Genomic DNA, 259,556 nt, shown 5'->3' with positions numbered 1-259,556 from the left:
AACAATAAAGTTATAGATGTATGTATTTATATATATATATATATAACTTAAAGCTATATACAACTTTATCACTAACACTAATATAGAGTAAGCTCCTGTAGCCCCTTTGAGACTAAGTGAAAGGAAGAAATGGGGAGCATGAGCTTTTCTAGACTTCAGTCTGCTTGCTCAGGTGCATTTGAAATGTATCTGAGGAAGTAGGCTGAAGTCTACAAAAACTCATGCTGTCAATAAGAAGACTGTCCCATCCTAAAAATAAGACTTCCCCTGAGAAAAAGAATTAAATATAAGACAGTGTCTTATTTTCAGGGAAACATGATATACACACTTTAAGTTAATATATATATGTGTGTGTGTGTGTATTAGTGTTAGCAAAAAGTTATTTATAACTTTAAGTGTTTTATATAATGTTAAAGTTATATATAAGTTTAGCAATAAGGTTATATATAACTAAGATAAACAGGTGTGGGCATGTGTGTGTGTGTGTGTGTGTGTATAGCCTAAATCTATATAGGATTTTATCACTAATACTAATATATAATACACACGTTAAGTTAATATATACACATATATATTAGTGTTAGCAATAAATGTATATATATAACTTTAAGTTTCATAGATAGATAGATAGATAGATAGATAGATAGATAGATAGAATAATTAAAGTTATATGTAAGTTTAGCAATAAAGTTATATATAACTAGGATAAATAAATAGGTGTGTGTGTGTGTGTGTGTATAACAAAGTTATATATAACTTTAACGTTAACACTAACACACACACACACATATATATAATATGAGAGCCAGTGTGGTGCAGTGGTTTGAGTATACTTTTATTGATGCAGCCTAAAATTGCATTGGCCTTGTTAGCTGCCGCGTCACACTGTTGACTCATGTTCAACTTGCGGTCTACTTGGACTCCTAGATCCCTTTCACATATAGTCTTGTTCAGACAGGTGTCCCCCATCCTATATCTGTGCATTTCATTTTTCCACCCTAAGTGCAGTACCTTACATTTCTCCCTGCTGAGGTTCATTTTGTTAGCTTTGGCCCAGCTTTCTAATCTGTTCAGGTCATTTTGAATTTTGATCCTGTCCTCTGGAGTATTAGCTACTCCTCCTAATTTGGTGTCACCTGCAAATTTTTATGCCCCCAATTCTGTCCTCCAAGTCATTGTTGAAGATGTTGAATAACACTGGGCCCAGGACAGATTCCTGTGGGACCCCACTGGTCACTTCTCTCCAGGATGAAAAGGAGCCATTGTTGAGTACCCTTTGGGTTCTGCCAGTCAACCAATTACAAATCCATGTAACCTTGTCTAGCCCACATTTTACAAACTTGTTTGCAAGAATGTCAAAGGCCTTACTGAAATCTTGCTTGGATGACACCTCCCAGAATCTCGCAGCTTGCACAGCCGCTGATGGAAGGATTCTGGGGGCTGTAATCCCAAAAAATATTTTTTCCAAATTTTGAATGAAATGTTCACATGATCCCAACATTACAGTCTATCAAGAGCAGAAAGGGTCCAAAGTATTTTTCAAGTGATATTCTTCAAAGAAGAAAAAGCAGGGAGATGAAGCCAGACAAATATTGCCAGCAGTCACTTCACTAGTGTGCATGTTTGCTATTCCATTTGGAAAACCAGAAGACTAGGTCATCCTAACAGTGAGGGACATTGTTGTGAGTTTTCTTTTTACATTGCACGATGTCATTGTTGACTTCATATCAAATGATATTGGAGACGAGACAGCCAAGGAAAACCAAGCGCTGTAAGCTATATTGCAGAGGAAGGCAATGGCAAACAACCTCTGTGTATACCTTACCTAAGAAACCGCCTATAAGAGTCTTGAGGTCACCATAAGGCACTCAGACCTATAGACACACAAATTAGAAAATTCTATAAAGAAAGGGGAATTTCCCCATACCATTTTCATGTTATTTCTACTATCTCAGCCAGAAAAATCATATTGTATGGCATTTCACATTTGGTGTCAGGTTCCCATTTTTAGACATTTTACAGTTATTTCAAATATTAAGTTAGCATGCCTGCACTCTGTAATCAATTTGTATTCACACATATGTGTTTACTGAATATTCAAACATAAGAATTATAGTATTTGTCAATGTCCACATATGTTAGCGTCTGTTAGAGAGAGAGAGCACGCACAGAAGCAAGACCCCAGGCACTTGTGTTCAGGCAAGGAATTCAATTGCCTTACAATAAAACATCAAGGACATTTAGAAACAGGCGGCCAGGCCTAGTTTGCTCAGTCGACTCAAAAAGGCGGAACAAAGTAATATCAATGGACCACCCTACATCCTTGCCTAGAGACAAGTCAGCAGTATTTTATGTTCTGTTCTGCTGATTGATCGACACACACTGAATTGCAAAGGTAGATAGTCTATTACAGTTCCATTACCAATTTCCAGTCCAATCTGATCCATATCCTAGTTATTATTAGAATCCTGACTAGCCCTGTTTTAAGAGATATAAAAAACTACAACACCTTAAAGACCAATATTATTTAGACTTTGAATCATAACGTCTAAACAATCTTTAGCCATTAGGGTGATGCAATAGTTTATGAGGAGACTTTTCCTTTATTTTCTTAACTTTCTTGACAGTATTCTTTTCTAGCTTAGCTAAGCAAGTGGGTTAGAAACTATGGGCCCGAACAGACAGGCCAAAATAAAGCTGCTTCGGGTCACTTTGAAGGTATGCTTTTTAAATGCTGCACGCGTCCTAAGAGGCCGGAAGCCGCGCCAAAGCCACACTCCAGTCCTAAGGATTAGAGCACAGCTTTGGTGCAGCTTCTGGCTTCTTAAGATCCGTGTGTCATTTAAATAGCATTCCTCCAAAGTGACCCGAAGCAGCTTTATTTTGGCCTGTCTATTCAGGCTAACAGCCTTGACTGCTATACACCTGAACTTGCCAAGAGTAATCCCATAGTGATTTGGCTTTCTCTCACTTTTGTGATTCTAGGTAACCTGAACAGCTCAGCCTGATCTGCTTAACTTGGATCATGTCTGCACTGACGGGAAAACCCAGCTTACAGTCAGGGCTTCTGGATCCATGGGGAGGACAAGCAGTCTGCATATCCAGTATTCACAACAGGCCAACACCGGGAGCACTGTCCACACACATTGTTGTGCAAATGTGCATTTATGCAATAAATTTGTATTGGTGCACTGTGGTGATGATATTGTGCTAATGTGTGTTTGTGTGATCAGCTGGTGTGTATGCAAAAGGAACGGTGTCAGAGGAACCATGCAAACTCAAATGTGAAAGTGCAGTGACAAGTTAAAAAGTTCTGGGTGGGAAGAGTTGGCCACTTTCCAACTCACTAACACTCCCCCCCTCCCCCGTCTCTGCACCACAGCACACAATCCACATGCCCCGGGATTCCTTGAAGTTTCTCGCTTGATCCAGAGTAAAGTTGGACTCTTTCTTATCCAGATAATTGCCCTGGTGCACAGATTGGGACCATATTCCACCCGTTTTGGCCCCATGCAATATCTAAACAGGTCAGTGCCAGAATAGAATGAGAATGTTTCTTTTAGGCTGTGCAGACAAGCCCTCGATCTTGGTTATGTCAACTGGATCTGTACTGGTGTAGCCTGGTTGCAGCCTTGCAACCAAAACAGGATCCTCCATGTAATTCTAACCTTGTGATGAACTGCTGTACTGACCACAATTTTCAGACCAGGGTGCTACACCTTTGAGATAGCTATTGTTCAAAGATCGAGATCATGCATAGGCAATAGGGCTGGTATGATGGTAAAAGAGACTTGGGATGCTTCAGAGCAAATGGTCTGGAACTAAATATAACATGATTAACAGAGGCTCTGATTGATTGATACACACACACATATACATACACACACCATCACTACTATAAAGACAAGGCACAGAGATGTAGCCAGCTTTTTAAAAAAGTAGTTATCTGGCTACAAGCACAAGCAGAGAGGTTTTAAACTACAATATCCAGTGGCCCTGCAGTCTGGGTGTTCTGGGAGCTGTAGTCCAAAACAGACTCTGCCACCACCAATCAACACAGTTCTGCACAAGGTCCATCTATTTGTCTTGTCAATGTGCCCAGTGGCTCTTGGATGCAATGTGTTCTCACCTCTTGTAGCAGCTACCCATTACCCAAAAGAACCACAAATTGTAGATTTCAGAAGCAGGGCTTTTTAATTTTTTGGAGGCAATATTTTTTTAAGATAAACACACATATCACTGTGAATCAATAAAATAGAATATCTAATGGTGATGTTCTGTTGAAGGAATCATGGGATTTGGTAGGTCCAGAAGGAAGTGATTCCTCCCATATCAGCTTCTTCCCATGCCACTAAATCCAGCTTTGGTGACATGGAAATCGTCCTGAGTCACTTGTTTGGTGCTGAAGAAAGTGTAACAGCAGAGAAGAGAAGTACTCCACTCTGACTGCCATTGAGCATAGCTCAGTTATATTAGAAAATCTACATCTTCCAGCACTGCAGATTCAGAATAATAATTCAATAGGAGAATACTGGAACCTCTGAAGTTACTGCTCTGCTAGTGTTCATTTCAAATGCAGTTGTTGTTCTGTGGGCATATGTCTTCAAGTACTAAGAAACGAAAGATAGGAAAATTTCTTTTGAATTCAGAATGCAAGTTACTCAGATGTATTAAGAATCTAAAGGTTTATTTTATGATGAACTGTTCTTCCACATTTCATTATTTGAAAGACTGTACATCTGAAATGGTACATCTTTGTACTTCTGAAATTGATCTATTTCACATCTGTATGTGTTGTCTAACATTTTATAAAATTGGGTATGACATAAACCAGATGATCCCTTGTATATCAGCAAGAATTCTGTAAGAGCCTGGGATATGGGAATATATATCAAGTAGGCATTCATAGAAAACTAGCATGGTGTAATGGTTTGAATGCTGGACTAGGACTTTGGGAGACCAGGGTTTGAATATACACTTGGGCACGGAAAAACAAAGAGTGACCTTGGGCAGGTTACGCTCTCTCAGCTGCAGAGGAAAGCTATGGCAAACCCTCTCTGAACATATGTCAAAACAAACCCATGACGGGCTTGTCTTAGGATCACCATAACTCAGAAATGACTTGAGGGCATGCAATAGCAACAAGGCATTCATATTTTCTTTTTCTGAAAGTCCTTTATTATTTTACTTAACAATGTTAATACTGTTTTGTCATTTTAAAAAATCCCAAACTGTTTTACAATAGAACAAGAAACAATAATTCTTCATAGACATATATGCAAATATACTTTGTTACATAAACTTTAAAAACTAAGGGCTTGCAGAATTCTTCATTATTCCAGATGGTCTTTCTTTGTCTTTGAAATCTGCCTTTAATCTTGAAGTCAATGATATTGACCATTTGAAAAACGAAAGTTCAGCTCTTTTGATTTTGTTCAACTTACCTAGAAATCAATTGACCTGAAATACAATCAATGAAATTTCACTCTGATGTCAATGGGACCTTTCTACACAATTAACTATTCATATGGACTGTGTTCATGTCAACACATACTGTTAATTGCAATTTGATCTGATGCATTGCAGGACTCCAGTCATCAAATCTTGCATTAAAGAAAAATCACTTAACAGCCAAAGGGATTGCATATACATATACTGAAGAAGGCTCATGAAGCCTTTGGAATTATAGTGCCAAATCTTTTAGTTTCTCCAACTGTAACAGCAATGTAGCTCATTAGTATTAAGTGATAATTTAATTACATGCTAGGTGCTGTCTTTTAGTTATTGATGCATTTGTTGTAGGCAGACAACAAACCTAAACAAATATTTTGATAGAATGCTAAATAAATTGGGCTTTCAATAATTAGAGACAGCAAAGTCCATGTTCCTTACTGCCAAGCAGTTACATTGGTTTTTTTCTCAGTTATGGTTAGAGGGTAGAATTCCTAGTTGAGAAAATTCTTCCACTTTCAGATGATCTTATGCTAGAAATTAACTGCAGGATACAACAGTGTTGAACAGAAAATAGTTGCTTGTATTGCTGCTGTTTCATCCAAATTATAGGGACTATGCAGCAGCAGATGACAAACAAGTTTTCAAACAGGATTTTTTATTAAAAGCATTGTTTTATTTAAACATAGCAAAACAAATTCAGTTATGTAAGCCTTTCATCATAATATATTTCATTGGTTATCGTTCAATCTGTTGACTGCAAGTACACTGGCTGCTTTTCTTGATCTTTAATTCAAAAATGTATTCTTTGTAGGAGGGAAAGGTACAACAATGTCCTTGGCTTTGGAACATGCAACAGGGTAGAGGAGAAATGAGGGGAGAAAGAGAGGGGGGGCTAATGGTGATTCCGTAATTGGTACCAAGGGAACAAGCTACATTGCCTTGAATAGAAAATTTATAGCAGTTAGTGTGTCCCACCTGAGTCTGAAGGAAACATTGCCCTTCTGCAGCTGCTCTCTCCTCTTATTTTAATGTATCATCTACTGATATTCAATGGTGGTATTGATTTTGGTGAAGAACAGGACACTGATATTGATAGCAGAATATGTGGTCCAGACAAAAATATATAAGAAACATTTGTGAGAGCATGATAAGTTTTCCTCCATCATAAAATTGTAAGGTACAAATAACAAAAATGCTAAAACACAAGGACTGGTGATAAAGTTCATACTGTTAAGCTCTATATTTCCATTGCCTTCTATGGGATTTAGGAATAGGAACCATTCCACTCTACCTTGTCTCAGAAGATTACAAGAAGGAAATATGTTACTCAGTTTGTCTTGGAGGAGGCAGTCTTCCTTACTCTCCTGAAGAACCTGCGTATCCAGTCTGAGCAGACCAAAGAGAAGAACAAATGTCAATTCACAGAATGTATCTTTCTTCAGGATTTGGCTCCCTCCTGTTCTTAATGAGGCAAAATCTAGCAGCAAAAGGATACCTGAGCTTCCTTTTAGGCAAATCTTAGTTTAGTGTTTACTATGGGATGAATTAACACACAGGCTAAAACAAGTGTGGGAGGAAACCATCATGTATTTGCTGTTACTATATATTTGCTAGTACTGATTGGTGCAGTGACTTCCTATCTCAAAAAGTAGGGATGGCAATTGTGTAGCTGTCCTGGTTATATTGCACTGCAGCTCTAGCACCCCTCATAATTGAGTGGTGTGATAGGGAAACTGGGAGTTGCAATTTAGCAGTATCTGGAGGGCTGCACAGTCCCCTCCATTTCATAAAGAGTATGCCTTATAGGGAGTTAGATGAAAGAAATGCTGTCAACAGTGTAATCAACAGTAGCAACCAGCTTGGTCCCAGATGTTCCTATGTGGGTTTGACATCTTTCTTGTTCCAGTGAATACAGATTTGGAACCAGCTGGACAGACATTGGGAAGCTGTTTTACATGGAGTCAAACCTTTGGTTCATCTGGCTTAGTCCTAACAACTCTGATCGGCAGCAGCTTTCCAGGATTTCAAGCAGGATTCTTTCTTAACCCTTTCTTAACAGGATCTCCAGTATTTTCAGGTGTTCTCTGATCCAAGTATCAACCAAGACTGACTCTCCTTTGCTTCAAACATAAGATGAAATTGGGTATGTTAAAGATGGAATGGTGATAGAAACTTTATGTACTGCTAAATCTGTATCCAGCATGCCCATAAGAGTGATGCAGAACACAATATATCTCTGATCTGTTGCTCTCCGTCATGCAGGAGCCATAAGACTCCAGTTGGAAAAGAAACTGAGCAGTTCTTACCATGTCTGCGCTGTCTTTGATTATGTTTAATAAAAGCACCTTATTTTCTCAGCCAATACAGCCAAGAGGTGGTTGTAGATGTGATTCGGGGTGGGATGGGGGCCCAAGAACACTATCATTCACAAGGTTCAGCTCTGGAATTTTCCCACTATCTGACCACTGATGTTCTAGTAAGATTACCACCAATGACTACCAGGTGCTGTAAGTTATATTTTAGATGAAGGAATTGGCAAAATCACCTCTGAGTATTCCTTGCCTAAGAAAACCCTATGAGGTGCATGGTGCTGTCATAAATCAACACATGACTTGAAGATACACACAAAAGTCAGCAGAAGAGAGCATAACAATTCACATATCATCACAATTGAGATGAGCACCAATCAGAAAATGGTGGGGTTCAGAAGAGCAAGCAAGGAGGATGGGCAAAAACCAACACAATGAGAGAAGAAAATAAGGGGGCATGATTAGATAGGAAGTCAAGGATATATGGGGCATCAGAGAGCCAGGCAATGAGCCCTTGCCGTGATTTCTAATTGGATCTGACACTCTCAAATGTTCTCCTGTCTTTCTGTGAGAGAGACACTTCCATTTTCTGTTGATGGAGAAATAATGTCCACAGTTAGATCCTAGAGCTCTCTGGGTAGGACTGTGGTTCTCGTGCTGTGGAGTGGAACCCTCAGCAGGAGCACAAGAGCTGCTCAAGAGAGGGCATAAGACTTGGACGCCCTGCCTCCACCTCCCTCCTACTCTTCCCAAATGTTTTCTGTCCTGGATGGGAAGGAAAAGGTGAAGAGGGAGCCTGAACAGCCACTTCTGCCTCAAGGAAAAGGAGGAACAGGAGAGTGGGGAAGATCATGGCCTCTGGCGGGGCCTATCCTGAGCTGCCATTGCTTCTTCCTCCACCCCTCCCAGTATTGACCAGCTTCTTGGGACAATATGCTGCTGCATGAATATATTCATGAATATACATAAATGTGAGAACAAAATAATTTTATTCATATACTACATTGAGCAGGGGCAGTTGATGTGAAAGGAGTCACAAGGGTAAAAGTATGAGAACCACTGGTGTAGGATTCTATGAATCTAAGCTTTGAGAGCAACCCTCCTGGCAGTTTGATAATGTGGCCTCATTTTGTTTCTGCTCTGCTGCAGAAAGTGAGGAAAAGTCTGCATGGACTGCTTTTTCCTTTCTCTCTGGCCTGTTACAAACAGCCAAAATAAAGCTGCTTCGAGTCACAGTGGAGGTATGGTGTTTCAATGATGCATGCGTCCTAAGAGTCCAGAAGTCGCACCAAAGCCACACTCCAGCCCTAAGGACTGGAGCGTGGCTTTGGTGCGGCTTCTGGACTCTTAGGACGCATGCATCATTGAAACACCATGCCTCCACTGTGACTCGAAGCAGCTTTATTTTGGCTGTTTGTAACAGGCCTCTGTTTTACCTCTCTCCTAAATGTTGCTGACACTCCACATACTAAAGACTGTTTGACCATAGGCCCATCTTTTACCAGCAATGAACCCAGTCAATTTCTTTGTACTTGTTAGTAGGGCATCTGTTATTATCTCTTCTTTTTCCTCCTGACAAAAGGCTTCTTCTGATGCCATACATGTTCCAACAGATGATTTGTCTCCTACTCAACATACTATACATATTCATGGAGAGCCTTCTTGGCATCTTTCCATTCCACCCCATATATGATCATGTCAAAAGAGTGCTTTCTTGCAGTAGTCTGTGCATAGATTGAAATACATGTGTGCAGAGCTTTCTGGGACCGCCATGAATCTGTGCTCTTACTGCCACTCCCAGGGAGCCTGCCATGCCTACAGATGGTGTCTATAATGTGCCTATTATATTTAACTTCTGTGCATGGTTGGCTAAGGTGATGTCATGGATACATGATGGTCAACAAACATGTATTACCTCCATCCATGCTTAGCTGCTAAGGTAGAGGATGCTGGGAGATGGGATGGGTGATCATGCTGTATTAGTGTTTGTCACAGTGTTGCCATGGGCATGGGGGGGGGGGGCAGTGGCAGCTGCCATTACTGTGTTATTTGGTATTTTCCTTCTCACTTTTCTCTGCTAGGAGAGCATAGCATCCCAGCTAAAATGTATTGACTTTATGCTGGCATACACCGGCTGCCATAATCTGGTTCTATGACAATAAGGCACTATAGTCTTTATTTATTTATTTATTTATTTATTTATTTATTTATTTATGGTATTTATACCCCGCCCTTCAGCCCTAAAGATTTTCAGAGTGACTATGTAACTGATTAAAATATTAGATGGATAAGATAGCTTTTTCTATAACTGAGTAGTCTTCTTTCTGTGCAAACAAAACAAATGATCTAATGTCCATGAACCCATTATTTCTCACCATTGCTAAAATAAGTATTAGATAGTGCCAAAAATTAATTTTTATTTTTATCTAGAAAGAATTGATTACAGAGGTTTTATTCAGGCAGTTGCCACAAGATGTCACTGTTAACAAAGCACGACAATATTTTTAAACTTAAAATTGATAAACAAAAAAGGGTGATAGAAAGATATAGTCTGTCCAGGTAAATATGATGTTTTCAATGTATTTCATGAGCATATTCTCTCTATATACACACAAACACACACACACAGGTGTGTGTGTGTGTATGTATGTATCTCCTTTGGGAATCATAAATAAGGAAGAAAACAGATAAAGCTGCCAATTCTAAAGATGATTCATTTATGCTACACACGTTAGATGCATACACAAAGAACTGATCTCTGACATATCTGAATAGTTCTCTGAATCATCCCTTTATTCAGTGTTCTCCCTCTCTCTCGCTCTCTCTTTCTCTCTCTCTCCCTTCATGTATATAATTTTTACTCAAAAAACATGAGCCATCCATTGCTGACAAATCTGTTTCTTCATATTTCCAAGAGGCTTTCTCACCTTCCTGAATTTTATGCACGCAGGACATTTGCTCCTCTGATTACTCTACTACAATAAACCATCCTAACGTAAGTAGGAAATTCTTGTATCTTGAGAATAAAAGTATTAGCATAATTGTGGAATAAACAGACTTAACTATGTTTAGCTTCGAGGACCAAGTACACTTTTCAACAGGTCCAAAATGCTGAGGCCAGCATGCTGACTGGAGCCAGTTACAGGGCACATATAACTTCTTTATGAAAACAGCTACACTGGCTAAAAGCTCATTTCAAGGCACAATCCAAAGTGCTAGTCATGACCTGCAAAATCCTATATGGTTTATACATTGTTTTATACAATAGCATAGTAAAATGGTGTGTCTTATATAAAATGGCAAAACCAAGGTTTGCTTTTGGGATTATTTTTTTTTTTAATTTCAAGCCATAGATGGTTGAATCTGTGGGTGCAGAATCTGTGGGTACAGAGGGCCAACTGTAATTCATACACATTTCCAGATTTTATCTACAGGAACAGCAGAGCTCAATCCATATTCCACAGCAGGGTTCCCCAACCTCTGCCCCCTAAATATACTGGACCACAATATCCACCACTATCTTAGCTAATATGGCCATCCCAGCCTTGAATCCAATTGTGGGAGAAAAGTTAAATATTAATCTTTGAAAGAAAGAAATAAGAATGACCATATCAGGAAAGCATCAAGTTGTGATAGGATAAGCTGTATTGTTTCTTCACTCTAAATAGGAAAACACTGTTTTGCCTGTAATGAGCTGAGGTGTTTCTGGAAATGTTCAAAATCAGCTCTTTACTGAAGTATCTGAACCTAAGGTACTTCCAGATGGTAGGTTCTTGGTGCAATCAATAAAACTGTGATCAAAATTGTGCATCCATTTTGCCATGTGCTTCTTGACAGGTTATTTTGTAAAAAGAAAAAAGATGAAGCTGGGAAAGTATGGAAGGATAACCAGCAGAAAAGGATGTCGTCCAGCTCCCCATAAAATTCCTTGAGTAAGGCAAAGCAATTGCACCAAAAAAGCCACCACTGGAAAGATCAATCACATGAGCAAATAGATCAAGGGCATATTCACACCCCTTATAACACCCTGATACTGCTTAAAATGGTTCCTGAGACTGAATTCTGGGATTGGCTGTTTGGTGAGGTATTTACAATTGTATAGTGCCCTCCCCTACACTATGACACTACTGCTCTCTGGCAGAGAATTCCTGGTCCCTCACAAAACTACAGATTACCCAAAGAAAGGTGCTTTAATTGTTGGGGAAATTAGCTTTGCAAGAGGCTGGAGATCATTTAGACATGTATTTCCAGTGATAACTGAGGAGAACTCTAGGTCTGGGTGAATTAAGAGGGCTTTATTTAGAAAAATGCAGAATGCAATCACACACACACTATAGCAATTTAAATAGATACAGTATACAGAGCTAATTGAAAATGAGTTTTAGAATGGGGATAGCTGAGTTTGAAGGGTTCCAGGAGGCTGATCATTGTCTATCCAAAGAACAGACCACAGAAAGCTGGAGTAGCTCAGACTTGGAGGTGTATGCTGGCTGTGTGCACAGAGACTAGGTTTTGAGGCTAATGATTATACCTAAAATCTAGCCCCAAGATGTGGGCTGTCTTGTCGGGTAACAAAATCTGGTTGTCTTTTCCCAGATTGAAAAATGACATTCCAGACTGGTTGATGACTTTTAGTGTGACAAAAACAGGGATTGGATCAGGATATCCCCATGATGGATGGACAGAGACGTTTGGCTGGGAACGCAGCTGGGAGCAGGCAGAGAGGGTGACTTACAAATTTGGGTGCTAGGAGATCCTTTGCCTCAAGGTGCAAGAGGAAATGCAGATGACTTGCAGAAAGAAAGAAACACTTTGTGCACCCATTTAGATCTGGCTGTTATATTACCTGGATGTGCACATGCCTTAGGTCACACTCCTTTTCTCCTGGAAACCTGACCTAGTGTTCCTGAAATGTAATTGATGTCTCAAGAACATGCTGTCTCCAGATATGAGATACAAAATAAGGGGGACCCCACAATACAGCCTGGCGTATGCAGGGTCTTCTAACATCAGGATTCCATAGGATGGATCCATGGTAATCAAAATGGTACCAAAATGCTATGATTGTGCAGTGTGGATACACTCGAAGTGCAGGAGAAAGAGTGTGTAAAGGCCTAATGCATCTTCTGACTGTATTTTCTCTTTCAAAGAGCAGGGAACAATGGAGTGAGCAGACAATAATGGCGTTAGTATAGGTATTTGTGAAACTGACATAGTTGGGTCCAGAACAGACTGGCATAAAAGCCGGCTTCCAGCTGGTTTGGGGACAAGGCATACAGACAACACATGCCCCCAAGATGCCCAGAAACCAGCTTCAAGCTGCCTGGCTCCCTGGATGTGGGGCTGGCTTCCAGGTGCTCCAGCGACATGGCTTTTATATGCCACACATCTCCAGAGTGCATTATAGCTGGCTTTCAGCTGCTCTTTTTTTGGCAGGCAAAAAGGCATATTAGAGCCACAGCATGTGGTTGCCACAGCCACCTTTGGAAGGGGTGGTTTAAAGCCAACCCTTTGGGCCAGTCTACTTCACCCCACAGTTGTCTACCTGTGGACCTACCATGTGTTGTAGTTTGTTTGGTGAACCCAGTAATCATATGGACATCCACCTGGAAACTGTACATCCCCTAGACAAAGATTTACTACCACAGTAATAACTCACTGTCACTGAGATAGTCTGCTGTTGCAGGCAGGTTACCTTCTTCCAGAACCTGGAAAAGTTACTTTTTGGATAACAACTGCAAGAGTACATCAGATAGTATGGCTACTAGAGGTTGAGGCTCTGCTTCAAAATTTTCCATGCTACACCTCATTCACCTCATCATTCAAAGTTAATTATGTTTTGCTCCTTACTTGTTGATTGCACTTACAAAAGCAAGAGCTCTCTAAGTCCTAAAAAAAAACCCTTTACAAATTTATTATAGCATAAGCTATAGGAATAGTTCTGTAATAAGGAGGAAGGAAGGCATATGGCAACTCCTTTAAGACTAACTGGTTAGAGACTAGCACATCCACTTTGAAAACTACCACTGTGGCAAATAGTTCTAGACCACATAAGCAATAAATATATTAGGGTTTGGGTATACTTTAGGATTCTTTGTCATTTTTGTTGCACTTGCTGCAACAGAATGGCATGGCTATAACTTGGGAAATTGTATTTACAAAGTTAAAAAAATATATTGCAGCACAGTACTGTCAGCAACAGAGGTATCTGGGTATACCGTCAATGCTTACTACTAAGGAGATAAAACATCACCACCCTAACTGTAGGCTGGATTACCACTGAAATTCCAATACTAGCTTCTGTAGCTGTTTAAAGTGAGTTTTGCCTTTAAAAAGTAGAATTAGGTTTACAACGGGTGGGAAATAAGTGATAACAAAGACTTAGAGGTGAAACAGATGAGCAGGAAGGAATGGTTAGAAACCACTCCAAGCCCAACTGCCCTGGGCCCATGGTAAACACATGTTGCAACCTCAAGGGCACCTCCTCCCATGGCCTCAAATAGGAGCAGAAAAGATCTGCTCATTTTGGGGACAGGTCTGGGCTGCCTTAGGTATCTCCAGTTGCCTCAGGGCACTCCAGGCACTCCAGGGGTGTCCTTCATGTAAACCAGAAGCCACCCCCATCTGCCCGACTGTTTCAGGCCTTAGTCATTTTTATGCAAAGGAACAATAGTACCTCCTGGCTATCTCTTTTTGTCAGTTTGTTTAACAGTCCTCTGTGATTGCAATGTGGATCACTTTTTCAGAGCTGCAATATTTCATACAATTGGGAACCAGTTTATACATTTATCAGAATTGTTCTGTAATGTTTTTGTGTATTTTTATTTAAGCCTTTATTTATTGCCTATAAGCCCACAAGGGCTCCCAAGCCAATATTCAACAAATAAAAAGAGACAGCAACAAGCGAAAAACTCTCCTTAAAACAGAATAAAACAGTTTTTTTTAAAAAAAAATACACACATCAAAACCAAGCAAAAAAACCACCCCGATTTAAAGGACCAAAGGCTATATGACACAGTCCAGCCTTGGCTTCTCAGCAGAACCTCAAAAGGATGGAGCCAACCTCATTTCTCTTGGGTAGGAGCTCCACAGTCAGGGTATCACCACAGAGAAAGCTCTGAGCCTTTTTGTCTCTATATATTTTACATAAATGCATCTACCCTGGCTTATGGTTTGTTTCCTAACCTAGTAGTCTTCTATGGGAAATGTTTTTGGCTTTTAATGGCAATGTGCTCAGCTATACAGTCTCCCTGTTTTAATAATATCAGTGAAAAGGCTTATGACACTGTTTTGCTGAACTAGCTATATGTCGAGGTAAATTCACTTAACTTGGGAGTAAGGAGCTAAACATACCACTGTTTAAAGCCAGCCTCGGGGCAGAGTGGGGGTGTGGCATCCACATACCACACACCCCAACACTGCCCTGATGCCAGCGTCATGCCACTTACCTAATGGCACAGTTGGGGGCGTCACGGCACTCCTTTGGCACAGCATTTAGACATGCTGTGCCAAAGGAGTGCTGAAAAGCCACCACCACAGCAACAAGGACACCTTTTTGCCAGCGCTAAAAGGAGCGACGTTTTGCCCTTCTTTTTAGTGCCAAATTGGGATTGCAGCATGTGGTTGCTGTGGCCAGATCCAGTGAGGAAGGGGGCAGCAGGATGCTGCTCAAAAGGGGTGGTCTGTCGAGCCCCTAAGTTCACTTTTACTTCTCAAGGAAGATTCATTGGGTCATCCTGGGAAAATAAGAAAATAATTGGAATGCCCTGGGCAATAAGGAAACTTTTTTTTTCATACTAACATCTTTATTTCAGCTCTGATGGTCAACAATTTGCTTTCATTGTTGTGTTTTGGAATTTTTTTATTACTTGTGCAGTGTGATCCTATGGTCTTTGCTCACATATATGACTGAGTGAATTCAGTGGGACTTATTATCAAGTATGTGTGGGTGTAAATGTAGCCTCAACTCTAGGATCAGGGATATTTAAAAGAGAACATTGTGGGTCCATTTATATTGCTTCAAATGTAGGTTATTTTAATTAAATAGTAGATTTGTCTGCTTTTAGTCTGGGATGCTAGTGTGGTGTAGTTGTTTGGGAATTAGACTGGGACTATTGGAAAACCAGGTTCACAATCCCTGCTCAACTCTGGAAATCCACTGGAGTGACCTTGGTCAAGTTATTTTCTTCTTGTTTTAGAGGGAGACTATGACAAACCTCCTTTGAATAAATCTTTCCAAGAAAACCTTGTAATACGGTTGCTATAAGTGAGAGTCAGCTTGAAAGCACATAAGAACAACAATTTGTCTGAGATGCAGTAGTAAGGGAACTACATGTTTTAGACAAGGCTGCATGAATTCTGTGGCTGACAGTAGAACGGGTGCTCATAACAGTCCTCACAGATGCACCCTTCAAGAGTACAAATATGCACACAGCTATGTTGATCCATACCAAGTTCTAGCATTTTTAAGCTCCTCAAGAGAATAGCTTTCTAAGCAAAGCTTTACAACAGTTCTATCTCCCAACAACATATTCTGGGCAAAATATGTGTATCTGTATAAAATGCACAGGTAGCCCTGTTGGCAATATAGCAAATGCCTAACAAAGGGGCCTGTGGTCTCACAAAGGATGGGGACATAGTGGATTGTTAGGGGAAGTATCTTTTTGTGTTGCAAATGGATGTTACATTTCCTGGACTTTGAGAATCTCCCAGTTGCCACATGGCCAGGAGGAGGAGGTGCGAGCCTACAAGAGATACCCTCCCCCAATATCATCTGAACTAAGAATAAAAACAACAAAATGCAGGCCTATAACTAACATTTTCACCCTCCTGTATGGTTTTTAACACCTTGCCTGATGAAGGAGCCAGTTGAACTACGAAAGCTTGCAACATATATATTGTGTATTTTGGTTGGTCCAGTATAGGTATCACTGTTTGGTGGATTTTTGATGTTATTGGATTTATTTGTATAATGGTTACTGTAAAAGGGGGAAGGGAAGGGAAGGCTGAGGGGAATGGCAGATGGCAATGTTGTTCCTGCCCAGCAAAACAGTGTTGGTGCTGCAACACTGTCAATCCTGCCTCTGCTACAAGTACTAGTGGTTGTCCTTCATGAACACCAGGTTTACATTTGGCTGGAGAATTCAGCATTTTGAGAAGTTCAATCTTTTTATTTTTATTTTTTTTAAAATCTAAGAAAGCAAGACAGATCTAAAATCCTGTGAACAAGAGCTGACAATGTTAAGCCATGAAAGGGTATTAGGACTTAAGCTGCGTTGTTTTTAGTGAGGTTACACTGTCTTAAAGTCTCCTGATAGTTTCAATAGTTCCTCTCAATGGCAAGCAGAAGAATGATGGATAGATGGGTGGGTGGGTGGATGGATATTTGGAGACATCTCTAAGTCACTGCATTAGTTGGGTTTTTAGTAACAGAAATCACAGGCGATACAACATAAAGAAGAAATTTGAGTTGCCAGTTTTTCACAGTCTGACTTGTAGGAATGAGCAGTCAAGCTTTTTACAGCATGGAAATGAATGTTTGCCTGCTATTTATTGAAATTCAAGCTATTGTTAAAGGCATAGCTCAGGACTTTGGATGAAAAATGGGTATAGCTCAAGAACTGATGAAGACTTTTTTTTTTAAGTAAAATTATGAATAAAACTTGGAAAAGTTACATTTTGGACTATAACTCTGAGAACCCCATTGCCCAGGTTAATTTTCCCAGCTCTGATTATCTATATTAACCCATTACACTTGGTGTATTCCAAGAAGCCATGTCTCAAGAGGTGATTTCTGAAAGGAATTTCTGAACATTAACCCAAAGAAAACAAACTGGGAAAGAAGAAGTGTTTGATCAGCACTTTCTACTGTCTTGATCCTATCCTAACTTAATAGAAAAGCAGAAACCAATTGCCATGGGTCTTTGGCGGTATATCATTTCAGGCTGCTTCTTTTTTTTAACTATCAAAACTCAGAAAATGAATTAGAATTGGGGAGGAGGGAAATGTGTTAATCTCAGACCTCAAATGAAGTTAACATCTCTTCAACAGGCTCCTTTTGATCTCGGAGATAATTAAAGTGATAATTAATCCTTTATCTACTTATGTTTGCTGTTTCCTACTTCATGGCTTAATGACTACTTACACAAAGGGAAAAAGAGAGGCCTCCTTTTCTGTGGCCTGGCAGCTGTGTCCCTATAACTGTCACTCCAACGTTCCTGGGTCTTGCTTATTACAACAACAAGATGTCTCTCCATCATTATCTGCGACTTGTCTCTCCTTATTAGGTTTCAGTTTATGGTTGAGTAATGTAGTAAGAGGACTTCTAAATAGTGTTAAATAAAAAGAACCAAAAAGAATGTTGTTTACATCAGTACAAGAAAAATGCTATTTATTCAAGACTGGAAAATCATTATGGATGCACCTCTTCACTTCCCCCTCCCTCCAATTCCATAGGTCTTTAAGAAAATGCAGTATGCCCTTGTTTTGTACAGCTGCTAAGATATGCTGACAGGCTGGTGCAAATGAGATCTAATAACGTTTGTTATCTACTTTCATCAAATTTAATCACTTTATTTTAGATTGTACTTGAAAATGCATGTTTGAAAGGTATTTATGGCCATCTTAATAGGCACCCATATTTCAGGGGATATATAAAAAAATATTCACCAACACTGCAGTCCTGTAATATCTGCTCAGAGAGAGAACTCAGTTTTCAATAGAGCCTCCTACAGCAGAACTTACTAGAGAAGATCACAGTATTAGAAAATATTTGATCTGTTGCAAAATGTATGTGTGTCCCTGTAATTAAGTTTGATCATCTCCATTTTTCTCAAACGTACTGATTGTCAGCACAACTGAATGGAGATAAACCTCTGACATAAGACCCAGCCAGCTCACAAACTTTGAGAATGTAGTCAAGCCCTAACAAATCACACATTTTTCCTTTATTGAATTAACACATGCTGACTGGAAGAATTTCACCGCTTTATCTTTCTGCAACATTAGAGTAACAGAACAGTGTGTATCACTACACTCATCCACCCTCAATATTTCTCTTCCAGTACAACATAATAAATGATATTAAATTAATGCTGTTGATGATGATGATGATTTATTTATAACCCGACTAATCACAAGAAATCTGTATGATTGTGTCATACTTATACTTTGCAATAAGATTTTTTTGCCTATTTTTTCGTATAATTAATGTTTCTTGGTTTTTAGAATATGTACATCCATCAGTAACTCTGAGTCCCATCTCAGTAATAGAGTTCCATAAGAAAGACATTAATGATACCAATTTTCACTTCAATCAAGTGTGAGACATGGTTTTGAATTGTGGAAAAATAGTAGGTGGTCATCTTGAGCAAATTGTCATGAGTTTGCAGAAGCCTTTTGTCAAAATGACCACCATCTTATCTTGCTGCAGCACCTGTCTCATGAAGCATTCTCCCACATACATCCAATTTATTTATTTTGATACCTGATGAAATAGTTTGAAAAGTCTTTGGGAACATTACCATTCAGTTTTGTTACACCTAAAAGCTATGGTTTGTGACAAAGTTTGAGGATGAAAGTGCCATTATATGCTATAAGAGAATGGCTCACAGCCATTTTAGAAAATGACTTCCACAGGCATGCCAGCTTGCTCATTATATCTACTCTCTTCCTCCCCCCCCCCCCTTCCATACCATGCCTTGTCATTGATGTGAAAATACCCTCAGTGATGACATTCTGTTGGAACTCTATTACAGGGTCAATATTATACACCAATTTTTTTAAAAATCCACATAAATTCTGTATAATATCTTTAGTACTTTGTTTTCTTAATGTCATTTCCAATGCTTCAGTTCCCTTTCTCCACAAATCAAATGATGACTCTTTTAGAAATCGAGTCATTTTCCTTTAGTTTTACTAGTACAATGAATTAATTAACAACGGAAGCAAATGCTTTGGCAGTTCGAGGTCAAGACAATTGAGGCTGATGCCATTAGACAGCAATGAGATGTTATTGTTATCAATGAAGAAATTCATGTTCAAATGAGGATATGGCATTCATGAAAGTGGGCCACAAGAAATGATACTCTTCTATTACTTTTCCACAATTTCCATTAATATGGGGTGACAAGTAAGTATTAGCTTAAATAAGGGTCATAACTGACACTGCCAATATTGGCTATGAAAAAGACCAGGAATAAAATATAAACCAGGAATATGGTTTTATTACATTTAATAATTAAAACAAAATTATTTTTATCTACTTGACACAGTTATGTTTTGCTCAGGGCAAATAATGTTAGCTGATTTGTAATATTTCCTTCTCCCTCACAACTATTTTGATTTTTAAAATGTGCTATGATCTATTAAATTATTGCAAAGCACAATCTGCCTCATTATCACTATCTTTTTGGAACATTTTTGATATTTCTCAATTTAAATTAGTATATTCTTGAACACTTATCATTCATCTCACTGTCACTGTCTTTAACATACGTCTACCAAACTCAGATTTGTACTTTTGTAACTAAAATCAGTCCTAGCCCACTTTCACCAGCCTTCTGCCCCTTATTATATATGACTTATAATTTTCCCTGTCTAAAATCTTTATTCTACTACTCCTACTTTTACTAAGGATTTTAAAAAATTGCTAAACTTTGTGAGTGTATTATTTGTGCAAAGCTTTCAAAAGAATAAAAGAGAGCTAAAATGGTACTCTGGAATAAAACCAAAAAATAACATACTTTCATCATGGTTTCAGTTCTCATAAACACACCTGCATCATTTACTGTGAGCACAAATAGACAGATACACAGTGATCTTTCTACCATTTGTGCAGAATACTTTATCAGTAAGCTCAATGAGTATGATAGGCTATATATAGTACAAAATATGTAGTGGTAAATTAAGGTTAGCATTTTCACATGTGTTCTTCAACACAGACATATGTTTGGAGATACTTCAGAATCTCAACTGTCCAATTAACCTTGCATTTTCAAAAGCAGTTATGCCCACTCTCTGCATGCAATGGGAAACTATAGTCCATACACATTGAACAAAAAGCTTGTCTGTGTTCATATGTGTCCTACAACTGGAAAACATAAAAGTACTTCACATGTCTTCTTCCTTATGCATTCCTGCACATTTCCCCTCTTTTATAAGTGACAGAAGGAGATCAAATCAAGAGCTCCTGCTTTACTTTTAAGCCAACCTCCATTCCTGGTTATAGCCAAACTTGTGAAACTGTGCTTTGTTCTCAATGTGGCTAAATAAAACAAATCAGGTTCTAATTATGTTTTCCAATTCTGGTTAATTAACTATCAATATCATCATCATCATCATCATCATCATCTCCATCTCCATCTCCTATTTATTTATGTATGTATTTATTTATTTATACAGGCATAGCTTGTTGACATGACAGGTTAAGTTCTGTTATACGACCACCATTGTAAACTTAATATCACCTTAAAGTGAATCATAGCCTTTGTTCATTTGCCACTGCTTATAAAAGCCAAAAACATATTTGCACCATCATTTATTGAGTATGCAATAGTGCTAGCCCCCCCTTCCCCCCAAAAAAAACAAAAAATAAATAGAATACAATACTTAGACACAAAATGCTGTTAACAGATTGAGCTTGGGTGACAACATTAGGCTGTCTAGTATAATTAACCTTAATTTATACAGTACATTACTTATTAGTTAATTATGCATTAATTTATACAGTACAGTACAGACTGAACCAACCATAGGGTCTTCTGAAGCTCAGAGTTTGTGGCTCACCTGAGGTCACCCAGAGAGCTTCCCTGGACAAATGAAGAATCAAATCCGGGTCTCCAGACTCATAGTCCAATGCTCAAACCACTATCATACTGGCTGTGTATATTTCTACAGTAGCATTCACAATTAACTAACAATATATCTAACAATCAGGTTAGTGGTCATGACAACTTGCATTTATATTAAAAGTTTCATGAAGCAAATATTTAAAATTTTACATATAGGTTTTTTTTAAAAAATGTTAACTGTAAGTAAGTTTGGTTTTTTTTTAATGATGTTGTGTAGCCTTGTGAAAATATTAACTCGCTACAAGAAACTAATTTTATGTTGCTTTAATCTATTATGTGTATCATTTTATTGAAGTGCTTTATCATTTCTGTACTCTTATTGTATTTAATATTTAAACTATTTAATGCAAACAGCTTTTGTAGCTTGGGTCAAGACAAATAAGTGACTTGCCTTGAGGAACTTCCTGCTTAGAAATGGCTGCATTGTTTGTTGGCAAGGGAAATACATTTCAGAGCACTTAGTAATTAAAATGGGAAGTGATTATTTGAGGGAGGAGAGACAGAAGGTGCCTTCTTAGGAGTCTGTGGGTGGCACACCACTGCTGGTCAATAAATTAGCTTTGCTTTTCATCTTAGTCATCTGCTACAGTCATTTTCATCATTGCAAAATTATTTCCAGCATTTAAGTCAGCATTTTCTGATCTCTCTAGAGTACCTTGCAAGGAAAACTGAGGAGATTTAGAGATCTTTCTTGCATCCAAATTGCATTCAGATGGCAATCTCTTCCAAACAGCTAGGATAGAGAAAGTATAGTTATTAAGTATTATAAAATATGATATAATGCAGAAAAATGTAAAAGAGGCTTACAAGGTGAGAACAAAGGCCTGATTAATCGTAGCAGCCTGTTTTTCAATAGGCCAGTCAGATACCTCTGGGAAGAGTCCTGTGTCCCCTTATCATCCCCATTGAACCCCAAAAGCCTTCTTTCCATAACAGCAATCACTAAGGGTTAAGGCTACCATATTTCAAAAATCACAAAAAAGAAGACACATTTACTGACTACTTCAAAGCACCACTCGCAATGACTCGTACATCAAATACCCCTACTATATAAGCTGTGATAATTGCTACTAGAAATATTCCAGCAATTTTAATGGATTCTTTAGTGATATTTAGTAATACCAACCACAGATCTGGTTACTTCAGCAATATCCCAAGATAAACTGAGATAAGTGGCTCATCCCTTACACTTGCTCATCTACTACTCCAGCCCTGTAGGTTTCCACAACAACCCTGCAAAGTAAAGTGGTAGACAGGAAAACACTCAAAGGGAGCAGAAAAATGAACTACAGATAGTGAAACGTTATTATTGTTGTTGTTGTATTTATTTATATCCTGCTTTCTTCCCAAAACTGGGATTCAAAGCAACTCACAATTCAGAAGAGCAATATAATTAAAAACATACAAAAATTAACATTAAAATAGAACTATACTATTCTAAACTATTATTATTATTATTATTATCATCATTCAGCTTTATTTATATAAATTTACACAGCACTGTACATACAATCTTTTTAATAAGACAGTTCCCTGCCCTCAGGCTTACAATCTAAAGAGACAAGACACAAAAGGAGAAGGGAATGGTGGTGGGGAAGGGGATCAGGTCCAGCAGTTCTTCTTTCCCTCTGAGGCCTGGACCAAGGCAGATGGACTGGAGGGAGGGCCCTTCTTCTGCTTGAGGATAGGCCCAATGGTGCTGGGCCTGTCTTTTCTCTCCCTCCAGCTGGATAGTGTCATATGCCATGGAAGGAGGGCTCTTCTGCTAAACTAGTGGACAACAGATGGTTTTGAGAAGGGGAGGGGGAGATAAACATCCAGGTATTCTGAAGGAGAGAGAAGAAACCCACAGCCACTCCATATGATACAATAGCTCCTTCCCTGCCATAGCTGCTGTTGCTGCCATTCTCCTTTCCCTCTCCTGTTTCCATCCCATGTTAAGGTTAAATTCACAAACTCTACTCTCGGCCACGCCACCCCTAGTGATGGGATATTCTGTATGTGGAGATTTGTCACACAGATTCACAATAATCAGACTAACAAAGGCTACTCGCTTGAAGGTGTGGGGGACCTTGTAAAGGAGCTGAACATTTTAGAATGCCACCTGGACAAAAAGTTCAGCTCTGAAAAAGAGGACAAGTCTGGGGAAAGGAGGACATACGGTAATCTACCCACTACTAAACATACTCACAAATTAGTGAGACACTAGTCAATGGGACATAATTCTGAATGAAGATACATAGGATTGAAAGGGAAGTTACATATATGTGCTCAAAAGAAAAACAAAAAAGAGCAAGTAGTTGTAATGGGTGAGAGACTATGTAGTGTAATTCAGTACTTCACAGATTGATATAGGGGATCAGTATTTTTCCCCTCAGTATTAGAGAACAGAACCATATTTGTGCCCTTTGGCTACAATTGTTTGCTTATTTCCTGGAAACTTCCAGCTACCAGCAGCCAATGGCTCAGGGACCATCACTGGGCCAGGGACCATCAGTTTGAGTAGCACTGTTGCAGTGGTTTGAGAGTTTGACTAGGACTTGGGAGACTAGGATCTGAATCCTTGCCCAGCCATAGAAACTCACTTGGTGATCTTGGGCAAATCACACTGTCTCAGCCTGAGAAGGCAGCAATGACAAAACCTCCTCTGAAAAAAATCAGTGTCAATGTGAAGGTACATAACAACAACAAAAGGTGAAATAAGCATTTGTGGAAGCATTGCCTCCCCAATCTTCCTAAATTGTTTGTTGGATTTGTTGGACTGCAATCTCTGTCAGTCTGCTCTAGCCAGCAAAGCCAGTGGTTAGAAGGGTGAAAACTGTAGCCAATACTTGGCAAGCCATAAATTACATCCCTGCCATAACTTTTCAGACTGGTCCATAAAATCCCATAGTTTATTCTTCTAATGTCCATCCCCAGCAGTAATTAGCTCTTAAGTACCAGTAAATAAAATAAATAAAATAAGGTATGCCTGTATAAATAAATAAATCTATGTGCTTTATAGATTAAAGCCTTTGACTGCATACATCACAAAAAGTTATGGAATGCTCTGAAAGAAAATGGGACTGTGTAGTGAGGGGAGTCAGGAGACAGGGAGAGCTGAGGGGGTGGAAGTGGACCAGGTGGAAAAGGAGACAGGAATTAGCCAGGAGGCGGAGTTAAAGGAGGAGGGGAGGAGCCCAGGAGGAGGGATAAAAGGAAAGGGAGAGTGGCGCTCGGGAGGAGGGAGACGACGCGGAAGAGGAGGTCGCGGAGTTGCGGACGAGAGAGGGGCAGTGCAGGTAAAGAGGAGCCCAGGGCGGGACGGAGTCCCAGTGTCTCTCCAAGCTAGGCTTACCTTCCGACGGAAAGGACCTCACCAAGAGGTAGAACTGAGGAACCCCCGAACGGAAGGGGATTTCACCTACTCTGACGAGGAGGATTGGGCCCAGCCTCCCAGCAGAGACCTAGAGGACGAGTGGTGGGACCCTAAGGGGGAAAAGTGGGAGTGCGGACCTCCTCCCCAGGACTGCGACAAGGCTGACCGCGAGCCGCTGGAAAAACACTCCGGGGCGAGGCCGAGCCGGGACCCTGAAGGCACCAAGGGTAGTGGACCGGGAAGTTAACGGGTTGGTCCGTGAGACGGGAGAGTTGAGACTGTTTGGCATGTTGGCCCGTGTTTGTTAAGCACAAGGGGAGAGGGGTAAGAGTGTTTTGGTTGGTATATTAAAGGACACTGTTGCAGCAAACCAGAGCCCAGAGAGTTTGTTTCCCACGTGTGCCCAGGACTTCCTCTTTCTTAAAGCAGCATGCAGCCGGCTACTCCAGCCCCGTCCACAGACTGCCACTACACTTGACTGTCCTGATGAGAAACCTGTATTCAGGACAGGAGGCTACTGTTAGAATATGGAGAAACAGAATGGCAAAGAGGCCAGACAAGACTGTATTCCATCATCCTACTTGTTCAGCTTGTATGCAGAAAGGGTTAGACTCAGAAGAAGGTGGAGTGAAGATGGAGGAAGGAATATGCAGATATTGTTATGCAGATGACACTATACTACTAGCAAAAAAACATCAAACAATTGGAACAATTACTAAAGAAAGTCAAAGAACAAAGTGCTAAGGCAGGCTTAATGATGAACATTAATGTTGAACATTAAGAAAACAAAAATAACTACTATGGAAAACTTAGATAAATTCAATTTAGATGACCAAAGAAAAGAAGTAGAAATAGTGAAAGAGTTCCTTTTCCTTGGATCAATCATTGATCAGAACAGAGATTGCAGGCAAGAAATCAGAAGAAGATTGGGAAGGGCAGCTGAGAAGGAACTAGACAAGATTCTAAAGTGCAAAGAGATAACTCTGGACACTAAAATGAAGATAGTCCAAGCCATTGTATTCCCCATCACCATGTAAAGATCAGAAAACTGGACAGTGAAGAAAGCTCACAGAAGGAGAATCAACTCATTTGAGATGTGCTCTTGGAGAAGAGTGCTGAGGACACAATGGACAGCCAAAATAAGTGGGATGTAGTAAACAGATCAGGCCTGCTCTCTCTAGAAGCCAAGATGACCAAAATGAGCCTATCATACTTTGGCCACAACATGAGAAGGCCTGGCTCATTAGAAAAGTCAGTAATACTAGGAAAGGTGAAGGGTAATAGAAAGAGAGGAAGACTGCATGCTAGATGGATAGACTCAATCAACGAAGCCACAGCCCTGGACTAGCATGACCTGAGCAGAGTGGCTGAGGACAGTGGGTCTTTGAGGTGTCTTCCTCACAGGGCTGTCATGAGTTGAAGTCTAATTGCCCCCAACAAGCTGGGCACTCATTTTAGCCACCTTGGAAGGATGCCAGGCTGAGTTGAGCTTGATCCTCCTTGGCTGGGATTGAACTCACAACCTTATAGTTTGTGCCTGAGCTGTTGCAGTGCAGGCATTTAACCAAGTGCCACCAGGTTAAAACAAAAGCTCAAAACACACCTATAAATATATAATGCATAAAATATATAATGTATATAAATAACAAAATGTATATAAATATAATGTATAGAAATATAATATGCATAAAATATATAATGTATATAAATATAAAATGTGTAAATTATATAATGTATGTAAATATAAAACAGTTTTGGAACTGTTCCTGGACAGAAGGCTGGAAAAGGAAGACCAAGAGTCCGGTCCCCCAGTTGAGACTTGGTGCCCAGGGAAGAAGGGGGCTGCAGGAGGAGGAGGGCAGCAGCCTCCCCGGCTTCCCTGCCAGGCCTTCCAGGGGAGCCCTAGTCCTGGGGCTGGGAGGGCCCCTTTTTCCGGTGGGGAGCCAAGCTGGAGGCGTGGCTGCCCAGGCCCCCAGGGTGGGAGAAGATGGGGAAGGAGCAGCAATGCCTGCAAGGGGCCCGGGGGGCGGTGCAGCCGATGGGGCGGTTGGGCGGGAGGCGAAGCAGCTGGGGATGCTGCTGCTGCTGCTCTGTGGCACTGCAAAACTCCCCTCTCCCGCCTGCACTCTATTATAGCAATAGATCTGTCTGTGTGTGTACCATAGATCTATACCCCAGGCCCAGTGGTGGCTAGCTAGCTGGCCAGTCGTGCTGCTGCCCTCAGGGTGAGGAAAAGCAAGGAGGAGCTGCAAGAGGATGGCGCCCCGGGGCAGGTAAGCCCTTGCGCCCGCGCCCCTCTCCCTGCCTCCTCGCCTTGCTTTGCTTTGCTTTGTCAGCCTCTCCTGCCTCAGATGAAGCCAGGCGGCAAGGGAGGAGGAGGAGGAGGAGGAGGAGGAGGCGAGGGCGGTGGCCAAAGGCAGCCAGAGCAGGGGAAGGGAGGGCAGGGAGAAGGAGGGGGAGAGGAGGGGGCGGGGGGTGTGCCACCCGTGTGCCCAGTGCTCTCTTCAGTGCTCCCTTTTCAGAGACAATAGAGATGGGAGGACATTTCCTCCTGTCAGCAAAACTGTAAAGGGAGGGGGAAAGGGGAGCCCTCATCTTTCTGAGTATTGCTGGCCTAAGGAATGGTATTTTAGTATATAGGGTTTTGTGGGGGGGGGGGGGGTTCTGTGGGAGTGTTCTAGAAGAGTGTATTCCTGACCTTTCGCCAGCGACTGTGGCTGGCATCTTCAGAGAATGCTGGCATGGAAGAGAGGGGGCTATATCTGCCAGGGATGCAGGCAGAACCTCAGGAATCAGTGTCAGGTTGTTCAGGCTCTGTGGCCCTGTCCTAGAAGAGCTGATTCCTGACGTTTCACCTGCGTCTGTGGCAGGGTCACACGGCATCAATATACCCAACTCCTTTCCAGGCAAGCATTCCCTGAAGATGCCAGCCACAGATGCCAGCAAAACACAGGAAGGAACTCTTCTAGAACAGGGCCACAGAGCCCCAAAACCCCCACAAAAAAAGATGGACGCTGGCCATGAAAGCCTTCAACTTCACATTGTATCTGAGTACGTTCGGTTGAAATTATCATGCTGTTTATTTTTAAGGAAGGAGGGGACAGTGGGATTTGGTTTCATACTGTATGGATTTTATTACTGCTGTAAGCCACCTCAATCTTACCAGAGAGGTGGGATAGAAATAAATAATAATAATAATAATCTTTCTGAGATGGAGGAGGATGGCACAATGGCATAAATCAGCCAGTAACTTTAAAGGCATGTATCCAGTCTGTGAGCCCTTGGTGTCCGCTGGGGTTTGGTCCCAGGACCAGCTATGGATACCAAAATCCATGGATGCTCAAGTTCCATGTGTCCTTCCACAAAATGCAAGATTTCAGAGTCGTAGAAGAGACCCCAAGGGCCATCCAATCCAACCCCATTCTGACATGCAGGAACTCACCACCAAAGCATCCCTGACAGATGGCCATCTAGCCTCTGCTTAAAGATTTATTTATATATATATATATATATATATATTCATATATATATATATATTCATATATATATATATATATATATGAATATTTTCAAGCCTGGATGCTTGAATGCTTGAATAAAAAAAATCTGCAGATACGCATGGCTGACTATTATATGTGGGCCTTCTTTCTGGATATAAAGAGAGAGCAAAAAAGTTGGTGCTACTGGAGGGCAGTGAGATGCTGAAGGGAGGAAGGTCTCCTTCAGGCCTGGCACCTGGCTTGCTTTTTCCTCCCTCCCAGGGGGACCAGAGGTCCTCCTAACCACCAAGGAGGACAGCAAGGAGGATGTTCCAGAAAAAAATGCAGGACATTGCCACATAAAAGCTTTAAAAACACTAATATAGATATCAATCCATGCTTTTCAGTCATGCTCCAAAAGGAGGACATTTTGGAATTCCTCCTTCTGGACAGAAGGTGGAAATGTAGGACTGGTCCTGGAAAAGGAGGACCTCTGGTCATCCTGAGCTCAAAACCCTCCTAGAAATGTAACTGTGTGCTCCTTAGTCCTGCTCAAAATGGAGGCCCTCTTGGAACCCTTCCTGGGCAGAGGGTGGAAATGTAGGACAGGTCCTGGGAAAGGAGGACAAAGTGATGCTTCTTCTCCCTATCTGTATTGCACTCTGCAGAATAAACCAAAAGGACCCATACCAAGGCAGGGGGAGGTGTTCCCTCCGGAGGTGGCTTTGGAGGGAGCAGAAGGCTCACTCAGCAGCTCTTGCCGGGGTTAAAAGACATCTCCCCCCCCCCCGCAAAAAAAGCATGTCCCTCCCCATCCCTGCCCTGCTCAGGTCAAGGCATGGGACGCCAGGGGGCGTGCCTCCTCCTCCTCCTCCTCCTCCTAGTCCTCCCAGCCCTGCTTGCACATCGCCCTTCTTTTGTACATGCAAAAGAGAAAAGCCTGCAAGGAAAAACCTTCTGGAAGCGCTGGGGTCCAGGAGGAAAGAAGGGTGGGATGCTGCTATGAGGGAAACCGGACTTTGGAGGCAGAGGAGCAATCTCCAGAGGCTGAAGGTGGCTGCTGCTGCTGTGCACGTGAAAAGCCCCAACCGGAGGAGGAGAAAAGAGAGGGGCAGCTACATGGCTGGGCTATGGCAGGAATTGCTGCACATGGATAGATGGATGGATGGAGCTGGTCTTTCACCCATTTGTGTCCAGTTTCCCCCCCCCCCCCCCCAATTTTATTTTAAGCATGCATCTTGGTAATTATTTTGCCCTTTGCGGCTCCTGGAAGGGAAGGGAGGGATTGAGAGAGAGAGAGAGAAAGAGAGAGGCATATTGTGTGGCTTGATCTTTTGTATAAGTCGGAGTCCTCTGTTTTTAAAAATGTAAGGAGTAGGCCGCCATCTTGAAGGGTTTCATGCATCAGAAAATGAAATCCTAGCTCTTACCTTCTTCTTCCTTTGCTTCCTCTCCTCCTCCTTCCCCCCTTCAGCCCCATCCGTATTTTGTTTCCTAGGCTGCTTCCAGGGTTGCTCTTTCCAGGTTTCCCTCTTCTGTGGATTGCTATGTAACACTGTAGTCATAACCCTTCACTGCTTGTGAAATTCGATATATCGATGGCATGTAAGGCACACAGCACCAGCAGAAGGAAAGGGGACAAAATAAAGAACCTGAAATGTGTCTCCTCTGCTGCCTGCTTTGTGACACTGGCAGAAATCTAGTCAGATTGATTTGAAGGGCATTAATAATAATAAGAATAAGAAGAAGAAAACACTAGCTGCTGGAAGAGGAGTAGAGTGGAGTTTGGTATTATGAGTAGGCGAATCTTTTACCCACAAGATCTGCAGGATCCCTTTGCATACTTTCACCAAAGAATTTCTTTTCCAGTTGAAAGTACTGCTGCTTTAAATCTATGCTGTAACGCACAAGAAGGCTGTCACCTGTCTCAGTTAACAGGTGCCTGAGAGATTGTATTTTTAAAAATGAACTGGGCATTAAAGCTATATAATGAAGAAAAAAACTTTTATTTATACCCTGCCTTTTGTAATGAATCAAATCAGCTTATAACATCAAAAACATGGCCTGCTTCAGTAATGCATAAACTGCATGAGTCTTCGCATTTAAATAAGCCAGCAACGGATTCTTAAAATAATAAGTTAATACCCCAGAAGACTCCTGCAACAGGAGGGATATCTAGTGATCTGTGTATACATGTGCTCAGTTAAAAAGATAAATGGAATACTGTAGAACTGAATATGTGAGGAGCACTTTTTTCCTGCTGAAAGGCAGGCAGAGCTTAATATATTAGCATATTATCCTTGAAATAATACTGTCTCTTTTCAAAATAGGCATATTCTCTGTTACTATTAAACCCAAAGGGAGTGTAACAACATCGGAAACATTTTAATGCAGCCACGCAGCTGTTTTAAATAGTTTCCAATCCTGCTTAATTACTGAAGTGTTCAAGATGTACTCGTTTGCATCAGGCAACCTCATTGGCTGTTGGGAATCAGCATCTTATGAATGTATTTTGGAAGCACCACACAGAAAACAGGTGGGATGGGTCAGTTCTTACTTTTGCATCTGTAGCAATCCCTTAAGGTAAATATGACCCCCATTTTCAAGAAAACCGTTGGATTTATTATTGGTTTATTTATGGCAATATGGAATATCTGTTGGAAACTGAGCACAGAATATGGTGATAAATGTTTGGAATGCTGTCTCCAAAAATGTACAACAAAAACACATCTGATCTTACCGTAGGTAAATAAAATACAGAGTTGCCACAATATAAGTATGAAGAAGTGACTGAAAAGAAAGAAAGAGGCTTCTCATAGTACTATTTTTGCTATTTAGTATCATCAGATTGCAGCCGCATTTATATGTGAATACAGCATTTGGGGGGAAAGAGCATCTTGACAGGCTCATGCAACATGCTTTAAAAAAACTGAATGTTTCAAAGGTGATGTGTTTAAATATAAGGCATGGTAAAAGAGAATAATAGCCTCTGTGAGAATCAAAACCATCACTGCTGTGGCTACAGAAAATACAATGCTGCCATTCAAAGCAATATCCTCAGACCACTGCTCCCAAATACAAAAACTGATAGTAAGCGCCTTTTTTGTTTGTTTGTTTCCTTTCCATTTTTTGGTATGCTGTTGTCTGATTGACTGAATGCATGCCTGGGGATGTTGCTGGTTACAGTATTTATTACTAAACACCGGAGCCATTTTAGACAATGATTTTAAAGCTCTCAGTGACACCTCTTCATTCATTAACTGTTCTTTGCAGTATATTTCATGTTAGATTTCTGTTTGCTTGATCAAATCCATAAGGCTGGTGATGGTTTGCAGAAATATAGGGATGTATGTTTTTACACAAAAGCCCCTCCTATGGCATGACGCTGTATGAAGTCGCTGGCCGAGGTGCTGAAGCGAGACAGCCATCTTGATCACTATAAAAGCCAACTGAAAACACCCTCAAGTTCTAAAATGCCATGATTACTGGAGTAAGTTGCTATATCTTTCCTTTTGTCTTCATTCATTCTGTATTCTTCACAGATTACATACTAGCTGCTTTCTCAGATCTGCTTTGCTTCTGCATCATCCCTTCCTTGCGCTTGGAGACTGATAGTTGTGTTATTCTAGTCATACAGGTTCATTAACTTGTCGTAAGACTGGTCAGTTGTCATTTCTTTAAATCCATCAAACTAAATTCTTAGTGGCAATTGTTTTTTTAGATATGAATAATTTTTGCATACTGATAATTTGTGAAGTCACAATAAATGCTGGGGTTATAGCGAAGAAAATGTATTGAGCAAGGTCTCTCTGAAAGTTTCATCAGAATGAAATATGTAAAATAATTAATTGCTGGATGGTAATGGACTGAAGTCATTCTGAATGTAAACTAATTTAGAGGTGTGGGGTTTTTTTTACTGTTTGGAGGTGGGAAGAATTTGGAAAAACTATTAAAAGCAAGGAAAGTAATATTGTATTTACATTCTCAAAAACAGCTCTTAGGATATTTTGCATTCATTCAGTTTTATAAATACTTAGCATGGGAATTCTTGACATCTCACTTCTAAAAATAGAATGAATTGATATTCAGGAACTTCAAATTAAAGGCCAAAGGTGACAAACCAAGACAAAGGTCACATAGCTCATTTTCAAGCAATTGGTTTTAACTTTGTCTCATGTCTGAACAAAAGCTTAACTATGCAGAAAAGAGGTCTATAATGTCAGACTTAAGGGAGAAGTACAGGTTATCTTATAGATCTCCAAATAATAATAACTAAGACTAATGGATTTGCATAGGCGTTCTTGCAATGAATGTTTGTATTTATAGAGTGTTAATTGCATTGTTTTACTTTAGTAATACAGTTTCCAAATGCAGTTTTCTGAATGTCCATACATAATGTATTTTTCTTTATTAAGAATGTAGTTTTTAATATAACATATATGTTGTTATATATTCCCAAGTTACACAGAACAAATAGGTCAAAAAATCTAAATTTGGGGGAAATATATAATTAAAAACTTAGTAGTAATGAAATGCATTAAAAGTGAAAAAGTGTATTTTTCAAAAGCCTACGTTTTGATAAATCTGTTGGTTTTTGAGAGCCACAGACTTTGTGCTGTAACAAACCAATACAGTCACACCTCTCATTTGTCACTTTCCTCCAACCAAAGAAAACGTTGGCTTTATTACTGAATTTTAATATGTCATCTACTGAGTTTTGAGTTACTTTCCAATATCTCAAACGTAGTTCACCTTTAATTTTTAAAATAGATTTAAATAAATTTAAAATATGTCCATAAAACTATGAGGGAATGTATTTTATTTTTAAAAAAAATAAAAAGGTGGAAAAGCCAATATTGTGATCTTTCTGATAGAATTTTAGAGAAACTACATATGACAAAATTTTTGCATTAATCATGTTTAAATGCACAGTTCAGATGTTTGCAAGAAATGCGTTAACTTAAATTCTGTGAATATATAAAGTGGTGCCTGGTTTTCCCCTTTGACTTCTTTACTGTGAAAATGTTTACTGGTGTACTGTTAAATTGAAACAATTAAATTCTGTATTTATACAACATTTTCTTTTTTATAAAAGGTTTGCTGCTGTAACAAAAATGTTGCATGTATCTATCAACATGTGGGTGCTGGTTGTTTATATCCCTCATTCCTGGAACAATTGTCATGTACTCTGAAGTCTTAAATACTTATGAAATTCAATTTGTGCCTGCTATTTAATTTCTTAATTAAGAAATACCATTACATAACAAATATGCAGTTATTTAGATAATAGGTTCACTTACTAAGAATATATAAAAATTTGGAATATGCTACTAATTAGAAGACAAACTATGAAAAAGTTTAAACAAACTTCTTTAAAGTTCTACAGTAGTTGGGCAGGTTTCTAAACTTTGTATATTTACTCAGCCAAAGTAAATCCAATGTATGGGATTTCCTCATTGTTCAGAATTGCAACATTGCATTGAGCCCTTTCAGCAGGAAAACTGAAAGAGCATTGATAACAGATATGATTTCAAATGTTCAGAAGCACTGCACTAATTGTACTAATAACTTGGTAATCTCAAAGATCTTTACATATTTTCATACATAGCTGACAAGAGAAGAAGTTGTTTTTCTCCCCATATATTTGTGGTAAAAGATTAAACATATTGAATCAAATTTTATTTGAAAGTTGATATTAAAATAATCTATGAGTTACTGTTCTTATGCATAATTTTTTCAAACTGGTAAATCCAAGTTCTGAAGTAAAACAAAATTGGTTGGTTGCTTTGGTTTTAGAAATATCAGATAAAGAATCAAATTTAATTAAGTGAATAAAAATACTATTCTAATCTTAATAAAACCAAACATGGTTAAACTTATCAATTTAAAGCCTTGGGAAATTTACTTGGGAAACTGTAGAAAATTTAAAGGCAGATTTTATTTTATTTTATTGACTTTTAGGTGGGCATGATAAACAGGCATTGAAAGATACTGGTTTGGTTATTGGTCAATTTATATTTTCCTTTGTAAAGCACTATGTAAAGCCTATGGTGCTATATAAATAAACATAATAATAATATATTTGTAGTTTTGACACCTAAGCATCTGAATTCAGTTTTAGCCTTTCAATAAGTAAATACAAATTGGATCAAGTCTATGGAGAAAAGAAAGCTGTACAAGGAATAAATTGAGTAACAATTGAATAAGACTATTGCTTTTACAAAAGAAAGCACTCTCTTTGCCTGCAGTGATATTAGATGTTATATTAAGACTGGTACAGATATGGTATGGATCTTTTTCATCCATTAAAAATTGTATTTGACTTGATAAACCATAGAAGTTAATGAACATAATGGATTAGAACTCTTATCTCGCCTAGATTCTGAGTTTAATTTCATTTGGCTTCATTTATCTGATTTTTTTTTTATAATAAGCAGAAATGATTAAACTTAGCTCTAACTTAAGTGAGATACAGCATGGATTAATATAATTACATGTACTGGGAATATCCCAAGGATATATATGATAGGTATTCTAATTGAAGCAAATAAAAATTAAATGTAACATCAATGGGAAGTTTAAATCTTATTAATGTTAGTGAGATTGTTAAGAATGTTGAAATCAACTGAGACTGAGTTTGGCAGGATCTTAGGCAGTATCCATCTATCATTTTCTTTTTGGTAACCTTTCTGTGGACTTGTATTCTGAATATCTTTTAAAAAGATAAGAAACCAATATTATTGCCTCACGTCAAAGATCACTTCAAAGATACTTCCATTTCAATTATCAGACTACAGTAAAGTGGAAAGTGGTTTAAAATTGCAATTGGCTTCATTATTTGCATTTTTACTAAATTATTAAACCAGATACTTATAGCTGATTTCAAAGATTATTGCGACAAGATTGGTTTTATTTTTGTTTCTTATACTTTTGAAAACAAATGCTGCAAATTCTTAGTGTGTGGGATTTTGTATTTATGTAGGTTTTTGGATTTTTTTAAAAAATACCCCACAATTCAGTAATTATTTAATCTTAATTATTTATTCAGTAATTGTTTAATAATTATTTAATCCCCTTCTTTTTTTTTAGTCTAAGCAACATATGTACAAATACTTCCATACAGTTTCAATTCCACTTGACAGATACAAAACACTATCTTATATTTCAATGAAATACAACATCTAGGGTTTAATTTCAGATTGTAAAATGAGAAATATATTAATTAAAATCATAAAATGTTGAAGTATTTTTCACAATAGATGAACTGTTGTTTTTTTTAAAAAAACCTATGAATAAGAATGGGGAAAACTTTTTAATAAGAGAGATAACAACATAACACAATTAAAACTTTGAGAAAATAAAGTTTTAAAATGAGGGTTGCGTGTTCAGAATTTCTGTTTAGTATTTCTGACATTTATATTACATATTTACTGTTTTGCAATTTTTCTACTGCTCTCTTTGAACTATATCAGTTTTTTTAAATGTTAAAGTATAAAATCTTATTTCTTTACTGTGAATTTTATTGAAGTTTGAATAATAATCATCTTTCAAAGCTGATATATAATACTGTATGGATTAAATTATATTATATGTTAAATGTCATTTGGGACTTAGTCCTGATGAACAGACTTCCAAATTTATAACTAGCATTTAATGCTGAGAGACCGAAACATCTACCACTTTTGTTTCAGAACACTATATTGCTGTACCAGCCTTTATAATATGAAATAGCAAAGAGTGTAAACTTATGACCCATTGAGAACATGCTGGACTGTTCAGTGTCAAACTGTCTGTGAAACCATTTGTCAAAATAAACTCTATTTAGAGAGAAAGTCCAAAGGAAAACTAGACATCTTGCCAATGTGACAACCTCCTGAATGCATGGCGAGCTGTCTGGTGTTGTCAAATAAATTTGGGGGTATACATTTCTATTTGCTTATTTTGTATTAAGTATAATATCTCAAATTGTTTCCAGAAAATAATAAATATACAGTCAGAATATGATGGTTAGTACTACTCTGCCTGATCCTACACTCAAGACTTCTGTTTCATTATTTTTTTCTTGGCTATTAGTTTCTCAAAGAAATTACCACCAAAAATGGAGACATTGTTGTTATGAAATTGCAGTGGAACCAACCCGTTGTATTGCAGTACTTGCTCTTTGAGGACCAAGAAATCTGCATTAAATCTGTCCAGACCCAACCTTATTGATGCCCCACACTGTTGGGGATTAGGCTAACCTATTGATCCACATAGTATCATACAGTATGAAAGCATGCAAAGGATACTGTGCAGCAAGATGGAGATTGTCCTGACAAAAATATAGAGATCAAATTTGGTTTAATCAGTATCCAAGGAGTTGCACTTGTGATCTAGTTATATTTTTGCAAGGTTTTGCTCATAATTTTAAAGGAATCTAGCTTGTGTGCATGCACAGATAGTATTTTGATGCTTTGGCTCTCCTTGAGCTGTGGAAGCTTAGACTTTGACCTTCAAAATGAAACTGAGCTGTTTCATGGGAAACAGGAACTTGTTTTGAATTATTCAGAACACAGAACCTGAGTACTATATATTTGCTTTGTAAATTTTATGCAGCAAAGATTAATTGGACCCCATGATTGTAAGAATAATAAACATTCTTAAAGACAAACATTTCCCAAAAGGAAAGCACAGAAGAATTCCAAGAAATGTGCCCTACAGCATTAATCTTTTTTCTTGTGCTTGTAGAAAAGGAGGGGGAACTATTTGCTCATGACCCTCTATTATACAGTTGAACTGTCTTCCATTGGAAGATGAATGTGGCCTATCGTTTTTGGGTTTTTTTAAAATTCTGTTTAATTTGTACAATGTAATTTCTACATGGTCAAGTCTAAATAAACATATATGAATGTTCCTCTGTATGCTACAGTTCTTTAGTTCTGGGTAGAATTCCATACTACTTTGTTTGCTAATAATACATGCAATGTATGAAAACAAGATTAGTGTACAGAATTAAAGAAGGATTGGCAAAATGTTGAGTATTTATTAATATGGGAATTCTTGTAGTTTCATGGGCTCGGATACATACAGACGAGGAATTGATTTGTACCTTCAAGTCATTTCTGGCGTATGGTGACCCTAAAGCTATCATGGGGATTTCTTGGCAAGATTAGTTCAGAGGTGATTTACCTTTGCCTTCCTCTGCGGGTCAGACAGTGTGACTTGTCCAAGGCCACCCAGTGCATTTTGATGCCTGAGTGGGAATTCCAATCCTAGTCTCCTGAGTTGTAGTCCAGCACTCAAAACTCTACATCACACTGGCTTTCTGTGCTTAGAGTGACTTGCCCAAGGTTACCCAGTGGGTTTCTGTGGCTGAGTGGAAATTTGAACCCTGATCTCCAGAGTTATAGTTCAATGTTCAAACCATTACACCAAGTGGTGTATGTGCCTTCAAGTCACTTGTCAACTTACGGTGGCTCCATGGATTTCATAGGGTTTTCTTAACTTACCTAAATTAATCATGCTGAAGTTCATCATCATGGCTAACTTAAATTCTTCAGTAGATGCAATGTAACCATCAACCTAAGCTTAATCAATATCATTTTTGAAATTTTATTTTTAAAATATGGAATGATTATCAGCATTGAAAGAGCTGGTGATGGGTGGAAGCTTTTTTTAAAAAACATCCAAGCAATAGGAAGTGGGCCTGTGCTACTTAAAATTATCAGCTCCAAGGAGACAAAAGTGTAGTACAGTCAGCCCTTCTTATACACAGATTTTTTTATACACGGATTCAAGCATCCACGGTTTGAAAATGTTGAAAAAAAGTATAAATTTCAAATATCAAACCTTGATTTTCAATTTTTTAAGGTACATCATTTTGCTATGTCATTATATTTAATGGGACTTGAGCATCCACGGATTTTGTTATACACGGGGGTCTTGGAACCAAACCCCAGCATATAACAAGGGTCCACTGTAGTCACTATATTGGCACCTTCTGCTCAGTGTAGGAAATTTGGTTGTGGCTTCCTGAAATGTAACTTAATCTACTTCCACAAGCTGGTAACATTGGTCTTCCTCAACATGAAGGCACTAAATAACCAAACAATCTAATTCTTATGTGAAGTCAAAGGTTTTCATGGCCAGCATCCATAATTTTTTGTGGGGTTTTCAGGCTATGTGGCTGTGTTCTGGAAGAATTTATTCCTGATGTTTCTCCTGCATCTGTGGCTGGCATCTTCAGAGTGATCCAGCCACAGGCGCAGGTGAAACTTCAGGAATAAATTCTTCCAGAACACAGCCACATAGCCCAGAAAAAAATGTCTACTCCTTTCTTTTAGTCTGTATTAAGATATGAAGCCTAACAAATTTATTATATCCAAGCAACATTGTTTCAGTCTGGATAGTAGATGAAGATGGCTGGCAGGGTTTTTATTTGTAACAGAAAAAAAACAACATCAATGTGTTATATGCCTGATAACTATGTTACTACTGTGCTTTGTCTGCACTTGGTCTGAGAGAATTCCAGCCCATGTTTGCCTTGATTGTGGCTTGACAATTGAATTCTAAACTGCCCTCCATGCTGTGTGAATGACAATTTCAGCAACCAAAAGGATTTGAGCTGCTTCTGCAGTTATTAAGTGAATAATGCATTGTGCTATCCAGTTACCACTAGGTAGCATGCTTGTGGAGAAGACCAGTTAAAGGGCAAATAGCTTTCATTTTAAAAATGTGAATATCTCCCCCCCCCCCCCGCCCTCCTTCAGTGCATTAGATTGATTAGATCACCACCTGGTTGTTTAATTGTGGTTGTGATGAGCTAGGTAAGTTTCAACCTGTTAAAAGTTTACAGGTCACTTCATAGAGTCAAGACTTGCCATTTTATGGCCTTCTAATGAGCCATTAAACTGGAGAAGAGATAATTAAATACAGTGCTCTGCTGGGATTAACATGGTAGTGACTGCAGCTCTCTGATTTCTAGGTGCTTCAGAAGACTATGAAATCCTTCTGGAAAGTCTCCTCAAGTCCAGGTTAGTATTTCTGAATCCCACCATGCCTGTTTTTGTTGTCTCTCTTGTGACTGGAATTGTTTGCAAAATAGTTTGAATGTGGTTTTACTGAAGAAGAAGAATGCACAAGGATTTCCTAAGGCTTGGCTGCAGCTTCCTTGAAATGGGTGTGGAGGCATCTTGAATCTAAAGTAACTTTACTTGTAAGTAAAATCCACTGTACTTGAATGTCAATGCAGTGAGTGCTATTCTCATTTCCGGTGGGTTGGATTTAAACTCTCCCCACCTCTACCACTACCATTGGTATCCTCTCTTTAGTGGGATTCTGTTGATTCTTCTCTGTCCCTGAAGACTTTTGCACCTCTGAGAAGTCTTCACAGGACAGAGGATGGAGGACCCCCTCCAAAAAAGTATGGAAAGTAGCCCTTTAAATTAGCTTCCCATCCCCAATAATTTCTACTCACGTATGTTTACTTACTTACTTGTTTATTTTAAAAGAAGTAGTAATTTGAAAGACACTCTCTCATGACACCTTGTTTGAAAGGGAGAAAATAAATTTGCAAATGCCAATACTAATAAAATGAAACATAAAATAAATCTTGTAATGGTTTGGTGGAGATCTGCTCTGATTTAGGGGATAAAAAAAAATATTTCTCTTTGGGAGAATTATATGTTGCCCTGTGCTTGGCACATTGTTTAAAACTGTTCTGAAGGATCTATTCTGTTTGGTTGGCTCTTTCACTGTCGGACTTCAGCAGGATAGACTCCTGTGTAAATGTGCCATAGGAATGCAACCTACCAAGTCTTGTTTGGTTTTCTGTATTAATACTTTTCTCATGTTCTGACACATTCCCTGTCCTGGAGTCCAGGCCACTGCAACCCACTCACCCTGCCCTTGTCTGCCATGCACATTAATGCTTTTAAGTGCCTTGTAGGAGAGAGAAAAACATGGCAGATCTTGAGGTGGCAGTGCTTTTCTTATGGATTTTTACTCACTGCCTATAGGGGCAATTTTCTGTCTCTAGGCAGCTGTGATCCAGCCTCTAAGGCAGCTGCTGGACTAGAGGCTGCTGTAGTTGAAGCCTTTGCTCTCTGAAAGACTATTTCCCTGTTGAAAGGATCTGTGTGTGTACCTTGGTGCATGCGCACTGAGTATTGACAAGGTGCATCTAACCTTACAAAGCAGTGAAATCTTCTCTCCACCTCCTCCTTGGATATACAGGAGACACTTTCAAATCCAGTTGCTCATCAGCTCCCAAGTTAAGCTTGTATGCAGAGAGGCTTGACCTGAGGCAGCCTGCAAATCCTACCTATTATGCTGCTCATAGCTGGAGACGAGATGCTATTCTTCTTTTTTTGGAGGGAGGGAGTGGAAAGTCTGGTATTTTAGAAGAAAATGAGGTGGCTCCATGCAGGAAAAGGGACAACCGGGAACCCACCTGTAGCCAGCGTGACCAGAGGTCATCACCGTGAAGAAGGAGAAGACATGGCAAAATAGAGGACATTCAAGAAAAATGTAGGGAGATGACAAAATAAAAGCTAAAAACTCTCATATAAATGTAAACCCATGTTTCTTAACCATGCTCAAAATGGAGGACATTTCGGAATTCCTCCTGGACAGAAAGTTAAAATGTAAGGCATGTCTTGGAAAAGGAGGATGGTGCCCTGCAGAAAAACAAACAGGTCAGGCTGAGGGTTAGGTTTATTTGTTTCTGCCTGTTTTAGGAAGGAGAAGGATACCACTTTGTTTCTTAAGCTGCATTGGCTCCGCAGAAATAAGCCAGTTTGACACCACTTTTAACTGCCATGGCTCAGTGCTGTGGAATTCTGGGCATTGTAGTTTTGTGAGATATTTAGCTTTCTCTGTCTCAATGTCTCAGTAAGTCTCAGTGTTACTGACCTCTTCCTTGTGGATGGAGAAGCAGACACCCACTGGAGATGCAACAAGTCTTGTCTGCTGTACAGCACAAAGAGCTCCTAGCCTCACAGTCTCTGGAAAAGAGCTCTGGTGCTACAACAAACTACAAATCCCAGGATCCCATAGGATGGAACCATAACAGTTAAAAGAGTTTCAAACTGTATTAGTTCTGCAGTGCAGAAGCAACCTCTTTCTCCCGCTCTGCAGTCCACTCTCACTACCTCTTACATTGGTCACCCTTCTTTTTCTTTTCAATTATGTTTTATTAAAGATATAAAATTTATGACAATTATACATAACAAAGAAACATTCAATAACATAATATATACAACACAACATCTAGACTGTTAAACAAAACATAGGCATGGGAATGACTTCCTCTTTCCATTCAACTAGTTTGTTACTGATATAATTCATTTCTTTCTTCATTGTTTCTAATATTTTATCTATTTTTTAAAATATCCATACCATTTATTTGTGTGTTTATTTATCTAGATATCATCTAGATATTGGGTTGCAAAGTCTCCCCATCTTAATTCCCAGGATCTTCGTATTTCTGATCAGTCTTCTTCTAGCTTTAATGCATTTGTCATTTCTAAGCATCATAGTTGGTTTATGATCCTCCAAAAGGGAGAGGCGGGATACAAATAAATTAATAATAATAATAATAATAATAATCTAGGTTCAACATATGATATAATTTATATAAGATTGGTCACCTTTCTAAATGACGAAAATCCCAACTTTTCTTTTAAACATATCCATATAGCTTCTATATGGCCATATAGTCCTCGTGTGTGCCTTGTTGTTGTGTCTTGAAGTCATTTTTAACTTTTGGCAACCATAATGTGAACCTATCCTGGGGTTTCATGGCAAGATTTGTTCACAGCCATTGCCATTCTCTGAGGCTGAGAGAGTGTGACTTGCTCAAAGTCAACCCATGGGTTTCAAGGGCAATAACATAAAGGGGGAAAAGGTGAGGATATTAGGATGTTAGTCATAGCCCTGTATTTTGTCAAGATGTTGTGGTTGTTGTCCTCAGTTCAGATAGCACTCCTTTGAGCCATGTGGAAACTGGAAGATCCTTATAGCCCAGGAATGATCATTTAAATTACGTTAGCAAGATGAAAAGCTACTTCCTTTGAGATCCTATGACTAATATGCTCACTTCCCCCCCCCCCCCCACTTTCTCTTGTATCATTTTTAATGCCTTTGCCTGACGAAGAAGCCAGTGGAGCTGTGAAAGCTTGCAACATGTATTTGGTGCATTTGGGTTGGTACCCCTGGGGTTTTTTGGTGTGTGTATGGATTGTGGGTGTTGTTGTTGTTGTACTAGGGCTTTTCTCTGCCACCAGCCAGGGCCCTTTCTTTCTCGGGTCCCTCCCCAAAAACCATTTTATTGTCTCAGACTCATTCCAGCTCATCTCTTTTTGGAATTTATTGGCCAATAAACCTCAGAGCAAGACTCTTCCGAGGCGGCTAGCTGTCCCTGCGAAGGCTGTAATCCTAGCCTGGGGCTTGCTGGCGAGTAAACTTGATTAGGATTGCTCAGTAAAGCTTATCCTTTCTGCAGCCCCGATCCTAACTGGGATTTCTGGCCAGGAGGACGAGGCACCGCAAAATGGAGGACATTCCGGGGGGGGGGGAGATGGAGGACGGTGCAAAATTAAAAGCTAAAAACACTCCTATACATATAATTAATATTTAATATTATAAATATAAATTCATGTTGCTTAGTCCTCCTGGTCCAGGTGGAGGACGTTTTGTAAACCTTCCTGGGCAGGAGGCTGAAATGGAGGACGGGTCCTGGAAAAGGAGGACCACCTCTGGCCAACCCTGCAACTCAGAAGCACTGCTACTAAGATAAATCCATGTGCCTTGGTCCTGCTCAGAATGGAGGGCATTTTGGACTTCTTCCTGGGCAGGAGGCTGAAAATGTAGAGCGTGTCCTGGAAAAGGAGGACGTGGCTGGTCCTGTGCCGCCTCCAAGGGCTTTCTGGCATGCGGCCCCTTTAAATCCCGCCTTGGGGAAGAGCCCCCCCCCCCCCTTTCCCGCCCCACATCTATAAGTAAAAAGGCTGCTGGCGGAGGCTCCGAGGGTCAAGACGTCCTAGTGCCCTCTGGTCTTGTTCTCTCCCATAAAGTGCATACATTGTTTATGGGAAGGGGATGCATGCGAAGTGATGGATGCTCTCTCTAAAGTTGCCCTTTGGATTCCTTGGCACCAGGAACTTTACTCTCCACGAACCACTTGCACTATGTATTTCTCCCACACACCTACACACATTTTCCCTCTTTCCCTGCCAGCCTGGACTAGGACTCTGCGAGACCAGGGTTCAAATCCTCTTATGGCCATGGAAAACCCCCTGGGTGACCTTGGGCAAGTCGCACTCTCTCAGCCCATGGCAATGGCAAACCGCCTCTGAAGAAACTTGCCAAGGAAACCCCTATTATCATAGCTTCGCCTTGGGGTCGGCATAAGTCGGAAACGACTTGCAGGCACAAAACAGGGGTTTGGGACTTCAGCTCCCAGAATTCCTGGCAGTTGGCCTTACCTGGCTGGGCCTCCTGGGATTTGAAGTCTAGAACCCCTGGAGGGCCAAAGTTTGGGAACCACACTTTACTTGGGTCTCACTGTATGTCTCCGGAGTCTGCTGTCCTGCAGCTATATACACTATAGAAATAAGGCAGTAATGCACCGCTTTAACTGCTGTAGCCCCATCCTGCAGACATCTAGCTGCTCCCTGGGGCCACAACAAGCTACCATTCCTAGAATTCCATAGCATGGAGCCGTGGCAGTTAAAGCGGTGTCAAACCGGGTTATTTCTGCAGTGCGGATGCAGCCCTTGACTTAGGAACCCGCTTTCTATGGAAATGCGCTATTAAGCTACAGAGGCTAAACAGGGTCATCGGATTGAAGTAATGGAACACGCGTGGCTTTAATATTATGATTCCTTTGGGGACTCTTAAGTCCAATCTGGCCGTAGCCATTAGGCACCTTTCCTTGTTGCAGAGTGAACATGATTAAGGTTTGAGCGAGACTCCGGAAATAATCCAGTTTGAGACCGCTTTAACTGCCCTGGCTCGGTGCTAGAGAATCCTGGGCATTGTAGTTTATTGTGGCACCAGGGCTGTCTGACAGATAAGGTTAAACGTCTCACAAAACTACAGTTCCCAGAATTCCCTAGCACTGAGCCAAGGCAGTTAAAGCGTCTCAAACTGGATTATTTTTGCAGGCATTCTGTATTAAGGAGGCACTCCCAAGGAGCCTCTTAGGTTTTAACGTGCCCCGAGTCCCTTTTTAAAAGTTATCTATTTATTTAATTATATGTATTTGTTTGTTTGTTTTCAGAGGTAAATATGCCTCTCTTGCAGGTTGCCAGAGCAAGGAAGCCTGGCCGTTTTAAGCGGCTTAAAAACACAGGTGCCTTATTAATAGTGGCTCAGGTGTGGGCAACATTCCCGCGCGGGCTTAACCTTACCCTCCCATGTTTGATTTCCTGGTGTCTGAGGCTGCATCCACACTGGAGGAATAATAACCTGGTTTGGCCCCGCATTAACTCTTTTCTGGCTCAAGGCTATGGAATTCTGGGAGCTGGAGTTTGTTGTGGGGTCCGATGTAAAGGGAAAAGCACCTCTGACTGTAATGGACAGGCGACTTGAAGGCATGTATATACATAAAAACACACACACTAAACAGGGCAAAGGTAGGGGTCTGGATTCATTAATGTGGGGTAGAAAACCTCTTTAAAATAGTGTCGGATGCGGAACAAAACGCAGGACAGGGAAAGGCGCTTTCGGTCTTCCGAGACCTTTCCACGCAAATCCGGGTCCATCTAGATTGCCCAAATAATGCAGTCGGACACCGCTTTTAAGCGCTGCAACAAAACGCTGGGATTTGTACTTGGGGCTGCGTCCGCACGGCATAAATAATCCAGTCCGACACCGCTTTAACTGCCTTGGCTCAACTCTGCGCAATTTGGGGGGACTGTAGTTTTGTGGGACAAATAGCCTCCTCTGCCAGAGAGCTCTGGTGCAAGTGCAACACACACAAAAAACCCTCCTACAGTATTCCATAGAACGGATCCATGGCAGTTAAAATGGTGCCAAACTGGATTATTTCTGTAGTGCGGATGCATCCAAGGGTCTTTAGCCAAGGCATGGCAGGAGTCTGTAGGATGGAACCAGAGAAGCTAAAGTGGGATCCAGCTGCATTATTTCTTATAGTGTGAATGCACCCTCCTCCGTCTCAAGATGGGAAACTCCGAAGTAAAGGGAACAGCACCTCTGAGCATGCATCGACGGCGTTTCCTTCGCTTCCGAGCCCAACTGGAGGAATGGGACTTTTCATTCCAGCAGAGCGAATAAAGGGGTGTCGGGCTTTGCTGGGCTCCAGAGCAGGGCAGGTTCCCAGGCGCAGCATTTGAACCCGCCTCCTGTTTGTTGAGGAGAGAAGAGAAGTCGGAACTCCTCCCCTCTTTCGCCTTTTCCGCTGTGTTTCTAAGCAAGGTGACCAGGCACGTCCTCCTTTTCCAGGACATATCTTTTATTTCAGCCTTCTCTCCGGAGGAATTCCAAAATGCCCTCCGTTTGGAACATGACTAAGAAGCGTGGATTTATCTTCATAGGAGCGTATTTATTTATGTAATTAATTTCTATGCCGCCTTCCCCCCAGAATGGACCCAAGGCGGCTCCTAGATTTAAAAAATAATTATTTAAAAAACGACACTAAATTTTAAATCAGTTAAAATCATCTAAAAACAGTACAGTATAAAATTACCTAAAATATACTTTTGTTTTGCAGCTTCCTACATTTTTTCTTGAATGTATTTTTGTCCTCCTTTGCAATTATGACATCTGGTCACCCTGTTCTAAGGGTGCCTGCATCTACATGGTACAGATGGTGCAGTGTGACACCACTTCCAAGGGCTGTAGCTCCATCCCGTGCAGTCCTGGGATTTACAAGGTCTGTAGCCTTCTCTGCCCAAGAGTGCTGGTGAGGCTAGAGATCTCAGGATTCTGTAGGATGAGGCCATGGCAGTTGAAGTGGGGTGTGTGTGTGTGTGTGTGTGTGTGTGTGTGTGTGTGTGTGTGTGTGTTATTTTCGACCCTAAACCTATCATGGGGTTCTCTTGGCAAGACTTGTTGAGAGGAGGTTTGCCATTGCCTTCCCCTGAGGCTGAGAGAGTGTGACTTGCCCAAGTGGGTTTCCATGGCTGAATCGAGTCCTGATCTCCAGAGTCGCAGCCCAACACTCAAACCACAAACTGCATTGTTTCTTCAATGGAGGCTGCATCCTCCCTGCAGAGATAATCCGGTTTGACATCGCTTTAACTGCCAAGACTCAATGCCAAGGGAATTCTCACAGGTTAGACTTTTCTGTCAAGGAGCTCTGTTGCCATAAAAAAACTACAAACCCCAGGATTCCCTACCATGGAGCCATGGCAGTTAAAGAGGTGTCAAACTGCATTATGTCTCCAGTGCGGATGCACCCTAATAATACAACCCAGGGCACATCCATACTGGAGAAATAACCCGGTTTGGTACTGCTTTAACTGCCCTGGCTCAAGGCTATGGAATTCTGGGAGTTGGAGTTTGTTGTGGGCCCAGAGCGGAACAACAACAGACCAGGAGGAGGGAACGGGAGGAAAGGAAAGAGAAGGGGAATTAAAGGCAACCAACTCGGTGCAGTCCTTTGCGGGAAGGAGCTTCCAGCCTTTTTGTGGAAGAGGGAGTCCAAAGAAATCTTTAGTTTTAGGAGGATTGCTCTTGGTTTATCCAAGCAAGACTCTATGGTATGCTTTTGGAGTTGCTGCTGGATTTCCCCTCCTATGCTCTTTTCTTTGGGATTTTTTTTGGGGGGGAGTGAGAGGGATAGGTAGGTGGGAAGCAAGAAAGAAAGAAAAGGGGGGACTTTGGGAAGTTTGTGAAAGTCCCCAGCTGGCAGGGAACTTAAAAGGCTGATCTCCTTTGCAGGAAATGAATGAGCCGATAACATCTGACACCAGTGACCACTCCGCTGACCCCGGCCTTAATGCTGCTAACACTGGAGGCTTCCCCATTTTGAAAAGGCCACTGCCCCACTACGAGTGGCCCCTGCATTTTTAAAAAAATGCAGATTATAATTCATTGCTTTTACTTTAGAAGTTCGGGACATTTTAAAGTGCAACATTAACAGTCCCCTCCCCCCCCCCCCCCCAAAAAAAAACCTTACTGAAACAAATGCTAAATTGCACTACACAAAGAAGGATGCTTTTAAGAGGTTCTCAGTTGCAACTGTTCAGAATTATTTGGTGGAGGACGGGAATGCCTTGTTTAATTTTCCCCAAACTGCAGCTACCCGCCACCCACCTTTTCAAGCAGGGACCCAGGATTTGAGGATTGCACATGCATATCAATATACCTCTGTGGACACCAACAATGTATTCTTATGCAAGTTTGTTTTGTTGTTGTGTCCTTGTCACTGAGTTTAAAGCTGCAGCAGAAAAACCCTTTGTATCCTGCACTCTGAGCCAACACAAACTAGGGATGCCTAGGAGTGTTTGGGACTGTTTGCAAGTTACCAACTACAGAATATATATAAAAACTAAATCAGCGACTTGGCTTTTAAGTTTAATAAACCACCAAAGGAGGTAGGGATGTTGCAGACACAGTGGATGACAGAAGTTTATAGTGCACTTTTTTTTGGGGGGGGGGGAATCTTATCAGTCTGTCTGTATCTACATCTTTGAAATATTGGAAGTTATTACTATTATTATTTATTATATTTATAGGCCACTCTTCAGAAATGCTCTCAGAGAGGCTTACAAATTGTTAATTTGACAGTTCCCTGCCCTTAGGTTTACAATCTAAAGAGACATGAAAGAAAGGAAAAGGGGAAGGGGATCAATCCCAGCAGATACTGCCAGTCCAAGTGTTTCCCTACAAATGACTCCTTACCTGTTCTGGAGCACCCTGCATATAATCAGGCTGTCTTGAGATTTCTTATATAGATAGTCCCAATGTTCTGAAAGGGTCCGTTAAGTCGGCCAAAACAAAAGTGTCTCCTATGTAATATGCAAAGGGAACTTGAAGCACTTCTGAGACTCAGAGAAAGAAGTTGGTAGCATAAGCTTTGGTAGATGTAAGTCTGCTTCCTCAGGTGCATGGAGTTAAGTGCCTAGGAACAGACCTTTATATAGATAATCTATAGATATATATATACTGTAGGATGCGATTTGATGGACTAGAATCCACTTCCTCACTTGCATAAAGTAGTCTTGAGTCCAGACTAGTTTCTGCATTCATAAATTGGCTGGTCTTCAGAGCTAGTGTACTCTTTGATGTGTGTGTGTATGTGTTCAGATGTTACTAAACAAGGCTGCTGGTTTCTCCCCATAGGTATGCATTTTTAATTTGATGAGACATAACATTGAATGAGATACCCATCTCTCTTTCTCAAATGCACAAAAAGTGTAAACAAGGATCTCCTAACCTGTCTTCTCCAACCAGCCTGCATCCCTTAAAAATCCTTTGTGTGGGGAGAAATCTATCTTCTTTCTTTAGAAGTAGAGATACTTTTCTCCCTTGAAAGTTTTGTATGCATGTGTCCTTATGGACTTATGGCGACCCCATGAATTTCCTAGAGTTTTCTTAGGCGAGGGCAGACTCAGAGATGGTTTTGCAGTTCCTTCCTCTGAAATGCCGCCTGATATTCATTGGCAGCCTCCCCTCCAAGTACTAACCCTGCTTAGCGTCCAAGATCAGAGAGGATCGGGTGCCTTTAGGGTTAGGGATGCTAGTCTCTCTACATTTCAGGAAAAGGCGCAGAGCGATCCTCTTTGGTCCTCAACCTTTGCGCCTGCGCGGTGCTGCAAACCCTGGGGGACTAGACTCTCAGGAGTGGGCTGCAAGGGTGGGATTTGAACCCAGGTCTCCAGACTGGCAGTCCAGCCTTCAGCATTGCGCCTGCGCCCTCTTCGGACTCCTCCCGAAGGGAATGAAAGGGGAAAAGCAGAGGCCGGGGGAGGAGGACCAAGAAGGCAGGGCGACCTCCAGGATGGCAATAGCCCTGTAGGACCTTTTATGGTGGAAGGCGGCAAAGGAATTGCATGGTTTAGGGGGCTCTCTGTGCTGCAAGTATGACCATGTTATTTTGGGGGGGAACAAGAGAGAGGTATGATCCCAATTCCTCCCCTCCAAAAAAACAACACAAGGGGGGGGGGGAGTAAATAGGCCCCTTCAGGCAAGTCCAGAGGGCCTTCCCTGTTTGTTCAGACTGACTGTCGCCAGGTCTAAAACAACAGCGGACAAACCTTGCAAATTTCATAAAAAGCATATTATTCAGGGCAGATCGGGAAAAGAGGAAGGCGGCATTCAGTGTGGGGGGAGGATTGGCAGAAGAGGAAGAAGAAGAAACTATTTTGCAAGGAGGGGAGACTCGGCCAAGTCACAGCACCCACATTTTTAACTTGGTAGGACTTTGGGAAATCAACATGTTTTTCATGCAAAACTGGCATGGGATCTTGTCGGTAAATCCCATTGAAATAGGCATAGGATTGTAGGCTAAAACTGGTAATTCTGGATAAGCTTCATTGGACTGTAATTAATGGGACTTCTAAAGGAAAATGGTCACCACGTTTTCTATTGGCCATTTCCACAGGCTTTAGGGGGTCTCACTATTGAGGGAAATTTTCTATCTATCTATCTATCTATCTATCTATCTATCTATCTATCTAGGGCTTTAATAGCGAGCTCTATTATTTTTTATTATTTTTGTCTTCTTAATGTATGTATTAGATACTTTTAATTCTGTAGATTTAGTTAACATGTTAATAGTACATTCCTGTATGTCTTGATTTATATGTATTTTAATATGCATTGGTGGCATTACTTTTTGTAAATCTCTGATTCCTGATTTCATGGGGAAAGGTAGGACATTTTTTGGAAACCAAAAAAAGGGGGGAGATGGGGTGGGAAGCATCCATGAAGATTTCAAAGGCTCCCATTCTTTTTTTCCTAAAAGAAAGATACTTAGTTGCATCAGACCTTTTGCATTTAACGCCTGGTAGGTGTGTAAGCGATCCTTTGCAACCAGAGGAGACAGGAGCCTTGTTTTGCCATTTATTTTGCAATACTAAGACAGAAGGCTTTGTTTTGCAACGAGGGCAACCCAAGTCTGCGCATGCACACGGGCACAGAGTCCCTGGTCAGGAGGATCGAGTTGAGCAAGCTTTATTTTTGGAAAGGGACCAATCTGGAACTACATATATATGTATATGTTGGGGTTGTAGGGTTCCTACAGTCAAAAGTCAGCCCCTTTGAATTCAACGGGATGGACTCCCCAAGCAAGAAAGAGGCTGCATCGACAGGATCCCAACCCTTAAAAATTTGCCTGAAGTTTCCACTACCAAAGAAGGAAGGTGGGATTAAATAAATGGCATTTTCTCGGCACAGTTCTTATTCTCCTCGTTTAGTTTTCCTCCTCCTGCACAGATGCTTTTCCTCTCTGTACTCCCACTCTGCTTCCTCTTCCCTGACCAATCCCATCCCCCTCTTCTTCTTCCTCCTCCTCTTCCTCCCCTTTCCCTCCCTCCTCCTTGCCAGGTCCGCCTTGCAAACTGCCCTCTTCTTCTTTAGGAAGCCATTAATCATCACATCCCCTCCTCCTCCTCCTCTCCCTCCTCCTTGCTTTCCAAACCGGGGGCCTCCTCGCCTTCTCCACCGAAGTAAGCTGCCACCACCACGTTTCCGGCAAGCAGGCTGCATCCGCACTGCAGGGATAACCCAGCACCGCGACGAACTGCCATTCCCAGAATTCCACAGCATGGAGCCTAATGGCAATGAGGCTGGTGTCAATCCGGGTCATTTTTGCACTGCGGATGCAGAATCAGAATCAACTCCTGGCTTCAGCTGTGGATCGGGGTGCCATGCCCTGCACACAACAGCAATAACACACACACAGAGAGACACACAATTTTTAATGTTGCATTTTTTCCCTTGGTATGCACGTGGTTGAGATATGAACGATCCTTTAACGTGGAAGGAGTTTGTAGGTTGCCTTTTCAGAGTCTGTAGCTTGCTTTGTCAAAGCCCTTCTTTGACTTGGAACACGTTGTGGTCTCAGTTTCTCCTCTCAGGTCTGCTTCGCCAAGGCAGGGCTCAGAGCTGGGGACCAGGGTTCGAGTCCCAGCTCAGCCTGGAACCCACTGACTCTCTCAGCCTCCTCAGGTGAAGACAATGGCAAGCCTTCTCTGAACAAACCTGCCAAGGAAACCCTCTGTTAGGGTCGCCATAAGTCGGAAACGACTTGAAGGCACACAACAACAACAACAACAACAACATCTTCCTCTCCTCCCCCCCTTGCTGTTTTCCATGGCTCTCCTGGCTTCTGCGGATCGGGGCCTCATTGAATGCTGTGGGGCTGGAGCCTTCCTACTCCCAATCCACCTCCGCAGGTCTCCTCGCGTTTCGATGGGATCTGGAAAGCAGCCTCAGCGCCAAGAGCACACTTACCTTGGGGGAAACATCTCACAAAACCTTTGAGCCTCGGAGTGTAATAGGACTCTGGAGACCCGGGTTCGAATCCCGGCCCGGCCCTGGAAAACGCACTGAGTACAATCGGGCGGGTCACACTCTCTCAGCCTCAGGAGAAATCTTGCGAAGGAAAAGCCCATGATGGGTTCACCTTAGGAGTTGCCACGAGTCGGAAACGACTTGGAAGGCACACAATCACAACAACAAAACAGGACGGGGGAAAAAGCCAAGTGGGAGTGTCGGGTAGCGTCGGGCCGCAGTTCTTTCTTCTTTCCTTTCCCCCATTAATTCGCTTTCGAGGAGAGATCATCCACAGTGGAAAAATAACCGGGTTTGGCACCGCTTTAACTCTTTTTCTGGCTCAAGGCTATGGAATTCTGGGAGTTGGAGTTTGTTGTGGGGCCAAGAGCGGAGTCAGAAGAGAGTTAAAGCGGTGCCAAATCGGGTTATTTCTCCAGTGTGGATGCAGACTCGCAGCCCAGCCGGGGAGGGCCTTCTTAGGATCAGAAGAGGGGGTTCAAGAAAGAAAGAAGGCAAGCGAGCAAGAAGGCTGGCCGGTTCATTCATAAAAGGATCCCGGCGGCGTGTCAAAAGCGCTTGAGGTGCAGCTGGTCTCCTCCTTTCGGAACCTGGTCGCAGGAAGGCGTGTAATTGACCCAGTCACGTGTGGATGCGAGGGTAGGCCAGGGATGGAGAAGGCAGGAGCCAAAGGGACAGCCAACACAATAAAGTCGATTTAAAAAAGTAAAACATCCGGAGCGGGAGGAGGAAAGAAGAGACTGAAACCGGGTGTGTGTGTGTGTGTGTGTGTTGAAACTATATGGCGCGACACCAGAATGATCAGGCTTGGTCCTCCTTTTCTAGGACATATCCTCCCTTTCAGTCTTCTGTCCAGGAGGAATATCCAAAATGCCCTCCTTTTGGAGCAGGACTGGGAAGCATGGTTTTACTCTACATATAGGAGTGTTTTGAGCTTGCAGATGTTGTGAAGTCCTCCAGGTTTTCCGGGCATGTCCTCCATTCTCCTTGGCGTTATGAGGACCTCTAGTCGCCCTGCCCCCCATGCCAGAGGTGGGGAGGGGGCGTCCAAAACCGAGATATGGATTGAAAGGACTGCCTCTGGAACTTGTCTCGCCTCCTTCGGGAAGCAGGAAGGGTCAGTTTGGGCAACATGGCCGAAGGCTAGCTCTCTCCACCAGCCTCAGCCGCCCCCCCCCCCCACTCCCGGGCACACACCTCTAGTGTCTTCCTGGAAATACACACACACACACATTCATGTTCTCAGGAAAACGAGGGACCTGAGGAGGAAGAGACCTGGGGACGACATATATAGATACACAAAAGCACACACCATGCAGTCCTATACATACGCACACACACCTATATATATATCTACATAATATATATATATACACACACAGAGGTTTCCAGGTGTGTGTTTGATATATACATAGTCTCAGGAAAACAAAGGACCTTTACACACACTCTCTCTCTCCTGGAAAATATATATATATATATATATATAGAGAGAGAGAGAGAGAGAGAGAGAGAGAGAGAGTTTATTGTGTGTGTGCGCGGGTATATAACACAAACACACATATAGGTTTCCAAGTGTCTGTGTGGTATACATACCCACACCTTGAATATATTCTATCTATCTATCTATCTATCTATCTATCTATCTATCTATTTCAGGTCCCTTGCAGGGGAGAGAAAACGTGTGGGGTGGGATGGGGGACTCTTGTTCCCCTGCTTCCTTTTGGTGGGCGAGCTGTCCCCAGCGTGGTCCCTCCCTGCCCCTGGGAGCCACCCAACTTGCAAAAGGTCTCCAGTGGTGTTTGCTTGGGCTTTTGTCCTGGTTCTCCTTCCTGTGCCCTTGAGGAAGGCTTTGGCTGGGCCAGGGCCAGGGAGGGGAGGCCGGTGGCGTGGATGGAAGGGGGGGCACTTTGGGACACACCTGCCCCCCAACTCCACCAGGGCCTGAAGGAGGAGAAGGCACAAAATGTAGGGACTTTCAGAGAGGAAAAATGGAGGGCAGGACCAAAGGGAAACTCAAAACACTCATATAAACATAAATTGGGAGGACATGTTGAAATTCCTCCTGGACAGAAGGTGGGCATAGAGGACATATTCCTGGAAAAAGGAGGATCATCCTGATTACAAAAGAGAAAAAAAGAAGAAGCTAAAAACACAATTATGTATATAAATCCATACTTCTTAGTCCTGCTGACAACGGATTTTGGAATCCCTCCTGGAAAGAAGGTGGAAATGGAGGACAGGTCCTGGAAAAGGAGGACCAATCCTGGTCACCTGGGTTCCAAAAAAGAAAGCAAGCCAAGAACACAAGTATCAATATAAACACAATGCTTCTTCATCCTGCTCAAAGTGGGAGACATTTTGGAGTATATCCTGGACAGGATAAAATAAACATAAAAGCATGCTTCTCAGGGGTGCTGATTTTGAGATTCCTCCTGGAGAGAAGGTGGACATGGCAAACACAGTCCTGGAAAAGGGAGGCCCACATCTGGCCACCTTGATCACAAACAAACAAACCCCACACAACCCAGCTAAAAAAATACTCCTCTAAATATAGTCATGCTTCAAGTGAAGAAGCTTTTGAAACTCCTCCTGGAGAGGAGAAGGTGGACATGGGAGACATAGTCCTGGAAAAGGAAGACCACCCTGATTATCAAAAAGGGAGGGGGGGAGAGAAACAAACCCCACCTAAAAACCACTCCTCTGCATATAAAGTCATGCTCCAAGCGGAGGACCTTGGAAACTCCTCCTGGAGAGGAGAAGGTGGACATGGGAGACATAGTCCTGGAAAAGGAAGACCACCCTGATTATCAAAAAGGGAGGGGGGGAGAGAAACAAACCCCACCTAAAAACCACTCCTCTGCATATAAAGTCATGCTCCAAGCGGAGGACCTTGGAAACTCCTCCTGGAGAGGAGAAGGTGGACATGGGAGACATAGTCCTGGAAAAGGGAGGGCCACATCTGGCCACCTTGATCACAAACAAGCCAACAAACAAACAAAATCCCACACAACCCAGCTAAAAACACTCCTCTATAAAGTCATGCTCCAAGTGGAGGGACTTTTGAAATTCCTCCTGGAGAGAAAGTGGACATAGTCCTGGAAAAGGGAGGATCACATCTGGCCATCTTGATCACAAACAAACCCTACACAGCCCAGCTAAAAAAACACTCCTCTAAATATAAATCCATGCTCCAAGTGGAATTCCTCCTGGAGAGGAGAAAATGGACATGGAAGACATGGGCCTGGAAAAGGGAGCACCACATCTGTCCATCTTGAACACAAACAAACAAAAACACAAATAAAGCCCCCACAAAACCCAGCTAAAAACACTCCTCTAAATATAAATCCATGCTCCAAGTGGAGGATCTTTTGAAACTCCTGGAGAGGAGGAGGTGGACATGGAAGACACAGCCCTGGAAAAGGGAGGGCCACATCTGGCCACCTCGATCCCAAACAAACACCCCAAACCTCACAGTCATGCTCCCAAGTGGAGGAAGATTGGAAACTTCTCCCGGAGAGGAGGGAGGGAGAGGTGGGCATGGAGGGAGGAAGAGAGGTCCTGGCCAAGGGGGACCAAGCCTGCCCCCTCCCCTGGGTTTCCCGGGCTTCTGGAGGCAAAGGAAAGTGGGGGGCCCTGCCAAGAAGAGAAATGGAGAGCAATGGGGAAAGAGCGCCAGGCACGCGTGGCTTCTTGGGCTTCGTCTTCTGCTGCTGCCTGGCCAGTTCCAAGGAGTAGTTGAGCAACGGGCTCCTCTCCTTCCCTTCCCTTCCCTTCTTCTCCCCCCAACTCCCAGTGGCTGGGTCGCCCCTTCCTCCTCCTCCTCCTCCTGCTGCTGCTGCTCTTTCCCCTCCCTCCTCCCCCTCCCCTCCCTCTTGGCCTGGGCAGCCAAAGGCTCAGTCAGTCGCCTGCGAATTCCTCTGGGGAGGGATGGGATCGGTGCTCAACCAGCAGTACCCAAGTAAAGTATCGCTCTCTGGGGTGGTTTAGGTGGCTCAGAGATGGAGCTAAAGGAGGGCAGCACCCCACGTATGTACAGCACCCCAAAGAGGTGGAGGAGCTGCTCGGGAGGGGAGCGGGCAGGGAGGGAGTGTGAGAGTGTGTGCAAGGGGTGTGTGAGTGTGAGTGTGAAAGAGCAGCCGGACTCAGAGCAGAGGCTGCTTTCACTTCCATGCCCTGAAACATTGCAATGTGCGTATATATATATATATATATGTATGTATGTATATACACACACACATTCCTTTCTTTAAGGGCCACGCTGTCAGTGTGTTATTGCCCTGTTGTTGTTGTGTTGTGTTGAGGTTCAGAGCAGGAAGAAAGAGGCCGATTTCGTAATGCTTTTGTACGTGCCTTGCCTGGGTTGTTTGCAAGCGTTCTTGTGCCACTGCCAAGAGAGGTTGCTCCAATGTAACGCTTTGTGTATTTGTCTGTCTTGTTGTTGTTGCTGTTGTTGTTGTTTTCCGCCCGATCAGCCGGGGCGCGGAAAGGTGGAGATGAGCCCGGAAAACTGCCAGAACAAGAAGAAGAAGAGGAGGAGGAAGAGGAAGAGGAAGAGGAAGAAGAGGAGGAAGAGTTGGAAGGATCCCAGGTTTTGCACGGAGCAGGCCATTGCAAGTGGTTCAACGTGCGCATGGGCTTCGGATTTATCTCCATGCTGCGCCGCGAGGGAAGCCCCTTGGAGTCTCCAGTGGATGTCTTTGTACACCAAGTAAGCACCGATTTGGGTTGTTTGGCTCTGCACGACTTTGGCTGCATCCACACTGGACAGATAACCCGGTTTGGCACCGCTTTAACTCTTTTCTTGACGCAAGGCTATGGAATTCTGGGAGTTGGAGTTTGTTGTGGGGCCGGCCCCAGAACAAACTCCAACTCCCAGAATTCCATAGCGAAGAGCCAGACAACAAGTTAAAGGGGTGCCAAACCGGGTTATCTCTCCAGTGTGGATGCAGCCTGAAAGCCATCCGTAAACACAATGGGGCTGCTTGGTCATTTTTAGTGTTTTTGAACATGATTAGTACTCTTTTTAAAAAAATACTCAGAAATTAGACACTTATTACAGGGTTGTTGTTGTTTTCTTTAAAAAGAAAATGATCACGTTCTGCTCAGAGTCGTAACTGTTTAGTTGTGGTAAGGAAATGAAAACAGCTCACATGGTTTGGATATGATGCTTCGAAGTAGTGTTATTTGTGGTTTTGTACCAAAACACGTGGCTGCTGTTCCCTTAAGGACACAGAATGAAGAGGCCAAATGGCAAGGAAGGGCTACTGCCATCCATATATAAGGCATGCTATATACATAGCATGCCTTAAAGGGATATGTTATTTTTAAAAACTTTATAGCAATAGTGGTGGGGAAAACGGATACATTGTACTGAATTGTGGCACTTGTGTGTGTGTGCACTTGGGTGTTTCAAACTTTCTATTTTTACCTTTGGATTATCGAAGCCTTTGGAACAAGCAGCTAGGATTTGAATTAGATTGACTTTTTACCCCTAAAGGTAGTGATTAAAGTAGCCATAGACTACATTTAATTCTGTGTATATGGTCTTCAGATTGAAGATATCTAGTTGCAAAAACATATATAATGTTTGTGCTTTATCGATATGAGGATAACTACAGGATTAGCATTTTTGTAGTGTTAGCCTTTCTCTTGGAGAATGGCAGATTCCCCCAGCATTGCTTTTTTTGTTTTTAAATATCTAATTGAAAAGGCTAGTTTGGTCTTAGCAGACTGGATGCATAGTCTGTATAGAGAAGGGATCATAGCTATAAAAGAACTGACTGAAAATCTCTAGAATAAGTGAGGATGACTGCTTGAAATGCTTTTTTATCCTCTTTTGTCCTCTCTTGAGACATAATCAACAATAGTTTGTATGACTATAAAAGTAGATAGTAATTCTTTAGCTGGTTTCTAATCTAGATGTAATCGTTGTAATAGTTGCATATAATATAATGTGCTTGGGATGGAGTAAACCCTGTTGAACACAGAGGACCTTATTTCCGAGGGAAATTTTATACGGTTGCATTTTATTAGTGTAGGAAAAGCTCTCTTCCGTAATTTGTTTTTCTGACGTGTATTACAAAAATAAATGATGACAATATTGGTTGAGACAGTTTCCAGCCTCCCTTCTGATCTCCCTCGTTTCTTTTACTCGTCTCTATGTCTAGGACCCAGTGTTTGGGTTAAAGATAAAAGGAATATTTAAAATAAATTGAATTAGTTTTATGTTATAAGCCCACCCAGGCATAAGGCAAGTTTTACCTTCATGTCCAATATTTTCTTACAGCTTCAGTGAAACAAGTTATGATTACATCCATTGTACAGATGGGAAAATATGTCCCTGTAATGTCATGGTTGTGATCACACAGACATGTATTCAGCAGTTATGATTTCCATAAGTGAAAGAGAGTCACAGGTAGAGATTTTGTATCTTTAGTCATTCCTCATCCCTGAGGGAATTATTATTCCATAGAGCTGTATATCAGATAAAAAGATTTTTGATGTATATGTAAACTATTCAAATGACTTGACACTCAAGAAGTGTGTGTACTCAGTTATTTCTGATTCAAATTTAGTTTCTTGTGTGCTGTATGGTGGCTATAAGGAATAAGATTAATTTTATGCCTTGCATACTTCTTAATTTAGGAATGTCTTTATGACAAATATTTATGGTATTTCATAAGTAAGGATACATAGTCTGACTGGTGCACACATATGATGAGAGAAAAATAGGAATGTGTATACCTTTTAGTATTCTATTTGCAACTAATATCTCATGTCAAAGGGTCATATGCAGCTGTGTGCTCCCACTTGCAGAATAGACCTCCCTCAGTCAGATTCCCTGCCAATACTAAAATCATTGATAAACATGTTGTTATGTAAAAGAGGTGTTAAGAAGAAAGTTGATTTTTGCTTATCCAGGAGGATATGTCATGGATTTTTTGGTTCTTGAAATATGTGGTTCATTATCTACTTAAAGTTATTTCAGTGCCAAAGAATGGTATGATGGTGAGAACTTTTTGTACTTCAGTAAATGAGTGTTTGAATGAGATTGTTGAAATTATTGGCCTGTTAACTATTTTGATCTCAGTTGTGTGGTTTCTATTTGCTTTACAGAAGGTGGTCTATTCTGTGATAACACCCCAGTAATTGAATGTCTTTCCCAGAGAGACTTGGTTGGTACCTACTTTACATTCTTTTCCACACCAGAATTTTTTTCTCAGTTCACTCAAAGGCTTTTCTTTGGGACCTTTAGAAGCTTTTTGCATGGATCTTGACATTTTGTTTAAAACTTTTAGATCTGCTTTTTATGTTATTGGTTGATTATTTGTTATGTGCCTTTATTTGTAAGGTTCGTGTGTTTTAACAAGTTTTAACATATACCATTCAGAGAAAATCAGTTATGGAGTCTTAGCATCCAAGCCAACTTTATGAGGGTTGCTACTTCTTTCATATCACACAACTATAGCACAGTTATTCCACTTTAACTGCCATGGCTTCATCCTGGGATTTGTAGGGGTGAGGCACTAGAGGAGCTCCCTGGCTGAGAATTTCAAATGCTTTTCTCTAAACTACAAGGACCAAAATGCCATGGGATGAAGTCATGGCAGTTAAAGTGGAGTCATGGGGTTTATAACTGTGGAAAGAGCCCTCAGAAGGATGCTAAAGATGGTGGCCTTGGCTACTTGTGGTACTTAATGTGATAGTAATTGAGGGAACACAGAGCACTCTCTTTTGATGATAAACAGGTGGAAGTGCATTGCTTATGTCACCATTGCTAAAATGTGGCATAGCATAGAGGAAGTCCTCCATGTTCTTGCCTGTAAATAACCTCAGTGTTTAATTGCGCTGCAACATTTTAAATCTTCAGTCAAAAATTTTGGTTTGTATGCTATTGCATGTCAGTGATCTTAACCAATCTCCCCCTCCACCTCCAGCTGCAGTCTCCTTTGCCCCTCAACTCTTCTGCAGAGGGCTGGCAGATTCTCTTTCCCCAAAAGCATAAAGGTTGATGCAAGAGACTGTAAGTGAAAGGGGGAGTTAATGCAAGTCCCCTCTTTCCCATTCAGGGAAGTCTGATGGCTCAAAGAGGCTTCAAAAAGCAGAAGCACACAACCGGATCTTGTAATGCTTAGTAATTAATTTATTTACTGTGCTAATTTATTTTATGAAACCTTGTAGCTTTGGCTTGCCTTCATATCATAAATTGTACAAATGTTGATCTGTGGTGTCTTGATACTGGAAATATTTGCTACAATTTTGGAAACGTATGCATAACAATTCCACAGTCATCTCACACGGAATCAAAGATGTTAATTCACTAAACTGAAACACGGTAATCTGACTAGTTTGGGTGTATCTCTGCCATGGCTTAGATGTTCTAAACAGGTGAGAGAAGCAACTGAACTGAATTTCTTATCTTTCTTACAAAGTAATGATTGAAGAGGAATTTACGATAGGGCATTGTGCCAGTTGTTTCCACACTCACAAGTTATGCATTTCCCCCACAAATTTTCTTTTTAAATTTGACACCAGGAGGAAGTAAGAGATGGAATACTGTTTGTCTGAGAGTCATCTCTCTCTCTTTTTTTTTCTCTCAGGGTTGCTAAGTCACTCTCAATGCCAAGTAAATGTAATCAGAGTCACTTTACACAGAAATTTCACTGATACAGTTGATAGTGAATTATTCAAGGTGTTCAGGAACTGAAAACTTATTTAAGCATAGCAACAGACTGCATTTCAGAATCACCTGGGGTTGCCATGGCCTCTTTTCCATCTGCCTTCACATAAGTGAATGAGACTCAATGGCAGATCACAGTTTGAGCAGAATATGGGAAATTGCTTATAGTGAAATTAGGTCACAAATCAGGTATCACACTGTAGTTTGGCCCTTAAGGGCCCAGTCCCTTATGCATTATACCTGGAGGTGTCAAAAATACAATCATGTACTGATAAAGATAGTATTGTGTCATAGCCAGTTCATGGAACAATGGTCTTTCTCATAATTTTCATGGTTTATCTCATGCCTATGTATTTTAAGACCTCCTCCATCCCAACCACTGACACCTGCTCTGTGTTCAGTAATGGATTTTCAGAGCCTATTGGTTATTTACACAGAATGCCATGTTGTCAATACCTCCTACTCCAGCTCATAGTGTACTCATCAAATAGTGTTCAGTAGTGTACTTATCAACAGTGTTCTCCATTTCAGTGCAGTTTTCTGCTTCTGTGGTGCTCATGGACAGTAGAGAATCAGGCTTATGTTCTCTCTCAAGAAGTACCCTGAGAAATGGCTATGATGTCAGACAAAGTCAACCGATTACCCACTTCATCACTTCCTCCCTGTCACATATAATAAAACACAACTCTTTCAGGGCTTTGTTACTGGAATGGACATATCAGTGTGGATTAACTGAAGGGCAAATCTGATGGTAGCAGTCTTGGTGATTCCACTTCCAATAGTTTGTGCTGAAGTTACTGAAGTTTAAAAACGTGTTGCTAGTTTTTGGGACTGAATTTGGGAAACGTTGCCACAAGATTGGCTATCATGTGTTCTACCCTCTGTGCTTCTCTGATGCTCTTAATGATGCTCTGTGCTTCTCTGATGCTCCTGAGGATGCAAGCTTTTACTGTGAAAATATTTGATTGTTCGATGTGGCCAGTTGTCAAAAGACTTGTGGCTTTTTAGGAAAGATTTCTGCTGTTGGGATTTGTTGTTAGGTATGGTACTCGTTGAGACTTCATCTTTTTAGAACAGAAATCCATTGAAATTGTCACCACCACAGTAGCTTTTCTATAGCAGGATTTATGGATGACATTAAAAGAGGTCATGCTACCTGCATGCTCCATCTCACCTGGTGGCATCAGACTGCTTCTGGCCAGGATCAGGCCCCAGGAACACCTGTTCCCCTTGGGAAGGGGATAAAGGCTGGGTGCATGCTATGGTGACAGCAAAGAGGGGTCGCCCCTTTGAGGGAGCAACTTCAGGGGGAGCAAGGGAGCATTTGGCTGGTAGGGGAGGGAATATTTTAATATATTTTAATGTAATTAATTTAACTATATTTTGATGTTGGTATTTTAGTTTAGGTAAGGGGATGTATTTTTAGTTGTGTATATGTTATGTAATTGTTTTTGCATTTTTGTAAACCGCCTTGATCCTTTGGAAAGGCGGTATATAAATAATAATAATAATAATAATTATTATTATTATTATTATGTTCAAATATTGAGTGTTCCTGACCTATGATCTGGCATTTCATAGGAGGCAAAAATCTGTGAAAACCATTTTGCAGTTTGGCTATGTATAAAGAATCTTGAATGGAGAATTTATGATTCAGTTAATCAGCTCAGTACCAGGCAAAGTTGGGTCATACATTTATTTCTATTTTATTTATACTGTTATTCAAATACTTATATTCCACCCTATTTCATAGAATCATAGAATAGAAGGGTTGGAAGAGACCACAAGGGCCATTTCAAAACCTTTCAGGGCAGAATACAATAAAAACATGTAGCCAGTTGCCTTCTTCCTCATGAGCTGATTCTCTAGCCACTTTTACAATTATACTGAGGTATGAACTGGAGTCGGTGCAGAGAAAGATGGCAAGCATGGTGTTCTTCCACCATTCTGACCCTGCCAGCACAAGCCTGGCAGGATGTCAGGTATTTTGAAGCCACCATGTTTGGACTTCTCAAAGAAAAAGGATGGGATGGGATTCCTTTGCTCGTTTGTGCATTTCTATGGTTAGAAATCCAAAACTCATTCAACAGATTGATTATAATAATTTCACACTGAGTTTAAACATCCTTATTTGGAAAAAGTACTACTGAAATGAGATGGCGAATTCATAGTTTCTGTATTATTCTTAATAAAGAAAATGGAACATAATTACAAACAACATTTATGTTCTGCCTTTTCATCCCACCACTTCTGTCCATGTCCTTCAGAAGCATTAAAGCTGTATGGAGATTGTTCTTTGTGGGAACAATAATACTTTCCCCTCATTTACAACATTTCTGTTCTGAAAGTTACTCTAGCATCTGTTTCCTGGTTGCTAATATCGTTTGATTCCCCATTTGCTCATAAAAACCCACTGGGTGACCTTGGGCAAGGCATACTCTCTCAGCCTCAGGCCAGTGGCAAACTCCCTCTGATGAAACTTGACAAGAAAATCCAATGATAGGTTCACTATAGGGTCGACATAAGCAAAAATGATGTGGAGGCACAGAGCAACAAGAACAATATTGTACTACAGTAATTTCTTTTTTGTCACTTCCCTTCTCCTGAAGATTTTTTGCTCAGCAGAGATAATAAACTAGAATGTGATCACGAAGCAGACTATTTAAATTAATTCTAAACTCCTCCTTGCCAAATGTCTTGCAGTGGGATTACCATTCAGTTAACCCAATATATCATGATCAATCCATCCTTAATGCATTAGCAATGGGCACAAATGCACTATGGGGAAATTTCAGTTATGTGCAGAATGATAATTTGTGGACTTTAAAAACAACTTGAAAAACTATATGTTCTACATTTAAATTCAGGTAGTACTTAAAGTTTTGTTGTTGTATGCTTTCAGATTATTTGCATTTTATGGAAAGTACATTATTATTATCACCAATTTCTCATCTTGCTCTTTAAAAATATCATTTAATATGCTATGATAAGAAAAATCTTTAAAGATGCTTTGCTTTGCATTGTTTGTCTGAATATGTATTCATACTTTTAATATATATTAATGGCCATGATTGGCAATTTCATATTAATCCCAAAATACTAGATAACTTGCAGATCTGCTGCTATCATTGTAGATGTGATGAGATTGAAGATTCAATGAATGAAGTATCCAGTCAACTTCCAGGGATATTTAAACATGTAGTCTGACAACCTGTAACAGGCATGCTGCTGATCAGTGTATAATTGAATTAATCTTTCAGAGATGAAGAGTAAAAAATTTCTCTGAAGTATCATACCTCATTCACATAAGCAAATTGTGGGTGACTTAATTATTACCAGATATACAACTAGATAATTCTGATGCACCCACCCTACTTCTATTTTTCATAATATAAAATAATTCTGTTATGTTATAGTACATCTAATTTTTAAACTGAGCTAAACTGAATGAAATCATCTGGTATTGCCTTGGTTTGCATGCCTATGTAGTAACTGTCTGACTGTATTTTTATGACATAGTTCTCCAAGTTTTTAACTCAAAGGTCTTTCAAGATTTTATTGGCTAATTTCATCAATAACCTATTGGCTGATACACTGACCTTATAAAGCATTTACTGCACACCAATTTATCAGGAATGCTTACTGTACATTTAAGTGTTACTACACAAATGCATAAAGATTTATAGTGAAGACCGTTTATTGATTTTTAATAGGCTACTTACCAAGCCTGTAACGAAGTCCTAACCTGTTCTTATTCCTGCTCTGTCTATTCTGCTATGTAAAACTATAGAAAGAAATTAGTACTAAATTATATTTTACCAGTACAATCCTAACCCCTCTTAGCCACTTAGCTGCATTTACAACAGGGAAGAGGACTTTTTTCACTGGCACACAGACTGATGCAAGTCCAAATGACCCAGTTCCTTCCACAGGTGTAAATTTATTACCAATGGTGTTCCCACTAGCTGTAGCAAGCAGAAGCAAGCAGAAGACCTTGTAAATAAGCATCCTGGGGCAGGGAATGATTCAAGTGAGAGAGGCAGTCTTGAATCGACTGGATTCAAGCATACCACCATATAAATATAATGGAACCCCCAGAAATGACACACATACTCCAAGTGAGCTTGGAGCCAACTGGAGTAGGATATAGTTGTTTTTATATAAACACATCTGGAAATCAAGTAAGTCTATTCCACACACATCCCTTCTGTCTAGTACTTTGGGCTTTGTCTCTCCATCACTTCCTTAGGATTGCACTGTGAGCCTGTTTTGTTTACAGAGTGAAAAGGGGATAGGGCAAATTCTGCCCACGTTTCTCTCATAAGCAGTTCACCATGCTTTAAAAACAGCTGGTTTTATGACATGGTGCAGTGGCCTGCACAAGCTCTCTCTCAATATCATGTGAGTCTTCTGTTGGCTCTTGCAGAACAGTTCATGGCACAACGCTACTGGCAGAATTTCTTCCAGTAACACATCTCTAGATCTAACTCAATGATTTTTAATATCTGGGTAGTGATACCTATCTAAGGAAATATTTGACCTAGTTTTGTACTTCGAACATTTTTACAGGTACATTTGCATGAACTTGTAAATGGTCATCTGCAACGCTCCCCACAAATTTCCAAGGATCCCCCAGACCTCAAGAGCAAATTTGGGAGGGGGGTTATTGCAGAGGTATGGGGTATTGGTGAATTCTGTTCCTTGAATCTGATCCCCGTTATCATCCATGAATGTAAAGAGGAGTTAGGTTCTAAGCCAATTTCTTTCTTTGGATTCTGTTAAATGTTGGATTTTTTTTGTTTCTAGCCTAGGTCCTGAGACAGTGCATATCATTTGACTTATTATGTGCAAATCAGGTTGATAAATTAGGCTCCACAGAAATGCTCCCCCTCCCATCCTCCAGTGGAAGAAACAGAACAAAGACATGATCCAACCAACATTTGGCATCTTCAAGTAGCATTGATTCCCCAGAGTAACAAATCAAATCAGTGTGGTTTTACAATTATCCAATGGAAATCAATGGGACTACAAAGTGTTATCAAATCCCCAGCCTTTAAAAAATACAATAAAAATCAGTTCCTTTAATGGTGGGAACATTTCTGTGCTATTTGGTATTGCAAACCAGACTTGCAAGTAGACACACTTAAACAGTGTATCTACAAAATAAACCAGTTTAGAATTTGGAAGATGATTTGGTTTTTACTTGAGTTGTCATAAACTACAGCTCACTTGATTTCTGTGTGTAGTGCAAAATCTCTTCTGGTGTTTGCCTGGACTTCTTAAATTTTAGGACTAAAAATTGGGATGAGGATATCAGTGACACACAAGCCCACTCCAATGACCCTGAGTATCCAGATGTGGTTAGATGTTCACACACTGAACAGGGGTGAGCAACTGTAGGAGGGCAAGGGGCTGCGTTGCACTGCCAAGAGATCCTGGAGGGCAATATGCATGTGTGTATATATATATATGCATGTATGTATTCCCACATATCCTCTAGTGGACAAGAGGAGGATTTTTTTTGGGGGGAGGGTATGTTGGGACTCCTTGGGACAGTTTAGGCACAGGAGAAGCCTTTGTTTAACAGCAAAAAGTGAGTGGCAGTCACGTTCTGTTCGCTTACTGTCTCAAAAAAGGCTTCTCTTGGGTCTAAATTGTTCCAGGGTGTGCCAGAACACGAGGAAATGCTTCCCCAAACAACTGGAAATTTTCAAAAAATTCCAATAATGTTGTTTAACATTGGGTGGCCTGGCAGTTCAAAACATGGTAGAAATGCCCTTCACACCCCTGGAGTGCTTTGGGGGATGTTTTGGAGGAAAACAGTTCCCCAAAGGGCCATGAAAATGGCTCTGGAGGCTGTATGCAGCCTGAGGGCTGCATTTTGCCCACTCCTGTGTTAAAGAGAACACCTGAACAGGACAAATGTATAATCTGGAAAGCTTGCTTCTAAATTATTACAAAAGTCAATGTAGTCTGTGTATTATGGGAACAAGCCAATTTGAAACACTGGCACGTCCAGGGCCAGCCATATAACACCGGTTCTAAAAAACCTCCATTGGCTGCCCATTCGCTTCCGGGCGCAATACAAGGTGCTGGTAATGACCTATAAAGTCCTAAATGGCTTGGGCCCAGGTTACCTGAAGGACCGCCTCTCCCCATACATTCCGCCTCGCACCCTCAGAACATCTGGGCAGCAACTCCTTAGGGTTCCCGGGGCGAGGTTATCCTCCACTTCCAGGAGGTCTTTCTCCATCGCCGCCCCGGCCCTTTGGAACACGCTGCCCATAGAGCTCCGCTCAGTCACCTCCCTGGCCCAATTCAAGCGGGAGTTAAAGACCCACCTGTTTGGCATCGCATTCCCCGATTAGTCCTTATAAGCCCCCCCCGCCATATGACCGCACAGACAATGGGTACCTAACCTGGGGGCATTTGCTGTTGTTTTTTTTGCAGTTTGTATTTTTAATATTGTATATTGAAATTTTTTATGTACTTTTTATCTGTTGTGAACCGCCCTGATCTCTGGAAGGGCGGTATATAAATAAAATAAACAATGACTTGATGAACTGGGTTATGGCAAGTTATGTTTAATAATAATAATAATAATAATAATAATAATACAGTCATGGAGCCACAGGGTTGTAGTCTGGCTATCCTTTCTCTAGAGCAATTGTCCTCCCCTCACCAATATATGAATATAGCTTTTTTATTAACCAACTGGCATAGGAAGAGTGGTACTTTTAGGGCTTTACCTTTCCCTTTGCTTCCATCTTATATTAAATGTCCATAAACATTAGTAAAGAACATCCTATTGATAGTGACGTGAGTGCTGACACCAAATGGTATTTTACTAGCGTGAAGTGATTTTTGAGAATAGGGTTGCTACTAATCAGGTCTTTTGCTGATGCTGTTTAATGTCAGTTCAGTTGATGGTAAGGCCAGACATTTAGGATTACAGCATCTATTTGTCCTAAAACTATATCATACACAGTATTTGGGACTGCCTTTTTCATTCTCTCTCTCTCTCTCTCTCTCTCTCTCTCTCTCTCTCTCACACACACACACACACACACACACCCCTCCTGAAATCTAAGACACGATAGTATCATAGTGTTGTAGTGATAGATTGTCTGTTGCTTTCCTGATTTGGCTACAGGCTTTGCCTTTCCTGACACCGCCCCCTCCCCCAAACTTTAATCTTAATCCAATCCCAGTGAAGAAGCAAGGGCTGCCTGTGACATGCAGCCTGTGGTGCCACCCAGGCCCAACACTCTCCCGTTCACCCCACACCCTGGTTGCCAGAGCTTTCTTTGAGCCTCAGTGCAACTTGCAGGCCATAGCCATGCCTATTTCACAGCCTCTTGCTCTTGGAAGGCAATGATGGGCTCAGCCTCTGGTGCACTCAGCTGAGGAAGAAAAAGGCCAGCCTTTAGAGCTGGGCTCCACCATCTATGAGCCACTGGTGGGTGATTGCTTTGAAGCTGCTTCTGCCAGTAAAGTGCTGAATAAAGAGACTCCTTTCCCCTTATCCCTAATATGTTTCCCAACCCAAAGCACACCCATTAGACTGCCCCCAGACCACCCAAAATTGGTGTAAAAGCACAGCAATTTATTTTCCTAAATAAATAAATACACAACCAATACAGTCCTTAACAGATTCAAAAGGACCTTCACACATAGCAAAACCGAAAGTCCAACAGAAAGGAGGTCATTACCAGATTCTTTGTGTTAGTAAAAAGAAATGCATCTAAAATGGTCTCACAAAGAATAAAAACAGAATAGGGACAACTGATGGTGATATTATGCTGACTCAATTCCAATTTACCTGCTTCATGCCATAAGGCTTTTCATTTATTTGTTTTATGCCTCACCTTTCTTCTAGTAAGGAGGTTGAATCTGATGAATTTGCTAGGTATTTGGAGGACAAGATCATCTGTCACTGTGGTGATTTTGACATAAAATAGGTCCTGATGATATTGGACCCAAGCAGACAGGCCAAAATAAAGCTGCTTCGGGTCACTTTGGAGGTATGCTGTTTAAATGCTGCATGTGTCCTAAGAGGCAGGAAGCTGTGTCAAAGCCATGCTCCAGTACTAAGGACTGGAGGGCAGCTTTGGTGCAGCTTCTGGCCCCTTAAGATGCATGTATCATTTAAACAGCATACCCCCAAAGTGACCCGAAGCAGCTTTATTTTGGCCTGTCTGTTCGGGTCCATTGTCTCATCCAGTTTCACTTGATATGGCTTGAGAACATGGACAAGATATTTTCAGCAGTGTTGCTAACCACCTGTCTTCTTGACTCTATTGCATTTTAGCTTCCTAGAGTTGGGGATTAAAGGACTGGCTGGATGGGGCCAGGAGTGGTTTGTTCATCTTATGTGATGGAGAAATGTCAGCTACCATTAAAAAGACAGTACTTGTAGCACCTTTGAGACTAACTCAAGATAGAAATAGGCAGCATGAGCTTTCATAGACTTCATTCTATTTCCTCAGATGCATTTGGTGGAGTGGAAGCCAGGCACAGACATATATATGCCATTGGTATGTGAGGATGTCAATTCAAATTACAAACCCTTTGTGTATGGAAATGAAGTTGCAGCTCCAGTTTTAACAATGGTTGTTAGTGCACAAAGACATAGGAAATTGGTCATTAAAGAGACAGTCATATAACCACTTCTAGAAAAGCTGTCCTGAAGTCAGAGGTCCATAATTACCAACCCTTTTTGACTCAGATGGTTCTTGGAATGTTCTTGGAAGATGTGGATTATTTAGGGCCATTTCAGTCAGGGTTCATGCCTGGGTTCTGGATGGAATTGGCCTTGGTAATTATCCTAAATGGGAAAGGGACAAGGAAGAGGGATTTTATTTCTCATCAGCTTTTGTGTCACACTGTCCTCCTCTTGGACTGGTTCTGTGAGGTTGTTATAGAGGGCACTCCTACTTGTAGGGTGAATTCCAGAGAAAAGAATTGGAAGATTGTGTCTTTGTCCATTATCGGCTATGCTGTAGATTCCCTAAGGGAATCATCTTGTCCCCATGCTTTTAAACATCTATATGAAGCAATTGAGCTGGGGACCATCAGGGAGTTTGAAGTTGTCATCAATCTGCAGATGACAGTTCTTTCTTTATTGTATCTGAGTCAGGTGGGGCAATTCATAACTAGTGACTGCACGCAATAATGGGCCAGATGCAGGGGCTAATCAACTGAGACAGAATCATGGAATGTGGAAGGCCCTGTAGATGGGTGGTTCCTAGGTTCAAGACATAGGTAACTTGTATATCTTGGATGGGACTGAACCCAGAGTAATCTGGGGATGTTCTTGGGTTCATCTTTGTCAGTTAGAAGCCCAAGAGGCCTCAGTAACAAAGAGCGCCTACTCCCGGTTTCATCTTGCATGGCAGCTACAGGTTTAAACTGGTCACAATGGTAATTTCAAGATTGCAGTGCACTTGATGTCAGGCTTAGAGTAAACTTTGCAACTGGTACAGGATATGGCAACCAGATTGCCTAGTGGGGGTCTTCCACTTTGAGCACAGAATTTCTGTAGTGAAAGATCCACAGGTTGCCCATTAGATACTATCTGAGAAGCTGACTTTTCTTGTACAGACTAATAGTTAGGCTCATTTAACTGATACAGAATAGAGCCTTCTAGTTGTGGTTCCCACCATGTGCAAATGCCTCCCCACTGAGATTCAGCAGACATCCAGTGTTGGTTTCTGCTCTCAGCTGAAGGCCCATCAGTATACCCAGGGGTTTTTCAGTTCATTTTTTCTAATTGTTTTCTGATTGTCAACACTATTCCTGATTTTAAATGAATTATTTTTGGTGGATTTTATTGTTTTTACAATTATATTATTTTAGGTATTGGTATTGCTGTATCTGTCTTATTGTGAACTGTTTTGGGATTTTTAAAAATAAAATTTTCCTAAACAAATACACAAACACTACAGTCCTTAACATATTCAGAAGGAATCCTCAAAACTTTTCTTTCCTGCAGTCTCTCTGAAATGAGAGATCCCTTCTGAAAGGAAGCAGTTACAGGAAGAGTGGCTGGAGGAGTGTAGGTGGTTGTTGTTATGTGCCTTCAAGTTATTTCGGACTTATGGCAACCCTAAGGCAAACCTATCACAATGCTTTCTGGGTCTGAGAGTGTATGACTTGGCCAAGATCACCCACTGGGTTTCCATGGTTTCTATGGTTGAGTGGGTAATTGAACCCTAGTCTTCAGGGCCGTAGTCCAACATGTACATAGTTAGAGGATAGTTGTTCTCGCCTAGCTCCATTCTTTTAAGACTTCTAACATGAATTCCCAGTTCAAGTTGTCAAAAGCTTTTTCTGGATCCATGAAAATCAATGCCAGTTTCTTATTGATGTTCACATTGTAATATTCAATAATATTCAGTATTGTCCTGATGTTATTTCTAATTTGTTGACCCAGCAGAAAACCATTTTGATCTTCATGTATATCTCCACTAAGATGTCCTTTAATCTGTTGGCTAAGATTGATGTATTAACTTTGTAATCAATATTCAAAGGTGAAATTGGGCTATAATTAGAGACTTCTTGTCTGTCTTTCCTTTCCTTTTGGAATTAGAGTAATACTGGCTTTATTCCATGAATCCGGTTTACCCTCTGTGGGAATTTGATTCAATGTCATTTGCAATGATATTGTAAGTTCAACAAATATATTACAGAATGTCACTGTGAACCTCTGCTTTGAGTTCTAATTTTGGGGAGGAAAGTGGCATATAAATATAACGATGATGATGTTATTCATATAACTGATGTGTGGCAGTTCTACAAGGTGCCATTTATTTAGAAAAAAAAACCAACTGGAAAGTATTTATTTATTTAATATCCTACCTTTTTCCTAGCATAAGTATCCAAAGTAGCTTACAAAAATGCTAAAACAAGTAAAAGTTAAAGCCCAACTTTATGTTCATTTTAATATTATCAGTCGCATTTATATCCTACCTTTCCTGGACAGTAAAGTCAAGGCAGCATATGAGTCTTCTCCTCACATCAAAAGCCAAGGAGTTAATGGCTTCCAGTCCAACAATTCCAGTGCCCGAGATTTTGCCTTGTTTTGTAGTGCTGGCATTTTGTGTCAAATGTAGCTTTATTAAGGATGCTGGCAAACCAACAAGGCTTCCCTGACACTACAGGATTTCTAACTGGATTTAAAAATAAATACATCTTTGTTGGCTAAATGATTTCCCCCTCCATTTGTACATAGTCAGCACTGGAGTTTTCATTCACCCCGTTCCATCTTCCCACTCCCACTCGCTTGCCAAGACACATATTCATTGCAAAGATTGACATGGTTTCCTCTCTATTTCATGGTGCTTACACTATCTTGGTGTCTATGCTAAATCAGTGCTACTACATGTGTAGAGCTAGGCATAATGTCAGTTTAAAAATCAAATCTGAAAATTCTCCTAAAATACCTTCAATTTAACTTCCAGTTTACAAGAAATACTTAAACTGTTGTTGAAAACAAATCTGAAAATGTGGGACTGAGCCTCAGTGGTTACCATAGCAAGGATACAGGCTTTCTATAAATGCTGAGTTGAAAACTGAATCTAGCCTGTTTCCTCCCCCACTCTGCTCAAGCTTTCTTGATGGTGAAGCACTTGAATCCTTTTAGCTCAGCTTGCAGATCCTCTTGATCAAACCAGGGAACCTGAGAGTTCACTTCTTGGACTGTTCCTCTTCCTTTGGACATTCATAACCCACTCCTTGCTAGTCATTACAATGATGGATGTAAAAAGTTTTAGAATTCTATTTTTATTAGTCAGTTCATATGAGTCCCATTTTTATATAAAATGAATTAACTGCAAGATATAACGTTTACTTATTCTGCTGTTACTGTGACTGCAAATTTATCTAAATGAAAGGTTTATTTTAAAATGGCAGCTTTATTTTAGCTGCATGAATATTTTAGAAGATAGTGATTTTGCTTAGGATCAGAGTTCGTGGTTAGCCATCCTTCCATCACTTTAATTCAATGGTTGTTGTGTGTCTTCATGTTGTTTCCAACTTATGGAAAGGCGAACCTATCATTGTTTCTTCTCAGCAAGATTTGTTTGGGAGGGGGGTTGCCTTTGCCTTCTGAGGCTGAGAGAGTGTGACTCACCCAAGATCACTCAAGGGGTTTAAATGGCTGTGTAGGGAGTTATATACAGTATCCCTTATCCAAGATGTTTGGGCTCAGGGGTGTTTTGCATTTTCTTCTGTATTTTGGAATACCTGTATTTGTATATATGTACATAATGAGCTATCATGGAGATAGCTCACAAAATTATTTGTGTTCCATAGGCACCTTATACACAAAGCCCAAAAGTAATTTTATACAATATTTTTAACAACAGAATTAAAACCAATTAAAATCTTACTTTAAAACAGATTAAACATGGCACAGCACCATAAAAGTCATTTTTGTTAAGATCACTTCATAGAAGAACAAGGTCTTAACCTGTTGTGGAAAGGAAAAAAGAAGAAGAAACCATCCTAACTTCCCTAGGGAGAGAGTTCAAAGTGTGGGAGCAGCCACAGAGAAGTTCTTATCCCATGTTCTCAGCAGCCATGCCTGTGAAGGTGGTGGGATAAAGAGTGGTCTTAGAGCTCAGGCATGCTTATATAAGAAGATACAGTCCTTATTTATATAATTACAATAATATTTCCTATACTCTAGTAAACAGAAACTAAGAACAGGGTTCAGGGCCTATTTCTGCCATGGATGTGTTTTGTTTGGGGCTCGGTTTCCTATATATGAAATTGGAATAGTGATTTACTAAACTACTGAGACTGTATAACACAAGCCTGTACCTGTGTAATGCAAGGATGGTAAATCACAATGTACACCTCCACTGGGCACTTCTAAAGACATATAGTAACTACAGTAAAGAGGTTTGCAAAACTTAAAGTTCTGTATAAAAGGTAAATGCTTATATTGGGCAACCCTAAGACTTTTAATGTGGAACCTTTAGTGGGTTTAAATACAAAGTTAGCAAAGCTTAAACAGACAAAATTAGCAAAGCCTAAACTCCTTGAAAGATCCCCTTGATTTCAGTAGGAGAGGTGTAAGCATGCATAAGTCTACTGGGGAATCAGAGGGATGTTATATGATTAACCTTGGCTGGATCATGTCCACTGTTTCATAATGAAAGGATAGTTTTAAGAATATTACCAAACTGAAGAAAAGCAGAAAGAACTCTTCACCTAGTATCTACCCCTACTCTTTCTCATGTCTGTCCTGGCAATTTAAGTTCAGGTAGCAATCTTTGTTTACAAGTTGCAGCATTAAAGCCACAAATAATTCAAATTGAACCCAGCTTAAAACAGACCGGCTAATGTTTTGTCCTTATCTCTGCATCCCAAACACAGCCTTGGAGCAAAACCTTTCGACCACACATCTGTCTGCTTATCTGGTTATTGGATACTCCTATTTATTCAAGAAGACTTTGAAGCATATATGGGGTTGGGAGGGGGAAGAAAGGGGGTGTTTTAAAGTTTTGGTGGTGGTGGTTGGTTTTTTTAAAATCTTTTTTTAAATGGCAGCGCAAGTTGAGTCCACTCTCAAAAGCAAAGAAGCTCTTCTGTTTGGAAATGATGAATGGATGTCCCAACCTGAGTCTTTTGATTGTAGCTCTGGCTTTAGATAAAATGCCTGAATAATTGCTCTTCTAGTGCGCCTGGGGACAATGCAGTTTCAAATTTTTTAAAAATTGGGTGCATTCAGAAGGTTAAAGCAGGGCCTCCTGTTAAGATTAACTCTCAGCCCCAGTCTAGCTGTTTGGCATGCAGGCCCCACCCATGGATAGCCCTGTGCTGCTAATATCATGCCTTTGTTTCTCTTGCTGGGAGGGTGTTTCTTAATTTTTTTAAAAAAACCCACCTCCTCCAGAAAGGAAAGAAAACAGTTCTTTCCCTTTCAGTGCCTTGGGTCACATGACTTCCCTTTTTCCGTGAGTCATGGCTAGGGGTTGAAGGTGAATCAGAGAATGATTCAGAGATCAGAAATCCCATTTTGACATTTATAACAAATTTGGGCTGAAATGGCTTGTAACTGAATTCATACGCTCACTTTAATTAATGTTTGCCTTGAAAGACTCACACTCTCCTAGTTGCTTGAGAGAGAAAGGAAAATCTATGGCTTTCCTTTTAATAAGGCTTAAAACGTAGAACTCAATAAGACAGTTCAAAGGGGGGGGGGGAGGAGAGAGAGAAAGAGAGAGAGAAAGCCAGCCCAAATAATTGCAATTCTTTCAAGTATGTGTGTGTTGGGGAGGGGGGTTGAGGCAAGGAGGCAGAAAGAGAAATGTTTCCTGCTCTGGATACCTTTGAGGTTACTGAATGCTGCCATATTTTCTCAGGATGTACACGGTTGCCGAAGTGGGGGAGGGAGGGCGCTTGACTGGTCCATCTAGCTTCTGTGTGAGGGGGATGGGGTGGCTTTTATGTTAGGCTGAAATCTGATGACAAACACGTTTGAACAGCAACACTGTAGCCTCTGGATCCTGTTGTTTTGCACGTTTCATGAAACCAGAGGATTAAACTCTCATGAACACAAACACACACAGCATCCGTTAAATCGAGTTTTCTTTGACCGTACAGTTCTGCTCTTTACAAATTCTTGTCCATGTAACAAGACTCGGGTTTAACTGCTTTGAAAGTGGTTGGTTTGTTGTTGGGTGTCTTTTGTTTGTTTTCCCCTTCACTTAATGAAGGTGTGATTGAATTTCAACATGATAACAGTGACAGAGCATTGCCAGAAATGTTTGCTCCTTTTTCCCCCCTTTTTAGGTGGAGGGCTGCTTTTAGTTTTCTTTGGTTTGGTTCTGAAGGTCTCATCTGGTATGATGGAACTAATCAGATTGATTAATGAGGAGAGAACCCGATTGTCTAAATGCTTCCTCTTGGTTAAGTCGTAGTCAAGTGAATGAGGGATTTTAGGCAAAGCTGGGAATTGTTAACTTTTTGGACTACAGTTGTTACTTTTTTTGGCCTTCTCAGTTGGTGGGGGGAAGGGGTTGCAGTCAAAGTAACTTTTCCAAGTTCTGGTTTTAGGTTATGGCCTGGAATTGTGTTTGATGTAAATTATTTGTTTGAACATTTTGTTATAAACATGTTGCGCCAGCAAAAATGATAATAAGTAAGATTAATCGATGTGTTTCTTATACATTTCTGTGTACACAAATGCCTTGCCTGTGCATGTATGTTGTCAAGGAGGTGATGATAACAGTCATCATTCCAAGCCAAAGCAGTGATAAACTCTGTCAAAACTGGCAGATCCAACCTCATACAGGTTGTGAGGACAGAACAGAGATCCTTGCAGCCTTTCATTAGGTTGTGAGCATTGCTTTGGAGACTAGCCGTTTAAACAACTCTATGCATCTCTCTCTCTCTCTGCGCACGTGCACATTTGTGCCTGTGTGTGTTTAAAGAGATTACCTCTAAAGTGTAAACAAGGGTTGGGAAACTCCTTTAAATGTTGATGAACTACCAGTCTCATCCATCCTACCACTGCCTGGGCTGATGAGCTGAACAATTTTGTTTATCACTGAGAGTTTATGTATGAAAAGATCATTGCCATTATTATATTTGATATGAGTGTTTTGTGGGAAGTTATGTTGTAACAGTTTTAATTCCTATAATATTTATTGCTGTATTAAAAAATAACTGGAAACATTTTCATATAGTGATCAATACTACTTCTCTTAGATGGAAGACAACAAAAATGCTTCATGTTGTGATGCATTTTTGTACTGAGTTTACAGCTCATGCCACCTTAATTGCATGAATGTGTTTGCAACCTAGTGCCTGCAGGGCACTTACAGTTACACTGTGCTAAACCTGAGCAGCTAGAATGTTTTGTTCTACAACAGTGCTTCAAACAAGTAAAGCTTAATTAATAAACAGACTTTAACAGCTTGCAGGGAACTGGCCTCTCTGTATGTATTTGGTCTATAGTTAGCACTGTCTGTGATCACCTTTTAGTACACTTCATTTTAATATTGCTTTGGACATTGCTTAACAACCAACAGTGAAGGAGAGGCTGATCTGAACAAAGGCAAATCCAGGAAATAAATATAAAGCATAGTAGAGAGGGAGTCTGTTATCTATCTCCATCTGTTTTATCCTAGCCTTCTTTCAGGGAGAGTCACTCAGAGAAACATATATGAATTTTCCTTGTATTCATAGCAGCAGTATGTAATTTAATTCTGGTGGATAACTTGCTAAACTCAGGAAGAAATTTTTACTTAGCAGGGATTTTAACCAAGGGCTCTCTGACCAAAATCTCACTGCCCTACTCAATTGTATCATGTTGGTTTTAGTTCAGCATGGCATAGTGGTTTGGATGCTAGAATAGGACTCTGGAGACCAGGGTTCAAATCCTTGCTGGACAACAAAAAAACCAAACAAACCAAACAAACAAAACCAAAAAAAAAAAAAAAAAACCCACTGGGATGCCTTGGGCAAGTCTCAGCCTCAGAGGAAGGCAAAGGCAAACCTTCTCTGAAGAAATCTTGTCAAATACATCCTGTGATAGGGTTGCTGTAAGTCAGAAGTGACTTGAAGGCACATCAAAACAAGACAACAAGCTCTGCTAGGTAAGGAAAGTTATCTGTTTGACTTTCAGAATGGAATTTCTGGCTCATACTGTATTACATTGTAGAGTTGCTGTCTTGGGAACAGGCAAAACCATCCCATTTCTTTTATCTCAGAAATGAACCTTACTTAGATACTGGTGTCATCAGATCTAAAGCACAGCAACCCTCTGTAACCAAATCCACAGAGGATATATATCAGCACTACGATGATATAGGACGAGGCAACATTTATACTGAAGTCAAAGGTGAAATCATGCCAGCTCTTCCATAATCCTTTCTCACATAAATCCACTGAAGTCAATATGGGAGCTCTTTTAATCAGGCCTTTATGAGATTGACAGAGTTAGAAACATCAATTTTTACCTTTTTGAGAAAGAACAGAGATAAGTTTCAGAGTCTGAAAACCTGAAAATTCTTATGCTTTAAAATGTGCATCTATCAACATTTTATTTAATAAGAAGAAAGGACTTTAATAGTAAACTTTAAACCAGGTGTGAGAGAAGTGCAGCCCTCAAGATAATGTTGGATTACAGCTCCCATCAGCTCTAGCTAGCAACAGCTAATGATGAGGAACGCTGAATGTTTTCAGTCCAACAACACCTAGAGGGGGCTACACTTTTACTCACCTTTTTAAAACAAACTGATGACTAAATTCTTAATTTTGCTGTTTTTTAAAAAAAGGAGTGACTTTCATTCAGCTTTTAGAGATTATGGTGTTGTGTGTGGGTAAAAGATGGAATCTTATTTATTTTCCTCATATTTAGAGTAGAACCTTACACACCTGGAATTATTAGCAAATTTAATGTTTTTCTTAGGGTGTATCATCTCTCATCTAGATTACTATTTCATATGTGTGGGCGAGTGCATAGATCTTCCTTTTAAAAGAACGATGTGGATATCATGAGGGAGAGTAAAGAGAAAAGGAAGGAGAGTCTTTTAACGTCATAAAATAATGCTATCATATAGGAAATAGCTGATGTCAGTGTTGCTGAGTGAGAAACAGGAAACAACACATCTTAAGCTACACAAAATTTAGCTTAAACATGTAGGGCAGGTAAACTAGTATTTTAATTTCTTTGCTAGAAACCTTTTAAGAAGATGCATAAAGTTTCTAAATATAATACTGGTTTTAACCAATTGTTTCTAATTTCAAGTGGTGTGAACACAAAACTTGCAATATCCAGGGAAAGCAGCCCTTTTAGAAACTTATATTTATTTAGTCTAAAATTAGAGCATCTGAAGTATATTTTGCATTTGGGACAACTTATTTTGTCTTCCTAACTTTTTCAGGAAAACTAATCTTTCTGGCTGGAAGGAAACCTTTGAATATCTTTTCTTATATGTACTTCTTTTTTGGAGCTTGCAAACATATTTTTGGTTAGGACAGTAACATTTCCAAACTCCCCTTTAGTTAATTACTGTTTCAGCTGCAAATTTTTAAAAATAGCTTATTTGTTGTTATTTGAAAGTATAATAAAACTAATTTCTTTTAGGTAGTTTTTAAAAAAACCAAATAGAATGCCACAGATTTCTGGCCTTGTGGTAAAAAAATGTCAGAGCAATGAGATAACATCTTCATTACTGCTTCTGTAGTTTATGAGTAGATATGTCACAAAAGGAGCAAAGCCATCTCTCATTACTTAAAAATCATGATAGAACTTAGTTATGCCTTTCTTATTACAAAAAGGAATTAATTAAAAATAATATGGGTATTTTTGTTGTTGTTCTTGTTTTTGGTACGCATTATCTCCACAAGTAATGAACTACAAACCTGCTTCTGTCTCACAAGCTTGTAATGTGAGAGCTGTAAGGCAATCTAAGTATTAATTTCTGTGTATACTGGAAAAGTTGCTCTTTCATGTGCTCTTTTAAGAGGGTTTGGTTAGCTCTCATTCATAGATTCTACTGCACCATCTCTTTTTCTTCTTCAGTATTCTGTCAATATCTTTTTCCCAGTGCCTTCCAGGCAATAGGATTCCAGTAGCTGTTTTCTTTTTGCATGTTAAATTGGCAGCAATGGAGCTTTAAGGAAGATCATAATGCTGTGGTTTCAGCAAACATGCTGATAGTGGTGAAATCAACCACTGTGACTGCTCTTGTGCGGAGACTGGAGGAGGTGGGACGCAGAGAGAAAACTGCTGAAAACAGAATAAAATGTTTCTCTAAAACCAGAAGACTTTCATGGCTGGATTCTACATGTAGGAGTCACAGGGCCAGCCCTACACATACATCAAGCATCAATTTTGGGGCAAAATTAGAGAGCAGCAAATGGTTAGTTATTTTATTTACTTATTTTATTTATTACTATTGTAGAGACAGGGAGAGATATTTTGTGGATTTTACTGCTCTAGGTGGAAAATAACTGGGCCACTATGGCTTTGGCTGTATCTGCACTGCAGAAATAATGCAGCTTGACACCACTTTAACTTTTATGGCTCAGTGCTATGGAATCCTGGGATTTATAGTTTGTTGTGGCATCAGAGCTCTCTAACAAAGAAGCTAAATATTTCCCAAAACTACAAACCCCAGAATTCCATAGCATTGAGTCATGGCCGTTAAAGTGGTGTCAAACTACATTACTTCTGCAGTGCAGATGTAGCTTCTGGACGTTATCAGACAAGGGAAATTGGAAGTATAATCCAATGGCAATCCGAATGCAATCATGGGGTTTAATGTTATTGCGTGATAGACTACCACACGCAATTTCAGGCAATGGGAAGTCAGTCCGAACGCAATTATGGGGTTTCACGTTATTGTGTGAGAGGTGATCACACACAATTTTGGGTGATGGCAAGCTATTTTGGGGCAATGGGAAGTCAGTTTGAATGCAATTTGAGTTCATGTAAATTCGCTGAACTTGCGAATTCATGTGAATGCGTTCTGACCCCACTTTCATTTGATTTGAAATTAAGAGAAATTCCTCCCATGTGATAAACTCCTCTGACTCAGATTTGGGCAGGAGGCCCACTTGCAAAACATCTTAGGCTGGTCCTGGTAGGGGCATATGCCTTCTCTTTGTTCTAGCCAATTACTGTGATAATTTCACAGTTCCAGGTGAGTGATCGCTATCCCATCCAACTCTATTTTTTATTCACATAAAATTTTCCCTATGCACTATATCTAATGTAACACTTGGAGTGGAGGTATGGGGTACAACAAAAAAGTTCCTGTTAGAACAATCCAAAAAATTGTATACCCCCCCCCCTCAACATCTTGCTATTTTAAGCTCTGGGTAGTCCTCAAATCAGCTATGAAATCATAATCAAGCATCTCCCCAGCAAATAGCATAAATTCATGGTGGTTCCATATATTTCTCATGACTAATAGCCACCGAGAGACCTATCCTCCATGGATTTGTCTAACTGCCTTTTTAAAACAATCTAGGCTGGTGGTCACATCAGTATCCAATGGGACTCTATCTGTATGCTTAATTGTGCATGGAAATTATTTTTTTAAAAAATGTTATTTCAGTAGTAATTATTTTTTTATTTTGTTTTAAATTCTATGTTTCAAGTAATAAAAAGAAAGAAATGAAAAAATACATAATTCAATTATAGCTGTCTATTTTAACAGGGATCTTCTATGGATACCAGTAGTGGAGATTTCACCATCATAATTTCACCATTAATTTTATGGGATAATATTTGTATGCGTGCAAAATATTCTTATTTAGTGAGAAATAAGTTAGAGGTTTTCAATGAATTATGACTCCCCCTCTCGCCACACACACAGCTTATAGCTCTTTTTGAAAATTTACTCTCATGGAGTGCAGGATTCAGCAAAAATGTAAATGGGCTTTCAGAAAAGCTCCATAAAGACAGTGCATACATCTTCTTGTCAAGGATGAAAGGGCAGCATTGCCTTAGTCAGCTAGCGCTATTTTATGTTATCTTAACTTAAAGCATCCTGAATGTTCCTAAACAAAATACAGGTCTAAGAGCCATTAATTTCACTCAGGAGGATTTTCGTATGTTTTCCAACTTTTCTGTATGAATGTTAAAACATTCCAAAAGCTTATCAACGAGAGACCATTTTTGTAGTATTTAGATAATAAAAAACATAAACAGTTCTGTCATGTGTACATCTGCTATACCCTGCCATACAATGGGAGTGTTAAATACCTGAGACAAAATAATAGCTTCTTCCTATCCCAGTTTTGTGGCTTTTACCCCTTCATATAGGATAGTCTTGTAAACATGAGGAAGTATGGATAGTTTCCTGTTCTTTGTGAAGTTGGGATGCTAATACAGAAACAAGAGGTGATCACAATAAAATAGAAACTGAAGTTCTAAAATGGTAGTCCCAGATCTTAGTAGCTACCATGTTGCCCCCTCTGGTGCAGCAAACGAACAAATAGCTGCTTAATTGGCTCAGCAATTTGTGAAGTCCTTTGCCAGTGGCTGGTTTAGAAAGTAACCAACAGTTGCTCCTGTTAGGCCTTTCCAAAGGAGATTTGAAGGTCAATGGTTCAAATCTGGTTTATGTCAGGAGATGTTAAGTGTACATGTGTTTTTCATTCTTTCAACTTTGCCTGTGGAAAAAAATGAATGGATTTCAAAAAGTTCAGCTGTAAAAAGCTCTCTTAAATGCACATTGATTGTAGATGTTCATGTGCAGCTTCACATTTTGGAATTCCTGCTTTTTGAACATTCAAAGAACGGTAGAAGTTGTTATTTGTCAGACTGAGGGGGGTGCTGGGTATGTTAAATGTAGAAGGTCTAGCTTCAGTTTACTGACCTTTTTGAAAATGCGGCTCCATCCTTGTAGTGCTCAACATATGGCTAAGATTTTTAAAAGCTGAGTTGCACAGAAAGCTTTTACTGAGTGTGTACACAACGCTGAGTGTTTTGAAGTTCACGTTAAAAAATGTCTATTTGGTATTACTGGAGACTGAATATGTTTTGAAATCAACCATATGCAGGTAATACTTGTTTTTACAGTTAGGACAAGTGGGAGTTGTGCAAAAAGGATGGAGTTTCTCAACAAGCCCTTTCCCTGCATTTCATGGGGTAATTTCTAGATTGCAATGTTTTCTATCATATTAGTGCTATATAAGAACACACCAGACAAACCATGGGTGCAGACCTGCAATATAAAGCATGGCATTGAAAGAAAAGTGCAAAGTGTGGTTAAAGAGAATATGGCCTGTTACAGATTGCCAAAATAAAGCTGCTTCGGGTCTCTTTGGAGGTATGCTATTTAAATGATGCATGGGTCCTAAGAGTCCGGAGGTTGCGCCAAAGCCACACTCCATTCCTAAGCACTGGAGTGCAGCTTTTGGTGCAGCTTCCGGACTCTTAGGATGCATGCATCATTTAAATAGCATACCTCCAAAGAGACCCGAAGCAGCTTTATTTTGGCAGTCTGTAACAGGCCTATATATGTGCAAAAAGATAGCATTTTTACTGCTCTAAACACTGTCAAAAGGCAACGTATATCAAGAAGAGTAATGTTAAAAATAAGTGTGGTGATAGAACAAAGAGATAGAACAAAGTTTGGAAGCATTAATTAGGGGCCAATAGTATTTCCTTAAAAAATGTAATGACTACTAATGTTAGGGCTTGTGTGTGTGTGTGTGTGTGTGTGTGTGTGTGTGTGTAATGAACATTGTTTCAAACTGTTATGTGGGGATCACTTTGTGTAATTTGAGTGAATTGTGGCCATTTTTGTATTTATTGTTTTCTTTATACAAAAAATTAACAAGTAATGCATTACTAACAGTTTATTGATATTATTACTCAGAAAGCCAGTGTGCTATAGTGGTTTGACTAGGACTAGGACTCTGGGAGAGCAAGGTCTGAAATCCTGCCTGACAATGGAAACCTCCTGTGGGACTTTGAGCAAATCATACTCTCTCAGCCTCAGAGGAAGGCAAAGGCAAACCCCCTCTGAACAATTTCTGCCAAGACATCCCATGAGAGGTTGATTGTAGGGTTGCCATAAGTAAGAAATGATTTGAAGGCACAAAACAAAAACAAATTATTACTTGGCACTTACAAAACACACCTAATGAAGATTTGGTAGCAGTAAAAATAAAGTCCTGAAATATTTTAAATATTTCAATAAAAAATAAAATAAAAAAGTCAGTGACAAGGATCAAAAGAAAATTGAATAGAATCTCAAGATTAAATAGTTGAGGAAAGGATACATTGTAAAGGAACCAATATGTGAAACAACATAGGCTTGCTATAAGAATATCAAAGGACAGTTTAGAAGTTCAGTTTTGGGGGCAGTATGCCCATCCTACCCCATCTCCCCACCTGGCTTCGTCCCGTTCAGATGATGCAGGCCAACAGCCCTGAGATGTGAATGGGCAGACTGGATGCCATTTCACTGGATCTGGTGCAATCAGCCCTTAGGCTGTTTTTAAATAACTAACTATTTGCGGTGGGGTTCCCAGAAACTGGTAGTTTACACTTCTACAAACCTCCTTACCTGTTGCTGCCATCCTTTTTGCAGGCCCCAGATATTGCCTGTGATGTCAGAAGGGAGTGCCTGCCCATGTAGGTGAAGCCAGGCACACCATTTCTGCCCTTATGGGGTGCAGCGATAGGTGCATCATAGTTGTTGTTGACTCCAAGGTGCAGTAGCAGGCATTTGTCTGAACACCTGCCCATCACAGCATCAGGCTGAGGAATGGGTTAATGGGCTAGATCCATGGGCAGACTATGACAGGGTTGGCCCATTGTATCCTGCCTGTGCATTTGCACCCTCTGATATGTTTTAACTTAAGAAAATAAAAAGAAAACAAAGATGAAACAGAACTGAAAAAATTGTATAAATTTAATCAATGAAGTGGTCTACAACAAAAAGACAGCAAAAAATTAATAAGCTTAAATGAATAGCAACCAAAATAGAGAAGACAAAAACAAAAAAGGAAGAGTCCTAGCACTAACCCCTAAAAGGACAGCAGGAGCGATTGCGGGGGGAGAAGATGTACACGAATTAGATAAATATGAAAGTAGCCCATGCAAAATTACATGATAACTAGCAGAAGATAAAGAAGAAAATAAAATAGGAATATCAATAGTGTCAGTAATACATCTATTGTAATAAGAGTCAAAGCAGATTTAGTGGACTTATGATCACAGAAGCATGACAGAAACAGATCAACTAATCAGTTGTTGTCTCCCCCCCCCCCATCTCCAAAGAAAAAGAGAGACATTTTGTTCTAGAATTTCAGAAATAAAAGGCAATGCAGAAGCGTGAACATAGGAAAGGTCAGAAAAGTCTAGGTGAGGCCTTTTCTACTCACTTAAAAGAGGTAAAACAAAAGCTGGTTTAAAAGATGCAGAGAACAAAGCATAAAAATATAAAGGACAGTGGCTGAAGCTGAAAAGTGAGGAGCAGGAAAGAAATAACAACAGTAGAGAAACAGCTCAGCAATTTACTTTGCTGGAAGATGACTTTGTGAGAGAGGCTGGGGACAGGTTGTGATTTTGCATGGAGACTGTACATATTCATTCACAGTAGCCAGTGATCATATGCTTTTATTTTTCATACAGTGGCAGAAGGTAAAATAATTGCCTGTTGGTGATCACAGACTGGATGGAGAGCAGTTAAATTGAATCTTGACAAGACAGGGGTCCTGTTTTAGTAATTTGCTGCATATGGGACTGGCCATAAGTGTCAGGGAAAAATGTGTTGAATTTCTATTGTTGTTTTTAAGATTGTTCAGCAGTTTCAGTTGGTTCTGAATCTAGAAATTCCTATAGCTAAACAGAGCAATTTTTGGTGGTAGTCCCACTCATTCCAAGATTTCTGTTTTAAAATTTTATTTTTTTTAAAAAAAGTTCTCTTATGCAAATATTTGTAGAAATATGCAGTGTATACACTTTAGAAATAACTTACTCTTTCCCACCCAGTGCCCTTTCTCTTTTGCCAATTTAGATGATCTAGTTCAAAGGCACACAACAACAACAACAAACTCTTCTTTTGCCCATCTACCCCATGCTTCTTATCTCAACCATCCACATACTCCAGTGTTTCCTGTCTTGAAAGATAGTGCTGTGGAATCTACTGCTCTGGCTCTAGCCATTCCTACTCTGCCTTCTGCTTGTCTTGTAACATGCTGCTCTGCAGTCTGAGTAGTTCTTGCTGCAGCCTTTGTTAGTCAGTTTTGGTTGAGCTGACTTCTTAGAGAATGAACTACTGCTATAAATAATAGTTATGTAATGGTTTGGCATCTGCCATCTAGTGACTGAAGATGCTGTTGCCGCCTACAGACAAATTTAAACTGATAAACATTAGCCAGTGTCTTTCAAAAATCAAATAACCCAAAGAAGTGCACCAGGATCCCCACGGTATGCATGCCATGTTTCAGGGGTCTAGCTTTCACAGTCTTGGAGCTAGGATATGGAAACACATGTATATGTTCTTTCTTTTTTACTATAGATTTTAGACCTAAATCATTTGCAAGTCCAACCTACAGTAAATAGATTGAATCCATCAGTTATATATGTTACAGTTCAGCACAATTCCATCTGTTCAGCTCTGATTTGGACTCGTTTAGTTTTAGAATTAGATAGTCTTTAAAAAAAGATATATAATAATAAATATACCGTATATACTCGACTATAAGTCGACCTCATGTATAAGTCAAGGGGGCGAGGGCGGTGCCACCGCATGCCCCGCAACCCTAGCACGTCACGGCAGCGTGATTATGGCAGCGCCCTGTATACAGGGGTGCTGCCATTATGACATAACGGCCTCACTGCAGCCAAATGGTGTGGCGCGGGTGTGACGTCCCCGCAGTGCTGCAGGTCGCTTGGGGTGCCCTTTCAGCATCGTGGGAAGGAGCTCCAAAATGGAGCTCCTTTTTGCCGCATGCATTGCTGGCACGGCCTTTACACAGCCACGCCAGCAATGCAGAAGAGAAAGGGGCCGAGTGGCCCCTTCCTCCCCTTCCCCGCAGCTGTCGGGGTGTCCTTGGGGCATGAAGCCCCAAGGACACCCCTTTCCAGGCTGCAGGGAAGCAGCGTTTCACCGCTTCCCCAAGGCCTGGAGAAGCGGCAGATTGGGGCCTCTGGGGCTGCCGCTGCCGATGCCCAGGCCCCAATCCAAAGGGGAAAGGGGCGGGTGCAGGCTGCCTCAAAGGGGCGGTCTGTATCCCGCCAAGGGCAAGTTTTGGGACCAAAATTATGGATTTTGATATGACTCATGGATAAGTCAAGGATAAAACTTAGGGGTATGTAACAAAGGATGTGAAGGATGTTTACAGTCTTCATACAAAAATGTCTCATTCAGATCCTTCTAAGCCCAATTCATCTTGGCACTCTTTTGAAGAGAAGTACCAAAGAGGTGCCACCGCTGCCATTTCCCCACCCAAGTATTCAAAAAGGCCAGAAGCAGCATTATAGTGGAAAGAGTTTAGGGGTTGGTGCTTCTTTTGGGTGCTCCCAGGATGAACTAAGCTCTTATCTTTTGCCACTCTACTCAGAAAAAGAAGAGTTAAAATACATTACTTACATTGACCCATGGATAAGTCGAACCAGCTTTTTGGGGTCAATTTTTTTGACAATTTTTTTAGATTTATATATGAATATATACAGTATGCCACACTGAGGTTGTTAGGCTCACACTGGTCCAATATCTAATTTCCCAGTTAAAATCACATCTTTTTAAAAATATGAAAAAAATAGCTAAGATCTATGGGGGAAAGGAGGAGATTAGTTTGTCAGTAATATTATGTACAGTGGGCCCTTTGTATATGTGGGGCATCCATTGCAGGCTCCTTCCCCATGTACATGGCAAAAAACGCGGGACATCAAGTCCCATTTGTTTCAATGGCCATGCACTCCTGCATATATGCCATTGTAATATCTGGGGCTTGCCGTCTGCATAAGGTTAAAGCCACTGATGGCAAGCCCACGTATGGGGTGGGCGCACTGTAAATGCGCTAGAAAAAGTGAAAGAATAAAGCACACTTCTGTGGAAATGAAAATTTGTAAAGATTCCAGTATTAATTCAGCAGGTCACTGGAATCTTTGCTATGCAGACGGAAAGAAATAGTTAAAAGATCCAATTTTATAAGTATGCTTCCATAATTATTTAATACAGAATACTGGTAAAGCTAAGAAGCAGGAACTGTTGCTCTGTTCAAACCTCTCTCCATTACCTAGTACTGTGCTGATTTTTGACAAAGGAAAGAGAAAAGCCAGTTCTCTGGAAGCAGTTCTGCTAGGAAGAAAAAGGGACAGAGTAGCTATTCTGAATCCTTACCCTTCATAGGAAATCCTACTGATTGCATCCAATCCTTGCCTAAGAAAACCCTAGGAAATTAATGGGATCGCTGTAAGTTAACATGTGACTTGAAGGCACATACACACACACATCCCTATAAGCTAGGGATGAAAATGAATTTAGCATAAATGCTAATTAGTGACATATAACAAAGTGTTTTAAAATGCACATCAAATTGCACTGTGCAGAAAGGACAAAACAAAGCCCTAAAAACCCATGTGAAAGAAGGACAGGTGGAAAATTAAGGAGAGATTCTGAGAAATGTGACAAAATTGGGAGACTTGGAGATTTCCCCATCCCCCTGTAGACTCTATTCCAGTGCCTCTCATTGCAGCCCTTGTTGAGGATGGGCTACAATGGTGTTCCATTTGTTATCCTGCCTCTGCAAGGTAGAGGATGTTTGAGCCTTCCACTGATTATAGTGGAGGAGGGATTCTGGGATTTGTAGTCCAAAAAGATAAGGCTTGCAAAAATGTGTTTGCACACTTTGTTATTATCTTTCCAGCTTGTGTTTTCCAAATAATGGTTGGAAAGAAGGTAGATCAGGATTTACAGGTAGCTCTTTGGTAGGTTTGCCATAGATTGTCAAAGGTTTCTTTCTTTCTTTCAACTGTCTAACAATAAAAACAATTAAAACTCTCTCCCCTCCCAAAATGTTAGTTGCTGAAAAGGGATGTTTGGTCAGAGAGTGGGTATGGTTTGTGAGATCTCAGTTCTGGTTATGAGATCTGGTCTCTCTGCTCAAGGCTCCTCCACTGCTTGGCCTTCTCCCAAGAAAGAGCAGGATGGCAGCAGTGGAGGATGGAATTAATAGTATTAATATTAATAATTAATAATAATTAGTTATTAACAATAATTAATTAGCAAATATTAATAATTGGTTATAGATAATAATTAAATATTAATTAATTAATCAGATATTTACATTATGATTTGTAACAATAGCAAAATTACAGTTATGAAGTAGCAACAAAAATAATTTTATGGTTGGGGGTCACCACAACATGAGAAACTGTATTAAAAGGTCACAGAATTAGGAAGGTTGGGAACCACTGCTCTATACTGTAGTTTTTATTTTTATTGGGAGCATAGCAATTCCATTTGGTTTAAGTCAAAATAATAATAATAATAATAAATATTTTTTTAATTTCTATCCCGCTTTTTGCCAAGCAATCAAAGTGGCGTACAACAAGTTAAAATACAACCATATATACATAGTACCCCCCTTAAAACAAGAATAAACAGTATAAGATTAAAAACTACATATTAAAAACCAACTAATCCAAAAAAACTGACTTAGATTCCAGGCAGGTATGAAAGAGATTACCATCAGGAATAGAACTATATATTTTTTTCCTGCCAGGTGAGCTAATGCACAACAGTGCTTAAGAATACAGTACAGAAGAATCAGGAATATATTTGTTTCTTGTTAATAATTTTTTTTTTTAAAAAAAGATAAAAATAAATGCGCATCATGCTGAGGCCCCAGCTTCCATGCCAATAGCGAGAGATTCTTCTACTACTAGCCAAGAGCTCTACCAGATTTAAGATTTGAAAATAAATCAATTTTAAGAAAAATTTCTAGTTGCTACTTTGTGACAGTAATACATAATTGATTATCATCAAAACATTTTTTCAGAATCTTGATGGGGTTTGATTAGCAAAATTATGATTTTATTAAGTCTGGCAAATACAACTGGGGGTGGGATTTATGATCATTCTCCAGGGTTGTCATAAGTTGGAATCAACGTGAAAACACACAACAAAATGGTATAACAACTTTCCCCCAGCAGCGGCAGCAAGAGTATCATAATATATCTGAAGACAAAGATCTAAAAAATCTAAAAAAAAGAGGGAAGCATAAGCAGTGGTGTCCCTGCACCTGGTTTCACCTGGTTGGGGGGGGGGCTTCTTGCAGGATGGTATGGGGAGGGAGAGCATGTGAGACAGCACACGAAGGAGGGAGAGCACACAGCATGGTGTGGGGGGAGGGAGAGTGTGGGATACACAGGAGGGTCTGACTGGATGTCACTCCTTTGGTGTCACCCAGTGCAGGCTGCACCACCCACCACCACCCCATGATGCCACTGAGCATAAATGTAACAGAATGACAGTAATCATTCTGTGTAGCCATCAATGCTGATTGCTCAAGAAACTAGAACACAATCTAAGACACTACTCCCAAATACAGATTACCAGTCAGATTACCTCATGTACTTCCATTCAATATAACTGTATTGTAGTAGTTAGATAAAAAGACAAGACACATACCCGTGCAGTATCTTTTGAGTGTCTTGCTTATGACAATTGTCTAAGTATGTAATTGGCTTCTCATAGGGATTTAGATTAAGTGAGTAGAGAATCATAAAAAGATACTCTGTTATTGAAACCATTGAACCTACAAAATTTGCAGATGAGAACTAACAGTTCATTATGAATAAAATACTTTTTCAATTCTCCCCAATAAATTTCCTTCTCAGATTGGTGTCATGATTAAGGTGTTTAAACAAAAAAAATTAAATGTTTTTTCTTGAGCAAGGATTCCCATACTGTAACTGGTTCCTTATTAATTGTTGTAGAAGCTAGATAAAGTTGCCCTGTTCTAGACCTTCCACTAGGTGACATTGGAACTGCTGACTGTGGGGTGGTAAAATATCCACTAGCTATTAGCTATTCATGTGGCCAGGTCTCTTGTTGCAGATTAAAGCTCAAAGATGTGAAACAGTCTATAAAAGTTTTATTTCTCAATCTCCTTCCAACACATTGTATTCCAAGATAAGAATCTAATCAGAAAGAGAAAATAGCAGAGGGAGGCTAATCAATCAAAAGAATATTTTTTTCTCATGCTCCTTCCTGCTCACTTTAATCTGTAGTGTTCTTCTTGTCTCTATTGTACATTAGTATTATTTTAGAGATCTTTTTAATTTTGTAATGCAGTTGTTTTAGATTGTGTGCCATTTGGCAGGTTTTATTTTTTCATTTTATTGATCCTTACTATGTAAAGCACTCTGTAAATTTTACGGTGCTCTATAAATAAATATTAATAATAAATAAATAAATTAGGTTGGTTGGAAGGCTTGAAAGAGGGTTCAGAAAATAAGCAACTCATAAGATTGTAAAAACCAGTTCATAGAGCTTGGGAATCATCACTGAATTGACACAGTGAAATTCCATCAAGGAACTTCACTGAAAGAAGGAGCCAGTCGTGTTAAATGCCCCCATATGTTCAGAGCTGCCTCAGAATACTTAACAGCATTAACTTGGAAGCTATTTTTTTTTAGCTTATTAAGTCTCCTAGTGTTTGACTGCTTCATTTGTTGAAGTACAGAGAAAGAAGGGGGGTGGGATTCTTGTCCTCTAGGTCACAGGTGTTATTATTTGAAGAGATGGATGATTTGAGAGGAATCGGTATTCTCTTATCAAAATGTTGTTGCTGGATTCTGGATTGTAAAAGCAATGGATCAGCCTACATGTATTGACTTTTCTGAATGAAATATATTATGTACCAAATCTGCTTCCCATCTTTAGTCAAGAAAAACAGCTAAACTAAATTGAAGTATTTAACATTAACTGCCAGATAAAATGCCCTGGTAAGGGTTGATTTTTAGTATTTGCGCTCTCATGTTTCTCCCAAGGGTACCATTTGGGTTAGAATTAAAAAGATGCTCATCATTTATAGATTTCAGAAGTTTTTCCCTTTAGGAAGAAGCCAGTTTTTAAAAAAGTATTTAACAGCCAGCTGTTCATATCCACAGATTTTTTTTATCCATGGATTCAAGCATCTACAGTTTGAAAATATTTTTAAAATGTATAAATGCCAAAAAGCAAATCTCCATATTGCCATTTTATGTAAGGGACACCATTTTACTAAGCCACTGTATATAATGGGACTTGAGTATCCACGTGTTTTGTTATCCATAGGGGTCCTGGAACCAAACCCCAGTGGATACCAAGGGTCCACTATATAGCAAACAATAATTCAGTTGCTCCTAAATAGACAGTTCTCAGTCCTTGAAGCTGTCTTTGGTGGTGATTTGTTATTGAGATTGAGCCCTTGTGTGAGAGAAAAATATTTACTACTTGAAATGAATTATTATTTGAAATGATATTCCTATTAAACCAGGAGGTTTACAATATGTTGGATGGAATTTCCTCCATTATTTCATGTAATGGGACCTAACAGGAGCTTTGAGCTGAAAGGGGTCATCTGAATAAGAGTTCTCTCTCTTACCATGTTCAGAAGTTCTTTCTAGTTAATTTGGTTCCCTGAATATTTATTATGATAGGTTTGCCTTAGAGTTGCTGTAAATTACAAATGACTTAAAGGCACACAACAACAGTCATTAGATATTGGGAATGTGTTATATAGAGCTTCATTGGTAATGTAATTAATCAACATGATCCCAGTACAAAAGGAAACGGAAAAGCACTGAAACAAATGCCTGGCTTGTTGTTGTTGTTGTTGTTGTTGTTGTTGTTGTAGTTTTGCTTTCTTTCTTGGAAACACACACAATAATGTTTATAGATCTTCAAGCATGCTGATTAACTATGATAAAATTAGAGCGTTCTTGTACATATATGTAAACGCTAGTGGGGCAGGCAGACCCAAAGGACCAATGTGTGTCATAAAGCTAAAGGAGACCTGTTTGAGGATATGGGGAGAGCTGACTTTATTGTAGGAGAAAAAAGCCTAGGACAACTTGAGTGTTTGTAGGAAGAGCATCTATCACCCAACAAAGTATCTAAAATTAGGGGAAGTATTTGCTGTTGAATTCTCAGGTTGCAGCATTTTTAGTTATGCTAAAATATAAACAGTTTCGTACACAAAAGCTTTTCATACAATTACAGTATATAAATTTAGGGGTTTTTTAGTATTAATTCAGGCAATACTAAAATATACTACCGTACATTAGATTTCTCTCAATTTACAATAGTAATTTTCCCTCAACAAATCTACTGATTCAAATTTTCTGGAAAACCTACATAATCCTTTGCCTTGAAAGGGAACTTCTTTGTGATATACAGATGCCATATCCTTGGATGACTGCTTAGCTTATAGTAACATTGTAGATAAAGATACATTTGCTGTTGAAATTTCTAAAAAAAATCTCTGAAAGCAGAATAATGTGGTGGACAGAGAACTGTAGATTTTATTTTGGAGTGCTGAATTCAAGACTCATCATCATCTGCATGTTTGTAATTCAGTAGTCCCTTTAATGTCCTTTCTGCACTCCTGGAGGACTGTCCCAGGTGTAATATCATGTAAAACACCTTGAATAAGTGGATGCTAAATAAGTACATATGTATTTTAATTATCAGCCAGCAGTGTTACAATACCAAACATGAAACATTTATTTAACAGTGAAAGCCTAACTTAAATCAGTTATAGCCTAATGTTAGTCTGATTTGAGTATTCATTGCCTAATAAAATTTTATGAAATTCATGGGGTCACCATAAATCTATAGCAGACTTAAAGTTGAATACACACAGAATACGGTCTTATATGTTTTCACTTCCCTTAATATAGTACTCTTTAGGTTTTAACATTTTTTATATTATTTTATTTATGATTTTGTTTTTGTCTGCATTATCGTTACATTGGTAATTGTTGTAGTTGATGACATAGTTACTATTTTTCAGTGTATTCTCTGTTTTTACTGTTTTGTTGTTGTTGTTGTTGTGTGCCTTTAAATCATTTCTGACTTATAGCAACCCTAAGGCGAACTTATCATGGGGTTTTATTGGCAAGATTTGTTCAGAAGAGGTTTGCTATTGTCTTCCCCTGAGGCTGAGAGCATGTGACTTGACCAAGGTCACTCAATGGATTTCATGGCCAAACAGGGTCAACCCTGGTCTCCATAGTCGTAGTCCAGCATTGAAACCAATACACCATGCTGGCTCTCTTTTATTGTTTTACAGTTTTGTAAAAACATACATGTAGGTACACAAAATACACAAAATGCATAATAACCTGCCTCTCCACCTTGAAAACCATGGGTTCTGGCCTCTTCTGCAGATTTCAGGGGCTGGACAGGGTCATGGTGGAGATATGATCAGCCGCATAGCCTGGATTTAAGCAGTATAGTGCTTAATAAGTTATAACCAGCATTTTGAATTGTGGGTAGGAGCAGGCCCATAGTCACATGAGTTAGTGCAGCTGTTTGTACCAAGTGGAGTTTCTTTTCAAAGGCACTCCCATGAAGAGTGTAGTGCAGTAATCCAAACGGATGTAACCAAGGCATATGCCACTGTGGCCAGATCAGACATCTCTAGGATTGGGTGCATTATCTTTAAGTGTGCAAAAATATTCCTGGCCACTACAAAAACCTGAGCCTCAGCAAATCTAGGAGACATGGACCATACAATACAGAAAGACATTGACAACCAGTAGTTCCCAACAACCCACCTTCCATGGAACCACATGCTCTCATGTCTCATAGATTCCACCAGAACGCTTTTAACAGTCCGAGAGGGAGCTGAACTATTCTACTGGGGAATATTGGTAACACCATTCACTCTGATCAAAGGCTAGAGGTACCAGTCATAAAACTATACCACAGTTCCTATCTCTGCCTCCCTTCCCCAGTTCACCTCATCCTTACATTTCTGCCTGAGCTGTCTATGGGCCCAAACAGACAGGCCAAAATAAAGCTGCTTTGGGTCACTTTGGAGGTATGCTGTTTAAATGACACGCACATCTTAAGAGGACAGAAGCTGCGTGAAATCTGTGCTGCAGCCCTTAGGACTGGAGGATGGCTTTGGCATGGTTTTTGGCCTGTTAGGATCCAGACAGCATTTAAACAGCATACCTCCAAAGGGACTTGAAGCAGCTTTATTTTGGCCTGTCTGTTCAGGCCCTTTGTATCCATTTTAAAGAGCATTCAGGTTTGGGTTTGGTCTGCTTTGGACTTTGATTTGGTCATCTCCCAGTCTACATGAATTATACTGATTTAGTTCTGGATTTCAGATTTGTTCCAAATAGTGAGCCTGTTAGTCATTATTATAAACATCCAGTGTTCTGATACCTGTTACATATTTAAATGATATATCTTTTTTTTCCAGAGAGTCGGCAAAGTATAAATTACTTTGTTCCTGTTCTTTTTAAAGTCGTGGTATGCTTGTACTGCTAATCTAGTTACATTTCTGAAAGAGCCAATCATCCAACGTTTCTGTAAAATCATTTCCTCTGAACTAAATACATAATTAATAAAATCTGCTTAGGCTGTGATCATCACGCATAATGCTGAAGGAGTTAGTGAGTTATATGTTTGTGCTTTTCCTTACTTCTCTGGAACTTCCACTTTCAAGCTTTTTACATTAATGATAAAACACAAGATAGGATGTTTATTTTTAAAAATAAAATAAACAATTAGGCTGAACAGCCAATAATAAACCAATAATGCAGTGCACATTGTGCTTCTCTGACCATGTATATAACATTGCTTAATAGCTCATGAAATCATGCCTTGAAAATATTGCTAGTTATGGTGTATAGCAAATAATACTTAATTGAAAACTAATTTCCCACTAAAGTTATTGAAAACAAATTTAACCTGTTTTACATTTTTAAATAAATATCTTGACTTATATAATTTGGTAACTCTTTAGTCTCCTAGTAATTTATTGGCTTTATGCAGGCCTAAGAGAGCTTTAAGAGGTTGGTATCTCTGTCCAGAAGACTTTATAGAAAGAGCAGAATCCCAGCTGTTACATATGTACCCCCAGATGTGGCAATATACACAAGTGATTTTTCTCTTGTTAAACCTGTGAAAGGGCATGTACATTAGTGGAGCTAACAACATTTTCCCATTATACTGCATTGCTATATTTGCATGTTTCTTTCATGAAAGAGGGAGCTGGTTTAGCATCAGTTTAGGACAAGACATGGCAGGATGACTTGGGAATCTAGACTATTATTAATGGTATTGAAACAAGTGAAATTCTGTTTTAAAATATCTAAGATAATAAATACTTTCTAGAATTGCGTGTGGTAAACTTAGGGTTGCCATATCCCGCCGGGGGGCGGGACAATCCCGGTATGGGCGGTGCCAACCCGGTCCCGGTCCGGTTTGGCGCCCAAACCGGGACGGCCCCGCCCACCGCGGCCGCCTCAGGCCCCGCGGCGGCTCCAAGGCCTTGCTGAGGCCTGGGAAGGCTCTCCGCGGTTGGAGCTCCAGCCGCGGAGACGCTCCCTCCCGGGCCTCAGCGAGGCCTTGGAGGCGGCTCCCCGGTCGGAGCTCCGGCCGCGGGGTCCTCCAAGGCCTCCGCGAGGCCAGGGAGGAGGAGGAGGCCGATTCCCACCGCGGCGATCGCCACAATGAGGAGCGGTCCCTGCCTCTTTCCCGGCCTGGGATCCGGCCGAGGCTTCCTCCCAGACCGGGAGGAGGAGGAGGACGCTTTCCCTCGTGGCGATTGCCGCGATGAGGGGCGGCCCCCGCCTCCTTCCTGGCCTGGGAGCCAGCCTAGGCTTCCTCCCAAGCCGGGAGGAGGACGAGGCTGCTTGGCACCACGGCGATCGCCGCGATGCCAAGCTTCCCCGCGCCCTTCCCGGCCTGGGAGCTGGCCTAGGCTCTCTCCCAGGCCGGGAGGAGGAGGAGGAAGCCTGACACCGCGGCGATCGCTGCGATGCCAAGCTTCCCCGCGCCCCTTCCTGGCCTGGGAGCAGGCCTAGGCTCTCTCCCAGGCCAGGAGGAGGAGGAGGAAGCCTGGCACCGCGGCGATCGCTGCGATGCCAAGCTTCCCCGCGCCCTTCCCGGCCTGGGAGCCGGCCTAGGCTCTCTCCCAGGCCGGGAGGAGGAGGAGGAAGCCTGGCACCGCGGCGATCGCCGCGATGCCAAGCTTCCCCGCGCCCCTTCCTGGCCTGGGAGCAGGCCTAGGCTGTCTCCCAGGCCGGGAGGAGGAGGAGGAAGCCTGGCACCGCGGCGATCGCCGCGATGCCAAGCTTCCCCGCGCCCCTTCCTGGCCTGGGAGCAGGTCTAGGCTCCCTCCCAGACCAGGAGGAGGAGGAGGCTGCTTCGAACCGCGGCAATCCCCGCGATTCCAAGTGGCCCCCGCGCCCTTCCCGGCTTGGGAGCCGGCCTAGGCGTCCTCCGAAGCCGGGAGGAGGAAGAGGCCACTGGAACCGCGGCGATCGCCGCGATTCCAAGCGGCCCCCATTCCTCCTCCCGGCTTGGGAGAGAGCCTAGGCATCCTCCGAAGCTGGGAGGAGGAGGACAGGGTTTGAAAATGTAGGACTTTTTTTTTTAATTTCCTAGCCAGGAAATTTAAAAAAAAAAGTCCTACATTTTCAAACCTGGTCCTACATTTGTCCCGGTTTGGAGGTCCTCCATTATGGCAACCCTAGGTAAACTGAGCTTTGTTCACTGGAGCTTAATCCATAAGGATACTCCTTCTGATGCAAATGTTTTGGTGGTTCTTTTCCCTTGCATTATGAAGTTTCTTCAGTGTTGGCCAGAGAAACATTTCCATCCCAAAGCTTTGTAGATTCATAAGTTCACTTACCATCCTGCCAGTTACAGTTTGTTTGCTTGTTTGAAAACATCAAATTCCTTTTGGGGAGATTGTGCCTGTGTTGTGATCTGCATTCAGAGGAGTAATTCAGTAGGCATCGGGAAACTGGCATATCTCAGCCATAGCATGTTCTGTAATATTCCACTGCTCTGAAATATATTTTGGAGACCACAGAAGGTATCATGGTTTGACTCAGGTGTTGTGCTGCTTGTTGTGATGTGAAAAGAGACAGGGAGGGTATCTTATAGGAGTGCAAAAACAAACAAACAAATGGATCGGTATAAACTCTGAGCAAGCAAGACTGAGTTTTATATTTATAATTAATTGATATATATTTTGGCTGTGAAGTTGCTGAGCATGATGATTTCATGGCAAGGTTATGCTTCCAGCTAATAAAATTAAAAGCAGAATTAAAAGAATTAAAACACTGTGTGCAAATAGAATCTCTCTAAGCAGAATGTGTGTGTTTTTCTTCTGAGCTTTCCATGCTGCATCAGCAGGTGTTTAGACCCTAACTGGAAGCCCACAAAAGAGAGGAAATTCTGAATTAAAGCTCATTATAGGGGCCTTTTCTCCCTTCCATGCACACATGCTAATAGGAGTGACACACGCATATCAAGAGTAGAATAGGCATCCATAATGAGCCCCAACTTGGAGTTTCCTTCCTTTTGTGAATTTAAGCCAGATTCTGAAGCACCCACTGATGCTGGGCACAATGCAACAGGAACTTTGCCTGTGCAAGTCCACTGGAATCAATGGAACTCAGAGAACAGCAGTGAACAACTGAGCTTGGGCAAGGAATGTTCCTGGTACTAAGTTGCAAAATGGCACTTTAAAAAAAGGAAAGAAAAGGAAATACTCTGAGAAATTGTTTTTGTCTGGCCAGTGTTGTATGGTTACAGAGATGATGATGATGATGAGAGAGAGAGAGAGAGAGAGATCAAAATTTGTTTTTATCACTATTGTTTGAAAATGATTTGAGTGCAACACATTGTGCTGAAGAAAAAGAGGCATAGATTTCCTCAGAGGCAACAAGTCCCATTGAGGTCAATGGTAGTTACTCTCAAGTTCAAGTTTATAAAATTGTACGGTAAAAATTGTATCCCAGAACTGAAGCCTAAAAACCCTAGATTTTTCTTTAAAACTGCACTACAAAAATTCAAATAAAATTCTGGTTTGCTCCCTTATTTTAGACATTCTGCTCCTCCCATAGATAATCTAGGGTTTGTTTGGTTTTAGGTCCATACTGATGGCATTGTGGTCTGAGAGAGTCCTCGGTAGTATTTCTATTCTCCTTATATTCTTACATAAATCTTTTGAAGCACATATAAAGTCAATTCTCGACCACGTTTTAAACCTATCTGAATAAAAAGTAAAGTCCCTACCTGAATTATGTATTGTTCTCCACACATCAATTAAGTTTAAATCTTCTATTAATTCAAATGCTGATTCGGGTAGCTTCCCTTGTCTTTTCTTTCCTTCTTTAACATTAGATCTATCCATTTTTGAGTCCCATACCCCATTCCAGTCTCCTGCTATTATTGTTTTCTCATAGCCCCATCTCATTATTATTTGACTCAATTTTTAGGGTTTGTTTGGTGAGTTTGTATGTTACTTTAAAAATGAGCTCTGCAGATTTGAATCAATGAAGATCAAAAAAGCTTTGTTATGTAGGAATTTTCTTTCTTTTTTTAAAAGAATTTTCTAATACAATGATAAGCCAGAATTATGAAGAATTCTGCCATTATGTAGTTGCCATTGTGGCCATTGCCATTTTGAATCTCATAATTCTGGCCCCATTAATTTCAGAGGTCCCATTGTAAACACTGAGGGTAAAAGAGTCCTGAGTTTTTAATATTTATTATTATTTTTTAATGAAGAGAGTTTCCTTCTAACACAACCACAACCTATTTTTCATAGGCATCTAACTGTTCTGATATCTCTTTTTATGTATCATGTCTCTGTAAAAAAGATAATTAATGGGTATTTTATACATAATTTTTCTGATCTCAGACAAGGCTTTTATTTGTTTCTACAATGTTCTGTATGGTATGAAGCACTTACAATTTTCATGAAACATGTCTCTATTGCTTCAACAAACAAAATTACTGAATAAGTCCAAACTTCACATTACAAGTGCAGCCACCCCTCCATCGAGTGTATTTACCTGACCCTGAAGGCCAAGGACAGTCTGGGGATTCTGTTGGTCTACCGTCCACCCTGTAGCCTAACAGACTCCCTGGCCGAGCTGACACAGTTGGTCTCAGAGCTGGTATTGGAGTCCCCTAGGCTTTTAGTCCTGGGGGACCTCAACATCTCCTTCGAGGCCGGCTCTTCAGCTGTAACAGGTGCGGCTCGTTTATTCACGGAATCCATGACAGCCATGGGCCTGGTCTCGGGTCCAACACATTGTGTAGGTAATATGCTCGATGTAGTCTTCAACACGGACCAAGATAATCCGTGGGCAGAAATAAATGATATTTCCCCCTTGTCATGGACAGACCATTACCTGGTCAAAGTAGGACTGAAAGCCACGCTCCGTAAACCCCTTGGGGGTGGAGGGCCTATTATAATGGTCCGCCCTCGAAAGCTGATAGAACCCAAAAGGTTCCAAGAAGCCTTAGAGGGTATTATGTTTGGGAATGATGGCGATTCTGTTGACACCCTGGTTGATACTTGGAATACGAACCTTACCGAGGTAATAAACAGTATCGCTCCCGAGCATCCTTACCAGCCCGCTCCAAATAAAAGATCCTGGTATACTAAAGATCTTCGCCAGATGAAGCAGGCTGTGCAACGACTAGAGCGCCACTGGCGGAAACATCAAAACCTATCTGAAGACACTCCATGAGAGCATGTTACATTCCTACGGAGTGGCAATCGATGCAGCAAAGAATTCGTTCTGTGCTGCACGGATTGCATTGGCTGAGTCTCGTCCAGAAGAGCTGTTCAGGGTGGTTAGGGAATTAACTCAACCCCCGGCCACCCTGAACCCCCTATTAGAGTCAACCATTTTAATGACTTTTTTGCCGATAAAATCTCTCAGATAAGAGCCGATCTAGATGCCAGTTTTTTGACAGAACCAATAGCAGAGGCTTCCAGTGTCTCTGGAAACAAGGTTATTCTGGATCATTTTGAGTTTAATACCGAGGACATGGACAAGCTCCTTGGTCAGGTGAAAAGAACAACTTGTCCTCTTGATCCCTGACCTTCTTGGTTGACCGTTCAGGGAGGAGATGTTATAAAAACTGCTTTACACCTTATAGTTAATACATCTCTCCAGGAAGGTACATTTCCATCGCCTTTGAAACAGATAATTGTAAAACCTCTTTTGAAGAAACCTTCCCTTGACCCTCTGCTAATGAGCGGCTATATACCGGTCTCCCTATTACCATTCTTGGGCAAGGTGATTGAGACGGCAGTTGCCTTTCAACTCCAAGCAGTTTTGGATGAAGCCGATTATCTGGACCCATTTCAAACTGGCTTCAGAGCGGGACACGGAGTGGAGACTGCCATGGTCGCCTTAGTCGATGATCTCCGTCTGGGCATTGACAGGGGGAAAGTGGCCCTGTTAATTCTCTTGGACATCTCAGCGGCCTTCGATACCATTGACCATGGTATCCTTCTGGAACGCCTGGGAGAGTTGGGTATCGGGGGCACTGCACTCCAGTGGTTCTGATCCTACCTCTCGGGAAGGTTCCAGTCGGTGAGACTGGGGGATAGTCGCTCTCGTAAAAGAGAGCTGACATCTGGCGTTCCTCAGGGCACCATTCTATCCCCCACGCTTTTCAACATTTACATGAAACCGCTGGGAGAAATCATCCGGAAGCATGGAGCATGGTGTTATCAGTACGCTGATGACACCCAGATCTATCTCTCCATGTCTCCAACTGATACAGTGACTAAGGATGGCACCTCCCCTCTGGATACCTGCCTGGGGTCAGTAATGGGCTGGATGAGGGAAAACAAACTCAAACTGAATCCGGAGAAAACAGAGGTACTTGTGATAGGTACCCCAAGTCCAGACAGGGAAATTTGCCATCCTATCCTTGATGGGATTAAGCTTCCCCTAAAGGATAAAGTTCGCAGTTTGGGAGTACTCCTGGACTTATCTCTACAGTTGTCATCTCATGTAGATGCGATGGCCAGGAGTGCTTGGTATCAGCTCCGGCTAATATGCCAACTGCGTCCCTGTCTGGACAGAAAGGACCTTGAAACTATAGTAGATGCACTGGTAACCTCTTGCTTGGATTTCTGCAATGCGCTCTACATGGGGCTATCTTTGTACCAGGTTCGGAAGCTACAACTAGTTCAGAATGCTGCAGCCAGATTAATTACAGGTATCCCGAGATCGGACCATATAACACCTATACTAAAATCTCTTCACTGGCTGCCTATTAGCTTCTGGGTGCAATGCAAAGTGTTGGTCGTTACCTATAAAGCCCTATATGGCTTGGGCCCGAGTTACTTGAGGGAATGCCTCTCCCTACATAATCTGCCCCGCACCCTCAGAACAACGGGGAAATTTTTACTTGACTGCCCCAGGGTAAAATTAGCAGCAACTCACCGGAGGGCTTATACAACAACAGCCCCTACCCTCTGGAACTCTCTCCCAGAAAAGATCCGACTCTGTCCCACATTAGTAGCCTTTAAGAAGGCATTAAAAACTCACCTTTTTTTAGTAGCATACCCTCCCGATTCTGTTTAGATTAGGAACTTCCCCCCCATAACCGTTGGTTTTAATGGTTTGGATATGGCTCTGATTTTTATGAAATTGTATAAAACTGTGAAATGTAACTAGTGAGGTATTTTATTGTTCTGTACTGTGACATGTGTCACATACCCGCTATACTGTAAACCGCTTTGATCTATAGGAAAGGCAGTATATAAATAAAGTTTTTATTTTATTTATTTTATTATTTTTGCAGATTTAAAGTCTGCGTCCCTCACCCATTTGGGCGGCAAACAAAGGGGGACAAAATGGGGTGTGCACCACCATTCAAGCCAATGGGGCTTAAATATCGGCAAATTTCTGTTTTCTCAGAGGGGTCCAGAATGAATCCCACATGAAAATGGAGGGACAACTGTAACCATCAACTTTTCTTCTGACTATAATAGAATGTACAGGTGAAAAGTAAACTTAGGGGTCAAGCAGATGGGGCAAAAGGAGCAGCCAGAAACTGCTCTCACCCCGATTGCTCCAGGACTGTGGTGACTGATGCTGCAGTCCCAAAGCTGACAGGAACCGTTTTCACTGGTGCTTTTTCTAGCAGCTTTGGGTCACATTAGTCAGCCTCAGAATGGCTTCCAACCAATTCAGGGGTGTGCGTCATATAAACACCATGCCCCCAAAGTGGCTGGAAGCCGCTTTATTTTGCCCATCTGCTTTGGGCCTTCCAAATAAGAAAAAATGGTTTTGCCTATAACCTTTGAAGATTTGAATCAGCATTGCTGACCCAGCTTAGGCTTTTTGAGGAATGCTAATGGGAATCTACACATTTCCCAAATTCATTGCATCTCTTACCAATATGCTCCTTTTCCAGCATCCCCATTACCCAGGACAGGACCCTGGGTTAAATAATTTATAGATACTAGAAGTTAATAAGATTATTTGGCCTACATTGGCCAAGGCTGGTTTGTCACACTCTTTTCTACATAATACCTGCTGTTTCATGGTCTCATTAATTTTCCCATACTTTTTCTCATTCTTGCATATCAGCATCAGAAGGTAACCATCACCACACCACCCATTTTGTTGTCGTGTGCCTTGAGGTCTATCATAGAGTTTTCTTGGCAAGATTTGTTAAAATAGGATTTGCTGTAATTTTCCTCTGAGGCTGAGTTAATACAACTTGATTTTTTTTAAAAAGGAAGCTTGATGTTGTTTCTGGATTGTCTAGTAAACAGATTGTAGTTCAGAATTGAAAAGTAAAGCATGATGTGAAGCACTTTGGTTTCTGTTTTGAGGAAAATAGGATCTTAAAATGTATGGTCTTGTTAGAGCAGTACATACCTAAAGATTTGCAGAGAAACATAAAAAGCACCTACCCTTGAAGTTCACATTTCTTAGGTACTATGTTTTGTTGTTAATTGTTATAGACTTACTTAGCTTCAATATCCCCCCATCCAAAAAAAATCACAGTATTGAGCACCTTTAAACTCAATTATTTTCCTTATTCTTGAGTTCTCCTCTCACTTAATTCTTCTCCAGACCAGCAAAATGATTTGCAAGTTGTGTTGCTCTCCTTTTTAAAAAATCTACCTCCAGTAGAACTTTATTGTTTCTGGCATGGATCTAAATGAGTTCTTGCATGTGAGGAAGGCACATCTTCTCATCATGATTTTAGCCTTCTCAAACAAGAAGCAGAATTTAAATTAAAACTGATCACTGGTGATGATGTTTTCATGTCATCATCCTAGTAGTTGTAATTAACTTTTAAACCATCTACTGTATGGATCACAGTCTACAGTATATCAACTTCATAGCACCAAAAATTAGTGAGGGTTATTATTATAAAATATGATTTTCACCATACATTTTATTTTAGGTAATGAATGGTAGTTTTAAGGAGCCAGCGTGGTGTAGGACTAGGACTCTGGAGAACAGAGTTTGAATCCCAGACACTGTGTGATCTTAAGCAAGTCACACTCTCTCAGGTTCAAGGGATGACATTGACAAACCCTCTCTGAAAAAACATGCCCAGAAATTTCATTTTACTTTTTATCATAAGTCAGAAACAACTTGAAGGCACAAGAACAGCAATCATAGTTCTGCTATGTTAAAAAAACAGTCTCTACCACCTGGCAGATGGCTATCCAGCTTCTGTTTAAAGACCTCCAAGGAAGGAGACTCCACTTCTCTGAGGGAGTGTGTTCCACTGTCAAACAGCCCTTACTGTCAGGAAGTTCCCCCTAATGTTTATGTGGAATTTCTTTTCCTGTAGTTTGCATCCATTTTTCCGGGTCCTGTTCTCTGGAGCAGCAGAAAACAAGTTTGCTCCCTCTTCAATATGACATCCCTTCAAATATTTAAACAGGGCTATCATATCACCTCTTTACTATCTCTTCTCCAGGCTAAACATCTCTAGCTCTCTTAAGTCATTCCTCATAGAGCATGGTTTCCAGACCCTTCACCATTTTAGTTGCCCTCCTGTGGACATGCTCCAGTTTTTCAACATCCTTTTAAAATTGTGGTGCCCAGAACTAGACACAGTATTCCGGGTGGGGCCTAACCAAAGCAGAATACATTGACACCATTAATTCCCATGATCTAGACACTATACTTTTATTGATGCAGCCTAAAATTGCATTGGCATTTTTAGCTGCTGCATCACACTGTCGAGTCATGTTCAACTTGTGGTCTACTTGAACTCCTAGATCCCTTTCACATGTAGTCTCGTTCAGCCAGGTGTCCCCCATCCTATATCTGTGCATTTCAATTTTCCACCCTAAGTGCAATACCTTACATTTCTCCATGTTGAGTATCATTTTGTTAGCTTTGGCTCAGCTTTCTAGTCTATTCAGGTCATTTGGCAGGGGGTTGGACTGGATGGCCCTTGCAGTCTCTTCCAACTCAGTGATTCTATGATTCTATGATTTTGAATTTTGATCTTATCCTCTGGGGTATTAGCTACTCCTCCTAATTTGGTGTCATCTGCAAACTTGATACGTATGCTCCCAATTCTGTCATCCAAAAGATGTTGAATATCACTGGGCCCAGGACAGAACCCTGTGGCACCCCACTGGTCACTTCCCTCCAGGACAAAGCTGTTGAATCAAAACCCAGAATTTGATATTTGGGTATAGAACATAAATTCATTTAGGTGAAAATATGCACTCTTATTTAGAAACTTTTATTAAAATATTGTAGAACCAAGCAGAAAGTTCTGTGGGAATATTGTAAAATACAAGTAATTTGACTCCATGCATGCTTTTATATTTTATAACTATTTTTTGAACTGAGAGATACCCAAAGTGGTCAAAACCTTGAAATCCATGAAAATCTTCTTGTGACCCGTAATTAATCCAAACCTAAAATCCACATCTAGTTACCAGTAAACAGAATGAAATGGTAAAATTGTAAATCCACCATAACAGTGTTAGTATTCTAGATTACTTTTGTTTTGAAAGGTTGTTCTTTTTGTTGTATGCCTACAAGTTGTTTCTGGCTGATGCTATCCCTAAGGTTATACCAGGGTTTTCTTGACAAGATTTATTCAGAGGGTTGTTGTTGTTTTGTCTTCCTCTGAGGCTGAGAGAATGTGACTCACCCAAGGTCAACTAGTTGGTTTCCATGGCTGAGCAGGGAATCAAAGAACTTTACCACATTGGCCCTGGAACGGGCCTGTAGCGTCCCCAAACGGAATGTTCTGGGGACGGGAGGCAGTGGGGAACGCATTTTATCACACAGTGAGAATGTCGCCCATCCCGTTCCGGATGTGTTCCCCAGAGGGTAATTTCCGGGAACGCTTCTCAAGCGTTCCCGAAAATTGCCCCCTCTGGGACGCATTTGGTATGGGATGGGGATGTTTGGCGGTGGAAGCAGTGTTCTCACTGTGCAGTAAAATGCGTTCCTTGTTGCCTCCCATCCCCAGAACGTTCCGTTTGGGGACGCTACAGGCCCGTTCCAGGGCCATTGTGGTAAAGTTCAAAGTCTGGTCTCTAGAGTCATAGTCTAAAGCTCAAACCACTGAACCACCCTTTATCTAAATCAGAAACAGAAAAGAATTAAAGAATCATTTATTGAAAGGGAACAGTGATTCCATAACTTCCAATCCAGAGGTTTACATGCTATTCTGCAAGGTGCTCATATGTCAATAAGATTTGTTTATACACTTTGCTATCAGAGGGATTCCATCTGCAACAGCTTTAATGTTTCCTGCATACACTCAGTTGGATGCATTTGGATCTCAAATTTGTTCCAAGATGGAGCAGTAACTCCCAAGTGGTAATTATTTAGCTGGGTTTCATTTAGGAAATCCCACACTAATTCTATGCCTTAGGGGAACTATATAACAGGATTACAAATATAATCCTGTTTCGTGCTTTTGTTTTTGACAGGCTTCAATGTTTCTTTCTTTTTTAAATCTATGGTAACCAAGAATATTTTTCCTGTTTGCAGAGCAAGCTTTACATGGAAGGATTTAGAAGCCTAAAAGAAGGAGAACCAGTGGAATTTACATTTAAGAAATCTTCCAAAGGCCTTGAATCAATACGGGTAACAGGTCCAGGTGGGATTCCTTGTTTAGGAAGTGAGAGACGACCCAAAGGAAAAACAGTACAGAAAAGAAAGCCAAAGGGAGATAGGTAATTAATTTACTATCTTTTCCTATTTATGCATTTTTTCCTGAAAGTTTTTATTTGGAGGTTACAATTGTTTGTGAAAAGCATGGCATCTCTGCAGACTCTGATGCAAGTCATATAAGGTTACTATATGTGAGTTGTTTAAACGTCTAATATACCTGTGGGTTCTCTTGAATTTTTCCTTACTTCAGATCTCTCTTGTTTGTTATCAAATGTTGCAGGTGTTTTTGCAGTCAACAAAAGTAGTGCTTCTTAAGATCAGAAGTCCACTTTTCTTGGGGATTATGTATATAGGTTAAGTCTTGGATTTTCATTACATCCTCTGTTATACTGAAACCTAGCTTTCATATAGCAAATTCTAGTACAGCTTTTGTATGCATGTGAACGTAATCTAGTGTGTTGCATGTGCAGTTTAATACTTCAGTTGTATATTTTTCCTGATGATGAATTGTATATTTGTATATCTGTGGTGATTGCAACAGGGAGTTTGTAATTCCCCAGTGCTGCAGAAGCTGTAGAAACGGGAATGACACTTCTTAAGCATTGTGTCTTGGCAAGAGCAGCTGTGGCAAAAGTGAAGGAGGCCAGCACATAGGGGCTTGAGCACTCATCGCTGTCCCCACCACTGCCACCTCTGCTTGCAGTGGAGCAGAGGACAATCTCTCTTCAGGGCATAGGGCACATGGCCAGTGGTGTCATCTCCTCTGATGGGTGTCACACAGTGAAATTCAAATGCTCTGCATACCCTAATGAGTGGTCAGGGGGTAGGGAGTTCTGGAGGGGGATTCTAACAGAGGAAGGTATGGTGAAAGAGAAGACTGAGTTGAAGATTATGCTGTGTACACCTATGTTTGTTTTGCTAAACATCTGTGTTGAGCAGGACTACGAAATTATTGCCTTCCAGATGTACTAGAAGGCTACAGTTGCTGCAATCCATTGCAATGATCGCTGGAGTTTTGGAAATTGTAGGCAAAAGGATCTGGAAGTGTGCTACCATTGTATAGAGCATAGAGTAAATTTGAGTTTAAATTATTAGTTGTTGTTTTTTTAATTGAATTGTCAAATGTCCATAAGGAGTTCTTTGAAGAAAAGAAATGGGCCAACCAATGCTACTAGGGCTGGCCTCAGTTGGCAGGTACTTGAGGAAAAGCAGAGTGCAGAGATGCATTGAGTCCTCCCAGGGCCCCCTGTATCACTTTCCTTCTGTTACTTTGCACAGTTACTGTCAGTAAAGTATGTTATGAAATGTGAGCACTAGCACTAACTCTTTAAAATAGTAATCAGATTGGCAAGGCAAAAGTTAATCAACAGGGTCATACTCACATGCATGCACACACTGTCTAGGATAAACTGAACAAGCTTAGTTTTGCTAAACCGATAAAAATAGTTTACTTACAAATACTTGTGCATAGTAAAGGTCAGGTGCTCCTTCTTAACAGAAAGAAACAGCATTACTTGGTTTAAAAGTGTTTTATATCATCTCATGGTGAGACGCTCAGTAAAAACATGCTCTTATGGAGAACAAAAACATAAAATGGTAGCAGGTCATTTGATGCAGGAAGAAAGGGGATGTGGGGAAATTTAAGAAACAGGAAGCTAGTACATATACTATGCCCATATGCCTAAACAAACTCCTATGGAATAAAATGCAAAATATAAGTTAGTGAGTATAGGCATGCAAAAATGGCTTAATAATAATAATAATAATAATAATAATAATAATAATTTACCACAATGTAGTGGTAAATTTTGAAATACAGGCCCTCTCGGGGACAATCTTGAACCATATCAGTGCAGGTGGCTATGCTGATCTAAAACAAGTGCTAGTAGTTTTCAGCTCTACTAGGAACAGAGCTTTTATAAGCTTCCCTCAAATTATAATAATAATAATAAATAAAATTTTATTTATATACTGCTTTTCCATTGATCAAAGCGGTTTAACAACATATACAGCTCACAACATATACATTAAAAACATGAATACATTAAAAAACCCTCCATACAAATAAAATAAACCATATCTCATGCCAGCTCAACAATGCTGTCAGGAGGGGAGGGAGAGCGTACAGGAGTCAGGGGTATGCCTGCTCGAAAAAGTGTGTTTTCAGCCCCTTCTTAAATTGGTCTAAGGAGGTGGCCGAGCGGAGCTCGCCGGGGAGCAAGTTCCAGAGCTTGGGGGCCGAGATAGAAAAGGCCCTTCTGGTGGTGATAGCCAATCTAGCCTCCAGAACTCTTAACATTTGCTTCCCGGCTGATCTGAGTGTGCGGGGCGGATTATATGGAGAGAGGCGGTCCTCCAAGTATCCTGGGCCCAAGCCATTTAGGGCTTTATAGGTAATAACCAACACCTTGTATTGCGCCCGGAAGCGAATAGGCAGTCAATGAAGGTCCTTTAAGACTGGTGTTATGTGACTGGTCCTAGATGTGTTAGTGACCAGCCTAGCCGCCATATTCTGCACCAATTGCAGCTTCCGGGTATGGTACAAGGGTTGCCCCATGTAGAGCGCATTGCAGAAATCCAAATGAGAGGTTACCAGAGCATGTACTACTGTTTCAAGGTCCCCCCGGCTCAGGTAGGGACGCAGCTGGCGTATCAGCCGAAGCTGATAACAGGTGCTCCTGACCGTCACATCCACCTGTGAAGTAAGGTGGAGCGACGAATCAAGAAGCACCCCCAGACTGCGTACTGAGTCCTTCACAGGAAGCGTGATCCCATTCAGGACAGGTGGAAATACCGCCGTCCCTGGGCCAGGAGAACCTATCACGAGCACTTCCGTTTTCTTTGGATTCAGGCTGAGTCTGTTTTCCTTCATCCAGCCCATTACTGACTCCAAGCAGACAACAAGAGGAGAGATGCCATCCTTGGTCACTGAATCAGTCGGAGACATAGAGAAGACTATTTGGGTGTCATCAGCGTACTGATAACCCCGCGCCCCATGCCTCCGGATGATCTCTCCCAGCGGTTTCATGTAAATGTTAAAGAGCATGGGGGACAGAATGGCTCCTTGAGGGACCCCAGATGTAAGGGCCCTCTTATCGGAGCACACGTCCCCCAGCTGCACCATCTGGAACCTCCAGGAGAGGTAGGATCGGAACCACTAGAGCGCAGTGCCCCCGATTCCCAACTCTGCCAGGCGCTTCAGAAGGATACCATGGTCAATGGTATCGAAAGCCGCTGAGATGTCCAAGAGCACTAACAGGGACACACTACCCCTGTCCATGCCCAGACGGAGATCATCGACCAGGGCGACCATGGCAGTCTCAATCCCGTAGCCCGCCTGAAAGCCGGTTTGAAATGGGTCTAGATAATCCGTTTCATCCGTTTGGATTACAGCTGGGATATTGTATAAAAACATTATTGCTGGGAAATTCCAATTACCCTCCAGTTATTCTGGGGATTGCGGCTAAACTGAGTGGAAACAGAGAAGTCTTAGGGCAGGAGAAAGGTAAGCACATTATATCATAGCTCCTATTACCCATGAGGCTTCACTGCACAATACCATATATTACTATATGTAAAATGACATATATTCCGGAACTACTGGACTTTTGGGTTTTAACAATGTGTGAATTACTTGCAAACTGATACAGAAAACAAAAGGATGCCTTCCATTGGGGTCGGAGTTTTTGGGCACTTTGGAACTGGACGTGTTTGTAGGGCATCTGGGAGCTAAAGTTCAAAACATCTAGTTTTGGATTTCAACATTTGGAAGCTCTAGTAAACATGGCCAGTGTCAAGTTATTATGCCTTTTTAGCATAAAACATCTGGAGGAACAAAGCTTCCACACTCCTGGTATGAAAGAAGGTACTAACTGTAACTTGAGTGAAGTAAATATGCTATATGTAGTCTCAAATTCCGTTTGCTTTCAACTTAGTCTTACTTGCACTTATAGTACAGGTAGGCAGTTTGATGCTCAGCTGTATGCTTAACTTGTTCATAAATTCCCTAAAACAACTTTAAAAAGTGGCCACTGACACGTTGTGAAATAACAAGGACCAATTGGGACTGAACTATCAAAATAATGATTTTTTAAAACCTTGCTGAGTTTTTAAAACAAATTAGGGATAGAACATTAATTTTAAATCAGTTATTTAAAATGTCTATATCTATATTCTGGATACATTGCTAGAATAAATGGCTGCCTGTCCCCAATGTTTTATCTAACTGCATCCTCTCAGGTCTTCTCCATTGCTCAGATTGAATATTCAGGTCTACTATATAGGATAAACCTGGTTATTCTAATCCTTGTCAGAGCAGAGGTACATAACTTATTGTTCATGGGCCACTAGTTAGTCCATGAGTGGACTTCAGATGAGTCCATTTTTTTCTTTGATTTTCTTTCTATTTTAAGTACACATTTAAGTACATTCTCAAAGAGGTCTGTGACTCTACAATGTTTAAGAATAATTGAGTGAGAGGATATAGGGAAAGCGGACAGCCAGTGCGCAGTTAGGTGGCCACTAGTAAGCTGATATTTTGGTGTTTCAAAACATGCTGAGGAACAGAATTGAAACTGAAATACCAGGATTTCCATGAACGGATGGGAATTCATTTATCAGTAAGCGAAATGTAAGTGTCTAGAATGTACTCACTTATATTATGTTCATAAGTTAATTTATTCCTATATTATTGGTATCTCACCTGTGTTGTTAAACTTACGTTTTCTGTCCTAGAATGTTTTTTTTTATTTATTCAAATTTCACTGAATTACAGGAGTTGCAATTGAGTTTAGGCGGGGAAAAGATGAACTTTACTATAACTTTATAATATTTACACTCATATCATACTTTAATCTACTGATATCATATTTCACATTATTTGTGTATTTTAATACCTACGCTATAAATTAGGACCTTTCTGGACCAAGATGTGTGGTTTCATGGAGAGGGATTTTTGGCAAGGGATATTTTTCATAGCAGTTGGTCAGAATATTTTAACTAAGAGTCAAAAAGATCTGATCAGGTGGGCTTTAAACTGAGTTATGTGGGGGAGGTAGGAATTCATCAAATGCTGAAGATATAGCCCAAATGTTATACAGAGAACAAGACAAATACCACAAGAGCCTAACAGTGGGAGGGTAAAAAAAAAAACCTTTAAAAGGGACATAGTTAATGGTATTAAATGTCTCTGTACTAATGCACAGAGCATGGGAAATATACAGACTGAACTTGAACTCTTAGCACAAGAAAGCAAATATGATATAATAGGCATCACTGAAACCTGGTGGGATGAGTCTCATGATTGGAATGTTGGAATAGAGGGGTATAACCTATTTCAGAGGAATAGACCAAACAGAAAGGGAGTGGAGTAGCATTATACATGAAGCATGTATATACCTGAGAACAGATCCATCACTTAACTCCTGGAAGCCAATTTGAGAGTATTTGGGTAAAAATTAAGGGGATAAGAAACAACGGAGATGTGGTGCTGGGGGTGTACTACAGACTTCCAGGCCACACTGAGGACCTGGATGATGTTTTCCTGGAACAGATGACCACACATTGAGAAAGGAGAGACTTAGTAATAATGGGGGATTTCAACTATACTTACATTTGTTTGAAGTGAAACTGCAAAGTGAAAATTTTAAGGTCCAACAAATTCCTCACTTTCCTTGCAGACAATTTCATTATCTAGAAGGCAGAAGAGGCAATCGGGATCAACTATTTTAGATCTGATCCTAATCAACAGTGATTATGTGGTTAATGAGGTGGAAGTGGCAGAGTCCCTAAGTGGGAGTGACCATGTTCTCCTAGAGTTTATGATACAGCAGAAAGGGGAAGCCAAGCATAGTCAGGCATCCATTCTAGATTTTAATAAAAGCTGATTTCAGTAAACTTAGGGGAATACTGTGGTGGTCAGGTCAGGAATACTAATAGAGAAGGGGGCTCATGAGGGATGACAGTTCCTTAAAAGTGAGAGGTTGAAGGCACAATTGCAAATATTTCTAATCAGGAGGAAAAATGAGAGGTTCTAAAAAAAAAAAAAACAATAACAGGATGGATGTCTAAAGAACTTTCAACATAAGTAAGACTCAAAAGGGTCATGTACAAGAAATGGGAAAATGGGAAAATCATCAAAGAAGAATTCAAACAAATAGCCTGCTTATATAGGGAGAAAGTCAGAAAAGCTAAAGCACAAAACAAGATCAGGCTTGCTAAAGAGGCTAAAAACAATAAAAAAGGCTTTTTGGTTATCTCTAGCGAAAGGAAGAACAAGGACATAGTAGGGCCTCTGCATGGAGAAGATGGTGAAATGCTAACATGGAACAGAGAGGGCAGAACTATTCAATGCCTTCTTTGTCCCTAGAAAGGAGAACAGTGCTCAGTTGGGGGGAAATGGAGCATATGATGCAGAATAGACAAAGAGGTAGTACAAGAATACCTGGTTACTCCAAATGAATTCAAGTCTCCAGGGCCAAATTAACTACATCCAAGGATATAAAAAGAATTGGCAGAAGTAATCTCAGAACCACTGTCAATTATCTTTGAGAATTTCTGGAGTATAGGAGAGGTCCCAGCAGACTTGAGAATGGCACATGTTGTCCCCATATTAAAAAAAAAAAAACAGGGAAGGGGGCAACAAATAATTTCTACCCAGTTAACCTGATATCAATATCAGGAAAGAATGTAGAGTAGATAGTTAAACAGTTAGTCTGTAAACATTTAGAAAGAAATGCTGTGATCACTAAGAGTCAGTTTGATTTTCTCAAAAAACAAGTCATGCCAGACCAATCTTGTCTCATATATATATATATATATATATATATATATATAGAGAGAGAGAGAGAGAGAGAGAGAGAGAGAGAGAGAGAATCACAAGCACCGTAGATAAAGGGGATATAACGTATCTTGATTTCCACAAAGCTTTTGACAAGGTCCTCCATGATATCCTTGTGAAAAAGGTAGTAAAATGTGGGCTAGACAATGAGACTGTTAGGTGGATATGTAATTAGTTGACTAAATGAAGTCAAAGGGTATGTAGCAATGGCTCCTCCTCATCCTGGAGAGAAGTGACTAGCAGGGTGCCACATGGTTCTGTCATGGGCCCAGCAGACAAGGTTAGAATTCAAAATGACCTTAACTGTTTAGAAAACTGGGTCAAAATTTATAAAATGAATTTTATTAGGAAGAAATGTAGGATACTACACTTGGCCTGTAAAATGAAATGCTCAGATATAGGATGGATGATGCTTGGCTTGACAGTAGTACGTACAAAAGAGATCTAGGGGTTTTAGTAGACCACAGACTCCTAAACATGAGTCAGCAATGTGATGCAGCACCTAAGAAAGCCAATGCAATTCTAGGCTGCATGAGTAGGATTATAGCATCTAGATTTATTCTGCTTTGGTCAGACCTCACTGGGAATATTTTGTCCAGTTCTGGACACCACAATTAAAGAAGGATGTGGGCAAGTTGGGGTGTCCTGAGGAAGTTGACCAAAATGGTGAAAGGTCTGGAAACCATGCCCTATGATAAACAGCTTAGGGAGCTGGGTATGTTTAGCTTGGAGAAGAGAAGGTTAAGGGGTGGCATGATAGCCACGTTTAAATATTTGAAGGGATGTCATATTGAGGATGGAGCAAACTTATTTTGTGTTGCTTCAGAGGCTAGGACCCAAGCAATTGATTCAAGTTATAGGAAAATAGATTCCACTTCAACATTAGGAAGACCTTCCTGATAGTAAGAGCTGTTCACCAGTGGAACACACTCCCTCCAAGAGTGGTGGAGTCTCATTTTTTAAAGAGTTTTTTTAGAAGCTGGATGGCCATCTATCGGGAATTCTTTATGTATTCTTACATGGCAAGGGGTTGGACTAGATGGCCCTTGTAGTCTCTTTCAACTCTTTATTCTATTAAATCTTTCTCTGTCTCTGGTGCAAAAGGCAGATGAGTTGACCACTTGCAGAAGTCTTTTGAGTCTAGACCATGGGCCACTTGAAATTAGACTGAGAGCCATAGATTTCCCAATTATGATTTCAATGGCAACTTGCAATATTTATAGTACGTATATAATATATAGGAATATTGTATATATAAAGGACCTTCTCAGTGCCTGCACCCAAAACTCCAGAATTCCTTGCCTGAGTGTGTGCACTCTTTCATTCTATCTCATCATATACCAAGACATATCACTATTTTATGCAACGTTGCATTTACATTATCTTTTTTCATACTTTTTTAAAATTTCCATGCTTTTAATTGCTGTTGGCTGTCCTGGATTGTTTTTAAGTACTTTATTTGCAAGTACTGTGAAAAAACCAATAACAAACATCCATTTATGATGGGTGATGGATTGAAGTTAACCTGCTTTAATACCAAGAAAAAAGATGGGTCTTGAGCTTACTGAAATGTCTAGTCACTACCATTTATAGTTTAATGCATGCTCCTATGGAATATTAATGATGCAAAGAGTATTGATGAGGAGATAGTATATGAAATGACCTCGTGGAGTTTTTCCAGGAAGATTGTTCCTCCAAAAGAGACAGTATGGAAGGAAGGAACGCCTGAAGAGTGGCAAGACTAGGCAGTACTCAGCAGATTTCTCAAACAAAGAAAAAACAAAAATCCAGCTTTGCATGGAGAGAGAGAGAGAGACTTGGGCTGTGAAGGCCTCCAATGAAAAATAGGCATGAGTTAAGCAAATTATTGTCTTTGATCTATGTTGCTATTAAATTTTAGTTTTAGTTCTTAGACCATAATTGACAGTACAGTGTAAAAGGTGGTTTAAACTGAATTAGTTTTGCAAAGAAATAGCATTGTGTGGCTTAGAAGTGACTGGAATTGGTTTCTCCTCTTAGCTTTTGGACAGTTTAAATGCTGATCAATTTACTTTAGTTCAGGCAGGTTGGCAAACAATAGCAAACCACAGACTTCTCTCATTTCATTGTCTGTGATTAATGTTGCAATACCCTTTGCATCAAAGTTAACTGGACTGCTTTGATTTCTTCTGTGATGATATATTGTTATATTGGTTTGATACATGAGGGTTAAATCACTCATATGCTGAAATTTTGATTTTATTAAGAATTACCACATTAATTTTTTTCTTAAAAATGCTTTGTGGGCATCTAACAGTATTTGTAAAATAGGTTTGGTAATATTATGGTGTATACAGTGGTCACGACATCTTGTCTGTGGCAAAAACTGTAGAATTGAATAGTCCTGGGTTAGGAAACTGCAAGCTTCCCATTGTCCATGAATATGGAAACTTAATAAGAAAGGGCAGTCTTTGAGTTACAGGGAATAGAGGGGCACTTCCTATGTATGGTCTTAAGAAGACTACAGAGATATATTATTTGGCTGAAACTGGGAGAGGCTGATAGATTTAATTATGGTCAGGATGATAGATTCATTCAAGGAGGAACCATTTGAAGATGAACTTACAATTTTAGAAAGTAGAAGCTGCACTCAGAGCACTTGCAAGAAGTAAATCACCATGAACAGATTATTATTATTATTATTATTAAACTTTATTTCTAAAGCGCTGTAATTATACACAGATGGCACACCAGTAGAGCTGATTCAAGCTACAATGACAGAGGCGGGTTATAAACCGCCGCTTTGAGGCGGTCTGCCACCGCCGCCGTTTGCTCCATGCGGGAGCCGCAGCAGCCACACCGCGTGGCTCCCGCACGGACCGAAAAAGAAGCTCCAAAATGGAGCTTCTTTAAGCGGCGCCTCTATGACGTCGCGAGGCACCAGGGGCAGACTCGCGATGTCTCAGACGCCGCGACACGTGCGGACGCACAGCGTCCGATACGTAAACATGGCGGCCCCCATGTGGAAGGGGCGCCGCCATGTTGTACATATGGAATACGTACTAGGGTTAGGGGGTGCGGAAGCACCGCCTCTTCCTAACCCTAATACGTATTCCATACGTATTTTTTGGCAGTTTGTAACCCGCCAGAATCTACTCCAGTTCTAACTGAAATCGGTCAGCAAATATGGAAAACAAAATAATGAGAATAGAAATCCTCAATATACATCCTTGTCCGCAAGAAAGGGAACATTATAGATTGTAGTAATCACAGGACCATTGTATTAATTTCCCAAAGTGGTGCTCAAAATTCTAAAAGACTTTAACAATATATAGATTGAGACATGCCAGAGTTCAGACATCCCTGGGTTCAGGAACAGAAGAACCACTAGAGCTCATATTACAAACATATATTTCATAACGGAGTGCACCAAAAAAAAAATCTAAATAAAATCACCCTGTGCTTTATAAATTATTAGCAAAACTTTTGATTTTATAGTTCATGAAAAAATATGGACTCTTTAAAAATGGGTGTACTATAACAATTGATTGTCCTGGTTCATAACCTGTATTCAGGATAAGTGATTGTTATCAGAACAGAAAAGGAATAGTTTCCAATTGACAATGAGGTCAGGCAAGGTTGCATTTTATCACCCTATCTGTTTAACTTGTTTACTGAACATATTGTATGTAAAGCAGGATTAGGCAAGGAGAGAGAACATATTGTATGTAAAGCAGGATTAGGCAAGGAGAGAGAAGGTGTGAAAATTCAAGGAAGAAACAGCAGCAGTTTAAGGTATGCAGAGGACATCATAAGACTAGCAGAAAATAGCAAAGACTTGGAACATTCCTGAAGGACATCAAGGAAAAAAGTTCAAAGACAGATTTACAGTTGAACATTAGGAAAACAAAAATAATGACCCAAATTATTTACATAAAGGAAATGAAGACAATCAAATAGTCCTAGAGCAGATCAAGCCTGAACTCTCCCTAGAAGCCAAGATAGCTAAACTGAGACCGCCCTGCTTTGGCCATATCAAGAGAAGACATGACTCACTAGAAAAGGCAATAATGCTTGACAAGGTAGGAGGGAAAGAGGAAGACCACAATACAGGTGGTTGCCACAACCCTAAGTCTGCAAGACTGTTGATGATAGGATGACTTGGAGGTCTCGCATTCATAGAGGTTCCATAAGGAAAAGTCGACAAGGACAAATCTTTTCCTCACTAATTGGGGAACAAAGCAAGAAGTACCTCTGTTTCCCACCCTCATCTATTACGTTTGGTGAACCAAATTATTGCACAGTTGGGAATGGTGCAGCTGCTTTGCAAAGCTTAAACCATGGAAGAATAACTGTTAGTTTAACCATGATCTCTTGCTGATGAAGTTTGTGAAGCATGTTGCCTTTTCATAAAACAAATCAAGAAAGCCAGGAATGCCTGGATTTTGTGTGTGTTCATAAACATTTCAGCTTCTGGGTCATATCCTTCTCTCTTACGGATTCCTTTGCAATCATATTCTTAACCTCAAGTTGTGTGTCAGATCTAGAGAGTAAAAATGGCATCACTGTACAGTGGACCCTTGCCTTACGCAGGGGATCAATTCCGGACCCCCCCACGTAAGGTGAATTCCGCCTATGCTCGAGCCCCATTTATTTGAATGGGGCTCGTGTGCACGGTGGCACGCGCATGCTACGGGCGCACTCCCCATTCATCTGAATGGGATGCACCGCCCCTTGAGCTCCGCATGCTCCCCATGGCTTGAGCACGTCCGTGTATAACACGGATGCACTGTATAACCAGGTATCTGTAAGTATAGGATAAAATTGTTCTAATAAAGAGACTTAAAGTATTGTATTTGAATGCAGAGAGCCTGGATTCTAGTTCCTCATTCAGGTGCAATATTCACTGGGTGGCCTGGTGGTATGCCCTTGTTTATCAACGTCCTTTTCCTTAGTTGTAATGCCAAAATAGTACTTTGAGCTTCTTAGAACTAACCCAGGATACAAAGAAAGTAGATTTTCTGGATAGCTGGTAGAACAGTGGAATTGCTTTCTTGCCTTGTATTTTTTTTAAAAAATGCTAGGAAAGTTTGTTCTGCTTGTTCTAATTCATTAGATCTCCTCTGAGATTTACTTGATTTGTTCAAGGCAAGTGTGGTATAGTATTTTGAAGAGACAGATGCTTCTTTTTTTATGCACATGACCTTAAGAAAGTTATTAGATAATTCTCAACTGAAGCCAAACTGAAATAGATTGTACTTTGTTGTTGCTGAGAAGATTGACATGTTTTCAATCCTGCCTTATGTCCCAACATTTTTTAAGGAAACCAGGGTTTAGAGATTAATTGCTCTGAAGACACCTAATTTACAACTCAGTAAACAGTAGTGGGTGGTGGTGGTGGGAAGTAAACATTTGGAGCCTTGTAACTGACTTTTAATTACATTTCAAAATTATTAAAAGCATACTTTAAATTAACTCCCCCTCTGCAAAAAGTGTCCCTTTGACATAAGCATTTTTTTTTTAAAAAATTAAAAACCATTTTAAAATAGTATTTGTTTTAGCACGTTTCACTAAAAGTAATGGATTTGTTTTTTTTCTAAGGCTTGTTTTGTCCGATTTTGGAATTTGCTTTTTAGTGGCTTCTTTTGTGGGAGAGAAATCTTTCAGGCATGAATTGATAGTCCAGATCTTTTGCGGTCTGTCTCTTCTAACCTATGACCCCTGTTCCTACAAGGTCAACATCTGAGGGCAGGAGATTAAGATAGTTTAAAGACTGGAATGGGAACTGGAATGGAAAAATTAGCCAGCACATTTTGGTTGCAAAACATCAAAGCCTTCCAACAATTTACTTATTTTAAAATGTAGTTTAAGCATAACAAGCTAATTGTACTGTGTTGGGCACATCTAAACATATATATATAGAGAGAGAGATATGGAAGGAAAATCAGGGTGGAAGAAATTTTGTATGACATTAAATACAGCATATTTCATTAGTAGACAATTAAAATTTCTGAAGCTATTTGCAGTATGACACACAGTCTGGCCTTGCAACTTTTCTTTGCCCAATTACTTCTTGCTCTCATTAGCTGTAGCACTGACACTAGAAGCTGGCTTCACAGTGTGTCTTGAGATCACGTGCTGCAATTACTAAAATGTCTAATAATTAAACCAAGGTCTCTCTGTTTCTATTTTATAAATGCAAATGCTTTCTGTATAGGGGCGTTGTTCATCAGAATCTTCCCATGAATAAGCTTTCCATGGGGAAAACACCCTTTTTAAAAGGCAATATATACCTTCATACATCGTTATATACAAGCTACTCTACCGGCATAAGGAATACATAAGTCCTTTGTGCATGCTCTTCAACCTGCATAATTACATTTAAGGCAGTATGAGCATAGAAGTATCTGTCCATACATTTACATTACTCAGCATCAGAACTCATTATAAAAAGAAGATATATTATTAAAAATGCATATTTTAATTTCTTTTTTGTCACTGTTCTTTTTAGATATCCTGAATGTGAACAAAGTATGTTTTAGTCTTGCATTTAAAAAGAAAAAGAAACTGCCTTAATGCACAGACAGATTTTATGGAAAAATATTCCTTTCTCTTATCATTAAGGATCTGACATTTTTAAAGAGTTTATTCTTTTGCTGGTATTTGGCAGCAAATATGGGAGGGGGGGTCCAGGTAAAATAGATGAATCCACTACTAGAAATGCGTTACTTAACACTGAATGTGTTTATACAGATATAACAATTTTATACCATTTTAACTCACATGACTCCATCCTGTGCAGTTATGGGATTTATTGTGGGGTCAGGCTCCGAAAATTCTTTCTCAGAAACTTAAAGCGTGTGTACCAGTAGTCCCTAGTACAAAAATGTAAGCACCTAACCAAACTACAAATCCTAAATTCTGTCAGATGGAGCCATGACACTTAGAAGTGGTGCCAAACTGCTATTACTGTGTAGTATAGATATTCTCAATAACAACAGGTACTTTAGCATAATTGAGGATAATGTGAATAGTAAGACTGGAAGTCCTTGATTAACACATCTGTGCTACAAATATAGTATGTGGCCTTAGGAAACCCTCTCCCATTTGAAATAGGGGACTGATCTGAATAGCAGTCCACCTTTCGAGACTGTTGTTTGGTTTATTAAATCAGAAGGGGGGAAACCCACAATACAGAACCAAGGAATTAAAGGGCAATAAAACAGGAAAAACAAAATCAGCTTGTTGAGCTGAGTAGAGGATCCTAAGAAAATAGAGTTGTACTGTGAATCCTAGTATTTGTGGTAATGTGATAGTCATTGGACTTAGTAGAAAGCTCACAGTAATAAATACAGTGCATAATTATGTTTGTTCATGTTTCTAGTTACATAGTCCTCACTCATTCATATGTTTTTTAAAATAAATGTAACAAACTGGTAGTTTTAAAAATGAGAGTAATTGATTATGAGGTTCATTTTAAGAGCTTAAGAGTATAGATGTCAACATGCTTACTTTTACTTTCAAACCAAGGCATTTTAAGAAAGAAACAATTATAATAGTGAAAAGCTTAGTTTAAAAAGAAAGATTTAAATCGGATTTTCCACTTGATGAAGTTGGCACACAGTAAATGACTGTAGCAGAAGAACCATACTGAAAAGTCTTGTGGAATAATAGTGCTGCCCCATTAACCAGGGTTAACAGCCCTTCTTATTCCATCCTTTTCGGAACTCATTTGCTGCTGAAGAAGGTTATTCTCTCTACAAAGTGGACAATGGACATAGGCCAATGGTTCTCAAACTGTGGGGTATAGCTCTTAGGGAGAGTTTCTCAAGCCAAGGGAATGAGACTCGGAGTCCCCAGTCCTCCTCTTTCTCCTCCTTCACCTCCACTTCCAAAACTTTGGGTGTCCTATGGGACAGAGAGTCATTGCCCCATTTCTTAGGATGAGATCCTGCTGCAACCTTACCCAGCTCACCTGATGAGTCCAAGGTGGCTTAGGTACATGGTAGCCAAAGGAGAGCCAGGATCCACTCATGTTGGCTCCCACCAGTGGCAGAGGCTGACAGCATTACTTTCACCCAGCTATGGCTGGGTCCTTTGGACATTGAGGAGAAGTGGCTTCAGCGCCCTGCATGCTGCTGGAGTAGACCATGTGTCTGGGCTGGCCTCTGTCCTATGCAGCTACCTTCACCTTCATGGGACTCCCACTTGCAGGCAGAATAATAATAATAACAACAACAACAACAACAACAACAACAACACAGTGGACCCTCCACATTCACTGGGGTTAGGGGCACAAGACCCCTGTGTAAAAGTGGGAAAACTGCATGCATATATATATATAACCTGAGAGAACACCTCTCTAGGAATCTCTAGGTCCTCCAGGGCAACACTGTGGTCAACATCTGCCATAGAATTACACTGGAGGACCTACAAATACACAGGCAAGTGTTCTCTCTAGCAATCTTTAGGTCCTTCAGCATGAATTTTGGTGAACGTTGGTAGAGTCATGCTGGAGGACCTAGATATTCCTAGAGGGAACATGTTAATCAAATCCATGAATAATCAAATCCACAAAAGTCAAAGCTGCAAATGTGGAGGACTGACTGTCATAATACAGTTGGCCCTTCCCTTATGCGGGGGGATCCATTCCGGACACACAAACCCCACGTGAGGGGAAAATGTGTATGCTTGAGTCCCATTAGAAGTAATGGGGCTTGTGCCCATGGTGCGGGGGGCGTGCACCATGGATGCGTGCCCCATTACTTCTTCCGGGGCACATCAGCATTTTTTCCGGCATGGCTTCCAGAGTATGCAGGCACACTGTATTTATTTCTTACCCACCTCATCCCATGGATTGAGGCAGGGCACAACAGCAGTTAACAAACATTTAAAACACATCAGCTTAAAACACACATCAATTTAAAAAGACAAATAAGATATACACATATTTAAACAATTGATATTTAAAATCCATTATTTGAAATTCACAATTTAAAAATCACCTGGATAAGCCTGCTGGAAGAGATTGGTCTTTAAATGCTCCTTTAAACTCAGACAGTGTATTCAGCTGTTGAATCTCTTCTGGCAGGTCATTCCACGGTCTAGAGGCGGCTGAACAAAAAGTTTTCTGGAAGCATGCAACAGGCTACTCCTCATGTCTGGTAAGGCCCAAGGAGAGGAGGCACTTATCAAGGGGTCTTTGGGCAGCAGCTATTGGAGGCATCAGAATGGCAGAACTGGGAATCTCAACAGAATCAGCTTCTTAGAGCTCTCAGATACCTGTTCTCTCTTGCTTTCAGTCGCACTGTTTCTTTTGCTCTTTTTCTTTCACATGCTCACTCTTGCAGAGGTTTGTTCACACTAATTCTCTGACATGCTGACCCATTTATTTGAGAGGAATTTCTTCCGACCTCAAAAAAGCGGCTACACAGGATTCCTTTATCTCTTGTTTTGTGACACTCATTCACCTCTCTCTCACATGCATACACATGAGCTAGTAAAACTTAAGTAAGCTAGTTACTCAGTAAGTAAGTTAATTCCAGATTTAACCTAGTAGGCTAATTCTGAAATTAAGGAAATGCTCAAATTCCAACTTAAACCAATCACTTCGGTAAAAAATAAATGTAATTAAGGTATCATTTTTCATTAGAAAATTTCAAATGTAATTGATAACTAAATTGATTTTAACTAAATAGATCCTCTCTCTAATTATATAACAATAGAAGCCATTAAAAGTATTCTATCCCCTCAGCTTCTTAATTCTGCTTTGGTGAACAGGTTTGCCAGTTCTTCTTTTCTGTGTGGAATTGTGCAAAGGAAAACAACAAAGAGGGGCAATCCATCTAAATAATTTTTTCAAATATTTTGTTTGTTAATAAGTATGGTTTTAGTTGCAGGCTTTAGTCTACCAGACTGAAGCAAAATGTGAATTCTATTTGAATAGCTAGATAAATAGAGCATAAAGGAGATGGTACAAAGTATCTGAGTAGCTTATTATGCGATTGACAAGATGCAGTTAAAGCTTGTTCTGACCTGAGGCCCTGATAGATCAGTGTTGGCTGCTTGGAAGAGGAAAGAAGTGGGGGAGGACAAAACCTGCTGCTTAGAGCCATTAAAGGAAAATAAAAAGCCAGCTGCTTCCAGAGCAGAGCCTGATTCTTTTCATAGAAGAATATATTCAAGGGAGGAGAATTCATGACACCCTATAGACCTATACCATGGCATTAAAGAAAAATGCAAAGCTTGGACAATGAATGACTTGGTGGCTCAATCTGGCTCATCATTAACACCCTTAAAACAAAATGTGTGTGTGTGTACGTGCATGCAAGAGAAGGGTGAGGGAGAGAAAGAGAAAGATGCACACATCTTCAAACCTTTACAGTGGATTTAATTCTGATGGTAGCCTTGAAAGTATGCCTTCAGTAAATATAAGGAAGACAATATTGTCAAATTTGAGTATTATAATATGCTTAGTAGGTAGAGGTACATTAAAAAGAAAATTAATTATCATAAAACAGGACTTAGGTTTTTTATTTTTTAAAAAATGTGTATCCTGTGTAATGACTACAGTATGATACTGTAGGCTATATTTCATAGGACAGAACTGGCAATATCACCTGTCGGTATTCCTTGCCTAAGAAAACCCTAGGAAATTCATGGGGTTGCCATAAGTCTACAGATAATGTGAAGGTGTGGGCATACACACGCACAAACAAATATTACTTGGAATAACATAACACTTCCATTTGGTCTGCAAGGGTGTTGACTTGATGGGAAGGTTGCAGAAAATTGAAGGATATCTTTTAACTAGAGAACATTGTAATTAATCAAATATCTCTCTAATCCTTTTTCCTTTCCTCTTTCCCATCACATTGGATAAAAAGCCTGTTTTCCTGATGGTAATATATAATTTCACAGCCTTTAATTAAATAGGGTTGCTTTACGCATGCCCCTAACCCTAGTATGTCCTGAGGACGTACAAAATGGCGGCGCCCATTCTAAACGGACACCACCATCTTGACATCACGGATGCTTAGCGTCCGCACGTCGCACAGGCAGAAGTGATGCCACGAGTGCGCAACTAGTGACTCACGGTGCCACTTCCGGGGTGCAAAAAGAAGCGCCATTTTGGCACTTCTTTTTTGCGGCGCCGGGGAGCTTTGCGGTTTGGCCGCTGGGGCTCCTTGGTGCCGCTAATGATGGCAGTGGCAGACCGCCACTTTCAGGTAGTCTGTAATGCGCCAAAGTTAATCCGGTATAGAGTATGATGGGAATTACTCCATCTTACTATAAACTTTCAATGGCATCCTGGGAGATGCATTTCTCTTTTTTTCCCTTAACCTTATTTTTTAAAAAACCAACAAACCTTTTAGCCAACATGTTTATAGGAACTAGTCTGAAAGCATGACATCAAGTTTATTTAGATGTCCATACAAGTAGCTCCCCTGTAAACCTATACCAAGATTATGAAACATCAGAGTATTAGTCTCTGCTGGAGATATTTAAAAAAGTAGGCACAAGTATGTCTACATTAACAAAGTAGTTGTGTTCTTGAGCATTACTTCTGTAACAGAAAAATTGGGTACCAGAGGCAGAATTAGCATGGAAAAAGTAAGGATGGGTTCCTGAATCACAAAAATTGAGAGCAGTTCAACACTCTTCAGCAAACTTTTTCTTCAGAACTAAAATTATGCACAAGTGAAACAAAAGAACCAGATCAGGTAAACCTTGCAGAAGTAAAGAAAAATATTTTGTTTGCTTGAAAGCTTAATCCAAAAGGCATGCTGAGGTAAATTGTTCTTCCACTCACAGTCAGTCTTGTTTTTCCCTTTTTTAAAAAAGTAAACATGCTGAGGGTAGTTTTTCTTTTGTTGTTTGTGTATGCTCAGTAAAAGATTCTGGAGAGAGGTGTTGTTTACTATGGATGTTATGTACCTGCACTCACATGTACACAAGGATCATCTGGAGTAGAATCCCATTCTTTCCATTGCTCTAGAATTCAAAGATATATCTGTGTTTGTCTGTATAATCAGAATGTAGAAAGATCTTGTAGCACCTTTGAGACTAACTGAAATGAAGAAGTTGCCAGATGAACTTTTGTAGACTCCAGTCTACTTCTTCAGATACATTGGAGTAAGTAGACTTCATGCCCTATGAGGAAACCATGCCCTGAGGAACGACTTAGGGAGCTAGGGATGTTTAGCTTGGAGAAGAGAAGGTTAAGAGGTGATATGATAGCCCTGTTTAAATATTTGAAGGGATGTCATATTCAGGAGAGAACAAGCTTGTTTTCTGCTGCTCCAGAGAACAGGACCCAGAATAATGGATGCAAGCTCCAGGAAAAGAGATTCCACCTCAAACATTAGGAGGAACCTTTTAAAAAAAGTTTATACAGCTTTATTCATTGGAGGTGAGGGCAGGACTGAGGCAGCGGTCGTGAGTGGAAGAATATCGTATGTGGGAACTTTCTGACAGTAAGGGCTGTTTGACAATGGAACACACTCCCTCGGAGTTAATGGAGTCTTTTTCTTTGGAGGTCTTTAAGCAGAGGCTGGATGGTCATCTGACGGGGATGCAGTGATTTAGATTTCCTGCATGGCAGGGGGTTGGATTGGATGGCCCTTGCGATCTCTTCCAACTCTACGATTCTATGATTCTGTTAGTCTCAAATGTACTACAAGATTTCTTTCCATTGCACCATTTACTGTGCAATACTTGGCCACAAATAAGACTTTCCTATTTATCGAACTCTGCCCATGGTTATTGTTTGGATTTTAAAATGTTAGTTTTAGTTTTATACTGTTTAATCTTGTTTGAAGGGGGGTACTATGTATATATGGATAGATTTTAGTCTGTTGTACGCCACTTTGATTGCTTGGTAAAAAGTGGGATAAAAATAAAATTATTATTATTATTATTATTATTATTATTATTATTATTATTATTGCAAACATGCTGCTGCAACCTGATGCCAAAAGTCTGTGTTTCTACAGCAGTACTCCTTCCCCAGCTTATTCTTGCTGATACTGCAAAAGAAAGTGCTGTAAGCTAGATAGAAAACAAGGAGGGAATGGGGTGGGCAGCCAAAAAAGACTTTGTAAAAAGGAGCTTCTTTGTCAGATGCTTTGTTAACTAAGGTTTGCTGATGTTAAAGATACAAGTCAGTGCTCTCTCAAGGGCTGTTCCTGTAATGTGCTTTAGAGCAGGGGTGGGGAAAGAGTGGGCAACAGATTGGGTGCAGCCCCCCACCCTGGTCCATTTTTGCAACCCAGAAAGTTTGCTCGTCTGTCCTCAGGGGTCTAAAATTGACATGAAAAGGGCTTTTTTGTTCTTGGACTATTCTAAGCATTTCAATTTTGCTTTGAGTGGGTTGTAGGGGCACTCCAAATCCCAAAGTTCAAACCACAAATAGATGTCCAGGAATTTCTGATTTATTTTATTTCCCTTTTCCCTGTCCCCTTCATTTTATTTCATCTCCAGGCATGATGCAGTCTATAGCAGGTGCTGGAGGCAAACGTTTGGCTGCTATCCTTGCAAAAGTTGCCCACTCCGTCTGTAGTGTGCCTTCAGTGCAGATCTACAGTGTGGAGGTCTATGAAGAAAGGCGTTGGATCTTGCCTTGCCAGACAAGCTGGGTCTGATTTCCCCCCTCATATTATAACAAGAACTGTGAGAGAAAGAAAAATGGGGAGAAAAAGGATTAAGAAAATAACCCCAAAAAGGCTTGCACCTTCTTTCTGCCTCTTCTTGTAGGTACTGTGAAACTGTTTCAGCTGAGAATCACACAGGGTCCTTTAACACTACAATTATAGCATTATGTTCCATTTTAGTTACTATGGGAACAACCCTATGGGATCTTGGGATATGCAGTCTTGTTGTTATTAACAGCCCTTCAGTCAACCCTTACTCATAGTGATGCTGTGGATGAGACATTTCCAAGACTCCCTGTCTGATACTGCTCTGCTTAGGTCTTGAAAACTGAGGCTGGTGACCTCGCTGATTGAGTCTATCTACCTGGTATGCAGTCTTTTTCTCTTTCTACTATGCGGCACCTTACCTAGCATTATTATTTTTTTCTAATGAGTTATGTCTATTCATGATGTCACCAAAGTACAACAGCCTGAATTTGATAATCTTGGCTCCCAGGGAAATTTTAGGCTTGATCTTTTCAAGAACCAATTTGTTTGTCTTGTTGGCTGTCCCCAATATCCTTAGCATTCTTTTCCAGCACCACATTAAATGAGTTGCTCTGACATCTATATATGATGATGGTGAATATAATGTTAATATTTTTGAGTGATGAACCTTGCCCGTGGTCCCGGTCTGGTGCCAACTGGAATAAGATGTCAGCTCCTCTGCAACTCAGGATCAAATCAAAAACTCCAAACAGGCTTTGCAGCTTGCTGGAACAATGCCTAGTGAAACAGCTGTTTATTTAAAGAATCAGACTCCAGCAGTTCACTCCTTAGAGGGCTTTATTTCTTGTTTCTAAATAACACGAGCTAGTTACTACAATACAAAAACTCTTACTGTCACACCACACTATCTTCAACTCTCAGACTCCAAAACTCCCACAATCCCACTAGAACAGTGTTTGTTTCTCATATACAATATTCCCACAATGTGACTACTAAGTCCAGCCTCCTTTTTGTACAAGTTGCTATGCAACATAGGAACCAGCCCCAGTTCAGACAGAACACATATCATGTTTACATTTAGTCTTGTTCATTTGACCTTGAACATCCATCTGTGGCTGTTGCCTCTGGCCTCCAACTGTAGCCATTTTAGACTTCTGCAGACATTGTCACATCTGAACATTTTTATCTTAAATATACATTAACATATAATGGCTGGGACAATTGTAACTTTAGTGCTTATTTGTACATCTTTACTCTTTAGGATCTTGTGTTGTGCAGTCTAGGGGGGATATTTAGAATTCTTTGCCAGAAAGCTCTGTTAGTTTACTAGATTACAAACCCCAGGATTCTGTGGGATTGAGCCATTTAGCAATTAAGAGCAGCGTGGTATAGTGGTCTTAACATTGGACTAGGACTCTTGAGACCAAAGTCTGAATCCCTACTCAGCCATGGAAACCTACTGAGTGATCTTGGGCGAGTTACACAATCAGCTCAGAGGAAGGTAATGGCAAACCCCTTCTGAACAAATCTTGCCAAGAGAACTCTGAAATACGGTCACCTTAGGGTCGCTGTAAAAAATTTGAAGGCACACAACAATAAGAACAACAAAAAGAGGTATAATTGTGCAGTGTGAGTTCATATACAATCTTCAACCAAGGATTTGCTCTCCATGTCTGTCAATAGGACTGCCAGTGACTGTTTTCACTTGAGTGAAACTTTTTATTTTCCCTTGTCCTATTTTGATGTTCTGCTTTTTGTCATTCAAGATTTTCATGCGCATTCATGCATGCTTTTACATTAGTGATGCATCTCCTGCATTTTGGCTACTAAAAATGTATGTTAAACAAAACAGATCTCTTGTTTTGAAGAACCCCCTACATGAATTATGCTACTTCTTTCTAGCTTTATTTTGTCTGGAATTTCCTTACAGGCACAGATTCTTGAGACTCTTCTAGTAAAAAAGACTTTTCCCTGATCAGGAGTTTTCTGTATGCCATAAATTATAGTCTTCTCCTGATTCAAATTACAGATCCTTTGCAAGACAAGAACCCGTTTGTACCTGCCATCTGACACAGCAGAAGGCATAATCTCTCTGACTTTAAATCTAAAAGGTCTAAGTCATTCTCCTTACATCCTGAAATCCTATTTTCTCTTTCCTGATGAGAGTACACTAAGTCTGCTTCTGGCTGTGTTGCCACCCTATAGGATAGTGACACTGCTGTGTTCACTATTGTTCCTAGGACTCCCTGCCCTGCCATTCTTGGATGCTGGCTGCTTATTAAGTGTACAGAAAGCCTGTGGCAACTGACCCCCTCCCCATGCTCCCCCTTTCACACTGTTTTATTTCCTCCACTTTATTATTGGTCCTGGTCTCTCTGCCTCACCAACATTCATGATGGACTTGTCATTCTGCAAACTAAATTTTCCGTTCAAGGGAGCCTCCTGCAGAGGATCCCAGCTGCTTCCACTTAAACACCCAGAAACTAATCCCCCAGAATCGGCTTGAGCAGGCCAGCATCTGTCTTTCACATTTCGGTCCCTTCGAAGTGCCTCAGATAATGCTCTGCATCTCTGTTAGGGCTGTTACTCCTACTTTGGGGTCTGCCTTTTTATTCTAAACCCCATTCTCTCTTTTCTTCCACACCTTACTATAGTGTAAGCAATGAAAGTTCCCCTCCTCCGAGGAATATTCTGATACACAGAGATGTTTTAGCAAGGTGGGTTGGGGGGGGGGCACAAATGAGCTTAAAGTCAGCTTTCCTTCACTTTATAATTCCCATGGCATCAGCTTATTTCCAGACATGACTTGTATTTGGGTAATATCAATACAAAAGAGCATTTGGAAGAACATAGTTTGTTTAAATCTTGTAGAAAGAGCAGCTTTGTACAACGTCCTCATCCTTGTATCCAAAGCTACTATGATATGTTATAGAAGCATCCTGCCGTGCTGGTTATTTTTGCCCGTAGTCACTCCTGGGCATGCTTAGTGGTTTTGGGAAGGGAGTAAGAGAGATGGTAACTAGACAGGTTACGTGACTTACCTCATACTCTCTGGCTTAATGGCATGTTTTTATTTTAGTTATCTGATCTGAATTATTTGGCCGGTTGCTGATAACTTCACTCCCTACTTTTGCTTTTGGATCAAAGCAAAAGTAGGGAGTGAAGCGTAAGGAGTGAACTTATCAGCAACTGGCAAAATAATTCAGATCAGAATTAAACTTGAAGCAACATTTCCTTGTTTTGTGTTTTGTATATTTCATTGTTTGAAAATAAGTCAAATATGTGTTTATCTCCTTCCATTCATGCATGTGAGCAGGAAATGCATAAGGCATTGCATAGTCTAACATGACTCTGTTTTTTAATAGCAGAATTTTAGAAGATAGTTGTTGCCCAGACTACTGCCTTTGGGAGATGGAAAATATCAGGATTATGGCACTGACTTCCCATGCAACCCGGTTTCCTCTTACTCTCTTTCCCCTGAACTTTCCTGCAAGAGTTTTTCTAGAATAGATTACGACAGTATTTTGGTGCAATGGGATGGCCAAGGGATGGATCTGTTCCACTAACAGGTGGACTTCTACACTGTCGTGGAAAGAGTTGTGCTTATGGATCCTCTGTTTGGATATGGATATTACATTAAAAAATAGGGGGTTTTGCTTATAATTCTGCCATATATTGTTTTCAGTGTAGGTACTAGTGAAGGTACTATGTCAGTGTCCAAGACTTCATTGTAAGTTTCCTTTAACCGTAATGGTGGAGCTTTTATCAGGCCTCTCCTGGTGTCTAGCATCTCCTATAAATCTATGAGACATCTTATCTGAATCTCCTGATCTACACTTCATCAGTCATGCTGGGAAAATTGATTCCTGCCTTTATTAAATACCCTGTTCTTTTCATGAATCTTTCTTTCTTACCAGCTAACTATAGCAACAAGGCAAATGCTAGCAGAAAAAAAAATCCTCAGATGTTTTACTTTCATTGTCTCTCCAGTTACAATTTGTTACATTTTAAGCAAAACAATGATTTAGCACCCAATGAAGCATTATAAATTTCTCCCCAAATTTGGTAGCCTACTTGGATGTTTATATTCCACATTTTGGTAGAAACTTACAACATTTCCAAATGTTTGTCCCCTAAATCATCTGTCCACTAGCACATCTGAAATTATATTGAAAATTTTGTTCTTATTTTGAAAGATGGTGATAAATCCTTCTATAGTGAAACGGAACAGTATTTTACTTTTTTTTTATTGCAGTGAAATTGAGAGCTCTGAGCAGATCTTTAAGTGTCATATTTACAAGCTTTTAAATATCTTTTTCTTTTATGCTTTTAGTGTGTACCTCCATAACAAAGTATTATTTCTCCCTCCCTCCCTCCCTCCCTCCCTGTCTTTAGCCATGTGCAACACCAAAGCCATGTTGAGGTGAGCTGGTATGAAAAGACTCATCCATATTTCAATGGTTCAGGGATGTAGCCAGGCTTTTGGGAAAGGGGGGTGTCCAAACTAAGTTCCACCGTTATAATGCAGCTTGGGCGCAGCAGCACACAGCATTCATTGTATCTAACAGAAGGGGGAGTCCGGACCCCCCCCCCCCAGCCATGTCCCTGAATGGTTCTAAAATGAAATAAAGGAGGATCTGAGTTTTATTGACTAACATCCTTGTTAGACTTGCATGAAGCATATGAAAATGATTGTTGTTGACCAGCGGCTCATAGCAGCCTTCTTCCCCATGTCTTTTGTCTCATTTGTTTTTAACTTCAGCCCTCATGAGCCTCAGCTATATGAAGGGATTCTGGGCATTGAGAGTCCCAAGCATCTGGAGAGCACCAACCAGGGCGAGCGTGGTCAGAAGCATTATATAGTTCTCAAAGAGACATTTTGCTGCCTCAGCCTGCAATTCTGTCCCATCTATGTGCAGTGTCTCTTTTGTTCTCATTGGAGAGTAAATAAGGACTGCGCCTATACAGATTGTACGCATGGAGAGGCCAGGATGGAACAGCCCTAGTGTACAGTTTGTGTGCAGGGACTGAGAATGTATGGCTGTTGATGAGTGGCAATTCCCATCATCCCTCATCATTGGCTATGCTGGCTAGGGCTGATGAGAGTTGCAGTTCAACAACAACATCTGGATGGCTACCATCTAAGCATTGTTTATTAACAAGTATCACACTGCTGTCTTTATGTACACATTTTTTTGCTGTCCTTTGTATACAGTCCTAAAACTCAAAAACCTCCTGCAGATTATTAAATGGGTAGATTCACAAAATGTTTGTGAAAGAGAACTAAGCAGGCTTTTAATATATAATCATGTTAGGGAGGCTTTTATACGATGTGCATGTGCTGTAGGTATTTTTTTAAAAAAACTTTTGTATATTTTAATGTCATTTTATACTGTTTTCAGCTAATTGGTTTTACAGTGTTCCCTCCACATTCGCAGCCTTGAGATTTGTTGAAGCACTTAGAATTCTCTGCTAGTGAACTCATAGTACTGTCATTAACAAGTACAAGATCTTTCCTGTAGAAAATTCCAAGTATCTTGACAAACTACAAACCCTAGGAGTCCATGACAGTTAAAGTGATGTAGAGCTGCTATAAGTAAATAGTGCAGTATATTCTTTGAAATACACTCTTTGAAGGGGTCCTTTCTGTTCATGGAAAAGTCTGAGATCCATGGAGGCTCTTGCTAGAGGCAGGGAAAGAGCATCTAGAGGAGAAAGAGAATAAAAAGCTAAAGGAGAAAGAAGGCCTGGAATTGTTTATCAGGCCATCATTCATTTATTTTAAAAGTATGTATAGAAGTAAGTATACCTCAAAAATTCTGACACATATAATTTTAGAGGCTAAGGCCCTATACAGGCCGGCACTTTGTGCTGGCCTGTGGGTGGAATTAGGGTGTAGAGTTCGCATGCTGGATGCCCTAACCCTGCTCCCAGGGCACCACTTTGGCATGAACCGGTCCACATGGCGCATGCCATCATGACACCCCCTCTGGTACTGCAACCATATGATGCAGCACTGAAGGGGCATCATGAAGCAGCACCGCTGCTGCTTTGGTACCCCTTGCAGGACGCAAAAAGGAGCTGCTTTTTGAGGCTCCTTTTTGCACTCTCCAGAGGGCAGATCGGGGCCATATCATGAGGTTGCTGTGCTCCTGATCCAGCCAGTAAAGGGGTGGCTGCAGACTGCCCCTTTAGTGCAGTCCGTATAGCCCCTAAGTTATCAAGATAGCACTCTAGTAGTACGATTGTTGTGTACCTTCTAGTCATTTCCAACTAATGGCAATCCTATCATGGGTTTTCTCAGCAAGATTTGTTCAGAAAAGGCTTACCGTTGCTTTCCTTGGAAGCTGAGAGAGTGTGACTTAACCATTGGGGTTCCATGACTGAGCAGGAATTCAAACTCTGGTCTCTGAGAGTTCTAGTCCAAGACACTAAACTGGCTTTTAGAGAGTTGTTGTCATGTGCCTTTAAGTTGTTTCCGACTTATGGCAACCCTAAAGTGAATCTGTCACATGGTTTTCTTGGCAAAATTTGGTTGGGGAGTGCCTTCAAGGCCTCCTGCACTGCCACTCGGCCTCACCGCCGCCGCCGCAGAAGGGCCGGGTGTCAGTGCTGGGGGCCTCTTGGCCTCCAACACCACCATTGGGCCCTTTCCGCGGCGGCGGCACGGAAGCCGAGGCTTGGCCGCCACCACCGCCAACCAGCTTTTTCCGCGGCAGTGGCAGCAAGGAGGCCAAGCAGTTGTGCCGGACGCCTCCCAGGCCCGAAAGGTAAGTAAGAGGGAGGGAAGGAAGTGAGGCAAGGGAGGAGGGAAGCGAGGAGAGGAGAGGAGGGGAGGAGAAGGAAGTTGTCCCCAATGGCGGCACGCGTGCATGCGCGCCAACATTGGGGACAACTTCCTGGTTTGCCATCCATGGATGCTCAAATCCGCGGATGCAAATCCGTGTATAAGAAGGACTGGGTGTCGGTGCTGAGGGCCTCTTGGACTCCAACACCGGTATCTGGCCCTTCCGTGGCGACGGAGGCATCAAGGAGGCCGGGTGCCGGTGCTAGAGGCCTTCAAGGCCTCCCACACTGCCACTCGGCCTCACCGCCGCCGCCGCAGAAGGGCCAGGTGTCAGTGCTGGGGGCCTCTTGGCCTCCAACACTGCCATCGGGCCCTTCTGTGGCGGTGATGAGGAGGCCAAGGCTTGGCCACCACCACCCAGCTTTTCCTGCGGCGGTGAGGAGGCCAAGCAGTCATGCCGGAGGCCTCCCAGGCCCGAAAGGTAAGTAAGAGGGAGGGAAGGGAGCAAGGCAAGGGAGGAGGGAAGTGAGGAGAGGGAGGGAGGAGAAGGAAGTTGTTCCCAATGGCGGCATGCGTGCATGCACACCGCCATTGGGGACAACTTCCCAGTTTGCCATCCGCAGATGCTCAAATCTGCAGATGGCAAATCCGCGGATGGCAAATCCACGTATAAGAAGGGCCGACAGTACTAGCTCTGCGGTAAACTGGATATGAAACATTTCTGTTTGTAGAGAAACCACCTTTGCCCACACAAGGCAGCTCCTTTCCCTCCTCGGTTTTGATTAGTAAGTTGCAGAATTATTTGAGAAGTGTTCACACTACGGTAGGATGAAATGAGGGTCTTGACTTAAGGAAATATTTAGCACTTTCATGAAATTATCTCTCAATATCAATCATTGTTTTGAAGCAATTGCATGCTTGACCTTTCACTACACAGAAAATCCAGACCTGTATTCCCAAACTCTGCCTACATTTCCTGCTTAACAAACACAAACTCAGGTACATCTGGAATAGTGGCTCAATTTTTAAGGCCTTTTATTTTATACTATTTATACTATTTGAATTTTTTTAGATTGGTTTATTTTTTATTTTTATTTTTAGATTTTTTTAGATGTTCTGATAAAGGTCGGGATATAAACATTTTAATCAGTAAATAAAATATTCAGTTATTTTTGTGCACTAAATTAATTCACAAAATAGAATTTGAAACTTGTATTAAAACACAAGGAATAATTGTAGGTGTTAAGAGGAGAATATTGGGGGGGGGGGCAGATATATAACATTAATTCAAAATCCTCTGTACATCCAATATAGAAAGGAAAGAACATGTATTGAAATCTCCTATTTTGCTATTACATACCATGAGCATTATGGATGAAGGTCTAAATATATATACAAAATCAAGTCCATGTCCAATTGATATCTGAAACAATTAATGTACACTTAATATACATTAAGTATATTAATCATTAATATACCTAGAACTTGCCATACATTATATATGGATTGATCAGAAGCACTAGAACTAGATCTTGATGCAGATGTCATTATGTTAAGATAAATATATTGAGTAGCTGTCTCAGTTGCTTTAATCAAGTATTTCTGAGGCAAAGTAAAATTGAAATAGAAATCAGAGCCTGGACCAGAATAATTTTTGAGGTAAATAATGGTTTGAGTGTTGGACTACAACACTTGAAACCAAGATTTGGTTCCCACTCAGCCATAAAATCCACTGGGTGGCCTTGGGCAAGTCACATACTCTCAGCTGGAGAAAGCAATGGCAAATCACCTCTGAACAAACCTTGCCAAGAAAATCCCATAATAGGTTTGCCTTGGGGTCACCATAAATAAAAAATGACTTGAAGGTATTCAACACACATAAAAAATGTACATGTAATCCTGTATAGGTATGACCAAGCAATGTGTTACAAGCGGTGTGTCTTTTTAATTTCTGTTTTAAAATTTCTGCTTTTCTAAAGTATAGAACAATGTTTTGTACCATTTTTCTTATTTTCTATTTTGTAAGAAGTAAAACTTCCCTTATAGAAAAACAGAAAATGAAGAAGCTAAAAACTAAATTATGCATGTTCCGTTTAAAACTTAGCTCAGCTGAAAGTTCCTTAGTCATCCATCCAAGGTGTCTCAAGAAACCAGGATGGATGACTAAGGAACTTTCAACTGAGCTAAGTTTTAAACGGAACATGTATAAGAAATGGAAAAAGGGGGAAATCACGAAAAAGGGATTCAAAGAAATAGCAGGTATGTGTCGGGGTAAAGTCAGAAAAGCTAAAGCGCAGAATGAACTCAGGCTTGTTAGAGAGGTTACAAACAATAAAAAGGGCTTTTTTGGATATGTCCGCAGCAAAAGGAAGAAGAAGGAAATGGTAAGGCCACGGCGTGGAGAAGATGGCAAAATGCTAACAGAAGACAAGGAAAAGGCAGAATAACTCAACACCTTCTTTGCCTCAGTCTTCTCAGAAAAGGAAAAGGGTGCTCAACCTGAGGATAATGGATCAGAGGACAGAATAGGGGGATTTCAGCACTGAATAAGTAAAGAGATAGAGGAATACCTTGTTAATCTAAATGAATTTAAGTCTCCAGGACCAGATGAACTACATCCAAGGGTATTAAAAGAACTGGCAAATGTAATATCGGAGCCATTGGGAATAATCTTTGAAAACTCCTGGAAAACAGGAGAAGTCCCCGCAGACTGGAGGAGGGCAAACGTCCCCATCTTCAAAAAGGGGAAAAAAGAGGATCCCAACAATTATTGTCCAGTTAGTCTGACATCTATACCAGGAAAGATTCTAGAGCAGATCATTAAACAGAGAGTCTGTGAACATCTAGATGGCAATTCCATAATCACAAAAAGTCAGCATGGGTTTCAGAGAAACAAGTAATGCCAGAAAAATCTAATCTCTTTCTTTGATAAAATTACTAGCTTGGTAGATGAAGGGAATGCTGTTGGTATAGTATATCTTGATTTCAGTAAGGCCTTTAACAAGGTTTCCCATGACGTTCTTGCAAACAAGCTTGTAAAATGTAGGATAGACAAGGTAACTGTTACATGGATTTGTAATTGGTTGACTGGCCGAACCCAAAGGGTGCTCAACAATGGCTCCTTTTCATCCTGGAGAGAAGTGACCAGTGGGGTCCCACAGGGCTCTGTCCTGGGCCCAGTGCTATTCAACATCTTTATCAATGACCTGGAAGACAGAATTGGGAGCATACTTATCAAATTTGCAGATGACACCAAATTAGGGGGAATAGCTAATACCCCAGAGGACAGGATCAAAAGTCAAAATGACCTGAATAGACTAGAAAGCTGGGCCAAAGCTAACAAAATGAAATTCAACACAGAGAAATGTAAGGTACTACACTTAGGGCAGAAAAATAAAATGCACAGATATAGGATGGGGGAACACGTGGCTGAATGAGACTACATGTGAAAGGGATCTTGGAGTCCAAGTAGACCACAAGTTGAACATGAGTGAACAGTGCAATGCGGCAGCTAAAAGGCCAATGCAATTTTAGGCTGCATCAATAAAGTATAGTGTCTAGATCAAGAGAAGTAATAGTGCCACTGTATTCTGCTTTGGTCAGGCCTCACCTGGAATATTGTGTCCAGTTTTGAGAACCACAATTTAAAAAGGATGTTGAGAAACTGGAGCGTGTCCAAAGGAGGGCGACTAAAATGGTGAAGGGTCTAGAAACCATGTCCTATAAGGAATGACTCAGGGAGCTGGGGATGTTTAGCCTGGAGAAAAGAAGTTTAAGAGGTGATATGATAGCCCTGTTTAAATATTTGAAGGGGTGTCACATTGAGGAGGGAGCAAGCTTGTTTTCTGCTGCTCCAGAGAACAGGGCCAGAAACAATGGATCCAAGCTGCAGGAAAAGAGATTCCACCTCAACATTAGGAAGAACTTCCTGACAGTTAGGGCTGTTCAACAGTGGAACAAACTCCCTCGGAGTGTAGTGGAGTCTCCTTCCTTGGAGGTCTTTAAGCAGAGGCTGGATGGCCATCTGTCGGGGATGCTTTGATTTGGATTTCCTGCATGGCAGGGGGTTGGACTGGATGACCCTCTTCCAACTCTACGATTCTATGATTCTAAATATTTTACAATATGAAGCTCAAAAGAATTCCTACTTGTGTTATTTCCATATCCTACTCTTCTCATTTCAAGTTTCTGTCACTAGTATTTCTTCAGAAGGTTCTCAGTTGTTTACATAAACCTGTTTTGTTTACTTAAGAGAACCTGGCAAAAATATCTATGTTGTAGTTCTCTGTTGCACAAATTATTATTTCTGTTTGTTGTAAATAGTCCTGCAGTCCTTTTTCATTCCTCTCTGTTTATAACATTAATCCTCAATAGATTTTCCCAAGATCTAACTTTCTCTCAAACTCTTGTGGAATTTACAGTTAAACAGTTGTATATGCTCAGAACATACAGAATAGGTGTGACTGTAATTCAAAAAAAGAGAAAAAAACAAAAGGAGATGTGTGTCCTAAGAATAAATAAAAATGTGATATTAAAGTGATTAACTTCTCTGAAACAAAAATATTCACTCTAACAAAAGAGTGTGCTTTGCCTGTGAGATTTCTAAATTTATGACAGCAGTGTGTGAAAAAATTAATTTCCAACCTTTCACCATGGTAAGAACTCTTTAAACAAGATGTAATAATAATCTTGATGTTGTGATGAAATGCTGTATTAGTTTCAACTATATACTAGCATATCTTTATTTTTATGTCAACTGTTCTGGTAACTTGAAAGAACCAATAGACAGTGTTTTATCATTATTTATGTAATTAGCTTGGGAAAGTTTTCCTCCTAAACTAACACTGAACTCACTTAGTTGTTTTTTTTTTCTTTGATACCACTTTGTCATTCCACATCCAGTAATGTATATCTGGCAGTAGGAATAAGTAATTATAGAAATGCTCCTGGGTTTTGCTTTCCAGAACACTAATTTCCTTAAGTGGACATCATGGACTTGATGATTTGACACACTCTTTTTATTTTCATAAACCATGGAGTCTGATCTTACACATGCATACTTAAAAGCAAATCCCACTGATTTCAATTACTTACTCTTGAATAAGTATCCATAAGGTAGCAGTTTCTGTTTTAATCTTTCTCCTGGGCTTTTTGGAATACATGAAACATTAACTTGACTTCCAATTGTATGTCCCACTTCACTTTATCATGACAGTAGACCAGCCTATACAGTTAGAATATAACCGTGTACAAAACAAACAGGCACAGGCTACAAATCCAGGTAAATTCCAACATGAGCACATTGAATAATTTCACCAACCCCCCCCCCAAAAAAAAAAATCTGAAAGAAGACAGGTACAATTTTTAAACAATCTCTGGTTTCTCTTCAAATTGTATAAACTCAATTTGTAGTCCTTTCTAGAGTAAACCTGTTGATCCAAAATATTTACATGCATGCTGGTTTACCATTCATGCTGGTTTACCATGTGGGTTGTTCTGGCTGGACTAGTAAATGAATTTAAGCCCAGATTTGTATTTCTTTAACAAAATACTGCTTTAGACTTTCAAAACTCTGCCAGCAGGAGGAAAGTTGTGTAGATCACTATTATCATTATTTTGTGAGCTCTTAACATTTATAGAACATGAAAGATGATCGATAGAAGAACATTTCAGCGAGTAATTCAGAGCTTTCCTGATATAGTCACTAGTGTTTTTCTGGCAGCAAATAATGTTGTAAAACAGCTCACTGATAACATGACTTCCCATGTATATTGGATTAATGGTCCAAATCATATTATAGGTCAACATGAAAAAGACAATTGTGCTTGCTTTCCTTGTAGCTTAGATCAGCTGAGTGGTAATTATAGCCAAGCATTTATGAACCCCTTCCACTGGAAAATATATGCTGTGGTGGGTATGAAATGCATACAAAAATGCTATCTTTATGCTAGAAAAATTCGTTAACTAAGTGTAATCACACTTTAGTTTCAGATTCAGCTTATTGCCATGTGTAATTTTTGACTAAATTAGAGTTGGGAATCATATGACCTTCAAGTATTTTTCGGACTGTAACTTCCACCAACCCTAGCCATCACAGCTAATGGTGAAGAATGTTGGAAGTTGCAGTCCAACATCAGGAGGGCTAAATCCTATTTGTGCCATCTTGAGCAAACCCATTGAATAAATTCTGGAAACAGTTCCAAAATGTGTGCACATTCTTTTTTTTTTCTAGATCAGGAAAGGACAGAAGATAGATCAGGATTTCCTACCTGCATGATCTGCAGAAGATCAGCAGGTAGATTTTATTCCTACAAAGTAATCCAGCCTCCAGATTACAAATAGAAGATTATTGGCATGACCAAGAGTAAGAATTTTGTGTGAAAAGACTATTTAGTCCTGGCACTTTAAGAAATTCTTGGGATCAGAATAATTTAATTCTAGATGTGCCTTTTTCACCCGGTTGTAAGATGGTTGTTATCAGGTTTTCTATTGAAAAGGTAATTCACAAACAGAAATCTTCCTATTCTGTTCTAACAGATCTGTATTTGTATTACTATGACATACAAATTATTGAAAATATCTTTACTGGGATGTGCAAGAATTCTTCTTAAGTTTGGGTTTAGTAATATGTTGGTAGGTACCGTCATCTTTTACGTGGCTTCCAGTTTATGCTGGAAGCCCTGCATCATTCAGTGAATGGTGCGTGTGCCTGCGCTGCCGCACTGCTGCTCCGCTGCGTGCACAAGCCCCATTATCCTTAATGGGATTCAAGCATAGGTGGAACTTGCCTTACGCGGTGGGTCCAGAACAGATCCCCGCATAAGGCAAGGGACCCCTGTACATGGATGTGTTGAAGCACCTCTAGCATATTATAAAATACACACAACATTAAGTCTTTCAGGACTTCAAAACTAAATAAATATCAGCCACGCTGTTAGATTGGTTGTCAAGCAAAATAGACTGGTGTTCCTTATGTTTGTATACTCAAGTAGATAAATTTTTCAGGATGGTTTAGATTTCAGGTGCAGATCAGTAACTTTTATGCATTATGAAGAAAGGCCTACGTTACTAAATTAAATTCAGCAGGGTGAGGAGTTTTGTTTGCAGTTGTCTGTCAGGGAGAAAAAGAAAGATCTTAAAGACAGTCTTCATCAAAGCCCCCCTCCCTGCTCCTATTTGTTGCCAATCTCTTAGCCAACCCTGAAAACTGTGGCTTTGCTGCCCATCACAGTCGCCAGGAGTGGCAGTTGGAGTTTTAACAGGTCAGAGGCATGCCACACATATACTGAAATCCCAAAAATTAAACTAGAAGCAGCCATCTTCTCATTTCATTTTTCTGTTATTTTTTCCCAAGACTTTCTCTCTTTCCTTTTCACCATTTTCAGGTCAGTACCACATTTCAAGTTTACATGTGATAAGAGAGAAAATTTAGCCCCCAGACTACCCAACGTTATCCATCTCTAATCTAGTGTGATTAACCTGAGTTGGATGAAACTGTGTAAATGTATTTCTGTCTTGAAATTAGAATTTTTAATAGAATGCTTTATCTCTTTTCAAAAGAATTTTAAAAAGTGAACAGTATGAAAATTAGCAGTAACTGTTTTATTCTGGAACTGTTTCTCATAAAATGTAAAATGAAATGGTTTGTGGCTTCTCTGCCATATAAGTACATCCCCCCCTTCCCCTTACAAGTATTTACTCTGGATTTTTTAAAAGAATTAATTCAAATGCCACATGAAAAGAAACAATACTAAAAAAAAAAGAAACAATACTTTGTGTGGTTTAAAAGAATGGCTCTCACATTTTGCTGTGTAAATGCACATGGACTAAAAGGAATCCTTTAATCTCCACCTTAATATTCATCAGTGATGCCCTCTGATATCATTTGTACGCTCAAACACCTTTCTGTTTTCATTTTGGTTACATTGGAGAATGAGAGTGTTTCAGAATGTGTGTAATCTGATGGGGCTTGTATAAACAAAATTCAACAGAACTGAATTAAGACCCTAAATCCACTATGTCTCAGTGTGTTCAAATGTGTGCCCATACACACTTTCAGGCACAAGGCTTGCTGGCTCATTAACAAGCAAGAAGCAACTAATCTTAATGGCACTGCACACTGTTTTATAGTGAAGAGTAGAAGCAAAAATTTAAATTGCCGTAGAAAGTGTTTTTCTTTGCAAGCAACACATTAGAAAGGAGGGTTTCTTCCTCTTCCTCTTTCTCTTTGGGGGAATATATCTGAACAAGATGAGGGAAGTTCATTGAGTAGAATCAAGGACTCATACAGATGGCTTTTGATCATTTGGGAAGGTAAAATGGTTCACTGAATTGGATCACATAGTACATACCACAGTGACTGATTAGATTGATTTGTCTATTGCTGCTGCCTCTTCTTTTGATGAAACTCTTTAACCTACTTTGGAATTTTTTGACAGAAGGGTTTAAGGACATAAGGTGGGATGCAAAATACTAGTTTTTCTTTACATTGACTACTTACCCCAGTCCCATTTTTCTTTGTTTCATTCTGTGTGGTCAGATCATTTCCTTAGAATCCATTAAGAAATAGGATTCCATGCTATGTGGGAAAGGATGGTTTTACAGTCCTGTAGCTGAATAGAGAGCCAAAACAAAAACAGAATGCTGAACTAGGAAAACAGGGCTTCTTGTTGTGTATCATATATGGCATCATGTGTTCATGATTTGCACTAAACAACTATAGTAAGTAAAATGTAGCAAATGTACTGTTTAAATACTAATGCTGCATTGGATAAAGGTGTAGCATATGGACAGAATAACAAATGATGGATTTGATATAAACCAGCTAGAAAATACATTTTATTTAATGCAGTTTCTGTAACAGAAATTGTACATAGACATTGTACTGGAAGTTCTCATAACCATTTCCTGGCCATATAAGGCCAAAGTTGTTTAGGATGGTAAGATAGTAAATCATGAAAATGTGCATACCTCTCATTATGGTTATATATTTTTTTACTTTCTTTCAAGCTCAGTTTTTTTGTTGGCTTCATTTGCAAAATATAATTCCAGTCCAGTAGCTAGTTCCAACTAGAATACACCCATTGAATCAACTGCTGAATAATAAGTCATCACTGATCATAGATGCAATGAATCTACTTTAGTTGAAGGTGGCAATTGGATTTAGATGATAGACCTAAACCACATGTTAGTTGGGAACTGCTAACACAGAATACAAATTACTGTAATTTGAATATGCATGTGAAGAATGTTGTTTTGATAGCAAGAAGATCTCTGTTCTGCCACATCTAGTTTCTGTATTCTGTTAAAATTGTTGTTGTTAACTGTCTTCAAGAGACCTCCAGTTTCTTATCATCAACAACTCTGCTCAGGTCTTGCAGAATCAGGGTTGTGGCTTTCTTCCTGGAGTGCTGTCTTCCTTATTTTCCTACTGCCTTCTACCTTATCAAGCATTGTTTTCTTTTCTAGTGAGTCATGTCTTCTCATGATGTGGCCAAAGTACAACAGTCTCAGTTTAGTCATCTTGGCTTCTATGGACCAATAACAGCAATTCAGAATTATAAAATATTCCATCAAATAACATCCAGATTTAATACATAATATACTTCCAGTCAATTAAATAGGACAACGTTAAAAGAAGAGAAAAAAAACCACTTCAAGGTTTGGGTAAAATCATCCACCTAACAATCATTAAAAACATTTAAAAAAAAAACGGCTTCAAAGTTTAGATAAGGTCATCCCCCTGGCAATCAACTGCAGCGTCTGCTATTACCCTTGCCCGAATTTTGATTGCTGCTGAAGCAAACAGTGAAACCTTATAAGTTACCTTAGAATCGATATCAGACAAGAGATAATAATTTTTTTCGGAAATGGTATTAGACTGTAAATTGGACAGAATAGATCCCATAAATTTAGTTCTTGGACCAGTATATAGTAAGCAAGAAAACAAATAATGAGGCAAATCCTCAATTTCTGAGGCTCCACAAATACATAAACGGGAATCCTTAGGTGTATGTGAATATCTACCATCAATCATGGCTGAGGGCATTGTTTGGAAGCAGAGAGCTGTAAAAGCCTGTCTAAGCTTTAGAAATGTAAGATTCCCTAGGTAAACAGCCATCTGATGGTCCAATTTATATAATCTAAACCATTTGGAAAATTTCGAATTATTAATAGCCAGTCTATCCAGATGCACATCTTGGTTAAAAATATATTCACGGAGTTTCTCTCTTGAATTCCAACTGGAAGAATTTTCAATTAGAGCAGGATATGATTCAAGCAGCCTCTGGTGTCTTGAGCTCCAGACTTTGCAGCTTGATAAATATTGAAAACACAACTTAGGAAAAACCTTAACCGTAGAATCTTTAACAGATCTCCAATAATTAAGTAAAGTAAAATGAATGCGAGCTCTAATGGAAGGGAGGCCAACCTCAGCCCTGGCTTCTATGGAGAATTCCGGCTTGATTTGCTCTAGGACCCATTTATTTGTCATTTTAGCTATCCACAGTATTCATAGAACTCTCTTCCAGCACCACAAAAAAAATAAATATGTTTTTTCCCCTATCAGATTTCCTCACTGTCCACTGGCAGAATATTTGGAAAGGAGATTTATGGCCTGATCTCATGAACTCCTGTATTTACTGTTAGCTGATTAAAATGGAACACAAAGACTGTTTCTCCAGTGTTCAAGCTGCAGTTCTGCTTTGTCTAAAGTGACAATAGATACGAGATTGTGCTAGAATGGAGAGCAGAAATGGAGGCAGTCCTGTCAGCATGGCTTTTTCAAAATGTTGTGGTCACTACAGAGTTGTTTGCACTAGGGCAGCTAGATTTCCTTAAAATTTTCTACTCAAGTGTTTGGGGTTACAACACTGAGGACAAAATTCCTCACTACACTGCGAGTTTTAGTGATGTGGAAAGTTCATAACCTCTACCCTCACAGTGCCAAGTTTTTGTCTGTTTCCACAACTCCATGGGCAAGGAGGAAGGAATGGGTAGATGGCTCAACCCATGGTCAGAGCCCATGTCCCATGATATAGCAATTTACATCATAACATATATAGCTCTGCTGATTTTGCAGAATTTGGAAACATTAATTTTTCTGATTATAGCTGTTAGGAACCTGCAGCCTGTATGACCAATGGTAAGAGACCACACCTTCACAACCTTTGTCAGTTCTTTACTCCAAGGATTGTTCTAACTTGTGAGTTCTCTGGGGTTGGACACACAGCCCTGAAGGGACGGCCTGGATCTGCCCCTGTTACAGTCAGATTGCAGCCGCGGCAACCACACACCGTGGCCCCGATCTGGCCTTTGCAAAAGGGGCGATAGCTGCATTGCTGTGGCTTGGCAGAGCTCCTTTGGCACTGCGTCATATGTATGCAGCACCGGAAGAGCGCCATGATGTTGTGTGCAGTGCAGTGCGCAGCATCACACCGCCCTGGGGGTAGAGCCGGGGCATGCGTCATGGAGACACTACGCTCCAATTCCACCCCCAAACAGCCAATCAGCACAGTTCCTCTGTTACCGTCCATATCTGCTGAGGTAGACCTCCAGGACATGACACGTTTCCGATGCACACTGGGCCTTATGTAAAGCTCTTGATGAAAATTTCTGATGAAATAAAAACAATATAACTGAATCAATCAAGTAAACCAAAACTAATTTTAGCTGTGAAAAATAGGGATTGGGGGGGGGGGGGGACTGTTGAGATAAGGAAATAGTAATCCAACAGCCCATTGGAAGAAGAAAAGCACCTGCCAGCCATCAGACTGGGTTGGTTGTACTTCTTGTTTGGCTAATAGAGACTTTAAATGGATCACTACTATCATTTGCTTATAAAGAACATAGGTCAGCACATGTGTTGTGAGACAGAATTATGTATGTATCAGTACTACTATTTTTGAAACAATAGCCTGAAAACTTAATGAAGAAGGTGAATATTTAGATACTTGCTGCCCTCTTGTGGGCTGTGTTTAAAAATATAAAAACATAGGTCTCCATTTATCTGATTTCCATTCTAGATTACTGTTTTTCCCTGCAATTACTTCCATAACTGACTCTCAAGAAAATAATTTACTTTATGCTTGTTTTACTTGTTGTAAGCATGTAAATATATATCCATCCTTGAGCTCTGTAAAATTCTATTTACAGTGATATTGATCTTGTATCTTCTTTATGGTGTGTGCGCAGTTAGAAATATAACAGCCCTGGTCAATAAGACCAAAGACCTACCTATTCCAACAGGCTATTAACACAATGGCTAGCATGTTGTTTACAGCAAGCCTGAGAGCAGGACATGAATGCACTTGATTTTATTTTATATTTTGTTGTTATCCACCCTCGAGTTGACCTCAACCCACGATAACCTTGTAGAGACATCTCCAAAATTCCCTGTCCTCTGCTCTGCTCAGTACCTGCAAATTCATACCCATGACCTCTTTTATATAGTCCATCCATCTAGTACGTGGCCTTCCTCTCTTTCTGCTTCCCCACACATTATTGTTTTCTCTAGGTCTGTGATGTTTTCTACTAGCAGTATTGTGTTGTCTGCATACCTTAGATTGTTGATATTCTTTCCTCCTATTTTCACTCCTCCTTCTTTTGTGTTCAAGCCTGCTTTTCGTATAATATGATCTGCAGACAGGTTGAACAGATAGAGTTTAGTATAATCTTCTTGTGTAATACAGAGCTTTTAATTAGAGTATACATGCAGATGCACACACGTTTTTCCTTATGTTTAAGACCAAACATGTATCTATTCACTCTCCCCATTTAAAAAAATACTTCTGTTTTACAGATGTTACAACTGTGGTGGTCTTGATCATCATGCTAAGGAATGTACTCTACCTCCACAGCCAAAGAAGTGCCATTACTGTCAGAGTATCATGCACATGGTGGCAAACTGCCCACATAAAACTGTTCAGCAGCAGCCCACTAGTTATCAGGGAAGATACGAAGCAGAACCCCAGCCGTCCACATCAGCGTTCTTAAGAGAAGGTGGAGGGGCCTATAGCTACTCATCTTCATCCCATTCTCAGGAGGGAAGGGCAGACATCTTAGAACGTTCAGGCCGATCACCACAAGAAGCCACTTCAAGTAAGTTATCTCCATCACCTGAAGAACAAAGCCGAAAAGGGCCCTCTATTCAAAAAAGGAAAAAGACTTAAAACAGCTTTCGTCACAACCTGTTGTCTCCTTACCCTCTTGGGATGTCTACCTCATTTAAGCACAAGGAGCATAATTCAACACATCCTGCAGCCAACCTCAGATTTTTAACTACTGTTGTAGAACTATGGTCTTTTCAGAAAAGAAACAGACCAGTCACTCCAAGCAAATTTCATTTGAACTGAACATCGTGTTTTATTGAACTGGTTTGGGTATACAGATAAACAAACAAGCCACGGTTTTCCATGGTGGAGATGAGCCACCATGAGTTTTTGAGCTGTTTGTTCCAGATTAACCAGAAGGAGGCATTTGGAAGTTTTTACTTCAATTTTTGAGTTACGTGCTTCAAATAATGAATTATGGAGGTGATCTGATTCAACAAACCATAGTTGACACCAATTATAGTTAAGGTCATAGGGTTTTGATTATCACTAAATGACAGTTAGTCCAAAATTAAGGTTAGGGTTAGGGCTAACCCTAACCCTAACCTTTGGTCTTCTCAAGTCTTGCTGAAGGAGAGGAAGGGGAATGGAAGAAAATGTGTTATTCTGAACTGCCCTCCCCCCCTTTTTGAGAATGTATTGTCTTGAATGTATACATTCAACACTGTTTCCTTGGGTACATTATCCCTTGGAAAGCAATAGTTTCAATGTTTTTAAATAACTATTCCTGTGTATTTTGTTTTCATTTAACACACATAAAAGAAACGCCAGCTGTTACTTCATGAGAACCCAAAGAAATTTGTTTGCTTAAAATTGCCATGGACCTGAAAATATTAAGACATGCCTGTAGGGTTCAGGGTAGATTTTTCCCCCTCCTCCAGTTACCCAGGTCATCAATGAAAGGGGAATGCCTTGATTTAAAGATGCCTCTTTATTTTATACAATGTTTAAAAATGGAGCTCCCATCTTTTACCTCTCCCACAAAGACAATGAATGTGTAGTTTTCTGTGCTGATATCTCAAATATTGTATTAAATTAATATGGTTTAAATACAGGTTAGGTAACTGTGAGGGAGAATGTATACGTTGAAATGATTGTTTAGAGTGGTATTGAAATACCATCTTGAATCTTTGTATGTTGTGCAAAACTTGAGGTGTTATGAAGGCAGCAGAAGCAGCAGCAATTGTGTCTTCTTCAGTCTCAGCAATAACTGATTACATGTTATGTAAGGGAATGAATTTCTATACACAGGTTGAGTATCCCTTATTATCCTAAATGCTTGGGACCAGAAGTCTTTTGGATTTCAGATTTATCTTGGATTTTGGAATAGTTGCATATACATAATATCTTGGCGATGGGGCCCAAATCTAAACATGAAGTGCATTTATGTTTCATATATACCTTATACATGTACTGTAGCCTTAGGAAATTTTATACAATATTTTAAAATAATTTTGTTCATGAAACCAGAAAGCAAAGGTGTCACTATCAGCCACCCATGAAAAAAGTTATGGATCTTGGAGCATTTAGGAGTTTGGAGTTTGAATTTTTGGAAAAGGGATTCTCAGCCTTACTTTGAAAAGTAAATACAGAATAAAAATGTAAAGTATTTACCATATGGATAGGGGAACCTCAGTTTGGCTTTTAATATGCCAAATATTAAACTTCAATATTTTCAGTGCAGTCCTCTGCATGTTTACTCAGAAGAATATCTCACTACGTTTAGTAGGGCTTACTGCGAGTTAATTCGGTATAGAATTTCAGCTTTACACTTTCAATATGGTATAATCAAAAACTTGAAGGCACAAAGCATCTTCAGTCTGCCCATACTTTTTGAGTTATTGAACAATTGCTTCAAGAGTCCTCCTCCCTCCCAAAGGTTTAAGAAACCCTGTTTTGTAATTAAGACTAGAAAGTCAGTCACTTACATATTAACTGATCATGATCAAATGCTGCCATCTGTTCCTCAAACCATGGAATATTTGATGCTAATGAGTGTAGGTTTATTTTATAATAGTGTAGATTTTCATCAACCTTTGCTTTTAAATATCCCATAGCTGATCAGTTGGCCATATGCAGGCTGCACAGATATTCATTCAATTTTTTAAAAGATACATTGCAATGGCATCTTTTCATACATAAGCCCCCCCATAAGGAACCTGCAATTTCTGTTCATGTCCATTCCTAGTGCTGCATTGAAACTGCCTTGACTTTGGCTGATGTTAATGCCACTTTTTTGTGGAGTACCCTTGTGTAATTATAAACCAAAGACTTGGATTTGTATGGAGATAGATTCTGTGTGTTGCAGCTGCTGTAGAATCCATCAAAGGAAGCCCTGGATATGTGTATATATAAACCACCATATACAGTACACTCAACTATAAATCAACCTCATGTATAAGTTGAGGGCAGGCTTTTGTGCCAAAATTATGGATTTTGATATGACCCATGGATAAGTAGAGGGTAAAACTTAGGGGCATGTAGCAAATGATGTAAAGAATGAAGCAAAGGAAAATGATACCAAAGAACTTAGAAAATTCCAGCAGGCATAACTGTTTTGTGCTCACCCTAAAGGATAGATGGATGAGAGAGTAGATGGGGTCACTGCTTGCGGAATAGACTCTTGCCTTATACCAGGGAACAGTTTCTTATTTTATAATAAAGTACAGTGTTTACACTGACCCATGGATAAGTTGACTTCAGCTTTTTAGGGTGAAGTTTTTTACTAAAATTTTTAGACTTATACATTAATGTATACAATAATTTCTGTAGGCCATGGTCTGTGTAAGGCTCAAAAGCCCCAATAACAGGCATTTAAATGTTCTGATGAAAAGTATAGTTTGTGGAAATGCTTTGCCAGAAGGAAGGAAGAAAGGATATTTCATAAAGGTTTGAACTAAAGTCATCAAATCACACTTTTTTCTGTTGTGCCACAACAAGACCTGTTTTGATAGAACTCCAATTCATTGCTTAGGAGTACAACAGAGAACATGGGAGCAATTGTCTCATATCAAGTTATTTAGATGCTATGTTTTTGCTGCTGCTACTGCTGCCGTCTTTTTTTCAGGAAATGTCTAAGGCTCAAAAGCCTCAGTAAGAGGCACAGATCCTGTGGAACTTTGCTTGAATTCCATGACAGTGTTTGAGGGAAAAGAAAATCTCAATAGTTTAAACAGAAGTTCTCACTGTGCTACAATGAAAAGGGTTGTATTTGACGATACTGAATGTGATATATGTATAGAGGAGTACTTCCTTGCCTTATGTAAGGATTGCAGACTTATTTAATTGTTATGTAGACAAATCAAAGTGGCATTGCCTAACCTTCTAGTAGGTATGATAACTGGGTTAAACAGCAACAGTGCAAAGCTTAGGTCACTTTGAAAAGATGAGCCAAAGTTCTTTGACATTATATATATATATATATATATATATATATATATATATATGATGGATTTGAAACATTCCCAGGTTTGCATACTTTGAAATTCCAGATCTGAAATTATTGTGAAATAAATAGTTCCAGCAGTTAAAGATCTGAAATTATTGTGAAACAAATAGTTCCAGCAGTTACAGATTGAATTGCTAAGAGAGGCTACCAAACCTATCTTATTATTAAAATTTATGTTTTATTTTTATATATCAAAGCATGGTCACTATTACAAAATAGCCTTCTCAGGACTAAGAACCTCAGGGAAAATGCCATGTAATTCTTTTTCTTCTTCTTTTCTTTTGCAGATTTACTTGTTTTTATTTGCTTGCTCGGAAATAACCAAAAATACTTTTATACAGTTATATACTACTATATACGTGTTATGAGCTGATGAAAAGAACTACCTCTGTTTACATAGAAATGAGTTTCTGAGAACTCACATGTCAACTTTTTCATTTTGCTTTCCCTTTACAATAGAAGTACAGTAATATCTCTGTACCAAAGTGAACATTTGTGACTTGACATTGACAAGTGTGGCTGACTTTCTGAGTTTGAGGGAGGGCAGCTCTCCCTATTTCTGAAATTCTATGCCACATTGTTTACATAGGGAGTAATAAAGTTATTCTGTTTACAGCAAACAACTACCTCATACTTACCATATAAGCAACATCTTTCGTGCTGCTCAAGCCTCAGTGGTGGCTGTTGATCCTATGGTACATACCTATTGTTGTTTTACATAAAACTACCCTGCAGTTAACAGTCCCTGTCTTTTTAGGACAACTATGTGCTTTATTTGTTTGTTTTTTTAAATGATGCATTCACTTGAAATGGTGTTAGAGTCTCTCGTAACAGTTAGATTTTTTTTCTGCTTGAAGAAGAAATGGGTGTTCACACACAAACACCGTGTGCAAAGGCAGCTGATTTCCCTCAAGATATGGGAATTGACTAATTAGCCCTGCACTGGAATGAAATTACAACATTTTATTTTATTCTGCTATGCTACTAAGGTCAAACTATTTGTTTTAACTAAGGACAAGTAGTTTTTATTAACAATTGAATAGAGTATTACATTTCCCCATTGCACCTAGTGAAGCATATTTGCCATTTCATGAGCTAATTATATATATATTTGGTTGTATTACACCAAAAACATATAGTTGCTGTAAAAGTAGCTTTCAGAAATGCACACTCCAGACTTCCACTACTCTGACTTTGGGCAAGCCCAAATTAAACATTGACATTATCGTTAACATCTATCCAAATTGAACAATGGCCCAGTTTAGGTTTAAGAATCTCAATTTAATAAACCATAGTTTATCAGACTAACAATGAGCCTCCTACAGTGGACCCTTGTTATACACTGGGGTTTGGTTCCAAGATCAATCACATCAGAAAGTTGGTTCAACAAACCGTATAACCCCCCTACATTCACCCTCATTGCTAATGTGAAGAGAGAGGAAGCCTGCTCGGTATGTATAACTCCCATTGTGAATGAGAGCCATGGGCATCTAAGGTTCTCGGTCATGAATGGAGCATATTGCAAAGAACAGGCTAACTTCTTCAGACCTTCCCTCCTACACACCCAAGTGAACGGCAACAGCTAGAGGCAATGGGGAAGTTAGAGTGCCTTGTCATTCTGTAAAGGAAAAATGTCCAAGCAGGGCTAATATCTTCCCTGAAATGAGTTACCTGGCTAATTCCTGGACCAAGATTTTTGCCTGAACTGGACCAAATGAGAGTCTGAGCACAATCAATGTCAGCCTCTTTAAATTTTGGTAGACAAGTGCTAGCAGCAATATTCCAGAGGCCTATTTTCTCACTCACCATGCTAAGGAAGCTACAGTAACCTTGCTGTCATTAGTATCCTGAGCTTTTTTCTGACATTCCATTTTATAAAACAGCTTGAACAATACCTGTGGGCCAGACGTTCAGCAGTAAACATGTCAAATTAGTTGAAATGGGGCTACCACCTGCAAAAGTGTCATTTCCCCAACCCTCTTTATTAGAGCCCCTCCTTCCTCTCTTCTTTCCTAGTGTATTAGGACTGATCTCTTGTTAGACTCCTGAGGATTTCACCAGATTGTATACTGAAGTCAGTAGGGATTGTGCCACTGAATTGATCCAAAATACTATGTGCATACTTGCATAGCATCTCTAAGAAAGATCATTCTGGAAGGGGAGAAATAAAACAGGACAATTACTTAGGTGCTGTTCGAGCCCTAAAATTAACTCTAAAAATGTGATTCTTTTGCCAAATAAAGGCTACTCAATTCTTTAATTTTAAAAGGCCCATCTTTAATTTGTGCTAATGGTATCCCAAAGTTACTTCTAGTATGTAGTTTTGTGGATGGAGACCCATATAAGTGTTTATAGTCCCTGTGACCTTCTTTGTAAGAAAAATGATAAAGAATGTGGGAAGATCTCATTAAGTCTTAAAGCTAATTTAAATTAATTTATCTCTAAGAAATGTTTATCATAAAAATATATGTGTGTATGTTTTCCTTCCCCTTGCGTTATGACAGATATGAAAGTAATTGGGAAAAGATGTGTGTGCAGATGCACTGAATTTAATTTTACTAGATGTCTTGAATAAGATTTGATTATTTTGTCTTTGCTCACTTTTGAAGACTTGTTAAATGTGTCTTATTCTGTTGTATATCAACAGCGTTTTGAAGATATGCTGGTTGTATTGCTTCTGTCATCGTAACTAGTTAGTAACAAAATGTTGGCATAGGAACAAAAGGCTCTAGAAGGCAGTAAACATGTGAGTGGTGTTTGAGGTGAATAATGTTTGACCTCTGGGACACATTCATCCCTCTGCTCTGAGGGATGCTGGTATCTGGTCTCCACAAACCTCAACTCCAGATGCAGAAGGGTGTAGATGAGCAGATTTGGTGGTGACAAAAGAGCAAAACATTTTAGGGTGCACCCTAAGCCAAGTGCCCCTCTAGTAAAACTAGTTGCTGCTTAGGCTTTTAGGACTAGGACTGTGAGCTTAAAGCTGCTTTATAGGCACACAGCTTTTCTTTTGAAAGTGCAAAGTGCCAGCCAGCACAACAAACTAAGCATAAAACTGAACGTTAGAAATTATTTGGGCATTTGCTCCAGCTGTTGCTAACCTAAAATGGCACAGAAATTAAGAGAAGACCTCATGATGGTTTTGACTACCTCTTACATTTTATTACCTTTTGACTCACATGTTGGTTAATGAGTATTACCAGAATGGCTTGAATCTGTATGTTGTTCATAGCAAACCCAATAGCCAGAGACCAAAGTGAACACTGATATCTATTTGTCTTGAATATTGTCTTTATCTAGTGTTTTAAGCCTGTCCTCTGTAGTATATAGATTACCTCATGGTCCATTTTGATTCATGTTTTGTTTACAAGGTATAATAAAGAAAATCACTTGAATTGTTTGGGTCTTTTGAAAGAGAAGACCATGAGTTGATTTTTAATTTTTTTTTAATTTTGGGACATCATTTTTATCCACATGTTTACTTACTGTCTCTGTCTTGTTGGACTGAAGCACTGATTGCCTTTCTACATATCCTGTATTTTATATTTTCATTTAATGCCTATTGCCTAATGTTTTTATTTTTATCAATCATCGATATGTGACTGAGGTTTAAAAGGATTACTTGATGAAAAATAAAACATGTAACATTGGCATTTACCCAGCGTTGCTGATATTTCATTATGTTGTGCATTCCAAATGTGAATCAGGATGGTGCAATATCTTCAAAAGGCCATGGGTGCTAATCCTAAACTCTTCTCATTTTTCTCTGCATGTTTTCTGTTCACCATACTGGAAGAAAACTGCTTTTCCTTCTAACAGTTACAATAAGCCTGTATAAAATATGTAGACAGTTGTACTCATTCATCAAAATTATTTATTGTTATTGACACTATTTTTATATAGGCAAAAAAAAGGACATTAGTAAGGGATGTCATGAGAAAATGGGAGGGGGAGGTATACACACCAGTATACAAAGAGAGCGAGAGCGAGAGCTCTGTTAGTCTGTTTTAGCATACAAAGTATAAAGGAATCCAGTTTGCACTGTGGAGACTAAGAGAGAAGTTTACAGCATAGACTTTCATGGCAGGCATCTGAGGAAGCAGATTAAGTCCTTGAAAGTTTTATGTTGTAAATTTCTTATTCCATTTAGCTTCAAAGGTGCTACTGGATTCCTTTCTGTCTTTTGATGAACAATGGGGTTTAATAAAACACTCACTATACTTCATGAAAACCAAGAAGAAAATTACATTCCAATTAGTTTCATAGTTCCTTGGATGCACTGTCAAATAAGCTCTGTGCAAGTTTCTCATACATACATTATGACAGTCTGTAGGGGATGGGATAAGTATTAGAAAGACCCATTTACTTTTAATGTTGTTAGTTCTTCAACTGATTACTATGAAATAATTAATAATATCAGAGTGATTTTACCTATCATTGTTGCTTCCATAAACTATATTTTTGCATACATGTCTTCTACACAGAAAATGCTGCATTGGCCTGAATTCAACATCACATTAGTAGAGGAAAACAGTGCACACAGTTCTGTTGTTGCTTTTACCAGTTGTGGGAGCAGTGCCACGTTTGTCATTGTGGTCCCTATGCACAATTAGTTTTGTAGTGAGAAACCTTTTAGGATTCTCCCTATGTACTCAGTCTTGAAGTAAGTACAACCCAACACAATGTAATTTGCCCAAACAGAGTGATAGTTTTGGACTGACTATGGCTGGTTAATAGAGTTTGGGAAACTTACTTTTCCCCTTTTTTTGGACTACAACTTCTAGAAGCCCTCAGCCAGCATTGGCAGGGGCTGTGGCTTCCCAAACCATGGTTCTGAAACTGTTATTCCAATGGATCAGGAAAACAGTAAAGAAGGGTTTTGTTGATAAAGAAACACATTGTCAGACCACAGAGTCAAGAAAAGACTGAAGATGAACAGATGGATATTTCTGATCAAGAAAAAGGGAAGGAAAGTTCCAACAGAGTGAGAAACCATGAGAACCATTGTATGCTGTGAAGATAACAACGGACATCTGAGGTAATATCAGCTTCCTTTTTTCAAGCTAGGAGAGTTCTTGAGTGGATTCCTTGCTGGTTTTCATATCTGCTTTTTCCTGGCTGCACAGTAAGTGAGGACTGGAGGACTTCCATGGCCCTTATGCATTCCCTGAACTAATGAATACATAGGGATCATGAATGCAAACCAGTCACTGTGTGTTACGCATTCATAACTGCCTTTGTGAATTGTGGCCAAAATCACACCTGGCAGACTATAGGGATATGGCCAAATGGTTTTCAGATCCTGCCTTCTTGCCACTAAGTATGGAATGAGCATGAAGGGGCAGATCCAGTGGCTTTTGAGGAAATTCTGGAGAAGTTTTTAGGCTACTGCAGAGGGAGGAAGGGAATATCAATCCCTGCAACTCCCAGAAAAGAACATCCACAAGAATCTTGTGCATGTGTATGTTCCTAATAGAATACCTGCCACAGTTCTCTATTTATTTATTTTTTTAAAAGACCATGTAACAAATTAATAGGAAACCGACTCTATTTGTAAATCATTAGAATTAAATTTTCCACTCTATGATGCAATTATACCTTGTTGTTGTTTTATTTATAACAGTCCAAAACATCAAGAACAATCAGTTTTAATTAGGATAAAATTAAATCCTGTTGCAAGGCATACTAAAAATATTAATTATTAAAATTATTTAATTATCCATAATTAACATTAAATATATGGAAATACAAACAGGATCAGAAATTGTAATTTCATCAATGTTTTGTGAGAAGGGAAGAGTTTAAATTCTTTCATACAACACAAATTCCATTCCAGTGGGAAAGGCCGCTGTTCTCAAAGGCCAGCAATCCTGTACTAAAATGACAGGTTCCTGCTTACCTCATCAATTCTTCCTCGATTAAGAAAGAATTGTTCTAGGCTCAACAGCGATAAAGAAGTTGACAGTTTTTACTGCTTCCGCTGCCCCGCTGGAACACACAAGGAAGCCACATAAATCATTCTCTGGGATGAATATTGCCACTGAGAGAGCCACATGGATGCAAAGTTGGTCAAAATGACAGATTGGTTCTCTGCTAAACATTGGTGCAAGTGGCTTAGAAATGAGATCTGTAGTAATTTGACAAGTAACTTTGATTTTGTCATTGTCCTTAAAATTTTGTTGAGAAGCACATAGACTTTAAGATGTATTTTAAATTGTTTTGAACTTTTAATGCAATTGTTTAGATTTTGTACCATGTTGCTTTCACTGTATTTTCTTTTAATATTGTACTCTAACTCCCCTTGAGTCCTATATCGGGAGAGAGGCAGCATAGACATTAAACAAACAAGCACATCTTTGACTTCCCTTAAGGTGGCTTTGGGAACTTTAATTTAAAAAATAATCTATAACTTTAAGATGAAGAAATAATGAAAGGGGCAGGAGAAACAATAACCAGTTTGCATGCAAGTACATCTCCTGGCAACAGAGGGCCCTCTGAATTGTTACCAATTTCACATTCTCTGCCTAGAAGCTACAACATCTGTCCATGATGGCTCAAATCCTTGGGTCATAATCCACTTGGCTGATGTTAACTACAACGGCACAGTTGCCACAAACAGTAGCAGAAGTTATGAGCCTGTGGCTGGCAAGGTGATGGGAAGCTGGGACAGCAGAGGACAGCTTGGGAAGGCTGGTGGCCAAAAGGGCACATGCAGACCTCTCCTTTGTTGTGGTGGTGTATGTCTCCTTGTGAGGAGGCCTTCACTGCCACAGCAAAGCCAGAAGCAGGGTGCTTGCCCTTGCATTTGCTGCAGCTTTGGAGGTTTCCTCATGAGTAGGTCTCCACCACTGTGGCAAGCTGAGAGGGCCCAACCAGGTGTCACTCCTCTTCTGGAGTGTCACCTGGTGTGGGCTGAACCCTTTGCACTTCCCTGATAATGCCACTGGAAGATAGTATTCTGTTTGGCAAAAAAGAGAAAGGCATCTTGCCAGCTTTGGCTCCAAAAAGTGCCTTGTGTCAATGTAACAGAGTGCTAGGTCCCCAAGAAGATACTAGCCTTGCAATACCTGATTGCAAAGAAACAGTACAGATACTTTCTTCTGGTGTATTTACAGCTGCTTTTCTATTTGCATCTTTAATGACGCTTTCTTTTTACATGTTTTAGCTTGACTGTAATTGTCTCATGTTTTAGTTTTGCAGGGAAAGGTGCGATATAAATAAAGAGGAGGAGGGGGAGGAATCTGCACAATAAGCAATTCTCTCTGTAGTTAACTGGAAGTAGGCCCATTGAAACATTAATGAAATGTATTTCTCTGACTATGTACACACAGAATTGATTGTATTAAACCAACTGGTGGCTTCTCCAGCACATCCCAGGAATTGGTGGTGTTATAGTGATATAGTTGCCTCCAAGGAACAGAGGGAGCAGTCAGACCATTGGTACATCTAGCTCAGTATGCTTTATACTGACTGTATGGCCTTCTGCATGCACATCATGCCCTCCACCACTGAGCAATGGTATTTCTTCTATAGGAGGAATGACAACTGTTCAGGGATGCTGAACCATTCAGGAGGTGCTTGGATTGCAGCTCCCATGCATAAGCTCTACCTATCACAGTGTTGAGGAGAAGCATTGTGGTATCTGCAGTTCATCAACACTGACAGGCATCCCTGCTCTAAAGAAATGAATATGCTGTTAAAGTAACAACCCAGTAATTTCATGAAAAGAGGGTTGAAACACAGCATAACGGTCTATCAAGCCAGCTGTTCAAATCCATTGGTTGTCATGACAGCAGTGGTCACGTGGCTCAGCCAGATTCTAGCCCCTTCAAACACTAATAGTTATCGTTTGTGGAGTGACTAAAATTGAAGCACTGTTTTAAAATACAGTGGGCCCTTGGGATCCGCTGGGGTTTGGTTCCGAGACCTCCTGTGGATAACAAAATCCGTGGATGCTCAAGTTCCATTAAATACAATGGCTTAGCAAAAAGGTGTCCCTTATATAAAATGGCAAAATAAAGGTTTGCTATTTGGAATTTATATATTTAAAAATATTTTCAAGCTGTGGATGCTTGGATCCATGGATAAAAGTCTGTGGATATGGAGGGCTGATTGTACATACAAAAACTGGCACTGCCCAATGGTTTTGTAACTTGGGGCCTGAAGAGACAGGCCAAAATTAAGCTGCTTCAGGCCACTTTGCAAATGTGCTGTTTAAATGAAGCATGTGCCCTAAGAGACTGGAAGCTGCACCAAAGCCATGGTCCAGTCCTAAGCCACGGCCCAGTCCCTGTGCAGCTTTGGCAGAGTTTTGGGCCTCTTAAGATGTATGTATCATTTAAACAGCATACCTCCAAAGTGGCCCGAAGCAGCATTATTTTGGCCTGTCTGTTCAGGCCCTTCGTTGAGACATCCTTTTATTTTGTTGAAGAGTCAGAGAATCCTACTAAAAAGCTCTAGGCAGCTGCCACAATGCAGAAATAAAGCCATTTGATACTACTTTAAGTGCCATGACTCAATGCTACACAATTCTGGGATTTGTAGTTTGGTGAGATCCCAGAGCTCTCTGACAGGGAAGACTAAATATCTCACAAAACTACAAATCCCAGAATTCCATAGCATTGAGTCATGGCACTTAAAGTATTGTCCAATGGCTTTATTTGTGCAGAATAATAATAATAATAATAATAATAATAATAATAATAATAATAATAATAATATGTTTTATTTATAAACCGCTATTCCAAATAGATCATAGCGGTGTACAAGAAAATTATAAAACAGTACAAGAAAAATCTACAATTAAGATACACTGTATCTTCAGGCTAGCCCCTGATGACGCTGGGCCAGCCTGTTCTCTCCCTCAACGGCCGAAAGGTGACAGTTATGGAGGGAGGGCACTCAGTCTTCAGGCTAGCCCCTGATGACGCTGGGCCAGCCTGTTCTCTCCCTCAACGGCCGAAAGATGACAGTTATGGAGGGAGGGCACTCAGTCTTCAGCCTAGCCCCTGATGACGCTGGGCCAGCCTGTTCTCTCCCTCAACGGCCGAAAGGTGACAGTTATGGAGGGAGGGCACTCAGTCTTCAGGCTAGCCCCTGATGACGCTGGGCCAGCCTGTTCTCTCCCTCAACGGCCGAAAGATGACAGTTATGGAGGGAGGGCACTCAGTCTTCAGGCTAGCCCCTGATGACGCTGGGCCAGCCTGTTCTCTCCCTCAATGGCCGAAAGGTGACAGTTATGGAGGGAGGGCACTCAGTCTTCAGGCTAGCCCCTGATGACGCTGGGCCAGCTCTCCCTCAACGGCCGAAAGGTGACAGTTATGGAATGACATATGTATGACAGCGGCCTTAGTCTCCCATGGACATCAACTTCCCAGAGCAGTGATGAAACTTCCCAGAGGGTGATGAAATGACACTCAAATCCTTTTAAGGAGGTTAATTTTGAGATGGGCTATTTTCCACAGGGCTGTAATTACCCAAAGTACTTGAAATGTCATTTGATTCCATTCATTCTATACCATCCTTGCTTCTTCCACCCTACCTAACTTTCCACTGCCTTGCAGACAGATTGCCAAAATTTATATTACATAATGTTTCCTGAAGCTGTGAGCCGTCTCTGGAAAGTGGCATAGACACTAAACCTAAATCAGTTACTGGTAGTGTTCCTTACAAAGAAAAGCCCTAGATTGTGGGGAGTTTCCTCATCAGGGACATAGATTGGGCTACAGTACCCATCACCCTTGGCCAAATTTACAATGCTTTATAAATAAAACTTAATAATAATAATAATAGCTCATGCCAGCTGGGGCTGATGGAAATTGGGAGGCCAACAACCTGTGGAGTTCCAGGGAGCAGGTTTTCCATCCCTGGCCTCAGACATTCAGTGCTGCCATTAAAATTGTTCTGTTTTATTATTGTTTTTATAGGTGGGATACAAACCGCCGCTTTGTGGCGCTTCCCCGCCGGCGCCATTTGCTCCGCGCGGGAGCTGCAGCATCCAAACCGCACGGCTCCCGCGCGGAGCAAAAAAGAAGCTCCATTTCGGAGCTTCTTCTTGTGGCACACTGATGACGTCGCGAAGCACCGCTGGCGCATTCGCGATGTCATAGGTGCCGCGACACGTCTGGACGCTATGCGTCCAGTACGTAAAGATGGCGGCGCCCATGTGGAAGGGGTACTGCCATCTTGTACGTATTGTATACGTACTAGGGTTAGGGGTGTGTGGAAGCACCGCCCCTTCCTAACCCTAGTACGTATACAATACGTACTATATGGCGGTGTGTATCCCGCCATAGTCTTTTTATACTGCTCCAGAACCCCTTTCCCCTCTTCGTTCTCTGTATAGGTAAGACTTTTTAAAGCAGCATTAGCATTAGGTGGATGGTGAAAGAGGGCTGGAGAAACACAAACTTGGTGTTGGGTTGCACCACCATGTCCACATCAAACAATGCAATAAAGCTTGAGTTGGAAAGAATGAAATTCTGCTGTAGCCAATCCCACTACAGTTGTGTGTGCCAGTTTACAACAGGCAAGGTAAACAGCAGCTGCCTCCAGAATCCCTTACTGAATATATATGTACAGAAAAAGAGAAAAGAAACTGCATATAAGGCTGTATCACCAAGTACCCAAGGCATGTTCAAAAACCATAGATATAATAATAATAATAATAATAATAATAATAATAATAATTTGTTTTATTTATATACCGCTATTTCAAAGATCATAGCGGTGAACAGCAAGTAAGCTAATTAGCAAGTAAGCTAATTTGCCCCCCCAACAGTCTGGGTACTCATTTTAGCGACCTCGGAAGGATGCAAGCCTGAGTCAAGCTTGGGCCCTTTTGCTGGTCTTGAACTCGCAACCTTTGTGGTTTTGAGTGAATGGCTGCAGTACAGGCATTTAACCACTGCACCACCAGAGCTCCTATAGATGTTTAGCCACCAAAGCAGACATCACATCAAAAGTAAATGGTGGTGATAGCACTGGAGGAATTTTGGAAGAATCTTTCAAGTGGTTTGTAGAAGGTTCAAAATGTTTTTGTTTAGTTATGCAAGGATTATCTGGCCTGGTTGTTTCATTTCACATCACAACTACATATTAGTTTTAGATAAAAAGTTTGCTGAACTGCTTATCTTTTTTGCAGTGCAGGAATCTAATCCTATTATTTTTGTGCTGTTTCTGCCTCTGGTACCAAATGTTCTGCTAAAGAAGTAATGCATAGGAACATATTTACTTTGTTTATTGAAGTATACCTGTATTTGCCATCATGTCAGCTTGGGCCCTTGGGCGACTAAGAAGTGGTTATATAGACCTTTGTGAGAAGGGTTGGCAATCAACTGAAAGTGTTTCTGAGTTCCATTTTTGGGGGAGGAAAGGCACAAATATGGACTGAATAAATATCCTATTTGTAAAAACTAAAACAAAGTGGCATGTGCATCTTTTCCCCAGCTTAGTGCTGCAATGATGAGAGAATGTTTGCCTTATTTTGAGGGACAGCAAAAGTACAAGAATTATTTCACACCCAACAACTCTTAAATGTGAAAATGGTAAAGTTTGCTTGCAGAGGGGCCAGTTCATCCAAAAGCAGGATCCTTTTACATTCTGAAACTAGGGATTGGACCTGGGATCAAAAGTCAGCACATGCCAGATTCACCTTGATTACAGTATCGCTGCATCACTTGAAAAAGTGGATGTCAGTCTGCAGGGCCTTCAGATAAGGCCCAAACCAAATGTTGGCAAATCAATTCCTGCTCTCTCTTCTTCCTCCCATCCTTTCTCTTCCTCCCCACTTAGTGGATTTCTGTGCAGGGGATCAAGCATTCCTGTAGAGCCAGAACTGATAACTTTCAGGGACTAGCAAGCTGTGGTGTAATAATCAGAAGCAGGACATGTCACAATTCCTCATCCTACCGCAACTCACTGGTGAATGGGAGCTGGAAATATCATCCTGCAGCACCCCAGTAGCCAGAAGAAGAGGGCTATATTGCTTAGTGAAGCTGCTGGCTGTTAAGGTAGGTCTGGGAGGGCGTATTTGCAATCATAGCAATAGTGAATACTGAACAGTTACGAATATGTAAGCCTACCATATGCATTTGTAACTGCTCAACAGGATGTCAGTCATCATTTTACTTTCTCTGTTGCCAGAAACAATTTTTCTTTTCAAATGGTTTATTGAATGGACAGCTGAACAGCTCCAGAGCAATGCAGCAGGGGTATTTTTTGTATATCCTCTTTTTTTTAATGTCCAGGAAAGGAAAGATAAATGAACAAAGCAACCCTGCCATTTGTGTCATAGATGGCTGGACTAATCATGGTTCCAGTCAATAAGTCTGTGAAATTTCACTTCAGCATCACCTTTTACAACAAAGGATGGCGGGGAATTTAGGTCCCAGGCGTACTTTGTACAGGAAACCAGGATGTGGTTTTAATAGATTATTAATCTCTTAGGAGGAAACTATGGAGGAACATTACAAACTGAAGTGCAGTCAATTACTAGAACCGGAAGGGATTCAGCTGCAAATTTTGATCACAGTATCCAGCTGAATCCCAAAATGATTTTTCAACTATTTCTCATATGGCTACAATTTTATTTCTCAATTTCTTGAAAGAAAAGAAGTCTTTGTCCTTCTCTTCACCAGTCTTTTTTAACTCTAAATAAGCCAATGTGGTTGGAGAGTCCGATTAGCTTGAAAATGCTCATGAAGAGACTAACTTTCCAGTCCAGTTGCAAACCAACATTCATTCCCATTACACAGGCATACTTACCCTTTCTCAGAGTTTGTTCAAGCAAAATGTCTAATTCACTCTAGCATTTCTGTAAAGTAGAAAGCCTGTTCTGTACACCACTGAAGAAATAAGGACATGCAAACAATGGTGGCTTAAGAATTAAGAAGTTGGCTGTGGACATACATTGATCTCTTGAATGGGGAAATGACCAGAGTAGTTGACACGATTGCCCCTAAACATACCATCTTATGGAGTAGAGCTAAACCAGCTCCCTAGTTTTCTAAGGAGCTGGCAACAATGAAACGACTAAGACAGAAACTAGAGTGACAGTGGCAGAAAACCCAGAATGAATCCAACCGTAATCAGGCTAAATTTTATCTGAAAGAATATGGTGGGGGAATAAAGGCAGCAAAAAAGGCCTTTCTGGCTAAAACTATTGCAGCTGCACAGAACCATTCAGCTGAGTTGTTTCGAGTGGTCAGGGATTTGTTGCAATCTGGGCCAATGGAGAATGTAAGCCACTCAACAGCTCTCTGTGAATAATCTACATTTTGCAGATAAAATAACTTTGATTTGCTCTGACTGAGATGCCAGAGTTGATACAGTTTCTTTGGATGTAATCATGGCTCCTGCTTGTCCAGTGTTGATGGATACTTTTTAATTTGTGCAGCCCAAGGATGTCGACAGGATATTTGGAGAGGTGAGAGCCACTATATACATACTAGACCATTGCCCTTCCTGGCTTATTAAACAGGCCAGAGGAGGATTGGCGAAGTGGGTAAGGGAAGTGATTGATGCCTCTTTACAGCAAGGCAGGGTCCCAGTATGCCTGAACGAGGCCGTGGTAAGACCTCTTTTGAAAAAAACTTCCCTGGCCCTACTGTACTAGACAATTATAGGCCAGTCAGTTTGGTTTTTAGGCCTGGTTATGAGACAGAAATGGCTTTGGTTGGCTTGGTGGATGACCTACACAGGGAACCAGATGGGGGAGTGTCCCTGTTGGTTTTGCTGGACTTCTCAGGGGCTTCCGATACCATCAGCCATGGTATCCTTCTGAGTCGCCCTCTCTGGGATGGGGCTTGGAGACACTGTGTCTCTGTTCTTCCCTGGAAGGGAGTTATCAGAAGGTGGTGCTGGGGGATTCATGTTCAACTCTTTGCCCATTGGCCTGTAGAGTTGGGGCTTAGTGTTGTACCCTGTGTTATTTAACATATGCATGAACTGCTGGCAGAAGTTGTTGGAGTTTTGGAGTAAGGTATGATCAATATGCTGATGATACCTAGCTCTATCACTCCTTTCCACCTAATTCCAAAGAAGCTGTTCCTGTCCTAAACCATTGTCTGCCAGCTGTAATGGACTGGATGAGGGCAAACAAATTGAACTTAATCCAGATAAGACAGAGGTGCTCCTGATCAGTTGAAAGATAGATCCGGGAATAGGGATTCAGGCTGTGTTAGATGGAGTTACACTCCCCCTCAAAACACAGGTTCACGGTTTGGGGGCGCTTCTGGATTCAGTGCTGAGCTTAGAGGTCCAGGTATCATGGGTAACATGTAATGGGTTTGTAGAGTTAAAATTAGTGTGCCAACAGTGCCTGTTCCTGGAAAAGTTGGCTCTGGCCATGATGGTACATGTCTTGTTTACATCCCGTTTGGATTACTGTAAAATCTAAAAGGCACTCTACATGGGATTGCCTTTGAAAACTGCTCAGAAACTTCAATTGACCCATAGAGCTGCAGCCAGGTTGTTAACTGGAGTTGGCTACAGGGAGCACGCAACTCCCTTGTTGTTGCAACAGCTCCATTGGCTGCCAGTCTGTTTCTGGGCACAATTCAAAGTGGTGGTTCTGACTTATAAAGCCCTATATGGCTTGGGTCCAGGCCATTTGAATGACTGAGGTGGGTTACAGACCACCATTTAGGATGCACTCCGCGCGTCCTAGGGTTAGGAAGGGTTGCCCCTTCCTAACTGGCCTTGTTCCCAACACGCGCGGAGCGCATCCTAAATGGCAGTGCCCATCCACACGGGCGTGCCATTTTTACGTCTTGGACGCACAGCGTCCAGACGTGGCGCACCGGAAGTGACGCCACGAGTGCGCGCTTTGTGGTGCCACTTCTGGGGGCCAAAAAGGAGCACCATTTGGCTCTCCTTTTTCGCTGCGGCTGGAAGTCTCGTGGTCTGGCCGCTGGGGCTTCCCGCTGCAGCTAATGGTGGCGGCGGCAGACCGCCCACTTTAGGGCGGTCTGTAACACACCCATATCTCCTTCTATGAACCCACTAGAACACTGAGATCATCCAGAGAGGCCCTCCTCTCTGTCCACCACCATCCCAGGCTCATTTGGTGGGAAAAAGAGAGAGGGCCTCTCAGTGGCTGCTCCCAAGCTCTGGAACTCCCTCCCTAGAGAGGCCAAGCTGGCTCCATCCCTGCTTTCTTTTCAGCAGCAGAAAAAAACATTTTTATGCTGCCAGGCTTTTGCACACTGACATGGGTGCTGTACATGGTTATATAAAGAGTTTTAAATTTTAATAATATAATGTTTTTAATCTTTTGAAATTGTTTTGCTGTTTTTTTAAACTTTGTATTTTTAATGTTTCTTACTGTTTTAACTTTTAGTCTATTTTTAAATTTTGTTTGCCACCTTGAGTCCCTATACTGGGAGGAAGGTGGGATATGAATAAATAGAATAATAATAGTAATAATTGTCTCTAGGTATTTAGAGATGACATGCTGCATATGCTTTAAATATTCAACCAAATTACAGTAATAAATCTCATCTTTCAGGGCTTTCATATGATGCTGAAAAGAAGTATGGGCTTTTGTGATTAGCTCTCCCATTCATCTTATTTTTAAAGGATAAATGCAGGACAACTTCCACTTTGGAGTCAGGAGAGGAAAGGCACAATGTCTGCAATTTTTCCAGGATTTTCAAGCTTTGGCCAGAATCCTATAGCTATGTTTTCCTCCTCCCCCTAGCCACAGTATAAGCAGTGCAGGTGCCCCCTATTGTTGTTGTTATTATACCATTTACGTGTTTTTGAAGTGGGATATCAGCAGAAAAGTGTCCTCCTATTTTCCTCTAGTTGAGCGCACTGCAAGGATATCACCTGCAGGGACCTCCCAAGGACTTCCAGAGGCACCTGTGGATGCCTGTCAACCTCCCCACTGATTTCCTCACTTTCCAATAACAAAACTGGCCATATTGGGGTGTCACACTGCTTACAAGGTGAGTGTTGGGGAATTTGGGTCAGTGCATGGTCAGAATAGAATTCCAGCCTCTGCAAATGACCAAAATGTGAGTTACAATGGCAAAAATGTGACTTAAGCCATCCCAATTCACTAACTGGATTCTAGCTTTCATCTTGCCTTGATGTTTTCAGAACTGGAAATATCTTCCTTCTGAACTGGAAATGGCTGTGCTCAGCATGGCAATAAAAAGATTTGATTTGATCCAACAGGCAACTCTTAACAATTACCAGATATTTCATTACTGCATTTTTCCTTTTCTAAAAAGCCTGAATGGTCAGCAAAGAGGTTATTGTTTCTATTACCTAGTCTCAACTAGATTAGACTCATCAAATCACATGTAGGTGACTCTCATATATTCAACAGATCTACTCTAATAGGGGCTAGCAACAGGATTCAGTGTGTTGATGTCTGTCATTTGTTAATGAGCAGCAGAAAATTTAATAGCTAGGTTGTGAAAAAACGCTGTATTCTTAGCAGTGTATATAACATTGGAATTAGGTGAAAAGATATCCTAAAATACCAAAAGTCTGGTTTTGATACTTGGTATTAGGCAGAAGACAGTTTTGTTTGCCTATATTATAGCTGGCTTCAAACTGACTGTTTTAAAAATTGACAAGTAGGAGAAAAATCTGTGTTAACAGATACAAACAACAGGTGGATAACTAAATACAATTTGTCCTGGACAAAGGGGCAATGAATTTGATTGCTGGTTCGAAGTTCCACATAGAGCCACTGAGTGGCATGCTTCCCCTCCTTCTGTTCTTATTTATCACGGTTAAGTATCACACCAACAGAGTTCATCCGTGAGGTCTGCATGCAATCATAGGAAATTCCAAAAACCCAAACCTCAAAGCATAAAAAGAGAACATAGATGAGATACTGCTACATCACAAAAATAGAATCACGTGTATTATCCACATGTAGATCCAATTTCTTAATCTTTACTGGAAAACCAGTCAAACAGAGTGCTGTGATTCTATGCACGTTTGCCACAGACTAGTGACTGTTGTTGCTGGTAATTATATTTCAGAGATTTCAGAATGAATTTTTCATTCCCCCCCCCCCCCCCACACACAATTGAACCATTAATACTGGCCTGATTACTCATCAGGATTGTTCTCAGATTGCCATGAAGTTCTGAGATGTCTCCAAGAATATACCACCTGCATGTATACTGAAGTCCCATAAAGAAATAAGAGGCCTGCAGATCTCACCATTAGCTCCACTACAGACTTTCGATCAAACATATAGCTGATGTATCACAAGAATCACCTACCTGTTCGCAATAACAGTGTGACAAATAAGCCATATTAACATGACTGGCAAAGTAAATGCAACAAGTACAGATATATTAAGGAATGAAGATGTTCAATACATGTTAATATTTTTATTGTACAGAAAAGTAAATGCATCTTTCTCATATGTACACCAGTTTTCACCAAAAAAGAGCACTCCAGTTATTAACCGATTGACTCTAGAGATATGACACAACATGAAGGTGAATTATAAATGCACCACACAAAACTTGTAATTGCATATAAATTATTTCGGTTAATCCAGTCCAGCCATATTTATTCTTAAAGTGTTTGTCTAATGTTAAAGGAAAACACTCTTTCCATAAAGAATAACATCAGAGAAAGATGCAATTATAGATGCTTTACATAAAGAAAAATGCATACAAAGTAAGACTGTTCTAAAAGAGCATGGTTTTTAATACTAAACTACACAATCATCAGCTTAAATTGTTTATATCTGTAGCCTTCAAAAATATATTTTTTCACATCAATTAGTGGTTGTTCTTTTTGATGACTTATCCTGATGACAAGACATTATTTCTTCTCAAGTCTACAGGCTTTCCATTAAAATGCTTGCCAGTACAAGCCCCATAAAAGATATTGATGCTTTGTTTTCAAGATCAGCTATTGCTACAACTGTTAAGTCCAAAGGAAATTAAACACTCACAACTTTTACTCATTTCAGTAGGAGAGTTATGCTTAAGCACACAAAAAAATCCAGTCTAAATCAATGGGACTGAAAGTGCTCATCTTCACCTGAAAATGGTATATATCTTAATTATACCCCTGATATGTATGCAACTAGAATAAAAAGGCACTGTAGCAAATCTTCTGTTCACCATTTAACCAGAGATTGAAATTCACTACTGTTATCAATAGTCTTGTTCATTTAAAGTGCCAACAAATAATAACCCTGGGTCATACTTACCTGTGCAAGTGCTTACAACTTTGGAAAATGCAACAGAGCATTTTGCAAAGCAAGCAAACAAACCAAAGTATGAGGATAATCTAGAAATCAAGGTTGTCTTTTATAAGTTAAAACTATTACAGCTTTTATTGCATTGTTTTTATATTGTTTCGCTGCAATGTAATTTAAAACTAAAAGCATTTACCTCTACTGTTTAAAACTTCAGTGTGAAGTACAATTGCTCCAATCCGACCATTTCTTTGGTTGTGGATACTCTGATATACAGTACATATGGAGGCCAAGATCCTGCATAACGCCGCATGCCTTCCACCCCCTGGAAGATAGTTTCCTGGTCCATGGAGAACACTGCCACAAGTATTTACTAGTTGAATTAGTGGATGGGGAATGAACAGCAGGGGGCACCCATTCTAGAGAGGAGACATCACTTTGTCAGATCTCCAGTGAGATGCTGTCCTAAAAAAAGTACGTACACATTTTTAACCTGGGTTTGGGTTAGCATACTTTAGTGCCTTGGGAATTGGACTAGGACTCTGGGAAACCATGGTCTGAATTCCTGCTCTATCGTGGAAACCTCCTGGGTGACCTTGGGCAAGTCACTGAGAGGAATGCCAAGGCAAAACCCATCTGAACAAATCCTGCCAAGAAAATCCTGCAATAGGTTTCCCTTAGATTTGCCTAAGTCAGAAACAAGTGAAGGCATGGAACAACAACAACAATCTGAGGTTTTCAAGATTTCTGCTGGACATACATAATTGATGAGTACTGTTTACATCAACAACAACAAAAGGAGTTAGGTGTGTGATGTCTCACACGCACACTGTGTGTGTGTGTGTGTGCACAGACAGCACTCCCCTCTCTATTCACAAAGGTGGAGCATTCCAGTGATCCAAGCACACAGTGGTCCAAAACAGAGCTTAAAGCCCCACTGCAACAAAAAGGACTTATTTTCAGGTAAAATGTTTAAAGTCAGTCTATCACCGTTCTTCACATAGTCGTTTGGTAGCAAGATAAAGTGAATTAAAACACACACACCAGTTATATTAACTTTTACAATCTCATCAGCATGTCTTCTGTGCCTATAAATTATAATGCTTGTGATCAGCTTATGCAGTTTAGTTGAATTCAGACCAGTGACATCACTGGCGAGATCTAGATGGTATGGCAGATGGTGGCTCAAAGACATCATCCTCAACACTTTCTTCAATAGGTTTCATTTTCGGTGATGTCCTTAAATGAGGAGATGGTTGACCTGGCAACATTTTAAAAATAAATGAATAAAATCAACTTCTTAAATCTTTCCTTTAAAACAGCAACAATAAGTAGCATGGCCTATTCTAACTATGAGTGCCAGCATGGTCTCACAGTCTGAACATTAGACTACAACTCTGGAGACCAGGGTTCGAATCCCTGCTTGGACATGGAAACCCACTGGGTGATTTTGGTTCTGTAATGGTCTGAGGGTTGTCCTAAGTCAGAAATAACTTGAAGGCATACAACAACATCAAATGTTGGCTCTGTATATCACCAAGTAACTCTAAAGAGAGCCTGCATGATGTAGTGGTTTGAGCGATGGGCTCTGGCTCTGGAGACAAAGGTCGAATTCCTGGGTGACCTTTCAGCCTGAAAGGATGGCAATGACACATCCCCTATGAACAAATCTTGCCAAAAAAAAAACATGACAGGTACACCCTAATGTTGCCATAAGCCAGAAATGTTTGAGGATAAATTTAGGCAAACTAACAGAGTATCTAGGTGCCACAGAGTAAAATAAAATACAAAATGAAATGAAATGAAATTAACTTCTTGCTACTTCTTGCTTATTTTCAGCAATCTACCAGGTTTTCATTATTTTAACTTCATTTTCAAAATATTATTTATTAAAACAACTATACTTCACCCGTATGAATACCCAATAAAATTAAAATACCACATATATGTAACAGAGAAAACATTAATCATAATAAGAAAAAGAAGTAGCATAGACAATAAAGGACAGACAGAATCAAAAAAATCAAAATGATAAAACTTAAGGGGAAAAAACATAGTTATAGTTCGGCATCCTTCTGCTTAAATATATTGAAAAAAATATGCAGCAGAAAGTTTTATTTTAAACAACTGTATCCTGGCAACATGGTTATTTTAAAAAGCAACAGGTTAGCTTATAAATTAAACTCAGGCAATAACCTAACTCTCTCTCTCTCTCTCTCTATGCGATTTTCTTTTTTTTGCAGAGGGGCCTGGAACAGTTTCCCCACGAAAACAGAGGTGTGACAGTATTACAAAGCAACATAATCTACAACGAGGTCTTGTACACTTGGACATCAAAGAAGAGACAGTTTTAAGTAGTGTAGCAGGGATAGGGAGTTCTAGCATGTGGGGGTCACCAGTTTTTTGTTCCTGGAATCCTCTGTGGGCTTCACAGATTGCCAAAAATGTCAAAACAACACAAAACTGGATATGGCCAAAGTGTCTCTTTTTTTTTGAATAACAAGTATTGCTTGAAGTTAGGTGAATGGCTCCTCCTGGAGGCCTGTCAGAAAAATGTAGTCCAAGAAAGTCAGAGGCCACCAAAACAGCCTCAAGGGAAGGTATGAGGTCCCAGGAAGGGGTGCAAATCCTTGACTATTTCATCTTTACATGCTAGAATAAATAATTATAGTAGTTTTTTCCCTGCTGTGGGAGAAAAATGAGTACTTAGCCACAATATTTAATACTCAAATGCCATAAAGTGTTGCAAAGAAATTACACTGTATAGAAAAGCACATTGGTTTGTTTTGTTTTGCATGAAACTCCTTTTCCTGTACAGGAAAAGTTTTCTGGGAAAGGGGGGGGCAGTATTTCCTATGCAGAATGTCTTTCCTATGTTGTTTTTTCTGGCTAATAATTCATCCACAACACTTCAAGATGTTTAAACGTTTGGATAAAAATGAGCAAGATTCTATTATTCCATCTGCCAGGAAACTTGTTTTTTAACCTGAGAACAAATAACAAATATTTTTCCACCTCTAGGTTTGAATTCCTAGAAAGAGGGTTTCTCTCTCCATCAACAATAACACTAAGAAGCTAACAGACAGAATAAAGCACCTTGAATGTGCAGTGCAGGCCAAAGTAGGCCCTATTGATAGAATATACTGAGTATTTTAAGTGGCAGTACAGCTGCAGATATAGCAGAATAAAAATACAGATGCAGGTGCTTTTTCACCTCCTGTGATGCATGCTGGTCCATGTTATTTAAAGCAATATTCCCCTCCCCCTGAACTGTCCTGACAGGAGTTGTCTTCAGAAGCAAGGTCTGTAAATCAACAACAGCAGAAGGTACCAAAATTCAGGTCTGGATGGTACAGAGAGGGAGGGGAAACAGGAAGAATCAAGCACCTGCACTTTGTTTTGTATCTAAAGTGACTTTGCAACATTTTGGGAAACTTGTGTGTTGTTGGAAACCAGAGGAAAATTGGGCAGGAAGACTATAGGCCCATGTTGGTGAACCGATGGCACACTCAACCATTTTGGAGGGCATGCAGAAAGATGGAAGGATGGGGGAAGAAGAGGAGCAGGCACACACCTCTTCCTCTTCTCCCCCCCCCCCAACCTTTACCTGCCTCACCAGCTAAAGGCCTGGGAGGGCAGGGGGAAGAGGGACAGGTGCACACTTGTTCCTCTTCTTTCCTCTGCCCTCCTGGGCCTTTAGCTGTCTCCAGGGAAGTCCCGCCCCTGGAGGTCCTGCTCCCAGAAGGTGGAGGTCCTGCCCCCCAAACATTTTGCCCTTGGCACCAGATAAGACCCAGTGTACAGAACCTAAAAGGTTCACCATCACTAATAGGGCTATCATCCAAATTTAGGTTCACCTACAAATTACAATCCAATTTAAGTGTGATTTTGTAACACTGACACCACAAGAGAATACTAGGAACAAGTAATCTGCTTATCTCTTTAGATGAGTTCATGAGTTAGTGTACAGTTTTCCATAGTAACACTCTCATCATAAGATGATATAGCACCTTTGAGACTAACTGAGAAAAAGACATTTTAGCATAAACATTTGTAGATATGTGAAGTTGGAGGCTTGTAGATATAGTTTTTTGTGGGTTTTTCGGGCTATGTGGCCACATAGCCCGAAAAACCCACAAAAACTATGGATGCCGGCCATGAAAGCCTTCGGCTTGTAGATATGTTTCACCAGACACAATGGGCTGCATCCAGGAGTCTATAAAAGCTTATGCTGGAAATGTCTTTTTTCCCCTAGGTCTCAAAAGTGCTACAGGATTCCTTTTGATCTCTTCATGCTAGAACAGGATAACTATTTTTAAATATTATTGCAATCATAAGCTTTACAAAAAAGAAATAACTTCTTCTGTGAGGTGAGAATTGTTATTTTTCATTTTAAAAACATTAATACCTTTTTAAAAAGCATTTTGGTTAATATGTGATGATATCAACAGAAAACACCATGCTGTAAAGGATTCACTCCATAAGCATTACAGAATTCTTGTTGGCCATTTCCTTAACATAAAAGCAGAGTTAGGTTCATGTCAGTAAATATTCAACACACATGCTTTCATTACCAATAACTTTAGTTTTAGGAGACAAAACTATAAATAGTATTAAGGAATTAAGCACCACTAGCTTCTGAGCAAACCTGCATGCCATTGCACTGCATATAATACCTAAATTTTGTTTATTTCTGTTGCAGAACTTAAGTTTTAGTAAATGCTGGCCCATTTGGCAAAACTTGTCTAGTAATAGAGGAGGGCAATGGCAAACCACCTCTGAGTATTTCTTGCCTTTGAAACCCCTATGAAATTCATGGGCTCACCTTGGGCTGAATATAAGACATGAGGTTGCCATAACCCACAAGTTACTTGAAAGCACATAAACACACACACACACACATACATGTACAATAAGATATTAGATGAGTATTAATTTCCAAAAACACTGACATTCTAGAATATACAAAGAGGAATAATAGTTGCAGAGACTATTGTGAGTAAGCAACCCATACTCCCAATAAATAAATATACAGTATCTATAGAGTTCTGCAGTGTAACAGGAAACCAACACTTATACTGTACAAGTTGCTAATACTAGGCACATCTAATTTCTATAGCTTTTCTTGTTTGAAAATACACCCTGTTCCCTTTGAAATTAAAAAAAAAAGATTTCTGTTCTCCCAACCACTATTTGTACTGCCTCCTGTGAATATCTGGATCCAAAACAATATGTGTATACTGTAGTCCCTTGTGTAGAGACAACCGTAGACAGCAAAAAGTGTGGGACCTTAAGTGCCATCCTGAGTGGCTGCATGCATGCATACCTATTGAAAAAGCCAAAGCTTGCCATCCACGGAAGCTCAAATCCACGGATGGCCAGCCTTCAGTTGTCATGGATGTGCTGTATAAGTATGCACATGAACAGTATTTGCTAAGAAGTTTATCACACAGGGCTCCCAGGGACCACTCTCAGAACGGAATGGAAGGGGCCTGGAATGAGTGAGGGACGAGTGGGGGACGCTTTTTATCACACACTCCTTCCGTTCCCCATCCGTTCCTCATCCATTCCAGAGGAGGAGATTTTTGAGGATTGTTCAAAACAGTTTTCAAAAATCTCCTCCTCTGGAATGGACTGGGAACGGAAGGGCAGGGAACAGAATGATTGAGGGACTCTTGTGTGCAATAAAATGCATCCCCCACTCATTCTGTTCTCTTCCTGGCTCCTTTGTGACCATTCTCGTTGTGTCCCAGGAGCCCTGTGCAATAAAATCCTAAGTCTATCTGCCTCACATGGACAAATACAAGCAAATAGACTCTCTCTCTTTCTCTGTATGTATTGTGTATATATATGTGTGTGTGTGTGTGTGCGCGCGTGCGCACGTGCGTGTGTGCGTGCACACGTATATCCTTGCTCAAACTACTATGAAATAAATATGCACATATACATACCTACATGTGTAGAACTGGTCTATGGAATTTGCTCTGCAATGATCCCCTCCCATATGTAAAGGACTGTTTTTAATGCAAACATCATTAAATGAGCATGCATGTGAAGACTGACCCTGCTCCACACTCTCTTTACATATTTTCTTTAAAATATGGTATAACGTAAGAGCCCAACTGGAACCAGAATAACAAAAAGCAGTCTATGAACACATTTGTGGGAGTTCACTCTCTTGTTGTTGTCACAAATCTAGATATAGCTTCCTCATCTTCTCTCCAAAGGCATTCTGCAATATTTTGTGAGACTTTTGGGAATTACTGCCATTGACTAGGACTTTAAGGAACTCCTAGAAATGGTGAACAGCTGGTTAATGACTCACGGAGGGAGGAGGCTGAGGTAGTCCCACGAAGAAAATGTTGCAAGCCCTCTTCCCCATCACTTGAACTAGCCATGCTGTTTCTCATTTGCATCACAGAGAGCTGTGAACACAGGCTGGGCTGCCGATCTATTTTTTGGGATGCCTGTAGAGAGAGACATACTACTCTTAAAATCTTCTATTACTAATGCAACATTTAATAAGACATTTATATCCCATATTCCTTTTCTCCAAGGAGTTCAGAGCAGTATGCATTTCCCCAGTGATCATTTTATCTTCTCAGAACTGTGAAATAAGTTAGGCTGAGAGATGGTGATTCTGGGCAGGATTCTATTAGCCAGCATAACTACTCCAGTGAAAAAGGTGCCATGATGGAAACAGCAGAGGAGGCAATGGAGTGACAGAAGAAAACAGGCTATAGATGCTGTGACAACGGGGAGGATAGCAGTGAAAGCCATCAATGGAGTTTATCAAATGGGATGGGAGGCTCTCAATTTCAAAAGGGAAGATAGCGAGGTCAATTCGAAAATTCACACAATTATGTGATTACTTATTACACGGTAAATTCGCTGTAATGGCCTCCCCAAACGCAACTCAATTCTGTGCAAAGTAAGCCATCACATCGGTGGGTTCTTGATTACGAATTGGCACCCTTGCGCATTCTCAGTGAGACTCCAGATGACTGGAGCATAGCATATTTAGGCGAGAGAGAGAGAGGAATCAAGGAACCCCACAATTTACAAAAGAGGATGGGGGGCGGGATGAACGGTTGAAAGAACATGCTCTATTCACGTTAAAATGAGCATATATTCACTCTTGTCACGTTAAAACATGAATATAATGATTATCCAATAGCTCCGGGTCCATGCCTCTTAATTAGCAGGCAGCAGCCCCCCCTCAGCAATGCTGAAGGACATGTGGAAGCAAAATTGAAGCAGAATTGCAGCTTGGCTTCATAAGAACCCCCCCCCTTCCAGATTTGGAGGGGGGAACCAGGACCAAAGGAGACATGTACATCACACCAAGCAGCACATTGAGAGCAAAGTTGCCTAGCAACAGGGTTTGTGAATTCGCTAGTTCACCAAATTTACTTAACTGTGGATTGACGCGTGATTGCGTTCGGAGTGTGTTTGGACTGCCAGTGATCGCATGTGGTAACCTTTCGCGCAATCACGTGAATACGCATGATTCAATTCAGGATGACACTGGATTATACTTCCAGTTTCAGTCGTGTGATATCGTCCATCATCAGGAAATTAAGCTGTCCTGGTGGCTTCCAAGCTCAAAGACAACTGATTCCCTCACTACCAATGCACCTAAGGCAAAAAAGGACTTATATGCCAACAGGTGATTTCCACCAATTTAAGTAGCCCTAGTATCTGAATAATTTGAATCAGCTATTAAGTTACTACTTCATCTGGGTGGCTATTTATAGCTAGAGATAGGTTTGAAGAGGGAGCTGTACTGTACCAGCTATGATTGTGCAGTTTTTTCTTCTGCAAAGTCAATTCAAGTAAAGAATCCCAGTTTCAAGGCCTGGAGTTCTTTTGAGCATAGCCAGTACTAGAACTATAACAAACATGGCTTGTTTCCCAGAGGTTTTCCACAGTATCAACCCTAGTCATTTAGCTTGTGTAATTTTAGTGATTTTAAAGATCTAATTTTTGGGGGTTTTTTGGGGTTTTTTCGAGCTATAAGGCTATGTTATAGAAGAGTTTATTCCTGATGTTTCACCAGCAGCTGTGGCTGGCATCTTCAGAGAATGCTGGCATGGAAGAGAGTGGGGTATTCAACTTCATAACTATTTTTAAAAAATTTTTTATCATTGTTGAACAGCTTTATTATTTGACTTAATGGCCCTTAATAAGCAAAATTCTAAAAAACATTGAAATTTTGGGAATAAAAAGTGATATAAAATGTTTTATCAGTCTTCTCCATCCTTTTCAGACATCTGCCAGGGTAAAGTTGCCTCCTCTTTTCCAACCTGGTGAAATCCAGACATTTTAGACTGCAAGTCCCATCCTTCTTAACTAATACTCATGCTGACTTGTAGTCCAAAATATCTGTTGGGCACCAAGTTGAGGAAGGCTGCTGCAGGACCATGGACAACCAGAATGTCACAGCATACATGTGACAAAGACTTGTATCCACAAATACCTGTGTTAAAATTCAACCATTTGTTTTAGAGGTGTTAAGAGAAATCTTTGTTGTTTGCAGTATGATTGCAAAACCAGACAAAACTAAGGCTGAGTTTTAAACATGCAGAATATATGATGTAAGCTTACAACAATGTTGTTATTGTGCGCTTCAAGTCATTTCTGACCTTTGATGACCTTTGGTGATCCTTGGCAAGTTTCTTCAGAGGAGGTTTGCTACTGCCGTCCTCTGAAGGTGAGGAAGTGTAACTTGCCCAAGGTCATCCAGCTCTGGTTTCCAGAGTCATACTCCAGTGCTTAAACCCCTAAGACGTGCTAGGTCTCTACAACATTGGATTGCCTATGAAAGTGGTATGCTATTAAGTACATTAACCACAGACTACTGGAAGAATTTAACAGGTTCACAATATAATACATCAGTGCCTAGCCTGATGTAATTCTAATCTACAACCAGAAAATTGCATCAAGCTTGGCAATTCATATACTGCCAGTGGCTATCCAGACTCTTCAAAGGAATTCTTAATCAGAGCATAACAGCCATGCTTGTTTCTTGTGCATCTGCAGCAACTTGCAGTCTCTCATCTTTGGATTTAAACCCAATTGATCAGTGCCACATTTAAAACAAAAAATGGTGAGGCAGAAGAAATGGAATAAATGTGTTGAAAGAAGCAACTTAGAGTATATTTTATGGAGAAAAGAGTACAGTGGACTTTTTGTATATGTGAGGAATCCATTCTGGACACACACACCCCATAGAAAAAAAAATGCAGGACCTGCTAAGGCTGCACGCTCTTGCTATGATGCGCCATGGGTGCGCACTCCATTTTAATCTGGGGCTCGCCGTCCACGTGAGCTTGAGTCCACAGATGGCAAGCCCACATATGGTATAAAGGAACCTGCTTACCTTGTCATTTAGAGTTGGATCATTTAATGAATACAGCTTATTTGTGATATCTTTTCCAATAAGATGCTTAAATATTTCAAAAAGAAATGGCTCCGATTCCAGAAAATATGCAAGTCTCTCTCTAGACCAGCATAAGAACTTGCAGTTATCATCAGCAGTAATGGAGACCTATGAAGAAACCACATTCATAAAATTAGCACTGCGTTAATGGATATGATTGATTACAATTCATAATAATAATAATAATAATAATAATAATAATAAAATCTTTATTTCTATACTGCTTTTCCAAAGAGATCAAAGCGGTTCACAAATTCGAGGAAAAGTATACATCACATCATATTACAATATAGTTACAATCACAGATACATTGCCATAAAACATCATATAAAAAAACAATTTAAAATATCCCAATCACAGGTTAAACATCTTGAGGTACACTTTGATTAGGGGATAACTTTCTCTATAAAGAGTCAGGAGGGTATGCTAGGCGGAAAAGATAGGTTTTCAACGTCTTCTTGAAAGCATCCAGAGAGGAACTGAGTCGAAACTCTTCAGGGAGTTTATTCCAGCACATTGGAGCTATTGTTGTGAATGCTCACTGGTGAGTTACAGTCAATCTCACCCTGGAGTACTCAAGTAAGTACTTTCCTGTTGTTCTGATAGTGCGGGGCGGATTGTGTAAGGAGAGGCGTTCCCTCAAGTAACTCAGGCCCAAGCCATATAGGGCTTTATAGGTGATAAACAACACTTTGTATTGAGCCTGGAAGCTGATTGGCAGCCAGTGAAGAGATCTTAATACAAGTGTTATATGGTCTGACCTTCGAGTTCCAGTGACCAATCCAGCTGCAGCGTTTTGAACTAATTGAAGCTTCCGGACCTGATACAGAGGTAGCCCCCTGTAGAGCGCATCACAGAAATCCAAGTAGGAGGTTACCAGTGCGTGTACTACTATTTCAAGGTCCTTTCGGTCCAGACAGGGACGTAGCTGGCGTATCAGCCGAAGCTGGTACCAAGCACTCCTGGCCATTGCATCCACTTCGGATGATAACTGTAGGGATGAGTCCAGGAGTACTCCCAAACTACGAACTTTGTCCTTTAAGGGAAGTGTGACCCCATCCAGGACTGGATGGCAAATTTTCCTGTCTGGACTTGGAGTACCTATCACGAGTACCTCTGTTTTCTCTGGATTCAACTTGAGTTTGTTTTCCCTCATCCAGCCCATTACTGACTCCAGACAGACGTCCAGAGGAGAGATGCCATCCTTAGTCACTGTGTCAGTAGGAGACATGGAGAGATAGATCTGGGCGTCATCAGCGTACTGATAACACTGTGCTCCATGTCTCCGGATGATCTCTCCCAGTGGCTTCATGTAAATATTAAACAGCATGGGGGACAGAATGTTGCCCTGGGGGACACCAGATGTCAGCTCTCTTCTCCGAGAGCAACTGTTCCCCAGCCCCACCATCTGGAATCTTCCCGAGAGGTAGGAATGGAGCCATTGGAGCGCAGTGCCCCCGATACCCAACTCTCTCAGGTGTTCCAGAAGGATACCATGGTCTATGGTATTGAAGGCCGCTGAGATGTCCAAGAGCACCAACAGGGTCACACTTCCCCCATCGATGCTCAGACGGAGATCATCGATTAAGGCGACCATGGCAGTCTCAACTCCGTATCCCACCCTAAAGCCAGTTTGAAATGGGTCCAGATAATCGGTTTCATCCAAGACAGCTTGGAGTTGAAACACGACTGCCCTCTCAATCACCTTGCCCAAGAAAGGTAGTAAAGAGACCGGTCTATAATTACTCAACTGCAGAGGGTCAAGGGAGGGTTTCTTCAGAATTGGTTTCACTATGGCCTGTTTTAAGGCAGATGGAAATATACCTTCCCGAAGGGATGTATTAATTATAAGGAGTAATGAAGTTGTTATTACATCCCGTCCCTGAACGGTCAACCAAGATGGGCAAGGGTTGAGAGGGCAGGTTGTCCTTTTTACACAGCCAAGGAGCTTGTCCACGTCCTCGGTATTCACAAACTCAAAGCGATCCAGTATAACCTTGTTTCCAGAGGCACTGGATACCTCTTCTCGTGGTTCTGCCAAAAGACCGGCGTCGAGATCAGCCCTTATCTGAGAGATTTTATTGGCAACGAAGTCGTTGAAAGCGTCACAGCAGGCTATAGTTGGCTCTAATAAAGGGTTCAGAGTGGCCGGTGGTTGGATTAATTCCCTAACCACCCTGAACAGCTCAGCTGGACGAGACTCTGCCGATGCAATCTGAGCAGCACAGAATGAATTCCTTGCTGCATCGATTGCCGCTCCATAGGAACATAACAAGTTCTCATGGAATGTCTTATCAGATAAGTGCTGATGTTTCCGCCAGTGGCGCTCCAGTCGTTGCGCAGCCCGCTTCATCTGGTGTAGATCTTCTGTATACCAGGGTCTTTTATTAGGAGCAGGCTGGTAAGGATGCTCGGGAGTGATGCTGTCGATTGCCCCGGTAAGGTTCTTATTCCAGTTATTAACCACGGTTTCGACAGAGTCGCCATCGTTCCCAAACATAGCTCCCTCTAAGGCTTCTTGGAACCTTATGGGTTCCAGCAGCCTTCGAGGGCGGACCATTCTAATAGGCCCTCCACCCCCGAGGGGTTTTTGGATTGTGGCCTCCAGTCCTACCTCGACCAGAAAATGGTCCGTCCATGACAGGGGGGAAATATCACTAACTTCCGCCCACGGATATTCTCGGTCCGTACTGAAAACCACATCGAGCGTATTACCAGCACAATGTGTTGGACCCAAGACCAATTGGGACAGGGCCATGGCTGTCATGGAATCCATGAACTGCCGAGTCGCACCTGTTAGATCTGATGAGCTGGCCTCAGAGGGGATGTTGAGGACCCCCAGGACCAGAAGCCTGGGGGACTCCAACACCAGCTCAGAGACCAGTTGTGTCAGCTCGGCCAGGGAGTCTGTTAGGCTACAGGGTGGACAGTAGACCAACAGAATCCCCAGACTGTCCTTGACCTTTAGGGTAGGTAAATACACTCGATGCGTCTCAGTTTTGGAACTAGGTTCCTGATCAAGGTGATGTGGCTTTTATGGACCATGGCTACGCCTCCCCCTCGCCCACTTTCCCTAACCTGCTCCTTCACTACATACCCAGCTGGGAGAGTTTTAGCCCAGGTCACACAACTATCCTCCCCCAGCCAGGTCTCTGTAATACAAGCTAGGTTGGCGTTCTTCCCATCTAATACACTGTATATGATATGGGATTTATTTTTCATTGACCTCGCATTACACAGGAGCAAGGTAAGGGTCTGTGGTATGTTTGGGACGAACCTCGGTTCTTTCGGGCTAACAGAGTGACTGGAAGATGGGATAGGTATTAAGCATCAATCCCGTCTTCCTTTAGATGTTTTGGTCAGTCTGTTAACGCTATATCTCCCCATGCCCCACACAACTCTTATCGGTACTCCCTGAACAATTTTTGGTTTAACATCAATATCAATATCCTCCTTTCTCATAACAACTATCTCCTCTACATTATACTTGGGTTGTTGTAACCCTAGTAGGTTTGCCATCCTGATGTATACAGATGTAAGGCAATAGATGAAAAGTAAGTTGGGATCTTCAGCAAAGACTTAATACAAGCATATTAATGTTTTCTCTTATCAAGGAAATAAATTACTTGAACAATGAACAACAACAACAACAAAAACCACAACTATTTCAACAGTATAACACAGGAAGTACTGATTTAAAAACATACTGTAGAATGATTACAGCATCTACTGAGACCTCTGGCAGATTATATCGTGGATCTCTGTTTGCCTACAGGGATATAGCCAAACACTTTTCTGATCATCCCATTCCCCCTGCTCTCTCCCAGGTGCGCTGAAGTGGCTTAATAGTGAGTCCAGGGGAGGGCTGAGAGGAGAGATATAGCAGTTACATCTCTCTCTGCAACAGAGGACCTTGGTTAGTGTTTTCAGTTAGAAATTGTAAGCTCTTTTATAATTCAAGCACAGGATTGTTATAGATCTAGTCTTTAATAGTTTTCTGATTTCTGACACCAGAAACACAGAGTATTGCAAATCTGTACAAAACAAGTCAGTTGCAGCTAGGAGCACAGATTTATGTTATTTCAGTTTCCCTTAAAATGTTTCTAAAAATCAATCTTCATGGTATTCTTAGCAATATCTAATCAGGAGAAAGACAGCAAGTGTGGCTTTAGCTCTGGACTACAACTCTGGAGAAAGGGGTTAAATTCCTGCTCATCCATGGAAACCTACTAGGTGATTTTGGACAAGTCACACTCTCAGGGTCAAGAGGAAGACAAAGGCCCTTATCACACGTGAGACTGGAACTCAAATCCAGAGCCAATTCGAATTGAATTCCACTTTCACATGAATGCTAGCCTCATGTGAATGACTGCTTCACGTTTCTTTCTCCCTTCTATTTTCCCATTCCTGGCAGCCAAATCCAAATGGGTCCTCCGTGTCAGAGCCCCCATCCATTTATTATTATTATTATTAAGGAATTATTATTAGTAGTAGCATTAATCAAATTTTCTTTCACTGTAAAATAATCAGTGTAGAAGCTGCAGGTTTACTTGGAAGTAAATCCTTTGGATCTGAAGGAGACCCATTTTGGAGGATTGCAGAAATGATCCAGTTTCCCTTATTCTCCATGCTTTCTAAAATACCATCTCCCTGAATCCAATTCCCTCTCCTTCCCTTTGTAACAGTTGCCTTCTCTTAGGTTGCATCCACACTGGGGAAATAAACTGGTTTGACTTCACTTTAATTGTCCTGGCTCAGTGCTATGGAATTCTGGGAACTGTAGTGTCGTGAGACATTGAGCCCTCTCTGCCAGAGCACTTTGGTGCCTCAGCAAACTAATAACCTATTATTATTATTATTATTATTATTTTAAAAACAATTTTTAATTATAATTATTATAATTATTCTCCATGCTCTCCTTCCCTTTGTAACAGTTGCCTTCTCTTAGGTTGCATCTGCACTGGGGAGATAAGTCAGTTTGACTCCACTTTAACTGTCCTGGCTCAGTGCTATGGAATTCTGGAAACTGTAGTGTCATGAGACATTGAGCCTTCTCTGCCAGAGAGCTCTGGTGTCTCAGCAAACTAATAAATTATTATTATTATTATTATTATTATTATTTTAAAAACATTTTTGTTTTTTTATTATAATTATTCTAATTATTCTCCATGATCTCCTTCCCTATGTAATAGTTGCCTTCTCTTAGGTTGCATCTGCACTGGGGAAATAATCTGGATTGACTCCACTTTAACTGTTCTGGCTCAGTGCTATGGAATTCTTGGAGTTGGTGTTTGCTGTGGGATCCTTGGCTTGAGGCTATAGAATTCTGGGAGTTGGAGTTCGTTGCTCCCCTGATGGTCCCCTCCGTTGCTCCCATCTCTCGCCCCAGCCTCCTGTTTCATTCCCTTCATCCCTGTCAACTACATCCACTTCCCTTCTTGAAGGAGCACTGGAAGCATGGGGCAAAATTGTAGTGCAGCATCATGGGAAATGTACGACCTTGGATGTTTAGGGATGTACTGGGACGGAAGCAAAGTTGTATTCCGCACCAGACCAATTCAGATTGAAATCAAAGTGATCTTAGAAGCAATTTTTGTGAATTCGCTTGTTACTGAATTCACCAAAATGAGGAGTCACTTCGGATTCACTGTGGATGCACCTTGGAACAACCCCCCATAGAAAGCAATCATGTGAGATAATACATTATGTTATCACATGAATTTGCATTGTTAGACCCACAACAAAAATCTCCATGCGATAAACACCAAAGGAAAAACCCTCTCTTGTCAAATGTTGTCAATAAATGCCTGTGATAGATTTGCCTTAGAGTCACCATAAGTTGGAAATGACTTGAAGACACAGAACAACAATCAACAGAAAATATTGTTTTCTTTCTCAGGCCATCTTCTCTGCAAGAAAAGTCTGCATAGTGTTTTGAAACACTAACTCAGGTTCATAGAATATGTGTGCAACCAGCATAAGTAGCATGTATTCAAGGAGGCAATGTGGCCAGAATCCTGCATAATAAAACTGGTCATGAAATAGGCCCAGTATAGACCGCCCAAAAAGGGCAGTCTGCTGGTGCCTTGCTTTGCTCTGTGAGGAAGCCACAGTGGACAAACTGCAAGATTTCATCATGGAACAAAAAGCGGGTTCTTTTTACGGTGCGATACTGATGTCGCAGTGTGCCAATGGCGCACTTGCTATGTCAATATTGTGCTGTGATGTGCGGACGCTAAGCGTCCGTCACATCAAAATGTCAGCGCCCATCTGTACAGGGCACCGCCATTTTGACATACAGAATACATGCTAGGGTTGTGGGGCGTCTGTAAGCAACACCCTCAAGGCAACCCTAGCATGTCATCAAGAGCAAATTGACATTTTTGCTACTCATGCAGTAAAGGCATTCAGGGTGCACCTGAAGGCACAAGCTGAAATTGTGCCTTCCAAAAGGAGATCTTCATGTGTGTAGCCACACACTGTGTCTCTCTGTCAGCATTCAGTAGGAACTGAGGCTATGTAGCTAGCAGAAGGTATAATCCCAGGGCTATGGGAAAGGCAGACCTCTGACCCAGAATGGGAATATCAGATCTCCGGGGGCGGGGGGGGTCAAACAGTAGATCTCTGACACCCTTGGGTGCATTCTACACACCCATACCCTTCTGATGTTGAAACTCCAATGTCACAAAAGGAGAAAGGTGGGGAAGACCAGTGGCTTGAAAAATTGGGGAAAGGCTCTGCATCTAAAGGACTGAAAGAGTTTGCCAGTGAGCAAAGGTGCAGTGAAGAGTTGTGAGCGGTCTTCACAGCCATCCCTGCTTCTTCTCCTTGCTGGTGGCAGCAGAATAGACTCCATCACTATGGATGGCTGACTGGCTTTTAAGGTGGATTTTAAGTTTATTTGTGGTCATGGCAATAGTGACATGATCACAAATGGGAACACCAAACAGTTACCATGTCCTAAACCTAATTTACAGCAACATTACTGATTACCAAGGTCACGATTTCAGTGGCATGACTCCCACGCAATAGACTGGGAGTCCTATTGACTATATTGAAGCATACATAGGTAGGATTGTAGCCTCTGATTTACAACTTCACTTCTAAAGGCTGCTTCACACATGCAAGCAAACTACAGTGGGCCCGCTGGGGTTTGGTTCCAGGACCCACTGTGGATACCAAAATCCATGGATGCTCAGGTCCTATTAAATACTATGGTTAGGAAAATGGTGTCCCTTATATAAAATAGCAAAATCACGGTTTGCTATTTGGAATTTATATCTTATTATTATTATTATTATTATTATTATTATTAAACTTTATTTCTAGAGTGCTGTAATTATATTTTTTGAAATATTTGGAATCCATGGATAAAAAATCCAGAGATATGGACGGCTCACTGTATTTGGTTAATTTAGGACAGCTATGTAAGCTTGCATCCAGCAGATGGCACCAGCATACTAAACAAAAAAATTAAAGCTCCCTCCCTTCAAAAATGAAAATCCAAATTCCTATATGGAACAAGTAATCAGGGATTCTCACAGTGCTATTCCCATAACCAAGTCAAAGCATGAAGCTATATAGCCAATGTATAACCATGCAAGGAAATATCATGCACTGCTTTAATGTTTGTATACGTGTTTCCATATTTATATAAAACATATTTTTATATTTAGAAACTCAATGTTGGGAGAAATATTTAGCACAGAATACAAATGAACACTTTTACATCCAGTTTCATAACAAGAACAATGCCTGATATAAAGAAAAGCTAAATAATAGGTGTGTCAAAGAGTGGCAAACAAAGATTTAAGTGGTTAGATTGTAGCAAATCCAAATAAACATTTTGAGCTCTGGGGTTCACAGTCCTCTTCTTTTCTACTGCCTGTTTTATTACAACTTAAGCTGGCCTGCAGGACAAGAATATTCAGATTTAATTTTTTACAATTAGGTGTTACTGCTGCTTTTTCTTCCCCATTCTGTATTTGTACAGCACAAATCAATGCCCAAAGCAGAGGATGTATTAGTAGTAGTTCACTTATCCAATAACTGTCTTCTAGTGCAGAGACTAATATAATCTTGGCACTAAACCCAGCCCATGACTGGAACATATTATGTCAGTCGCCAATTTTATGCTTTGTACCAGCCTTCTATCTCTGTTTTACTATCAAGCAGCTACTGTATATTCTCACAGTGGAAAAATAAACAATTATTTAAAAGCCACAATCCACAATCTATGTGGTTCATGCAAATTATCTGAAACTCAGCTCATGCTCCTCACAACAACTCATAAAGATTCTGAAATGTGGGAAGGTCTACATGAAAAAGACAGCCTCATAACTCTATCCTTTGGACTACTGGCCACTAACTTCAGCATGTACTGACTGCAAAGCTATCTGACAATTAGGGAATTCTGCCCACTATTGACTGAAGATGGTACTGCATGCTTTAAGGACAGCTACACATTTAAAGTAATTCAAGGCGCGTTACAGACCGCCGAAAAGCGGCGGCCTGCACCCGCCCCTTTCCCCGCTGGATCGGGGCCTCAGTGGTCAGAGCGGCAGCCGCTGAGGCCCCGATCCGCCGCTTTCCAGGCTGCGGGGAAGCAGCAAAAGGCCACTTCCCCGAGGCCTGGAAAGGGGTGTCCTTGGGGCTTCAAGCCCCAAGGACACCCTGTGGTGGCGGGGAGGAGGAGAAAGGGGCCGCTTGGCCCCTTTCTCCCTTGCGTCGTTGGGCACAGCCATCTAAAGGCTGCGCCCAGCGACGCAAGACCAGGAAGGAGCTCCGTTTCGGAGCTCCTTCCTCCGCCGACGAAAGGGCGCACTAAGCACCCTCGCGCGGCGTGATGACATCACGTCCGCGCCGCCTCGTTTGGAGGCGGCACATTCATGAAGTCATCATGGTGGCCCCCATGTAGATGGGGCGCCGTCATCTTGTACGTCCTCAGGACGTATTAAGCTTGGGGGTGTCAAGAAGTGACGCCCCTTTTTAAACCTAGGACATCCTGAGTAAGTCCCTTATGCCTGTCTGTAACGTGCCCAAGTATTTTAAAAACCAAATACTTGGAGCTATGGCTTTCACTGACAAATAAGAAACACATCCTCTTTGATTTAAACAGAACACTGGCTGGCTTTCTGCTCAATATTTATGATGCTGACTCCAATATTAACAGTGCTGTAAATTTAGCTTACAGCATCATAAATTAACATTGTTAATACAGTACTGGAATTCATATTTAAGGGCATTGCATCATTGCCCTTTCAGCCTCAGAGCATGGCAATGGCAAACCTCCACTAGATAAATCTTACAAAGCAAACCCTGTGTTAGGTTCACTTTAGGGTCACCATAAGTTGGAAATGACTTGAAGGTACACAACAGCAACAAACCATTGCAAAGGTCAAAATGTGTCCAAAAAAACTACCTTTGAAATCAGGAGGTTCTCCTAAGAGAAGGATTTCAAAGGTGCTGTAGAGTGGGCTGCTGAGCAAAGATGCATCCAGCTCCCTCCCAGAAGTGAGGCACAATGCTGTTGGGGGACCTGCCTTGCTTCAATGGTAGGGGATTGGGGGGTAGGATTGGGAGATGTAGTTACGACAATGGAACTACATCAGTGTAGCTATATCTCTTAATGCAGGATTGTAGTCTTTAAAATACATGAATTCGAAAAAGAAACCCCATGATTTTACTGCTATCAGGAGGAACCCAACAATGACATTTTGCATTTGTAACTATATGTAACTACATTAAAATTTTAGAAGGCTATATGAATAAGTTAGACAAGATGATAAATCCACTGTTGCTCATTAAAATTTATAACACTGCATATTAACTTTATCAATGCACCTTACATCTTACTATATCTTACATAGTATAAAATGGTTCCATACCTGGAACTTCTCACCCCGATTCATCTGAGTTGATCGATATTCAGGAGAATCTATAAAGGCACAGGGGTAAATATTATGCAGGAAATGCCCTCGATAGGAGACCTTCATTCTGATGATAAAAATATTAAAAACATTTTAAGATATCTGAGGTAAAGCAATTATTCTATACTGGAATAATTTAGGAATAAATCATTGTACTTAATTAAGTGAAGAGGCACAATTTAGGGTCAATCCACATTAACACCATGATCTTGGATGGTTAACTATTTGCAACTCTGGCTGCTGATTGTCAGTTCAGATTCTAGAGTGTCAACAGTGAAGCTGTTGTCCAAGTGGTGTGGTCCAGAGGTACTCTGCTAACCAATTGGGACACTGCAAGATGCACAGGACTAGGAATGTACAGTAATTCTTCATTCATTTTCTTCTCAAAAGAAGCAAAAGGTCACTTTAACTGGTCCTGTTGCAAGAAAGTCTTCAAAAACCATGCAGTTTTGAAGCCTACTCATAATTCTTTGCTTACTCTGTGCACAGAATATATGTATGCATAAACTCTATATTTCTTGTGCTGTGCAGTGAATTCCACCTCCTGCCCCCTTAGTGGGATGTAGTTGCTACAATCAGCAGGGGTTTGTTCAGGAAGTAGCTGACTGACCACCCCCTGGTGTGAGAGACTGAAGAAGAACCTTGTCACAATTCCCCTTATGCTGGCGATCACTTGTGTGAGGGAAGGTAGGATCATGAGCCACCTGCTTCCCAATTGACAGGTGAACTGATCCGTGAAGCTTCCAACAGCTGCCTCCCAGTAAGTGGAGGCTGGGGGAATTTCACAGTTCCTACATGGCCCCTAAATTACATGGGGATTATGAATAAGAAACAGTCGTGAGTACTTTAACTCCAGGTTGTGCATTTCAAACTGCCCAACAGGATTCTGACCAACATCCCTCTGCCTCCCTCCCTCCCATTCATTCATTAATATCCACACACACTCACTACATAAACCCTGATTCGTTCTGAAAATGACAGAATTCTAGCAGTATAAAATTTACTCCCAATAACAGTGATGGGCAGGAAGGAACTAAAATGTGTCAGATCTAGATTACCAATTGAGCTTCAGTTACTCCGTGCAAAGGCTTGTTGACATCAATAGTTATCTCAGTATCGCTATGGCCTTCCTGTTGGCTCAGCATTTAATTATATTATATTACACACGTGATGTAATAAATGGAGTATTCTGCTCAAAATACTTTCCTCTCATGTGCTCTTCACAGATTTGGAATTAATGCTAAGGTCTTCCAAAGCTACAGTCATTATTAAAAGGCAAGCTAATCGCAGCATGTTATTTCAACACATCTCATTCATGTGCTACATTTTCAGAGCAATTAATTTAAGTTAATCAAAAATTTTGTTTTTATTATTATCTCACTTTAACTCCACCTATATTGTTTCTTTCATTTTAGCCAAATTACTGAGTTTAACTAGCATCTCTCTTGAAACCAAACCATAGAAATCTAGAAGGAGATGAAAAAATGCATTATGTTGTTTGACAACTGCTCCCATCATGCCTGACCATTGGACATGCCAGCTGGGACTGATGGGAGCCAAAGTCAAACTACAGCTGGAAGACCATAGCTTCCCCACGTCTTCTTATATTTTCAATCTTTACAGTTAGCTGTTTTTGAGCTAATCTCTTTAGAATTCAGTCTGGACTCCTTTTTCCAGACCAGATGCTGCCTCATAAAGTCTTTGCTTTAAAAAAAAGTCCTGGATCTAAATGCAAGCTCGCAGGTTAACCAAACAGTCTGTGAATAAAGAAACTTAATAGCTAAGAAGCTAAGGATTCAGAGCTGTGTGCAAGGGTGGTACAGCTCACTGGCACAGGAGATGTTGGTGAAAAGCTTTTTAAAAACCCGCTAATACAGTAACAACTTTATCAAAATGTTATTGCTGGTTTTTTTTAAAAAAAATCTCTCTTTAAAGCAAATGCTTTGCATCCAGACATATTTCTTAGATTGTCACTGTACAAATGCGAAATTATATATGTGTGCATGCACACATACACATACATAATATAAACACAGAGATACATCCTATCAGTAAACCTGAAGCATTTCATAGAGCAAACATCAACAAAGAAATTTCCCTAGAACTAAAATGTCTGGAATGTAACTGCATAACAACTTAAATATAAGGATAAAATAAAAATAATTATATTTATAAGAGAAAATGCAAGTTATTGGCTTGCACACAGCTTCTTTCTTGCTAATAGGAGCATCTCAGAAACTGTTCAAATCAGAATGCCCCCCTCAGTGGAAAGAAGAAATAAGTGATCACTGTCAATTCTTTTCCATTTTGCAACCTGCATGACCCGCATCTCCACCACCCACTATTTCAGAGGGTTCCTCAATTCCCTTCAGCAAAAGCAAAAAGGATATAGGAGAAGAGGAGAACTGATCAACATGGATACTTCTCTGCCAGATCAGACATCTCCTGCAGAAGGAAGAAGCCTTTCCACTCATGAAAGGCAGATTCTGGATCCAACCCAGGCTATTGGACAATCTCTTCCCATTTTTCATTTTCATCTCCTTCCCCCCCCCCCCCATCCCAGCATAATTAAAACCTAACAAGGAAAACTCAATTTCAAAGTTAAGCACATACTTTCCTTTTAGCAGAATGCTTAATCGATCATCCACCGATGTTTTGTCCTCTGCAGCATAAGCTTGACCTGTTTTTAGTGTCTGAATATTGCAGAATTGACCTGTTAGCCTTTGAAACAGCTCTGGAGGCACATGGAGTGGTTCAAACATTCTCTTGTACAGACTGCTGAGCTCTTTATCTATCTTTATCTGGAACACAACAGGAAACAGGTTTCAGATGTCAGCATATTTTAATTAAAATGGGCAGTGCAATGTGTGTGTGTGTGTGTGTGTGTGTGAGCATACAAAGGCATACGGAACTTTGCTTATTGCAAAATAAAGTTAAAGCAGCAGACAAGTGGTCAGAGAGCTATACCACAGTAGGCATATAACATACTGGCCGCATCTGAATTGCAGAATTACTGCACTTTGACACCACTTTAACTGCCAAGGTTCGATGCTATGGAATTCTGGGATGTGTAGTTTTGTGAGATATTTAGCCTTTTGTCAGAGAGCTCTGGTGCCACAACAAACCCCAAATCCCAGGATTCCATAGCACTCAGCCATGGAAGTTAAAGTGGTATCTAGCTACATTATTTCTGTAGTGCAGACACAGCCAGTATCTTTCACCTACATAAGAAATGGAAGTTGCATTCTTTCTTCTTCTTTTTTCCATTGTGAAGACATTATTTCTTTTGGTACTGAGGAGGAATAAGTTGCCAGTGTTCCCATATAGAGGAAATAAAACAATTATTGAAATCTCCCCTCATTTCCCCAGTGAAACATAATGGCTGGCATCCTATTCAGTAGTTACAAGATCATAAACTGAACTTACAAGCTTGAAACTTTTGGGACTCATATTTATAGTCATTAACAACAGAACATGTCCCCAAAAACAAACCTTTTTAGCCAGGCATTACACTAACTGAAAGGTCTGAAATTTTGCCACTCCATTTTGGGCTCAAAAAATGCTGGATCAGGGCCACAGCAAGCAGTTGCCATGGTCCTGATCTGGCGCTCAAAGGGGCAGCACAGAGCCACCCATTTATGGCTGTCTGTTTCAGCTCTAAGAGAAACTGGGAAGAATAAATCACCAGGAACAGATGACATCCCAGTTGAACTGCTATAACCCACACAAACAGCATGAACTCAAGTGTTAACTAAAATATGCCAACAAATTTTAAAAACAGAACAGTGGCCAACAAACTGGAAATGATCAATATACCATTATAGAATCCCATTCATAAAAGAAGACACGAAAGACTGCAGCAACTATAAGACTATAACATTAATTTTCCATGCAAGCAAAATTATACTCAAAATTCTGAAGCATAGATTCTGATCATATACGGAGAGCAAAATCTCAGAGGTACAAGAAGACTACAGGAAAAGAAGAGGCACTGGGGACCACATTGCAAACATATGGTGGATAATGGACCAAGCCAAAGAATTCCACAAGGAAATCAGCATGTGCTTTATAGACTACAGCAAAGCCTTCGACTGCTTAGATCATGAAAAATTATGGAAGACATGAGAGTGCCACTGTATCAGATAGTCCTAATGAAGAATGTTAGTCCTGTTGAGCTAATGACAGAACAGAATATCATGTTGTTTTCTTGGCAAGTTTCTTCACAGAGGGGTTGCTATTACCATCCTCTGAGATTGAGATAGTGTGACTTTGCCAAGAGCACCCAATGGATTTATGTGGCTGAGCTGGGATTCAAACATGGGTCATAAAAAAAACATTATGACGTTAGAAGTTTTACTTTGACTCCTTCCCCAATAATATTTACATTTAATATGCCTTGTTCACAGAGCTGCACAATGGATTCATGTTTGTGTTGAGCTGCCAAACATACCTGTCCTGGTCAGTCACCACCAGCTGTAACCCCATCCTAATACATGTGAAGTTCAGGTTTTTCTTGTTTGCTTCAAGTTGCATCACTTTTACACTTGCTTACAATGGGCCACGGTTGATACTTTAATATCAGTCCTCTGAGGAGGTCTTCACTGATGGCATGCTACATAATTTGGTGTCATCATCAATCTTGCTCTCTACTCCCCCTCAACACAAGAGGAGGAATGAACAGGTTTTTTCTTCTTCAAAAATCACTACTCCTGTCCCAATGCAGATCCCTGGGGGACTACCACTCTGTATATCCCTCCATTTCAGGAGGTGCCCACTTGTTTGTACCCTCTGTTTCCCTGTACAATATCCCTGCTTGATACTATATTTCCCCATTTCTTTTTCTAAACAGATATTAAGGCAATTGGTCTACCATTTCCTGAATTCCCCCTGCAACACCATCTAAGACCCTTTCCAAAAAATTGGTGTTATATTGGCCAGTTTCCAGTCCTCTGGTATAGGGCTTTGAACCTCTGGATTGAATTATTTTTTTGCTATCTGTTTTTCAATAAAGTCCTATACTTCATCTCTTGTCAGTGGTACATGACTTGCCTAAATCCAGCAAGAGCCAGTCTAACACAAGACACAGCATCTGAGGAGGAGAAAAGAGTGTTTGATTAACATTCTACACTCCATTATAACCCAAAACAGGAAAGAGGGCGAGTAAGCTGGCTCAAATCTAGATGTCCCTCTGAGTCAATAGAGTTACTAGCCAGGACACTCCATCCTGCCTTAATACCAAAAAACAGAAAAACAAAATATAGGCAGATTGAGCAGAGACCAATTAGGCTCAGACTGAGAGGAAAAAGTGGGTGTAAGGGAAAGCAAAATCTGGAAAGGATTGAGCACCGGATAAATAAATATGGGAGGCATTCACAGAGGAATAGTGTGAGGGTTACTAGCAAAAGAGGAGAAAAATAAACACTGCTTTGAAGGTGAATTTTTCTTAGATAATCTAAATTATCAGTTAAACAACAGCAGTAAGTTTAGTGAAATGGAGGTGGAGGGAAGAAAACCTTGGGCCCAAACAGACAGGCCAAAATAAAGCTGCCTCGAGTCACTTTGGAAGTATGCTGTTTAAATGACACATGCATCTTAAGAGGCCAGAAGCTGCACCAAAACTGCGCTCCATTCCTTAGGACTGGAGCGTGGCTTTGACGTAGCTTTGACGTAGCTTCAGGTCTCTTAAAATGCATGTGTCATTTAAACAGCATACCTCCAAAGTGACCCAAAGCAGCTTTATTTTGACCTGTCTGTTTGGGCTCTTTGTTATGTTTATAGAGAACCATGAGGTTCCTTGTTTCCTTCACAGATGTGATTTTTCATGCAATTTGTGACCTCCAGATGTATTGGACTGCCAAAGCTCCTAGCAACTCTAGCTAACTAGCATAACAAAAAATGAAGGATGATGCACTCCAACAATATTAAGAAGCTAAATATTGGAAATTCAACAGTTTCCCTCAAAAGCAGCAAACTTGAGCAAATCCTGCTTTCTGCGAGCTTTGTGATAGTAAATGAAACAGAGGCTCCTGAGAGTCTACACAAATAGATGTTATTTATCCATGTTTCAACGTAACTTAGAATGATTTAATCCTATATAAGGCAAGACTGTTTTTATGTTTATTTCCTTCTTGGTTCATTATAATCTTATATTGTAAAAATGCCCTTTTAATGTAGCATTATAATCTTTTTATGTTGGTACAATAAAAAGAGATTGAAAGGGTATCACAGCATGAGTCTTAATAAACTATGACAAAACAACTTGATTTTATTTCACAGTGTAACTGGTTTATTGGATAAGTACAAATAAATCTCTCATGGACAGCCATATTCAGTATAAACAGCTGAGTAACTTATGCCACTCGAAAAAAGCAAAGCACACTAAAAATTCCATACTTTCCATTTTGACAAGAAAATGTGTTTATACCAATGAGAACAAAACTTTGCACATATTCAATTCTACATGAACTAAGGTTGTAGTCTGTATATGTGGAAAATCTGATGACAACAATTACAGCATGCAAACATAATAATAAACTGTTTTAAAAGGATTAAGACAAGGTAGGCAGTGTGGTGTAGTGGTTTGTCTATGACTTTGGAGACCAGGGTTTGAATCCCCACTCAGCCATGGAAAGCCACTGGGTGACCTTGGGCAAATCAAACTCTCTCAGCCTCAGAGGGAAACACTGGTAAAACCCCCTCTGAACAAATCTTGCCAAAAATACCCCTTGACAGGCTTGGCTTACAGTTAAAGCTGGAAACAACTTGAAGGCACACAATGAGAAGAAGAAGGAAACACATACTCTTTCCACAGCACACATGCTCCCTGATCTCTTTTGGTCCCTCAAACCCACTGCCATTGATCCCCCCCCCTTTGTCTTTAAATCCAAGGCATGCAGGGCATACATAGATGGACTGCGTTTCCAAGACTCAGTTTACTACAGCCCTTGTGCCACTGAAATCTGACAACCAATGTGGCACTCAGTTGTTGTTGTTATTGTTGTCCAATACCAACAACCCATCCCCACCCTGGAAACTGCCAGCCCCTGGATTAGAGACTTCAGAAAAATTAGAACAATAGTGCTCTCATGTCATCCAAACCAGCTCATTATACATTTTCTAGAATAAAGACTAAAGTGTGTGATCTTTCAAAGAACACCCCTGGACTCTCTATCAGTCCTTTAATGGTGATATACATACCGGTCTTCTCTTGTATAGCAAGTATGAAAAATGCAGAATGTTGAGAATAAGGAATGCTGTATTCCAGATCATTATATCCAGGGCACAGCGGAAAAGCGTGGCCCAGATGATAAAAAGTGCACATCCTGCCAAATAATAAAGCAGATGCTAATTTACTTACAGATACATTCAGCTCTTCCCACTCAACCAGCCCCAGTACAGTACACAGAACTAAAAAAAGAATATTCTGACTGGTTTTGTTCAGGCTCCATAGTCAGCTATTGCAAGAAAAGGAGAAAATAATCCCTTTTGTTTATTTGCAAATTCAAACTGCAGTGCTTACCTCAGGGCAACTACAGTCCACACTGTGGAAATCATCCAGTTTGAGACTGTTTTAACTGTCCTGGCTCAATGTTAGGGTATTCTGGGAACTGTAGTTTTGTAAGACATTTAGCCTTCTCTGTCAGAGAGCTCTGGTGCCAGAATAAACTATAATTTACAAGATTCCCTAGCACTGAGCCAGGGCAGTTAAAGTGGTCTCAAACTAGATTATTTCTGCAATGTGCTTGTTCATATGCTTGTTCACTCTGCTGCACTTACAATGTAATATATGACACAGTCATATGTATGTAGGAACAATCAGAGCCTGCTCCCACTCAGAAAAAAAGTACAGGAATAATATCCCAGCTATCTGTACATATGAATGTATTTCACATTGCAATGAAGGCAAAGCAACAGCTGTCATTTATTTATTTAGAATATTTATTTCAATGTAAAAATATACATAAGCCCACTTTTATATTAAGAACAAGCATTCATGGGAGCTTACAAAAAACAAAATAGCTTCAAACAGTGAAAGTAGGTTGACACATTTACTTAAAACAGAGGGAAATGTTTTAAAAATAGATACATTACTTCAGCAGCAGTAAGAATTCAACAAAATGGCATATATCCAAAATAGGAAAACTTTTTTAAAAACATTAAATGATTTTAGACAGCAAAAAAGTCTTGTCTTCTACACTAGAGTGGGAAATTGTGGCTCCTCAGAGGTTTCTGGACGGCAACTCCTATAGTTCCTGACTAGTGGCTATGCTAGTAAACATATACAGGAGTTGCAGGCTCAAAACTTCAAGGGCCACAGTTGCCCACTCCTGATATAAATAATGGTGTTGGTCATCCCATTAACCATCAGCAATGAACATTTCACAAGGGTGCCACCACTGAAAATCCTCTTCTCCCTGGTCACTTTGCTTAGAAGGGGGATTTGAAATAAATACTTAACCAGCATGGCTACAAAAGGGTCCACACATCTGAGGCAGGCTTAACTTTGTATTCTAACCAGGTCTTAACTCACAAAAACTAAAGAAACCCTTCCTACACATTTTGAAATTCATGGAAGTTTTAAAAGCAGTTCATAATACAGCATGAGTTCTTGGATATTCCCAAAGAAACTTAATTTCCACAATCCTAATATATTTTCAACAGTCTGATTTATAATTAGTGTATCATTTATACATATTGCTTGGCCTACCTATGGTTAGCAAGGCTCGCAGGACAATCATATGAAGATGATAAGTAGTTGGAATAACCAATCCAACTGCAAAACAGATATTGGCCATATGAAAAACCAGATGGTGGATTTCTCTCCAGTGTTCACATACAGTTTCATTCAAAGGCACGGAAGTGGCATTTCTGAGATCTGGCATGGAACTAAAAGGCATCACTGTAATTGAACTGGCTTCCATAGTGTTCATCTTGAAGGTGCCTGTTTAGAATATAGTTTTTAAAAAGCACATTAAAAACAGTAAGTGAAAAGAAATGCAACATAGCAGTTTACACTTTAATCAATAGCCACATATAAAAGGGTCCTGGATCTCTAATGGCATCAGATTTTAAATATTCACATAGTGAACACACTGAGAAATTTCAGTCATGTTCATCCTGACACTCTTTGCTATCATCAGAAGTTTTGCTGCACTTCTCTCCATTGCCATTCCTGTAGGCATGGAATATATTTCAACAAGGTGATTTGTGTACAGAAGCTGGGCCCTGTGCTTAAATACATATTAGCACAGAGTACTTAAAAATAAAATTAGACTTCACCTTATCTATTCCACACCTATCTAACTGCCATGTAGCACTGACATTAAGCAGTTCTACTAAATATAGCATACTACAAAGCTGAAATACAGATACTAAGACTGCACAATTTTTCTGACAGCCAATTTTTAAGTGTCACAGGAATAGGTTTACTTTATCTTCAAGCATGACACATGAACAGATAACACTTTCAGCTCCTCACAAGAACTGCCCATGCATGGACATCAGAAAGAGAATGTTCTTAACTGTATTTACAACTTGCTCTTTTATCGTACTTAAAATTATGAAACATTTTACTTAAGAAGATCAAGTCCTTGTTTCCATACTGTAACTCATTTGATTACAGTACAGTACAGTACAGCAATTTCTGTAAAATCTCCATGAGTAGAGTATACAGTTGACTTCCCTTCTGAAATTTCTTAATGTGTTCACTGTGAGAATATTTAAAATCTCTTTTTAAAAAACAAATTTTAAATCATTATTCAACCAATTATCCATTTTACAATCATGTTCTTATATCATCATCGTCGTCGTCGTCACCACCAACACTACCCATCACCACCCTTCACCCCCATCACAATAATCAATCAAATCCTAACCTACCAAATACAATAATCTTAATAAAGTAAGTGTTCTGTTTTAAATAGCACATACTCTTGTTATTCCTAAACCTAACTTACCTAAAACCACTACTTCATATAGATCAGGGGTTGGCAACCCCCGGCCCGCAGGCCAGATCTGGTCCGGCGAGGCGGCAGGACCGGCCCCAGCCCGGTCCTGCCGCTGATTGCTGCCGACACCAGGCAGCCGTGGGCAGGGAAGGAAGGGAGGGCGGGGATCGTCCTCCTCCTTCCCAGCCTTCCCTTCCCGCGGCTGCCTGGCAGCTGCGAGGAGGAAAGGAAGGGGTGGAGGAAGAGGTGGAGGAAGAGGAGGAGGAGGGAGGAAGGAAGGAAGGAAGGAGGAGGAGGAAGAGGAGGTGGAGGGAGGAAGGAAGGAGGATGAAGGGGGAAGAGGAGGAGGAAGAAGGAGGAGGAAGAAAGAGGGGGAGGAGGGAGGAAGGAAGGAGCAGGAGGAGGAGGAGGAAGAAGAAGCTCTTTCTGAAGGTGAGACAGTGTGACTTTCCAAAGTGCATTTCTGTGTATTTGTGCTGCTTTTAATGCTAAAAGGTCTGCTTTAACAATGATAGTGATGATGATGATGCTGCTGCTGCTGATGATGATGATGGTAATATTGATATCAGCCAGCTTCTGAGGCCCAAATGTCCTCCATTTTGATCATGCCTAAGAAACATGCATTTATATTAACATTTTTTTAAAAACCATCAAATTTTTTCGCATGTCCTCCATTTTTTAAAAATGTGTCCTACATTTGAAAATGTTGTCCTATATTATTTTATTATTTATTTATTTATCGGCTTCGGCCCCCCCAGTTGTCTGAGGGACAGCAACCCGGCCCCCAGCTCAAAAAGGTTGCCTACTCCTGATATAGATCCAGGACTCTTTTATGTACAGCTATTGATTAAAGTGTAAACGGCTACATCTGCATTTTCTTCTGTAATACAGGTACAATCAACAATCTCAGATATGCGGACAACACCATATTACTAGTAGAAAACATCACAGACATGGAACAATTACTAAAGAAATTCAAATATGAAAGTGTAAAGGCAGGTTTAATGCTGAATATAAAGAAAACAAAAATAAGAACACAGAAGAAATACATAAATTCAACCTAAACAACGAAGAAATCAAAATGGTTAAAGAGTTCCCGTACCTAGGGTCATGAACTGATCAGAATGATGACCACAGCCAAGAAATAAGGGAAAGACTAGGAATGGAAAGGGCAGTTATGAAAGAACTAGATAAGATCCTAAAGAGTAAAGACATACAGCTGAGCAGTAAAAGACAACTGAAGTCAGAATTATTCAAGCCACAGAATTTCCCATCACTGTATACAGATATGAGAGTTGGACAGTGAAAAAAGTAGATAAGAAAAAAATAAACTCATTTGAGGTGTGGTGGTAGTGAAGAGGGCTGAGGACAGCCAAAAAACAAATAAAGAAATGAGCCCTAGAACAGATCAAACCAGAACTCTTCCTGGAAGCCAAGATGACAAAACTGAGCCTGTCATATTTTGACCACTACATGAGAAGGCATGACTCACTTGGAAAGACAATGCTAGGAAAGGTGGAAGGCAGCAGAAAGATAAGAAGACTGCACACCAGATGGCTAGACTCAATCAGGGGCGTCATGGCCATGAATCTACAAGATGTATGCAGAGCAGGGGAGGATAGAGGGGCTTGGAGAGATCTCGTGCCATGAGTCGGGGCTGACTTGAGAGCAGTTAACAAGAACAACAGGTTGAGTCTCACTTATCTGAAATGTGTGGGACCAGAAGTGTTTTAGATTCTGGAATTTTTCAGAGTTTGGAATATTTCCATATACATAATGAGATATCTTAGAAATGGGACCCAAGTCTAAACATGGGATTCATTTATATTTCATATAAATATATCAAATACAAATAGCTCAAAGGTAATTTTATACACAATATTTTTAATAATTTTGTGCATGAAACAAAGTTTGTGCACACTGAACCACCAGAAAGCAAAGTTGTCACTATCTCTGCCATGCATAGGGATAATTTTGGATATTGGAATTCCAGATAAGGAAGACTAAACATGTAGAACACTTGACATACTCACCCTGCATTTGCAGGGGTTCAAAGGCATTTTAAAGACTGATAGTTTATTTGGATCTTAAGTCTTTCTGAGCATCACAGGACTGACTTGCTAGCCTAGGTTTGGGCTATAGAGCCAGAGGGCATTTTCACAAGTTGAACCAGATATAACACAGGAGATATGTGGAGTATTTCCTAAGGGTTGTTTTGTTTTGTTTTAACCGCAACAGCTCTGGGAAGCTGTGAATCTGTGTAGAAGAGTGGTAGGGTGAGGTAGGAGACATGGTTAATTCTTTCACCAGAACTGAAAAAGACAAATTGCCATCCTCACCTGTAAAAAAGGAGAGGCTTGGAACCTGTGTCTTTACAATGTTGATAATTTAATGATGCTGATGAAAATACTTGCACAACACCTGACACATAAAAATCTAGTTTGGTCTTTAAACCCAGTGTAGCACTACTACAGCATTATCCACCTCATATTATACAGATTAATGCTTTATGGCTAGACAGATACAGCTAGACAGAAACTGTTCTGAGGGAGTGCTTCATATATATAGTGACCTAATGGAAATAGGTCTGCTGTCTGCTTTTTAAAGTTACTTTGGGAAAGAATATGGAAGCAGAGATGAACACTGAACTTTCAGTGTCATGAAATATTGATCACTCCTACACAGCATCTCAGATATACAAGCAGAAAAATTCCCACTGGATCCCACTGTGTTTTTTTTTTTTTTGCTTCACCTGACTTTTCACTGCTTTGCTGTGATTATCCATAAAAATGAGTTGCCCTGTAGACCAAAGGACAAAGTAACACATTTCCAAATGCTTTTAAAAAATAAACGTGACTGTTACAAAATTATCCTTTCAGGTTATGGTTAATATGTTCTCAAAGCATGGAGAAGTTACTTTTGAGACTATGATTGCATCCACACTGCAGAAATAATCCTGTTTGATACCACATTAACTGCCATGGCTCAAAGCTATGGAATCATGGGAAATGTAATTTGTCGGGGCACCAGAGCTCTCTAACACAGAAGGCTAACTAAATGTCTTACAAAACTACACATCCTAAAATTCTATAGCATACAGCCATGGCAGTTAAAGTGGTGTCAAACTGGATTATTTCTGAAGTGTCCATGCTGGTTTTGGGATTCTGGGAGTTATAGTCCCAAAAAGTTTTGCATGCCTTTCTTTTTAGATAATCTATGGTATGACATGAAGGCACACAACACAGCACACACATGGTACACTTTAAAAACACATTTGGAAATATGGAAATAGTTACCACATATAAGGAAATAGTAGTGTAGTTTGAATATTTGACTAAGACTACAGAGATTTGGATTCAAATCCTAACTCAGCCTCAAAGTCACTAACACTTACCTTGGGTCAGACTTTATCTCTATTCCACCTAAAAGGGTTGTTGTGAGATAAAAGTGGGGGACAGCACTGCACATCTTCCTTTAACCTTCTTAAATGCAAGGCAGGGACATAAATGTAACAAAGCAATAAATAACTATAATAAACCTAAGTGATATTGAAGAATGGATATTCACAAAAAAACTCAGTGCTGCACATATTTTGCCTCTTATGAGGGCTAGACTGCAACTCTAAAGCACATAATTTATTACATACACACAGAGAGATATATAGCATATGCGTAACAAATGGCATTTTTGAATTGGATGAAATCCAACATGGAATAAGTGAGTTTCTTCTACAGTTATAGGGTTGCCTCCATGTCCTCTTCCCCCATAGCCCCTTCATCCACTCTTAGAACCTGTCCTATATAATTCCCCAATCCAGCCTCCAAAGCAGATTTAATAGCTCAAGGGGGACAGTGGAAGAGAAGAGGGCACTGCTCTTCTCTGTTTTCTTAATGGAAACAATTCCATTGGTTGAAAGAACCAAAACCATGTAAATCCAGCCTGCGGCAGTGGGCAAAGTCCAGGGCCAGGGCTTGGAAGAAGTGGTTTGCGTCCACACTGGATTATGGCCCTCATTGGGTGTCCTTGGGTCCAGGCCCAAGCTCTTGCGAGAGTAAAGTGGAACTAAGTGGGGCTCAGAGGATGAAAAGGGGGATATAAATGTAACAAATAAATAAATATGGGGCCTGAAAAAATGTTGGATGACTACAGCTGAGCAATGGGGACACTGAGGAGTCATTCAGACATTGCTTTTTTTAAATGAATCACAGACAGAATAGGCAAAGTGGTGAAGAAGCACAACCTCCAAATGGTTTATAAACTGACCAAGAAAATCCAGAAAATGCTACACTCAGCAAAGGACAAAAGAGACCCTCTCACTGCCGCAGGAGTTTACCGCATACCATGCAGCTATGGACAAGTCTACATAGGGACCACCAAATGCAGCGTCCAAACACGAATCAAGGAACACGAGAGACACTGCAGACTGAGTCAGCCAGAAAAATCAGCAGTATCAGAGCATGTTATAAACCATCCTGGGCATAAAATGCTGTTTGAAAACACTGAAATTCTGGACCATGCCAACAACTATCAGGTCAGAATGCACAGAGAAGCCATTGAAATCCACAAACACTTGGACAACTTCAGCAGGAAAGAAGAAACCCTTGGTTTGGCTACCCGTCCTAAACGACACCAAAACCAAGACTCAGCGAATGCAAATGAGAAACCACTCAGGGTCAGAGGCTTTCCCAACAAACAATGATCACCAGGTAGCAGACACTAATCCTCTTTGGCATATCTTCCTACTCTGAGGAGACCATCAACAACAGAACAATACACAGATTAACATGGGAATCACTCCTCCTCACCCAGGGTCACACAGTGTGTGTGTGTGTGTGTGTGTGTGCATACCCACTTGCTTCCATGCCAGCATTCTCTGAAGATGCCAACCACAGATGCTGGCGAAACGTCAGGAAGAAACTCTTCTAGAACATGGCCACATAGCCTGAAAAAACCCACAAAAAACTATTGCATTTTTAGTATGATGATGCAAATCATCTCACACATTCTGGTTATTCACTCTATGGAACCGCATCAATGTGCATTAATGTCAAGTCAAGTGACTTGATTAATGTGAGTGTGATGGCTCACATGTGCAGGCATTCGAATAAAGATGGAGTTGACAATGTGCATGCATTTGGAACACATTCAAGGCATGCAGAGTTCCATCCTGGGTCTATTTGCATTGGTTATTCACACTACTGACAATGCAGATCTTTTTTTAAAAACTGGGGGGGGGGGGGGGGGGGAACAGATATCGGTTATCCTGGATTAAGTAGGTTTTATGGCAGCCCTCCCCCAAAAGACTTAATCGGGTACGTTTGGGATGCGTGTGAACAATGGAGATTCAACCTGGATTCATCCTGGATTATTTTCACAGTGTGAAATGTGAAAATAGTGTGAATAACCCCCCAGAGGATGTATACACACTTTCTCTCTCTCTATGTATATACCTTGCCTTCTCTCAAAGGCTGTTCAACATTAAGACCCACAGAAAGCAGACAACATGGAATGAATATCCAGTATTTTGTCAGGCCTCATATTTATTTATGGAACACTGTGTGCAGGCTGTGTCTCTCTCAATGGAGCAACCTTTTTGTTGTTGCTGTCTGCATCCACACTGGGGAAATTAATCCAGTTTGACCCCACTTTTCACTGTCCTGGCTCAATGCTATGGAATGCTGTGTATTGCACTTTGTTGGGGAACCAGGGCAAAGCTCCTAGAATTCCACAGCACTGACCCATGATAGATAAAAGTGGGGTCAACCTGGATTATTTCTGCAGTGTAGATGCAGCCCTGGCAGCCCCAGGGGTGCCTTGGAGCTAGGACACAGCCTTTTCTCTCCTCAGAGGAGGAAGGAAGGGGGCAGGACTTGGCCTTCCTTTTCCAGGACATGTCCTACATTTCCACCTTCTGCCCAGGAGGAATTCCAAAATGTCCTCCATTTGGAGCAGGCCTAAGAAGCATACATTTACATTTCTAGGAGTGTTTTCAAGCCTTTTATTTTGCAGTGCCCTCCATTTTCTTCTGAAATGTCCTCTATTTGGAGCAGGGCTGAGAAAGCATAACTGAGAACCGAGACGCCACTTCGATTGTCTCCTTGACAAAAATGAAACTTTTATTATTTGTATTTATTATTATAGAAGCATACATTTACATTTCTAGGAGTGTTTTCAAGCATTTTATTTTGCAATTTATTATTACTATTATTATTATTATTATTATTATTATTTGCAATTTATTTATTATTATACAAGCATACATTTAGATTTCCAGGAGTGTTTCCAAGCCTTTTATTTTGCAGTGTCCCCCCCCCCCCCCCAGCCATATTTTCTCCCCCTTTGGAAGAGGACTGAGAAAGCATGCCATTACATTTCCAGGAGTGCTTTGAAGCCTTTTTCTTTTCCAATGCCCCCCAGCCCCATTCTTTTCCTGGAAGCTGCTCCCTTTGGCCCTGCCTCGTCCTCCTGGGGCTTAGGAGGAGCCCACCTGCAGCCTCCCCCTCTTCCTCCCCGGAGCCTTGCATGCCCCCAATGGCCCCCAGTCAGAGCCCCTACCTGCCTTCCCGCCGTCCTCCTCCTTGGCCAAGTCCCCCCACTGCTGCCTGCTGTGAGGAGAGGAAGGGGAAGGGGAAGGGGAGCCCTGGGGCTGCCCAGCGCCTGCTAAAGGCGCCTGGAGGGAAGGAGGGGACCCTCAGGCTGAGGGAGGAGGGAAGCTTTTGACTAAAATAGGCAGCAGCAGCAGCAGCAGCCGCAGCAGCAGCAGGCGGGGCCGGCCCTTCTCCCTCTCCCAGCAGCCCCCCAGGCTCAGGCTCAGGCTCAGGCTCAGGCTCAGGCCAGCCAGGGCAGCCCCCTTCTCTGCCTTGCCTCCCTCCCTCCCTCCAGTTTAAGGCACTCGAGGGTCCCCCTTCACCCCAGGGAGGGACAAGGCATCCACAAATGGATATCGTTTCGTTTTAAAAACGTTGTCTACAGTTTCCTCTTTTTCCAAACCTGTTTGATTCTTTTTAAGAGCTCTCTCTCTCTTTTAACATTCTGAGAATTGAATGCCCTTTGGAGGCACCCACCTTTTCTATGTTTTTAATTGTGTTCTTCTTTTAAGGTTGTGAAGCCACTCTTGAGTCCCAGTTCTGAAGAAAGAGCAGGATACTATAAATGAATGAATGAATGAATGAATGAATTCCACCTAGAACAAATGAACAAAACACTCCTATAAACTCAGGCTTCCTAGTCCTTCTCAAAATGTAGGACCCTTTGGAAAATGGAGGACGTGTCTCATCGCCCTGTCGAAATATAGCATTTTGACAGGATGTAATAATACAAATGGCAGTACTTACCCATAGGGCAACCATACTTGCCCATAGAGAAACATTGAATACTTGCCCAAACTTCCCTAGGGGCAAATATTCTCCTTGGTTTCCTTAGGCAAATATTCCCCAGTGATTCCCTATGGGCAAGCATTCTCCTATGTTTCCCTATGGGCAAGTATTCCCCAGTGATTCCCTATGGGCAAGTATGGTCTCCCTATGGGCAAGTACTGTCGTTTTAGTATGTCCCCCAGTTTGACACCACATAAAGTTCTGTTTGTTGTTGTGTGGTTTCAAGTTGTTTCTGACTTATGGCGACCCTAAGGCAAACCTATCATGGGGTTTTCTTGGCAAGATTTGTTCAGAGGAGGTTTGCATTGTCTTCCCTTGAGGCAGTGAGAGTATAAACTGTGAGAGTATAATTTTTAATTTTCTTTAAAAAAATTAATTGTATTTAAAAAAAAAGCTGGGCCTCTCCTTTCTTTTCCCACTGAGCCTCACCCTACTCACACCATCTCTTCAGCATTTTCAAGGGATGCAGGCAAATAGCACAGTCCATTTCTGCCCAAAAGCAGATGTTTGGAGAGCAATGGTGTCACCCCCTTCGAATGCCACCTGGTGCAGTCCACACACACCCCTTTGTGATGCCACTGGGTTGGGGCCATGGCAGTTAAAGGGGTGTCAAACTGTGAGACTTACTTCTACAGTGTTGATGTACCTAGGGTTTCTGCAATGGCCAGGTACGCACTTGCAGTTAGTATCAGCTGCACCAGTTCCCCAGAAATATCTGATCTGGCTATGGTGCCTTTATTCTATTTCATTTGGATTTCTGTAATACACTCCATGTGTGCTTGTTGCCTTTGGAGAATGTTTGGGGATTTTTTGTTGTTACATGACTTCAAGTTGATTCTGACTTACAGCAACCCTAGGATTTTCTTGACAAGATTTATTCAGTATGATTTGCCTGGTGTCAAGCCAGTGGGTTTCCATGGCCAAGAGGGACTTCAAACCCTGGGCTTCTGGAGTCCTAGTGCAACACTCAAACCACTACACCACATACACACACTCTTCCAGGTCTAAAGAGCTGCCAGACTGTTCTAGCTACAAAGAGCACCGAACCCCCTTCTTACAATAGGTTCACTCACTACCAGTATGTTTCTGGGCACCACTGAAAGATCTGTTTATAAACTGTAAAGTCTTATATTGCATGGATCCAGGCGATCTAAAATACTGTACCTACCCTTCCCCTAAGACAAGTCTGTTTAAGATCTTTAGCAGATGTTCCTCTCAGTCCTGTCTTCTTGCAGGTACAATTGGGGGGAACAACAGGGACTCCTCAGTGGCTGCTCTGGGAGGATAGGATGGCCCCCTTCTTGCTGTCTTTCCATGGACAAGCGAAGACCTTTTTTAATGTATTTATTCCCAACAGGCCTTTGCAGCCACATTGTATTACAAGGAAAGGTTTGTTAGTGTGCTTTTTTATTTTATGCCTTTTAAAAGTTATTTTATTCTATGGATACCTTACTTGCATTTGAAAATCGACTTTCTATATGTTTATATTTTTTTACTTGACTGTCTTCTTGTTTTATAAGCAACTTTGAGCCTCAGCTTCAGTTTTCAAAAGTGGTATATAAAGAAACACACACATACAAAGAGGTATGCACTTTTGCAGTTTGAAACCCACTTTACCAATTGCAGACTACTGAGGTTCGGAGACAGTATATTTCTGTTAATCTCCTTCATTTTTCAAGCTACAAAAGTTGTTACTAATCACAGCTGCAAACACAATCCACAATTTACGGTACTAGTGAAGAACAAGTCCAGACAAAATTTTATTTGTTTTATTTAAAATTACAAAAGGAATTTGTTCCTGCCCTTGCAGGGACTTTAGTGGGACTGTATATTAAAGCTAGTGGTGTCTGAAAGAAATAAAATGCATACAAAACAAATATTGTAAGTACCTATGTGTAGTTTATACCTTAAAATCTGGTGCAGCTGATGAAATGGGCTATAGTACACAAATACTCATATTTTAATAAATGTGTGAAGTTTTTCAGGTACCTGGTGTTTGTTCAAAACAAACGACATGGTAAAATGAGAATATGCCTAATTTTAACTCATCAGATTTATGCATCATATATCTGTTTGCTGTAACTGCAATGCAACCAAAATGAAAGAGAGTTAGGTTTGTTTTATCTAAGTGGTAGAAAATAGAAACACATTCAAATTTCAGCGTGATTTTTTTTACAACCTGTGTGAGAAAACGGGCTTCCTTTACTCATTCTGTTGAATGACAAGACCGCTTCTCTAAAAAGGAGTTAATATGTCTTAGAAATTTCAGACCAAAGAAACCCAAATGGAAACAGGAGAGACTGCTGAATTACATTTCATTAGGAAATTCGAACCTATCACCAGAGGTTTGAATTAGGAGGACAGGGTTCTATTACATTGCATCTGTTAATCGCCTGCCCAAGTCCCAGAATAATTGTGTCATCTGCAACAATTATTGTGTAAATAGCTACTGTTAATAATGTAATTGTTCCTGTTGGTACCTTCTGCATTTATTTCCTCTCTTGACTAAATCCAATAGCTAGTCCATGCTAGAGCAGATCCACTAAATCAATAGTCTTTATATAAGTGTTACTATCCAGCATTTGGGTCATGCCCTGACTGGAACAAACAATTAGACTTAGTCCACTGTTTACAATAGCATTCTTAACCATGTAGTGTAGTGTATACACCCGATATTCTGGTTAACACTTCACATGTCTGGTAAAGGTAGCTTTTAGCCCTGAAAGCTGATATCATACATTATCATCTCCTCCTCCTCTTCATCCTCCTCCTGACAGGAAGGAATACCAAGACAGCAAAGGTCAAGTTTTGCACAAGAAGTTACTCTAGCAGGCTGTAAACTAGACTGGTGCAAGCCAAGATATTTAAAACTTTGTCACCCATCCTTCAAGGCTACAAGGAAAAATGTTGTCACACTGGAGGACAATATTCACCACACAGCTGCCACAACTAATAACACTCATGTTTCCTAAGTGTGCTTTTGTGAGGAGCCTTTGTGTCTTGTTGCATTTTCATAGGCTTTTAATGGTTACTTTATCTGCATGCCCTTATTAAACTATACCACAGAAGACATACGTTCTTCTTGTCCAGAGTCTTAAAATCAGCTGAGCATCTAACAACTTATGCTACTTTTCTCCTACACTTTTAAATTTGTAAAGCAATTCCTACAGTCCATGATTATTGACAGGCTTTGTTTATATGTTAGTATAAAACATTTAATATTTTATATAAATATATTTTCTGAAATAAGCTAATGGATCAGTTATTGCTTGTGGAACATTTTTAGATATAACAACTTAACTTTGAACTCTTTTTGGGGAGCATGCAGTGCAAGGGTACTAAAGCTACAGCTGTTGTTCCTAATCTAGTTTCTAAACACATGGCAAATATTTGGAGCTTTCACTTTTTCCATAATCTAAAACATTATTTGGGTTTTTAGGCTATGAAGTAGTCTTCATCAGTGTGTCATTCTCTACTCTCTTGTTCAAGTCTGTTCATGTCCACATGTCTGTAACTCCGCACTCTTATTTATTTTACATAATTATAACTTTGTTTCCTTTTTACTCTCATAGCTTCCAATTTATTCCAGTTATATTAAGTTCCTTTCAATGATATCTCCTCCCTTATTTTAGAGTGTGCACTATCATACTTGTAACAAAGTAAGACAGTGCACATTCTAAGAGATGGGAAGAAATATCGTTGAAAAGAGTTTGATATAACTGAAAGAAATATTTTATCAGTCCTCACCTATTAGAAGAGAAGGAGGAGGAGAGAAAGTGGAAGAGAAAGCAGCAGGAGGAGCTGTTGCTTTGATGGCTGGAGTATAGCATAAGTAAACTGTGATAAATAATCTATTTTTCACAGAGAAAGAGAGAGAAGGGGGGCCAGTTCCATTTTCTCCATTATCTAAATTGTCAGTGTGCATAAAGGCAGCACCGGGGGCTAAAACTATTAAAATGTTAATCTGCCATGGAGACAAAGTATCATACTATGCATCAAAATTTTGTCTAGGGAAAGGATCCATGTATCTCATTAATTCAAAGCCAATAAATAAGCTTTTGAAAGTATTATATCTTCATAGCTATTTAAATATTTATAACAGTTCTTACTTTTTCTTCTATCATTTTTTGAATGCCTTGCTATTCATCTCTTCCGCTGTCCTCTAGAAAAAGATGAATATACTCATTTTGCATTATATAAAGAAAGAAGTAAGGCCTTTCCTGCTTCTTACTTAGTTCACCTCCTTTATCTTCCAGAAGTTTTTGGTTACAAGGCAGGGCAGGTGAATCTTGCTCCCCAAATGTTTTGGACTAAGACTCCCACATTCCTTTGTCCTTGCTGTCTGGGGCTTCTGGGAACTGGCAGAGGGGGGTTTCCCCAACCTATGTAAGATCTTTGAGTCAATATGAGTCATACCAAAAGATCCAGGATCTAAGTATGGCTGGATTGTGTTAGGAACACCACAAGCCTCTATCTACATATGTACAAATGGATGCTGCTTTCATGTGTATACATTTTGCAAATATATGTCCTTTCTGTATATGCATATGTAGGTGAACACATTCAAGTGAAGTTGCTATCTTCTTCCACAACCATCAGCTTGTATCTTAAAATGTTACTTTTTTAGAATTTATTTGTTTCAGCATGGAAATCAGTGCAACTGCATAACAGACTTGCTATATACAAAAGCCTACAGAGAATTTGCTACTGAATGTGCCTCCTGGTACCAATATTGCTTTAAACAGAGTTTTTGATTTACTATAAAACTATTCTGAAAACTTTCTCCCCCATCATGTACTATTGTATCATATACATTACATAAAATGATTCTGAAGTACTAAGAAATTAAACATTAGATTCCATCATTTGTATTTTTAGAGGATTGGTCAGGTACATTTAGCATAGAAAATTCAAACTCTGGAACATTTCTTTTAACGTTGATATCATAAATAAATAATCTTTACCATTTTGTAAGCTTCACCTGAGAATAAATAACAGCAAAAAGTTATGTAATAGAAATCTTAATTCATTGTTTCAAAGCATTGTTTCTTCATACCACTGATACAGTGATGTAAAAACAGCCCTCACATTCTGAATTGCTTCTACTGTTGTTGGGAAAAGAATAACAGTAGAATTTGTGCTCCTAGCAAAAAAATAAAACAATCCATAACTGAATTTTCAAGCATATGTCTTGAATTTATAGACAGGAATGGTAAAATATTAATGAACTAAACCAAGCTGGGGAATATGTGGCCCTCCAGATGTGCGGACTTCAACTCCCATAAACTCTAACCAGCTTAGCCAATTTCAGTGACATCTAGAGGGGCATACATTCCTCACTCCTGGAAAAAATAAAAGACTTAAAATCCTGCATTGGGAAAAGTAGCTGCGATGATATATCAGGGCAGTGAGTGACATTCAGCTCATTCTTCCTAGTGCAGCATGATACCGTACCATCATACCATTAATGGAGAGAGCTGAGCATGTCACCATTCACTGCCCTACTCTTCAGCGCCTTGAAAATACCTCTGTTAGAAGGCCCCTGCATGCAGTAGGGTTTTCAATTACAATGTTGTACATTGGGCTTACAACATCCTAATTACCAAACATTGTGCCAGCCATAGTTACCCAGGTGCTAGGCATATCAATACATGTATTGTTTCACTTCAACTGGATTCTTCTTAGTTTAACCACCCTTGAAAACAATGCATCAAATCATCTCTGGCTTCTTAGCATGTTTACAGAAATGATGACATTTCTCTCATACAATAAGATCATTCCTTTCCTTCCCCTAATATTTTTCCAAGCAGTAAGCATTTTTCCATATACTCTCTTCCCAGAAAGAATGAATCTCAAACCTTTCCATCTCACTTCAATATCAGTTTCTTTCTCTCACATACATTTCAATATAACACAAACAATAAGAACACAGTAGAATAGTATTTTTTTTCTTGACAGGTTGTTTCATAATAAAAACCAATTAGAATATTAATTCTTTTTTGCATATCAGACACTTGGGAATACTTACAGTCCTTTTCTCCCTTTAAGATAAGTGGCTTCAAGATGGAGCAATAACTGTATTGAGATATGTGCCAGCCACATTACCTTGATCATATAAGCAGGTTCACAATTCTTGTAGTAGCACCTTTGAGACTAACTGAAAGAAATTGGCAGCATGATCTTTTGTAAACTTCAGTCTACTTCCTAAGAAGATGAGGAAGTAGACTGAAGTCTACAAAAGCTCATGTTGCCAATTCTTTCTTTCAGTTAGGGGCTATCCAGACTGGCCTAAAAGGCTGGCCTGGGGGCAGAGTCAGGCCGCGGTGCTTTGAGAAGCACGCCCAACTCCACAACTCCCCAGGGCACCTTGACGCCACGCACCACTCCAGATGGTATGCAGCATCATGACGCACCTCCATCACTGTGTCCAAATGATGCAGCACTGAAGGGGTGCCATACAGCCATGCTGTTTGCAGCTCCTTTTTGTGTTCTCCAGAGGCCAGATTGGAGCCATGGTGTGAGGTTACTGTGCCCCTGACCTGGCTGAAGAAGGGGTGCTGAATGCCGCCCCTTCAGGGCTGTATGTACAGCCCCTGAATCTCAAAGGGGCTACAAGATCTCTCCATGTGCTGATTCTACAGACTAACATGGTTATATCTTTGAGTTCTTGTAGTTTTCCTTTGTTTTTGATATGTATGTAGGTAAAATTGTAGGTGTTAATTTTTTTTTAAAAGAGCCAGCATGTCATGTTTCCAGCATTTAAAACTTGAGTCCCAGCTGAGCCATGGAACTCACTTGGTGACCGTCAGTCTGTCACTGTCCCTCAGACTGACCTACCTCAAAGGAAAAGTAGGTAGATAAGATAGCCATGTGTTCCCACCTTGAGCTCAGTGGAGAAAAGACAGGAAGCAAATTTAACTAATTAATAAAATAAATAAAAATAAATAAATCTCAGACAGATTGCAAAGAACAAATCAAACAGCTCAGCATGTGCAAGGCATTTTTGGATTTGAGTTGCTCATCAATGGCTCAGTCGCTCGTGTTGACAAACTGGTTTTGAAACTGAGAGGAGCTATTTGTGATTTGGTGGCGGGGGGAGAGTTGCTATTCATGGCAATGCAGTTTGTTAGACTCCCAAGCCTTTGGATGCTCTCCAAATTCCACCGAGTGCTTCCAAACCACTTCTAGTAGTGTATCACTGTAGAATTCTGGACAACAGACACAGCCATAAAACTGAGTGAGGACCAAATGGATATCTTCATCAATAATTAATGTGATATCACTTGTTATATTGGGATAACTCTCCAAATATAAGTCACTGCTTTCTTGAAGTTTTTAAAACAGTATGAAGATAATTATTTTATTTAATTTATATCTTGCCTTCCTCCCACTACAGGGACTCAAGGCAGCTAAAACAGTGTCTTAGCAATACGAACCAAAGTAGATGGCTCTTTCTGTCTATGATGATGCACAGAGTATGACCTCTAAGGTAAGCTATTCAAGGCACCCAAATATCACCATTTATTCAAAGCAGCCCTACCTAACATGGTAGCCATGTAAGTGGGCTACAGCTAACCTTAAAGTCTGTAACATCCAGCATTTAGGTGGTATCATCTAATGTAAATTACAGTAATCTCAAGATCAACAGGAGTGATGCTGGATTTAAGCCCTGCAAGAAATCAATATTTTAGCTCCTAAATCAAATGGGAATCATGATTTTTTCCTCTCAAAGCTGTTTCAACCATGAGAAAAACTAACATTTAAGCCAAAGATCCCTTTCTAACAGATTAATGAGGATGAATTGATATGTTCCAATGGTTTGCTGTAATACTCTGTTTGATACAGCCATTTTCCAAGTCTAGAAATGCAGGCAAAATGAGGGCATCCCCTCCATAAAAATTCTGTTCACCAATGAAATTTTCCTTCAGTCTCCAAATTTTTAAACTTGCAGAGAGTGAGACACTGAAAATCGCTCATATCTAGAACTCTATTTGTTGTATTTGCACTCTGTAGGTAACTTTGTCCCCTTTCTTTGGATGCCTAAACTCTAGTTTTAAGTTACTGCAATGCTAGAAATTTGGGGACTGAAGGATAATTTATGGGAAGGGAGAATTCTTCTTAAGGGGGCACAATGCCCTGGTAATGAAACAGCTGTATGTGTGTGTAGGTAAAATGGCAGATGCATCATTGCTATTACCGATTCAGTTCACTTGTTTCTTTCTTTCTTTTTTTTTAGTGAAAGCTTCAAAACCTATTTGACTGGAGAAATGAGGGTATATCCCATAGGAAATAATGCCTTGATTATTCCACTATCACCTTTCTAAAGACCTATGCTCTGTTTCCACTAAACATACTAGGCCAAGATCCAACAGTGCACCTCCACTGATGAAACTGCTTCCCGCATAAATATTGCAAGGTGATGATCTTCCCTTCCTAATGTAATACCCTGTGCACTCCAAAAAAAGTTCCAAAATATGACTGGGATAGAGGGTAGGGGTAGCATTAATATAGCATTGACATTAATCCACTATTGCCCTACTTTCTACTAGGATGATTGAACTGTTTTGCTCTGCTACATATGTTGCAGCAATTAAAGTGATTGATACACCCTTTGCAGTTGAAGTAATTACACTATTGTCTTTTGTTTTCATGTATAGCTCCTCTGCTATTCTCTGAGAGAAATCTAGTCATCATCTCATGGTGGTATGCAAGAATGAAATTATTGTTAGCCTTCTCCCAAGCTTTACAAGATTGTGCAGCCTCCTGTTCCATGTGTCAGCTTTTGTAAAACACTGCATGTTGAGAAGACCAAATTATGCATCCTAATTATAAAGTAACAAGTGAGTCAAGATTACTTTTTAAAGATGGTTTGCTTGCTGCTCTTTTCTGAGATAAAGCTGCTTGCATAATTCATGATGACAAGGCCTCAATAAACATGAAGAACTCTGCGCAAATGTCATTTTTTTAAAGCACAATACACAAGGCACCACAATTACGGCAAAGCTTTATCTAATAATGATTCATAACTGTCCCCAACCCACCCCCAAAATAATAGGATGAGTAGAAGTCAAGAAAAACCATTCACAATGCATAATCAGGCAAAATGTGCAACCTGCTGGTTCTTAATGCTGAAAAAAAGAAAGCCGAACTAGACGGCTGGGGGTTTTTTGCTAGGAAAAAAAAACAAACCCAAATCCATGGGCTTTTATTTTAAAAGTTGACTTTATGAGAATATTCAGTTTGCTTTTTTAAATGATGCCACCATAATGTCTTTTAGTATTTAATTTTGGGAGTGATGAAGACAATAATCAGTTATTTTTGTAGTAAGCGTTGCAGTTTATAATGTCTGTTAATGTTGCCTTGAATTGTTCTGAAACTGGACTTCAGGTTGTCTTTTAGGTGTATCTAGTACTGATACATGATAGAAATTTGGTAAACGGATGTCATATCGAAATCCTTTCCCCAGGATCACTCTGTCATTCAAAGCATAAAGCTTTTCAGCAATGTCATTCCCAATGAGAATTGAAAAGAGACGCGAAATGAATCGGTGTTTAGCAAAGAGTAAATACAACTTTTTTCTCCTCCAGGCCACGTATCGACAATCTGTTTCTGCTGTGAGAGTTACCTGAAAGAGAAATGGGGGGGGGGGGGGGATGAGAAATCAGATTTTAATCATGCTGATATTTTTATAACCATGATTTATAAAGAAAACCTTTCCTTTGTCCTGCCCTTCTTCCTTTATTTGGTAAAATGTTTCCCAAAGACACAAAAACCAAGAAATTCCCTCCTTTATCCTTGCAGATTTATACTTATAAATTTTAATCACCAACTGTGGCCTGCCTTATTCTAGGGGTTTCTCCAGATGTTGTTGCACAAGACAAAAGTTAAATTACAATTAAACAATCCTTATCACTTTTTAAAATGTCATTAAATTATAACGATACTGAAACAAAACAAAGCAAATATAAATACAACACACCTCAATGGAAATACCTTCTTTAATTGAAAAGTGAGGAGGGTCACTGCCAGGATTTTACAGTGAAACTCAACAGAGGGGAAACCACAGAAGAAAAGGAGGTAGGCTGAAGCAGGTGTACCTGCTTGGATAAAGTGACATGTGATCATGGTAACTAGGAGGCTTTACTAGGTAACTTGGTAACTAGGAAGCTTCATTGAAATGGTGGATTTGGGAAGGGATTTGAAGGAACTAAACAGGTTGTTTCACACCGGTATTCTGAGAGATAATTCTAAGTGCACCAAATAGCAAAGAAGAAAGGGTAGGTTATTCTAACAGAACCACAGATATTTTGAGAGTGGAGGTTGAGACAAAATTATCTGATTTGTGAAGTCAAAAGCTTATTTTGCAAGGGTATCTGGCATTTGAATAAGGCACCTGACTACACTGCAACTCCTCTAGTGCAAACCAGGAAGGACCTAAAGGTGTATGCCCTGTATCCCACCACTTGTTGTTAGCTACCCTCAAGCCATCCTCAACTCATGGCAACCCTGTGGATGAGACAACTCCCTGTCCTCCGCTGCTCTGTTTACATCTTACAGATTCAGGCCTGTGGCCTGATTGAGTCTTCCTCTCTTTCTACTGCCTTCTACCTTTCCTAGCATTATTGTCTTTTCCAATGGATTGTGCTTTCTCATGATGTGGCCAAAGTATGACAATTTAATCATCTTGGCTTTCAGGTAGAGTTCCGGCTTGATCTGTTCAAGGATACATTTGCTTGTCTTTTTGGCTGTCCACAACTTCCTTAGCACTCTTCTCCAGTACCACATTTCAAGTGAGTTGATTTTCTTTTTATCCACTTCCTTCACTGTCCAGCTCTCACATCCATACATGGTGATGAGGAATACAATAGCTTGCAAAATTCTGACTTTAGTGCTCATTTGTATATCTTTATTCTTTAGGAGCACTGACCTTCCCATTCCTAATCTTCTTATTTCTTGACTGGAGTCTCCTTTCTGATAAAGTGCAAGGAGATATTCATCCTTGGCTTTCAAACTTGGCATTATATTAAACTTTAAAGGATGCTTTCCATGTGCTGGTAGTGAGGTAAAGGACATCTGCTTTTCACATGACACTGCAGGCAATCAGAAGAGAATCTATAGTGAATGTGAGGTCAATTAGGAAATATGTAAATTTGCACAACTACCGGATTTGCGTTTCCATTTTGTTTGCGAATTGACTCTCTTCATGTAATGCTAGCCATGTGGAAAGCAAGCCTCAGATGGCAAATCAATAGAACACTTTCCATTTATAATGGATTAGGAATTGGCCTTGTAAGATGGAAGTGGAGAAGTTTTCAAACATTTCTTATAGAGCCTGAGATCTCATCCAAAGACATTTAAGAAAACATCCATATTACAGAATATGAATGACCACACTCACTTTCTTTTCTGCAGATGTGAACAATTGACGGCTTGACTTCTTTGTATTTCCTGCCTCTCTCCAGGGATCCCTAATGCTAGACAAGCAACATCTGCTGACATTGCAAGATAGGATGTTCTATCTATCAACTCTCAGGCTGAGAGTATTGCCTGCTGACACCAGTAATTTCATTAGGACTACGCAAAGATTCCCTCATTTGGTTTAGAACTAGATTGTGTGTCTGGATTGCTTTAGGTCTGATCTGACCCCAAACTTGATTCTGAAATGAGATTTGAAATCTAGACCTACTCACCTGCCTTGGGAATCCAAAAAAGTTGTATACAATTGCCTGTCCTTTCTCACAGACTTGAGATCCACACTGTTCATTATTCACGGAGGGGCAGCCTCCATTATTCTTAATGGGGTGTGCCCCCATGGCACGCACCCTGCACACGCTCGCAGATACATACCCCATTCAAGACTATGGGGCTTGAATATATGTGAGTCTCCGTTTTCACGGGGGAGTTTGTGTCCAGACTGGATCCCCCGTGAAAACAGAGGGCCAACTGTCATTTCTTTTACAAGCATTCATAAAATTTGAAGACAGGATATAACCTTAAGAGAGATCATCCCAGCCAAACTGTAGACAAATGGCTTCAAGAGCTTTTATGCTAAGCACCTTATAATTTGCTTTAAAAACAAACATATAGATTGCTGTCCTGTTCAATATTTATAACATCATAAACCAGACTTGTGATCTTGTAAGCTTTGTGATTCATGTTTACTGACCCATCTTGACCTGATCAAGCATGATCTCCTGTTTCTGGAGTGTGCTGAGATGGGCAGCTAGAGAGACCCCAGGGTCCTCCTCTTGCTGTTTCTCTCAACGTGCTCTGTAACTGGGACAGCACTGCAAACATTACAGAATCATAGAACTGGAAAAGATCACAGGAGCCATACAGTCCAATACCCCACCATGCAGGAATAAAAAAAATAAAAGCATTCCCAATGGATGGACATGCAGCTTTTGCTTAAAAACCTTCAAAGAAGGGGACTCCACCACACCCTGAGTATATCTCCATGTTGAACAGCTCTTACCATCAAGAGGTTCCTCCTAATGTTTAGTTGGAATCTCTTTTCCTGTAGTTTGAATCCACTGATATGTGTCCTAGCCTCTGAAGCAGCAAAAAACAAGCTTGTGCTACCCTCAATATGACATCCCTTTAAATATTTAAATATGGCTATCATGTCACCCTTTAACCTTATCTTGTCCAGGCTAAACATACCCAGCTCCTAAGCCACTCATAGTGCATCGTTTCCAGACCTTTCACCATTTTTGTTGCCCTCCTCTGGACACCTCCAGTTTGTCAACATCCTTCTTGAATTGTGGTGCCCAGAACCGGACACAGTATTCCAGTTGAGGCCTGAGCAAAGCAGAATAGAATGCTACCATTTCCCTTGATTTAGACACTATACACCTATTTATGTAGCCTAGAATTGCACAGGCTTTTCTAACTACTGCATAACACTGCTGACTCATGTTCAATTTGTGGTCCCTTTAACATGCACTGCTGTTAAGCCAGGTGTCCCCCATCCTATATCTATGGTTTTCATTTTTACTGCCCGAGTGTAGTACATTTCTCACTGTTGAAATTCACTTTGTTAGTTTTGGCCCAGCTTTCTAAACTGTTAAAGTCACTTTGAATTCTGATCCTATCCTCTGGTGTATTGGTTACCCCTCCTAATTTGGTGTCATTTCCCAATGTCTTGGTATGCAGTACCTTGGAAACCCTTCAGTTGAGACTCTGCCTGGTTTAAGAGGTAAACTGAGGGGGTATTGCATTGGTAGAGGTAAGTATGACAATAAAACTCAGTGATTGTAACCAATGCAACATTTCTGCCAAACCATTTAGACTCAGTTGAATGCTCAGCCTTGCCAAGTCAAGCTGATCTGGTTCTAGCACAGTCCCTGTAGTATTAGAAGCATCTTTCTTAAGCCCTTACAGCAAGGGAATAGAATTTGTCTTCACAACGCTTTTCTTCAGCGGCTGCAGGAGCACACACTGCTGCAATGGAAGAGATGTTGCTTCAGTTCTGTTTTGGTTCATTAAAAGCAAAAAACAAAAACAAACCAAAGACGATATTACACAGGGCAAAATTGGAAGATTAAAGTGGGGCCAATGTAGGCCCATCCAGGGTTTAGGGACAAATTCGCATCTGCTTTTCACATGACACTGCAGGCAATCAGAAGAGAATCTATAGTGAATGTGAGGTCAATTAGGAAATATGTAAATTTGCACAACTACCGGATTTGCGTTTCCATTTTGTTTGCGAATTGACTCTCTTCATGTAATGCTAGCCGTGTGGAAAGCAAGCCTCAGATGACTTCATTTCCCAGGGTGCCTTGCTGTGCCAAAGAAGGAGAATGCTCTTGTCCCTTAAAGGGATACACACACACACTCCCCTCTTTAGGCTCCCTGGCTGTCTTTCCTCCTGTAATTAAGGGCACAGCTGCTGGGAGAAGGCAGAGGGAGGATGCTTTGGAAGTCCTCCTGGACAGGAGGGAAAAATGGAGGATGTGCCTTGGAAAAGGAAGGCATAGAATCAGGCAGGCTTATGGACCCAGCCTCCTTCTTTCTCTTTCTCTCTTGTGTGTGTCTTTGTGTGTGGTTTTAGGAGTTTGCAAAGGGCAGCTTCATTCTGCCTTTCTCTGAAACACCTTTTTGGGCTTCTGTGGCAAAGAGGATTCCCCCTCCCCCCAGAATCCCCTCCCTTCCTTGGAGCACGCGTGCACACTTGTGGAAATGGCACTTTGGAGCATGCTCAGAGAAGGTATTTCTAAGCAGGCAATGAGGATTTGTTTGTCTCCTTTTGATAGCCAAATTTGCATTGGGCCCACTTTAATGTGCTTTTAACCCCTTGTGCTCTGTGTGTGATAACCAATAGCAAATGGGATTGCTTTTCTGGGATGCCACCACTTTAACCATTTTTGGCATGGAAGCACATAGGACCTACGTGTGATAAGGTCCCAAGAGTCTCTTTTGGGAGGGGCTTCCTGGACAGCCACATTTGCAGGAATTCTCCAGGGGAGTTGTTTTCAGTAAGAAAACTAGACTAATTTTTTTAAGTGTGGGGAGCACAGCTTCAGAGACCACAGCAAATGGCTGAAAAGCCAGTGTGGTGTAGTGGTTTCAGTGCTGGACTAGGACTAGAAGGGTTCAAATCCCCCATGGAAACTGTGATTTTGGGCACATCACACTCTCTCAAGGCAATGGAAAACAATATCTGACTAAATCTTGCCAAGAAAGCCATATAATTGGGTTACCCTATGTCAGAGTTGATTTGATGTCACAGAACAGAAACAGAAGCTGCTGCAGCAGCAACAACAACAATATGGGAGGAGGACATACTTTCTCCACTCCTTCCTTCGAGCATCCTTAAACTATCCTGCAAAACAACTGCCCCACAGAAGAGCCAAATAAATAGCATGAGTTGGGAGGGGATGGAACTATTGTACTGAATGACTGTGAAATAGTAGGTAGGCAGGCCAATAGCAGTGTTTAGTGGGGACAGGTGGTAAAATAAGAGGCAGAAAGGAGGAGCAGGCAATTAAATCAGATAGCCCCTTTCCATGTGGCCACTGTCCTCTTGCTTGCTTCTAAAAGCCCAGAGAACATCTCTTAAGGGTCAGAGTTGAAATACTGCTAAAATATTGATGAGACCAGGAAAGACCAAATGTAATAGAGCTGAATTATTTCAGTGCAAATCAGTATCATGGGTACTGGAATGGCAACAGGGAGGCAGTGGTGTTTGGCAGAGCTAAATAAGCAGGCTGGGTAAGAGGATGAGCAGAGCAGAACACCAGGCAGTGAAATTAGTCTAAAGGCTCATTCCCACTATGATTTAAAAGGATTTCTAGGCTGGCACAGCATAGCCCCTTAATTTTGGAAGCATAGTGCTGTTGCCCCTAAAAGCCCCAATGTTCAGATGCACTGTTCTACATAGGGGTGGGAACTGTGTGGCCCTCTATATGTGATTGGACTGTAACTCCCAGCATTCCTAGTCAACACAGCCAATGGCAAGCAATGCTGGAAGGTGTAGTTCAACAACATTTGCAAGGTCACATGATTCCCACTCCAATCTACTGTAATGATCAAAATTGAAATATTGCACTGAAGCTGATGGGTGGGTACTGGGCAACAACAATAATGAGTACAGGCTGCATAGGCAGGTAGGGCAGCAGGCATCTAAATTAAAGTAAAGAGTAGGCTGGCCCAGCTCCATCAGGGCTAGCCTGAAGAAAGAGGCTCCTCCCTCCTTAACTGTCATCTTCCGGCCTGTGAGGGAGAGAATAGGCTGGCCCAGCTCCATCCGAGCTAGCCTGAAGAAGCCCTCCCTCCGGTCCATCTGCCTTGGTCCAGGCCTCTGAGGAAGAGAAGAATGCTGGACCTGATCCCCTCCCCCCCTCCACCATTCCCTTTTCCTTTTGTGTCGTGTCTTTTAGATTGTAAGCCTGAGGGCAGGGAACCATCTATTATCCCCTCTGTTGTAAGCCACCCGGATTCCCAGTGATTGGGCAGCATATAAATAAATCCTATTATTATTATTAAGATACCCTTTCCCAGTAGGCATAGCCTCCTTATATTGGAAGCACCATGCTGCCCCAAGGTTCAGAGTTGAAATGCTGCACTGAAGACCACATCAAGAATCAACTAGCTATCCAAAGCCACCATCTCACCAAGGTGTTCACCAAGGTGAACATGGCTGGCATTTCAAACCTCCATGTTGTGGCCCCAACCTTTCTCCACTCTATCTTCTACATGGTTGTTTGCCTAAGCCTCTTTCAGGGAGCAAGGGAGAGACTGAAATCTGCTACCAGGGAATCCAGCAACCTTTCCTCCAGCCATGACCCAAACAGGTCTTGAATACCAGTTGCCAGGTTGGATACTGGATGGGTTCTTTTAACTAGGATTCCAGGAGACCAGGTTTCAAATCCTCAGACTTTCAGCCACAGCCATTCCCTGCCAACACAGCTCTCACCTCCCCAGTTCAGGGGTGAAAGGGAAGGGAAGACAGGTACCTTCACCTGACCTCAAAGAGTGTTATGGTACATAATCCTTCTTAATTGGTTTATGCTTAAAGTTATAAGAGCCCTCTCCTATATCCAACCTGGCAACTCTAATATAGGATTACTCCGTTGTTTTGCCTCCTTAAATCCACATATGCAAATAGTAAGAGACAAAGAAGAAGAGGAAAAGTTATTTTAAAAAAATCTTTCTATTTGTAGGATATTTGTAGAATTTAAAAGAGACATTAAGGGTTAAAAAGAGTAAAATTTAAATGCATAGCATGTAGTTTGGCCTCTATACCTGAAATTCTGGAGAGAAAAACTGTTAATTATTCCAGAGTTTTGTAAAATCCCCTTACCTGAAAAATGCCTTCTTCTGTGGGTCTCAGTGAATCCCACTCAGGTGAATCCAGAAACTGAAGTGGGAAAATATAATGCAGAAATTCTCCATCTACTGTCACTCTGATCCTAATAAAAAAGAGCAGTTTCAGTTAAAACAATGTTGAAATAGAAGGAAAGCCATACTAAGGCTAGGGTATCAGTTTCTATTAAAAGAAAAATCCCACAATGGCCTGACCTGGAGAATGCTTATTTTCCACACGGTGATGTTATCTCAACCCGGAGAGCTTATCATTGACGCTGGTCACATACTAGGCATTTTGCAGGATGTCAATAAGAGCAGATATGAAGTGGTGCTATTCAAAGTCCACAGGCTATTGGCTACTGATTTGTGAGTTTTCAGAACTGCTGCTTTTTTAAAAACACTACCTCACTTGGATATGTTACTTTGGGGAAACTCATGCACCATTGTAAATGGCAGACTAAACATTTGAAAACATTCTACTGAAGATCTGTCATGAAACAACTACTTAAGTACCTGTGAAGTGGCCAGGAATTGCTACATATTTAACATTGTTTGCCAGTTACTAAAGATTCTTTCTCATATTGACTAACCTTTTTACATTATGTCTTGGAGTGGTGTGCTGTACATGTTGACATTTTTGTCACTGCTCCATAAACCTTTGCTTTGTTATTGTAAATTCTGTATTTTGGCAGTCATTAACATTGGTTTTTTGCACTGTCCATAGACACCGTTTCCATTTATTTTGCTATCACATTCAATTCAATTTTATTTTATTTTATTTTATTTGGGAGGGGGGGTTAGTTACAGATGAACCTATCATTATTATTTTTTGTTTGCATTTCCAGGAAAAACAGAACAGTTGTAGCCAATGGGCTCAAACATGGGTGTCAGTTCTGCCACACTGGAAATAAAAAAAATTGTTGGTCCCCCACATCAGATAGCTTAAGATACACTGGTTTACAAGGTTTCTGACTTTATATCTAATCATTGTAACAACTGCAGAGATAAGGGATGCTATTTATTCATTTGTTTTTATGCCACCTTTCTCCAGGAGTGGGACCCAAGATGGCACACAAAAAGAATTTGCTGAAACCAAAACAATAACATTTTACACACAATTAAAAACACATTAAAACAATATATTATATAGCGTATAAAATCATGAAAAAGCATACAAAATTATGCATATTTACAGATTCCCTGCAAGCAGATACTTATTACAAACTGCTTGAACAAAAAGGTCTTTGCCAGAAACATTAATTTCAGGAGCAGAGAGAAGACCAGCCTAGTCTCCTGTGGAAAGGAATTCCAGAGGGTGGGGGAAACCACTGAGAAGGCTCTCTCCCACCTGTGACTATGGTGGGACTGAGAGAACGCCTTCTCTTGTAAAGCGTAAGACTCTGGCATATTTGTATTGATATCTCTTTCAGTCCTGCACACTAAGACTGCCATATTATAAAGAACAGATCTTGGTAACTTGTGCTCCTCTAATAGGATTTCAGCTTCCCTAATCCATCACTAATTGTGCTGGCTAGGACCAATAGGACTTGTGCTGGTGGTTGCATGATTCCTAGTCCTGATATAAAACCAGTTATTTACATGAGTAAAAGACACTGACTGACATCCGGTGTTGCGGTTACTGATCCATATTTGTAACTTAGAGTTATAGATTAATTACTGCACCATATTCACTAACACTACATATTCACAATCATAGTACTATTCTCACCACTGTAACCCCCCCCCCCCCCCGGCCAACTTTATCAGCCAGCAGCTGCACTGAGCAATACACATGTTCTGCTGATCAGGGTGCAGCATGATGTTTGCAGCCCATTCATAGCAGTAAGCCAGGTTGCAACAAGGTCTTCCAAAGGGATTCTGCTTCTGAATGTCACAGGGCTGGTACAGATGGGTGCTTTGCACCAGCCCGGGCCTGAAAGTAGAGCTGGGCATCCACACACACCGAGCCCTACTATCAGTGCCCGTGCGCCATGTTGCCGTGTCCCCATTTACATGGGGCATGCCATGATGATGCATGGGTATCAGAACGCCCAAATGACGCTCCTTGCAAGGGGCGTCATGATGGTGCATGAGCACCATAATGGTGTCCCTTCCAAGAAGCTGCTTTTGGAAGCTTCTTTTTGCTCCTGAGAGGGAGCCGTGGCATCTGGTCGCTGCAGCAATGATCTGGGGCAAAAAGGGGTGTCTGCAGGCTGCCTGTCTGTTGAGCCCTGCAGTCTCATTAACTGGCAGGAGGGAGTTTGAAACCTTAGCCTCTTGTGCTAGAAAAGGCAGTAGATCAGATTTCTGTTGCTCAGAGTAGCTGCTGGCTGTTAAGGTAGGTTTGAGGGGCAGGCCAAGATTCATAACTAGGCAATGTAGGATTTCAGCCAGAAACATTAATTTCAGTCTATGTTTTCTTAATAGTTCCTGAATCTTCTCTGTGGTTCTCAGGATGTCCATTTCTGTACATACGGTACAGAATACAGTACTGGTTTATGAGACTGTATATAAGGTACAGAATACAGTACTGGTTTATGAGACTATCTCAGGAACTTCAAGATAAGTTTGATTCATGCAAGCAGCAACAGCCAGATGGACCAGAAAGAGTGAAAGAAAGGTCTCTATAAAGGCAGTCCAGCCTTATGATATGTACTCGAGGCCTTGGTCAAAAGGTTTTCCCATAAAATTTTGAATACGTTAAGTATTTCATGGATGATCTGTGGAATTTGATACCAGAAGACAGCATACTAGAGTCAAAGTTATATGGTAGTATGCTGAATGTTCATATACATATAAATGGTAGACTTGCCTTACCACATCCTAGATAGAAACATAGGAGAAATGATGTCTTCATGAGCTTCTAGCAGCATCTAGTTGACCACTCTTTTAGGGAGTTTCTTGAACTTTGTAGGCCTTGGTAGAGTCAAATGGAAAACCATGTACCAACACTAAATCCCTAGTTTCTCACATACATAGGGTATAATGTGTTTGTGCCATGTTCATTATTTGCTAACACAAATGAGGCTTACTTTGAACTAGAAAAAAAATTGGGGGCTATGTCTTCTTCCCACATGGCCACTACACTCAACTTAAAAAAAAAATCATTGAGATTTCTCAAAACCAAGGTATTAAAGGACACCAATCTGTTTATACAAACTGACACACTCTTGTACTACAGCCATCCATAACTGGGAATCTTTTATATGTTTCGTTATACAGTATGACTTCTGTATCCATGAGACTGAAACCAGCAGTTTCACCTCTATGTATTTTCAAGGTTCTCGAGCAGGATTCTATTGTATCCCTCTGGTAGAAGTTCATAGAATCATAGAATTGTAGAGTTGGAAGAGACCACAAGGGCCATCCAGTCCAACCCCCTGCCATGCAGAAAATCCAAAACAAAGCATCCCCGACAGATGGCCATCCAGCTGTAGTTGACCACAGAGTTGCACTGGAGGACCTAGAAATGCCTAGAAATATGTCTTCCTCCAAAGGACATTCATTTCTATAGGCTTCACTATTATCTGTGGTTTTGTGTTTCCATGCTACTGTATATACTTGTCTGTAAGTAAAAAAAAAAAAAAATTATGCCCAAAAATTTACACCAAAATTCCAGGTTGACTTATTTGTCAGTATGGTAATATGCAGCACTTTCAGATCTTTACATGCAGTGAGGAGAGCAGTTTCTTTCTCTCTTGAGCTGAGCAGAAAGAGTCTTGGGTGACTGCTGTTAAACAAACAGAGTCCCTCTCTAATGAAGGCTAAAAAAGGCTTGAAACACTGAAGCAAAAGGCCTCAATTAGAGTCCCTCTTGTTGCATGTATACACACACACACACACACACACACACTAAAAGAGCCTCCAAGTTTTACCGTTAACTTATCCATGGGCCATGGCAAAATCCACAATTTTGTCCCCAAAATCTGCCCTTGACTGATACATGAGGTCGACTTATAGTTGAGTATATGTGGTAAGTCTGGGAACATATCCCGCATACTGTAACTCCTATCTTCCTCAGATGGTGAGGGAACTAACGTGCTGGCTGATGTATATGGAGGATGCCAGGTTGGGAAGGCTGTCCTAAATTCTGCTTGTCCTTCCCATGGAAGCATGTGTGTGTTAAGCTTACAGACAGCAGACACTACAGCACGAGATACTGCCTCAATCCTGCAGGAGATGGGGTAAAAATAAAATTTCTATTCTATTCTACTAATACAGCAAGTCACAATGGCCAGAGTCCTTCAGGTGTGCTACACTGGTAGTAGCACTTTACCCAAGATTGTACAGTAGTGGTGAAGAAAGTTAGAGTAAACACTTGCAAGTAAACACTTGCTGTTGTGTTTACCCTGGTATAATGCACAAACAAGAGATTGGTCTAAATCTCAGTTTCTGGTTTAAACACAAGGTCAGGTAAAATGCTGAAAGGATGAAGTAAATGAAAAAGGTGTGAAGGGGGCATTTTGTAATTGAGCAATTTAAGGGTGTCAGTTTCTTAATAAAAATGGGGATCATATATATATGCAAGCTTCTTAAGAAACACACTGATTTCTTTCAAAGAATAAATGGGGGTGAGGACTGGAAATGCTGAATATCTTGGGCACAAAACAAACCACATTCTATATTCAGAATCATGCGGGTTATGTAGATGTCTCAACATTTTACATTATACATAAAGAAAAAGAGAAATGCCAAACACAGTCTAATTCTAAGGTCTAGAACCCTCTACCCAAGTTGCTTCCAGTCCCCTGCACATTTTCTACTACTACAAATTCACTAAGATGCATATTTATTGCGAAAAAAGTAAAAGGGGAAAGAAACAAACTGCTGCTTTTAGGAAGATAACAAATACCTTGTAACAAATATCAGAGTTCGTTCTTTTTGCATAAATGTGTAGAATTTAAGCAAAAATTAGAATAGCCTCTTTTTTCTGAAGCTACTAAATCTTTAGTACTAGAAATTTCTTTGCATTCAGGTTTAATGGGTAAAAATTTTGAACCTACACTTACTTAAACAGGAGGAAACAATGTAGGAAGAAAGGAACAGGTTTGGTATTCTTACGTATTTTTCTGGTTTTAAATTTAGAAGTGGGAAGACAGAGTGATACAAACCTTCCTGAAAGAAGCAAAGAGAGTTTATCAACTGGTGTTTTGCCTTGCATGGCATAACAGTGCTCTTTCTCCAGTGTAATAACTTCTTCATCACAGCACACAACAATTTTCCTAAAAACAGTCAGTGATATTCCCAGAGGTTGGAACAGAGCACTGTAAAGCTCCTGGAATTCCTTGTCAAAGGCCACACTTCGGACTTGATAGGTTACATAAATAAACTGTATGGAGCATATCACAAACAGGATGAAATTCCAAAAGAAAATATCAGCTGCACAGACATCCAGCCAGGACCAGACGGATGAGCAGAGAAATCCCAGTCCAAGTAAAAAGTAAACATAGAGCAGGCCAAAAAACCCACTTCCGCCCATATAGCCAATAACAAACAAAATGCTTGCTAGGTGATAGATGGATCCTTCTGTTTCTGACTTCCAGTTTACACAGATCGGATGTGCAAATATCAAACTGTCCCAAATGCTTGTGTTGTCTCCTGTTACTGCAATACTAGATTGATCATCCATCTCTGTGATCTCCAAAACCTTTCTTGTATAAATATGGTTCAGTCAGAAAAGGGTTCTATCATTTTCCAAATGTTGCTTTCACTGTTAGCTCACTACCATAGTGTCATGCATTTTCTGGGTTGAAAAGCTGCAGTGATATAATATTCGTTGATTAAAAAAATTGGTCTTCTCAGAAGTTGATACTTTTCCAGGTCTCTTCTTTCAACTATACATTTTGCTTGGATCCATAACAGTACTGATCTCTCTAGGAGGAATAAAAAAGAGGGAATGTATGAGAACAAAAAGGAGTATTTACACAGCTATTTATATAATTCTCAGGGGTGGGCAATTGTAAGAAGTTAAGGGGCCACACTGTGCCCTAAGCAATCATACCTTCCTCCAACTTAAAAACAAAAAATCCAATTCTTTTGTACCCAAATGCTTGTAATACCCTTAGGGGGCTGGGGGAGGGAGGCCAATTCTGCCATGTTGGTTGAGGGGGGCTGGGCCACTTTATGAAGTCTCTTTTCAACCAAAGTGAGGGGAAGGTTAATTGTTGGGTCTGTTTAGGGCAGCAGTCCCCAAACTGTGAACTTTAAAAGATTTTGGACTTCAGCTCCCAGAAGTCAGCCACGTTGGCCAATAGTCTGGGATTCTGGGAGCTGAAGTCAAAAATCCCTCAAACAGCACAGTTTGGGGACCACTGGTTTAGGGGGAAGAAAGGTCTAAAACATACTGCAGAAATCATCCAGTTTGAGTTCGCTTTAATTGCCCTGGCTCAGTGCTAGGGAATCCTGGGAACTGTAGTTTTATAAGACATTTAGCCATTTCTGTCAGAGTGGTCTGGTGCCACAATAAACCACAATTCCTAAGATTCCCTAGCACAGAGCGAGGGCAGTTAAAGCGTCTCAAACTGGATTATTTCTGCAGTGTGTTTTGGATCAAAGTCATCTCCTGGGTCTGAAATAACTGCAGGAGGAGATGTGGCAAAATTGTTCCTGTGCCCCTTAGGGATTGTTGGTGAGAACTTTTGGCCAGCATTTTTTTTTAAAAAAAATTCAAAACAATTTTGGGGGATGCTCCCAAGATAGCCTTGGGAGCCACATGTGGGTTTGCAATCTGACTTTCCCTGCTCCTGACTTAAAGTATATATTTCCAAGGAACAGAAACACTAGACTTCAGAAAAATAGGTTATTTTTTAAAAAAAATAAAAATGACATTAGTAATATTGTTACTACTAATATTTCTAGAATTCATTCCTGAGCACAATTACAAGGCACATCATGTTGAATAGGAAACTTTCCCAAGGACTGAGCAGGTAGTTTACTCCTTCCATGATTTTGAGATAGGGTATCTCCTTCATTCAATTCAGTGTGTGGGATGCCACTGAAGGATCCAAAACAACTATTCTAGTCTCTTAGGTCCAAGGAGATTTGGGGCTACATCCAAAGCCATCTTAGTAGAAACTTATTCTCATATTTTGTGTCCTTAGCTTCCCATGAAATCCACACCATTGCCCATATAGGCTAATGGGTTCCTCAACAAGCCATATGCAAAGCTGAGGGAGGGAGGGGAAATCAGTTCTGCTGAGACCCCCCACATGTTCCGTGGGCACAACTTGATTTCCTCCTGCCTTGTCTTGCCATTTGCGAAATTCCACCTAGTTTTGGCAGCTGAGACCTTCAAAAGTAGTTTATGGTATGAAGCCCAACATTTCACAGATGAAAACTGGGACATATGTGGCCAAGCAACATCAGAGTATGATCAATATGGCCAAAGCTATACATGAACACAGTAAAGTCTTCACACTTTGCATCTGCTTGAGCCTATTCTCCTTGCCTTTCTCCACTGCTCTGTTAATTGAATGAAAACTACACCTGCATTTTGAACTCAGTTTGCAGCAACTGAAATAGACTGAGGACAAAGAGGGAGGAAAGAGAAATTGGAGCATTTTATAAGCATCTGAAAAAGCGGGATAATTAATTAGGACTGTCCCTGCCAAATTGGGACAGTTGCAGAGTATGGTAATAGGTGAGGATGCCCACTTTAAAGAGAAAGAGAAAGAAAGAGCCAGCCCATCTAATCCCTTGGATAGACCCAAGGTCTCTCTTTGAATTCCAATGCTGTAATTCCAATTAAGCTCTAGTTATATTTTTGTTCTGCTGAATAGATCTCTCTCTCTTTCTCTCTCTCTCTCTGTGTGTATCTCCAAATCAGATACATTGTCCAGGTGTATGCAAAAACATATTGTATCACTTTTGAGATCAACTGAAAGAGGTTTGTAGCCTAAGCTTTCATAGACCAGGGATGTAGCCAAGGGGGGGGGGGTTCTTGGGATCCGGACCCCCCCTTCCGTTAGAAAAATGAATGGTGTGTGCTGCTGCGCTGCTGCACCCAAGCCCCATTATAATGGTGGCACTTAGTCTGGACCCCCCCCCCTTCCTAAAATCCTAGCTACGTCCCTGCATAGACTGAGGCCCCGTCTGCACTGGCCAGGGACAGACCTAAGTATCCTGGTCCCAGAGCTGCCCCAACACTCACCTGTTACAAAGACCCTCTGTTCTGGCATGCGCACTGCAACTGTGGGTCACTTCACTCTGAGCTCAGAATGAAGTACCCAGTAACAAGTATATGGCTGGGCACCTCATTCTGACCTCAGAGCAAGTGACTGGCAGAAATTGCAGTGGTGCTGGGCAGCTTAGTGTCAGAATGGGGAGTAAACAGGAGTGTATTTTAATGCATGTTATGAGAGGTATACCTCTGTTCGGATGCTGAACAGGCAGGTCATTGTCTGGTCTGTTCACACCAGAACTGGCATTTGGGCCATGCATCATCTGGTTTCCCTACCAAGAGGATGCAGGAAGGCCATTTTATTTGGCCCGTGCAGACAGATGCATGGAGTGAAGTGCTTACAGAAAGACATTTATGCCCATGAATGTGCAGATGTGTGTGTGTGAATAGTAACAGAAATGCGAGTAAACTGATGAAGTAGGCTCAACTACAAAAAAATTTCACTGAACTAGTCTTAAAGGTGTTACAATATCTCTTTGCATACAGATCCAAACTAATTTGGCTATGTCTTTGAATAATCTAGATGTGTTTGTAGATTTGACTTCTATTTAACAGTGATCCATTAGGTGGGTCAGTGATTTTTTCTGACACAATTAAAATAGTCTGAGTAACATCCTGAAATACAGTAGACAGATGTGTACCAAGAAAAGGACTTTGCACAGCTCAGTGCTGAATACAATAGCAAAGCATTCTTATGCATCACTCTTTTTCTACAGCAGACTAAGGCCCTAGAAACATAACTCCAGGTACACTTGGGCAATGTGCCTGGGCATCAGCCTATCATGACTGTAATTACTAACCAGGTAATAAATATGCTGCTAGTAAACACTCTGAAGGAATTTTTTTTATTATTGTTTATTTATTTTAATAATTGTGTACCTGCACTTCTGATGCTGCATAACACTGGAGATTATCAGATGGGGATGGGACAGGGTCGTAATTGCTCTCCCATCCTTATCCTGTCTGTGATTGTGATGGCGCAAAAGTCTTTTATAACATAAAGCTGATCCTGTCATTACCCTGTCATTGAAGTGAAATTGCATTAACGCAAACTCCCATTAATACAAAATGCCAGAACAATTCCACTTTAATGACGGTACAATGAAAGAATCAGTGTGACGTCATATGAAAGTCCTTCCTGCAAACAAACAGGAAGGACAGGACAAGGATGTTCTTTTCCCATCTGATAATCTCCACTGAGAACAAAACATTGTTTAAGCCCAGGATGAAATGAAATATTGTCAGTCGCAGACTTAAAAACTGCAGATGATGTACACAATTGTTCCTACAAGTAGTTTTACTATTGCTTACCTTCTAGCAATAGTGTGTAATTCTTCTTCCAAAATACTGTGTGTGTTTTTCTTTCATTGTAAAGCCACAATTTTGATGTTATCTAACAAATGGGCACTTAAATACAACAAGCGCTTTTAAAAAAAAGATTTTTCAGCACTAAAGCAGGATAAGTTTTACAGTTGTCTTTGGGAGTTAGATTAACCTTGGCTCTAAACTGGGTGCAAAAACTTTAAAGCTTTTATTAAATTTAGCTATTTGTACACTGCCGAGAGAGAAAGAGAAAGAGAAATAAATTCAATAAATGATGGCATTTCTAAACCAGAGCACCTGTTAAAAAAGACACATGAAAGTGTGTACTGAAGTTCTTGTACAATAAGGCTGAAAAACTGGTTCAAAGAAATAGAAATCTATTCTGCTAAAGCTAAAATGATTCTGACCCTGTAATCTGCCTTAATGGTACTTCAGAACTGTTTCTAAGCCACTCTGATTTCTTTGGAAGAACAACAGTGCTACTGTCTTTATTTCCAACAATCAAAACAGTAGTATAGAACAAGCAGTGGCACTTTTGATCCTGCAGTAACAAGGATGAAAATTGCCAATAATTGGAATAGTCCTGTGAGATACACAGCTGTAGGCTGGCACGAAATGAGATCGCAAATTGCTCTGACCCACCACAGCTGACTTGTTGGGGTCACACCTATCAAGAAATCCTCCTGCTAGTAATTAGCCAGGGTCTTTGAGAAAGTGATGTCATACTGAGGGAGCTCAAGCTCCATGTGAGCCTCGTTTGTCACCTACATCATTTCCACTTTGGGCTCTCACAGTCAACAATAAAGACCCTTTTAAGCATGGCATAGTGATTTGAGTGTTGACTCTGGAGATCAGGATTCAATTCCCAGATTGGCCATGAAACCTTCTGGGTAACCTTGGGCAAATCATATGCTCTCAGCCTCAGGGTAAGGCGAGGGCAATCCTCCTCTGAACAAATCTTGCCAAGAAAACTGCATGACAGTTTTGCCTTAGGGTCACTATAAGTCAGAAATGACCTGGAAGGCACACAGCAACAACAACAATGAGAAAACGGCTTTCAGTTGAAGTTCACAAGGGAAAGAACCTGGCTTCCCACGCAGCTTCGGAGAGTACAAATGTTTTACTATTGGCTAACTAAACCTGCCTTGGCTAATTAAAGCATCTGGGTGACAAAAGATCAAGATTCAGGGCTGCCTTAGATCCCATCTGATCTTGGAAACTAAGTAGGGTCAGCCCTGGTTAGTACTTGGATGGGAGGCAACCAATGAATACCAAGTGCTGTAGGCTATATTTTAGAGGAAGGAACTGGCAAAGCCACTTCTGAGCATTTGTTGCCTAAGAATACTCTGTGAAATTCATGGGGTCACCATAAATCAAAAGGCAACTTGAAGGTACATACACACAGATGTAAGGGCCCTGCGTTACTCAGGGCACTGTTAGGCTTTGTTTCTTCCTTCTCCACAGCCACAGTTCAGGAAGTTTGGAAGGCAGCTGTCCACACGTTCTGGAATGCATATACTCAGTTAACAGTGTGCGCCAGGCCAAGATTTGAAAATTAATGCATTGACTTGATAATTAATAAGATAAACAGTCTAATTCAATTCCATTTACATTGCTAGGGGGCAGTTAAGTTCATCTTAAATTGCTATTTAAATTTAAGTTAAATGCATGTACTAAAAGCCTCACCAGAATGAAACTGGAAGATACTACTTCGGTTTCCCATCACTATCTTTATGAGCAGGAAATAGCTGCATGATTTTCTCCCCCCCAAAAAACTATTTCTCATCCAACCCACCAAACCCCTCCCTTGCTTTCCCTTTGTCCCTCCCTTAAAATCTACGCTCCCCCCTTACCTCACTGATTCTAGTGTGGATATTAGGTCTGGCATTTCAAAACTCAGTTTTTTGGGACAGATTAGGACCTTTTATATTGTTTCTTGTGTAGAACATACAAGGACTGGTTGCTACAAAGAATAGCCCCTTCCAAGGTGCCCCTACTGCTTGCTGGCTTAAGATCTTTTAGTTTGGAAGTAACTAATTCTTATACTCTGATAATGAACTAAAATAAGTGTTTTAGTTTTTGTGATACAAACATTATTATTCCCCAGTCCTGAGGCACTAAAACAAAAAGCAAGAAGTAATGTGGGCAAAAAATCCAAGAAAATTTTACTTTGCGTAAAAAACCCCCACATACCTGGGAATTGTAGAAGCTATTAATCCTTTTGATGTATTAATAACTTCATGAGCACATTCTGGAATTAAGTTAATGCTAAAATTCCAACCTAAGTCAATTACTTTAGTTCAAAATATAAATTTAATTTGCCACTTTATGTTAGAAAATGTCCAATTCAATTGATAACCTTATTTATTTTAACTAGTTAGTTCCTATTTCTACTTTAAGCACTCCAGGAAGTTGTTGACAGCTGCCTCCCACACTTCCTGGACTGTGCAGCTGTTGAAGAAAGGGCATAATACTAGTCTAAATTCTGCTGTTGTTATGTGCCTTCCACTTGACTTAACCTTACGGTGACCCTATCCAAAGTTTTTCTTGGCAACATTTATTCAAAGGTTTGTTATTGCCTTCTTCTTAGCCTAAGAGAGTATTACTTACCCAAGGTCACCCAGTGGGTTTCCATAGGGAGGGGGGAGTCTCTAGTCTTTTTGAGTCCTAGTCCAATACTCAAACCACTACACTACACTGGCTCTCACTGTGGGGTTATTCAGGTGTTGGTTTTCTTTTAGCATGACTGTCTGAATAATTTCACTGATGCATTCCGGTTTTGCTATTTTTCTTTCCCGGAACTACATCTATGTGAATCTCTGTGAGTTCTGTTGCTCACATGTATCAGCACTTGAATAAAAATTGAGTCGAAGATACAGATGTATTCAAAACACGTTCAAGGCATACAGTTTTATCTTGGTATATCCCAGGTCTATTCGTATCAGTTATTTACATAACTGACAATGTAAATCTTTTAGGAAACCCCCGGGATCAGTTATCCCAGGTTAAGTGGGGTTTTTGGTATCCCCCCAACTTACTTAGGTGCACTTGAAATGCATGTCAATAACAACGATTCAACCCACATTCTACCAGGATTATTTTCACCATCTGAATAACCCCTATGAGTTGAGCATGTCCCTCATTTTCAAACCTAGAATGGAACAGAATGTGCATATCCTGTACAACTCACAAAAAGGAAAGGTATGTAATAACAATGAATAAGGTAATGGTAGCATAACATCTAGAACCCAGTTAATGATAATGAGTTTCCTCTTGAGGTGGTAACTAGAGCTACTTTTTAGAAATTTCACTCCAAACTGTACATGAGACTGAGGGAACAATAGGCACAGTCACTCCTGGTCCCTTCTGGCTCTTTCTGTGTAGTGGGAAAGTCTCTTGGCCCAGACTGGGCTCGGCAGACAGAGTAGCAATGGCATATTCTTTTCCAAAGCTGGTGTTAGCTCTGTAAAACCCACCCAGATTTAGGACGAGAAGAACTGGGAGCAAAGCAAACTGGTTTGGGCTGGCTCTCTCTTTAGCCCCCCAACCCCCGGTCACCCCTAGGAATTATTCCTGGTATCTAACTGCTGGGGGATATGGTTTATTGGCATAGTTTCCTTCAATTATATTTCTAAAGGCAAAGGCAGCCAGTTTTCAACTACTGGCAGTCAGGAATTTTTCTGGTATTATGAGATTTGTTAAGCTGTGGTTGCCTTGCACTGAAATAAACTGAAGGAGCAGCAGCAGAGCTATTCTGATATACTGGTTCTTGTGTTTTTATATTCTATATGGTACTGTTTTACCACATGAAAAAATAGATACAATGGAACATGTTGAAGAGAAAGTAACATTTCAGCTTTCATAGACCTGGTCTACTTTCTCAGATGCATGGCAAATTCATAGTGATATTCCAGACTAACACGTTTATGTCTGGGAAAGTAAAATTAGTGAAAATTATTATAAGTTGATTTGGAAATGGTACCTGACTCCAGTGAGATTACATAATATTAATAAGAATAATTCAAAAAAATGTTGGAGAAGCTGTCAAGAAGTAGGGTCATATATGCATATTGGTGGCAATGTAAATATGTACAAAATTTTGGGGGGAAAGTACTATTAGAATAGAAAATGTTATGAATATAAAAATAGATAGAAGACCAAGTATAGTTTTGTTATTGTTATATCATTCAGAGAAATGGAAAAAAGTAGAAAAAGATTTGGTAACAAGTTTGCTCACAGCAGCGAGATTAATAATAGCAAGGTGTTGGAAAACAAAAATAGATGTAGAAGTGGAGGATTGGTACAAAGAGGTATGGAGATCAGCTATTAATGATAAATTGACATGTAAACTGAAAGTAAAAAAAGGACTATGGAAAAGAAATGACTTTGAGGGGATTTGGAAAGAATTTGTTGAGAAAGTACTGAGAAAAAAAGATGGAAGATTACCTTCAGAAGACGAATTGAAATTTTGGATGGAATATAAGGATGGAAATGGCTCCGGGGAAGGGGGGCACAGAGAGGTATATAAAATAATGTGTTAAAATGTAATAGTATATAATAGAATGTAGGTAGATATTTGTTTATGGAAATATTATAAAAATTAAATTAAAAATAGGAAAGTAAAATTAGTCAGGTAAAGGTTCTGCAAAGTAACCAACCAAAATGGTGACTCAAGTCACTACAGTGGGTTATAAATGAAGAATTTCCACTGTAGTGAGTATTCATCTTCCTTTCAAATGTTGTTGAGTAACTGAGTCCCTTCCTATTTTGCAAAAAATATAGAATAATTATCTGCTAGCCTGTTATGTCTCAGTATATTTCAGAGGAAGGAATTCGCAAAATCACCAAGTATTCTTTGCCTAAAAAACCCCTATGAAATTCACCGGGTGAAGGCACAGGCACAGGCAAAGAAATACACCAAAGAAGTAAAAATTACCATTTGTCAGTGGGACTGTGCCATTTAAAAGATCCCAGAAGTTTTCATGTCAGCATTTTCTGTGTTAAAAAAAAAAGAAAAGCCAACCCTCTTCCAAGCACCGTGTTCCACAGGGAATCAATGGAGCTCATTTTCCAGCAGCCATTGAAGCCAACACTTGCTATATGTGTGCTAAAAGAATTCAGCATTTCAAAAGGGCCATCATAGCAGTGAATAACACAGCAATTCAAAAGGGAATGAAAAACATCAGTACTTCTTAGGTGATATGACTGAATTCACTAGTTTTTCAAAGAGACTGTTCATAGCAGGAGCTGAAGAAGCCACTGCTAGGAGTATCTTTGCACAGTATCTCTGTGCAAGGAAGAGCTTAACCTCAGTTTGCCTTCATTCACAACACTGCATATGAGACGGGGACAAACGTAATGGCATACAAACATTTAAACTATGATGTATCAAGACAAGAGCACAATATTATTAAAAGGACAACAAGGTGCAACTGTTAAAGCGAGCAGTCTTTGCATGTCTACCCTCATTAACTGCTTGTGTGTGTTTGCAAACTTTCTGTTTGTTTCCTTGCTCATGCCCACTCTCTGCATCACTCTAACCTGCAACAATTTTCATCTTCCCTCTCTCTTTCATATGATCCTGTGTTTGACTATGCAGAAGTAACTTTATAAGTAAAGCTAGTTTTTGCATAATTTACAAAGACAACTAAGCTTATTTCTTTCCCCTGCTTGACTCTGTGTGTGGGGGTGAGTGGGGTGCTGGACACAATATTGACTGTTGTTCAGCTTCTGCTTTGCCAACTAATTACTCTGCTTGAAATATCCTCTCACATATTTTCAAACAGGAACACCAAAAATTATTTTTAAAAACAAATATCACAATTAAAATAAATATACCATATAAAATTAAAGATAGCAAAATTGTTCATACTAGCCAATATATACTAAAAAGAATGCAAAAACAAATCTACCTAATCATTTCTTAAACAGATATACCATATTTTCCGGCATATAAGACGACCAGGCGTATAAGACGACCCCCAACTTTTCCAGTTAAAATATAGAGTTTCGGATATACTCACCGTATAAGACTACCCCTCTTCCAACACAGACCAAATAAAAATTAAAAAAACATCAGATTTGATTTCAATATGGTAATTTTAATTCAAATGCTTATGACATGCAGGTACTTAGCAGGAAACCTTGTTGTATACAAAGCCTGTTTGGACTGGTCAGCTCTCCCTGCCTGCCCAGCCCTCCCTGTCTCCAAGACTATCAGAGTGGTAGCTGCTTTCATGCGATTGCCGCATACGGCGGGGATGAGTCCGTGGCCGTTTTTGAGCTTCCCCCCACTATATGCGGTGGCCGCAGATTCTCCAGTCTGGCTCGGATGTTTCAGCACCTGCCCTATAAGACGACACCCGACGTATAAGACGACCCCTGACTTTTGGGAAGATTTTCCTGCATTAAAAAGTAGTCTTATATGCCAGAAAATACAGTAAATGGATTTCCCACTTAATCATCAAGTAGACAAGCACATCCCCTCCACACATGTCCTATCCTGGCCCATGGAGAGAGACAGACAGGTAAATAAGAATAACTTGCTTCAACAAAGAGGTGGGCAAAAGCCTTACAATCCTTTGTTTCCAGTCTTTCTGTGCATGTGTCTTCAAGCTACCTATTGATTTATAGTGACCCCAAGAATTTCATAGGGTTTTCTTTGGTACGAAATACTCAGAGGTGGTTCTTCTAGTTCCTTCCTGTGTAATATAGCCAACAGCATCTGATAGTCATTAGGTCTCCCATTCAAGTAATAACCAGGACTGGTCCTGCTCATCTTCCAAGATCAGACAGAACCTGGTGCCTTTAGGGTATTTAAGTTCTACTTCTTCCTAATTCTATTTATCTTGCTCAAAGAGAGCAAGGTGCTTAGCATTCATGTGGGCACTTCTTTTCTGTCTGTTTTCTCTGTGACTATGCTGGTGGAAGAATAAGGAAAAATTCCACTAGTGCACTGCCATAAAGGAAGCAAGGCAGTGGAGAAACAAGCTGCTCAGAGCCAGCAGATGTTGTCTGTCTTTCTTCTCTACGGGTATGTGAGCTTGGAGAAAATGCAGCCACTAATGGAGTGTACCAACAGCATTCTGGCCTATATTCATACTTCTCAGTACACACAGTAGGTACTTGATTTCTGCTAGGGTTTGGTTCCAAGACCCTGTGTGGATAAGAAAATCTGAGGATGTTCAAGTCCCATTAAATACAATGGACAGTAAAATGATGATCCTTATATAAAATGACAAAATCAAGGCTTGCCTTTGGGAATTGATATATTTTTTGAATATTTTCAAGTGGTGGATGCTTTAATCCCTGGATAAACAATCTGTGCATATGGAAGGCCGACTATATATACTTGTGGTCCAACAACATCTGGATAACTGCATGATTCCTACTCCTGATATAAAAACAGTCATTTACATGGTAAAAGACATTGGCTGACATCTGGTACTGAATAAAAAAAATCCATGGATATAGAGAGCCGACTGTATTATACTGATTACATTGTATATACTGTGATGGCTACACACTACACTGTTTTGGAGGCAAAGGCCTTGAAAAAATCCAAGAAAATGCAGAGTGGAAAAAATATTCCCCCACGGTGTTTCTGAATTCCCCCCCCCTGAAAACTGAAAAATGGATCATGGAAAATTTTCTGTTAGAATGATGAGTAAAATAATTAAGATCAGGTGTTCTTATATTTACTACCACATATTATTTCATAAAACAACTGTATAGCAGTAGACATTTAGGTAAGACCCGTTCAGTATCTCACATCCTTTGAATTCTTGGTCTTGGTTTCTCTTTCTCTGTTCTTTCTATGGGAGTGAGTGTTTCATGTCTGGTTGGCACTGTGGAGAATTAGAGGAGACAAAACAATTTCCTTTGCTTTATTAATATTTATTATTTCTTCTGTTTCTTTTTTCTCTCTCCAGCTTGCTCTTCATAAAGTGGCAAGACCCAAAAGATTCCTTATAGTTCATGTGCTCCTTACAGTTGAGGACCCTGTGGCTCCATTTTAACAAACAAACAAAAAAGTAAAAAAGTAAATTCAATGTGTTATTATTTTCTATATAAACTGTCCTTTTAATATATCCAAGATGATAATTTTATGCAAAATTATGTTGTTATCTGTTCCAATATTTATAAGATTTCAAGGGAATTTATAATCTCACAATATTTGGGATCCATGTTCATGGTCAATAATGACCAAACCTGACTCCCCGAAACCTATCTCTTAAACCAAGCAGTGGTCCAACCAAAGGGTTTCTGAGCTGCTGCTGATTTGAATGCTAGAAAATGACAGCTGCTCTTCTCTTCTGGCAATGGGGCAAGATAAGATCAGTAGCTGTGGCAGAACTCTTGAGGGCTCTCCAGATGTATGTTTTAACACATCCCATGACTGGGAGACTGCAGCAGTTGTCATTTCCTAGTACCTCAGTCTACAGATTCTCAGAAACTCTTCTACTGGGGTGCTGCCTGACTTAAGAGGTAGTTTTTAGGGGGGTTACATTGGTAGAAACAGTTACAATAATGGAACTCTGTCATCATAATTACATCTGATGATGCAGGATCTTGGCCAATGACTTTTATGTTCTTAAAGTAATAAAGTAATTTTCAGTTGGTAAAGGGTGCTCAATATTGCACTCCCCCTCATGCTAGTTATCTCACAGCTGAATGCCATTAATTTCAATTACTTCCTCTACAGCAGGAGTGAGGACGATGTCATTAGACTTCAAGTCCTAGAATTCTTCACCACTGGATTATGTTGAGTAGCCATGTATCTACACTGGAGAATTACTGCAGTTTGACATTACTGTAGTTGCCATGGCTCAATGCTATGGAATTCTGGGATTTGTATTTGTGCTCTAACCATTCTCACCACCACACTGTATAACTCACCCTCAAGTACCTTACACATTCCTTGCTTTATAGCATCCTATATCTCTAGAAACCTTATAATATTCCCACTCACAGCCCTTTCAATTTTATTTTGCCCCATATTATTCTTCATATTTGAAAACATGCTCTCTATGATTACGTTTTTCCTTGCGGGGGGGGGGGTGTTGATCTTTAAAGATCTATTTAATTTTCCATTCTAAAAAAATTCAACCTAATGTTGTGAAAATGACTTCAGCCATGCTGATTTAGTAGGAGTCAAGAATAATTTATATGGTAATCGACATTCAAAGTGTAAGCAGAGATGCTTCCCAGTGGCTTTAAAAGAGGCAATCTGGTCTCTGTCCAAACATCTGTATTGCTCTCTCTACATTTAGAGAAAATGTCATGTCACCACAATACCTTTTCCACCATTTTGTGGATTTGAAAGTGTTGGGTCTAAACCTGCCCTTATTTAATAAAAGATTGGCAAAGAGCTCTTTTTACCACAGAGTTTTGCAAGAAAGTGGAACAAACCTTAAAGAACCTATTACGGGGATAAAGATGGTTCATGACTCTAGGACAGTCTACTTTTATGTCTACCTACTTTTTACTTTATAATCCCTTATAGGTTTCTTTTTACAGCCTTTGCTGATTCAATACACTTGAAAAGTCTGGAAAGGTTTATTCATAAAGCAACTGAACATCAGTTCAATATATATATATATATATATATATATATATATATATATATGGTAACCTAAACCATGAGCAGAATTTAAAGTGGAAAAATGCAGTACAAAATTGCCTACGGTACCAGTAAGTGAAATCCTAGCTCAATATATGCTACAGAGAACTACCAGTAATCTTTGTTTCAGTTTGACATGACCCTAAATGGAATATTTTATATTTACTAGCACTTTGAGGGCCAAACTAGACAATGTAAGGAGAAAACAGGGTTTCTGTATTTCTTTTACAATGCCAATAGAAAAAAACCAACAGATTTGTAGAGAAAATAAGTGGCCGAAATGGGGCTGTTTAGCTCTATCAGATGGTGGGAATCCCAGCTGGAGGAAGAATGGTTCCCTCTCAGCAGGGCATCTGAAAATGAGAATCAGCAAAAGAGATTACCCACTCTCATTCCAGCTGATCCTGTAAACCAGGGTGCAGGATGTCAGCTTTCTACACTTGAGGCTTTCCAGGAATGTCATGAACTCAAAAAATGCCAAGTTCACATGTGCCAGCATTCAAATAAACATGGAGTCAATGATGCAAATGTATTTGAAATGCATTCAAGGCATACAGAGTTTAATCCAGAATTATCCTGGGTCTATTTGTATTAGTTATTCACACTGCTGATGATGCAAACCTTTCAACAACAACAACGGGGGGAAAACTCAGGGGAAAAAGCCAGTATTGATTATTCCAGGGTAAGTGGAGTTGCGGCCAACCCGCCCCCCCAAACTTAATTGGGTACCTTTGGGATGCATGTGAACAACAGAGAATCAACCTGGATTCTTCCTGGATTATTCTCACCATCTGAATAGTGCCTTAGTTTAGTACTGTAATCCATCCCAGAATAAAGGGATGACAGCTGGCACATCTCCACTTTGTTCATGAATAATTGGTTTATGTCCTATCTTGTGGTAGCAAATGATGAAAAATGCATTTATATATTACTTTTTCACTATTGATTGTTTAAAACATAATCGTAGATAGATTTTTTGCATTTCTCATAGGATGTCAGTAAACAGAATGATGAGCTACTTCCTTCCTTCCTTCCTTCACCATATCTTTGAGGTTTTTTTTTGCAACTTTCTATACTCATTTATTTTAAATTATTAAATGGTTCAAGCTACCTCCTCTCTCTTTTTTCTTTAAAAAGCAACAACTTGCTCTTGTGGTATAATTTCTTCTGAACCTTTATTCCCTTTGCATACTTAGATGTATATTTAACTGACTTAAATGACAAAAGTGCAAAAACAAAACAAAAACAAACCTCTTTTGCTACACTTTGACAAAAAAGAAAAAACAAACAAACCCACTAGGAAATATATTAATCTTCATGCTTTAATGAAACATTTAGGGCTTTAAAATAAAAATAAAAATGTAGAATGCTTGTTATGACCAAACATTCAAAGCTACGGTAGTTTCCAGCCAATTAATGAACTGTGCTTGAACCCTGAAAACTCAGTATAGTTCATCTTTGGTACTATATTGCATAACCACATGCTATTCCCCAGGCAATTTGCACTGACAAGTTCATGAAGCTTTTTAGACTGCTTCCAAAGAAAGAATGGGTTTTGTTGCTCTAACAGTAATTTTTGTGTTTTAAAACAAAGGAGAAAAATACAAAGAAAGAAGAAATGTTCTGTGTGTCATCAACAGAATGAGGATAACATTAAAATCAAATGAAGAAAAATGGTAAAGATTAACAGCACAACCTGTTTAAGCATACATGTAGGTCCAGCTAAATGAGTTAAGTGAATTTAAGGGTCCAAGCATGGTTTATGTCACCCCAAATGCTGAAATGAGGTGCCCCTGTCAGAAAGCAGGGTACAAGTATTCCCATGTAAATATATACTCATGTTATGGAATTGTGGAGAGAGTACGAGAGACCAAACAAAAAACAAAACAAAAAAACTGATTCTGGAAGACATCTTGATGATTTGGTGGAGTGCTAAAGCAACTGTTGCAAGCATCTTGTAGATGCATACATGCTGAAATCCTGCATCACATTTGTAACTACATAACAAATGTTATAGAAAAATAAATGATCTAAGGAATCAACTCCCAAAATTCTGGAAAGCTGTTCTGAAAGACTGAAAGAGGTTTATGGAATGGGGCATTTCAGAATAATGTGGCCAACGCCCCCACCCAGCACCCACTGCAGTACATAGAGCTGCTCTCTAGAGTTTAATATTGGTTTGCGGTGTGTGTATGTGCATTTATGATTGTGGCAATAGTGCCAAAATTGTAAATATGTAGCATTGCTTAATACATAACAGTTATGGATCTGTAGTGCTAAGTTACAAATCCGAAATTTCAATGCAGGACAACAGTCACCATATTTTCTGAACTGCTGACCCAGAGTGTTTGCTTAATGGCAGTTAGTGTCTGGTGGCCATTAACAAAATTTGTACTTTTGTCCAAATCAGGAATAGGTATGGAACAAAAGTGAGAATCTTCTCTTGCAAAACTGAAAGTGGCAAATTCTGCTGCTGAAAGAGGATAGTGTTGCTTTTTTAAAACTCAAGTCTCACCATCTGAATGTGTTCCTATCTTCTTCCTCATCCATGTTTGCCAATAAGCAAATATTACCACCATCTTCCCCCCAAAAAACAGTGAAGTATCCAAGATATCATTCTCACAAGGATATTATGAACTGTCCTGAAACATCCTATTTGGCAAGTATAAAACAATACAAAGGCCTGTTACAGACTGCCAAAATAAAGCTGCTTCGGGTCTCTTTGGAGGTATGCTATTTAAATGATGCATGGGTCCTAAGAGTCCGGAGGTCGTGCCAAAGCCACACTCCATTCCTAAGCACTGGAGTGCAGCTTTGGTGCAGCTTCCGGATTCTTAGGGTGCATGCATCATTTAAATAGCATACCTCCAAAGAGACCCAAAGCAGCTTTATTTTGGCAGTCTGTAACAGGCCAAAGACATTGATGGTTATGGTGACCAGAAAATTAATATTAGTAGCATCTCTGTTTTCCTATTTAACTGTGATGAATCAAACCAAAATAGGCAGGTGGTTCATTTAATGGTATTACAGTGCTAATTTAAAACAAAACAAAACACATAGCCAAAAGAAATCACCCAAAGCTAGCAGTGAGCAGTTGGTCAGTTCTAAGCACCTGAGCAATGTGTTATACAACTGTCCTGTTCTTGAGATGCAGGACAAGAGGGATGATGCAAACTTCCTAGGTGTTGGAAAGTTGTTTTCTACGTTGGAATAACACATTTTCCTACAACACAATGGACATCACGTGTTTCAGAATTACCACTTCCATAGAATTTTATGTTAGTGCTTATATATTGTTGATTGGTTACTTAAAAAAAACAACACTGTTCTTGCAGCTTTAAAATTTTGCTACAAGTCCAAGCCTTGTAAATGAGTTCAAACATGCCAATAGCTCACATGCCCACAGATACCAAAGTCACTCACTTTGGGTCTGAAAGAAATGAGACTTAACTTTGATAAAAGTTCCATGTATGGTTGGTTATTCAGCTGAAGGAACAAGGCTCTACAAATCTGCCCTATTGTTCAATTGTTCTCTTCTGGACTCTTTCATTTTTCCCAGTAACATAATCTATCAGATGATCACAGGTCTAATGAATTGAGATGTTTCCAACCTCACTTCTAACATCTCTTCTAGCATCAATGTAATGATTAACTGTGTGTTTATTTTTTTAAAATTATTTATTACACATTGCCTTTTTCTCAGTGCAGGACCTAATGTGGCTTACAATTGTGTACTACCATATAAGACAGATACCAGAAATTATGGTTAGAGCAATTCATCAGGCATATCAAATTTTGCCTGGTAAAACCAGAAAAAAATGGATGCTGTTGTAAAGTGTAAAAAGGATTACTTGTTAGGTGAAATATTTTAACCTGTTTTTGGAAGGTGTCATGACTGGCATGGGGAGAACAATTCCCCACAACCTCTTTCAATCAGTCTTCTGTGCTTCCACTGTACATTTCCTGCAATGCACACTTCCTTGCTTACTTTTACACAGACAGAAGGCCCAAACACTTACTTTTGTTTTAACAGTAAGCTCAGGTCTTCAAGATGTTGAACTCTTGGAGTTACAAGTTTTAGACCTGACTCACATATGTGGCCTTTCCTTAACCTTGTTATAAAGGGAGAAGGGAAAAGAATAATCAATCCCTGCTGAGATCACATTAATTGTAAACCAATCAAGATACTAAAACACCCACTCCCTACCCATCTGCATTGTAGAGAGAGGCAGGACAGAAACCAGCTAAGTCAGATGGAAGCATGCCCACTGGCAAAAACAAGACTGGTACAGGATATATGACCAATAACACAGCAAAGCCAAAATGAAATTGAGGATTGTTTTCTGTGATGCCATTGCTAATGCTCATAACGTATTTTTCTGAGTGTTTTGACATCACCACATGTCTCAAAAAACACTGCAAACCATGTGGTGTTCTTTTATGCAACAGAGGGCTTTTGTCACAACAAAACTGTTCTAATTCTATTTTAATGCCCACTTTTGTATGTTTTTAATTGTACAGGTATTGTTCTTTTAATTTGTATGCTGCTTTGTGTCCCAATTCTGGGACACAAAGCAGGATGATGATGATGATGATGATGATGATGATGATGATGATGATGATGATGATGATATAACAACAACGACAGCAGCAGCAGCAGTATATTGGAAACAATACTGGGCCCATGGTATCTGCTGGGATATGGTTCCAAGACGTCCTGTGGGTACCAAACTCCATGGATGCTCAAGTCCCGTTAAATACAATAATATAGTAAAATTGTGTTCCTTATATAAAATGGATAATTCAAGATTTGCATTTTAGAATTTATTTCTCTCCTAATATTTTCAAACTGTGGATGGCTGAATCCATGGATAAAAAATCAGTGGGTACAGAGAGCCAAGTGTACACTCGTGAGAAAGAGTCCCAAGGCAATGAAGCTTATTTTCTGCTGCTCCAGAGAACAGAACCCAGAACAATGGATGCAAGCTACAGGAAAAGAGATTCCACCTCAACATTAGGAGGAACTTCCTAACAGTAAGGGCTGTTCAACAGTGGAATGCATTCCCTCGGAGGGTGATAGAGTCTCCTTCCTTGGAGGTCTTTAAACAGAGGCTGGATGGCCATCTGTCGGGGATGCTGTGATTTGGATTTCCTGCATGGCAGGGGGTTGGACTGGATGGCCCTAGTGGTCTCTTTCAACTCTATGATTCTATGATTCTTTCCTTACATTTCCCCAACTGCCCCATTCTTACCATTCAAGGCACATGAGAATTCAGCTCTTTGGCTGTTTTCGTCTCCCACAAAATTTCAGCTGATGACTCCCTTGTCAGTGGAGGTGGTGAATCCATGCTTGATTTTCCCAATTTCAAAGCTGTCCAGGGTGCTGAAATTCTTTTACAAATAAGGTTCAGCACCTTGGGTACCTTCTCTAAAGTTCATACTGAAAACTAAAAAGGCATCACTCCATTGACATGAATCAGCTGTCAGCCACGAAAGAGCAAATGAAATGCAAGACCAAAAGCTTGCCTTGTGATCAGCACAAACTAACTCCATCCAATAGTCACACCAACAATGAAGGTACAGTATTTCTCTGAAAACAGCCCAGTTGGGAAAGTGCTCTTTTATATACCATCACAGAGAAGCAACAACTCAACATTTTGCTTTAGTTTTTTGAATATAAATCCCCTTAGAGGCAGATTTGCTCCATATTAAGCAAGAAAATAGACTATTCCTCCCCACCGCTACATGCTGCTCCATGTGCATGTCAACTCACACAACCAGTCAGCATACTGACAAGAATTCTGGGATGCCAGATTCCTTACTAACATCTTATCATCCGTGCTGCAGAAATAATTCATTTTGACACCACTTTAACTGTCGTGGCTCCATCCTACAGAATCCTGGGATTTATTTTGGCACCAGAGCTTTCTGTCAGAGAAGGCTAAATATCTCACAAAACCACAAATTCCAGAATACCATAGCACTGAACCATAGCAGTTAAAGCAGTGTCAAACGGCATTATTTCTGCAGTGAGGATTCAACTCAGGAAGCTCTGAAATTCAAGATTTCAAGAGCTCTCTAAATGAAATGGTACCATATACAGTAGCAAAAGCCACAGATTTAATGTGCATAAAACCAAAACGAACTGCTGACACTGCAAAATATTCCATTCAAATGAACTTATTTTCTTTCTCTTGTTTATTTCCTTCCAAAATGTATGTGTATGTGAGATGGAGAGAGACTAAAGCAACCAAAATAAACTAACAAGATAGATAGAGCTTTTAAAAATATCATTGGAGGATGTACTACATTTCAGGTAACAGGATTCATTCTCAGAATGAATTCAACTCATTGTCAACAGAAGCATCTTTCCTGACAGTGGAATATATTGCTTTCACATTTTAGAGACAATTAAGTCTCAGAGCTAGGAAACTGGTGTATTAGCCCACAGATGCCAGAACCTGGATTCTTTTTCTAGAACTTATAACATGGAGAATGGAATTAATGTGGACATATTCTTGGTATGCACATGCCTCTAGATAAGATCTTTTTGAAGAGAAGAACAAGTAGCACCAGTAAAAAAAAAAATTAAAGCCTCAAAACAGGGAGGTGGGAACTCTGACCCATGGCACTGTTTCTGAAGCCTAGAGTAAAGGCCTACATAATCAGTTGTTAGTCTCCATTAAAGGTGAATCAGTGAGTCAATGGGAACTTGATGATATAAATTTTGTTGATTCAAGTGGATCACTAGAACTTACTTAGATGGAACTAACAACCAGTTTAGGCCAGATGTAACATGTTTTCATCAAGTCCAAGTGCAAGTAATGCTGATAACTAAATTAATATAAGAACACCCAAGACCTGGTTTATTATATGTACTTAGAAATCAGTTTCCACCTAATGCTAATCAGTAATCTGAGCAGAATTCATCTGAGAATTTGGTTGCTGAAAGGTTCTTGCTTCACAGGTAGTTCTGTGCTCCAGGATGATACATCAATCTTATGCGACAGTTGCCATGTAGGATAAACTATGGAGGAGTCAGCAAATAGTAAATTAGATTTAAAAAAATTATGTCGAGCAAAAACAGACACTAATGAAGGTTACAGCAAGCAGCTCATTTTCCTGTCCAGAATAACAGAAAACCTTGCAATACTTGTATTCAGACACCATCCTAAACCAGAATTTAATTTGAGATGAAAACCTGCCTTTCCTCTGGCTAGCAGGCCTCCCTTCCTTTTATCTCTTTCCAAGATAGTTTTAGTTTCTGATTTTGCTTACCAGTGTTTACTGGCAGGTTGTGGTCCAAGCAAGGAGGCAGCCTCCTTATATAACTTTGTGGTAAGGTTCCCTCTGTATACTGAGATCACAAGCTCCCTCTGCAACTATTTGTCATTTCAGCTGAAACATCAGACTGTAAGCAGTGTTAATTAAGGGCTCATCCAGAAGTAGGCAGAAAAAACTCTGGAAGTATTGAGAGTTTCCAGGGTTTTTTGTTTGTTTTGATGTACCTGGATATCAAAACTCTTTCTTGAAATATGCCAGGCTTCCCTCCCTCCTCTGTCATGGTCTTTTTCTTTTTCCTCCCATTGATCATGTGTCACATCTACTAGACACATGCAAGGTTTCAGAAACTGATTTCCCCCCCAGTTCCACTGAACTTTATCTACAGTCAAAGTGTTTGGCAATATTACACTAGTTAAATATTAGGAACGTTTTGTCTTGGTGCAACCATTCTTCTTTCCCTTGCTTTATCTCTGTAGAATCTGTGACCTGGAAACAATAGTTCTGTTTACTGGTGGCAGCCATCATAGCTAGTTCCAGGATAATACAAACAGACAACCAAGTAGAGATATATTTTGTTTTAGAACATGCTGGGTTTAATTTGATCTGGGAAGTAGGAATGAAAATCCTTGGTAATACCAGGAGTTCCCAGGAAATATATCAGGATGAAGAAGGAGTAATATGGATCTCTAAAATAAAACAGGTTTGTACCAGAACAAAACCTGGGACTTTCAGAGATGCTTTTCTTCATCTGGAAGGGTTCTAAGTGGTGTTTGAGGCACAGCACCTTCAAGCCATAGTTATCTTTTTAAGTGGTAAAATAATATCATAGGTTTCAACATTATCAAAATATTTTTTAAAAAACTAAAAAGGTGAATAGCAATCCCTTTAACAAATCTACACCAAAAGCAGTGAGTGGGTGAAAAATCAGGAAATGCAGAATCACGGCAGTAAATATACAGCCTGCTTCTACAGCTGAATCAAATTCTTTCTGCTAGGTGATTTTCCCCAAACACACTGGCTTATGATGGAGTGATTATATTTCAGGCTTTTCTTAAACACAAGCACTTATTACTACTACCATCATCATCATCATCATCGTTGTTGTCGTCATATCACTTGCACAGCATGTTAAAGAGGACAAGGTGTTGCCCAAGGACAATGCAATCTGAAGTTCAACGTAAGGGATGCAACCACAAAAAGGAAGAAGAAAGCATAAACAGAAGAATACATATTTCTGTCTGGGAAGCTTTGAATACAATCCCTTACTCCCCAAAATCCTACTGGAATTAAACCTAAAAATTCTTACAATTTCTAATTGCTTTTTTTGTTTTTTGAGGTATATGTAATAAAATGATGATTTTAACAAAACAAAAACATCACCTTCTTGATAAGGGCTACTTTTTTTACATTACACTTAATAAACAAAGCTTTCTGGTGTTTTTATTTGTCACCCTCTGTTGCTCTCCACCCTGAGCTAGCATCTGACAGACTGACAGCAACTCAATCCCAGAATCTTTTTCATGGCCAGCACTCAATCATAAAGAAAGGAATGCCTCCGATGAGATGTAGAGTGAATTTTCCTTAACAGAACCCATACATCCTGGAACAGAAACCAAGGTTCTCAGGCAACTTTGAGCCTCTGCAACCATCATTTTTGTTCTGTCTCGCATGAATAGTGTAGGAAATAAATCTGGTTTCAAGACACCTGCACTGTTAGGCCCTTAGCTTCCAATATCCTCCAAAGGGAGAATTCCTATTTCTAAAGGGATACACAGATCATGCAGGGACAGGACAGGGCAGTATTGGGATCAGAGACCTCGAAGGAATATATACATTTCTCACATAGGCCCCATACTGACAGGCCAAAATAAAGCTGCTTCGGGTCACTTTGGAGGTATGCTGTTTAAATGATGCATGCGTCCTAAGAGTCTGGAAGCTGCACCAAAGCTGTGCTTCAGTCCTTAGGACTGGATTGTTTCTTTGCCATGGCTTCTGGACTCTTAGTACACATGCATCATTTAAACAGCATACCTCCAAAGTGACCCGAAGCAGCTTTATTTTGGCCTGTCTGTATGGGTCCATAGTCTGCTAGGTTGGCTGCCTGAGCTTGGTTGGCCCAACTCTCAGAACAGGACTGGGAAACTATACTTTGCCTGGTTATGGCTGATGAAGACTCCCCAGCCCTGCTTCAGACCTTTCCTCTTCTGCATCATTACCCAAAGAGTAAACCTCCACTGAATTCAATGAGACCTACTTCATAGAAAACATGTATAAACCTGGACTGCAAAAGGGACAAGCTCAGGTTAAGCACAACACAAACTGTCCTGATGCCACACATGTGTGATCCACTATATGAAAGAAAGTTAATAAAAATTAAATGCAACAAAGAATTTTTGTGCCATCTTAACATCTAACAGATTTGTTATGGCATAAGCTTTTGTGGACTAATATCCATGAAAGCTTATGTCATAATATATGCATTGATCTTTTTACATAAAAATATGTTTTTATTTTGTTTTTTGTTGCAGCAGATTAGCATGCCTACTTTTCCAGACACTGGAAAGAAAAATGTATGATACAAGAGTGAAGTTTTGATTTTGGACTAGGGAGCAGCATAAGAACAGAGGAAGTGGCCTTAAAACATCTAGCCAAGTAGGATCAATTCTGACAGTAATGACTCTACAGAGTTTAAGACAGGGTAGTTTCCCAGCCCTGCCTGGAAGTCCCTGATGCATATATGCATACTGCTGTTCTCATATCCAACTAGGCCCACTGAGTGTAGTCTAGTGGATCTCTTTAGTCCAAAACACAATGCAGGAATAGTCCAGTTTGACACCACTTTAACTGCCTGGCTCAGTGCTAGGGAATCCTGGGAATTGTAGTTAATTGTTGCACCAGAGCTCTCTGACAGACAAGGCTAAATATCTAACTAGATTACAGTTCCCACAATTCTCTAGCACTGAGCCAGAGCAGTTAAAGGGGTCTGAAACTAGATTATTTGTCAATAATGCAGTAAATCTGCTCTGTGTTTAAGTCCAGAGTTTAACAGACCTATGAGGGGAGAGGGTAACTTGGATCAGGGACGTAGCTAGGATTTTAGGAAGGGGGGGAGGGTCCAGACTAAGTGCCACCATTATAATGGGGCTTGGGTGCGGCGGCGCAGCAGCACACACCATTCATTTTTCTAATGGAAAGGGGGAGGGGGTCCGGACCCCAAGAACCCCCCCCCCTTGGCTACATCCCTGCTTGGATGGCAACTTTGGAGTAAGCCTGGAGTAGATTCACTGCTCACTGATTTCAGAGCTACCAACCTCCAACTGGGCCCCATCCTATTTAACCTCCAAAATGCATGATTTTAGGTCCAGCATGGTGTAGTAGTTTAGGTGCTGGTCTATCACTATGGGAGACCAGGGTTCAAATCACCACTCAGCCATGGAAACCCACTGGTAACCTTGAACAAGTCCTATTCTCTCTTGCTTCGTATTGTCAAATCCCCTCTGAACCAATCGTGCCAAGAAAATCCTATGCCAGGGCCACCATGAGTCAGAGTTCAATGGGACACAACAACAACAAGGTTATAGTTAGTATTGTATATAGAAACCTGATCCAAAGGCAGTTTTGAGTGCAGTAGCCCTTACACACATTGGTAGTTGCATGCCATGGCTCCATACTATGGAATCCTGAGATTTGCAGTTTCTCGTAGGTCTCTGATGGAGAAGGCTAAATATATCAAAAAATTACCAATCTCAGAATTCTGTAGCACTGAGCTGTGGCACTTAAAATGGTACAAAGGGCATTAATTCTGCAGTGCTGATGCAGTTGCAGTGTTGAATGTGACAGAGTCCCTCTGAGCATAACCAAAGACTCTTTAATCCCCTTATTGGTAAGACATTTCAAATCAGAAAGCAGCATTTCCAGGGAAGTTAGAACTCCAGGATGTCTCCTGTTAGAGAGTCCTACAGAATCCTAGATTGGCCATGACCTTGGGCAAGTCACATACTCTCAGCCTCAGGCGAAGGCAAGGGCAATCCTCCTCTGGACAAATCTTACCAAGAAAAACCCACAATAGGGTCGACTTAGTCAGGAATGATTTGAAGGCACACAACACACACAAAAAATACCCAGTAAGCACTAGAAAAGTCCAACTCAGTTCTGGAGCCACAAGCCACTCCAGTTCCCAGAATTCTATAGCATTGAGCCAAGGCAGTTAGTGGGTTGAAACTGAATTATTTCTGCAGTGTGGATGGGATGCAGCCTATCTTTTTCCACCGCCTGAAGGAGAAAACGACCCAACTCTCCCCATCCTTCTGGGTTGGCAGCCCCCTTTTTATCTTTGGGCAGCAGACGGAAGGAGCTGAGTGGTGTGGTTTAGCCCCAAGACCTGATCTGGCAGTCCTCCCTCCTCCTTTTCCTTCCCAGGAGGAAGATCCAGGGCCCCAGGTGGGAACTCCCTCAGGACTGCCCCTGCACCAGGAGAGAGGGAAGGAGAGGGCAAGGGCAAGAGAAGACAGAGAGGCTTCTTCAGGTCTTCCTCACAGCCCAAACCTGTGATGGTTTCTTTTTTTTGCCCACCTCTCCTTCTTCACCTGGGGAATACAAACGCAGCATGTTGGGACCTTGAGGAGTCCAAGCTCTGAGTTGAGAGGATGGGACTCTCAGGATACCTGGAGCCCCATCGAAAGAAAGAAAAGAAAGGACCCTCTCCCCTTTGTAGCTCTGGTGCTTGGAGTGTTCAACTATATGACTCTAGAGATCAGGCTTCCATTCCCAGCTCAGCCATGTAAACCCACCTTGGGCATGTCACACTCTCTCAGCCTCAGAGGAAGGGTGATGGCAAACCTCCCCTGAATGAACCTTGCCAAGAAGACCACAGGACATGGTGGCCTTAGGTTAAAATAAATAAATAAATAAATACATAAAATATGGAGAGCCAGTGTGTTTTTTTTAGTCTTGGGCTATGATTCCAGGGTTGGATTCCCAGCTGGGCCATGGAAACCCACTGGCTGACCTTGGGCAAGGCACACTCTCTCAGCCTCAGGGGAAAAGGTAAAGGCCAGAAAACCCCAGGATAGGGTCGGCACAAGTTGGCAATGACTTGAAAACACATAACAGACACACACAGACCAGCTCTGGGTTGCGGAGAGTTTTCAAATTCAGATGAAGAGCAGAGGCAGGTGACCAGAGATCCTCATAACCACAAAGGAGGTCAAGGCACTGCAAAATGGAGGACATTCGAGGCAAAAAATGGAGGACATGGCCATATACAAACTCAAAACACTCCTAGAAATGTCAAAGCATGCTGCTCAGAATGGAGGATGCTTTGGAATTCCTCCTGGACAGAAAGTGGAAATAGAGAACAGGGTCCTGGAAACGAAGAACCTCTCTCTGCTCACCTTGAGATAAAAAGACTCATGTCAATCCATGCTTCTTAGTTCTGCTCTAAACGAAGAACATTTTGGGATTCCTCCTGGACAGAAGGCTGAGATGTTGGGCAGGTCCTGGAAAAGGAGGACCAAGTCTCCTCGCCCTGATCACAACATGAAAGCTGGGTACACTCTTATATTTATATAATAATAATAATAATAATAATAATAATAATAATAATATATCCTATATTTATCCTATCAAGATTAATCCCATGCTTCTTAGTCCTGCTCCAAATGGAGGATATCTTGGAATTCCTCCTGGTAAGATATGTCCTAGAAAAGGAGGACCAAGTCTGGTCACCCTGAGTACAAAATAAAAGCTGGGCACCGTCCTATATTTATATAGATGTATTCTATATTTATCCTATCGAGATAAATCCCCTGCTTCTTAGTCCTGCTCCAAATGGAGGACATTTTGCAATTCCTCCTGGAAAGAAATGTCCTAGCAAAGGAGAACCAGGTCTGCTCCCCCTGGGTGCAAAATGAAAGCTGGCCACTGCTCTGAAGACAATTCTGTGCTTCTAGCCTTTGGGACCTTCCTCCTGGAGAGAAGAAGGCTGAAAGGTAGGCTAGTTCCTGGGGAGGGGGACCGGGGGGCACACACTGGGTGTGAAGTGACTTTCTCAGGCCCTGCCCTCCGCCCTCCCTGCCCCTTCCCTTTTACCTGAGGGTGGAAGGGCTCTCCTTCTTGCTGCCCCAAGTTTGCCCGCCAAGGGCTGGAGGGAGGGAAGGAAGCAAGCGCCCCGCTTGAGCCGCCGCGCCTTCTTTAGGCAGCAGCAGCAGCAGCGCAAGAGAGCAGCGGCGCCCGAGGCTGCTTTGACTAAAATAGGCAGCCGCGAGTGAGGCGCCTCTCCGGGGTCAGGAGCAGACAAGGGGGAGGGGGCTGAGGGAGACCCCGACCGCGCAAGCGCACCCCGAACCCCCCCCCGCTCCCCTTCCACCAGGGTCCCATTTGGGGACATCATACCTCTCCAAAAGCAGAGCCTGCGCCCTTCAAAAGCCTCCCTCCCTGATGGGTCTGGTTGGAGTGTGGGACTCGGGCTCCCTCTGGGGAACAAGGTTCGGATCCCTGTTCAGCTCGAGAACACACTCGGCAAGTCACACTCTCTCAGCCTCAAGAGGAAGGCAGTGGCAAAACCCCTCTGAAGAAAACTTGCCAAGAAAACCTCACGATCAGTCCAAAAGCGGTGCAGGGGTTTGAGAGAGTTTGGGACTCTGGAGACCAGAGTTGGAATCCCACTGGGTGGCCTTGGGCAAGTCACACTCTCTCAGCCTCAGGGGAAGGCAATGGCAAACCTCTCTGAAGAAACTCGCCAAGAAAACCCCAGGATAGGGTCGCCATAAGTTAGAAATGACTTGAAGGCGCTTTGCCTCAGGGCGCCTCAGGACCCAGGCCTTTCCTCTGCCAAGGGCACCTTTGTGAGGGGAGAAGTTGGCAAAACTCGGGGGGAGGGGGTCGTGGGAAGGTTGAAGGGTGATGTGAGAGAGCCAGTGTGGGTGAGATGCCAGCCACAGATGCAGCAGCAGGCCAAAGGTCCGGAATAAAGGCTTCTGGAACACGGTCACATAGCCCCCCAAACCCCACAAAAAACTTTAATGGGGTAATGATCTGAGCTTTGTATTGGACTCAGCCATGGAAACCCACTGGGTGATCCCGGGCAAGTCACGTTCTCTCAGCCTCAGAGGATGGCCATGGCAACAAAACATAACCCTTGGAAAAAACTTTCCAAGAAAACCCCAGGATAGGGTCGCTTTAACATACGTTGGAAACGACTTGAAGGCACACGACAACAACAACAACAACAACAGGACCGCCCCCCCCCCCAAAGCTAAAACACACATGTAAATATAAAGCCCAATCTTACAGTATACAGAATAACAAGAAGGTGCTGCATCTGTTTCATATAATAGGGTTTGCTTATGTTCTTCATAGATTAATAAGATGAAGGGTTAGAAGGTTTTTATCTTTAATTATTTATATTTGTACTCATATTGCAAATTTGCTTCTTAATATGCTATTGTTGTGTTAAAATTGATTTTTTTTAAAAAAAAAAAAACTGTATCGCCTGGAGATCTGTTGACTGGAATAAAGGCTTTGCACTTGTACTTTGTATATGGTATATATACAGCTATAGATGCTGTATTTTATTATGTACTCAACAATGTTTTCTGATGGATTTATCTTTGTTAAAATGTCTGGTTGGCTTCCAATATACTTATAGAACTCTGAGCAAGAGAAATGCTTAAAATTGTACTTTATTGGTGACAAACCCTTGACTGAATGTGCATTTCAATTATTATTTTTTTCATTTTATCAGTCATGTTGAAATTAGGGGGGGGGGATTTTCAACTTTTGCATTGTGTCCTCAAACACTCTATTGCCTAACATGTTGTGTGTCTTTTCCCCTCCAGGAAAGAAATGCATCCTGAGCATTGGGGGTAAGTTTTGTCTGCTGCTGCTGCTTTCTAGGAAAAAAGAAGGACCCATCCTACCCCCCTCCCTCCCATTTGCAGCGAGGAGAGGCTGCCAAGCAGACAAATTTCTCAAAGAGGAGCAGCAAACATGATGTCTTGAAATCCAAAAAACACCCAGGGGTAGCCATGTTGGCCATATTGCAAATCCAATAACATCCAAACAATGATACCTTTATTAGGACAACCAAAATGCACAATTACATGTTGCAAGCCTTCAAAGACACACTGGTGTTATTATTTGGATATTATTGGATCAGCAAGCATGGTGTTACACAAATGCAGGCAAAACGTCAGGAATAAATTATTTCAGAACACAGCCACATATCCCGAAAAACTTGCAAAAAACTGTGGATGCCAGCCGTGAAATCCTTCAACTTCACATGCTCAGAATGGAGGACATTTTGACATTCCTCCTGGATAGAAAGGTTGACATGTAGGACATGTTGAAAAGAAGGTCACTCTGATTGAGATATGGGGGAATACATCTCTGCATGGAGAAATCGTATTTTCTCTCTCCCTCACTTCATGCTGAAATTAATCATAGTCTTATGCACACCTCTGGGGTTCTATTATCATTAATATTATTTTATCCCATCTTTTTCCCAGTTTGGGACTCAAGGGACTTTTTCACATGGGGACCTATGTGCTTCCATCCCAAAATGGTTAAAGTGTTTGCATCCCAGAAAAGCAAGCAAATTTGCTAATACTTATCACACATAGAGCACAACAAGGGGTTAAAAGCACATTACTTAGGCAACAAAGTGGGTCGAAAGTGAATTTGGGTTTTAGATAGATGAGGACAAATCCTGTTACTAGCTTGGAAATAACTTTTTTGAGCATGCTCCAAACTCACTTCCACAAGTTCACACACAAACATGCTCCACAGAGAGAAGGGAAACTGGGGAGGAAAATCCTCTTTGCCCCAGAAGCTATTTCAGAGGAAAGAAGGCTAAGGTATGCAAACTCCCATAAAACCACACACACACACACACACACACACACACACACACACACACACACTCACACTAGAATACGGGGCCGATCCATAAACCTGCCTCATTCCAGCTAGGGCTAAAATTCTCAGATGCTTTCCTTTTCCAGGACATATCCTCCATTTCTCCCTCCTGTACAAGAGGAATTCCAAATTGTAATGTGTGTGTGTGTGTGTGTGTGTGTATGTGTCCCTTTAAGAACAAAGCAGACTCCCTCTCCTTGGCACAGCAAGGAACCCTCGAAAATCTGGGAACCGGGAGAATCTGGGACATGGTTTTCAGACTGTTGCAATTACGTGAAGTAAGCAAATTTGTTGGAAATGAAATGCATTGTGAAAATGCTTATTCCCTGATTCACCTCACTTTCTGTCTGGATTCTGACCAGTTTGTGTGCAGCGTCATCTGAAAAGCAATTGTGAAATTGTCCCTAATGCCCTGGATAACCCTGCATTGTGACCAGTTCAACCTTCCAATTTTCCCTGTGTGAAAACGTCCTAGGTGTCTTACAAAAGAATAAAGAAAAGCATTGGCCAAAATCCTGTCCTGGTGTTGTGCAACTTGCTTTTACAGGAAATAGAATTCACAAATATTGAGGGCTGCTGTTATGTATCTACATAGTAGAGCCAGCAAAAAGATCAATGCTCAATGGGACTGAGGCAAATTGGGACAGATACCTTGTGGTCCCCAATGCATATCAGGCCCACAATGCACATCAGGCACCCCAATGGCATTAGGCTCTTGTCAGTGACCTGGTAAGCATCTTTGCAATTCAGCAACTGGGTTTCTTAGCACCTTTCTTACTTAGTTAAGTGCATGCAAAACCTGACCTGGAATCATATATGGTGCGCCACTGTCATATGCAGGCACCTTTTACGCGGCTTTCAGCTTATGCTGAAAGCCCTGCACCATTTCCTGAATGGTGTGCATGCCTATGGTGTGCATGCCATGGCGTGCCGCAAGCACAAGCCCCATTATTCTCAATGGGGCTCAAGCATAGGCAGAATTTGCCTTACGCGGCAGGGTCCGGAACGAATCCCCGCGTAAGGCAAGGGACCACTGTATGAAAGGATTTTCTATGGGTTACTCCATTTAAAGAATTATTGGAAACTCTGAACCCCCCATGCAACCAGCTGCTCAATCGCATGATTGATTAACTGCCCATACAACACATCAGTATACCAAATGACATACTGGCATAGCACAATATCATGTTGCCTCTCCTGTACATATCCACTACTCCCCCATCCTCCCATGGCACCCTGTTAGACCAGCCATTTTGTTAATGTTTTTATTATTTATATTGTATAGTTGGTAACCTGATGTGTTTGCCATCATTTTGCTCCAAGGGGTGTGCAATGGCTTAATGGTGCAACTGACCACTCGTGTGCTTGTTCAATCATTTTACACATGGGCGATAAAATGAAATTATGTCTATAATGGTACTGGCAGCTCACCGAGGCCAGCACACCTAATCCTGACTACTTCTGCCCCTCTCCCCATCTTCATACCAGTGCACAGACTGCATGCCAGTGTGATAGTTCACTCTTTTTGGCTTGAGTCAGAACAAACCAGGATCTATTTTGCGCCATTGTAAAGTCCTGGAATGCGGCTTTGGTACTTTTTCCTCATGTTTCGACCATGTTTGTAATTTAAACAGGTGAATTCTGAGATGGCAGAGCAATTTCATAGAAGCATAGAGTTGGAAGATACTGTTGAACAGTTCTTACTGTCAGGAAGTTCTTCCCAATGGTGAGCAGGAATTTCTTGTCCTGTAGTTTGAATCCATTTTTGCCCCTTCAGACAACCCAGTCTGATTTAGAACATCTGTAAAAGAATGCTATCATGATAACAGTGGTAAGTTGGAGACCTTTGCTGGTCTACTGAAAATTCACAACTGTCTAGATTCCAGTCTAGATCTGGTTTCTGATCTTGCTTCTGCCCACTCCTTAGAGACTAATGTCATTTTGATACTGCTGGCAGTTATAGTTTGGATCCTTTCTCTAATAGTCAAAGAGCCTATGCATTCTTTCATATGGAACAGAAGGTTTGGCTGTTTTAATTTGTTGCAAAAATTTTGTAGCATTTACCAAACTGCCAGTCTTATGTTAGGGTCTACTGGGGCATTTAAGGTACATTAGCACTGATACACGCCCTCTAGGACCCAACACTTGCCTGAATGACTGATGAAACTTGTGTCAGTTCATAGAGATTGCTTTCCTTTGTCATAACAAAAAGTTTTTCTTTTTCAGCGTTGGGCACATGCAGTCATATCAGCACTCTGGTAATTTACAATACAATCCTATATATTGGTCGAGTCTAATTTATCCAAAATGCTTGGGATTAGAAATGTTTTGGATTTTTTTTTTTGTAATACCTGTATTATCATTTATAGTGGGTCCTCCACATTTGCTTGGGTTACGGGCGCAGGACCCCCATGAAAGTGGAAAAACTGCAAATTTTAAAAAACAAAACACTTCTCTTTTTTCCTCCTGAAATAATACCTCTCTAGGAATCTCTGCATTTTCCAGTGCAACTTTATGGTCAGAATCACATGGATGTTGACTATA

The 259,556-nt window shown here is 40.5% G+C and overlaps 3 protein-coding genes across 10 annotated transcripts; 1 reads left to right on the top strand and 2 right to left on the bottom strand.

Annotated features, from left to right (window-relative positions):
* Positions 1–55,830: 55,830 nt before the first annotated feature.
* On the top strand, positions 55,831–147,010 carry LIN28B (lin-28 RNA binding posttranscriptional regulator B). Of its 2 annotated transcripts, none has more exons than XM_089528522.1 (4): positions 55,831–55,871; positions 56,386–56,621; positions 106,078–106,262; positions 146,244–147,010. In XM_089528522.1, the coding sequence occupies exons 1-4, from the start codon at positions 55,841–55,843 to the stop codon at positions 146,611–146,613; spliced, it is 822 nt and encodes a 273-aa protein (XP_089384648.1). In that variant the 5' UTR covers positions 55,831–55,840; the 3' UTR covers positions 146,614–147,010. The 2 variants fall into 2 exon arrangements, with proteins under 2 accessions (XP_089384648.1, XP_089384649.1); XM_089528523.1 differs by lacking the exon at positions 55,831–55,871 and adding an exon at positions 55,877–55,939.
* Positions 147,011–167,341: 20,331 nt separating this feature from the next.
* POPDC1 (popeye domain cAMP effector 1) lies at positions 167,342–204,204 on the bottom strand. 4 transcript variants are annotated; one of them, XM_089530666.1, is made up of 9 exons: positions 204,059–204,204; positions 200,898–200,985; positions 196,264–196,497; positions 194,754–194,878; positions 190,170–190,357; positions 187,515–187,623; positions 177,568–177,735; positions 174,511–174,652; positions 167,342–169,446 (listed from the first exon to the last, which is right to left on the bottom strand). In XM_089530666.1, the coding sequence occupies exons 3-9, from the start codon at positions 196,484–196,486 to the stop codon at positions 169,334–169,336; spliced, it is 1,068 nt and encodes a 355-aa protein (XP_089386792.1). In that variant the 5' UTR covers positions 196,487–196,497; positions 200,898–200,985; positions 204,059–204,204; the 3' UTR covers positions 167,342–169,333. The 4 variants fall into 4 exon arrangements, with proteins under 4 accessions (XP_089386792.1, XP_089386793.1, XP_089386794.1 ...); XM_089530667.1 differs by having other exon boundaries at positions 200,898–200,982; XM_089530668.1 differs by lacking the exon at positions 200,898–200,985.
* Positions 204,205–213,606: 9,402 nt separating this feature from the next.
* POPDC3 (popeye domain cAMP effector 3) lies at positions 213,607–254,255 on the bottom strand. 4 transcript variants are annotated; one of them, XM_089530672.1, is made up of 5 exons: positions 254,187–254,246; positions 238,962–239,037; positions 226,800–227,561; positions 221,684–221,792; positions 213,607–214,504 (listed from the first exon to the last, which is right to left on the bottom strand). In XM_089530672.1, exons 3-5 carry the CDS (start codon positions 227,315–227,317, stop codon positions 214,229–214,231), a joined length of 903 nt encoding a protein of 300 aa, XP_089386798.1. In that variant the 5' UTR covers positions 227,318–227,561; positions 238,962–239,037; positions 254,187–254,246; the 3' UTR covers positions 213,607–214,228. The 4 variants fall into 4 exon arrangements, with proteins under 4 accessions (XP_089386798.1, XP_089386797.1, XP_089386796.1 ...); XM_089530671.1 differs by lacking the exon at positions 254,187–254,246 and adding an exon at positions 232,590–232,694 and having other exon boundaries at positions 238,962–239,010; XM_089530670.1 differs by lacking the exon at positions 238,962–239,037 and having other exon boundaries at positions 254,187–254,255.
* Between the last annotated feature and the right edge of the window lie 5,301 nt (positions 254,256–259,556).

The sequence above is a fragment of the Sceloporus occidentalis genome, unplaced genomic scaffold (assembly GCF_023333645.1).
Source record: "Sceloporus occidentalis isolate IW3139 unplaced genomic scaffold, rSceOcc1.0.p SCAF_6, whole genome shotgun sequence".
NCBI lineage: Eukaryota > Metazoa > Chordata > Lepidosauria > Squamata > Phrynosomatidae > Sceloporus > Sceloporus occidentalis.
The sequence above is the reverse complement of the archived record's forward strand: the minus strand, read 5'-3'. Positions and strand labels throughout refer to the sequence as shown.

What these genes read in the sequence shown, in the direction of transcription:
- LIN28B (XM_089528522.1), top strand. Translation starts at nt 55,841, where the DNA reads ATGGGATCGGTGCTCAACCAGCAGTACCCAA. An exon ending in TGGATGTCTTTGTACACCAA is followed by an intron (nt 56,622 to 106,077) that starts GTAAGCACCGAT and finishes TCCTGTTTGCAG; the next exon opens with AGCAAGCTTTACATGGAAGG. An exon ending in AGAAAGCCAAAGGGAGATAG is followed by an intron (nt 106,263 to 146,243) that starts GTAATTAATTTA and finishes TCTGTTTTACAG; the next exon opens with ATGTTACAACTGTGGTGGTC.
- POPDC1 (XM_089530666.1), bottom strand. Translation starts at nt 196,486, where the DNA reads ATGAACACTATGGAAGCCAGTTCAATTACAGTGATGCCTTTTAGTTCC. An exon ending in AGCATTCTGCTAAAAGGAAA is followed by an intron (nt 187,624 to 190,169) that starts GTATGTGCTTAA and finishes TTTTATCATCAG; the next exon opens with AATGAAGGTCTCCTATCGAG. An exon ending in ATCCAACTCTAAATGACAAG is followed by an intron (nt 174,653 to 177,567) that starts GTAAGCAGGTTC and finishes CTCTCTCTACAG; the next exon opens with GCATCCCAAAAAATAGATCG.
- POPDC3 (XM_089530670.1), bottom strand. Translation starts at nt 227,317, where the DNA reads ATGGATGATCAATCTAGTATTGCAGTAACAGGAGACAACACAAGCATT. An exon ending in TCTTTGCTTCTTTCAGGAAG is followed by an intron (nt 221,793 to 226,799) that starts GTTTGTATCACT and finishes CTTTTTTATTAG; the next exon opens with GATCAGAGTGACAGTAGATG. An exon ending in CAGAAGAAGGCATTTTTCAG is followed by an intron (nt 214,505 to 221,683) that starts GTAAGGGGATTT and finishes TTTCTCTTTCAG; the next exon opens with GTAACTCTCACAGCAGAAAC.